At 38.6% G+C, this 288,358-nt stretch overlaps 3 protein-coding genes and 1 non-coding gene across 5 annotated transcripts in view; all 4 read left to right on the forward strand.

Moving 5' to 3' along the window:
- The first annotated feature begins 58,237 nt into the window (after positions 1 to 58,237).
- PRRG1 (proline rich and Gla domain 1) lies at positions 58,238 to 197,938 on the forward strand. 2 transcript variants are annotated; one of them, XM_043571446.1, is made up of 4 exons: positions 58,238 to 58,344; positions 115,232 to 115,282; positions 133,432 to 133,592; positions 193,828 to 197,938. In XM_043571446.1, the coding sequence occupies exons 2-4, from the start codon at positions 115,273 to 115,275 to the stop codon at positions 194,311 to 194,313; spliced, it is 657 nt and encodes a 218-aa protein (XP_043427381.1). In that variant the 5' UTR covers positions 58,238 to 58,344; positions 115,232 to 115,272; the 3' UTR covers positions 194,314 to 197,938. The 2 variants fall into 2 exon arrangements, with proteins under 2 accessions (XP_043427381.1, XP_043427382.1); XM_043571447.1 differs by lacking the exon at positions 58,238 to 58,344 and adding an exon at positions 58,347 to 58,427.
- Positions 158,404 to 160,802, forward strand: LOC122477923 (ferritin heavy chain-like). Its single transcript, XM_043571445.1, has one exon. It carries the CDS (start codon positions 158,548 to 158,550, stop codon positions 159,376 to 159,378), a length of 831 nt encoding a protein of 276 aa, XP_043427380.1. The 5' UTR covers positions 158,404 to 158,547; the 3' UTR covers positions 159,379 to 160,802.
- Positions 197,939 to 241,763: 43,825 nt separating the features above from the next.
- LOC122476799 (ferritin heavy chain-like) lies at positions 241,764 to 242,446 on the forward strand. The gene has a single exon (XM_043569642.1). The coding sequence runs from the start codon at positions 241,853 to 241,855 to the stop codon at positions 242,399 to 242,401; it is 549 nt and encodes a 182-aa protein (XP_043425577.1). The 5' UTR covers positions 241,764 to 241,852; the 3' UTR covers positions 242,402 to 242,446.
- A 45,819-nt stretch (positions 242,447 to 288,265) lies between these two features.
- LOC122478138 overlaps positions 288,266 to 288,358 on the forward strand; it is a 126-nt gene continuing 33 nt past the window's right edge. The window contains exon 1 of the small nucleolar RNA XR_006295888.1: positions 288,266 to 288,358. This exon is cut by the window's right edge and continues 33 nt beyond it. This is a non-coding gene — a small nucleolar RNA (small nucleolar RNA SNORA77).

Below are 288,358 nucleotides of genomic sequence, written 5' to 3' on the forward strand. Positions count from 1 at the left end.
TTCTTAATATTTAGAACATTTGCATCATTTTGTATTCTGTTTTCAAGTCTGTATGCCAGTGCTTCTAAAGATTAGAATCTTTCTGTTTATATGTCTCTATTTATCTATCCATCTATTTTTTAAAAATCCATGATTGCTATTTTATTATTTATTTTCTATGACTGCTGTCTTAATCATCATGTGACATATGAGGTATATGAGCAACCAAAGATTTTTTCTAAAAGTCCTTTTTATCTTTTAATATTTATTTGATATTTTATCAACATATAAATCTATCTAGGCTGTTAGGAGAGTATATGTATAAGAAATAATATCTTTTAAGGCTTCTAAGAATAACTGTAGAGGCCACTTTTAGACAACAGTCTTGAGCATTGGAAACTTGATCAAAGCAAAAGGGCTTCTTGGCTGAATACAAACAGGCCTATCAGGTGAATCCCCCCCCCCCAAAAAAAATATCCATAGGCCCTAACTAACCAATGGGTACCTACAACCAGGCGCAGCTACCAAAAGAGGGAAAATCCCATACGTCGCCATACCTCCTCACCTTCCCCTTTTAAATACAGCTCCCACCCACTGCTTCATGGCAGACCGTCTCTCCTTTGCTGTCTTGCCCACTGCTCCCTTGCAGTGTATTTGATAAACTTCTACCTCCTTTGTTCTGCTTCCAGTGGATTCTTTCACCGCCCATACCACAGGCTTCCTTCTGATCATTGCCCCACATTTGGGGGCCCCTTCCGATCAGGAGAGACACCACAATAATCTTATAGATTTTTATTTTGAAATGCATCATTCAAATTAATTTTAACATGTGAAGATTTTGGTTAAAAAAATCTTCCTGGGCACCTGGGTGGCTCAGTTTGTTAAGAATCAGACTCTTGTACCCCAATGTTTATAGAAGCACTCTCAACAATAGCCAAATTATGGAAAGAGCCTAAATGCCCATCAACTGATGAATGGATAAAGAAATTGTGGTTTATATACACAATGGAGTACTACGTGGCAATGAGAAAGAATGAAATATGGCCCTTTGTAGCAACGTGGATGGAACTGGAGAGTGTGATGCTAAGTGAAATAAGCCATACAGAGAAAGACAGATACCATATATTTTCACTCTTATGTGGATCTTGAGAAACTTAACAGAAACCCATGGGGGAGGGGAAGGAAAAAAAAAGAGGTTAGAGTGGAAGAGAGCCAAAAGGGTAAGAGACTCTTAAAAACTGAGAACAAACTGAGGGTTGATGGGTGGTGGGAGGGAGGGGAGGGTGGGTGATGGGTATTGAGGAGGGCACCTTTTGGGATGAGCACTGGGTGTTGTATGGAAACCATTTTGACAATAAACTTCATATATTGAAAAAAAATTTTTTTTTAATAAAAAAATTTAAAAAAAAGAATCCGACTCTTGTTTTCAGCTCAGGTCATGATCTCACGGTCCTGAGATGGAGCCCAGTGTTGGGCTTTGCTCTTGGCTCAGAGTCTGCTTAGGATTCTCTCTCTCTCTCTCTCTCTCTCTTCCTGTGCCCCTCCCCTGCTCATGTACTCTCTCTTTCTCGCTCTTTCTCTCTCTCCCTCTGCCCCTCCCCCTCTCAAAAAAAAGAAATTAAAAAATTTTTAATTTAAAACATCTTCCAAAATATTATCACAAACATGCGTCTCAAAGCCACTATTTTTATTCATGTTGTAGTGTTGGAGTCCACCACCTTTATCCCAATAAAGATAAGGTAAGAGAAACCACAGTGAAAACCATGAAGGTATACAAAATTTATAGAACAGCTAAAGGTATAGTGTGCTATCTATTCTTTAATGTATATATTTATAAGGGAGGAATGAATAAAATATCTTCCCTCATGTTGCTAATAGTAAGACTAAACTGAGCCCTCCTAGAGGTTTTCTTCAGTTTGACTGTTTCTGTATCAATACTCAAACTTATTTTATTTCTGTTGGGATAAAAAGGATCTTCCCCTTTAACAAGAAAAAATTTTTTTTCATTTGGGTCCTAGGACTTAGTGAACTCCAGCTGACTGTTTAGAATATATTAAGGCACAGCAAATATACTGGAAGATTTGGCAGAAAAAGCTTTAAATTCACCTACATTCTGTATTTCAGAGCTGTGATTTTTATAGTCACTCACTGACTTCCTTGATGGCTTCAGTAAAGGTTAGATTTGATAGTATTTTTTGTTATTTATTTGTATTATCCCACTAGACTATAAAGAAAATCATTGTTTGAAAAAAAAATCCCTTTTTTAATAACTCAATTTTAATAAATTCTTAAATATATATGGGACTTTAAATAAAAAATTCATCTAATTTAGGCTGAAACCGTGTATCATTATTTGTGGATTTGAAAAGTAGGATATTCCCTTGTGAAAAGGGAAATGGCCCACATGAAACATTCTAAAATTAATGTTTAAGCTAAGCCGAAGTTCTCTGTCAACCGTTCTGTAGGGTTACATTGAGCATTTATAAACAAGAAAGCTGATTTCTAGATACTTCCTAGAATGTTACCACCTCTCAGCTTTTTTTTTTCTTTAGAAAATCAGTAAAACTTGGTCTATTTTTTTTCGGTTTTTTATTAAGTTTTAATTTTATTTTTTATTTATTTTTAAATTTTTATTTACATTCCAGTCAGTTAACATACAGTGTTATATTAGTGCCTCTCAACTTTCAACTAAACCTTGTTACCTTTATTTTTTTTTAATTCCATAAGGAATTAACTTCCATTCAACTAGGTTTCATTTTCATCTTCATTTCTAGTATTTCTAGTATTCTTAGACAAAAGGGTACTCACTTTTCTCCATGCATTTTCAGCAATAGGAATCTTCCTTTTCCTCATGACTAGGCTGTAAACCAAACATCATCATATCCCAAAGACAGATTACTAATCAGATACAAATCACAAGTTTGTTGGTAACCTGAGACACATAATGGCCTTTACTATTTTTAATAAGTACTTTATCACCAGGTACACCTAAACATTAATGTTCACATTACTTGTTTACATTCAAGGCCAAGGAGTCAAGGGAGGGAAGAAAACTGGAAGGGGAGAGAATGGGAGATGATGGCATCTTCTTAACTTGGCTAAAGAGCCAACCTTGAATTTGAGCCAAACGAGTTTGAGCCAACCTTGAATCAGAGGAAATCAGTCTGCCCTGGGGTCTGCTGTAAAGCAGGGCTCCCTGTTCTACAACCCACCTTCCCTTTCCTCCTCAAAATCAGAATTCCTTGCTTTTCATTGTCTGTGATCATTATGCTTTGTTTGTACCTGATCACAACCAAGGGATGGAGGTCTCTTGCTCCATTGTGCAGTTAATCATATGGTGCTTTAATGGTCAGGCCTTTAAAAAAAAAACAAAAAACTTTTAGACAATGATGAGGGAGTGTGGGGCAGGCTGAGGGCAAAGTACAGGCTAACAGCACCACCACCACCCCCCGCCAGGTGGAATATGTGTGATATTCCTCAGACACTCCTGGCTGCCCGAACAAGGGAAAGGAAAGTAAGCAAATGGTTGACTGCTAGAGATCACAGTCATGCAGGACAGGAGTCTCCTTCAGTTTATGGATAACTTAGTAAAATGCAAGAAAACGGCAAGCTTACCCATAGCCTAATCTCCAGAAACCTATAGACTCCATTTCCTGGAGCCCTAATATCACCTTCATCAAGGTGCAAGGGGGTTTAAGTGCTTGCCATGGTGATGTGGAAAACTAAGGCAAATGAAAAAGTAAATTCCCTTACTGCCTACAGCCCATTTGACTAGTCCTTGAAACAGGCAGTGTGACCTTCCTCTAGGAGCTCAGCTGCCTCGATGATGACACTTTGCTAGGGGCAAAAGAGAATCTTGGCTTAACATGATCCTGACCCCTCAGGATCCTGTAAGTCTACTTTAACATACAAAAATTCCTTTGGAAACTTCCTTTATCTCAACTCCCCCAAGATAAATGCTAGCAGTCATACTCCAAGCTTATGGCCGGCGGATACACATCTGAAGGGTCTCATGACTGAGGTTTTACTAAACAGTAATAAATGGCATTTTCCTAATACCACCTAGCCCCTCAATGTCCTGGAAACCTTGCTTCCAAAATTCCTTAGAGACTTATGCTGTCCCTAACCCCCTCCCAACCTGAAGATATATAATCAGTTACCGGTCACAATCTGAGTGCAGCTCTTCCTGTCCACAGGTCCTGTCCCTGTGCTTTAATAAAATCACCTTTTTGCACCAAAGACGTCTTCAACAATTCTTTCTTGGCTATCAGCTCTGAACCCCACCATCACCCCAAAACCCCATCAATGACGCTGTCATAGATTTTTGTTTAAATATTCAAAATTCTCTGTGTTACAGTGTTTGTATTGGCAGCCAGATGTATCTTCTTCTTCAGATTGTGAATAAATCTGGTGATTTTACCTGGCTGCTAGTTAACGAAGTGTTTCCTCTTAGACTTGCAGACTCCTAGCTCAGGTAGTTGCTTGTTACTCTACAAATCCTAGTCTGCACTCACCATGACTTTGGTGACAACAAAAGGAAAGTTTTTCTAGTATTGCAAAGGCCACAGGAACAATTCTAGTGGTGAGTTTTAAGTTTTCCAAACCTTGTTCACTTTTTCTTATGATTCTCTTGGCCTTCTGAGTGGTGAGGTTAAAGCAGAAGTGGAGCTTCTTTTTTAATTTTTAATTTTTTAATGTTGATTTATTTTTGAGAGAGACAGACAGAATATGAGTGGGGGAGGGACAGAGAGAAAGGGAGACAGAATCTGAAGCAGGCTCCAGGCTCTGAGCAAGCTGTCAACACAGAGCCTGATGTGGAGCTTGAACTCACAAACTGCGAGATCATGACCTGAGCTGAAGTCGGATGCTTAATCAACTGAGCCACCCAGGTGCCCCTAAACACAACATCACTATCTCATGAGCAGAGAAAAACCAACAGTCAGTCTAGCACAAACAGCCAACAAGGCTTTAAGCCAATCAAATCATTTCCTTTCTTTGCTTCTGCCCCCTCTCTATGAAGTCTTTGTCCTGGCGCCTATTGCAGAGTGTACCTAACCACTTTTCCTTTGGCACTGCTTGATTCAAATTGATTTTTCTCAAATAAACTCTTAAAAGTTTTAATGTGCCTCATCTTCTCTCTTAACAACACCAAACCCTGAACACCTTCAGACAGGGACATTATTTCCTCCTGAACATTCAGTTCATTGAGTGGATGTGATTTTTGCTACCGTAGAATCCTGGCAAAAGGGAAAATAATTATCTTACATCTTCAGTGTTACTATGTTTTGCATTATATTTTGATATACCAGACTCTGAAAGGCTTTCAAAAGGATAGCAATAATTTTATTGAAACACCTGCATTGAAATTCACTTAGATTTTTTTCTCATTATCAGATTCTATTCCAGGTAAGTATTCTGTAAACGGATTATCAGTGTGTTGTACACTTGTTGTAGAACATTACATATCTTGTCTACATCAAAAATAGTAAGCCTTGCTTGCCATCTAAAATATTTTAAAGTATTCTTTACGTTAAAAATTTATGTTTTATTTGTAAACCTTTAGAGGCTTTGTCTATGTTTCTGAGTGAGTTAAGTGCAGTTTTAAAAAGGCGTTTGGTATCTACTTTTGTAACTTCATCAGAATAAAATACATTGTAAGAAAAATATTTGCAGTATGTGATTGTTGAGAACAGTGACTATTGCTGTTTTGCTAAAGTGTGTGCTCAGCTCATAACAATAAATATTTGTTGAAAAAAGGAATGAGTCTCACAGAATTTAGTAACTTGCCCATGGTCACTGAAGGGGAGCAAAATTTGCTACCTCAAAATATGCCTCTTTGGCATAAGAATTATTTGGGGCTTATTATTTAAAAAAATTTTTTTAACGTTTATTTATTTTTGAGACAGAGAGAGAGCATGAACGGGGGAGGGTCAGAGACAGAGGGAGACACAGAATCTGAACCAGGCTCCAGGCTCTGAGCTGTCAGCACAGAGCCCGATGCGGGGCTCAAACTCACGGACTGAGAGATCATGACCTGAGCCGAAGTCGGTCGCCCAACCGACTGAGCCACCCAGGTGCCCTTGGGGCTTATTATTTTTGAGAAACTGCCGACATAAGAGAAGCTGTGAAAACAAAGTAGAAATTACCCTTTTCTGAGGGAAATTTACTTTTATATGGAAAATCACCATTTGTTGAGGGTGTTTTCCTCTCTGCACCAAGAAGAGGAAGATGACTCTAAATCTCTAGAAATTTATTAATGGAAAAAGCAAAGACCTAAATCTTGTTATAACAACCTTACCCTTGTTGACTGTGCTTTTCTGGTAGCGTCCTTTAACTGGCTCCCCCCAACCCAACATTTTGTTTTGTCTTTAGCTGGAGATGTTATTTAAGGTGGTGGCTCTGACTGTTTCGGGGGAGTTACTCCATTTTCCTGGGTCTCTTCCCTCAGTACAGGAGGTATACATGTTATTAAACTTCTGTTTGTCTTTCTCTTGTTAATCTGTCTTTTATTACAGGGCAGGGGGCGGGTGGTCCTCAGCCAAGAACGTAGAAGGGGAGAGGGAAAATTATTGTCTTTGCCTATATCACTCAGCTTTGGGAACCATTATCTTTTGGACTCTCTTTATACAACATTGGGTCTGCTAACTATATAGAGCTGGTCAGCCATTTTACAAAGATTCAAACAGGAGAAAAAAGTCAAGTGAGCACATGCTGGTTCTGAAATTGTTAAGCTTCTGGATCAAGGTCAGCAGGTGTGGTGTCTACACGGGGTGTCTCTCCCAATCAGATGAGGGCCCCCAAAAGTGGGGCGACTGATACGGTGGAAGTCAGTGGAGTGGGAGGTAAAGAATGCTCCTGAGGCAGAACAAAGGAGATAGAAGTTTGCTGAATATAGCACAAGGGAGCTGCAGGCAGGACAGCAGAGGAGAGACTGTCTGCCATGAGGCAGTGGGTGGGGGCTGTTTTAAAGGGGAAAGATGAAGGGACGCCTGGGTGGCTCAGTTGGTTAAGCGTCTGACTCTTGATCTCAGCTCAGGTCTTGATCACAAGGTTGTGAGTTCAAGCGCAGCATTGGGCTCTGCGATGAGTGGGAAGCCTACTTAAAAATCTGCATTCTAAAAGGAAAAGATGAGGAGGTATGGGAATGTATGAAATTCTCCTCTTTTTAGTAGAAGAGGGAGATCAGCCAGGTGATCGCTGTGGCCCTTTCTATATTCCATTGTTCAAGTCTGTTTGCCTGAAAGCACCCTCTACAGCAGGCACGTACATTCAGACTTTCTGTTATGGGAGAAAAATAAACATATGTAAGACAGGTGTTATGTTACTTGCAGCATAGAGTACTCTCCTGATGGACTCTTCTTTCCCCAATAAGAGCCACAGCCTTTGCTTAGCTGCTTAAAAGGAGAAAAGTATTCTGGAAAACTAGTTTTGAACAACCATGCTGTAGAATTCCTATGTGCTCAGGAAAAAATTCTGTTTCACATGGCAGTTGGGGAACTAGAGGGCTCTTCGCTGTTTGTGCTTCTAACATCAGGGGGCAGAGAGGGAGAAAGGAAGGGACAGGCATATTTTAGAGCAAAGTTGAGGACTCAGCTCTAAAGACTGTGAGACTTGGGACTTCCAGATCTATTCTAAAATCTCTTAATTTGACACTAGTTTGACAGTGTTTAGTCAACACAGAAGGAGTATGGAGAAAAAGCAAACTGAGGGAAGTAAACATAAGGGGACACAGAATGTACCTGGAGATGAAGCATTTACTTTCAAGTTGAGCGGCCTGAGTGACTGGGTGCCAGCTGGGGTTGAGCCAGTGAAGCCTGGGGTCCTGACACAGGTCAGCAGTAGGAAGGGGAGAGAGCAGTTAGCCAGGCAAGCAGGTTTCCCGCGGCAACTGAGACCCACGAAGCCTTCTGGATCATTTGCCCTCGAGGCGTGGCCCCGTGCATGTGCACGTTACACGGAGGACTGCCCGCACCTGGGACTCGTACAGCTTCTCAGCCATCTGGGACCCAGAAAGTGGTGGACGCTCCCTCCCGATCTGGTTACCCCGATGAACTGCAGAGAGCAGGGGGACAGTCATTTCAGCCGCAAGGTGATGCTGCACAGACATTTTCTAACGTGAAAAAGGATGTAGGGTTCAGTTATGCAACCAACAGCAGCCACAGATGATTGTAACTCTTTGATGAAGTATTTGAGTCCTACCTTGCCATTACTTGTGTCACTTGGGATTTGTGTCGGCAGAAGGTAAACTCGTGATTGCTTCTGCCTCCTGAATTTATCAGAATTAGGGGTGTTCAGGGCACCTTCTCTGTTTCTAAGGTTAATAGAGTGCTGATTCCATTGTACCAGAAGAGCCTCCATGAACTCAGAATGCCGCAGGTTGAAGGAAGACTTTAAAGGTAATCTCCTGTTTTCCAGATGAATCAACTGAGGCCCAGAATTGTAATGAAGCTAATTTGAGTGGAGACCAACAATATGCCTCTACAATGCCATGTTTGTATCCTAGTGCACCCCTCCTGGTGGGAAAAGATCCCTACTCAGTGTTTTCTAAAAGGCCCCTTATAGGGTTGCTCCAAGTGTTGGTTGTAGGAAGCTTTCGTGCCATATCAGACTGTCAATACTCCGTGTAAGTGCAAGTGACCCCCTTGGGAAGCAGCAAAGATAGAAATGAGTCAGTTAACTGAAAGAAGATAGATTGACAATGCAGTCATTTGGAAAACCATTTAATTTCACTTGCTGCCACCTTCAGATAAGAAGCATATACACAATCACATAAGCCAGGAGGAGTACCACTTAATATTTTTTCTAAGTGTTTGAGTACCACCATCTATTGGGGATTACCTCTGCATATTTGTGTGAAAACACACAATGAAATATATTACTGGGATACTAAGTGGCATTTTCTTATAAGGGACTTTAAATAAATTTAATATTTTAGTTTATCAATTATGTTATTTCTCTTCAGTTTTCAAGTATGATTGATTAAAAGAATAGTTTGTGATTTGTGATCATTATTTTATTAATAACAAAATTATTAAAGTATTGAGAGAAAATTATTTCCCACAAAATAAGTTTAATTAATTTAAATAATTTCCCATGTTATACTAAGAGAAAAAAGAGAGGGAGAAAATAATTTTGAGGTTTTTAACATGAGCAACTCAGAGGATGAGTTCGTATAATTATAAATACCATAATAATTATGGAAGATTATTTATAAAAAAGGCTGCAGTAATTTCCGCCCACTGTCCATGCCTTTGAGCATTTCCCTCCCACAGTGGCTCTGTGATTGCCCATGTGACTTGCTTTGGTTAATAGGTCAATAGCAAATGTGACATAAACAGAGACTTGAAAATTGCTTGCCCTCTTTTGCTGCTCTGGGAAGCCTGTAATCACCACCATGAGCAAGCCCAAGCTAGACTCCTGGATGATGAGAGGCACACAGCCAGGTCATCCCCTGCCTCATCTGATACAGAGTCAACAACAACCAGGTGAATGAGGCCATCTAGTACCAAGCAAACAAAGTGAAGTTTAAGCTAAATCTGAAGAAGGATAGCAGTTAGCCAGCAGTTTCTTTGTGTCAACCAGTACCAAATACCAAGCCAGGGCCTCTCAAATCTGTATACTAGTGTCAGACATGTAAGAGCGACCCTTCCTTAGGAGCATAATAGTTATAATTCCTATACTAAAAGGTTCTGTGTAAATAACCTTTGATCAAGTGGTCACCTGGCACAAAGTAATGTTTGCAATTCTCCTGTGATAAACTATATTGGGATCCCACATTGGGTATAGAGATTACTTTAAAATAATTATTAATAATAATTAAATAAATAAATATGGAATTCAAAAATGTCTACATACAGTAATTGTTTTTACTTAAAAATATTTACTTTATTCTGTATATGAATGTATGTAGTCTTTCTTTCGACTTAATAATGGCATCCCTGGGGGGCGGCTCAGTGGCTCAGTCGGTTAAGTGTCCGACTTCAGCTCAGGTCATGATCTCTGGTTTGTGAGTTTGAGCCCCGTGTCAGGCTCTGTGCTGGCAGCTCAGAGCCTAGAGTCTGCTTCAAATTCTATGTCCCCGTCTCTCTCTGCCCCTCCCCTGCTTGCACTCTGTCTCAAAAGTAAACATTGAAAAACATTTAAAAAAAGAAAAGAATGGCATCCCTGGGGCACCTGGGTGGCTCAGTTGGTTAAGCGTCCAACTCTTGATTCTGCTCAGGTCATGATCTCATGGTTTGTGGGATCGAGCCCCACAACAGGCTCTGCACTGACAGCGTGGAGTCTGCTTGGGACTCTCTCTCTCCTCTCTCTCTGCTCCTTCCTGGCTCGTGCATGTGTGTGCTCTCTCAAATAAATAAACATTTAACAAATAAGAGATGGCATCACTAACTCAATATATATCTTTCCTCTAGCACAGGGGTCAGCAAAGTTCTTCTGTAAAAGTTCAGCTAGTAAATATTTTTTGCTTGTAGCCCACATGATCTGTGTCACAGTTACTAAATTCTCTTGGCATAATGCAAAAGTAGCCAGATAGTACATAACCAAATGGGTGTGACTGTGTCCCCAAAAAACTTTATTTCTGAGCACAAATTTGGACTTGGTAATATTTTCAAAGAAAAATTTTCAGTACTAAATTTAAAAAAATAGATAAAACCAAAAACAGTTACCAAAATCTTTGGTGCTTAGTCAAAATTAACAGATCAATCTGGATCTGAACTTTAAAGTGAGTTCAGTTTAGTATCAGAATCCCAGCTTAGTATCAGAATATTTTGGAATTGTTTTGGAAAAAAAGGCAATATAACACCTCAAGGCCAGCCCAGTGGTATACAAAGCCAGGCAGTGGGAGCAGCTGTTCCTATGGGAAGGCTTATTACTTCCACTGTTTTGCTGTGCTTAGCGATAATGAAATGCAGACAGATTTTAGTCAGTTTTATTATTATTTTAAGTTGTCTACAGTCAATGAGTTCTATTATTGCCTGTACTCTGCCTTCACCAAGGGGAAATAGCTTCCACTGCGTCATCCTTGGAATGCCACTCGGGGCCAGCCTACAAGACTTTTGCCTCCCTGATGTAATCTGAGGACTATGGGAAACCTTCTAACAAGTACATCATAAAGCACCTGAAATTCTACCATTAATAACAGAAATAATGAGTCGGTTAACTGTCCTACTTCAGCTCAGGTCATGATCTCACCATTCGTGTGTTGCAGCCCCGCGTCCTGACAGCTCAGAGCCTGGAGCTCGCTCTCTCTCTCTGCCCCTCCCCTGCTCTTACTCTGTGTCTCTCTCTCAAAAATAAATAATCATTTAAAAAAATTTTTTTAAATAACAGAAAGAATGGTAATGACAGAAATGGATAAGAATTACCATTTGTTGACTACCTACTGCATGCTAAACATTGTGTGTTAAATGCTTTACTTATATTTTAGAAGTGAGGGAATGGAATTTCAGAGAAGTTAAATACCTTGTCCAAGACCACAGGACAAGTATGTGGGAGATCCAGCATTGGGTGCAGGGAGAAAGTAGGGTAGAGAAGGTGTGGAACCCTTCAGGAAAAACAATGCTTACAAGTGGTGTGAAGTAAGAGGGTTGCCTGACAAAAATATGAAAGGCTAGGCTTGAAATGAGAGAGTATCTCACAAGTTTCCCATGGCTGCTTTTGTGCCCCAATGTGTCCTTTCTCCTTATCTTTGGCAGTTGATTTCTTGCTAAAAATATTCAGAGTGCTTCCATGCTGCTACTCTCACAGTAGCCAGGGTTTTGTGCCAACGGAGCCAAAGAACACTCGCTTGTTCACTTCGTAAGCTAAACTACAAAGAATGTCAACCATGAGATCAAAGGAATAAACGATTGTCATATAAAATTGCTCCGAAAGAAAGCTTACTCCACATACCTTTATGAAGAACCTGAAATAATTATTCAAGCCTTTTTCATAATACTTTGACACAGTATTTGAAAACACACCAAAACATACTCCTGAAGCCAATATTACACTATATGTTAACTTACTAGAACTTAAATAAAAACTAAAAAATAACACAAAAAACACACCAAAACAGCATTCACAAACATCACCATATTGGGCAATAATCAATTACTATAATTGATTGTTAAATAAGATCACCCTGGGGCGCCTGGGTGGCGCAGTCGGTTAAGCGGCCGACTTCAGCCAGGTCACGATCTCACGGTCCGTGAGTTCGAGCCCCGCATCAGGTTCTGGGCTGATGGCTCAGAGCCTGGAGCCTGTTTCCGATTCTGTGTCTCCCTCTCTCTCTGCCCCTCCCCCATTCATGCTCTGTCTCTCTCTGTCCCAAAAATAAATAAACGTTGAAAAAAAAAATTAAAAAAAAAAATAAGATCACCCTTTCTAACCTCTAAATCATATGTGACACTGTTTGAAAAGTTAGATGATTGCCTAAGATACAGAAGTAGTTTTGGTCTCATAGAAAGATTTCAGCATTTAACAGAGTCAGGACCCTATAGATTTCCTGGTTCAAAAGACGTGTGCCTTACATTGGCAACCCAGATGTTTTCTCCTCTTCCTGAGACTGTAAATGTTTTAGGTATGGTCAAAGACCTCAACTAAGATGAATATTGAAAACTCCTCTAGTGAGAATAAAAGGAAAATAATAGAAAAATAAAATAAAACAAAAAGCATGCCCACCTTGGTAAAAAGGGAAGGGAGAGACAGGGAAGGTATAAACATATTCACTATAATTGGGAGTAAATGTGACATTGATAGAAAGTTTTAAAGTTAAGAGACTAAAAGGGACTCTCCGACTTCGGTATGCATCTTTGTCACCTGGAGGGATTGTTAAAGCATAAATTGCTAGACCTAATCGCCAAAGTCTCTGATTCAGAAAGTCTGAGGTGAGTCCTGATAATCTGCAATTTGAACAAGTTTCCAGGTGATGCTGATGGTACAGGTCTGGGGGCCACACTGGGGACCACAGTAAGTTAAGTGGGTCTTAAATTCCCCACCAGCAAGAGAGAATAGGTGACCACTGCCTGCATGTGAATCCTGTCTCTACCACTTACCAGCACTAAGACTTTAGTCAAGCTACTTGACTGTTCCCTGAGTTTTACATTCTACTCTATGATATATCCCTGTTTGTTTTCATATAAAAAATTATACCCCCTTAATATTTCAAGTAAAACTGTAAGTCCTAAGGAAGGGGGCTGATCTTCAAATTGCATAGCACACTAGAATCACCTGGGAGACTTGAAAATAGACTGATGATGGGTGAGACCCATCCCCAGAGACTCGAATTCATCAATCATAGGGTTAGCTTGGGAATAGGCATTTTTAAAAATGGTCGAGGGGTGCCTGAGCGGCTCAGTCGTTAAGCATCTGACTCTTGATTTCAGCTCAGGTCATGATCTCATGGTTCATGGGCTGGAGCCCCGCGTTGGGTTTCTTGCTGTCTGTGTGAAGAATCCTGCTTGGAATTTTCCCTCTCTGTCTCCCTCTCTTTCTCTCTCTCAAAAATAAATAAACGTAAAAAAAAGAGAAAAAATGGTTGGTATAGTTATAACCTTACATGGTATACACCAGTGAAAATATATAAACCAAGACTATACAAATCTACCTGGGGAAATATTATACCCTCAAAAATCAACTTGTACGAAAAATCACATTATTATACCTGCCAAAAGCAACTTGCAGGAAAAAATCACCTTTTAACACAATAATAACACTTCTGTTAAGATTAAACACATCTAAAATAGTTCCACTTACACAGATGGTAAAAGTGTGACAACATACACAAGAAACAAACTACACTCCCAAAGTAATAGTTACCTCTTGGGAGGAAAGGGCTCGGAGTATCCCAGTGAGGAGGCACACAAAAAAAGCTTCTGTCACAAAAATATTTAACTTCCTTTAAAAAAGGAATTGGAGCAAGTATGGCAAAATGTTAACATCTAATACATCTAGGTGGGGATTAGATGGGTCATTTTTATATTAGTTACTTTTTAAAAAGATTTTTAAAGTGGTTTTTATTTATTTTGAGAGACCAAGTGTGTCAGTGGGGGAGAGGCAGAGAGAGATGGAAAGAGAGAATCTCAAGCAGGCTCTGTGCTGCCAGCACAGAGCCCAATGTTGGGCTCTATCCCACAAACTGTGAGATCATGACCTGAGCAGAAATCAAGGGTTGGATGCTTAACTGACTGAGCCACCCAGGGGCCCCTCTACCTTTTTTTTCTAAAGTAAGCTTTATACCCAACATGGGGCTTGAACTCACAGCCTCTAGATCAAGAGTCACATGTTGTACCGACTGAGCCAGCCAGGTGCCCCTATATTTCTTTTGAGTATTTGAAAGAGTCATAGAAAAGAAACTACATTTTCTTTCATTAGGGAGTGTGTCAGTTATGCACCCTGCTACAGGATGCTGAGAATGGCTAGGGGGTCTCTATTGTATTCAGAATTGACATTGGGGCTCAAGAAGAGTCTTAAGGGGTGAGAGCTCCCACAACACATTTGGGAAGCATTGCTTCACCATACATTCAGTGTCATTATTTGTTACTCCAAACAAGTGAAGGCACAGTCTTAAACTTATAAAGGTTAGACTATACTAGTCAACCTTGAGCTCCCACCCATGCTTGTTAGTTAGAATCAGGCAATTTAGATCTGCAGGTAGTGCAAAGTCAGGACTGTCAGGGATCCTCAATATCACCACTAATTTCAGAGGTTCACCTCAAGGACTCACATAAAAGAATTCATAGAACTCAGTATATAGTTGTACTCAGGACTAGGACTTATCACAGCAGTGCAGTAAGGATACAGGGCCAGAACTTAAAGGAAAAGACACAGGTGGAGACTGGAGGAATCCATGTGCTGGTGTTCTTATGCTCTCTGCCTCCCCTGAGCTCTCACACAGAGCATCCTCTTCCCCCAGCAAGGGAAATGCAGCAACATGTGTGCGATGTTTCTGCCCAGGGAAGCCCTTCCAGACTCTTTTTAGGGTTTTTACTGGAGGCTGCTCACAAAGGCACCCTCTGCGTATCAAGTAGCAAAAGTCCAGACTTTGAGAAAGAGGACAGGTGGCCTGAATAAAACACACTGTACAAACAATCTAAGCATAATAGACATGCTTATCAATTAGGGAGTATTAAGAACCCTCCAAGTTCCCAGACACCACCAGCCACAGACCAAGTTTACAAACAGGCCTTTCTAAGGATACCACTCTTAGGCCTGTGAACTATTTTCTGCAGAGGACAATTGGCAGAGACCTCAGATCGTGCAATCGGAAGTATTACAGAGCCCTATGGGATAGAATGATGAGGTGAAACCAACAAGGCGAAGCCTATTAAGGGAAAACAAGAGCCTTGCATTAAAGTCCAAAAGATCGATTACTGGTACTGGATAGGGGAGACCCAACTTGACAGCAATTAATGTGAAAAACACCCAGAGGGTTTGTTGCTCAATATCAATTAACAGTGTTAACTGAGCCATTGGAAAAACTTAATGGAACCTTATTCTAAATTAATGGGAGTGTCATGTCCAGATTAATGGACAGAAAACTCCCATGGTATTCTGAAATGATCAGACATCACTTGGAAAATGTGTGCATTTCTAAGGTTCTTATTCTAACACAGATATGAATAAATAAGAGAAGTACATAGTGTGGGTCACTAGGGTGACACTCATATGCGAGCACTGTTAACATTTTTGAAAGGAGGTTTTGAAATTTTTGAAATGAGTCATCATTATTCTCTTTTGTTCCATTTGGCAGAATTGAGACCAATGGTGCAGCTTTAGGGAGGCAGATGCAGAGACAACATAAAAAGGAATTAGAATGGCCCAACTCTGGAATTAGCTGACTTGAACAGGAATGTGTTTCCCAGTAATGGAAGCACTCGCACAGCTGGATGAAAATTGATCTCTAGACTGGATAAGACATTAAACCCATAGACCTATAGAGTCTCCTTCTACTCTAAAATTCTATGGTTTTATTAATTTAGACATTTTCCATTGTGCCAATGGCCTAGATGCTGCTGGATTGAAAGCCAAAGTAAAAGCCAGGAGTGATCTTTGTCCAGTGTCTCTGAATTTGACTCTGACTGTTGCAACAGGAAGCATGGGTATGCTCACAAGCACTGAGGGCTCATTTCATAACATTTCCTCCTAGAAGCAGGCCTTAATTTTGGAGACAAAGCAGTTTTCATTGACAACGTTCATGCTTGAAATTTCCACCTCTAGAATTAATCTTTAAGGATTATGTGACAAACCTCAAGACACTACCTCAGTGGGAACACTGTTCAATTTTAGATGTGATTTCGGTGAATACTAGCAAGTTCCTTAGTCCCCACTGACCAGAACTCCTCAGATAGTACCATTAAAAAGTCATTCCCTTGCACCTTGGGAATATGTTGACTTTCACAAAACCCCTATTAAATACAAACATCCCTGGGGGAAGTAGTGCTGTAGCTAATGTCATCATAATATCATCATGTAAACCAGAGGTCTCTAAACTTTTTATATCACATACCCAATCGGTAAAAAAAAAAAAAAAATTAAGTTGTATCCCTACCCTGTATATATTCATTTATTTATTTATCTCCTTGACTATTTTAACTCATTCAAGCTTATATCCTTAAAACAACTATAACTCTAGTCACATCCAGCTCTCTGCCTGTTCTGCAGCTGTGCCATGCTAGTGCATTTGGCTGGAGTAAAACCCATAACCGTGCAGATGGTCCTGTCTTTAAATTTATGCTGCACACCTCATGTGGGCCCTTAGTGCAGCTGGACCATCGGACTGTTCTTCCTTAATCTAGTCACTCTCCCTAAAGTGTACCTCAAACTTTAGTGTGCTGTAAATCACCTGGGGATCTTGATGAACAATTTTTGACATTGCCATGGAATATGAGAACCTGTATTTCTAACCAGCTTCCAGGTGATGCTGACACTTCTGGCCCTTGAGTAGCAAGGTCCTAGATGACTATTTTATACCTTACTATCTCTCTTCACACCTCTGACTCCTCCTTTCCCACCCCTACTCCCAGCTAGTGACCTGCTTCCTGCTGCACTGAGGAAGTCCTAGCAATCAGAAGAGGACTTCACAGACTCCACCAGCTCATCTATCCAGCATTTGGACCCATAGTTTCTTCTTCCTATCTGTTAGTAGACATCTCAAACATAACTGGCCTGTAAATGAACTCCAATGTTGTCCACATAATCTTTTCTACCAAGTTCCATGCACCCTCTTCTGATGGCTTTGTTATTTCTCCAGTTGCTCAAATCAGAAGCCTTGATTTACTCCTCATGTTTCTTTCCTTCACAACCTGTATCCAATCCTATTTGCTTTACCTTTAAAATATATCCATTGTCTGACCACTTCTCACCACTTGTACTGTTACCACCATCTCCAGGTCACCTGGATCACCATAATCATCTGGTGAATGGCCTCTCTGCTTCAATCCTTGCCCTCTTAGGGTCTTTGTAAAACCAAGTCGTTAGAGTGATCTTGTTAAACTTACCATGTTATTGCATCTAAAATGCCATCAATTGTAATAAGCAGTCTTGATTTATAAGTGACATTGCCATGAACTAAGAACTATGAGACTTTGCCTTAATAGTAATCTTATGCAAAACATCACACTTTTTCATCAGAATCTGCCTGTTTTGAAGATACTTTCACAATTCCAGGACATGTGACACTTTCTACTGCATCCAGATTCATTGCTTGATGTAATGATAGGCAATCCTTTTGGAAGCATGTCATGAACAAGAGAAAATCAAGGTCCATCTACTCGTTGGTGTATTTTCATTGGTCTTTTAAATTTTTTTTTTTTTGTTTTTTCAACGTTTATTTATTTTTGGGACAGAGAGAGACAAAGCATGAACGGGGGAGGGGCAGAGAGAGAGGGAGACACAGAATCGGAAACAGGCTCCAGGCTCTGAGCCATCAGCCCAGAGCCTGACGCGGGGCTCGAACTCATGGTCCGTGAGATCGTGACCTGGCTGAAGTCGGCCGCTTAACCGACTGCGCCACCCAGGCGCCCCTAATTGGTCTTTTAAAGCACTTACGTGGTCACTGCTTTGTAAGCAATTCCAGACTTTCAATAATTCCTCCAATAATGAATGTTCATTTCACTAGTCTCAAGGTTTTCCCCTGCTGCTGTGTTTCCCTGACTTTCTCTTGCACCTCAACTTCTCGTTTCAGGACTACATCGTATAATCATTTGCAGAGCACATAATATTCATAATGCACAGAATTTGATGGATGAGAAGAAAATAAGGACTTCCCTGAACAAGCTCCTCTTTGTGCAGTCAATGACAACTATGTCTGAAATGCTACCTGCAAGATGACTGTTATAAGACAGTTTGTACCAAGGCTATCTCAATAGTCCCAATCTAAGACCTGATAACGTGTAGAAAAAATTGTGTCTTGGAATAAATAAAATTCAGTAAGTCAGATCATATAGTTGCTATACTCAAATCTGTCAACTCCTCTCCACTGTGCTTTTCAGAATACTTACCATATCCTATAAGGTGCCATGCGAGCTTAGCTGGGATGGGCCCAGCAACTGAGTCTTTGTCGCAGCGGGATTTTGTCATTTGAGTGACTAGGTGGGTATTTGGAATGTAGCCATGGGAATACTGAGCTGGGGATATGTTTAGTTTGGATTTCTGAGGCATATTTATGTGGTTTGCATTCCTTCCTAGAGGTAAAGCTGCTTCTAGCCTTGCCATGTAGGGAATGGCTTCCAGAAGTGTCCTGCCCATTTTGTTGACTCACCCAGAGTTAGAACATGAGGATGCAAGGCCCAGCAGTGCTTAGTGATATAAACATGTGTTAGGGCCCGTGGGGCCTGGAAGCATGTAGGTAAGTGGGAGAGAGAAACAGTTATTGAGATGGATAGCACCAGATGCTAGACTATGGGGAACTCTTCTAATCACTAGATATAAAATTGTAAGCAGAATGGTTTGCTCCCATCAATGCTTGTCTAAACAGAAGTTCTCTCCTATCAGGAACATACATGAAAATGCAGCACATGCAGTTAAATACTTATGAGAAGTGAGATGATTATGATTCATTTTCAGAAATACCAAATGAAAGCTGTGCTGTCTAGTCAACAATAGGTTTACAACCTATTAGAAATATGTATGAACCACCCCCCACACGTACAATGGAGTCCCAAACCCTTGGACACTTCACTTCCTGGTTCTTCTTACCCTCTCCATTTCGCAGACTTATTTTTCATGAGCTTTCAATGAGCATGCGCCAAAGAACTGAAGTCTCTGCCTCACATCAAGGAATGTATACTTGTTCCAGCAGACTATTTTTTGCCTTATGTGGGCATAGGCATAGTCTGGTAAGGCTGTAACCTCTGTAGTGTTTAGCCAATGAGGAATCAGGGGAGGGACTTGCATGATAGGAGATAAATTGTCTGCTGTAACCTCACGAGTGTGCCTGCCCATCAGATACCCACTCTAGTGAGAACATTGATTAAAGCCTAGCTTCACTGTGCTCTGATTCTCCATGTCCCTACTTTCATTGGGCCAGTAGACTTATTTCTCACAATACTGTATCATAATGCAGGATTTTTGATGTTTGTTCTGTTAGCCTTTTAAGGTTTGAAATTTATTGCAATTTACTTGGTCATTCTGCATAAATCTTCACTTTTGTACCTAATTTTCCATTTGTACATTGGAATTATTTCTCTTTTTTTTTAAACATTTATTTTTGAGACAGAGAGAGATGGAGCATGAACGGGGAAGGGTTAGAGAGAGAGGGAGACACAGAATCTGAAACAGGCTCCAGGTTCTGAGCTGTCAGCACAGAGCCTGACACGGGGATCGAACTCACAGACCGCGAGATCATGACCTGAGCTGAAGTCCGCCGCTCAACCGACTGAGCCACCCAGGTGCCCCTGGAATTATTTCTCTTAAAGAGGAGTTCGATTGGAGCGCCTGGGTGGCTCCGTCAGTTAAGTGTCTGACTGTTGATTTCGGCTCAGGTCATGACCTCATAATTCCTGGGTTCGAGTTTGGAGCATGCTTGGGATTCTCTTCCTCTCCTCTCTCGGCCCCTACCCCTCTCTCGCTCTCACTCTCTCTCAAAGTGGATAAACTTATAAAAAAAGAAGAGCCCCAAATTGTGTAAGATTCAGGCCCCACAAAAACCTAGATCCACCTGTGCTCTGACATCTGTACCCCCACCCTTCTCCTTCTCCTCCCCACCCCCACCCCGACCCTGCTTCTGTACATACTTACACAGAGCTCTTGCCATGCTAGCCTCCTTACTGGTCCCCAGACAGTGCAGACATTCCCCAGTCTTTGCACTGGTGATTCCTCTGTCTGGAGCCCTCTTCCTTCAGACATCCACACTGGTTGCTTCCTCCTCTTTTGAAAGTCTTTTCTCAAAATTTACCTTCTCCATAAGGCCCTCCCTGTCTTGTCCTTTTCTTTTAAATATGCAGCCCATATCTATACACACCCCTCAATTTTTTTACTCCACTTTAATTTACTCCTTTCTATAGCATTTGTCACACTCTGAGGTAGATGGATGGGGAATGATTGACAGGTCAATAGATAGATGACAGGCTATCAATACATAATCAAGCTATTATGCTTCGAGGTTATTGCCTGGCCCTCCATGAGAATGTACTCAATAAATATTTGTTGAATGAATGAAACTCTACTTATATCAAAACCTGTGAATCATTTACTTAGATGACATAGTAAAATGCTCTTCCAAATTGAACAAATTCTTCTAGGATCTTAAGTGAGCCTTTCACGATGCCTTGTAGAAATTTAATACTAACATTGTAGGGGCCCAAGGCAGGCAGCCCCAAGATAGGCCACGTTGGCATAAAGATTATTTTGAGTTAAAAGTAATCAAAACCCAGCAGATGCAGGAAAAGCTGTCTGCCTAAATTTACACTGGAAAGGAGAGCCTGTACCAGGAAGAGAGCTATTAACAGAGACTCCTCTTCACCTAAGAACCTTATCTGCATCATAGGGCAACGTTGTTTTTCAAAACATATCCTTTCCCCTTCTTGCTAATGGTCTTTCTCCCCTTTGTGTCCCCACACCCCTACCCTCTCCTTAGTGACTATGAACTTCCTGTTGCTTCACTGTCTTTGGAATTTCATGTCTCTGGATTCCCCATACATACACCTATTAAATCTGATTTTCTCCTGTTAATCTGTCTCATGTCAATTTGATTCTAAGTCCAGCTAGAGGGACCATAAGCCAGTGGAAGGTCTTCCTTCCCGACAGCATGATACTCTAGGCTCAGCACGTGAAACATGTAGAAAATGTGAATCTTGAATTGAAAAATCCCAGAGAAATATCTTAGATTTTTGTTGTGGTCATTGGTCGCAGATTCCTTTGTTTTGTTTTTGATTATGTGAAGATGTTTTTAAGCATTTTTTTTAGAGCAGTTTTAGGTTCACAGAAAACTGAGGGGAAAGTATAGAAGTTTCCCATGTCTAGTTTCCCTGTCTAGTGGTTGCAGATTCTTACTACAGAAAAATGACAGGACAGTTTTTATAGTTGAGTGACTACATGACAAAAGACAGAAGCTGCCTTTGAAATAAAGCTTCTCGTAGGCATAGTTTTCAGTTCAGGAAACCAGAGTATTCTATCACGGTCATTCTTTAGAACAATGAGGAAAATGAGTACAGCAGAAAATGTTGAATGCTGTGAGCATTTGACACAAGCCAGACATTTGAAGTGATTGTTTAATAACTTCTTTCCTGCCTGGATTAGTTTAGGTAGGGTTTTTTTGTTTGTTTGTTTTGGCTTTTTTGTTTGTTTGTTTGTCCTTTGACTGAGAATGAGGATCACTTTTGTACATCTGAATGATACAGTGACATCAAGGGCTTCCATCACAGTGCAGGAGGCCATAGTGGCTGGATCCTCGCAGATGTTAATTTGGCTTATGTCTCAGAACTTCACACTTCAGGAAAAATCTTCCTCCTTTTCTTGACCAAAGTGAGTTGCACTTAATACCTGTCTCTCGTGTTTTTACTTGTCTGTGGGCTGCTTCAAGCAACTTCTGTCACAGTGCAAAAGGCTGGATAGAAGTCATGTGTCTCCTTTTCGCTGAAACAAAGGAGAGATTCAGGTGTAGTGTTTTCTGTCTGGCCTAGCAATTGCACCAGAAACACATACTGTGCATAGATGTTCTGTGGAAGTCTTAATTTCAAGACGAGTATCCCCTATCAGGATCAGTTGTGGTACAAAATATTGTTGGGATGCTAAATTATTTTTGCTCTTTCTTTACATTATAAACTGATATTTGTAGATTTATTTTATTTATTTTGAGAGAGAGGGAGAGAGAGCACACATTCGTGCATGAGCTGGGGAGGGGCAGAGAGAGAGAGAGAGAGAGAGAGAATCCCAAGCAAGCTCCTTGCTGTCAGTGTAGAGCCCAATGCAGGGCTTGATGCCACGAACCACGAGATCATGACCTGAGCCAAAATCAAGAGTCAGACGCTTGATGGACTGAGCCACTAGTGGCCCCTTTATGGCTTTGACTCATGTCTCATCTTGACCCTTGGCAATGGTCAGTGAGCTCTAGCTGTCTATTCACAGCATGGTGGACTGGCAGGAGGGAGCCTCCAATAGGCACGTGTTTGTGAGGCTTCATGGTTTGTGGGGCACAGAGAGGGGCCGCATGTGCCAGAGCCTGTGAGGCTGGTGGTCCTCTGAGATTTGTTCCTTTGTTGATCCGAGTGAACATGACTCTACTCTCACTGCCTCTGTTACAGCAAATATTCGGCTCCCAGGAAGAGACAAGCCACACACACTCGGGGAATCAGGAAAAGACTGTTTATTGCACACCAGTGCCAGCCCAGCAGTCACCTCCAAAGGCCGAGCCCTGAACCTTGGCATCAGCCTCCTTTTATGGCTGGGATGGTAGGGGGTCAGGAGAAAAAGAAAAAGGGGAGAGGGCACTTATCAGTGGTGCTTTCCGGGCAGTTGGTGGAGGCAGGAGGCAAGCAAGATTACAGAAGCCAAAAGTATCCAAGGAGAGTATCCAACCTTGCACATATGGCTAGCCCCTTTTATCTTGTTTTTGCTAGCTTTTCTTCTTACTTCCACTTGGGCCCCATAGTCTACTCTCAACACAAGGTTGAAATTGGAATCGGATCATGTCACTCCACTGCTTCGGACCTTTCCTTGGGTTCTCATTTCATTCACAATAAAGGCAAAGTCTTCACAGTGACCTGAAAAGCCCTCCTTGATCAGACCCATACCTTCGTTTTACCTTTCCTACCTCTTCCCCTGCCTTTTTTTTTTTTTTTATTAACCTCTTTTCTTGCCGTCCACTTCCCTCACTCTACTTGAACCACACTGGTCTTCTTGCTGTTTCTAGAATGTATCAAGCACATGCCCCCTCCAGTCCTTTCCATCTGCTGTTCCCTTTGCCTGGAATTCTCTTCCCTCCTGTTTCCTTATGGTGCACTCCTTCATCCTCCATAAGTGTCTCCTCAGAAGTCTTACCCTGACCACCACATTTTATGATTTAGTTTGAGAGTCTGCATTTCTTTTTTTTTTTCTAATCTTTTTTCCTTTTTTTTTTTAAGTAATCTCTACACCCAATGTAGGGCTTGAACTCATGACCCTGAAATCAAGAGTTGCATGCTCTACTGACTGAGCAAGCTAGGTGCCCCCTGACCACCACATTTTAATTAGCATTCCCTCGCTCATTCACATACACACACATAGTCTCTCTCTCTCTCTTTCTTCCTTGCTGTATTTTTCCCATAGCCCTTTATCATTAGTATTCTAGATTATTCTAGTTAATTATTATTTGTCTATCTTTCCAACTAGAATGTATGCTCTAAGAGGGCAGTGATTTTTGCCTTGTCTGTGCTATTCACTGCTCTAATTCAAGCCCCTGGAATAGCACTTAGAATACAGTCAGGTTGATGGGGAACCTGGGTGGTTCAGTTAAACATCTGACTTGGTTTCGGCTCAGGTTATGACCTCACGACTTCATAGGTTCAAACCCTGCATCAGGCTCTGTGCTGGCAGTATGGAGCCTGCTTGGGATTCTCTCTCTCCATCTCTCTCTGCCCCTCCCCCACTCGTGCTGTCTCTGTCACTCTCAAAATAACTAAACTTTAAAAAAAAACAGGCACCTGGGTGGCTTGGTTGATTGAGTGTCTGACTTGGCTCAGGCCACAGTCTCACGGTATGTGAGTTCAGGCCCCGTATCCAGCTGGCTGCTGTCAGCACAGAGCCTACTTTGGATCTTCTGTTCCCCTCTCTCTCTGTGCCTCCACTGCTCCCACTCTCTCTCTCAAAAATAAATAAAATATTTTTTAAAAAATTTAATAAAAAATAAAAAGAACATAGGTTGAGCATCCATACTGGTTTGCCAGGGCAGTCCCAGTTATGCCTCTTGTCCTGGCCTGAGTATTAACTGCACTCCCTTCACTGTGCAGTGTTAGATGATTAGATTTCTGGTCACTGTACACAGGAGAGATGCTCAGTAAATATATTTTAACTGAGAAGTTGCTCCTTCAAGGGCAGAGTTTCTCCAGTTGCAGTTCAGGCAAATAGTCAGTACAGGTAAAAAAAAAAAAAAAAAAAAGAGCACACACCTGTATGGTGGTACAGAAGAGACGCTGGCCTCTGGAAGGTTAGTCTTTGGATTATGGTCCGCTAATCTCTGATATTCACCAGCAGAGTCCTAGTCTCCAACAAAGAGCACAGTGGAGTTGATGTTCCTGCAATGAAACTTAAGGACTAGAAGGCCTACTGGAGCTAAAATGCAGAACAGCATTGTCAGGGCAGAGGAATTTCCTCTGCCCTTCAAGGTCCTTCTAGTCAGACTAAGAATCAAACTAACATGAGACATTAACAGGGGAAAATGAAATTTAACTTATGCATATAGGGAATTCACGTGGACATGGAAATACCAAAGACGGCAAAATGAAGTATATATGTCGTCCTGAATTAAGAAGTGGGTAGGGGGCCACCTGGGTGTCTCAGTCGCTTAAGTGTCCAACTTCGGCTCAGGTCATGATCTCGCTGTTCGTGAGTTCAAGCCCCACATCCAGCTCTGTGCTGACAGCTCAGAGCCTGAAGCCTGCATCCGATTGTGTCTCCCTCTCTCTCTGCCCCTCCCCCAGCTCACATTCTGTCTCTCTCAAAAATAAGTAAACATAAAAAAAATTAAAAGAAAAGAGAATTGGGTAGGGGTCTGGGACTTCAAAGGGAAAGAATGCATGCAATTCACAAGAAGATGAAAAAGAGTAAGTGTTAGGTAAACAAATGTTTGCTGGACCACTCAGAAACAATGAGACACATAGAACTGATCAAACAGGCCTTGCTAGGTTCTTCCCTGTCCACCATACCTAGTTCATATCATAATGTACTTATCTGTGGTGATAGCTCGCTTCCTGGAGCAGGTCCTCTGTCTGATTTCTCTTGAGGCAGTTGGTAGAGTTGCAAAGAGTTGTTCCTGAATATAACTAAGGGCCTAAATAGGCACACTGAGCCCTGTCTCTCTAAACAGTGAGCTCCTCCTTTGGTTGAACTTGGATGTGATGTTGCCAAGGTGCCCTGCCCATCAGAGAGGGAACAAATTTATTGTGAGTGAATGAGGGAGGCAAAGGGAGTAGAAAAGGTGGAGGGCATGGTTCAACCCATCCATCTGCCTGGCCTCTAAAAGAGAGGAGTGGACTGTTCTTTAAAGAAATTGAAAAAAAAAAAGAAATTGAAATTTTGTCCTCTTTATCTTGCTAAACAAGAGACTATATATGCTTTTCACTGAGACTATCTAAGCTTTAATTTTTTGTTTTCCTTTGTTTTGTTTTTTGGGAGATCTGGAAGCTCTAAGACCAAAAGAAATGGTCTTTCTTGATGTTTTTACATGCAAATTTTGACATACCCAATTTACAACTCCTGAAACATATTCCTTGAGAGCTGATTGTACCCAAGCTCTGCCATTTCCAAACTCTATTAGCTTGGACAAGTCACTTAGCATCTCAGTGCCTCCTCAGTAAAATGTAAATATAATGGTTCTTAACTCATTGGGTAACTTTCAGGATTAAATGAGTTCATAAATATCAAGCACTTACAACTGTGCCCTACATAGGATGGGCACACCACAAATGGAAATTATTATTATTGTGGTGGTGATTGTTTTCCTTGCCCTGGATCTTTGACCTCTCACACTTTCCATCTCTCACCTGACATGTACCACATTCCTGGTAAGCATAATTGGGGGAGAAGACAGAGGCTATTGATTGGAGGTGAAATAAACATTGAGATTCCCCCAAATGCCACACCCCATCTGCACCTATAGTACCTCCAGTCTTCTTTCACTGACCATGGGTTCATTAATGAAATGGCAGGAAAGTGAAAGAATAACAAAGAGTCCCTTTAATGACCTGGAAATATAGCCTTTTAGCATATGGAAATGCAAAAAGCAGAAACTAGCAAAAACAAATTTTAAATCATGCCAACATAATGCACAGACTGTATCAATCAGGATAGGCAAAGTCTTGTACAGTGACAAAGAAGCCCAGCGTTGTAACAGCGTATAACAGCAAGAGCTTATTTCTTGCTCACATAACCTGTCTGTCACAGAGAGGCTGAGTCACCACCCCAAAGCTCTCTTCTCTAGCTGACTTGGGCTGAGCAGCCTAAGATGCATCTCCAGATGCAACCAACATCTGGGGAGTTGCTATACTATCACCATGGCACATAAAAGGGGGATGAGGCAAATATCATATACTGGCTATTAAAGCTATAGCCCAGAAATGAGTCACTTCTGCTCACATTCTTTTGGTTAAAACAAGTCAGATGTCTATGCTTAACTTCAACAGGGTATGTGAAATCTTTGAAGCCGTATTATAAAAACCACAAACATAAAATGTTGCTTCAAAGGCAGTAATTAAAAATATGTAATATTTGAGGCGCCTGGGTGACTCAGTCAGTTGAGCGGCCAACTGTTCGCTTTGGCTCCGGTCATAATCTCAGGGTCATGGGATCAAGCTCCATGTTGGGCTCCATGCTGAGCTTGGAGCCTGCTTAGAATTCTCTTCGCTCTCCTTCTCCCCCTCTCCCTCACTCACATACACTCTCTCTCTCTAAAATAAAAAAAGAAAGATATATTTAATATTTAACAGTATAAAAATACAAATCAACCTGAAATTAGTAATCTCAAACCTTACTCAAATTATATAAATTCAATTTTTTTCAGTCTTTAAAATTTCATAATTAGTATACTTTTCTGAAACCATAATCACAAGCATGATCACCACTCTGTATAATTTTCAGACATTTCAGTTGTCTGAGAAAGAACTGCATGAAAAGATCATTCTTGTTCCCACTTTAGGACAATGGAGAGAGAAGTGGAATTTTCCCCTGAGTGGTTTGTATTGTCCTAAACTCATAGATATGTAATTTCTAAAGTACATTTATCTGTAATGTCTTTTGTTCCTGGTGTTTAGTGTGTGCATATCAGTATTCAAATTGCTTTAATCCAAAGGAATATCTTAAAAATTCACTTTGACTAGGAAGTATATTCTATATATACTCTAGCTATATATAACCTGTGTCTTTATATATATATATATAATCTATAAGGTTTACTAAATTGTAAGCATGGACTGTGTATATATATTTAGTTAACATTGGTAAAACCAGCTGTACAATTCAGTGTTTGCATTTAAAGCCAACTCTGAAAGATCCATAGTCATGGAATCATTATCATCAGCAGCAGCAGCAGCAGCATGAAAACAAGATCTTGATTTACTAAGTTTTATGTACTTAGTTCTTTCAATGCTCAGAAGGAGGAGCTATTATTTCCCCTCTATTTCACACATTTGAAGATTGAGGAGAGGTTAAGAGACCTAACCAAGGGTCACACAGCAGGTAGCAGGGAAAGCGCTTAGATTCCAATCTCCCTGGCCCCAGAGTGGGTGCTCCTAAATAGTACTTATGCTCAGTCTGACCAAACCCCACGAAGTGAAATAGGACAGTTTTGATTATTCAACTGCACTTATCTACATGGATTCCCTGAATAAATAATTTTTTTAAAAAAGGTTACATAGGGCCAGACAAAATGTCCCAATGAGATAGGAGTAGAAATAACTTTCCCAGGGGCGCCTGGGTGGCTCGGTCGGTTAAGCGTCCAACTTCGGCTCAGGTCATGATCTCAGGGTCCGTGAGTTCGAGCCCCGCGTCGGGCTCTGTGCTGACCGCTCAGAGCCTGGAGCCTGTTTCAGATTCTGTGTCTCCCTCTCTCTCCGCCCCTCCCCTGTTCATGCTCTGTCTCTCTCTGTCTCAAAAATAAATAAACGTTAAAAAAAAATTAAAAAATTAAAAAAAAAGAAATAACTTGCCCAAAGGGTCATTTGTCACCTACCCACTAGTAGAATGAGTCCAGTACAATGATGTCTCCATTTAAAGTATGTAAGTAGTGAGTAGCAGGCTTTTAGACTAAAAGAATGAAAAAAAGAGTTGTGCTTAAAGATAAACAACTGAATTCTTAATGTTAAAGGAAAAATAACTATAAAAATATTTGAGTTAAACTTGATAGGTATGTCAAAGTCTTCTTTATTAAACATAGAGGTGAGTGACAAAGAAAGTGCTGCAGCTTCAACTCACCTATTAAAAAGCGAACCTCCAGGCATGCCACGAGACTTAAGTAGCCAAAGTATCATATTAGGCTTTTAGTTTGCAATAGGATCAGAGATGAATTACATCTTAACTCATGTTAATTCCAACATCCTGTCAACCAAATACCTTGACAAGCCGGTTAATGAGACCATTGACAGGAGAGTGTAAGATTAGTTGTTTTTTAATGTGGCTTTTCAGTTTACATTCCCTTCATAAAGAAAAGCTTCATAAAGAAATTGCATTGGAAAATCAATTTGTAACCAGAAAATAAATTGTTATTTCAATAAGTTTGCTGAGGTGAGTAGCCTACAATATAAAGGGCATTTATTTTTAGGTATATTGCTCATGTTCAAGAATTTTCTATTTGCAAGGCTAGCTTGGTTAGCCTCTGTACAGAACAAAGTTAAGATACCATGCCTGAGATGGCTAGCCTAAGAACAGCCTGCTTGTGAGGCTGGATCTTGGCTAGCATCTGGGAACTTGGATTTGAGGAGGGCTCACACCATTCCCAGAACTGATAAGGGTGGCTTACTGTATGTAAATTATTTGTGCAAATGACGTGGTTTATGCTGAATTCCTGCTGCCGTTCTGGAAATCTAGAAACTTGATAGATGATTGGCAGAGGGTACCTATGTGACCAGCCCCTAGTAAAAATCCCAGATGCTGAGTCTTTAATGGGCTTCCCTGGGCAGAAACATCAGGCATGTATTCCTCCATTTTTGTTGCTGGGGGAAGGTTTGCTCTGAGTGATTCTTCATGGGAGAAAGAGAGCCTACACGTGGGTTCTTCCAGATTCTGCTTGTGTCTTTTCCTTCATGATCTGGCTGTATATCCTTATTACATCACTGAAATAAGCCTTAGCCTTGTGTTAAACTATATGCCCAGTCCCGTGAGTCCTCTTAGTGAATCTCCGGATGTAGGGGTAGTCTTGGAGACGCTTGGCATAGCCACTTTCTGCAGGCGTTTACCTCCACAGGCTTTAATTTAAAAAGCGGTACTGCATTAAGGTGTTTCATCAGAAAGTTGTGGAAAAGACTTGACATTTCACTCCTGTTCTGACAAGATAAACAGAACTCCAAATATATTTGCAATCTGTGATTTCACTGCATCAGCTTGTAACAAACATTTTACACAGTAAGAAATTCTGGAAGGGAATCAGGAAGGCAAGGGAATGTACACAGCAGAAACAATAGTGCACTTCTAAAGAAAAATAAGCAGAAGTGTCATTGTTCCTTTAGCCTTGAGGCACAATTATTCTTTGTTCTGAGAATTGTGAAAAAAAAAATCTAAGAAGCCATAGGAAGGTCTCCCGTGGACTTCCAAAAACAGCAGCCGTGGGAGAAAGTGGGCAGAGAGCAAAGGATCATGTTATTAATGAATGTCATCTTTTAAAATTATAGTATTACCTTTACTACAACATCAGTCTGTGTTTTGTCTAGTTTTCTTTTTAGGTGCCGGAGGGCTGTTAAATATTTGTGAACAAAGGAAGGAAAAATATTCACACAGTATGTTCTGAAATTGAATTGAAAACAAAGGAACAAAGCAGTGTTCATTGAGATCATCACATTAAAAGAAAAGATGCCTGACATCAGATAGAATGAAAATGCCAATGCCTGACATCAGACAGAATTAAAATGCCAATTCCATAATAAATATGTCATGAAGAGCTACTGTAACACAATATAAAATGTTGGAAAACAGTAATGCAATGTATATCTTCTAAGCATCACTGTTAAGTTTTTTTCATCCTTTAAAGCAATGTGATTTTTCAGAGTGTATAAAATGCAATGTTATGAGAGTGTGTAACACATTTTATATAACTTCACAGGGTGTACTCAGAAAATGAGTAATAATTTAAGGAAGAGATTTGATGTATTGAGAGGATGGCTCGAGACTCTTTTCCTTTTCCCCCTTGCCATCCACTTACCACTTGGTAATTTTTTTTTCCTATAAACTAAATGATTCATTAATGGGAGAAAAGTTTAAATACTAGCCTTAAGGGGAAGTGGGGCTTGAGAGAAAGTTGTGTTGGGAACCAAGGATTTCCTGTCCCCTTCAAGGTCCTTCTAGACAGACTAAAAATCAAATTAACGTGAAACAGATGAACAGGAGAAAATCAAATTTAATATTGCATGTACAGGGAATCCCCACAGACATGGAAATTCCAAAGACAGGCAAAATGAGGTATATATGTCCTCTTGAACTAAGGAGAAGTGGGTACGGGTCTGGGACTTCAAAAGGAAAGAATACAATTTACAAGAAGACGAAAAAAAGAGTAAATGTTTGGTAAACAAATGTTTGCTGGGACACTCAGAAACAATGAGACACAGAGGACTTTGATCAAACAGGCCTTGCTAGGTTTTTCCCTGTCCATCATACCTAGTTCATATCATAATATAGGTATCTCTAGCTCTCTTCCTGGAGGAGGTCCTCTGTCTAAATTCTTTTGAGGCAGTTGGAGGTGGGAACAAAGAGCTTTTCCTGAATCTGCTTGGTTTTGATTGCTTTTTAATTCCAAATACTCTTGATGCCAAACTGGCCCATTCTGGGGCGGCCTGCCTTGGTCTCTATAGTTGCAAGAGGACAGGATTAAAAGGAGAAAGGTAGTGAGAGTGATGAGTAGTTTGAGGACTGTGTATAGATTTGTATCACTAGTAGAGAGTTACTCTAGTTGTAATGCATAAGCCTATTGAATGACTTGTCATTAAAATAGAAGTGCTCTGACAAATAATTATGTCTATCAAAGAATTTCAATATTGTCACAGAAAGGATTATTTTCCCATACTCTCAGTCCAGTTAAAATATAGAAATCATTTGTAACAAAGACATGTTTATCTCTGTTCCATTTCTCAGGATAAAGGTGAGTGGATTTAGCTTCACAATTTTCTTTTCTAAGACTTTAAATTCCATTAAGGAAAGGAAGTGAATCCATAACTCTGTACTTATATTTTTCTCCCACACCCTCAGGCTCTTCTCATAATAGGAATCTGGAGAAAAGGGTAGGGAATGATGGGGAGTATCTTGCTCCTTTATTGCCATTTTATGAAAAATTAATTTTACTTTGTAATTCATAATTGAGAGACTACAACTCTATATGAATTCAGTTCTAGAATTTCCACTGTTTTTTTATAGTTCCTATTTTTTTGCTGAGATTCCCTGTCTTTATATTCATCGTGAGGGTATTTTTTTAATGTTTTTAATTTATTTTTGAGAGAGAGCGAACGCAAGTGCAGGAGGGGCAGACAGAGGGAGACAGGATCCGAAGCGGGCTCCACAGTGACAGCAGAGAGCCCGATGCCAGGCTCAAACTCACAAACTTCGAGATTTTGACCTGAGCCGAAGTCGGATGCTTAACCGACTGAGCCACCCAGGCGCCCCCACATTTCTCTTCTTAATAAGAGAGGGACTACTTTCCACATGGCTACTTCTTGCATGTTACAAGAATATCAATAGGACAAGGATTACCTCAGAAAAGTATTTATGCAGTCGATCCAAAGCGAGCAAAGGGGCTGACTGACAATAAAGAATATCTTTGTTTACAGACAGAATGATGTTTGGGGGTTTCTGGTATTTTAGAAGATGTTACTTCTGCTTCCGTTTCTCAGCATTCTTAGCAACTTGCTTGCTCTATATTACAAGGGCAACATAGAGTGTGTGGTTGGTGTACAATAAGAGATATAGTGTATATATATATATGTGTGTGTGTGTGTATGTATATATATGTGTGTGTGTATATATATATACATATATATATATGTACATATATATATATATATATATATAGTTGTTATACACAAGAGGATAATCCACAGCCCAGACTGAGGAGGGTAGGAGCACCGGGAACCTGCCACTGAGGGTTGGTGCAGCAGGGACTGCCTTTCTGCTGATTGCCCTTTATCCCCAGGGAGGCTAGCGGGCTGGGCTTTGATCTTTCTCTCTTGGGGCTATCTGCCCTAACAAGTGGGAGAGGCCTGCGCATAACCCATTCAGGACTCCCAAAGACTGAAAGGTTCTGCAGTCATTACCGATTCTCCCTTGAAAAGTATTTCCTATCTTGGATTTTGGACTTACTGTGAACAGACTGTTTCATTGTTATAATTGGGTTTTAATTTTTTTTTTGAACCTAGAATATCTTAGCTAATCTTTCATAGTTTATCTGGTGTGTTTCTTTATATTTTTGTAACTAACTTTAAACTCTTTCTTCAATTTTACTAAATGTTTAGCATACTTAGTTTTATATATTTTAACTCCTTTCATACCTATCTACAGAAAGGGAGAAGAGAGAGACTAAAAGACACAGGAACAGATTGGATTTCTATACACAATGCAGTATTTTTGTGCAGAAATCATCGAAAACTCTTTTCTGAAAGAGCCAATGTCTCTGTCCCCATAGATAATTTTAGCAAAAAGAATTTTATTATTTTAATATAATATATAGTATTTTCTAGAATTATATACATTATGTATAAAAATATAATAGAAATTGATTTATTAAATAATTTATATTTATATGTATTATTAATATTAATATGTATTATTATATTAATATAAATTATATTACATGTATGTATTATGTACATTATGTACATATGTAATATGTATTATTATATTAATATAAATTATATTACATACAGTATGTTCTAGAATATATACAATATAAAGTACATCAAAAATACCCCAAAGAGTCACAAGAAGAAAAAAATCACTCATAGTCCCATCCTTCAATCATTGTTTACAATTTTAAAAACTTTTACACTGAAAATGATGCTAAGTAGATAGCAATCCACTACAAAATCATGAACATCTGGTTAGCTGAGGAGGTAGTCTGTAGAAATGGAGATTTGAGACTTTGACATTAGAAGAGCATAAAGCAAGCAAATGAATGAGAAGGAATAAAAATATTCTAAAGGTATAGTTTTAACATTTTTTTTTAAATTTTTTTTTCAACGTTTATTTATTTTTGGGACAGAGAGAGACAGAGCATGAACGGGGGAGGGGCAGAGAGAGAGGGAGACACAGAATCGGAAACAGGCTCCAGACTCTGAGCCATCAGCCCAGAGCCTGACACGGGGCTCGAACTCCCCGGACCGCGAGATCGTGACCTGGCTGAAGTCGGACGCTTAACCGACTGCGCCACCCAGGCGCCCCTAGTTTTAACATTTTTAAGGGATAAGAAAGGAAGTGATAAACCACAAGCAAAATCTCTTGGATCAAGAAAAATCCTAATGCTAATTTCTTGATAGGAAAAAGCTGGACATGGCTCCTAAGCCCCCAATATAGAAAAACTGATGTCACCCCAAAGACCAATAACATTAGCCCTAAAAGCCAAAGTGCTTCAGAGTGTTCTTCCTGACGGAAATAAACAGCATGAGGTAAAAGTAATTAATCTAATTTTATGGCCCCACTTGGGAAAGAGCAATCGGGCAATTTCCTCACTAGGTGCATAAATAAATAAATAAATAAATCTGTTTATATTAATTTTGGTTATATATTTTATATGTAAGTCTAGCATCTTTTTTCAAATAAGCACTGCCCTTCCATTTAGGATTGATAACAGAAAAATGCACATTCAAGCTGGAGGTTTATTTATTATTGAGTTCAAAATTGACTAAGAAATGACTGTAAAAGCTCAAGAACTTATATAGAACCATTAAATAATTTATGGAGGAGCCTAACTGAGAAAAGGAAAGAAGACTGGGAAGAGAATAAGAGCAAAGGACAGAAAGAGGGAAGGGAGATGAGAGGGAGGATTTTTCTTTAAGTTTGAAATAGATTTTGTTTTTGGGTTTTTGGGGTTTTTTTCTTTTTCTTTTTTTATTTTAGAGAGAGAGAGCACACGTGCGCACAGGGGAGAGGGCCAGAGGAGAGAGAGAGAATCCCAAGGGGGCTCTACACTCAGCAGGGAGCCCAATGCGTGGTGTGATCCCAGGACCCTGGGATGATGACCTGAGCCGAAATCAAGAGTTGAGCACTTAACCGATGGGGCCACTCAGATGCCCTGAAGTAGAATTTGTTTTTGAGAGAAATGAGCCATGTATGCAACAAATTCCCAAACTCAATCTAAAAATCTCCATTAGCGAAGTTCTTAAATTGCTTTTAAAAGTTAAATTACTGTTTCATTTTTCACGGTGCAGGCATTCTAGGCATTCCTGTTTAAAACATTGACCTGATTAGTTTTTCGGTTTACTTTTGGAAATTAGTTTTTAGTCTCTAATTAAGCCAAGTGTGATAGGTTGAACCATGACCCCCAAAGATATCCATATCCGAATCTCAGGAACCTGTGAATATATTGTCTAACAGGGTAAGAGGGTCTTTGCAGATGTGGTTAAGTTAAGGATCTGGGATGGAGAGCTGAGCCTGCATTATGTAAGCGGGCCTTAAATGTAACCACAGCGTCTCATGTAAGAGAGAGGAACAGGGAGACTTGGCAACATAAGAGGAAATCTGACAATGGAAGCAGGAAGCAGAGGCTGGAGAGAAGCAAGAGATCTGAGCAATGTAAGGAAGATGAAAGGAGCCACTAGCCAAACAATCCAAGTGACCTTCAAAAAATGGAAAGGCAAGAAAACAAGTTCTCCCCTCAAGTCTCTAAAAACACAGTCCTGACACCACCTTGATTTTAGACTTTTTAAAGATCTTAGACAGTTCTGACATCCAGAACTGTAGGAAAATAAATATATATTGTTTCAAGTCAAGTCAGTAAATCTGTGGTAATCTGTTAAAACGATAACAGGAGGGGCGCCTGGGTGGCTCAGTTGGTTAAGCTTCTGATTCTTGATTTCGGCTCGGGTCACTGTCTCATGGTTCGTGGGTTCGAGCCCCGTATCAGGCTCTGCACTGTCAGCGTGCAGATTCTCTATCTCACTTGGGATCCTCTGTCTCACTCTCTCTCTGCCCCTCCCCAGTTCACTCTCTCTCTTTCTCTCAAAATGAAAATAATGAAATAAATAATAATGAAATAATGAAATAAGTAAAAAAATAATGAAATAATATTTTAAACATTAAAAGTAATAAAACAACAACAGGAAACTGATACAGCAAGCCAGTTTAAAAAGATCTGAAAGCTCAAGAAAAGGCTCTCTCTACATATATTCATAGATATACATACATAAAGGCTATGTATATAAAAAAGCTATCGTATTTATATAAAAAGGCTATTCATATATATACATATTTATGAAGTCAAATATCTGACGTGTTAGACTTTTAATAAAAACAGAAAATACAACACATTGCTCTGGAATCATATGAAGGTACTGTTAAGATACATAACATTATATACTACTTGTACTACTCTCAGTCTCAGCCAGAAAGCTAAGAATCCATTACTCTATCACTTGTGATTGTACTAAAGCACAGATGAAATTTAAATATGATGGAAACTCTCTTAACCAACCTCCTCCTGAAGGAGATGTGGATTAATTGATGATCTCCATTTCAACTGTAAAACATACTAACTGATGTCCACAGCATATTGAATATTCCTGGGCAATAATACTCATGCCTACTTTTGATCCCACCAGTTAAGCTGTCTGCTCTAAAAATAGTTGTGCTCTTTCCCAAACCAATTTATTTCAGTAAATAATATACATCCATAATTTGATCACAAAGATTAGAATTCTTATTTTTAATATTTTCAAGTTTTATTTTATTTTTTTAAATGTTTATTTTGAGAGAGCAAGAGAGTGCACGTGCTCACACACACACACACACACACAAACACACACACACATACACACATATGCACGGGCGTGCATGTGTGAACAGGGGTGGGGCAGAGAGAGAGGAAGAGAGAGAATCCCAAACTGATAGCGCAGAGCCCAAGGTGGGGGGGGGGGGGTCAATCTGATAAACCACAGTGAGATCATGACCTGAGTGGAAACCAAGAGTTAGAGGCTTACCCAACTGAGCCACCCAGGTGCCCCTTTAATAGTTTTTTTTTATTTTTAAGCAATCTCTACACCCAATATGGAGCTCAAACTCACAACCCTAAGATCAAGAGTCACATGGTCTACGACTGACCTAGCCAGGCACCCCGCAAATATTGTGATTCTATATGTACAGTTTAATTCTACACTTAGGCTAAGTGTTTCACAAATTAATAAAATATATATTGAAAAAAACCCTGTTATTTTCATGAAGATGCTTTGGAAAGATTTAATGTAAATGAATAGTTCATAAGAATTGCTGTTAGAGTATGTATGGGGAGACAACTTAAAGGTTTTGAAAAACATCATAAAAATATGGAAGGATTCTTAGATTGCTTCATAAATGTCTTCAGTTTCTTAAAGCCCTTCTCGGACACTCAGAAGTGGAAATTAGAGATGATGTGCTGGTTAAGAATGTAAACTTGGAAGCCAGACAGCCTGTGTTTTAACCTTATCTCTACCGTTTACTGTCTGTGTATCCTTAGGCAAGTTTCTTAACCTCATATGTAAAGTGAGAATAATATTTGCTACCTCAAAGAGATACAGGAAGGATTAAAAGTGCCTGACACATAGTAAGTGCTCAACTATTATTATTATTGTTTTAATTTGAGAGACAGAGAAAGTGAGCACCAGCGGGGGAGGGACAGAGGGAAAGAGAATCCCAAGCAGGATCCATGCTCAGTGTGGAGCCTGACATGGGGCTCGATCCACAACCCTGGGATCATGACCTGCGCCAAAATCAAGAGTTGGAAGCTCAGCCCACTGAGCCACCCGGGCGCTCCTCAACTATTATTATTAATACTATTACCGCTATTATATATGTGGTTTATTCGAGAATATCTGGACCATCTATTAGTGAAATCATACTCAAAGAAGAGTCCTGGGCTTTATGTCAAAAGACTGATAACTAACTACTCATATAGTTTTATATTAAAAAAGATTCTTCAATTCTCCACTTTAGCCAACTTTGCCAATTAACAAACCATTTCCAATCCTAATCGCTTCTGATGAGGGATTCTCCTATAAATTGGTTTGTTTTTCTGTAAATTATTACCTTAAAAACACATGCGTAAGACCCAAAATCACATGAAAATTAAAAGCTCCTGTGACCTGTAAGTATCACTTGACCCAATCCTTTCTTCATATACTTTTTTTAAGATTAAGTCTAAAACAATAAGACAATCTGCCTGTGGCCCATGGCATCCTGTACCACTCTGGCCTAGCTCTTATGTCTCCATGCACCATTCATCTTATGATAATAAGGGCCAGGGTCCTTTCAAGCTGAAATTGCCTTCTGTAGCTGGTACAGAAAGATCCATTAGCATCTGCTTTCAAACATTTCAATGTTGTTGCATCTTTGTTGTTACCTTACAGAATCATATTGAAGTCGACAGTATTAGAACTCTCCTAAGACCTAGCGTTTAGTAGTGCCCTGGGTCACCCAGAGGTACCTATCCACTAGAAATGAGAGAAGTGAATCACTGCCTTCTTTTAAAAAAAAAAAAAAAATTTAACGTTTATTCATTTTTTGATAGAGACAGAGCGTGAGTGGGGGAGAGGCAGAGAGAGGGAAACACAGAATCTGAAACAGGCTCCAGGCTCCAAGCTGTCAGCACAGAGCCCGATGCGGGACTCAAACCCACGGACCATAAGATCATGACCAGAGCCGAAGTTGGACACCCAACCGACTGAGCCACCCAGGGGCCCCATGAACCACTGCCTTCTGACAAAATAAACAGAATATCCTTTTTCTTATTTGGGATCATAATAACTTAATAACTACTTCTGGTTAGACAATAAAGGGCTGAAGTGAAGAAGGTAGTGGAATCCCAGGTTGCTTCTGATAGAAACATGTCAATGTTTTAGTAATTGGGAATTGGGCTTTTCTCAAATGTCTTATATTGGAAATTTCTAATTATTTGGGGACAAAATGTTCCCACTTTTTGGATCAGATTGGGGAAAAACACTCCAAAGTCTACAGCTGTTGCTCAAAAAGGAAGACTAAATACGAAGGAAGCAAGTGTTGTCTGGTAACATTTATTAAGGGTGGGCTCTGTTGTGCTTCTTCCCAGAAATTCAAGGGCACTTGGTCCCTCTTCTCCCAGAGATAATGGATTTAGGAAAATCAACTCAGATGGTGATGAAACTAAAGGTATATTTGAGCTAAAAACAAAATGGCCAACAAACATTGAGACTAAATAGAGAGCAAATAGAAAATTATTAAATGTTGCCTCTCTGTGTCTGCCTGAAAGCTGAATGTTTGGTTGACTAAAGGAATTCAGGATCAATCATACATTTTAGATTAAGAGTCATAAGAGCACCTGGGTGGCTCAGTCGGTTAAGTGGCTGACTTCGACTCAGGGCATGATCTCACAGTTTGTGAGTTCAAGCCCTACGTCGGGCTCTGTGCTGACAGCTCAGAGCCTGGAGCCTGCTTTGGATTCTGTATCTCCCTCTCTCTCTGCCCCTCCCCCACTCACGCTCTGTGTCTCTCGAAAATAAATGTTTTAAAAAAAAGAGTCATAACTTCTGGCATTAATAAGGGATACTTAGAGGAAAGAGCACAAAGTGAAGTGTCTAAAGACCCGGATTCTAACCCCAGCTCCACTAAGTATTAAGTTAAAGATACATAACATTTCAGAGATGAGTGAACTGGAATTAGACACTACTGACCCTGACCTTTACCAGCTATGACTTTGGGCACAATGCTTCCCTAGTCTTGGAGTTGCTCTTTGTAAAACAGAAGTAAACTCCCATGGGTAGAAGTAATAATTACATGGAATAACATGTAAAGAGCATAGCACTGTGTCTGACATCCAAGTGCTCAACAAATATTAACTGTGATTTACTTATTCATGTGTTAGGGAGGAGGTTAGAGAGACTGGTAGGAAAGAATGAGTGTCAGAATTGGTGCCATTAGCTCATTGAAAAGGAGCTATTTTTAAGAATTATTATTTATAATTTTTCAGCCTCTAAAGAAATATTGGTACTCTAAGGTAAAACTCAGGATGACCATACCCTAGCCAATCAAATCTTTCATCACAGATCTTGCTCTTTCATGTGAATGTCCAGGGTCTGTGAATATTTTTTTGTGTAGTAACCATTCTGTCAAATCATAAGTTAAACAATTAGCCATGGAAATAAATGAATATGCAGAAATGCAACTTATATTTACAGGAGTTATTTTAGCTTTTATTCTTTTTTTACATTTATGTATTTAGAGAGAGAGAGAACGAGCATGCACCCACACGAGCAAGAGCAGGGGGGTGGGCAGAAAGAAAGGGAGAGAGAGAAACCCAAGCAGGCTCCCCACTGTCAGTGCAGAGCCCCACTTGGAGCCTGATCCCACAAACCATGAGACCATGACCTGAGTCGAAATCAGGAGTTGGATGCCCAGCCAACTGAGCCACTCAGGTGCTCCAGTTTTAGCTGTTATTCTAATATTAGCAATAGTGGTTAATATTGATTATACCTGCCCAACAATTGAGACCTGTTTAGCCACCAAAAAAATTTCCAAATTAAATGAGGTTAGGGCTTAGTGAGAGTACCTGTTTGGGTACTGACTCTGAGATAATCAGGGAGCTGACTCTGAGATAATCAGGATTACAAGAGGTTTGGGGGAAGGATGGAAAAGTAACATCTGTGAAAGGTAGGTGGGTAAATGCAAAGGTGAAAGGACTGGGCAGAGAAAACCTTGAGCCTGAAATGCTGATTTGACACTTTGGAAAGACAACCTTGGACCAAAATGCAGATCAATAAAGTCTCAGCCAACCCAAGAGGGAGCTCCAGAACAAGGATTGCTTCTTAAAGGAGTCGTGCATTGGGTAGGAATGACCAGGTGCCAGTGGCCCACCATGCCCAATCACTTGGTAGGGGTTACCCATGAAGCATGTATCACCCTCACCCTCCCTGAAAAGTTGAGGTCCATCTTGTAGGTGATATAGCCTGAGGCTGCCAGCTAACTCTACTTCTAGTATTAGAACAATTTTCTGTTTTGCAGGAAAATTTGAATGGTACACCTGAATGGCTGCTAAAGCCCATAATATACAAATTCTCAATATAGTTTATTAGAATAAGAATTTCTCCTATTTTTCATGCCCTATATAATTTAAAATTTTGTAATTTAAAGCTTTTACGTCTTTTCTTGAATGTATTTTACCAAATTCTTGACTTGTTAATTTTAAGTCAATTATAAATTATAAAGGTTTTAAAAAATATATTTAAAAGTTGATTTATTTTATTTTTAGAGGAAAGTAAATATTCATTCCTGTGTTCCCAAATATAACAATGAAGTTGGCATTTAAAAATGCTGACGTACTGGGGCATCTGGTTGGCTCAGTCAGAAGAGCATGTGGCTCTTGATCTCTGGGTTGTGAGTTTGAGCCCCATATTGGGTGTAGAGATTACTTAAATATAAAGTCTTTAAAAAATAAAAAATAGAAATGCTGATGTACCTTGCCATAAAATTTTACTCAGAATTTGCATTGAATTAAAATTCATAATTTTAAAGTCATATTTGTATTATTGTAAATATATGTTAGATACAAAAACAGCATTCTCTATTAGTTTTCAGGTTCTCTGAGGATAAGCATTGTATCTGTACTGCCAACTATATTCCAAGATGGTCTATACTGCCCAATTATCATGTGGTGAGGGATTATTTACACTATACCCTTGGGTGCACCTGGGTGGCTTAGTCTGTTAAGCATCGACTTCGGCTCAGGTCATGATCTTGCAGTTCATGAGTTTGAGCCCCATGTAGGGCTCTGTGCTGACAGCTCAGAGCCTGGAGCCTGCTTCAAATTCTGTGTCTTCCTCTCTCTCTGCCCCTCCCTTGCTCACACTCTGTCTCTCTCTGTCTCTCAAAAATAAATAAACGTAAAATTTTTTTTTAAATATACCTTTCAACTACCCTACCATCCAGTAATCACACTACTATTTACCCAAAAAATACAAAAACACTAATTCAGAGGGATACATGCACCTCTATGTTTATTACAGCATTATTTACAATAGCCATATTATGGGAGCAGCCCAAGTGTCCATCAATAGATGAAGAAAGAAGATATATATATATATATGTATATATACACACACATATGATGTATATATATATGTATATGATATATATATTTGAATATATGTATGATGTATATATATATTTGAATATATATATAAAATAATGTAATGGAATATTATTCAACTATAAAAAAGAATGAAATCTCACCATTTGCAGTGACAAGGATGAAGCTAGAGAGTATAATGCTAGGTGAAATAAATCAGCCAAAGACAAATACTGTACAATTTCATTCATATGTGGAATTTAAATAACACAACAAACAAACATGGGGGGAAAATAGGAAAACCAAGAAACAGACTGTTAACTATAGAGAACAGACTGATGGTTACCAGCGGGAATATGGGTGGAGGATGGGTGAAATAGGTGTTGGGGACTAAGGAGTGCACTTGTTGTGATGAGCACTGGTTGTTGTATGGAAGTGTTGAATCACTATATTGTACACCTGAAACTAATATAACACTGTGTTAACTATACTGGAATAAAATAAATTAATATAAAATAAAATAAAATAAAAACCTTTCATGTCAGTGGGGTATATGAAACATTCATTGAAGATGAAATATGTTTTTTACATATCCTTTTTACTGAATTCAGGAGGATGATAGGCTAGGCTTTTGAATTACTCTGTAAGCAAAATAAACCACAGACATTAGAAATGTAAAGCCATACTCAATTCATCATGACAGCAAACTGGAGGATATTCTTCCACAAATATTTTTACGGGGATATGTGGACAGGCAGATTGAATCTTGTAGATATATACTGAAATTTCAAATTCACTTTAAGACATTTTTTTCTTTTCTTTTTTTAATTTGAGAGAGAGAGAGAGAGAGAGAGAGAGTCCTAAGCAGGCTCCATGCTCAGCAAAGAGCCCAATGTGGGGCTCAATCTCACCACCCTGGAGGATCATGACCTGAGCCAAAATCAAGAGTCAGATGCTGAATCAACTGAGCCCCCTTGGCTCCCTAAGACATTTTAAGAAATATGAATATTGGTTCTGTAGATAATCTAAAGTTTTAAGTAAGCTAATTTTCAGACAAATGTCAGTCATAGGCATTATGTAACTAACTTTGGTAGTCTATAGCCAAAAGACATTCCCTGTATTCTGATGAGACCCAGTAAATGTGCATAGAAAAAAAAAGAGTTCATTATTTAACATATCCTAAGTATGCCACACTTTATTCAGTATTTTTCCAACATTTTACTATACGTTTTTCAAACATACAGGAAAGTGGGAAGAATTGTACAGTGAACACTCACCACCTAGATTCTACAAATAACATTTAACTTTAGTTGCTTTATCACATTTATCAGTCTCTCCATTTCGCTATCCTTGAATCAGTCCAAATTACTTATTTATTTGTTTAATATTTATTTATTTATTTATTTTGACAGAGAGAGCGCGCAAGCACACATGAGCCAAGGAGGGGCAGAGAGAGAGGGAGACAGAAAATCCTAAGCAGGCTCCATGATGTCAGTGTAGAGCTCAACTCAGGGTTTGATCTCATGAACCATGAGACCATGACCTGAGCTGAAACCAAGAGTAAGATGTTTAACGTACTGAGCCACCCAGGTGCCCCCCAAATTATTTTTAATGTATTTGAAGGTAAATTCTATACATCAGTATATTTCTGCAAAATACACTAGATTTAATTAGAGTTTAATTTTTTTGAGGTAAAATTTCCTTTTTTAAAAAGCTTATTTATTATTTTGAGAGAGAGAGCATGCACGAACAAGCAAGGGAGCAGCAGAGAGAGAAAGAAAGAGAGAGAATGCCAAGCAGGCTCCATGCTGCCAGCACACCAGCACAGAGCCCCAGGCAGGGCTCAAACCCACAAATAGTGAGATCATGACCTGAGCCAAAACCAAGAGTTAGACACTTAACCTACTGAGCCACCCAGGTGTCCCTTGAGGTAAAATTTCTATATGATGTCATGCAAATGTCTTGAGTGTACCATTCAAGGAGTTTCCATAAATGAACAAATCTGTGCAATCAGAATGTAGAATGCTAATACCATCTCGTAAAGTTATCTTGTGCCCCCTTACCACTTCTCAGTCTTCTAATACTCCACAGGAAAATATCATTCTCTTTTTTCCTACCACAGATGAATTTTAACTGCTCTAGAAATTAATATAAATACATACTCTTTCACGTAAGGCTTTCTTCACTCAGCATATTTTTTTTCTGATTCATCCACATTGTTACTTTTTTCAGTAGTTCTTTCCTTTTTATGGCTGAGTAATATCTCATTGTGTGAAGATGCCTCATTTAATTTAGCCATTGTCTTACTGATGGAGGCCTGTGTTTCCAATTTCAGGCTGCTGTGAACCTTCTTCTAAGAGTCTTTGTGTAGATATTTTTTTCATTTCTCTTGATGAGAGGACTCATCAAGATTATAGGGTAGGCTTATGTATAGTTTTAGAAGAAATTGCCAAATCTTTCTCTAAAGTAGTTGTATGGTATTACATTCCCACCAACCATGTATGAGTGTTCCAATGGCTCCATATTTTTACTAACATTCAGTGGTGGTAGTCTTTACAATTTTGACCAAACTGATGGGTGTGTTTTGTTAGCCACTTGTGGTTTTATTGTGCATTTTTGCTGATGACTAATGGTCTTGGACACAGTGTCATGTGCTCTTTGGACATTTGTGTCTCTTCCTTTGTGAGGGTTCTACTCAACTTTTTTGTTCATTTTCAAATTATTTACTTTTATTGTTTCCAGAATTCTGTATGCATATTGATACCAGTACTTTGTGAGTTATATGTTTTGCAAGTTTTTCTCCCAGCCTGAAGATTTTTCATTAATTTTCTAAATGATGCCTTTCAATGAACCAAAGTTTTAAATTTTTATGTGGACTAATTTATCATTATTTTCATTTATGGTTATTGCTTTCTTCTATGTTAGAACCTTTGTCTACCCCAAGTCACAAAAATAATCTATGTTTTCAAATAAGAGATTTATAGTTTTACTGTTTATATTTAGGTCTATGTTCCATCTCAAATTAGTTCTGTTTATGGTGCGAGGTAGGAATTGCATTTTATTTCTTTATATATTAATACCCAGTTCCAGCATTATTCATAGAAATGTACTTCTTGTTCTCAATGAGTTACCTTGGCTATGTTGTCAAAAAGCAAATGACCATACAAGTGGGAGGACATTTCTGGGCTCTCTGTTCAATTCTGTTGATATTTTTATTGATCATCATGCCACACTATTTTGATTAGTATGACATTATAGTAGGTCTTAAAAGTCAGTTATTATGAGTCCCCTAAGTTTGTTCTTCATTTTCAAAATTGCTTTGGATAATTTAGATTATTCCTTTACAGTTTCATATCCTTTAATTTCCTATATACATAATTTCCTATATACATAATCAGTTTGGCTATTTTTTGTTAAGTCTGCTGGGATTATTACTGGGAGTGTGTTGACTCTAAAATCAAAATTGGGAGAAATATATCTTAACATTGAGTTTTCCAATCCATGAACATGGTATATCTTTCAATTTAGTTAGGTCTTGCTGAATTTCTCTCAGCAGTATTTGGTACTTTATAATAAAGAGGTCTTACCTATCTTTTGTTAATTTTTTCCCTATTTAATAGTTTCTGATGTTATTGTAAATCAAATGGGTTTTAAATTGTATTTTCTAATTGTGTGCTAACATATAAAACAACTGATTTTTATATTATTTAATTTCCAAATATAGTTGATCCTTGAACAACATGGGTTTGAAGTGCATGGGTCCACTTAGATGTAATTTTTTTAAGGCACATACTTTTTTTTCTTAGATTTTTAAAAATGTTTTATTTATTTTTGGAGGGGGGAGGGGCAGAGAGAAAGGGGGGCAGAGGATCCGAAGAGGGCTCTGCAGCAGTGAGCCTGATACAGGGCTTGAACTCATGAACCATGAGATCATGATCTGAGCTGAAGTTGGTTGCTCAACCAACTGAGCCATCCTGGTGCCCCAGATTTTATTTTTTTGAGTAATCTCTACACCCAATGTGGGGCTTGAATTCACAGCCCCAAGATCAAGAGTCATATGCTCTAACGACTGAACTAGCCAGGTGCTCTGCAAATTTGTTTTGATAAAGGACAGTACTTTAAGTGTACTTTCCCTTTCTTATAATCATCTTAATGGCATTTTATTTCCTTCAGCTTGCTTTATTGTAAGAATACCATATACAATACATATAACATGCAAAATATGTGTTCATCGACCATTTATGTTATTGGTGAGGTCACCAGTCAACAGTAGGCTATTAGTGGTTTAAATTTGGGGGAGTTAAAAGTTATGTGTGGATTTTCAACTGTATAGCAAGGGGTGGAGGTTGGTGCCCCAATCCTCTGTGTTGTTCAAGGGTCAACTGTATGTGAATTTTGTCTAGCTATCATATTGTATTCATTGCTAATTTAATTTCATTGTAGTCAGAGGACATACTCTGCATGATTTCAATTCTTTTAAGTTTATTGACACCGGTTGTATGGCCTATCATATGAGCAATCATGCTACCTGTATGTTTATCAAAAATTTTCAAGAAGATACAAAAGAAATACAAAAAATAAACCCTTTCTTGTAATTTATCAAACCACTTAGGAGTTAAAAATATAAACACATGGAACAATATGTCAAATACAGGTAAAACTAAAATTATATCACTTGTGTGAATTAAGCACATAAGTGATGAAAAATTCTTTTTAAAAAAATGTTTAGTGGGGTGCCTGGGTGGCACAGTCAAGCCTCTGACTTCGACTCAGGTCATGATCTCACGGTTCGTGAGTTCGAGCCCAGCATCAGGCTCTCTGATGACAGCTCAGAGCCTGGAGCCTGCTTCAGAGTCTGTATCTCTCTCTCTCTCTCCCTTTGCCCTCACCTGCTCACACTTTATTTCTCTCTCTCTCAAAAATTAAATAAACATTACAAATTTTTTTTAAATGTTTATTTAATTTTTGAGAGAGAGAGAGCACAAGCTGGGGGCGGACAGAGAGAAAGCGGAACAGAGAACCTGAAGCAAGCTCTGTGCTGACAGCAGAGAGCCCAATGCAGGGCTCAAACTCATGAACTGCAAGATCATGACCCAAGCTGAAGTCAGATGCTTAACCGACTGAGATACCTCAGCACACCAGCAATGAAAAGTTCTAAAGAAAAGGATTGGTTAAGCAAGATGGTGGAGCAGCTTAGAAGTTCTCAGCTTGTCTCTTCCCTGAAATGCAGCTAGATCAGCACCAAACCATTCTGCACACCTAGAAGACTGATCTGAGGATTAACACAACAATCCATATAACTTGAGCCACAGAACTTGGCAGGTGCGTGGTATGGAGAGGTGAATTGTGGGAGAGAAAAGACACAGAGGGTAGGGAGCTGTTTTTGCAGAGAGAGGATAAATAAAGAGGGACAGAGTGCTGTGCACCTGGAGAATGCAGGAAAAACATTCTCCTGAAAGTAGCTGGAGAGAAAGAGAGTGAAAATACAAGGAACTGAACAAGAAATCAGTTCCCCAAAACCATTGACACAGAGAAAGGAGAGGGTCTCAATACCACAGGACTCTATAAATGGTGGAGCACAGAGTCTGAAGTTACAGAGCTCAGTGCCTGGTAGTGCTCTGGTGAAGAAACAGGGTGAATCCCCAAGAGCAGGCAGCGAGGTCTGAGGGGTCTGTGTGCCAAACGGGGAGCAGTTCCTCTGATTGGAGAGCATTTGGTAGAAGCCATACAGCAACCCCCCATAGGCAAAGGTCCTATCGGACCCCAGAGAGCAACCATGTTTACTGGTATTGGGACAAAGACATCAGAGTATGCTGAAACCTAGTGCTGGCTGTGTGTTGTGATTTGCCATAATCTCTGCCACTGTGTGATTGCACAAACATTTTCTGGTGCAGGTCAGCACCCAGCCATTGGTCAGCAAGACCCTCCCCAAGAGAGTCGGGGTGGGTCCAAGCTGCAGGGGTCTCTGAAGTAAGGGATTTTGAAACACAGCCCCATCTGAGATAAAACCCTGGAGGGAGGTGCCACCTGGCAGGTTGACTGCTTGGACATGGACAGTGGTGAAGTGGAGTGAACAGAGGCCTGAGACAAAGAAGGGGTGCTTGACTGCAGGTCGGTGAGAGCGCAAAGTTCCTGTGCCAGGGACTAGAAAGCTGGGTGAACCATTTCCACCTCTCCCACACACAAGCATACATGTGCCCACGCATGTGCACCACACTGATCCACCCTGGTAAGCTAACCAGGGCCACCTAGTGGAAAATGGAGCTAGTAAACCAAGCCCCGCCCAACTGTGCCCTCCAAGCATATCCCCTAGCCAACTAGCACAAGCCTCTCTGCCAGCTTAGTGTACAGACTATAGAGGGCTTCATAGTTTGAGTTCTAGGAGAAACTGTGTGTAACTTCATTCTGGTTTCACTCTTTTCACTGGTTCATCTATTAGATTTTTTTGGTTATGCTTTCTTTTTGCTTCTGTCTTTGTTTAAATGTTTTTTTTTTCTTTTTTCCCCCCTACTTTCTTTTTCTTGGGTACAGAAAGAGAAACATTTATTTTTCTTTTGTTTTTTTTTTAATTGAAAAAAAATTTTACTATGTTACTTATTTTTTGTAAAATTTTTATTCTATTTCACATTCTTTATTTCATTTTATTCTATTTTATTATATGCACTTTTTAATTTTTAATTTTTTTTGTACTTTGTTTCTTTTCTTTCTTTTATTTCCCATTTTTCACTATTTTATCAAATTACAGTGCAAAACTTTCCTAATCTGGGGAAGAACACAGACATCAAAATCCAAGAAACACAGAGAACTCCCATTAGATTTAACAAAACCCGACCATAAACCAGGCATATCATAGTCAACTTCACAAGATACAGACAAGGAAAGAATTATGAAAGCAGCAAGGGGAACAAAAAGTCCCTAACCTATAAGGAAAGACAGATCAGGTTCGCAGCAGACCTATCCACAGAATCTTGGCAGGCCAGAAAGGAGTAGCAAGATATATTCAATGTGCTACATTGGAAAAATATGCAGCCAAGAATTCTTTATCCAGCAAGGCTGTCATTCAAAATAGGGGAGATAAAGAGTTTCCCAGACAAACAAAAACTAAAGGAGTTCATGACCACTAAATCAGCCCTAGAAGAAATTTCACGGAGACTCTTTGGAAAAAAGATGAAACAAAACAAAATAGACCAAAAGCAACCAAGACTAGAAAGGACCAGATAACACCCCCAGAAACTCCAACTCTACAGGCAACACAATGGCACTAAATTCGTATCTTTCATTAGTCTAAATGTCAATGGACTAAATGCTCCAATCAAAAGACATAGGGTATCAGAATGGCTAAGAAAACAAGACCCACCTATATGCTGCTTACAAAAGACCCATTTTAGACCTAAAGACAACTTACAGATTGAAAGTAAGGGGATGGAGAACCATCTATCACGCTAATGGTCACCAAAAGAAAGCTGGTATAGCCATAGTTATATTAGAAAAACTAGATTTTAAAATAAAGACTGTAACAAGAGATGAATAAGGGTATTATATCATAATTAAGGGGTCTATCCATCAAGAAGATCTAGCAATTGTAAATATTTATTCCCCTATGTGGAAGAACCCAAATAGATAAATCAATTAATCACAAACATACAGAAATCCATTAACAACAATACCATAATAGTAGGGGACCTCAACACTCTACTTGCAGCAGTGGATAGATCATCTAAGCAAAAAATCAACAAGGAAACAATGGCTTTAAAAAAAAAATTAATGAGGGGCGCCTGGGTGGCGCAGTCGGTTAAGCGTCCGACTTCAGCCAGGTCACGATCTCGCGGTCCGTGAGTTCGAGCCCCGCGTCGGGCTCTGGGCTGATGGCTCAGAGCCTGGAGCCTGTTTCCGATTCTGTGACTCCCTCTCTCTCTGCCCCTCCCTCGTTCATGTTCTGTCTCTCTGTCCCAAAAATGAATAAACTTTGAAAAAAAAATTAAAAAAAAATTAATGTTTATTTTTGTGAGACAGAGCATGAGTGGGGGAGGGGCAGAGAGAGAGGGAGACACAGAATCCGAAGCAGGCTCCAGGCTCTGAGCTGTCAGCACAGAGCCCAACGTGAGGCTCAAACTCACAAACTTTGAGATCATGACCTGAGCCGAAGTTGGATGCCCAGTCAACTGAAACAATGGCTTTGAATGACACACTGGACTGGATGGACTTAACAGATATATTCAGAAAATTTCACCCTAAAGCAGCAGAATACACATTCTTCTTGAGTGCACATGAAACATTCTCCAGAATAGATCACATAATGGGACACAAATCAGCCCTAAACAAGTACAGAAAGATCAAGATCATACCTTGCATATTTTCAGACCACAGCTCTCTGAAACTCGAAATCACCCACAAGAAAAAATCTGGAAAGACCATGAATACTTGGAGATTAAAGAATATCCTACGAAATAATGAATGGGTTAAACAAGAAACTGAAGAGGAAATTTAAAAGTACATGGAAGCCAATGAAAATGAAAATACTGCAGCCCAAAACCTCTGGAATTCAGCAAAGGTGGTCCTAAGAGGGAAGTGTATAGCAACCCAGGCATTACTAAAGAAGGAAGAAAGGTCTCAAATACAAAACGTAACCTTGTACCTTAAAGAGCTGGAAAAAGAACAGCAAAGAAAGCCCAAAACCAGAAGAAGACAGGAAATAATAAAGATTAGAGCAGAAATCAATGCTTACAAAAAAAAAAAAACAGTAGAACAGATCAATAAAACCAGAAGCTAGTTCTTTAAAAGAATTAACAAAATTGATACCCCTAGCCAGACTGATCAAAAAGAAAAAAGAAAGGACCCAAATAAAATCACTAATGAAAGAGTAGATAGAGATCACAACCAAAACTGCAGAAATAGAAACAATAATAAGAGAATTTTATGAGCAATTATATGCCAATAAATTGGGCAATCCGGAAGAAATAGACAAGTTCCTAGAAACATAGAAACTACCAACTGTAACAAGAAGAAATAGAAAATTTTAACAGACCCATAACCACTAAAGAAATTGATTCAGTAATCAAAAATCTCCCAACAAACAAGAGTCCAGGGCCAGATGGCTTTCCAGGGGAATTCTACCAAACGTTTAAGGAAAAGTTAACATCTATTTTTCTGAAGCTCTTCCAAAAAATAGAAATGGAAGGAAAACTTCCAAACTCATTCCATGAAGCTAGCATTGCCTTGATTCCAAAACCAGACAAAGACCCCACTAAAAAGGAGAACTACAGACCAATTTCCCTGATGAATATGGATGCAAAAATTCTCAAGAAGATACTAGCCAACCAGACCCAACAATACATTACAAGAATCATTCACCATGGTCAAGTGGGATTTATTACTGGGATGCAGGGCTGGTTCAATATCTGCAAATCAATCAATGGATATGTCACGCTAATAAAAGAAAGGATAAGAACCACATGATCCTCTGAATAGATGTAGAGAAAGCATTTGACAAAATACAACATCATTTCTTGATAAAAAAAAAAACCTTCAAGAAAGTAAGAAGGATCATACCTCAAGATCTTAAAAGCCATATATTAAAGACCCAATGCTAATATTATCCTCAGTGGGGAAATACTGAGAGCTTTCTCCCTAAGGTCAGGAACACAACAAGGATGTCCACTCTCACCACTGTTACTCAACATAGTGTTGGAAGTGCTAGCCTTAGCAATTAGACAACACAAAGAAATAAAAGGCATTCAAATCACCAAGGAGAATGTCAAACTTTCACTCTTTGCAGATGACGTGATACCCTATGTGGAAGACCCAAACGATTACACCAAAAAAACTGCTAGAACTGATCCATGAATTCAGCAAAGTCGCAAGACATAAAATAAATGTATAGAAATCGGTTGCATTTCTATATACCAGTAATGAAGCAGCAGAAAGAGAAATCAAGGAATCAATCCCATTTGCAATTGCACCAAAAACCATAAAATACCTAGTAATAAACCTAACCAAAGAGGTGAAAAATCCATACACTGAAAACTATCGAAAGCTTATGAAAGAAATCAAAGAAGACACACAAAAAAACGGAAAAACATTCCCTGCTCATGGATTGGAAGAACAAATATTGTTAAAATGTTGATACTACCGAAAGCAATCTATGTATTCAATGCAATCCCTATCAAAATAACACCAGCATTCTTCACAGAGCTAGTACAAACAATCCTAAAATTTGTATTGAATCAGAAAAGACCCTGAATAGCCAAACCTATTCTGAAAAAGAAACCAAAGCTGGAGGCATCACAATTCCAGACTTCAAGCTGTATTACAAAACTGTAATCATCCAGACAGTGTGGTACTGGCATAAAAACAGACACATATGCAATGGAATAGAATAGAGAACCCAGAAATGGACCCACAAACATATGGCCAACTAATGTTTGACAAAGCAGGAAAGGATATCCAATGGAAAAAAGATAGTGTCTTCAGCAAATGGTGCTGGGAAAATTGGACAGAGACATGCACAAGAATGAACCTGGACCACTATCTTACACCATACCCCAAAATAAACTCAAAATGGATGAATGACCTAAACGTAAGACAAGAAGCCATCAAAATCCTAGAGGAGAAAACAGGCAAAACCTCTTTGACCTCGGTCACAGCAACTTCTTACTTGACATGTGTCCAGAGACAAGGGAAACAAAAACAAAAATGAACTATTGGGACCTCATCAAAATAAAAAGCTTCTGCACAGCGAAGGAAACAATCAGCAAAACTAAAAGGCAACCCATGGAATGGGAGAAGATATTTGCAAATGACATATCAGATAAAGCATTAGTATCCAAAATCTATAAAGAACTTATCAAACTCAACACCCAAAAAACAACAACCCAGTGAAGAAATGGACAAAAGACATGAGTAGACACTTTTCAAAAGAAGACATACAGATGGCTAAAAGACACATGAAAAAAAAATGTTCAGCATCACTCATGAGGGAAATACAAATCAAAACCACTATGAGATACCACCTCACACCTGTCAGAATGGCTAAAATTAACAACTGAGTCAACAACAAATGTGGGCGAGGATGCGGAGAAAGAGGAACCCTTTTGCACTGCTGGGGGGAATGCAAACTGGTGTAGCCACTCTGGAAAACAGTATGGAGGTTTCTCAAAAAATTAAAAATAGAACTACCCTATGACCCAGCAATTGCCCTACTAGGTATTTATCCAAAGGATACAGGGGTGCTATTTCGAAGGGGCACATATTCCCCAATATTTATAGCAGTGCTATTGACAATAGCCAACGTTTGATAAGAGCCCAAATGTCCATCAACAGATGAATGGATAAAGAAGTTTGGTACATATATACAATGGAATATTACTTGGTGATCAAAAAGAATGAAATCTTGCCATTTGCATTATGTGGATGGAACTAGAGTGTATTATACTAAGAGAAATAAGTCAGAGAAAGACAAATATCATATGATTTCACTCATATGTGGTATTTAAGATACAAAACAGATGAATATAAAGGAAGGGAAGCAAAAATAATATAAAGACAGGGAGGGAGACAAACCATAAAAGCCTCTTGAAATACAGAGAACAAACTGGGGGTTGCTGGAGTGGTTTTGGGTGGGGGGAGATGGGCTAAATGGGTTATGGGCATAAAGGAGGGCACTTGTTGGGATAAGCACTGGCTATTATATGTAAGTGATGAATCACTAAATTCTATTCCTGAAATCATTATTACACTATATGTTAACTAACTTGGATATAAATTAATAATAATAATAACAAAAGAAAAGGATTTGTCAGAGTAGGGATTCATTCAGAGTGAGCATCCCTCCACTCTGTAGACATCAGTGTTTGAGCCAATTCTTTTTTCTTAATGTTTATTTTTGAGAGAGAGAGAGAGAGTGAGTGAGCCAGCAGGGGAGGGACAGAGAGGGAGGGAGACACAGAATCTGAAGCAGCCTCCAGGCTCCAAGCCCAGAGCCCAATATGGGGCTTGAACTCACAAACCACAAGATCATGACCTGAGCCAAATTTGGACACTCAACCTACTGAGCCACCCAGTTGCTTCTTGAGCCAATTCTTGAAACAGGTGTTGGAGATAAACTATTGAATTGGAAATTGGAGCACTAATAAATGAAATGACTTAACATATGGGATTTTAAAAAAGTTGGGCAAGTCATAAACAGAAAACAGCATGGAATCTCCTTCCTTCCCTATATTTCTTCTCCTTTTTTCTACAAGAATGTTTTTCTAATCTTGTATGTGTCAGGCTTTGTGATTAATGTCAGAGGAGTACTGCCCCTCCTCTCAAAGAGTTCTCAGTAAAGAAGGAGATTCAGGCATAAATGAGTTAAGACATAAGCGTTAAGAATAAGGGGGATGCAAGTACTGTGCTAGCAAGGTGAGTGGAAATAACTAATTTACTTTGCATGCTGTGGCACTAGGAAGACTTTACATATTGGCTGTATTTTGAGCTGGATCTTTAAAAATGTGTCTGCCATACAGAGAGAATAGAAAAGTCCTACCAGCATGAGAGTATAAGGTAAATATAGAGAGTAGCTTATCATGTATATGATGGGTTGGGGTGTGAGTTTGCAAAAATGCGCTAGAGCCAAACAATTAGAAAATTTGTGCTTGGGGAGCTTACCTTTTATGTTAAAGTGGGTAGGAGTCATGAAATGTTTTTAGGAAATACAGTGGCTTAATCATATTTGTTTTTGTAAAGCTATCTTGTGGAATTCAGAAGGGTGGATTGGATTTGGAAGAAACTAAAGACAGGGAAACTAGTTGGGAGACCATGTTGTAGGTCAGGCGATTAATGATGAATCAGGCAGGACAGAGGGATTAAGATGTGAGACATATACAAGGTAGAGTGAATCAACAACTGAGGATAGAAAAGAAGGGATCATGGGTGGGGTGCTTGGATGGCTCAGTCAGCTGGGCGACTGGCTCTGTATTTCGGCTCAGGTCATGGTCTCACAGTTTGTGAGATGGAGCCCTGCATTGGGATTCTCTCTCTTTCTCTCTCTCTCTCTCACAAAATCAATAAATATTTAAAAAATAAGGGATCAGGGGTGACTTTAATATTTCTAATGTATGTGATGGGATGCATGGTGGTTTCATTAAGAAGGAAAGAAAATGCAGAAGGAAAGGCAGAAGAAAAATTGAGTTTTGTGTCTTATAAATTGAGGAGGAATTATCCATTCATCAGCTGTAACTACAGATCTGAAGATGAGGAGAAGGCTGAGGGCTAGAGATTTGATTGGCAAGTCATTAAGATTTATTTGATATCAGTTAAGCCGGGAACTAGCTCTATACCCAACTGGTGTGTCTTAGGGAGACTGAAGTATTGAATGAGGATTAGGCTGTGGTAACTTGTGAGGCCCCTCTGGGCCTTTGAGTAAATATTAAGAGGAAGGAGTGGTTGAAGAATATGGGATAACCAGGAGATGCAGTGCTAGTGAAGTAGAGCTGGAATACCAACTCTGACCATTTGGTTCCTAAACTTGCCTTATTTCTTACACAAGAGGTGTATCATAAAACGATAACTGGATGAAAATTAAGCTCACATCATGTATTACTTAGAACATTCTGGGGTTTATGCAAGAGAAAATAATTTGAACTAGCTTCAGTTAAATAAGACATTCTTATGAGAATGCAGTAGTACCTCACAGAAGCCACGGGTAAGAATGTGATTATAACTAGGAGGCAGACCACCATTGAGGATCTAGGCGGTCTTATGTTACATGGCAAAGGGGAATTAAAGGTACAGATGGAATTAAGGTTGCTAATCAACCTAAAGTAAGATTATTTGAGATTATCTGACAGGCCCAATATAATCATAAGGGACCTTAAATGTGGAAGAGGTCGGCAGAATTGTCAGTGTATCAGAGTAATGTCAGTGCTGTCTTTGAAGATGGAAGGGGGCCATAAACCAAGGAAGTTGCCTCTAAAATGTGGAGAAGTCAAGAAGGATTCTCCCTAGAACCACAAATTCCATAAAGGAATTCAACTCTGCTGACACCTTGATTTTAGCTCAGTGTGACCCTTTTCAGACTTCTGACCTCTGGAGCTATAATAAATTTGTGTTGTGCTAAGCCACTAAAGTTTGTGGTTATTTATTTTTTTACAGCAGCCACAGAAAACTATTATTAAGAATGGTTAATACTTGAATAAGAGAGAGAGATAAAAGATAACTCCAAGGCTGTATTTCTTATGCAGTTGTTCCATGGTGACCTTTAAAAAAAAAAATCTGTCCAGCAACTTTTCTCTTGTTCCAGAAATAGCATCTTCCCCCCACACTTTGTTTTTATTTTGTCCTCCAACTGTGGTTCTACTGGGGGTGCCATTCTTTTTTCTTTTTTTAAGATTGATTTGTTTGTTTATTTATTTATTTATTTAGAGCAAGAGCAAGTGAGGAGGGGCAGAGAGAGACACAGAGAGAGAATCTCAAGCAGGCCACATGATCAGTGCAGAACCTGATGCTCATGAACTGTGAGATCATGTCCTGAACTGAAATCAAGAGTGGGATGCTCATCCGACTGAGCCACCCAGGCACCCCTGGGGGTGTCATTATTATGTCATAGATATACTTTTTCTCTGAGAATGGTTATTTTACTTCATCTTACCCAATCATGCTCCTTATCTGGTGTTCTAAAAATTGGAACTGAGGGAAGAGAGGCCCATTCTGTCTGGTAACAACGTGACAGGTGTGAGCCCACAGTTTATCAGAGACCACGGTTCTAAGCCTGCAGAACATGACTTTCAGAGGTTCCAAAGGAATGACCCTGTCCAGAGAGGCTGGGTTGAGAGCCTAACCTGGAATTTGAAGCATTGCCGCTACTTGTTCTATTTATTCTTTTTTTTTTAACGTTTATTTATTTTTGAGACAGAGAGAGACAGAGCATGAACGGGGAAGGGGCAGAGAGAGAGGGAGACACAGAATCAGAAGCAGGCTCCAGGCTCTGAGCCATCAGCCCAGAGCCTGACGCGGGGCTCGAACCCACGGACCGCGAGATCGTGACCTGAGCTGAAGTCGGACGCTTAACCGACTGAGCCACCCAGGTGCCCCTGTTCTATTTATTCTTAAAGCCAATCATAGACTTACCCCTTCACAGCTTGGGTTACACAATAAGTTTCTCTTTTTTGCCTAAGATACTTCATTTTACTTTTGGTCACTTTAATCAAAATATCCTGACAAACTCAGACACAAAATAAGAAAATAAACCCATAATTGAATGAAAGTTTGTGAACATATATACACATCTATTAAGAATGCAAAAATTACCTTTTTTAACCCAGTGGTTTTTGGGGGGCACCTTCTGTATGTGAAACATTTTATTAGTGAAATGAATAGGACAAAGTCCATTTCCAGGCATTCACAGATTTATTCATCCTACAGTCTGTGTTTATGTTTACCAATGTACATACCCTCCTGTAATATGTCCTCACTACAATCCCCCTGTACTTATTTGACAAATGCAAAATAGAAATGAGTTCAAGAAGGTCTGGTTTGTAAAATACACAAATGGAAGGACCACAAAGGTTAATGGGGAGAATTTCAGGATATTCAGATCTCTAAGGGCAATTACCAGACTCTCCCCAAAAATGCTGCCATCACAGTCAAAACAGTTGCTAGGCAGGACTAGGGGTGTGGCCTTGTGACAATTCTTTTATTCTTAATAAGCCAAATGTTTCTCAATTCTATAACTAAAGTAAAAAGAAGAAAGGAAAAGTAATTTGGAATATATCACTTTAGGCCCACAGGACAAGGCATGTTGGATTCACTCAGGTGTGTTTGTTTTAATAGCTGATCTGAAGGCACGTGAGATACCCCAGCTGACCAGACTCTAAACAGAAAAGCAAAGAACTTAAAACTAAGCACGCATGCAGCATGGAATAATAATCAAGTTAGGCTTCTTAAAATGCTAAATGCCATAAAACCTGAAACCATTAGGGCAAAGTTCACACAACAACACAGGCCGAAAATTCTGTTTCTCAGACAGGCTTTTAGAAGGTTCAAATTCTAAGGTGCTACCTAAAAAGTAGGGTCAAAGATGCGTCTTATTTGAGAACCCGTGTTCTTCTTCCCAAGATATTTGGGTAGGCTTATTCAACTCTCTTTTTAAGAAAAAGCGGATTATTGTCACCGCAAGTGCAGAAACAGCAGCAACAGTTCTCAGGGAAAGGGCTCAGCTTTAACAGCTGTCTCTAGTTGGATAATCACCCACTACATTCTGGGCTGGCACACAGCAGAGTCACGTTAACGAGGATACACTGCACAGGAGGTCTGTACATGAGATATCCCTAAATTCCTCACCTCTGGAGGGCGGATAATATGTGGGGAGATAGGCGTGCAAAAGGGTAAAAGGCTAGCTAGGAAGGATCCAAGGTGGCTCCAGGGAGAGGCGTGGTGGCCCCCGGGGACTGACTAGCTTGGCCTCGCGCCAAACGGGCTTTCTTGAGGATGAGTGTGGGGGTGCACCGAGAGGACTCGACAACTTCTCTGCCTGTGTTATAAACAGACCTCAAGAATGGAAAACTCCAGCCCAGTTCCCGGAGCACTCGGTTTTCCGGACCCAGGCAGCCGCGGCTCCGCCCCTCGGTTTCCCACCCCGCCTGGCCACGCCTCTCCTCTCCTAACCCGGCCCGGGCCCCGCCCCCGCCACCTCCCACCACCATTCCCTTCGGCTCCTCGTTCCTGCTAGGTTCGGCAGCAGTGGGAGCGCGCAGGCGCGGCTGGAGGCTCGCAGAGCGCAGAGTAGCGGCGCGGAGCGCGCGGTAAGTGAGGTGTTGGCGCCGGGATTGTGGCTGGGGAACCAGGTTCGCGCCGAACATCCCGGCAAGGTTCGGGGAGTGTGCGGGTGAGTGCCCGGGGAATCTTCGGTCCCGGGAAGAGAAATTGGCCGGACGTGAGGCAGGGGGAGTTGGCCGCGCTGCCTAAGAGTGTCCAGCTCCGGCCGCGTGGGGAGCGGAGTACGTGGTGGCGGGAGTGGGTGAGGGTTTGTGTGAGGAGAAAAATAGGAGGGAAGGGCTCTAGAGACTGAAGTCCTTACTCAGGCTTGGCAGGACCGGGAGGCTCGCCAAGGGCGCTGGAGGGTGTCCCAGCTTCAAGTTCAGTATCCCCTTCTGGGTGCCCCTGAGCGGCGTCCCGGGCCCATCCCTTCCCCCGCCCCGCCTCTCAGAGTGCGGAGTTGCCAGGAACGTTCCTGGTTTGGGGGGAGAGGATTTGGGGAAGGTAGGCTCTCGCCCCTGGCTAGTGCCAAGGAGGGCGTGGCGTTCGTGTGACTTTCCTTCACCCCGCCTCCGGGAATGTGTCCGTCTTCTGGTACATTGTGCTCATGGACTTTTTAACAAAGGCTATGACTGTTTTCTAGGCAGTGGCGGGTGACAGCGGGGCGGGTCAGTGGGAGGGGGGCGCGTACGAGGTCGCGGTGTGGTCCTGGGGGACGGGGGCGGGGGCCGGCGTGGAAGGAGTGGAAGGAAGGGAACAACCTTCCTGCCTCAGCTTTTTCCTTCTTCCTGGTCCGCTGATTTTGATCAGTGGTAAGAACAGCCTCAAGAGGGATATGATTGGAAATCAGTGTGTGTTCGGACTCTGGCTGCAGCCGTTGGTTTTGTAACTGTGCTGTTAATGTATTTTCTAAGTGTCCCTTCAGAAGGAGAAAAACGAAACTAATGAAATCGAAGAGGAAATAATTGAACGAAAGGGTGAAGAGGTGGAGTGTCAAAACTTAGAGCTAAATTAATGCCTTCTGGTAGTCATAGTATAAATAAAGCCAGACTTTGAAGGATGTGAAGGTGTGCAAGTCAGGGGAAGTGAGGAGATTAGGGTGCTGTTGATTGTTTCAATCAAGAGGGAATTATTGGATGTGTGTGTGTGAAGGTGTTGCCAAGTTCTTGGACAGACTCACTTTAGAACCGTTACAAATGATACTGAGAATATAAAACACTAGGGCAAATACTGTAATATTGGATAAGGTTCCAGGGCTTTCATTTGCAAAATTAGAGTCTTTATGAAAAGTAGTATGTGTGTTTTCAAGCATAAATGTTGATTTTTTTACTCATCTGTTTAACTTAATACAACAAAACAAACAACTTCTTCCTCCTCCACCCCTTTCCCTTGATTGTGAATCCTGTTTTATAAACATTTAACTTTCAGATCTAAAGTGTTTAAAGGCACCCCCACCCCCAAAGTGAATAGGATTTCTTCATGTGTTGTCATTTTACTCTTTCTTTATCTGTTATTTTAAGTTAAATTCCATGAACATTACCAATTTTGGGGAGGGAGGTGTTTCGGATACCTTTTCCTTTTCCAGTGCTTAATGAACCCTTGTTCCTCCTTTCAGACTCAGCCCAAATTTTTCTTGGAAAAATTTGCAAACTCTCCCAGAATGAATTAATTGCCCTCTTTTCTGTTAAACTAATACCATTGGTCTTATTTCTCTCTTGGAACTAGAACCTCAGTCTTCTGTGCTACCCCAAAACCTAGGGCTTCTGGGTATGTATTAAGTGCCTAATAAATGCACTTACATGTAGATGTTAATAAATGCTGTTAGAAGATAATTCATATTGTATAAAGTTAATGGGATAATAAAAGAAATGCAGAATACTGAAATTATATGTAATTGAATGACATTATTTGGAATGTGGATAAGAAAAAGTGTGGCAATAAGTCCCCATTTATTAGTCTGGTTTATCCTTCTAAAAGAGGTGGAAAAGCTTTGCAAATATAGGCAAAATAGGCATCAGAAAAGGGCAAAATTTAAAACAGGTCAGCTTCTGATACTGAAACTAGTGAAAAGTCCAACATAAAACTGAAGATTAATCTTTTGTAGAAAGACACTAACTGGGTACTGCTGTAATTTAGGAATGCAAGTGAATCAAGCTGGCCAGATGGTATCCTCTGAAGGCTAATAATGTAACTAAAGAAACTAACCTATTAGACCAATTAGAGAGTCTAATCAGTTGTGTTTAGAAGGAATACTTATAAATCTTAAGGTGGTTTGAACATTTGGCTAATGGGCCTCTTCATGTTGTAGTACCCTCAATAGGCTTGGCCCCACTATTTCTGCAGCCTGTTTTTGACATCTGTCTTAAGTCTACCATCATCATTGTCTTTACAGTCACCTTTGGCTCTTGAATTATCTTCCCTTTGCTCCCTACCACTCAAGCTCATCACCCCCTACCTAGCTTTCATCTCCTCAGTGGATTTACTGACTGGAGACAATATCATGAACAAAATGATCACTCAGTTTAGAAGTGAGTAGAATTCACACGAGTCTGAAAATGAGTCAAGATGGGCTACTTGGTTAGTCTGTCTCATCCCAGCAAAGCGGATAACTGACTTCTATTTTACTCCTTTCATTTTGTTCCCTCTTGATCTAAATGTGAAGTTTTTCTTTCTGTCACTTAAAAAAAAAATAATGTTAACCATTGTTCACCCCAAACACTTCAAGTTAGTGCCTGGTTTTTATGAGAAAACCTTGGGTCTCAGAGAGGATGAGTAGAGTCCATGAAACTTTTTAAAAGAAGTTCTACAGGGGCATGAAACTTTTTAAAAGAAGTTCTACAGGGGCACCTGGGTGGCTCAGTCGGTTAAGCTACCGACTCTTGATTTTGGATCAGGTCATGATCTCATGTTTCTTGAGTTGGAGCCCCACATCGGGCTGTGCGCTATCAGTGCTTGGGATTCTCTCTTTCCTTCTCTCTTTGCCCCTCCTTCTCTCTCTCAAAAATAAATAAACATTAAAAAAAAGCTCTGCCAAAAAAGATTGGGGGGTGCTCCTGGGTAGCTCAGCTGGTTAGGCAGGTGTGGAGCCTGCTGGGGATTCTCTCTCTCCCTCCCCTCTGCCCATCTCCTGCTCATACTCATGTATGTGCGCATGAGCTCTCTTTCTCAAAAATAAACAAATAAAGTTCTACATACATCCTTTGTGGCCTTTAGACTCGCTTACTGAAAAAGATACTCCAAACCAATGTGGTTAAGGCTTCCTTTTTTTTTTTTAAGTTTATTTATTTATTTTGAGAGAGAGAGAGTTTGTGAGCAGGGGGAGGGGCAGAGAGAGAGGGAGAGAGAGAATTTCAAGTGGGCTCCATGCCCTACTTGGGGCTCCATCCCACAAACTGTGAGGTCATGACCTAAGCCCAAATTAAGTCAGTCACTTAACTGACTGAGCTACCCAGGAGCCCCAAGTCTTCCTTCTTAAACTTTCTTCACCTAGAGTTTCCTCTTCATATTTCTATTTTTTTCCTCTCATTCTTTGTCGAGACAACCCCAGCCACTTCCACTGAGCCATCTTCTTAGGGTCTGTCCAAGACTCTCTTTCCCACTCTGTGCAGGATACAATATGATCATCAAGGGCATGGAATATGGAGGCATTTGTTAAACTTCTTTGTCAGTTTCTTCATTTATAAAAATAATGGTTATAATATTTACATGGTAAGTGAGGTCAGGAATATTACAGTTTATAATGTTTAACACCTACTAATTGCCCTAAAAATGGTACTATTGTTATTTGTTTTTTTTTTTAATTTTTTTCAATGTTTATTTATTTTTGAGAGATTGAAATGGAGTGTGAGTGGGGGAGGGTCACAGAGACAGAGGGAGACACAGAATCTGAAGCAGGCTCCAGGCTCTGAACTGTCAGGACAGAGCCCTATGCAGGGCTCGAACACACTAACAGTGAGATCATGACCTGAGCCTGAGCTGAAGTAGATGCTTAACTGACTGAGCCACCCAGGTGCCCCACGTACTATTGTTATTTGTAATTGCCATTTCTTATGAGGAATATAATTTCAGTAGCAGTTAATTCCAAAATGTGATTGTATTGGGGCACTTGGGTGACTCAGTTGGTTAGGAGTCCGACCTCAGCTCAGGTCATGATTTTGCAGTTTATGGAATTCAAGCCCTGTGTCGGGCTCTGTGCTGACAGCTCAGAGCCTGGATCCTGCTTTGGATTTTGTGTCTCCGTCTCTCTCTGTCCCTCCCCCACTCACACTTTGTCTCTTTCTCTCTCTTACAAATAAAACATTAAAAAAAATTTTTAAATGTGGTTGTATTGACATCTCCTACACTGTTCAAACTCTAGTTCTGTATTTGTAGATCCCTCCTAAAACAGGGAGGGATTATCTAAAACAGGTGGCTTAACACAGTGGTTCTCAAACATCAGTGTCACAATAATCACAATAATGCTCACTTAATTGTAAGTAAAATTGGAAGGGGAATGTGACAAAAGAGGAGTCCAAGATTTTGATCTGAGCAATTGGAAGGATGGAGTAGCCATTTAGTGAGATGTGGAAGATTGTAGGAGGAGAAACTTTGAGAGAAGGAGGATCAGGAATTCAGTATGGAGGCACCTGGGTGACTCACTGGGTTGAGTGCCTCTTGATTTTGGCTCAGGTCATAATCCCAGGGTTGTGGGATTGAGTCCCTTGTTGGCTCTGTGCTGAATATGGAGCCTGCTTGAGATTCGCCCTCACCCTTGCCCTCCCCATCCCCTCCCCTGCCTCCCTCCCTCCCTCCCTCCCTCCCTCCCTCCCTCCCCCCCTCTCCATCCCTTTGCCCCTTTCCCTTGCTCCTGAGTGTGCTTTATCTAAAATAAATAAATGAATAAAAAGTTCAGTACTGTGCATGCTGAGTTCAAGATGACTTTGATATGTGGATGGAATTCAGGAGAGAGGTATGTGTAGACAGGAAGCTCTGGGAATGGATCAAATCATTACAAGGAAAGAGAAGAGGACACTCCTTTGCTTTAAAAAAATATTAATGAACTACTTTTAGAGGACTTTAGGTTCACAGCAAAATTAAGCATAACATACAGAGAGTTCCCATATACCCCCCCCCCCCCCCCCCCCCCCCCCCCCCCCCCGTCCCTAGACACAAACAACCTCCTCCACATCAACATCCTGCAACACAGAGGTACATTTGTTACAATTGATGAACTTACATTGACACATTTTGTTTTTTATTTTAGGGAGAGAGCGACGCGCGCCCGCGAGAGCGTGCACTCAGGAGCACAAGCAGGGTGGAGGGGGGTGGGGAGGAGGGACAGAGGTGGGGGGAGAGAGAGAGAGAGCGCGCGCACTCAGGAGCACAAGCAGGGTGGAGGGGGGTAGGGAGGAGGGACAGAGGTGGGGGGGGAGAGAGAGAGAGAGAGAGAGAGAGAAAGAAAGAAAGAAAGAAAGAAAGAAAGAAAGAAAGAAAGAATGAATGAATGAATTTTAAGCTCATCATGGAGCCCCCCCCCCATGCAGGGCTGGATCCCATGACCCTGGGATCCTGACCTGAGCAAAAATCAAGATTTGGGTGCTTAACTGACTGAACCACCCAGGCACCCCATTCTTGCTTTGACACATTTTTATCATCTGAAGTCCATAGTTTAAATTAAGGTTTACTCGCAGTGTTTTACACTCTGTGGGTTTGAACAAATGTTTAATGACTGTATCTACTGTGGTATCATACAGAATAGTTTCACTGCCCTAAAAAAATTCTGTATTCTATTTATCTACCTCACTACCTCACCTCCTCCCCCCCCCCCCACCCGCCCCAACCTCTCCTGTCCCCAGGCAACCGCTGATCTTTTTACTGTCTCCATAGTTTTGCCTTTTCCATAATGTCATAGTTGGAATCATAGTATGTAGCCTTTTCCTATTGGCTTCTTTCACTTAGTAGTATGTAATTAAGGTTTCTCCATGTCTTTGCATGGCTCGATAGCGCATTTCTTTTTAGTGCTGATTCACATTCCAGTGTCAGGATGCACCACAATTTATTTATCCATCAATCTACTGAAAGACATCTTGGTTCCTCCCAGGCTTTGGCAATTGTGAATAAAGATGCTCTAAACATCTGTGTGCAGGTTTTTATGTGGACATGAGTTTTTAACTCCTTTGGGTAAATACTATGGAGGACAATTGCTGGATCCTATTTTAACAGTATGTTTGCTTTTGTAAGAAACAGCCGGACTGTATTTCAAAATGGCTGTACCATTTTGCATTCTCCCTCACAATGAGAATTCCTGTTGCTCCACATTTCTACCAGCATTTAGTTTTGTCAGTGTTTTGGATTTTAGCCATTCAGATAAGTGTGTAGGGGTATCTCATTGTTTTCATTTGAAATTCACTAATGACATATGGTATTGAATATCTTTTCTTTTTTTAAAATTTTTTTTAATGTTTATTTATTTTTGTGAGAGAGACAGAGACAGAGCTTGAGTAGGGGAGAAACAGAATCCAAAGCAGGCTCCAGACTCCAAGCCATCAGCCCAGAGCTGGACGTGGGGCTCAAACTCATAAACTGTGAGATCATGACCTGAGCCAAAGTCAGATGCTTAACCGACAGAGCCACCCAGGCGCCCTATTGGACATCTTTTCATATGTTTACTTGCTGTTTATCTTCTTTGATGAGGTTTCTTTTTTTTTTTTTAATTTTTTTTAACGTTTATTTATTTTTGAGACAGAGACAGAGCATGAGCAGGGGAGGGTCAGAGAGAGGGAGACACAGAATCTGAGACAGGCTCCAGGCTCTGAGCTGTCAGCACAGAGCCCGACGCGGGGCTTGAACTCACTGACCGTGAGATCATGACCTGAGCCGAAGTTGGCCACTTAACCTACCGAGCCACCCAGGCGCCCCTGATGAGGTTTCTTTTTAGGTCCCTTGCCCATTTTTTAATCAGGTTGTTCATTTTCTTATTGTTTTAGGAGTTCTTTGGGTAATGCTCCATCACATGTCTATTTTGGAAATCTTTTCTCTCAGTCTGTGCCTTGTCCTCTTGACATTGCCTCTCACAGAGCAGAAATTTCTAATTTTAATGAAATCCAACTTATCAATGACTTCTTCCCACAGATCATGCCTTTAGTGTTGTATTTAAAAGTCATCACCATACCCAAGGTCAATTAGGTTTTCTTCTGTGTTATCTTCTAGGAGTTTTATAGTTTTGCATTTTACATTTAGTCTGTGATCCATTTTGAGTTAAATTTTGGGAAGGGTGGAAAGTCTGTGTTTAGATTCTTTTTTGTGTGTGCGTAAGTGGATGTCCAGTTGTTCCAGGTCATTTGGTGAAAGGACTGTTCCATTGTATTGCCTTTACTCATTTGTCAACAGTTGACTGTATTTGTCTGGGTCTATTTCTGGGCTCTCTTTTCTATTCCATTCATGTCTTAGTATTCTTTACCAATACCACAGTCTTGATTACTGTACCTTTTAATAAATCTGTAAATATAAGGTAGTGTCAGTCTTGTGACTTTATTCTCCTTTAATATTGAGTTGGCTGTTCTAGGTCTTTTGCCTATCCATATAAATATTGGAGTAGGATTGTAATTATCCACAAAATAACTTGTTAGATTTTGATTAGGATTGTGTTGAAACTATTGGTCAATTTGGAAAGAGCTGACATCTCAACAATACTGAGTCCTTCTATCCATGAACATGAAATATTTCTCCATTTATGTAGTTCTTCGTTGATATCTTTCATCACAGTTTTGAAGTTTTCCTTAAAGATTCTGTACATACTTTGTTAGGTTTATACATAACTCATTTTAAGGGTGCTGATGTAAATGGTAGTGTATTTTTAATTTCAAATTCCACTGACTTATTGATGTATATAGGAAACTGATTAATTTTTATATATTAATCTTATACAACATTGCTATAATTTCTTATTAGTTCCAGGAATTTTTTGTTGATTCTTCCGGATTTTCTATATTGATGAGAATGTCATCTGGGAACAAAGACCGTTTGATTTATTTCCCTATCTGTGTAACTTTTATTTACTTTTCTTATTGCATTAGTTAGGACTTCCAGTATGGTGTTGAAAAGGAGTGGTGAGAGGGACATTATTGTCTTGTTCCTGATAGTGGGAAAATTTTGAGTTTTTCACTATTAGGTATGATGTTAGGTGTATGTTTTTTGTTAAGGTGTTCTTAACAAGTTGAGAACCTCTATTTACTGAGAGGTTATTTTTGTTTCTTTGTTTTAACCATGAATGGGATCTAAATTTTGTCAAATACTTTTTTGGCATCTATTGGTATAATCATATGATTTTTCTGTTTTAGCATGTTGATGTAATGGATTACATTAATTAGTCTTTGTTGAAACAACCATGCATACCTGAGATAAATCTCACTTGGTCATGGTGTATAATTTTTTTTTTAAAGTAAGTCAAACCATTTTTTGTTTTATTTTAATTAAAAATTTTTTTAAGTTTATTTATTTATTTTGAGACAGTGAGAGTGAGGGAGGACCAGAGAGAGGGGGAGAGAGAATCCCAAGTAGGTTCTGGGCTGTCAGTGCAGAGCCCAACACAAGGCTTGATCTCATGATAGTGAGATCATGACCTGAGCTGAAATCAAGTTGGACACTTAACCAACTGAGCCACCTAGATGCCTCTGTAATTCTTTTTATACACTGTTGGATTTTATTTGCTAATATTTTGTTATTTTTGCATGATATATTCATGAGTGATATTGGTCTATAGTTTTCTTGTAATGTCTTTGCCTGGTTTTGGTATTAGGGTAATTCTGGCCTCATGAGAAAGGAATATTCTCTTGGTTTCTGTCTTCTGGAAGAGGTTGTAGAGAATTGGTATAATGTTTCCTTGAGTGTTTGATAGAATTCACAGATGAGTCCATCTGGTCTTACTGCTTTCTGTTTTGGAAGGTTATTAATTATGGATTCATTTTTTTAAATAGATATAGGCCTGTTCATATTGTCTATTTTTTCCTTGTGTGAGTTTTGGCAGATTGTATCTTGTAAGGAATCCATTCAATTCGTATAGGTTAGCACATTCGTAGACATAGATTTGTTCATAATAATCCTTTATTAACCTTTTAATGTCTGTGTGATCTGTAGTGATGTCTCTTCTTTCATTTCTGATACTGTAATTTGTGTCTTCTCTTAGCCTGGCTAGTGGTTTATTGATTTTATCTTTTCAGAGAATCAGGTTTTGGTTTTGTTTTTTTTCTCTATTGATTTCTTGTTTTCCATTTAATTGCTATCTAATTTTTATTATTATCTTTTTGCTTTTAATTTGCCCTTTTTCTAGTTTTCTCAGGTGGAAGCTTAGATGGTTGATTTTAGAACTTTTTTTCTAATATATATATTCAATGCTGTAAATTTCCCTCTAAGCACTCCTTTCACTGCATCTCACAGTATTTGATAAGTGGTATTTTCATTTTCATTTAGTTAAAAATATTGTTAATTTCTCTTGAGAGTTCTTTGATCCGTGTGTTATTTAGAAGTTGCTTAACTGCTTTGTATTTTGAGATTTTTTCAGTTATCTTACCGTTATTGATTTCTAGTTTAATTCCATTGTAGTCTGAGAATAGACATTGAATGATTTCTATTATTTTAAATTTGTTAAGGTATTTTTAATCTCATAAGATGTGGTCTGTCTTGGTGCATATTCCATTGAACTGGAGAAAAACATGAATTCTGCTGCTGTTGGATGAAGTAGTCTGTAGATATTAATTATATCCAATTGATTGATAGTGCTGTTGAGTTCAACTATGTACTTACTGAATTTTTGCCTGCCTAGTCTGTCCATTTCTGTTAGAAGGGTATTGAAGTCTGCAACTATAATAGGAGATTATTCTATTTCTCCTTACAGTTGTGTCAGTTTTTGCCTCATATAGTTTGACATCCCATTGTTATGTGCATACACATTAAGGATTGTTTTGTCTTCTTGGAGAATTGACCCCTTTATCATTATGTAATGATCCTCTTGATCTCTGATAACTTTCTTTGCCCTGAGTCTACTGTATCTGAAATTCACATAAGCTACTCCTGCTTTCTTTTGATTGGTTGATAGCATGGTATATCTTTCTCTGTCCCTTTGCTTTTATTTATTTATTTATTTTCAAATTTTTATTTAAATTCTAGTTAATATAACCATCCCTTTACTTCTAATCAATATGTCTCTTTGTAGTTAAAATGGTTTTCTTATAGACAGCATTTAATTGGGTTTTGTTTTTTTTCCACTCTGACATTCTCTTTTAATTGGTATATTTAGATCATTGTTGGATTCGTATCTACTGTATTGTTACTGGTTTGTATTTGTTGCCCTTGTTCTTTGTTTTTATCTTCCACATTTTTTTTTGCCTTTTGTGTTTTTTTTTTAAAGTTTGTTTTTGAGAGGGCGGGAGGGGGAGAGAGAGAAAAATCCCAAGCAGGTTCCACATTGTCAGCGTGGAGCCCAATGTGGGGTTCCAACCCCTGAACAGTGAGATCATGACCTGAACCAAAATCAGTAGTTGGATGCTTAACCAACTGAGCCACCCAGGCACCCCATTATCTTTTGTTGTGGTTTTAATTGAGCATTTTATGATTCCATTTTCTCTCATTTCCTTGCATATTAATTATGCTCTTTAAAAGATTTTTTTAGTGGTTGCCCTAGCATTTGCAAAATGCATATTTCCAACTACTCCAATTCTACTTTTGAATAATGCTGTGCCACTTCATGAGTAATTCAAGTACCTTATAATAACAGAATATTCCAAATTTATCTTTCCCATGCCTGTATCATTGTTGTCATTCATATCAGTTCTCCATAAGCATATTATATATATAACCACTCATAATTGAATGCATCGTTGCTGTTTTGAACAAATCATCTTTTAGATCAATTCAGAATAAGAAAAATTAAAGTTTTTTAGTTTTACTTTATTTTTTTATGTTCTTTTTTCTTTATGTATATCAGACCTATATTATTTTCCTTCTCTCTAAACTTCTTTTAACATATCTTGCCAGGCAGATGTACTTGGCAAAAAAATTTCCTCAATTTTTGTTTGAGAAAGTCTTTATTTCTCCTTCCTTTTCGAAAAATAATTTTTCAGGGTACAAAATTGTGTTGGCGTGTGTTTTTTCTCTCAATACTAATGAATGTTTCACTTTACTCTCTTGCTTGTGTGGTGCTTGAGAGAAAGTTGGTTGCAATTTTTACCTGTGCTCCTCTAGAGGCAAGGTGTTTCCCCTCCCCCCCACCCCCCCACCCCCGCTTCTTTCAATATTTTTTATCTTTGATATTTGCAGTTTGACAATGATTGCCTACATGTTATTTGTTTGTTGTTTTAACATTTATCCTGCTTGGTGTTCTCTGAGCTTCCTGAATCTGTGATTTGGTATCTGACATTTACTGGAGAAAGTCTCAGTCATTATTGCTTCAGATATTGCTTCTATTCCTGTCTTTACTTCCACTTTCTGATATTCTCATTATGCATATGTTACCCTGTGTACTTGTCCCACAGTTCTTGGATTTTTTTTCAGTCTTTTTCCTCTTTCCTTTTCTGTTTTGGAAATTTCTTTTCTCCTATTTTCAAGTTTAGAGATTGTTTCCAAGCCATGTCCCATCTACTAATGATCCATCAAAGGCATTCTTTATTTCTTTTACAGCATTTTTGATTGGTAGTATTTTTAAAAATTCTTTCTTAGCAGTTCCATCTCTCTGGTTATATTACATCTATTCTTACATGTTGCTTAAAATTTTTTTTTAATGTTTATTATCAAGAGACAGAGAGCATGAGCATGAGAGGGGCAGGGAGAGGAGGGGAGGACACAGAATCCAAAGAAGGCTCCGGGCTCTGCACTGTCAGCACAGAGCCTGACGCGGGGCTGGAACTCATAAACTGTGAGACCATGGCCTGAGCGGAAGTTGGACGCTTAACTGACTGAGCCCCCCAGGCGCCCCACATGTTGCTTATTTTTTCTATTAAAACAAATAGCATATTAATCCTAATATTTTAAAATTCCTGGTCTGAAATTTCCAACATTTCTGCCATATCTGACTCTAGTTCTGATGTTTGTTCAGTCTCTTCAAACTGTGTTTTGCCTTTTCATATGCCTTGCAATTTTTTGTTGAAGGGTAGACATGATGTACTGGGTAAAAGCAACTATAGTAAATAGGCCTTTAGTAATGTTGTAGTAAGGTGTGGGGGTAGGGGAAATGTATAGTTCTGTGATTTGGTCTCAGTGTTTGGTGAGCTTGTAATGCTTGTACCGTGAACTTCACCAGTGCTTCTCAGTATTTTTTCCCCCTTAGGTGGTGGTATGTCTGGGGGCGGGGCAGGGGGGTGCTGGAGTTGTGTATTTCTCCTCTCTCTAGTAGGTTTGAGTCTTGTTAGGTTCTGGTAAAATAGGGTCTTCTGAGGGAAGTCCTTGTTGCGAAGAACAGAGTGCTCTGGCATATTTCAAAAAGACTCCCTTTTCCCTCCCTGCCCTGGAAGCACAAGGGAATTTTTCTTCACTATTTAATGTGGGAACCAGGTCTAGCTTCTGAAGGTAAATCTCACAAAAGTGTGGCCTCCCCCCCCATGACTGGGTCCACCTGAAGAGTTTACCTCTCCTACTTGTCTATACTGCCACCTCCAACAATTCATCACTTACAGTTCAGGTTGTCCTACCTTGGCACGGTTACCTCTGAGATTTCTGCTTTTGGATTTCTGCTTGTTTAGGTTCTCTTACTCTGTATTTGCTTGTCTTTCCAGTTTGGGGGCAGCAGTTTGCCCTGTGATCTCACTTCTCTGATGGACTTAAGAAGTGTTGGATTTTCAGTTTGATCAACTTTTTACCTGTTAACTAAGAGAGAGTTGTGACTTCTGAGCTCCTTATGTGCCAGCCTGGAAACTAGAAGTTCCCTGTTGCTTTTCTTGAGACTTTTATCATTTAATTGTCTGTAATATTAGTGGGTTTGTTTGTTTTTTGCCTGTTTCAACCTTTATATAAATGGGATCATGTGTATATACATCTTTTTTTGAGTTTATTTATTTTGAGAGAGAGAGAGAGAGAGCACGAGAGAGAAGGAGTGGGAGGGGCAGAGAGATGGGGGAGAGAGAGAAGAATCCCAAGCAGGCTCTGCGCTGTCAAGGCAGAGCCTGATGTAGGGGCTCAATCTCACAAAGAGTGAGATCATGACCTGAGCCGAAACTGAGGATCGGACACTTAACTGACTGAGCCACCCAGGTGCCCGTGTATATATATCCTTTTGCTCATCATTATGTTTGTGGGATAAATTCATTAGTTTGATACTTCTCAAACATTGATGCGAATGTGTATCCCTTACGGATCTTGTTAAAATGTAGATTCTGATTTGGCAAGTCTGGGATGTATCCTAGATTCTGCTTTTTTAAGCAGGTTTCATGTGATGCTGATGTTTTTTTTCCCCATAGACTGTACTTGGAGTAATAATAAGGTTCTAGTTCAGCCCATTTTCAACTGCTCAGTATGCTTTGTATACCTCAGGTAATCTGTATAGATTTTCTGCTGGAATAGGAAGGATATGGGAAACTATCCTTTGCCAAGTATCATTTTCCAGAACTGGGGCTTGGAGGAAACAAGTTACTTTATATTTAAAATGGATATTGTCGTCAATATAGTAAATTGAAGATGGTATTTGAATAAAATATTAGCAAGATAGTCTTGTAAAATTTCTCACATTGCATTTTTAGTTGTAGGTTATTATATATAGGTAATTTTTTGGTAAGGTAAAATTGAAAGGACAAATTGGTGCACATGTCTACATGTATGTGTGCTCACTTAGGTATGTAGGGGAGTAATAAGGTAACTTTTTTTCAGAGCTTTTGACAGGAAGTAATAACTCAGATGTTTTGTTTTGAATTTATTCCCCCTGTTCACAGGGCTTAGAAGACAGCTTCTTGCTGTTGTAACACCTTTTCCACAATGACATAGTAATTTGGTTATCCTGAAAACCCTGGGAACCATAGAAATAGTATTGTCAGTAGAAGTGGACTTTTATTAGAGTCCTAAAGAAATGGCTTTATGCAATATATGTCAAACTGTAATTCAGCCTTTACTGAACACCTTTGCTGTGTAAGGAGCATGTATACTAGTTTTACCTTTTATAAAAGAGAAGTTTAAATACTCAAGAATGTTATTGAGGAAAAAAAGAATGTTATTAAGCATAATGAAGTGAGAATCAAATAAGGTACCAGAAGACAGGGATAATCAAAGCTTTTAAAAATGCTCAATGGTTGCTTTGCTTTCTCCATTATTGGGTGGTAATAATTGGTATACTTATTTTCAAGCTCATTCAGATACTAATGATGAATTTTTGATAGCCCTCATTATTTTCTTGAAAGGCTTGGCATTTAAATGGGTCATAATTTAAATGACAAAGTGAACTTCTTAGGTTTAGTGCCTCAGAATTTAGAACCTAGGGTTTCTTTAGGAAAATGTGTTATCTTTTATGTCCCTGACTTGGAGTAAGATTTCTTATATTTTATTTTCTCTCTTCTTTCAAAATTGTGTCTTAGAAGGTGTTTGTTATTTTCTGGAATCCTAGGTAATTAAACCCTTCCTTTTTGAGTGGCAAAGCCTGGTTATTCAGAGCACTATGTGTTCTGCATATCTGCCACAATCTGTCTCTAGTATGCTTGTTCTTTGTGGTTTGGTTTCTAATGTTATGCATTCCAATTTTGTAGAGAAAAAAATCCATATGACTAACTCACCACAGTAATCCTCTCTGACATGTTTGCTTCAGGGAGAAAGCTGGCAAAGTTAGAAACATATGCCTAGCTTTAAAATTTGCTGTCACTGCAAAAAAAAAAAAAAGTTAATGGAATATATTCTAGTTTCTCTCTCTGTGTTAGTCTTACTCATGGGACCAGAGTAATGATTTTGGCAAGGATACATTTACTTTCCCATGTAGTTTTATCATGCTTCAGTATCTCACTCATTTTTCTTAGGATTTATCAAGAAAATAGTATTACATATGGAAGTAAAAAATATTTTCTTGGGGCACTGGGTGGCTTAGTTGGTTGAGTGTCCAGCTCTTGATTTTGGCTCAGGATCTTGTGGTTCGTGAGATTGCGCCCTTCTGTCAGGCTCTGTGCTGACAGCGCAGGTCCTGCTTGGGATTCTCTCTCTCCCTTTGTCTCTGCCCCTCCCCCGCTCACAGTCTCTCTCAAATTAAATAAATAAACATTAAAGAAAACGTTTCTTTAGACCCGTAAACAGTCTTCAGATGTCAGTGTCCAAATGTTTTTGTTGCATTGATATGAATTATATTGCAAAATCAATGTGTTCTTTGAATTTTAAAGTTTCTTTAAAGTGCTAATGGTAGATGTTAATATTTATTACCATTTTCTGTATATTTTATTCTCTAAACTATGAATGTTTACCCAGTTTATAGAACTGACCTTTGCAAAGTTGACCAGTCCATTCCCACTGCTCTTGTCCTAGTTCAGATTTTATTACTTCTTTCCTAACACTATAGTCATATCCCTTTTACTGGTCTACCAGTCTTTAACTTGAATCTGCCCATCCACAGGTACTCAAAGCCTCCAGTTTATAGACACCGCCCTTCACAGTGCTTTCAGAACGCCCCATCCACCCTTGTAGATCCAACTATTCAGTTTCTCAAAGGCTGTGTATGCCTAACCTTTCTGAGTTGGCTTCAGCTTTTTCTATTTGAGTTCCTCTTTTGCATTTCAATTCTTAACTATTTAGGTGGGGCCACTTCTCTGCTACAGTCTCAGCCTTAGAGCTAGAGGTCAGAGCATCTATTTTGTCTTTATCTACTTGGTCTCTGTCTGGTTCCTAATACCAGGAGTCAGGATGCTGAATATTCCTGGACTCCTGGCGTCTGTAGTGGGTCTTCTCCAGTCTCCTTTAACATCTAGTATCAGGATCCTCAGAAGACCAGGAATGGACTGGGGCAAATCCTGTGTAGAGTGAGATTTTATTTTTTCTCTGAAACCCAAACCTGTTTATGGCAGTTATGTTTTTCACAGGAGTATACTGAGTTTATTATTCAGAAGATTTCCTGAACTATTTTTTCTTCTCATCTCTCAACTCTTGGCTATGTGGGTTATGTTCTTTAATAATAATAACAATAATAATATAATAATAATGATAAGCCACTCCTGGCCACATGGATTATCTTTCTTAATAACAACAAGAATAGTAACAGCAATGACAGGAACCCTTCTGTGCTGTACCAGATATGTTACTTTCATTATTTTTATTACTCTGTATGGTATATGATATCTCCATTTTACAGTGAGGACACTGCAGTTCAGAGAGGTTAAGTGCCCCCGGTCACTTTGGGATATGTGGTAGAGCTGGAATTCGAATCCAAGTCTCCCTTGCACTAAGTGTTGGAGCTTTTTCCAGGAGGCCCCATTGCATGAAGCATGCTTTTGGGCTGCCTCTTCCCATTCTCAGTTTTACATAGTGAGTACACAGTGAAATTGTATTTAGGAAGAGAAAATATATATTGAATGCTTACTATGTGTGCCTTTTAAGCATCAGCCATGGTCTAGCAAGCATTAAGTAGTTAATGAATGTTGAATAGATGAATGAAAGGGTACTATGTAAATTAGTTAGAAAGGCTAATCTCTCTGTGTTTAACACAGTGGCAGGCATGCTGTAGGCACCCCAAAAAAATATTGGTTGTATTGATGAGATTATCCATTCAAATGGTCTTTGATTTAATTAGATTATCCACTGTAGTCTTCTGTTAAAACAGATGATGATAAGTATAAGTATTTAAGTCAGAGTAGCCTTCTGGTGATGTAAAGATGTGTTTTTTTCCTTTGGATCCCTCAAAAAGTAATTGATATCATATGATGAACTCTACTTCCAGAAGGCTTCATTTACTGACTTCATCTTACTGCATCTCTTATCCAGTCCCTAAAACTCCTTCCTTAACCTCTGCCCTTTTCCCTGGATAATGCCATCCATTCCCATGACTTCACCTTCATTCTGCATACTGACAGTTCCCACAGCTGTATCTAGTCAGAATTTTTCCTTGATCATCCAGGCTCATATAAATGACAGTGTACCTTAAACTGAAATTCTTTTTTTTTTTTTCCAAAAAAATTTTTTCAGCGCTTATTCATCTTGAGAGAGAATGAATGGATGAGCAAGCATGGCAGGGCAGAGAGAGAGAATCTGAAGCAGGATCAAGGCTCTGAGCTGTCAGCACTGAGCCCGACATGGGGCTTGAAGCCACAAACTGTGTGACCTGAGTGAAGTCGGATGCTTAACCGACAGAGTCATCCAGGCACCCCTGAAATTCTTAAATAAAACTTCTTCCCCAGCCCGCTGATGTGACGGTGGGGTTCTGGGAGTGAATGGTCAGGAAATTATTCTTGAGACATTTTTGGTGCAAAAAGGTGGTTTTATTAAAGCATGGAGACAGGGACAGGACCCGTGGGCAGAAAGAGCTGCACTGGGATGTGAGGAGCAATTGATTATATACTTTTAAGTTGGGAGAGGCAGAGATAAAGGAAGTTTCCAAAAGGATTTTCATATTTTAAAGAAGACAGGATCCTGGAGGTCTGGCTCCTGTCAAACCTAGGTTGCTTTTTTGCCTCTAGCAAAGCATTAACATTAAGGCAGTTGTGAGTTCCGTGAGGAATGTCCTATTCTGCCTGTCTGAAGTATTTGTCAATGGGATGCAAGTTGTAAGGAAATTTAATTTTATCTACATTTCTTTTGCCTTTGTTCTCCGTTTCATCCACTACCCCACAAATATATCTGCTTCTTCTTTGTGTCTCATATTGTTAAAGGGGAAGGAAGCTCTGTATTCAGAATAAACACCTCTGGGTAAGAAGCAGCCTGAATATAAAAGCATGAATGTGACAGAAGGCGTTCCCTTAGCCTTTCTTTAGGAGAAATAGCAGTCCTGGTTCTAGCCTTAGGGCCTCCAAATCAAGGGGCTAACCGGAGTCTGCATCATGCCCTTCAAAGAAGTTTTTGTCTTTTGGTGCTTTTCTGTGCTCTTTTGACCTTCTCCTCCTTGCTAATGCAAGCAGGGATGGCAGGAGAAGGGCTCCTTTTTCATTACCTCCTTTTATCAAGCATAAGGTATGAGAGAATGTAGTCTGATTACCATTTATAACAAAACTCTTTCCAAATTTTACGTAAAATACAAGTCTTAGGATTAAACTGTTCATAATTTTTCATCAAATATTTAATTGACTACAGGAGTCACATGACTTGGTAAATTACTTTGAGTTAGCTTCTCCCATTCTTTATCTATAGCCCTTAATGAGGACAGTTATGTTATCTTGAATCTTCATTGTGCTTTCACTTGCACAGAACTCTCCCAGGGTTTGTGTGGATTTTTCTCCCATTGTCCGTTTCTTTCTTAGCTGGATAATAGACCATTGGTTGTTTTGTGAGTTATTTTTCTTTCCAGTCCTTACAAAGGGCCTGCCTGGTGACATTGTGCTGTTAACTCTTACCTGCTTCTCTAGGCCTATCCATGGTTTCTCCTTCTTGTGCTACAGTTACTGGACTTCAACTGATAGTGTTATTTTTTTCCTGTTACATTATTACAATGGCATGTGGTTTTGCTTCTTTTTTCTCCTTCATCACACACTGGGTGGGACCTATTTGCCTAAAACAGTATATGAATTATCTTCAAACAGCTTGAATTAAGTTAAATGCTTTGTGTAATGTTGGCAAAGAAAACTTCAGCATTCTCTTCCTATAGTCATATTAGAAATTTATAAGGAATATTTCATCCTTTTTACTCCAAAGAGGTTTAACTCCTTATGTAATATTGATGGCAGCTATGGATTCTTTTTCTTTTTAAGTTTACTTTTTTATTATTTATTTTGAGAGAAAGAGAGCGTGTAGGGGAGGGGCAGAGAGAGAGAGAGAGAGAGAGAGAGAGAGAGAGAGGGAGAAGGAATCCCAAACAGGCTCCACAGTGCCAGCAAAGAGCCCAATGTGGGGCTCGAACTCATGAACCGTGAGATCATGACCTGAGCTGAAGTTGGAAGCTTAACTGATTGAGCCACCCAGATGCCCCTGGATTCTTTTAAGACGATCAAAAGTTAATGCACTTCTAGCCTCCATTTGGCATAGGTAAATCTTACTTGCTGTATGATCATTCATAATCTGTTCATATCTGTATTTAAAGAAATGTAATTCAAATTCATTTTTTTAAAGTTTATTTATTTTGAGAGAGAGTGCACATGCGCATACACACACACACACACACACACACACACACACACACACACACACAAAAGCATGAGAGACGGAGGGGGAGGGGCAGAGAGAGAGGGAGAGAGAGAATCCGAAGCAGTCTCTGCCAAGCAGGCTCTGCGCTGAGCCTTACACGGGGCTCCGTACCTGAGCCGAAATCAAGAGGTGGACCGAGGAGCCCCCAAATTCATTTTGGTGTAGGTTCTCCAGTTAGCCAGGACTAAGGCACACTATCTCAGAGAGCTCTGATACAAGTTTGTTTACAACCTAAGGTTCTAGCCCTCTCTGGAGTAGATGTTTCTGGTGGTTTCAGAACCCTAACCTTTGAATGACCTTGCTTAACCAGAAGCAGCAGTATTAATTCCAGGGAGTATTACCAGACCCTAAGAGTATCTGTAGGACTAAGAGTGAGTAGATAGGGAAGTCATGTATAGCTGGTATAGTGCTTCCTTCATTGTGGGCTGCACATACCTCCCACAAATAGGCCCCCTGCTTCAAGGGTGCTTGTGTAGGGAGTGGTTAACTCCATTAGTCTGTACAGGTAGATGACAGAGGATATTCTGTTAAAAATTCACACTCATCCTACTTCACCATGACTTTGTTTTAACTAAGCCCCAGGTGAGATACTCTGTTTTCTGTTAGTAAGAGCTTCAGAAATCTTGGCATTGAACATCGTTCTAGTATTGGTTTACAGAGAAGCAGGTTAAGTTCAGCATATTGTAGAAAAGCTTCTCTGTGGTGCACCTTGGCAGCCTTGCATGTCTTCATCAGGCCACGGGGGCAGTGCTTGACCATAATCTGACTTAAGTCTTGTCAAAATGCCGTGATGCTTCTTAGAGTGAGGGGTGATAGGCAGCTTCTCATAACATATCTTGTGGGAAACTGCCATCAGGACATTTCTCACCCATCTTCTGGGTTCAGCTGAGTTGCAGGACTTTCCACCTTGTATGCTGTGCGGTATAACTTCAAGTATCTTTGTAAGTTTATAAAACTGCTTGGATTCAGTTTCGAGGTCCCTCCTTGACAGCAGCATGACACATTTGCTTGGACTGTGTCATCTGGCCCTTCCTGTTTGATGTCATCCTGTGGGAACTAGAGAAATTGACAGCATACTGGTTTTGCTTTTGCTGTCTATGTAAGTAATAAATTGTCTGAATCCATTTGAGCTTATTTTCTGTTTCCCTGCTGAATCTATTGAAGTGTGCCAAGCCAGCCTACTAGCTGTAGTAGTAATACTTGTGGCCCTGTCAGCCATCGTATTGCTCCTTTGGGAATGTTTGACTAAGCGACATACTGGGACTCTCACTGGCAAATAAATACTCAGCTGCTTTATGCACCATGGTGTGCTCTTTGGGCCTCATACTTGTGTCTGGGCAGAATGGGGTCCCCAGTTTGCAGGTGGATAGAAGCCAGGGCTTTCTAACGGAATTACCCTTTCCTCACATTGCCAGGCCAAGGAAAATAGCAAGATCTGCTCATCAGAAAGTCTTATGTATACAACTGGAAGGACCACACAAATTCTGAAGCTGCCTGCCTCCCCCCTGCCACCACACACCCCTCAGTGTGCTAGGAAACAAAGCATAATCACAGTGTTTGGGCGTATTCATAGTGGTGTACTTTAAATGGTGTGTTCCTGCTCAGGAATTGCCTCCTGCTCGTAGATCCTGTGGCCTCTTCAGTCTATAGTATTTTGCTTTCCAAAGAAACTAAATGTTTTACCCTGCAAGCATCTATAAAACATTCCTATTCTGGCATTAGCTCTGAAAAAAAATAGAAGATACTATGGAGGATAATTTCTACCTATATATTTTTAGAAATTTTTCTCTAATACTTTTCTGTATTTGCAGTGTTTTTTTTAATGGAGACATTTAAAGGTATGAATTTCCCTCTAAGCACTTTTAACTGCATTTCACAGATTTTGATGCTGTATTTTCATTACCACTTAGTTCAAAATATTGCCCAATTTCTCTTGTAATTTATTTCTTTATCCAAAGATTATTTTGAGTTTTATTGTTTCGTTTTCAAATATGTTGGGTTTCCTTGGTTTTCATATTGACATACGTGACGAAAATGTTAACACAGTGGGTCTGGTTGCTGACTCCATATCTCTGAGGGAACCTGGAAGCATGGTTGATTCTTGGTCAACCCCTGGGAATGTGGTTCTTTGAATGTTTTTATTTTAATGGTTGATTTTGTTTAGTACATCAGGAGCAATAGACTGTGCTGTACCTGTTTGTCTGAATTGTTTTGTACAAACATGCAGATTGATCATGTGTACCTGGTTTCATTACTGGGGCCCCAGGTTTCAGTTACCATGACTGTTGCATAGCAGGATATGCCTACATGACTAGCCCTCTGTAGAAGCCATGAATGCTGACTCAAATGCTCTTTCGGCCCTTCCTTGGACAGAGATATTTTGCGCATGTCTATGTATTTTGCTACTAGAGAAAAAGCATGTGTAAGCAGCTTATGTCTGGCCTCTCTGGGTTCTTCCTATTGCATGTCTTTTTCCTGATGCTTTTATTTTGTACCATTTGGTGTGATAAATCTTAGCTATGCGTATAACCTGTTGAGTTCTGGTGAGTCACAAATCTAAGGGTGGTCCTGTGCCCTAAACTGTAATCTAATTTATAATTTTATTGCGGTCAGAGAACATACTATGTATGATTTCATTGTTTTAATTTGAGACTTGTTTTATAACCTACAATATTGTCTTTCCTGGTAAGTATACCATGTGAACCCGAAAAGAATGTGTACTCTGCCACCATTGGGTATATTGGTCTATAAACATCCACTAGGTCAAAGTGGCCAGTAGTGTTCTTTAGTTCTATGCCTTTGTTGATTTCCCCCCCTCCCAAGTTCAATCTGTTCCTCAGATAGGGGTTAAAGTCCCCAACTATGACTGGGGAATTGTCTCTTTCTCTCCTTAATTCTCTTGATTCTTAATACATGTATTTGAAATTTTGTTATGGGATGCATACCCATTTGAGATGATGCCTTCCTCTTGAACTGACCCTTTTATCATTATGAAGAGTCCTTCTTTATCTCTGGTAATACATTTGGTTTTGAAATTTGTCTTGTGATATTAATGGTCATTCCAGCCTTTTGCTTACTCTTTGTGAGGTATGTTTTTAATCTGTGTATTTATATTTAGAATCATTGTCTTGTAAGCAGTGTATATTTGTGTGGTTTGTTTTACTTTTGCCTTTTGACAATCACTGGAGCATTTAGTTTGGTAATCTTTAATTACTGACATGATCGGGCTTAGGCCTACTCCTTTATTTTGTATTTTCTACACACCTCTGTTTTTCCTCCCCTCTTCCTCTTCTTTGTCTTTAGAGTATTTGAATGTGTTTTCAGAATTCTATTTTATTTTTTCTATTGATATTTGAGCTATTCTTTTTTTGTACTGTTTGTACTTTTTTTTTTTTTTTGTAGTGGCTGCTCTAGGAATTACAATGTACAGACATAACTTTTCACAGTCCACTTAATTAATGTAATACTTAATACATTAGTTAATGTACCAGAAATAAAACATAGAAATCTTAAAAGTTACAGGCCCACATCCCTGTCCTTTTTGTTATAGTTGTTACATACACCCACACAAGACACTGTTTTAGTTTTAAATAGTTATTTGGTTTATAAAGAAATGTAGAGGAAAATAATAGTCTTTTGCATTTACTCATTTACTCAGCCATTTACCATTTTGGATGCTCTTTATTCATTTTTGAGTATCTCAGTTCCATCTGGTATTATTTCCTTTCCATATAAATAATTTCTAGTATTTCTTACAGTGCAGTTCTGCCAACAAATGCACTTCTTATAGAGCCAATCTGTCAGTGACAAATGCTTTTTAGTTTTATCTGAAATATCTTTATTTCATTTTTATTCCTTAACGATATTTTTGCTAAATACAGAATTCTGGGGTAACATTTTCCCACCCAGTGCTTTAAATATGATGTTCCAGTCTTCATGGTTTCTCATAAATCAACCATTAGTTGGATCATTGTTCTCTTGACTTTGATATGTCATTTTTCTCTTGCTGCTTTCAAGGCTTGCTCTTTATCTTTGGCTAATAGTGGTTTATTACATACTTTGGGCTTCTCTGTGTTTTTCTGTTTTGTGTTCAATTAGTATCTTGTATCTGTGAATTTCTGTCTTTCATCATTTTGGGGAAATTTTTGTCCATTATTTCTTCAAATGTGTTTTTTTTCCTCTTCATCTGGTATTTTAATTATACTTATTTATGACTGTTTAATATCATCTAACAGGTTTCTGAGCTTCTGTTCATTTTGTTTCATTTTTCCTCCCTATTCAGTTTTTGTGATTTTTTTTTTTTGATCTGTCTTTAAGTTCACTTACCTCCTCTGTCATGTCCATTTGGCTGTAAATTCAATCTACAGATTTTTTTTTTCAGAAATTATATATTTTTTTGTTCTAAAATTTCTCAATTGTTTCTCTGTGCCGGGGTTTTCATGAATTGATCATTTCAACATCTCTGTCATAATTAAGTATGGTTCTGATGCTTTCTCTGTCTCATCAGACTGGTTTTGTTTCATTTTGTTTTTGTTTGATTTTATTATGATTTGTAATTTTTTGTTGAAAGATGGACATGATGTACTAGGTAAAAGGAACTGAGGTAAATAGGCTTTTAGTGTGAGGTTTGATTTTTATCTGGCTAGAGGTTAGGTTAGGCTGTGTTTAGTGTTTGTTGTAGTGGTAGGTATCAGAGGATAAAATTCCCTTGTCTTTGTTTTTGACTCTTCTGTTGTCTTTGGGTTCCCCTAGGGACTTGTTCTTAAATAAAGTCTGAGATGTGAATTTATTTCCATTTCTTTTCAGTATTCCCCTGTTATTATATAGGAGTCATATTGATGTGGTAAGATGTGGGAAGAGAGGAAGTGTCTGTAATCCCACAGTTGGGTCTCTGGCCTGCAGTGAGCCTCTGCCCCTGGGCTGTGACCTTCACAAGTGCTTCTCATTGAGTGAGACAGGAAGGCTAAATGGGAGCTAGAAATGGGTATTTCCCTTTATCCATGTGGAAGGCTAGAGGGGGTTAGAGCCAGCTGGGTATTTGGTTATTTTGAGCCAATTTGAGTATTTTACTTTCCCAGGATTGGTTAGTGTCTGGTAAATTGAATTGGTTAGGGTCTCTTGAGGGCAGGTCTTGTTAAGAAGAAATGTTCTGGGCATGTTAAAAAATGGCTACTTTCCTCCTACCCACCCCTGCTTGGAAACCTGAAGAAATTTTTCTCTGATCTTCATTGTGGGAACCTGGTAGGGCCCCTGGAGGTAAAATTCACAACACTGTGAAGGTCCCCCAAGATGGGGCGTCCCTAGAGTTTTTAACTCTCACACTGGGACACTGAGCTTCCAGCAATCAATGATGCTGGTACTGGTTCTGGACTTTTCTGTTTCTGGGCTTCTGCTTTGGTGAGTTGGATTTTCTGTGTCTGCCTGTCTTTCTATAATTTGGGGGGCAGTGGTTTGCCCTGTGACGTCAATCTCCTGATGGATCTAGGAGGAATTGTTGATTTTCATTTTTTTACCTTTTTTCTAGCTGTAACAATGGGAATTATGACTTCTAAGGTTTTTACTAGAGCAGAAACTGGAAGTAAAGTTTTTATGAATTAAAAATATGCCTCGTATTTCATTGATGATAGCCACTTTAACATTCTCCTCTTTTAATTCCAGCATCTAGTTCATCTTTGAGTTGGCCAAGAATGATTTTCTTTCCTCCTGATAGCATATTTTCTTGATGATTCTTTGTATACTGAGAACTTTGGGATTATATCTTCATTATTGAATGTTAAAGTGATGAGATTCTGGACCGTGTTTTTTTTCCCCGAAATAAGTATTATTTCCTTTGTTTTAGCAGCTAGTCTTTTTTTTTTTTTTTCTGGCTAGGTTTGAACAGCTAACTTTTTCTTGTGCAGTAGCTCTTGTCTTTGTTCAGATCTGTTGTTTTGGGATGGGCTGCTAGGAGTCTAGTCTGTGCAAGCATTGTTCAGGGTTTAGTCAGAGATGCGGGTAATCAGGACTTAGGGATCTACTCTTTGGCTGTTTCTCTTCAACGCTCATGATTTTTTGGATTCCTTTTATTTGGTTATCAATGCCTGAATGACTTTTTGTTTGTTTGTTTTGTTTTGTTTTGTTTTAGTACGTGTTCACTCACTTCTGCTGTGGGCTGCACCTGGTCCCAGACTAACAGGCATACCATCTCCCCTCTAAGTGAGTGCACAGTCAGCCAGTGTCTGTCTGCTTCTTTTCATTCACTTGCACCTTCTGGGTGGCAACTGTAGTCTTAGTTCAGAATTTGTTCTTTTGCTTTGCATTTGTTTTACATCAGTATGGTCCAAGGTTCGGTTTAAAGATGTGGATAGACAAAATTGGGGGGTTCCCTCTCTGCTCTCTTCATTCTGGGATTCCTCCACTTCTTGAGCATTTTCCCAGCTCAACTTTTCTGGTTCCCTAGGCCTGAATAATGACTTTTACCCCCCATGTGTGCCCCCTCTAACTGCTGCTCACCCCAAGTGCTGCACTAAGCCCTAGGCTAAAAGTCATGGTGATGAAAATTTATTTGTTTAGCTCCCTGTCTCTATTCCTCCTACCAAGTATGAGTTCCCTGTGAGAGCCTGTATGCTTTTGTTCACTTCCCAGTACCTTAAGATTGTTTTTCTTTCTACTATGACCAGGTTTTGTAGTTGTTTTCTGTGTGTATATGTGCAGGGGATGGAGAGAATCCTATAGATTCTGTGTTTATCATACCTATCATATTTTCTTCAGGGCAAAAAAATTTTTTACCAGATCATCTCTTAGAAACCAAGACCATGTGTTCCTTTAATGAGTGTTGGTAAGACTGAATCTTGTGATGTCCTAGCCTCTTGTTTTCCACACAAAAGGGAGTAGGATATATATAGAAAACCCAAAAGATTCTACCAAAGAACTGCTAGAACTAATAAATGAGTTCAGTAAAGTCCCAGGATACAAAATCAACATACAGAAATCTGTTGCATTTCTATACACCAATAATGAAGCAGCAGAAAGGGAAATTAAAGAATCACTCCCATTTACAATTGCACCAAAAACAAGATATCTAGGAATAAACCTAATCAAAGAGGTAAAAGACCTGTACTCTGAAAACTATAAAACACTGATGAGAGAAATTGATGATGGCACAAACAAATGGGAAGGTATTCCATGCTCATGGATTGGAAGAACAAATATTGTTAAAATGTCTATACTTCCCAAAGCAATCTACACATTTAATGCAATCTCTATCCAAATACCAACAGCATTGTTCACAGAACTAGAACAAACAATCCTAAAATTTGTATGGAACCACAGAAGACCCTTGAATAGCCAAAGCAACCTTGAAAAAGAAAAGCAAACCTGGAGGCATCACAATTCTGGGCTTCAAGTTACATTTCAAAGCTGTAGTAATCTAAACAGTATGGTCCTGGCACAAAAATAGGCACATAGATCAATGGAACAGAATAGAAAACTCAGAACTGAACCCACAACTATATGGCCAATTAATCTTCCAACATAGCAGGAAAGAAAAAATATCCAATGCAAGAAAGACTGTCTCTTGAACAAATGGTGTTGGGAAAACTGGACAGCAACATGCAGAAGAATGAAACTGGGCCACTTTTTTGTACCATACGGAAAAATAAATTCAAAATGGATGAAAGACCTAAATGTGAGACCTGAAACCATAAAAATCCTAGAAGAGAACACAGGCAATAACTTCTTTGACATTGGCTGTAGCAACTTCTTTCTAGATTGGTCTCCTGAGGAAGGGGAAACAAAAGCAAAAATAGACTATTAGGACTATGTCAAAATAGAAAGATTCTGCAGAGCAAAGGAAACAATCAACAAAACTAAAAGGCCACCTGTGGAATGGGAGAAGCTATTTGCAAATGACCTATCCAGTGAAGGCTTAGTATCCAAAATATATAAAGAACTTATGAAACTCAGCACCCCCCAAAATGAATAATGCAATTGAAAAATGGGCAGAAGACATGAATAGACATTTTTCCAGAGAAGACATCCAGATGACCAACAGATAAATGAAAAGATGCTCAACATTACTGATCATCAGGGAAATGCAAATCATAACTATAATGAGATATCATCTCACACCTGTCAGAATGGCCGAAGTGAACACAAGAAACAATAGGTGTTGGTGAGGATGTGGAGAAAGGGGAACCCCTTTGCACTGTTGGTGGGAATGAAAACTTGTGCACCCACTGTGGAAAACAGTATGGAAGTTCCTCAGAAAGTTAAAAATAGAACTACTTTCCAATCTAGCAATTGCACTACTAGGTATTTTCTAAAGAATACTAAAATACTAGTTCACAGGGATATGTGCATCCTGATGTTTATAGCAGCATTATCTACAGTAGCCAAATTGTGGAAACAGCCCAAGTGTCCATTGACTAATGAATAGATAAAAATGAATTTATACACATACACACACAGACATACAATGGAATATTACTCAACTATAAAAAGGAATGAAATCTTGTAATTTGCAATGACATGGATGGAGCTAGAGACTATTATGCTAAGTGAATTAAGTCAATAAGAGAAAGACAAATACCATATGATTTCATTCATATATGTGGAATTTAAGAAAGAAAACAAACGAGCAAAGGGAAGAAAAAGAGATAGGCAAACCAAGAACTTAACTGTAGAGAACAAATTGATGGTTACCAGAAGGGAGGTAGGTGGGGAGTGAGTGGGTGAATGGTGGATGGGTGAAATAGGTGATGGGGATTAAGGAGTACACTTGTTGTGATGATCCCTGGTGTTGTGTGGAAGTGCTGAATCACCTGAAACTAATATTACACTATATGTTAACTAGCTGGAATTTAAATAAAAACTTAAAAAAATAATATGAAAAGAAAATTGAACACTGTATCTAATGACAAAAAAAGGGAATAGGAGAGGAAGACATTTTAGAGTTAAGCAGAATTCTTTGGGGACTGTGAGCAACCTATGTGATTCCACCTCACTAAGTTGTTTTGAAAATAGAATAAATTTTCATAAAATTTGGTAAGTTTTAAAAACCTATTGCTGTTTTGAGCTAAATGCTAGATTCTCCTTTGCTTAGTACAGTGCCTGCTGTAGGTATTCCGTAAATGTTATTTGAATCCATTAATTATGTATGGATTCACCATAATAAATCACTCACCATTAATAAATTAGCTAAGAGTATTTTGATTATCTCAGAAATACGATGAAAGAAAATATTTGTGTATGTTTCTTCTAATGTAGATACATGGCTAGTATATATAAAGTCATTTAAAATAAAAGATTAGGGACGCCTGGGTGGCACAGTTGGTTAAGTGTCCAACTTCAGCCAGGTCACGATCTCACAGTCCGGGAGTTCGAGCCCCGCGTCAGGCTCTGGGCTGATGGCTCAGAGCCTGGAGCCTGTTTCTGATTCTGTGTCTCCCTCTCTCTCTGCCCCTCCCCCGTTCATGCTCTGTCTCTCTTTGTCCCAAAAATAAATAAACGTTGAAAAAAAAATTAAAACAAAAAAATAAAATAAAATAAAAGATTAATTTGTCTATGATATAGTTTGTTATCTAGAGCTATGTATATGAATTGTTTGGAGGAAAATCCTGTAATGGTTATTTCTTCTAACTCATTTGTAGAAGGACTGTAGGGAATAGTGAGCTAAGTAATTAAAGTTCGTTTTCTAGTTTCCACCTAATATGACACCACAGGAAATGAGATTATTGAACACCTTAAGAATGCATACAGCAAGTAGGCTTATAGAAATAATCAAAGAATTTAGGTTATAGAATAGCTAAGGATTAAAGTTTCTCTAATCTTGGGGCTAAAGTGTTCTGGAGCATATGTCTACACACATACAAAGTATAGAATTCATCAAAATACAACTTGCAACACTTACAGCTCAATACCTTCTTGTTAATTTATATGTAAGAGATTATGTAGGGTCTTGATATCATTATAGTAAATCACAGGCTGTTTCATACGTGCTACTCTCTATATAATGGGAATGAAACCAAAGCAGCCACGTTGGTCTGTTATTAAAGTTAGAGGCTGGTGTTAGCATTGACCTGTTAGTGTGATTATTGTAAAAGAGATATAGTATGGAGCTATTTCAGGGAAATTAATCCAAGTATTCAGCATCATAACTCAGAAACTCCCTTCAGTTCTCTGTCCTTGGTTTCTGTTTACTCAGTGCTGTAGGCAGACTAGTGAATCCTGAGAAGGCTTAGGACTTCTAAGGGGCTGTGGTAGCTGTTTTGCTTTTGGTTTTAGTGACCCATAACTACAGATCCCCCTGTATGCAGCCTCTTTCTTTCTCAGATAACCTGGGTTGAAATCCACTGCCCCCAAGCTTCTTTGAGGCCCTAATTGCATGAGTGAGCACTAAAAATGTGAAAATAATCATAGACCAGAATAACAAGGTAAGTGAGATCAAAGAATATTTTCATGGATACTCATGCATGTTGCCAGCAGAATTTAATTTTTCTTCAAACGATTCTCAGAGATCATTTATAATTTAACAAATTTACGTTTGATTCTTCTGAGCATCCTGTTCCATTTCTGTTAGTTCTGTACCAGACCACCTTCATTACTACCCTTCATCTTACTCTCACGTATCTGAGGTAGATGAATGCTTCAGTTGAATGAGATGTAAGGAGGTGTATTTTCTTTTTCTTTTCTTTTTTTTTCTAAGTTTATTTATTTTGAGAGAGAGACAGAGAGTGCATGTGTGCAAGCAGGGGAGGGGCAGGGAGAGAGAGGGAGAGAAAATCCCAAGCCAGGCTCCGCACTGCCAGTGTATAGCCTGACATGGGACCCAAACCCATGAACCATGAGATCATGACCTGAGCCAAAATCAAGAGTTGGACGAACGCTCAACCAACTGAACCACTCAGGCTCACCGAGGAGGTATATTTTCAAGAAATTATTTCTCATGTTTCTTGGTGTCTGTGTGATAAGGAGGACAGGGAGAAAGTCTGTTTTAGAATAAGCTACATGAGGTAATAGCATCCTATAATGCTTATATGAAATTTGGTGAAATGCTTTTCCAAAGAGAATTTTCTCTTCAAATTGGTTTATGGAAGGGACCTTCCCTAACATTGACTTTCCTTGGTAACTAAAACTGCAGCTAGACATTTCAGAAACAGGTTCCAAGGTGGTGAATAGATGGTAAGGTAATTTTCTTAAACTCTTGGATCCTGGTTGTCTCCAGAGGCTTTGAAGCTGTGAGTTACAAAATAGGCTGATTTTATCTCTTAGGATTTTTGCCAGGTTAGTAGTTACACTGAGATTGTTAATACTCGCAGATGGCAACACAGTATTCTTCCTTTTACTCCAGGATACAGATGATTCCTAGATGATAAGGGAACAAGAGTAAGTTTTAGTTTGGAACACTTGGAATATCAGACTTCTTATTGGCCAAACACAGTGGTATATCTAAGCTGTAGTCATGCAGCCACAGAGTTGTTACTTCTTGTTTTATTGAGATAACCTTGAAAATGTCCATTAGACTGTAAGCAATGTGAGGGTAGGTTTTATGTCATTTTGGTCATCATTGAGTCCTGGCACAATGCTTGACTGTGGTAGGGAAGAATGAGAAGTATACAGTGTCCTAGATTTCTTTACTTGTTTTAGCATAGGAATAGAGGTAACCATGTTGGACAGAAGACAAGGTATTCTGTCTCTTCTGTTCGTAGTCTCATATTTCAAGACTCAAATGTTGCCTTGTCTGTGAAGCCTTCATATCATTCCTGGGTCTAACTGACCTGACCACTTTTCCCTTAATGTATCCTTTACCTTTTTTACAGCATTGATGACATTTTTATTGCATTAAAAAAAAAGTTTATTTATTTATTTATTTATTTTGAGAGAGACAGAGACCATGTGAGTAGGGGAGGGCCAGAGAGAGAGAGAGAGAGAGAGAGAGAGAGAGACTGAGAGAGAGAGAGAGAGAGAGAGAGAATAAATCACAAGCAGGCTCTGTGCTGCCAGTGCAGAGCCTGATGTGGGGTTCGAACCCATGAAGCTGTGAGATCATGACCTGAGCCAAAACTGAGTCAGATGCTTAACTGACTGAACCACCAAGGTGCCCCCTTTTATTGTATTTTTGATGTGTATCTGTCTCTGTCATAGTGGAGAACTCAATTACTATTTGTCTATTCCTAGTATATTAGTGGGAATGAGTTTGGCTGCAATTAGCAGGAAATGCAATTAATAGAAGTTTAGAGAAGGGTATATTTATCTTACAGAATAAGTTTTGGAGGTAGGAAATTCAAGGGTAGGTGTCTTCAAGGGCACAAATATTTCTGGTTTTTTTTGGTTTTTTTGTTTTTTTTTTTTTTTTAGCCCACCAAGTTTAACATATGGTTCTCATTCTCATGATCGTATAACAGGTATGCTCCACATCTCATATCACTATCCCATGCAGAAGAAATAGGGCAAATGGCAGAAGGGTTTGCCAGCAGTATGTCCTCTTGAAATGAAGACTTTCCCCTTGTATCATATTGGCTAGAACTGAGTTACATGGCCACCCTTACTTCAAGGGAGTCTGAGAGCTTTTCTGGTACTTATACTAGAGAAAGGCAGGGGGCAAAGGCATTGTTGATGGCATTTGTGTAGGTAGTCTACAGTGCTGTGTTCATGATTGGGATCTCCCTCAAAAATGTTCTGGTACATGTCCAGGCAGTTATGTCACACATTGAACAGTAAGCTTACCATATTAAATATCAAGAAGAAAATCTGTTCCTTTGCTATTGCTTCAGACTCTTTGTTATCTGTTTTAGAAGTATGGCCTGGCTTGTGGTTTCAAGTTAAACTTACTTTGGTCATTTCCAAAATGGAGGATATGGTCAGGGATGGAAATAAGCAGCAGTACAAGAGAATGTGGTTCCAGGAACTTGGCTCCAGCAGCATGGAAACCATTTAATCCTGTAAGTGATGGACTCTAGAAATAATCTGTCTGCTTCCTAGGATTCTGTCATTTTTAGATGTCCTTTAGCTCTCAATTTCTTCCTCCTCCTGTGAATTGCATTTGATAGAGGGAGAGGCTGCAGCACTTGTTGTGCCCCCTTACTTGTAGTGTGAGCTTATGTAATTTCTGTATCAACAAAGAGTCTCTGGGTGTCCTCTTCTTTAAGCTTTAAGAATGAAGTTGAGGGCAGCTGGGAACTCTTAGGACCCTCTAATACCTGCTGCTTCCCCTTGCTCTTATTCTCTGTTGCCACCTTAGGGCCCTCCCTCCCTGTGATTCATGAGTTTACATGTGTTCCTTACTGTGTTCTCTAGGTAGTTGTGAATTTTAATGTCTCTTGATCTAAATACAAAACACTTGTTTGCAGCCATAAATTCTCTTCCTACTTACCACAACATAGGAAAACCCTACAGTCATATATATTAGATCTTTTTCCTCAGAGACCAAGCTTTCCTCCACAGTCCTTCCATTTAATTGTTCTGGGAAAGGCAGGAACTTTTCTGCAGGTTTCTCTATTTTTGAATTATGTCTAGGAAATGTATGTCCAATTTGGTAGTGGAGAAGTTTTTTTTTTTTCCTTTGAGAGGCACGTATATAAAAGAGGAAGAGCTCAAACGAGGGCCTCACATGTAAAGAAAGATCTTAACTTAGAGGATAGTTCTTTTAAGTAGAGAAAATGTTCCTCATGCATTCTTCTGAAATTAAAAACAGAGAGTGCATACACCCATAAAGAAGAGACAACACAGAATTTTAACTAAAAGTTATAGGTTTATAGAAGAACAGATAGATACATACATACATATACACATACATACTTATTCAACCTGACAGGTTATCAATCAAGGAATTGTAAACTAAAGCAATGACATACCATTTTTCATTCATTGAATTCACAGATTTGAAAAAAACAAAATGCTTATACTCCCCATTGTTGACAAGTATGGGGAATAGGCAGTTTTTAAGTTTTTTTGTAATTATGAAAGATTAAACATACAAAAATAGGCCAATATAATAATAACTTTTGTGTCCACCATTTTTTTGGATCTTTTTAAAAAAGACCTGACCCTCCTAATCTGATTCTTCCTCATTCCTTCACTGTCCCCCTGATAGCAACATCAGGCAACCACTCTCTGCAAACAAGCATGCTCAAACATCAGTGGTAAAAATGAAATTGCTTCCAGTTTTCTGGAGAGCAAGTTAGCAATACATATCGCCCTAGGAATTTAATTTCAGAAAATGATAAGAGATACCCATACAAGTATAGGTAGGTACATTTATCAGTGTTATTTATAATTAAAAAAAATGAACCCATCCTAAATGAACATCAGTCGAGGATTAGTTAAGTCAATGAAAAAACATGGTGGATTACAAAACAGCAATGAAAATTTATGCATGTTCCAAGTTGTTTGCTTTAAGTATACTTCAGTTTGGTGAATAGAAAATATTCCCCATACATGTCATGCAAGAATCTGTAGTCAATCCTATGTTAAAACCTGTAATTTGGTTTTGTGTTTCAGACAGTTAAAATTAGAAAAAGGTAAAAGTGAAAATGGGAAATTAAAAGACTGGTTGAGTTGATAATGAAAGATAGTTAAGTAGGCAGCTGGTTGTTTGGGCTCTTCAGGAGACTTGATGTCTTAGCCATCAGTTACTGAGTTTCTCTGTGTCAGCTGAGTGCTAGATACTATCATCACTGCAGAAAGGCCAAGTGATGGCCTCATCCCTCAAGCAGCTTACAGTCTGGGGAGGAAATAATACACATGCAAAAAACTGGTGAGTAAACAAGCAAGAGTAATGGTTGGTAAATGAGTACTACAGATTTGAATGCTATAAAAATTCAGAGGACAGACAGATTCTATCCTCCTAAACTGATAGAGATATTTTTCTAAGCAGGTGGGGGAATTATACTGTCATTAATAATGGCTTTAGAATAAAAATAAGCCAAAAGGAAGGGACATCTTTCTTTCCTTTCCTTCCTTCCTTCCTTCCTTCCTTCCTTCCTTCCTTCCTTCCTTCCATCTCCCTACCCAACGTGGGGCTGGAACTCACAAGATCAAGAATTGCATCCTCCTTTGAGCCAGCCAGGCACCCCATGGGGCCATCACATTTCAATTAAAGGGAATGATGTGAACAAAGGCTTGGAAGTGAGAAAGTGTATAGTGTTTGTAGAGAGCTAGCTTGACTTGATTTGTAGGATTCCTGTTGGAGTGGAAAAGCAAATAAAAGTGACTGCAACTCAACCTAAGATATCAACCTTGTTTGTCTTAGGACCTCTGATTCAGGTTTTCATGCATTTGTATTTGTTGCTTTTAATTTTGAGTCACAAAAACAGCCATTTTAGTTTCAGAAAATCCATTGTAGGACATATGAAATAAAGCTGATAACTGTAAAATTTACATTCTTAGTTCATTACTACAGTGGGGACAGTATTAGAGTGAGAATCAGACCTGGGATGTGCTACAGGATCTACCAAGTAGTGATTCTGTAACCAAACCAAGGCTTGATTTAAAATTGAGTACTGAAGTGGCGATAGTCCAGAACAGTATTCCCCTCACCCAGTACCAGAAGCTCTAGTGCATTGTCCCCAGACAATTGGACTCCAGTATAAGTTTTTGGGGTTACTTTTCAGCCATTACTGTATCATAACATCTTTTGTTTGGGCTGACTGATTATTTGGTAAACCAACTTGGCAAGCTTTCCACAATGTACCTGCAGGGAGTAGTAATTCTTAGGGATCTAAGGCTACCCACAGAAGAACTACAGTCCCTCTATTCTAATTATTTAGAATAGAATGATATTCTGAATTCTCTTGGCCACTGGGGTTCCTTATCAGCATTTCTTTCAGGACTGCTGCTGTGTTTTGGAGAAGGGCCAGCACAGTGAGTCAGATCATTTAGGTTTTGTTTGTAGAGTGGCCGTCAGGATATTTGTCTGGATCAGCAAGGTGCAATGAGTTTCCTTTGGCATAGACATTCCACTGGGCCTGGTGTGTTTTCACTTGTATCTACGCAGTTTTAGGAAGCCATTTGAATGGGTCAATTTCTTTCTTTTTTTTTTTTTTTTTAATTTTTTAATGTTTGTTTATTTTTGAGAGAGAGACACAGCACGAGCAGAGGCAGAGAGAGAGAGAGTGTGCACGCGTGAATGCACATGAGCAGGGGAGGCATAGAGCGAGAGGGAGACACAGAATCTGAAGCAAGCTCCAGGCTCTGAGCTGTCAGCACAGAGCCTGATGCGGGGCTCAAGTTCACGAACCATGAGATCACACCTGAGCCGAAGTCGGACACTTAACTGACTAAGCTACCCAGGTGCCTGTGGACGGGTCAGTTTCTAAATATATTACACATACATAGGGTACCTTGCCTCTCTGCTATCTTGTCATTGGTCTACTTATGACAAAGAAGCTATAAGAAATTGTGCTATAAAATACCATATTGTATTTATAATATGGATGTTGAAGTTACTCATTACATTTCTTCTTTTAAAGACACTAGGAATAAGTTTTCTCTCTAATCTTAAAATCATAAGTAATGAGGCTTCTGGGTAACTACTTTCTTTTTATCTTAGGGATACTGTGGCTCATGTAACTAATTGTGTTTTTCTTTTGGCATTGGCTCCTAAGAGGTTTATCTCTTTAGCAAAAATTCCACCTTTCAGCAAGACTTTTATATACAAACTTGAGTCCTGTCTATTCAGGTTTTATTATTCTGAATCTTCTTGATTTTTCTCTTTGTCACATTTTTCTCAAATGCTTTTTTAATTTTTATCTTTTATGACATAATAGGATATAAGTAAATAAAATGAATTTGATACTGAAATGTTAAGTTTAATGTGTTGAATTGGTATCTGTTTTTGCTTTTTTTGTTTATCGTGCTTTGGTGATGACCTAGGGTGCCTAATTAGGTGATGTCCAAAAGTATATAACAATTGAACATTTAGACAAGTTAGTGTGAGGGGTAAAGCAAGAAGTGATCATATGCCTCCAGTAACTACTGAGAACACCTCAAGGTTTGCACAAGTTGTATCTTGGCCCTTTCCTCTCAAGCTTCTCCAAGTCTTATTTCATTTCACCAGGAAGCCTTTTACAGGAAACTAAACAAAGTCCCAGAAATGTCTCACAACTGATTAAGTAACAGAACAAAAGATAAGCCCCGTGCGTATTCCCTGGTCAGGATAAATTCTTCCATATGTACCCTATATAATCCAACTCTTTCACTGCCAGACTGTTGCTACAATAGGAAAACTCCAGTTTTTGTAGTCTATTTCAGCTAGGTATTAAGAAGGAAGCTGATTAAATTAATTTACATATGTGTGAAGAGCTAATAACCACTCCCTAATTTTCCCAGTAACATATACTTGGTTGCCCCCAAAGGATAAGATAGCTCTATCTCTAGATGTCTATGTCCAGGTTCTCCCACTATCTGTCCCAAGGAAATATAAAAAATGAAAATAACAGTTTATATTTAAAAAATACATGGCTACTTTATGGCAGCAAAAATAGAATAAATTCTTAATGTATGCATAATTTTATTGGATGTAACAGTTTATTTCTGAATGATAGAATATTTAGGAAATAGTTAAATTATGGTGCATGAATATAATTCAGTTATTAAGAATCCTGTTCATGAAGTATTTACTTTTATAGAAAGATTATTACAATGTATGAATAAAACAAGTTGACATGAAACGGAGTATCATAGGAGCTCACCTTGTTAAAATACAATATTTTATTCAATAAATTTTGCATGTCTAGTATGTCAGGTGTAGTGAGGAGTATGGGAATATAGCATCAAACAAGATATACATGATCCCTGCCCAGCATTAAACAAAATAGGACATCATTATAAAATTAAATCTCCCTTTGGGGCTTGATAATTTCTAGTCAAATGTGATTAAGCTCATTTTCTGGTTTGTGGACTCTCCAGGACCTTGTTTTCATTTCTCTTCTGCTTTTTGTCTGAGAATTCAGAGCTCTCCAGTTCAATTAGATTGAGCAGTGGAGTTTAAAAACAGTAGCAACAGACAATTCAAGCCTAGCATTCCCCATCATCTCTAGTTTTGTTTTTTTTTTTTTTTTAAACCTATGTGGTCACTGTTGCCCAACAACATCAGTGTAATAGTTTTTCCTTGGAATCCATTCTTGAGATTTTATCTGGGCTGCTCCTGCAGGAGAAAGTACTAATTAATACAGGGGGAAAAAAAAGCATTTCTGCATGGGCCTTCTTATTTTACCTTACAACAAACCCATACTTATGCTTTTATAGAATGTAATTCTTTTTTTTTAAATTTTTTTTCAACGTTTATTTATTTTTGGGACAGAGAGAGACAGAGCACGAACGGGGAAGGGGCAGAGAGAGAGGGAGACACAGAATCGGAACAGGCTCCAGGTTCTGAGCCATCAGCCCAGAGCCTGACGCGGGGCTCGAACTCACGGACCGCGAGATCATGACCTGGTTGAAGTTGGACGCTTAACCGACTGCGCCACCCAGGCGCCCCATATAGAATGTAATTCTTATTGTGAGGCATTATCAACTTAATTTTGTTCTTGAGACAATTTTCCTTTAAAAACTTTGAATGATACTTACTGGGAATGGACCTTTATTCAGGAATAGTTTTTGTAGAAGAAAGCTATAAATCTTGTTTAAGAACTTCATCCTACAAAATAATACCTTCTTCAGAATTGAGGTTAATATTCTAGTTGTGTTAAACCATTAATTTTGTTTCTCCCGGCAGCTTTAATATAATATCCTTGAACATATTCACCACAGTGATGTATTTTGTTAGTGATGCAACAGTATTACATGTTATAGAAAGACCTCTTCTTCTAAAGCCTAGAGCGATATAAAATTTATTCCATATAGTATTTATGATTAGTTTTCAGTGCCATTTTTTGTGATCTGCATATAAAGTAGAACAATGGGATTATTGAAGGTGTGAGAACCTTTTTTTTTTTTTTTCTGGTTGAATTGTGAATGTTGAGCTCTTGAAGTGATTTAGTATATCTGATCCCATTTATTTAAAAAAACTGTAATAGTGAAACTTCTTCTGTGATCCCATTTAAAGCACCAGTTTGTTACATTTAGGGCTGAGATTTGGTGCTGTGGTATGCCTAAGATTATACAACCAAAGCCACATTGTTTATTTTACTTTTTCACTCACACATGGTGTCCATTATGCATTGATCTTGTCCAGTAATATTAACTTTCTTTAACTGATTGTTCTGCTATCTGAAGACTCTTATTAAAATTTAATCAGTAAACTAAAAATAAGCAGCTAATGCCATAGTGCATTCTGGTAACTCACAAGACAAGAAAAAAAAAAGTAAAGCCTAATGTAGATTGTGTGAGGTTAAAGGAAGGTGAGTATATATTTTATTGGCTATTGAAGGGTATATATAAGTTACCAATTTTCCTCTCTTGAGAAGTATGTAATGGGAACACACTTACAGGTAATGCACTTTTTCATTTGCTGAATACCTACTGTTTTCCCTATACTAACACTGAACTGTCCTGAATTATATGGCATTACACAATAGGCTTAAAGCCTATCTCGCCCCCTTGTTTTTCACAGAAAAGCTTTTGTAGGTAATGACTATGGCTCACATGATTCTTGAGCTCTGTTCTGCACTTCCTTCCCATTCACCAAAGTGAAGCAAACCCTACCCACATGCATCATCTTCATAATGGCCTCTCCCTTTTTGTTTCATTCTTAAAGGGTTCCTTCTGCCTTACTGCTTTTCTTATTGCTCTTCTCAAAACATTTCTAGATTTAGAAGAGATACCTAACCATATTCCTGTTATATTAGGTTTGTTTTTCTTTTTCTTTTTGATGACTTTGTTCTGCTGGCTCAAAGGCACTTATTTTCACAACAATACAAAGAACTCATTATTTTAGAATATTATGGCATTTTGTTGATCTTAAAGGTAGTATTTCTCTAAACGAGCAAAAGACTTGAAAGAGGCATTTCACAAAAGATATCCAGTGGTTGGTTAACGTACAAAAAGGTGTTCAACTTCATCACTCATTAGGAAAATGCACAGTGTAATACCATTACCACCCACCAGAATAGCGAAGATGAAAAAGAATATACTAAGAGTCTGTAAGAATGTGGAGCAACTGGAAGTAGAATGAATATTGGTACAACCACCTTGGAAAAGTGTTTATCAGGTAATGAGTAGAGCTGAATACAGGCATCCCTATGGCCCAGTAATTCCTCTTCTAGGAATATACCTGACAGAAATGGGGATATAGGTTCATAAAAAGACATGTACAAGAATGTTCACAGCATTGTTTCTAATAAACCTAAACCTGAGACTAATATAAATGTCCATCAAATGATAAAATGAGTACATTAATGGGGATAGGTACTTAATATGGAATCAGTAGTGAGAATGAATGAACTAAAACTATAGGCAGCAACATGGTTGAATCTTACAAACATCATGTTGAACAAAGGGAGTTAGATCCAAGAGTATATATTATGATTGCATTCACATGAAGTTCACGGACATGCAAACCTCATTTGTGATACAAGAAATTAGGCTAGTTGGGAGATAGTAACCAGGCAGGGGGCACAAGGGGGGCTACTTTGGGGTGCTGGTAATGTTCTGCTTGGTGTCCTGATCTGGGTACTAGTTACATAGGTGTGCTTACTTTATGAAAATTCAACAAGGAGTGTACCTATGATTTGTGCACTTTTTTGTATGCATACTATATTTTAATAGTATTTTATATAAAAGATTAATAAATACTGTATTATCTACTGCTACATAACAAATTACACTCAAACCTGGCAGCTTAAAATTATGAACCTATACTGTCTCACATAGTTTTTGGGAGTCAGCAATCCAGGAGCAGATAAGTTGGGTCGTTTTGAGTCAGGGTCTCTCATGAAGTTGCTATTAGACGGCCTACAGGCCTGCAGTCTTGTGAAGGCTTGAATGGGGCCGGAGGATCTATTTCAAGGTGGCTCTGTCACCTATCTGTTGACAGAGGCCTCAGTGAAAGCTCTTTTTACCACAGACTAAAAAAAGAAAACAAAACCCACAGGTAACATTGTGGGTATGTGAGTGTATAAAATATGTTTTTACATGTGTTTGTTTGTATTTAGCAAATTGCGCACATTCTCATAATTTTTTCTCTGCTCAATACATTGAGGGCATCTTTTTTAAATGATTGGGTCATCTATAGTTCTGTTTCATCTTTTTTGCATGTAGCTTTATTGAAGTATAATTGACATAAAAAATTGACATACATGCACATATTTAAAGTGTACAATTGGATGAATTTTTGAGTATGTATACACCCATGAAATTGTTATCACAGTTGAAGTAATGAGTAATCTATCACTCTAAAAAGTTTCCTCATGTCTCTTTATTATAATCCCCCCCATCCTTTTTAATGGCTGAAAAGCTTTATTTGCATATGTAAAGTGTCTTTAAAATCCATACTTAAATATTTCTCACAAGTAGGTCTAATTTTTTGTTTGAATTGTAGAACTTCCACTCCATTTTGAGGAAGAAATCTCCCCCTCCCCAGTTAAGAACATGCAAGCCATATTGCCTGAGTTAGAATCTTAGCTCTGCCACTTTACAAACCACATATGACTTTGAGCAAATTGCTTAAATACTCTGCATGATACATTTTTTTATCTATACACCAGTACTAATGATGGTACTATACCTAACTTACAAGATTGCAAAGATTAAAGTAATTAATGTATCTGCTGATCTGATAACCAAGCACTACATTATTGTCTGCTGTTATTATTCTCATGGGTTGTTATGCTAAGAGCCTAGGTTGTCAAGCTTCTCCTGATAATATCAAAGCTATGAGTTGATAGGGCCCTACATTCTAATATCCTACCAGCACTTACCTCTTCCTTTCGCTACCACTTCTGTATCACATCCCTGCGAGGTCTTTACTAAAAGTGAGGAGAGGTATGTACTTAATGTTAGGATCTTTTAGTATTTAGGTAATATCTTTGGGACATTTCGTATGCTGAGAGATACCTAAAATAGGATACTTTAAAAAAAATCCCAAGACTTTATGTCAAAATGCCACTTACATTTCATCATTGAAAGTCATTAGTGGTCTCTTAGATACTAGTGATTATGCATGTATAATAGCTATTCCTTTTACATATACTAAGTATATATTGTATGAAAGATTCAAAGAATTAAGATATTTCTTGTCCTTGGGAAGTTTACTGTCAACTTGAAGAAATATGATTAGATTTTGTAGTAGTGAGTGTGGAAAGACGGGCATCAGGTATTAGAGATACGGCAATGGAAGACTGAGTAGGTCTTACGGATTGATTATGTTAGCACCACTGTTGTAAACCCATGTTATAGGGGTGCATTTTACTACTTTTTCTAAACTGGACTACAACCCAAATGTCTACCAGTGGTAGAATGAATGAATACAAAGCAAATATACGTAACAAGGAGTCAGTAGTCAGAATAAATACCATAACCACATGTAACAATATAAATGAAATTTACAAACATGAAGTTTAGTGAAAGAAGCCAGCTCCAAAGGAGTATACACTATGATTTCATTTATACAAAGATCAAAAAAACCGTGCAAAACCCATCTATAGTGTAAGAAATCAGGCCAGTGGTTGCTAGTGCCTACACACACACACACACCCACACACCCACCTCAAGCCTACCTACCCTTTTCTTCACCTTGTGTATTCCAAGTATGAGACTTGCCTTTATCACTATAACTGCCATTACCACCATCACCACCATGGAGTATCCAGGGCTCTGTTCTTCAGGGCATATGGTCCAGGGAAGTTACAGAGAGGGCTACTGCATGGGGCAAATTGGTTGAGTACTGAATAAAGCTTCAAGCGTGAATAGGCATCCTTCTAGCAGGGAGACATCAGCAAGGCGATGACTACTGTCTGAGAGAAGCCTTCACCATATATCATCAGGAAAGATTCTGTCCATGTGTTTGCTCTTATGGTCTTTTGATGCTAAATCTACTCCCAAGGGACTCCTTGGCATTCAAGCAGTGCCCTTCACTAAAAATGGCCCGTTGTTTTAAATCTGTTTGGTACCTTCAGGTATGGCCTATACTGGGCCCCACTGACTTCTCTCCTCCCTTTAGTCCAAGGGAGCCTTTCTGGACTGGGAGAAGGAAATGAGTAAATGGGGTTGAAGGGAGAACCCTTGCTCTCATTATTTTCTTCAATCTTATTGATTTTGCTAGAAGACCTCTCATTTACCCCAGGTACCTTGGATTACAAAGTTAGGAAAATTTGCTTTTTGCCTTTTTTCTGACCAAAGCTTATCTTTCATTTGAAACAATGAGAACAGAATGGGTTAGCTATTTGTGGGGGAGGTGGCAGGTAAGGGGTTAAAAAAAAGTGAACTCTTGAGATAAATAAAACTTTAAATATCTTAAAATTTGATTCTACAACACATGGGTTGAATGAGGTAATGAAGATATAATTACTATAATTATAGAATTCAGAGGGGAAGCTACTTTATATATGTGGTGGAGAAAGTAATATTTGGCTTTAGATCTATGATGTGTCAGGTGGTGGCATGATACCCAGGTGTAGATTTCTCTGGCATTTGGAACTGTGGAAGTTAGGAGAAAGGTCAAGGCTGGATATACAGCTTTGTATTTTATTGAGGTGGAAGTGATAATTGAAACATCACTGTGGATGAAATAATTTTTGTTAGGAAATCTAAATGACTTCATCAAATGATTTATGGGGCATCTAGATTATTTGATGTAGTCTGTGATGACTTTTTATTCTCTGAGGTATTTCTATAGTTTTAGCATGATCTATTTAGATAGTTACACCATTATTATTAATATTTTATTGTGTACTTGAAATGTAAGCCCCACTGTCATATAAAATTAATATCTCTAACTTAAAAGTTATATAGGGAATTTTCTAACTGCTGTTACTGATAGCACTGGATCTTTATGTTTCAATAATATTTATCCTGGTCTTTCTTGAATTTCTTTTGACTTATTGATTTATGAAAATCTCATAAGCTGTTTCATTGTACACTCCAGGAGTTGGCAAATAATGGCTTGCTGCATGTTTTTGTGCGGCCTGTGAACTGAGAATGGATTTCACATTTTTAAATGGTTGAAAAATTTTAAAAGAAAATTTCATGACACATGAAAATTATATAAAAATCCAATTTCAGTATCCATAATAAAGTTTTATTAGAAATAGCCACACACAAATTCATTTCTGTGGCTGCTTTTGTGCTACAATAGCAGAGTTGAGTAGTTGCGACAGAGACTGTATGGCCCAGAAAGCTTGAAATATTTACTCACTGGCCCTTTATAGAACAAGTTTGCTGACCTCTGGTATACATCAGCAGCTGTGTTGACTAGTTACTGAAAGCTACTAGTTACTACAGCTACTGAAAGAATAGTATTTTAAAAAGTGATTATTTTACACAATCATCTTTATTTTTTTCAAATTTTTACTTAAATTCTAGTTAACATATAGTGTGATACTGGTTTTAGGAGTAGAATTTAGTGATTCATCACTTACCTTTAAAGCCCAGTGCTCATTACAAGTGCCCTCCTTAATCCCCATCACACATTTAGCACCCCCCCCCCCACCACGTCCCCTCCAGCAACCCTCAGTTCTCTATAGATAAGAGTCTGTTGTGTTTTACCTCCCTTTTTTTTTCCTTCCCCTGTATTCATCTCTTTTGTTTCTTAAATCATCTTTAAATAATTTCTGCCCTCCTCTGCTTTTTCCCTTTGGTATGTACCATTACTTGTCATGATTTAACATGTAGACATTTTGCTTGTTGAAATAAACAAGCACAGTCTTTCTTCCCATGTAGATTGTAACTTTCATGAGAGCAGGGATTTTTTTTCCTCTTTTGTTTTCTGCTGTCTCCCCAGCACCTAGGCAAGTAGTAGAAACACAATGTATTAGAGTAGTCACACAGTATATGTTGAATTGAAAAGATGACTTTGCTGAATCTGCTACATACTACTGTACCCAAATCTGAGGATAACTGACAAGCAGATGGAAACAAAGTGTTATTTTCTTCATTTGCATAATTTGCCTAATTTTGCTTTCTAGATTTTAACAGGTTAAGTATCCAAGGAATTCGGTAATACCTGACTGCACTTTTGATGTTGCTGCCTTGTGTATATCACTGGAAGGAACAGCATCTATAAATATTAATACATTGCAGGGGCGCCTCGGTGGCTCATTTGGTTAGCCTTGGACTCATGATTTTGGCTCAGGTCATGATCTTACTGTGAGTTAAAGCCCCACATTGGGTTCTGCGCTGACAGTGTGGTGCCTGCTTGGGATCCTCTCTCCCGCTCTCTCTGCCCCTCCCCCACTCATGCTCTATTTCTTAAAAATAAACTTAAAAATATTAATGCATTGCATATGTTAATTTAAAATTTTATTTTATATATTATGATTTTATAATTTATTTTATAATATATTCAATACATACTACTTATTTGTTGTGTTTCTCAAGCCTTTATGTCAGTTATTATACATTGAGGATAATGGGCTAGCAAAGTGAATGGCACATAATAAGTACCTAAAAGTTAGGGTAATTGAAGAATTAATTAAACAGCCTTTTTGGGAATAGGTTTCTTTATAAATGTAGAGGTATTATTTAGTGGTTTCCCACTACTTTTAGAATAAAATCCAAACTTTTCCCCCAGTAAAGCTTTGCACAATTTGACCATTTGTCTCTGACTCCAACCTCTTCTCTCTTGCTGGTGATGGTGAAGCCAGACTAAACTTATTTCATTCCTCTAATACCTTATGTTCCTTTATGTATAGTTAAAAAAAAAATTATGACTTCCCCAGAGCCTCTAAGCTTTATTAGGACAGGAATCACATCTGTTTTACTCACCATCAAATCCCCAGTGCTTCGCAAAATTACTGAAATGTAGTAAGTGGTAAGTAAATATGTGTGGAATGACTACATACATGGTTGACAGAGCACTGGACTTGGTGTCAGAAACTCTGGATTAAAATCCTGGCATGTGTTCTCAGTCTTGATCTAGATGCCACTTAATGCAGGTGTATTTGTGAAGTCATTGAGATATTCAGTTATAATGTGAGCACTTTTTAAAAAATTTGTTTTGAGAGAGAGCGAGCACAGGTGCACAAGTGGGGGAGGGGCAGAGAGAGAGGGAGAGAGAATCCCAAACAGGCTCCTCCTCACTGTCAGCGCAGAACATGATGGTGGGGCTCCATCTCATGAACTGTGAGATTATGACCTGAGCCCAAATCAAGAATTGAACACTAACTGACTCAGCCACCTAGGTGCCCCAGCCTGAGCACTTCAGATGTGAATATGTTGATAAGTCAGAGACAACGATCCTGGGGTGCCCCTACTTACTAATTATGTGAACATGAGTGAATCAATTTCATTGAAGTTTAGTTTTATCATTTATTAATACATCTTATTGTACCTGCCTCATAAGGTTGTTGTAAGCCCTGATAAGATGACATGTGAAACTGCCTTATTGTTGTAGATATAAAACATGTACTCGTTGAGTCATTATTATTTGAAGCGGAGAAGATGCAGAGGGGAAGCACTGAGAAACCTAGTTAGAATAAACCCATCTCTTACAGAAGAGCCCTTTATGCAGCTGACCAGACCTGGGGCTTTAAGAGACACTATGAGGAAAGAATGGACTCCATCTCATCTCTAGCATATGCAGGAGGACCCTTAGGCCCTCTTAGCCTTGAAAGTAAGACGGAGCTTTGGAGCTTAGGGGAGAGCAGGAGACTAGGACTGGCAGAGCCCTTACTAAGATGGCCAGAACTTAATGTAATGGTGTGTCTGAGTACAGTGGAGGACAGTGAAGTGATTGACCTACCTAACCAGTTATGAGAGAGACATGTAGCTGAAAAATAAAGCTAGCTTTGACGTGCTGCTTCTCTACAAATTAAAATGTAGCTTGTAGTGTTTCAAAACCAATAAAGAGCTGGATATAATTGAATCTCAGGATTACTGGAAGAGGAATCATTACCAGGATTAGGAGTTTCCAGACTATGATGGTCACTGGAAGGCTGGGAAAAGAGGGGCAAGTACATGTAAGGGGCATGAAAAGTGAGAGGGGAAGCTCTTAAAGAACTGATGGTACACGTTCCAAATTTAAATAGTACATGCAGCCGAAGCTAGAACCTTAAAATAAGATTTTATTCTTAAAAATTTAGCTCATAAAATATATATTATTTTATCCTCTGTCTTAAGTAGCAATAGTAATGCTTAATGTATTGAACCAGATTGATAAACTAGAAAATGAACCACCAGAACTAGATTGAACCAAGACATTTTGGGAAAAGAAAATTGTTATCATTGTCATAAGTCCTGCTTAATGTGCATTTATTATTAAGAACTGTTGTGTTATCATTTAATGCTCCTACCAAGCCTATGGAATTAGAGTTACCATTAATAACCCCATTCTAGATGAAGAAACTGAGGCTTAAAGAGGTTAAATAAGTTTCCCAAGGTCAGATAGTTAGCAATTGGCAGGGCACACCTCAAACCCCCGGTGTGTGTGGTGGCAAAGCCTATACTCTGACCTGTTGGTGGAACTTGTGTCAGGATGCGTATAACCTACCACTATTTGAAAGGCGGTGGTACTAGAAATCAGCTTTGTTCCAGCATGCCTTCCATATATATAAGAAATCCACACAGAGAAGAAATCCTCTAAACTGTAGACTGTGGAATCTGATTATACTGGAAGAGTATATATAACATTCTCTTACTAGATTGTAGGTTCCAAAAAAGAGAATTTGTCTCTTTTGTTTGCTGTGGTTTCTCTAAAGCAAAGTTTCTCATCCTTGATGTTTTTAACATTTTGGACTGAATAAGTCTTTGTTCTGGGAGGGCTGTTCTGTGCATTGTAGGATATTTAGCAGTATCCTTGGCCTCAGCCCACTAGATGCTAGTAGCACTCCTCCCCGGTTGTGACAAACAAAAATATCTCTAGATATTGCCAAATGTCCTTTGGTGAGAAGATTGCCCCTAGTTGAGAATAGCTGTCCTAAAGAATAGAGCAGTGCCTGGCAAGTAAAAGACACTCCGTAAATATTTTGTAATTGACGACAGGAATAAACATTGTTCTACAAAGTGTACTGCTTGTGATGTTCGAAATAACTGGAGGAAACCCTGAAAAAGTTTGAGAGTTTTAATAGTTACAGATTTTATATGCATCAGAAAAAAAAAAAACATATCAAACCCATGCTTTCATGTACTATTTTACAGGACAGGGCTAAAGTGGATACTGAAGTAAAAACACGAAGTTAAATAAGCACAGATGATAAATAGATTTAGCAAAAATCATGAGATTGCTTAAGGTGGTATGTAAATGACTGTAATTTGAAGCAGTGATCTGTACTAAGGGAAATTTACACAAACATAGTGTGTCCTAAATATACCTAGTATGACAACTTCTCCTAAGTCTGGTTTGTAGAGGCCATTAGAACCCTCATTGGGAATGATCTAGTGCCCTGCACATACTAAACACGATGTAGAAGACAAATTGGTTACCCTCTGAGAATTGGACAGTCTGAGAGATACTGTAAGGTATGCACATCTGTATGAGATAGCACCTAAATTTCATATTGTATGAGAGTTCAGAGGAAAAAGAGATTACTTCCTGTTCAAGTAATGAGGAAGGGCTTCACTGAATTTGAAGGATAAATGGAATTTTAGCAGGTGTAGATAATGCAGAGGAAAAGAGCAGATGCATAGAGTTTAAAGCATATTTAAGGGATGAGCGGAGGCCATTTTGGCTGGAGTGTGGTATAACTGTTAAGAAAGGTGGAACCTGGTTATAAAGAGTGTTTAATGCCAGGCTGGTCAAATCCATGGAACAGTGATTTTTATTTCCTAAAGTCTGGCCAACAGTTGCTCTGTTGTTCGTGTGTATGTGTGTGTGTGTGTGTGTGTGTGTGTGTGTGTGTTTAATTTTTTTAATGTTTATTTATTTTTGAGAGAGAGAGAGACAGGGCATGAGCGGGAGAGGGGCAGACAGGGAGAGGGAGACACAATATGAAGCAGGCTCCAGGCTCTGAGCTGTCAACACAGAGCCACATGTGGGGCTTGAACTCACTGTGAGATCATGACCTGAGCTGAAGTCAGATGCTTAACTGACTGAGCCACCCAGGTGCCCCTGTGTGTGTGTTTTTTAAGTGTGTTACCATTCCTATAGAAGTAATATTTAGCTTGGATGGAGACCTGAGAATCAAGATTAACAAGTGCTCCTACTCAGAAAGAGAGGTATAAAAACTAGAACACACACACACACACACACACACACACACACATACACACCACACACACCACACACACCTGACAAAAGAGAACAGTGCAACAGGGGATCAGAGCAGTAAGAGCAGGCTAAATCCTGGCCATCAGAAGAAGCATGTTGGTAACCTGCAACTGGGGGAGTTCAGGGTTTGGGAGCAGTGTGGACTATAGGCCTTGAACCTCCTATCTCTGTGAGGAAGTTTTCTTTAAAACAAATTCTAATCTTTGGAAGTTTACCACTAGAATACTTGGTGAGGCAGCTGACAGGTAATACTGATTTTTGCTTCCTTAGTTTCATCTTCCCCTGGAAGAGAGCTGCTTCTAATACCTGTTCCCTCCATTATGTTGACCTCTGGAGAGGCAAGTCCTCTTTGAAAGTCCTGGCCCATGCCTGGCAACCCTTTCTTTTGTAGGTCCTCTGACACAAATGCAAATAGGCTTGATTCTTTTCAAAAAGGCTTTATTAAATATTAAGGAAGAAAGAAGAAATAAAATACAAAAAGTCTTATCAGATTTACCTAGCATCTCTGATAGCACTGTACTCTCATCAGTCAAATCTCCTTTCCCTGTTGCCATCAGAGATACCTTCTCAAATTCCAAATTTTGCCATATGACTTGTCTGCTTAACTCTTTCATGATTTCTCATTTATACAGGGATTCTTTACACAGTACTTATTTATCTGACTTGGAGGAATTACAGTTAAAATTAAGATGATACTTGGGAAGGGTAAAGGACCTTCCTGTGAATATGTATGAGAGTTCCAGCTCTTTGCTAGATCCTTCCCCGAATAGCTTCATCTGAAGGGTCAGGGGTCACTATATTTCAGACCCTGCTTCCTGTGGTGCTGGCTTTCTGATGAGGTATATCTAGTTTGTCTCGGGGGGAAATCCCAGTGGGTGAGACTACAGCTGTCTACCTCAAGTCAACCTGAAGAGTTTGACTCTAACCCATTTTATAAGTTGGTGTTCTGCATAAGATTTTTTGAGACTGGTCTGCAGCTTTAAAGGTGGGAGAGTAATGAGAGAAACCATTAGATGTTTTCTAAAGTTCCTTTTGGTTCCAAAATTCTCTGAGAACAGCCCCCCTGACTTTTTTCTTGATTCACTTTATGTTAGTTTGCTCTATACAATTAATACCTTATTAGAAAATAATGAAATTTCAGAGCTGCAAGAGGCTTTCATAGTTACCTTGTCCAGTTTCCCAAATTCAGCTCCAAAGAAAAGGACTCCTGAGAAATATTGACTATTTAAATTTGAAGTTAGTTAACATACAGTGTAGTCTTGGCTTCAGGGGTAGAACCCAGTGATTCATGTCTTACATATGACACCCAGTGCTCACCCCAAAAAGTGCCCTCCTTAATGCCCATCACCCATATACCCCCCCCCCCCGTTTTCCAGCAACCTTATTTGTTCTCTGTGTTTTAGAGTCTTTTATGGTTTGCCTCCTTCTCTGTTTTTATCTTTCCTTCCCTTATGTTCATCTGGCGAGTTTCTCAAATTCCTCATATGAGTGAAATCATATGGTATCTGTCTTTTTCTGGCTGACTTATTTCACTTAGCATAATACCCTCTAGTTCCATCCCATGTTGTTGCAAATGGCAAGATTTTGTTCTTTTTCATCACTGAGTAGTATTCCATTGTATATATATACACCACATCTACTTTATCCATTCAATATCAATGGACACTTGGGCTCTTTCCATAATTTGGCTATTGTTGATAAGGCTGCTATAAACATTGGGATGCATGTGCCCCTTTGAATCAGCATTTTTGTATCCTTTGAATAACTTCCTAGTAGTGCAATTGCTGGGAGTATTTTTTTTTTGATGCTATTATAAGTGGAGTTATTCTTTATATTTCAGACAGTTCATTGTTAGGCTATGGAAACAACTTATTTTTGTATGTTGATGTTGTGTCCTGTAATTTTACTGAATTATTTTATTCTAACAGGGTTTTTTTTTGAAGAATCATTAGGATTTTCTGTATACAGGATCATATCCTCTGCAAACAGAGATAATTTTACTTACTCCTTTCTAAGTTAAATGCCTTTTATTTCTTTTTCTTGCCTGATTGCTCTGGCTGGGTCTTTAGTATTATGTTGGGTAGGAGTGGTGAATGTGCATTCTTGTCTTGTTCCTGATCTTAGAAGAATAGCATTCAGTCTTTGATCATTGAGTATAATGTTAGCTTTGGGCTTCTCTTATATGGCCTTTATTATGTTGAGGCATGTTTCTTTCATACCCAATTCAATGAGAGTTTTCTTTTTTAAATTACTATGGATGGATGTTGAATTTTTATCAAATGCTTTTCCTGCATCTGTTGAGATGATTATATGATTTTTATCCTTCTGTTTTATTTTTGAAGAGTTCGAGCAGGATTAGCATTAATTTTTCTTTAAATGTTTGGTAGAATTCATCAGGGAAACCACCTAGTCCAGGACTTCTTTGTTGGGAAGTTTTTGATTACTGATTCTATCTACTCATTATTAGTATGTTCAGATTTTCTATTTCCTTATGATTTAGCCTTGGTGGGTTATATGTTTCTAGGAACGTATCAGTTTTTTCTGGGTTGTCTAATTTGTTGGTGTATAATTGTTCATAGTAGTCTTACCCTTCATATTTCTGGTGTTACTTGTAATGTGTCCTATTTCTGATTTTATTTTTTATTGGTCTAGCTAAAGATTTGTCCGTTTTGTTCATCTTTTTAATGAACCAACTTTTATTTTGTTAATTTTCTCTATTGTTTTCCTATCTTATATTTTATTTATTTCTGCTCTAATATTTAGTATTTATTTCTTCTAACTGTGGGCTTCGTTTATTCTTGTTTTACTATTCCTTGAGGTGTAAAGTTAGGTTGCCTTTTTGAGATTTTTTTTTTTCTTGAAACTTCATCGCTATAAACTTCCCTCCTAGAACTGCTTTTGCTACATCCCATTGGTTTTCTTATGTTGTGTTTCTATATTTTTATGTCTTAAGGTTTTGTTTTAATTTCCCCCTTGCTTTCTTTTTTTGTCCATTGATTGGACAAGAGTGTGTTGTTTAATTTCCATGTATTTGAGAAGTTTCTAACTTTATTGATTTGTAGTTTCATACCACTGTGGTTATATAAGATAGTTGATATAGTTTCTGTCATCTTGAATTTGTTGAGACTTGTGGCCTACCATATGATCTATCATAGAAAGCATTCCATGTGTACTTGAGAAGAATGTGTGTTCTGCTGTTGGATGGAATGTTCTGTTTATGTCTGTCTGGTCCATTTGGTCTATAGTGTATAAATCTGTTCTTTCCTGATTGATTCTCTGTCTGTATGGTCTATCCATCACTGAGAGTGGGTATTAAAGTCTTCAACTATTATTGTATTGCTGTTTATTTCTCCTTCTAGTTGTGGTAGCATTTTTTAAATGTGTTTACATGCTCCCATGTTGGGTGAATAAATATTTATAATTGTTACATCTTTTTAATGAATTGACTCTTTTTTCATTATATAATGACCTTCATTCTTGTGACTATTTACAGCTTAAAGCTTATCTTGTCTGATAAAAGTATAGCTGTCCCTACTTTCTTTTGGTTATCATTTACTTGGAATGTCTGTTTCTATCCCTTTACTTCATTTTATATGTGTCCTTAAAGTTCAAGTGAGTCTTTTGTAGACAGTGTGTCATTTGGATCCTGTTTTTAATCCATTCAGTCATTCTGTGTGGATTTTTTTTATTGGGAAATTTAATCCATTTAAAGTAATTATTGATGGGTAAGCACTTACTAATGCCATTTTGTTCTATTGAATTCTGCAGTCATATTTTTTTTTGCTCTAAGATTTGATGGTTTCTCTTTCTTACATTTCTTATTTTGTTCATGCCACTGTTTTCCTAATTTAATTTAGCTATCTGTTTTCTTGTAGTTTACTGACATTCTTTAAGAAGATCATTCTGAATTCTTTTTCAGACAATCCATAGATCACCATTTTATTAGGGTCAGTTATTGAAGCTTTATTAGTTTCTTTTTGTGGTGTCATGTTTACCTGTTTCTTCATGATTCTTGGTTCTTTGCATTGGTATCTCTGCATTTGTTTAAGCAGTCTCCTTTTTCAGACTTTACAGGTTCACTTTAGCAGGGAAAGACCTGTCACTACAGCTTGGGGGTACTGGACAGGTCTTCTGGTAGCCTCTGTGGGAAGGCAGGGTTTGCTGTTGGGGTCTCTTGTTTGGTGCGGCCATTGCCCGTGCTCTGAGGTTGGGGCTCCATGTTCAAGCAGGATGACTGGGCAACTATCTTCTTGTTTGGATGGGGCTTTTACTTATTTATTTATTTGTTTATTTATTTAATATTAAATTTATTGTTAAATTGGTTTCCATACAGCACCCAGTGCTCATCCCAACAGGTGCCCTCCTCAATGCCCATCACCTACCCTCCTCTCCCTCCCACCTCCCATCAATCCTCAGTTTATTCTCAGTTTATAAGAGTCTCTTATGGTTTGGCTCTCTCCCTCTCTAACTTTTTTTTTCCTTCCCCTCCCCCATGGTCTTCTGTTAAGTTCCTCAGGATCCACATAAGAGTGAAAACATATGGTATCTGTCTTTCTCTGTGTGACTTATTTCACTTAGCATAACACTCTCCAGTTCTATCCACGTTGCTACAAAAGGCCAGATTTGATTCTTTCTCATTGCCAAGTAGTATTCCATTGTGTATATAAACCACAATTTCTTTATCCATTCATCACTTGATGGACATTTAGGCTCTTTCCATAATTTGGCTATTGTTGAGAGTGCTGCTATAAATATTGGGGTGCAAGTGCCCCTATGCATCAGCACTCCTGTATCCCTTGGGTAAATTCCTAGCAGTGCTATTGCTGGGTCACAGGGTAGATTTATTTTTAATTTTTTGAGGAATTTCCACACTGTTTTCCAGAGCGGCTGCACCAGTTTGCCTTCCCACTAACAGTGCAAGAGGGTTCCCATTTCTCCACATCCTCGCCAGCATCTATAGTCTCCTGATTTGTTCATTTTGGCCACTCTGACTGGCGTGAGGTGGTATCTGAGTGTGGTTTTGATTTGTATTTCCCTGATGAGAAGCGACGTGGAGCATCTTTTCATGTGCCTGTTGGCCATCTGGATGTTTTCTTTAGAGAAGTGTCTATTCATGTTTTCTGCCCATTTCTTCACTGGATTATTTGTTTTTTGGGTGTGGAGTTTGGTGAGCTCTTTATAGATTTTGGATACTAGCCCTTTGTCTGATACGTCATTTGCAAATATCTTTTCCCATTCCTTTGGTTGCCTTTTAGTTTTGTTGATTGTTTCCTTTGCTGTGCAGAAGCTTTTTATCTTCATGAGGTCCCAATAGTTCATTTTTGCTTTGAATTCCCTTGCCTTTGGGGATGTGTCGAGTAAGAAATTGCTGCGGCTGAGGTCAGAGAGGTTTTTTTCCTGCTTTCTCCTCTAGGGTTTTGATGGTTTCCTGTCTCACATCCAGGTACTTCATCCATTTTGAGTTTATTTTTGTGAATGGTGTACAAAAGTGGTCCAGTTTAATTCTTCTGCATGTTGCTGTCCAGTTCTCCTTCTCCCAGCACCATTTGTTAAGGAGACTGTCTTTTTTCCATTGGATATTCTTTCCTGCTTTGTCAAAGATTAGTTGGCCATACGTTTGTGGGTCTAATTCTGGAGTCTCTATTCTATTCCATTGGTCTATGTGTCTGTTTTTGTGCCAGTACCATGCTGTCTTGATGATTACAGACAGCTTTGTAGTAGAGGCTAAAGTCTGGGATTGTGATGCCTCCTGCTTCGTTTTCTTCTTCAATATTACTTTGGCTATCCGGGGTCTTTTGTGGTTCCATACAAATTTTACAATTGCTTATTTTAGCTTTGAGAAGAATGCTGGTGCAATTTTGATTGGGATTGCATTGAATGTGTAGATAGCTTTGGGTAGTATTGACGTTTTAACAATATTTATTCTTCCAATCCATGAGCATGGAATGTTTTTCCATTTCTTTGTATATTCTTCAATTTCCTTCATAAGCTATCTATAGTTTTCAGCACACAGATATTTTACATCTTTGGTTAGATTTATTCTTAGGTATTTTATGATTCCTGGTGCAGTTGTGAACGGGATCAGTTTCTTTGTCTTTCTGTTGCTTCATTATTAGTGTATAAGAATGCAACTGATTTCTGTACATTAATTTTGTATCCTGTGACTTTGCTGAATTCATGTATCAGTTCTAGCAGACTTTTGGTGGAGTCTGTCGGGTTTTCCATGTATAATATCATGCATCTGCATGGGGCTATTAATTGTGCTCTGCAGTCAGGTGGGGCCACTAGCTGGGTTCTGTGAAGTCCCAGGCTGTGTTCCCTGGCAGTATGGTGCCACTGGTTGAACTCCTTGATTGGGCAGGACTGTAGGCTGGGCTCTGCAATCATCCCTGGTTGTATGGGGTCTCAGACTGGGCTCTAGAACCATATGGTGCCACTGGCTAAACTCTTGTGTTTATATGGGACTTGCAAGTTCGTGCCCTAAAGTTGAGTGAGGCTGCATGTTTGTCTTCATTATCATGTAAGCCATTGGCTATGCTCAGGTGGTGGGCAAGGTCATTGGCTAGGCTTCCTTGTCCCTTGGGACCACAGTCTATGCTCCTTGATTGGGTAGGGTTAACAGCTTGGTTTCCTGTCTGGGTAACACCACAGGTTGTGTTCAACAATTAGACAAGGTGAGTAGTCTAAGCTCCTCTGCTTATCGGGGTTGTAGGCCAAGCTTCTCAACTGGATGGGATTGTAGGCTAGGCTGTGTCTCACAGTACAATAGGCTGTGCCCCCATGTTTCCCAGGCCACTCTTCAGGCTCCTTGGTTATGTGGGGTCAGAGGCTTTGGTGAACAGTTGGGCATGGCTGCTGGTTTGACTCCCTGGGGGAGCAGAGCTATAGGATGAGCTCTGTGGCCGCTCTAGTTCCCTGGCTGGGCTTCCTGGATGGGTGGAGCTGGAGGTTACACTCAGTGCTAGGGCAGGACTGGGAATTTGCCTCCCTTCTTGGGCAAGGTGGTAGAACAGGCCCCCCTGTCAGTATGGCCCACTGACTGGGGATCCAAATCAGGCAAAACTCCCAACCAAGTTCTGTAAGTCAGAGGGGGCCCCTGGCTCAGCTCTGTGGATGGCCAGAGCTGCTGATTGGGATCTCTTTTTAGGAGTGCTGCTGCAAGCAGGAAAGCCATCAGCCAAGACCTGAACACAATTTGCTGTAAGCCCCACCCCCTTCTCCATCTCTGTCCCCAGTAGTCAAGCCCTGCACATTCTTCCAGTGACCCCTGTGAGGCAAGACATGAATGGGCTTCCTGGGAAGTGTCCCATGTGCTGGGGGAGCTAAATGTCTGCCCCGGGCTCTCTTTTCCCAGTATAGAAACTGTAGGCCCTGGTGGGGGGCTCTCATTGTGTCACTGTGCCACTGTAGGGGAAGGGCAGTGGTGTCAGAGTGTGTCCAGTCCTCTTACCCTTCTAATGTGGGATTTTTACAATGATGTTTTTTCTATGGATAGTTGACTGTTGGTCTTCTTGTGAGGGAGACTATAGTTGGGAATGACCTGTATGGCCATCTTGATGATACCATTCTCCTATATGCTTAACTTCAAGTAGGCTATACATTCCTTAATGGGACAGATAGATTACGTCTTATAATTTTGCCTCTCTGGTGCTTAGCTCCATGTTGGGAATGTGGCAGGTGTACAATAAATGTGTGGTAATTCTATTATTGAGCCCTGTAAGAAAATGAAGCATTAAGGTATGAATTGGCTTCTGTGTGTACATTTTCAACTTTTAAATACAGAATTGCTGTTCCTCCATGCATACCTGCATTTGGATTGTGTGTTTTTTCCTTCAAAATCTCTGTTGTCAGTAATTCATGGTTATTGTTTCATAGTCTTTATAGGTAATAACTCTGTGGGCTGCTTTGCCTCAGGGATTATTTAATTAGGGTATTGCTGTTTGACACTATTCAAGATAGTGTTATACCCTAAAGGGTATTGGATTTGTCACAGAATGACACTGAAGAGAAGCCAGGGATAGGCAAACTAATAACATCCTAGCTTGGCTATTATAATTGGTTTTTTTGGCTTTTTTATCCAATATTTTTTGTTTATATCACTGCCTTCCTAAGAAATAAGCATGTGACCAATTTGATGACTTTCATATGGCAAGGGCAGAAACTAATGGTAGACAAATAAGGACATAGTAAGTTGATAACAGAGTCCATGCCTCCAGAATGCTGTGTTTCTCTAAAGTTAGATACCTATTTGTGATGAAGAAAACATTTGTGTAAGGGGGCAAGATTGGAATGCACTAAAATGAAATGCTCATGTTGACCACATTAGCTTTAATGGAACTTATTTGATATAGTGACTCAATCTCTGTGAATCTGACTATGTGTATGCGCTGTGTTTTATACAGGGAATCATCATCCAGGGACCTGCCAGAGACCACAAGAAAACATGGGGAGGAGTAAGTTTCTCTTGCTTTTAAATAAGTTAGACTTTCTCCATATTAATCTATATATACAGGAAATCAAATTTGCAACTCAATGTGTTTTTTTTGTGAACATCTAAATTGTATTTCTGGTTAGTGTTAGAAAGTTTTTGTCTGAAGCAGGGCTATGCAGAGAAACACCAACAGACCACATGCTGCTCATTGGCAAAGTTTTTTTTTTTGTTTTTCCTCTTTTCTGAACATCTCTCAGTACAGGGAGAGATGGCTCAAGCTTGATATCTATAGACCTGCCTTAATCCGAGCTTCTTTGCAACTCTTGGGAAAGTTACTCATTTGCTTCCATTGGTTCCTAAACCTTGTTGATAATTAAATAAACAAAAAAATGATTCTGCTATGCAACCAATGACAGTATTAAAAAATTCATTGTTAGGTTGATTTATAAATGGTTTTGATTTCCCCTAAAATGTTAAAGCCTGGCATTAAGAACCATTAGGTGACTTCCTCTGATTTTTCTTTTCTCATGAGACTATTTATGGGCAGTAGACAATAGACAAATTCAAAGTCATTTTATTGTTAATAGTAACCAACCACCAGTGACTTCATAAATAATCCTAATCAACATAGACCATAAAAGCAGATGCATAAAAGACCTCAGAGGGAGACTTGGTGTTGTGTAGTATAGTGAGAAGAATACTGGGCATAGAGTCAGAAGCCTGAAAAAAATTCTACTTCTAGTACTTTGATCTATTCCTAGAGTTTCCCTATATTTGCTTGTCCACCTCAAGTGGGGTTTGTATATTCTGTACTTCCAGCTTCAGGAAGTTGTGGTTGGCATAATGTAATGATACATATAAAAGTGTGTTGGGAACTCTGAAGTATAATAGAAGAGAGCAGTGGTATCTGCTCATTCTTGTCTTTATTGAATAAGTGTTATTTTCATTGGTTTTGTCTCTTAACAGTTAAAATGAAGTTTTTTGATCAGATGTTTTTGTAGGCAGCAGGAATGGGACTAGGGTTATGCAAGTGATAGAGAGTACCTCCTTAATATTTTGTGCTCTAAGCACTTTGCCTGCCTCACCTTAGTATGGGCCCTGGAAGGTAGCCCCAGGGACTGTGGATCAGTGATGGAAAGTTTCTTCCTGAACCTTGTTGAGTCAGATTTTGCCTCTTTTCTCCAGTGATTTCTTTAGGGATTGATTAGCCCCAGGGATTTTGTTTTTTTCCCAACCTCCACAAAATATGTCAATCTCCTGATAGTTTAGAAGTGTAAAAAAATTGAATAAATTTAGTTTAGAAATATAAGAAAATGAATACATTTAAAAAGAACTGTTGAAAATTCTGGGACTAATCCATGCCATGTTCTAACCCTAAGTCAGCTGTCAGCACAAGTTTCTGGAGTAACTCATTGTGGCTTGGTCCTTACCTAATCTTAGGCTTCAGGTGGATTTTGATAATGTTTGGATTGTTGGATTTCATCATGACCACATGAAGAAGAAAGCTGCACTGAGAGCAACACATTCCTTGTCCCATCTCTTCCTTTTCAGAATGATCCTCGGGTCATTAGCAAGGAGATCTTTAGAAGCTTACGTTAAAGGTGCTTCAGCAGGTGTTTATTTAAATGGTCAGGCAACTAATAAGAGTTCTTGATAAAGGATAGGGCATGGTACTGTTATTTGCAAAGATGGGCATATTTCCAACCTGGAGATGAAGTAAGAGAAGTGCTCCCAAAAATGCTACTTTACAAACACCTGGAAACTTATAATAGCAGCATTTTGACTGTTTGTGTTGTCCACTGTAAAAGCATTCTTAACATCCTGAGTCTTGAAGCCTCTCCATCCTTTACTCTCTAAGCTTTACTTAGCTTGCCTGATTTCACTTGCTAATTGCTGTCACTGTTAGTGGGAGAAAAAAGATGGTACTGTGTGGTAATTTTTTTTTTTTTCTTTTCTGGCATCATACAATGAATTTTTTACTGGATTTGGCAAAGATTCTGACAAACATAGCTTAATGTGTCATACAAAGGGGCAGCAGAGGAAAATATCACAAAGACATGGCACTAGCCTTATTAATGAGGAGGCTTGGAAACAAAGAACACAGCTGGGAAACCAAACAGTGTAGGTGAAAAATTAAAATTAATATTGAGGTGAATTTCTTTTCGTATCCTTTGATACTGGATGAAGAAATTATTTATAAATATGTTAATGAATCATTCTTTTATGTGACATGAAAAAAATTGTAAGCCATGTCTTACAAATGGTGATGGGAGGCTAAGAACACACTTTTGTATTTAATTTCTTATGAGACCACCATCACTGTCCATTTTATATCCTTGAAATCCCATTTACATATATCCCATATATGTTATATATATGTATTTATGGGATCTGTATACACACACACACACATATATAGTAAAATGGGATTTACTATATATATGTGTAGTAAATATGTATATGGGATATATATACTATATATAATAATATACTATATATTTATATTCTATATAATAGTACATGGTATTTAAATATGCTATATTTAAATATATATTGATAGTAATTTCATATAGTATAGCACAGTAAATTATCTATTATATACTATATTTAATGTATGTATATTACATTATCCTATATATAGTATATAGTATAATATTTATAGTATATATATAGTAAATATATTTATATATAAATATATAAATTTATATATAAATATATATTTATATATATTTATATATATTTAAATATATATTTATATTTATTATATTTATTTATTTATTATTTTTATTTATTTATTTATATATTATTTATTTATTTATTTATTATATTTATATATATATTTAAATATATATATATATGAGTTCTGAGCTAGGGCTTTGTACTTAGGACTTTTTTTTAATGTTTATTTATTTTGAGAGAGAGAGGGAGAGTGCAAGAGGGGTGGGGCAGAGAGAGAAGGAGAGAGAGAATCTCAAGCAGGCTCTGCACTGTCAGCGCAGAGCTCAACATGGGGCTCAATCCCACTAACTGTGAGATCATGACTTGAGCCGAAATCAAGAGTCAGGTGCTTAACCGACTGAGCAATCCAGGCACCCCTGTATTTAGGACTTTTAAGAATATATAATTATTTTGATATTAACAAGCATCTGTGGAACACTTCATAACTCTTAGATATTTCTCATATGTTATCTTACTTGAGTTGTAAGAGAACTCTGTGATGTAAATAGGGATATTATCTTTAGTTTATATATTATAAAACTGAGGGTCATGAGAGAAAGTCGCATCTGAAGCCCACATTCTATAAAATGAAGAGCCATAATGCAAACCTAGGTGTCCCTATGTCCTATGCAGTTTTTCTTTTCTTTCAATAAACCATGTTCTGAATGCCCTAGTCATTAGTAGTGTATAAAGTCAATTAAAAACTTAGGAGCTATCTGTTGAAAGAAAATATTTTCAAAGATCTATAGTGACGTTCATATATTTCTTGAAGCATGGGGGACTGGACAGATGGGCAAAGAGAATTTGGCTCACCATTTATGATAACAGTTAAAACATGTGTATCAGATGGTGGAGTGCCTCAAATATCACAGTCTTCTGAGCAGCGGGGCACACAGCCTACAGTGTGAGGTGCCTAAAGTTAGAGGCTTAAGACACCACTTACCTGGTAAAAGCCACCCTTCTTGATTGATAGGTTTTTGTCGTTGTGGTTTTTCTTAACAGGAAGAATATAATACGTTATGGAACACCAGAATAGTATGAGACAACAAGGGGAGATGCTGTTACAAAAAGGAACAGCATGTATGAATAAAATCATAAGATTTTAGTGGAGAATTACTATTTGCACAAAGAAGAGAATGTGAATATTTTACAAATGTGTATAATAGGCTCACAAAATACTATGTACATAATGATCGAGTACTTATTATTTACAGTTGGAAATTAAAACTTTATTCTACCTTTTCTACCTCCCACCCCCTGAGCAACTGGTATATTCATGACAAAATGACAAGTCTCAGTACTCCACAAAGCAATTTCTTGGGATTTTTCTTGCTAAAAATTTTGGAGGTTATTGTTTTGTACAATGTTTGAGTAGAATTTGATTTTTTTAAATGTTTATTTTTGAGAGAGAGAGAGAGACAGAGCATGAGTGGGAGAGGGGCAGAGAGAGAGAGAGAGAGGGAGAGAGAGACACAATCTGAAACAGGCTCCAGATTCTGAGCTGTCAGCACAGAGCCCAACGCAGGGTTCAAACTCTTGGGAAGGGCGAGTTCATGACCTAGGCCGAAGTTGGACGTTCAACCAGCTGAGCCACCCAGGTGCCCCAAATGTGGTTTTTTAAGTCATACCTGTTTTGCATCTGAACTGTTTTTGTTAGAACGTAGTTCTCTTACTGTATGTTCTAAGTGCTCTAGCAGCAGTTCATGGTATTTATTAGTCTAATATATAGTTATTGATTGTTAAATTTACTGTCTTTACGTTAGGAACAGTGCTTATGGTAGAAATTCATTATGCTGTCTCAATAATAGCAAACCTGTTTTACAAAATAGGAATAATATTTAGCCATAAATTTTCAAAAGGGTTAATTTTGCTTTGTTGTATAGAGAACAATGTCTGGAAGAGCTGAATGATGGCAAACAGACAGGTCTTATTTGTGGAGAATAATTAAAATAAGAATATGAAGATAGCTTAGCACTTTTTGTTTCTCCTCTTTCATTATTTAGTCTGTGAAAATAGCTCTTACCCTGCCCAGAGTCTGTAAAATCTTAATCTGAAAAAGTCAGTTTGTGTCATCATATTCTATACCTAATGGTAGCTTAATGTCCTTGATGTTCTAGTATACATGAACATATCATTGTGCTATAAAAAAAAGTGGCAAATGTGCCAGTTACAGTCTCTGTTTTTTTATTAAAATGTAGCAGCATAATTTCATTGGGTCCCTGGATGTGCTTGGCTCCTTTTACCCCAAGAAACCCAGAGATGTTCCCCCACTTATCAAGACTTAGTGGACGGAAAGATGGTTTACAGCTACCACAGTATATCTGTCTCTAAGCTCTTGGATTCAGTGCTGAACTACTGTTCATTTGAGGCCAATCCTAAACTTTAACTCTGAGCATACAGCTCTATATTGTCAAACAGAGAATGAACATTCAAACTGACAAGCCTTGTAAAGTGACTGTCTCTTAATGTAGTGTCTAATTTTATTCACAGCTCCCTGGTTTATAGTTCAAGTAAAGGCACACATTTAAAGACAATTAATTATTTCATTTTCTGGCCTATATTAAATTTCAGAGTCTCTTTATTACGGTAGCATATTCATGCCTCTGCAGTTTAGATGATGTCACCAATTTATCGTAAACCCTTATCTTCATAATTTTATAACAGTAATACAGATCTGCTTGGGGTTGACAACAGCCATTATTTTTTCCTGGCAAGTCTTTCCCACTAGGAAAATGAGTTAACTATCGAAGGGTCAAGCTACTTAAAAAACAAAACAAAACAGAACATCTCATTGTAATGCTTGATGCTTTTTGTCTTTGATGCCTTTTACCTATTTAACAAGAAAATAACCTTTGGTACATAAGTTAGGCTTCACTATTGACATTTTTTTCATTTGAGGCAAAATTCACGTAACACAGAAGTGACCTTTTTAAAGTGTACAACTCAGTGACATTTAGCAGCAGTTTAGTGATGTTTAGCAGCATCACTGGCATCTCCATACTAGATGCCAGTGGTTCCTTCCTCTCCAAGTTGTGACAACCAAAAATGTATCCAAACGTTGCTAAATGTTCCCTGGGGGTGCAAAATTGCCCTGGGCTGAGAACCACTGGTTTAGAATAAAGGAAAGTAAATCTTTAGAGATAAGCCATAACTCACATATTATGATGTTTTTCATAGAAGTAACTTGAGTCTAAAGGAGAGCATTGTATGGTTCTAGAAACCAAGGTATAGCCCTGGTTCTATAATGAAGCAGCTGTATCCTTGGGTAAGTTACTTAACCTCTGGACTTCAGTTTTCTTGTCAGTAAAATGAAGGGTTTGAAATGGGTCCGTGGTTTCCAGTATGCTCAGTGAAGCACCGACTTTTCTAAAGGGTCCCTGAGGAGCCACCTTACAGGAAAGGAAGAAAACAAAGTGCTCCTGGTATGTAGCACCTCCCCTTCAGATAGAGAAAGCAAAAGTTTGCATTCTGCTTTCATTTCTAGAGAAAATTCACATACAAACAGTATTAATTTCACCAGTAAAAACTCATTTCTGAAATCTATGTGCTAATTAACAAAGGCACTAATTTGTCATTGAGAGTCTGTTTCTTAAATCCATCATGCTCTGCTGTTGTTGGCAGAAGAAAAAGGTAGCTGAATGCAATCTTTGCTGTCTGAAATGGGACTTTTTGGTTAACTGTAGAATGTATTCTATTAGGACACTTATCCACTCCTACAGTCTAGATTACAGCCGACTATCACATGGGTGGTATTACACTGTCTGTTGACAAGTTGTAAAGCATTCACTATAACACAGGTATTTAATACCATATTTCATATTTGGTGAGTTCTGTCTACATCTCTTTTTCCCATTAAATGGTGATTATAAGTTATAGTTATTTCCATATTCTTCCATATGGGACAGAACTGTAATCAATGTAGATAGAATCCATAAACTAAAAAGAAATTTTTATGGTTGTAAGAAGTGTAAACACTAAAACCAATGATCTTCTTGCTGATACAATCAAGACGTTAGTGATAGGAGAAATACCTATCTTTGGAATTCTTCTGTTTTGATGATTTCACCTGATTGTGTGCTTAATTTTGACTTGAGTGCTGCCATCTACCATTTCATGAAGAATTTTTTAATAAGAAGGAGCTATAAATTATAAAATTCCTTCAAAGAAAACTTGGCCTTCTACATTTCTTTGTGAGAGAATCTGTTTTACCATTTCTCTGTATCTCATTATTCCTTATTAAGCATAAAATCATTGGGGTGCTTGGGTGGCTCAGTCGGTTAAGTGTCCGACTTCAGCTCAGGTCATGATCTCATGGTTCGTGGGTTTGAGCCCTGCGTTGGGCTCTGTGCTGACAGCCTGGAGTCTGGAGCCCACTTTAGATTCTGTGTCTCCCTCTCTCTGCCCCTTCCCTACTCCCACTCTATTTCTCTCTCTTAAAAAATAAATAAAACACTAAGGAAAATACATAAAATCATTGGACAAGAGACATCTGAATATATGATGTAAAATTTGGCTTTTAAGAAAACCATATTGAGTTAGTAAGACTCACTCTGGGGAGAACCATGTTTATTTTGTTTTTAAAGAATATTGACTTTATAGACATACATTACCTCTGTTGTTTTCTCTTTTATAGAAATCCATTTCTGGCATTTGCTCCACACTTATTCCCGGAAACCTGCCTGTTATCATCTGGCATTTTGTTGCATACCTCCGGAAGCACAAAGATACATATTTTTTCAAGTCTTAGGTACAGATTATAACCACCACATTGTCCTTAAGAAGCAGCTTCGGGATATTAAAGATACTAGCAACAATTATTTCTTCTCTCAAACCCTGAGACTTCCCACTTTGACTAGCTCAGTCCTGTCACTTAAAATTATTTTTTAAATATCTGATTTCTTATATGGGTTTCAGCTCCCTAATTTCCATGAAAACATGTATATTCTACATACCATTCTAACTAAGCTGTACATTTGTGATATCTTTATTGGGTACATGAACACCACCATACAACAAATTTTGAATTATAAACCTACCTGCTATGAAAAAAATTAACCTTTAAATTCTACAGATAGGTTACAGAGGTGAAGTACAATTGGGAAAACACTTTATTTTTTTCACCTTATCAAGAAATAGGAAGATGGTCTGGCATCTTTTTAGTTTGCATAATTTTGTTTTTTAGTAAGTGAAATGTCACTTTGGAATGTGGGAATTTGTTTTCCTAGGGAAAGTTATTTCCATCAGTCTTTGATAAGAAATACCATTTAATACCTTTTTCAGCCAGAAAAAACCTTGAAGGCATTGTATGTATGCCCAACTGAGTAAATAATAGTACAAAATGGCTTACAAACAAGAAAACAAGGAATTATGAGTATGACACTTGATTATTTTTTTATATAAACCTGAGCACGGGGTTAGCTGGGGAGCATGCCTTGTTGATTTTCTCTTATTATTTATTTATTTACTTACCTACATACTTATGGTTTGGGGGGGATGGTGTTTGCTTGGCTGTAAATAGCGTATTAATATCTCAAAAGGATTTGGATAGGATACACTATTCCTACTCAACAAAAACCTTTCCAGTTATAAAATTCTTCAGAGTTACAACTGAAAGAGCCTAAGAAATCTGGGGCGCCTGGGTGGCGCAGTCGGTTAAGCGTCCGACTTCAGCTCAGGTCACGATCTTGCGGTCCGCGAGTTCGAGCCCCGTGTCAGGCTCTGGGCTGATGGCTCGGAGCCTGGAGCCTGCTTCCGATTCTGTGTCTCCTTCTCTCTCTGCCCCTCCCCCCTTCATGCTCTGTGTCTCTCTGTCTCAAAAATAAATAAACGTTAAAAAAAATTAAAAAAAAAAAAAGAAATCATATACAACACCTTAGCTTCACTAATTAGGAGAAAGGCCCAGATAAATTAAGCAAGAAAATTCAGAATCATGTAGCCAGTTTAGTGCTGGACCTGAAACAGGAATCTGCATATTCTGAGTACAAATTAAGGACCTTTTCACCATATCACACTCCTATCATTTGCTGCAGTTTCATTGGTCTCAGTACACGGTTGCTGAAAGTGGTAAATGGATATTGGCTTCAAAAAGTTTGTCTCAAAAGACAATTTTTATGTGACAAACAGAAAAGCTCAAATAAGTGGATGGTTTAGCATATTCTGTATTTTATGAGAAATTCACAACTAAACAGGATATTAGAGATTCATTCAGAAAAGAAAAACAGCTTCCTGGTTAGTGTGTGGATCTATTATAGACTCAGTCGTTGGTGTGCCAACATTTACAGACATGGTCTAGGAACAAACTTTCCATTAGAATAAATAGACTTTGCAGATCTCTGTTGCTTACCTTTTTAATAAGTGTTAAAAAAAACTTTCTAAAAAGCATTTTTTATGGAACTAGTTCTAAAACAGACCCTATAATCTACTTCCTTCCTAAACAATATGAACATCATATGGCCCTTTCTTAGTAACTCAGATTCATTATAAACATAATCACTGATGCTCACAGCTTTGGGAGTTGTTAATATGGGAGGTGGTTAGAACCTACTCTAACCCTCAAAGGGTCTTCTCTCTTTTCCTCTGCCTTCAGATTAATCAGCTTTCACTTCTTGTTGCTGTCTGTGTGTTGATCTAGTTCAGCTCACCTCTGCCCCTTCTACCTTTTAGCTGTAATGTGCAGTGAGGCTTTCAAGTCTCATAGTCAGGCTTATGGATGAAGGTTGAATAATTTGATCCTTGATGAGTCTAAGGGAGCTGGGGCTTCCTGTAGGTAAAGCATAAGATAAATTATAATGTAAGACCTTAAGGGGTCATCTCTTGTTTCTGAGTTCATGAGACTAAGTTTATTTGAGTGTTTTCTGCATAAATGATATATTACTATCACAAGGATTATGTAAAATATTGAATAGCTACCTGAACTGTCAGATAACCTCAAAATGAATAGAAAATAATTATTCAGTATATTTTGTTATAGCTATTCCTGATACTCTTTATATATATACTCTTTATGTACTCTTTATACTCTTTATATATATATATATATATATATGACATATATATGTCATATATATATGTCATGTGTGTAATTTTCTTTTTTTTTTTTAAGTTTATTTATTTATTTTTGAGAGAGACAGAGATAGCATGAGCCAGGGGAGGGACAGAGAGAGAGGGAGAGAGAAACTCTCAAGCAGGCTCTACGCTGTCGGCACAGAGCCTGACACAGGGCTCGAACTCACCAAACTGAGATCATGACCTGAGTCGAAACCTAGAATCAGACGCTTAACTGACTGAGCCACCCAGGCGCCCCTTGTGTTTAATTTTCATTTCTTATTCTAGCCTTAAGAGCTTCATTGTGGTCTACTGTTAAAATTCTCAAAAAAAAATTTTTTTTAATTTTATCCAATTTTGAGAGAGACAGACAGACAAAGCACGAGCAGGAGAGGGGTGGCAAAGAGAGAGAGAGAGGGAGACACAGAATCCGAAGCAGGCTCCAGGCTCTGAGCTATCACCACAAAGTGTGACGTGGGGCTTGAACCCATGAACCATGAGATCATGACCTGAGCCAATGTCAGAAGTTTAACTGACTGAGCCCCCCACACACCTCTGTTGTTAAAATTCTAATAATGATAGGCTATCTGCGTACACTTGATCAAACTTGAAGTTAATAAAAGCAAGCATATAACTTATTGTAAAGGGTGCTTCCTTATGATTTTGTTACAAGTGTTAGATCCTTATAAATAAGGACTAGAAATAGACCTTAATTTATGTTCTGAAGAATTTCTGAAAAAATTGTTTAAAGTTTATTTATTTTGAGAGAGAGTACGTGCATGTGTGTGTGTGCTCACAGGGGAAAGGCAAAGAGAGAGGGAGAGAGAATCCCAAGCAGGCCCCACGCTGTCAGCACAGAGCCCAACACCGGACTCGAACACTTAAACCATGAGATCATGACCTGAACTGAAACCAAGAGTTGGATGTTTAACCGACTTAGCTACCTAGGTGCCCTGAATTTCTGAAATTTTAAAATCTCATGATATTTCCCAAATATTTATTAATCATCAAAGTATATTGTAGCCACTAGGCAACATTAGGTAATTGGAAGAACCTATGAAATTCTCATAAGGCTTTAATAGTGGCTAAAGGTATGGTGCAGAAGGAGAAAAATGGCTCCTAAGGCTATCTTTAGTCACAGAGGACATGCTTTGTCTTCAATTGTGAACCACCAAGATATGTCTAAGATAACCTTGGTTTCTGGGGAGCCAAGGCACACGTTTACTGAAAATCTTTGCTACTCTACTGATCATAGAGCTGAGAGTAGGCTGCATAATTAGTTAAGTCAGATGCAAACCATCAATCTGTACATTTTTAATAAACAGTCCAGACTAGTGCTGAGTGCCTCCAAGAGAGTTTCAGACTTAAAACAGCACTTTATAAAGCTAGTACATTTCATTTCAAACTTGACCTAGGAGACCAAACTCCCAGGCATCCCTAGTGTTAAGCATTCGGATTCCCTGCAAGTTAACCCTATCCTTATTCATTTATTGTGTATTTTCTGACTGTATTTTTATTATCAGTTTGGCAGATCTCTTGTTTTTCCTTTTATGGATTAACTGCCACTGTGACAGTGACAAGTCATACTACTGTTTATTGAGCATTCATTCTTTGCCAAGCCGTGAGCAAAGTATCTTATGTACATGACTTCATTTATAACTATGAGATTGGTGCTATTATTTCAATCTCACAGATGAAGAAAGCAAGCTTAGGGTTTTTGCTTTTCTCACATAGCTGTCTACTCTGACAACTTTTTCTTAACTTTATAAATGTGGAACTGATGTCCACCACTGAACAAGCTTGGGATACCAGTGAGATCACATTTGTTACTCAAACAACCACAGCCCCTGGTAATACAAGAATGTTTCTTCTTTCCCTGTCAAACCCCATTCCCACGGGAAATTTAAGAACTCTAGGATTACACATTAGGTCTAGAAGAGTAGGTCTTGACTCTTGCATTGAAGAAAAGATAATGGAATGCTAGGTTAGTTTGTGCAAAGTCCCCATTTTCTGTTACTCTTGATCTTCTTGCTACTGTTGCTAGTATGTAATCTTACATCAAAACCCTGGCACCTAAACCAGGCTTTCTGGTACCCAGAACAGTTCCAGGGACACTAAAGGAATCACCACAGTAATTGAGACATAAGTTGCCCTAGCTGGGCTGGCAGTAATTTCTAGCAGTGCTAGAAAATGAAAAGCGAACCTTTTTATGTAGCATTTCACTTACCTGTGCCCACTCCATAATACAGTAGGCCTGATTTCCCAGTGTTTCAGCCATTTAGTGACCTTGTTGTTTCAGTTTTTATATCTCTGGTCTCTTCTATAGGCAGACTCCTAGAACCAGGGTGGCTAACTGAGGAAAAGCTAACTTAGTATAATCTACGACTGAGTGATGTGGCTAGTGATGTTAATCTTATGAGTAATTTATATGAGAGGTTCTGTAACATTGAATCTTCCAAAGGATCTTTGTTTCCTTCTTCAGAGAAGGAACTTCCCCACCCATTTAAGCTTGGAGTGCCTAATAGATTGGGGAGACCAATGGCAAGATTCCATGTGTCTCCAGGCTGGAATTTCCCAAACTTTCTGAATTTATGGTGCCTTTAATTGTCAGAGTGATTTTTTTCATAGCAGCCGTAGGTTGAAATAAATGCCTGATAATTCCATTTATTAAGTAATTAGGTCCAAACAACTTAATAAGTATTTATATCCTGACAGCTTAGTAGCCATTTGGAAAAGTAATATACCTAAATTGAAAGAAAGGAATATTTTTATTTCAACTTTAAATAGGCATGCAGTTACTTATAGGATGTGTGTGCCTCTTGGGCACTGTCCAATTTCCCTAACCATTGGAATTGTATTGGATACGGTCACCTCCATTTCCTATTCCATATTGATTTTTCATACAGTATGTTTTTTTAACCACAGCTGAAAATCCATCTTCACAAAGGAAATGAATATTGGAACTATCTAATGATGAAAATGTTAACTACCTTAAGCTGGTAGTTTGTGTGATGTGCAACAGATCTCGAATATCAATGCATTTCCTTCAGAAATACAAAATATCTGCTCATTCTCCATGAATTTGCTGCAGCACCCTCGGGGCCCTTGGTGCATAGTTTGGGTACCAGTATGCTAGTTCCTTGCCAAACCAAGAAGCATCTGGATTTGCCCTCTTCCCCAAACAGTATGTGTCTAGCTACTCCACTTCTACATAACTATTAGGGGAAATCATATGATTATTTCAGAACAAAAAATGTTGCTCCAAGGGGAGCATAAATAGAAGTATCCTATACATTTCAAACGATAGTTTCTCTTGCTAAAAAAGGATGTTCAAGTGCTGTCTCATTAGAAACTTTGCCCTAAATGTATTTATTTCACAATCATATATTACGTTTGCAGTGCTGCTTCATAGAGACACAGCCCATGGTTTCTCAGCTTCTAGTGACTTAGTCTTAAAGCTCCTCCCATTGTGCGTTTTCATTTATTCGACGCTTATCAAATTCTATTCTTACCAAGTTCTTTACCAGGTATTATGAAAGACTGGTTGGATCAAAATACTAATAATACACAGACTCTGCCCTCAGGAAGCTTACAGTCTTGAGTTTTGATAGGCATATCAAAAATAATAATATAGTTTAATTACTTGCTGTAATTGAGTTATATGCAAATACCTAGAGTCTGTAGCACCTCTGTCTAATGACGCGGATAGTAGAACCTGGAGAAAGTTTTTAGAGGCTGTTACATCTGAATAGAATAGGAGTTCATTAAGCAGATGAAATATTAGTACACAATTAGGCATGAAACAAATGGAGAATGGTAAGATTTGGTTTGAATGGAGGGATAAGGTGCATGGTAGGTGTAGTGGCTGAAGAAATTGCCCAATAGCCATATCTTTCCTATCTTTCCCCTTCTTTCCATTCCTGTTGCCACCGTTCTAACACATGGCCTCATTATTTCTCAGTCTGGTCTCTTGTCAGCAGCCTCTTACCTAGCCTCTCTCCCTTGAATTTTCTCTTCAACCTACCCATAAATCTGTTGTATTTATACATTTTTCTAAGTAATGAAGTATTGGTCTAAAATCTTGAATGCCATCAAATAGTTTGAATATTTTAGCTTAATATTAAGTGCCTCCATGATATGGCTATTGGCCCCCATTTCCAATTTTATTTTTCACTTCCCATTTTGATTCTTACACTCTGCACCTATTGACCACTCACTGTTCCTTATTTATGTCCCTTGTTTTATTCAGTTCCAAGCCCTCGCACTGTTTTGTTTTCCTAGGATGTCTTTCCTCACCATCTTTGCACATCCCAATCTTACCAGTCCTTAAAAGGCCAGACCAAAAAAGCTTTGCAGGGGTCCTTTAGGTCATCTAAACATACCTACCCAATAGAACTATGCCTGCTTTCTCACCTTGAGGAGCATCCACCATGGTTAGTCTTGTATTAGAGTTCTTGGTATATCTCTTTTATCTTCATTATCGTTTACACTGAAGAACCTTGTGGGCAGAGGCCTCTTCTAGTCATTTTTGTAGCTTGCTCTGATCTCCTTGTACATAGTCTGTATTCAGTAAATATTTCCTAAGAAAAAAAATTTTGTTCACCTAAGAGAAAAATGTCAACATTTGTAATGTTAAATAGTGGTTCCTTTAGCAAAATCAGACCCAAGGTGAAAGAACTGATTAGATAATTGGAGTAGAGATTTTTCAAAGGTGGTTCTTAACTTTCAGGCCTTATCATCTGCTGTTCTTCAGGAAATCTTTGTACATGACTGCACTTGGCTAAAGATTTTTGGCATTAAAATAATCAGTTTTAGTATCCTACAATGCATTAAGAAATATATTCTACAACTACCTCTTTTATTTAAGGCAGTAATATAGGTAGTTACATGAGCCATTCTCATTTATTTTTATTCTTTTCTTTTGAAGAGAAAGCACAGGTGAGAGCTATTAGTTTTGAAATCATGAAAAAGTAGTTACATTTTTAAGATAAATATACTTATTTGGTGGGTGTGAATGTGTCAGTCTTACATTTAAATGTTTTCTTTAGTAAGGCTTTTTCCCAGCTGAACCTAAAGAATACATTTTAGGTTTTTCTTTATTTCCTTTAATGAGAAAATTACATGTTTGAATAACACCTCAGTGTTGTGTTCTCATTCTGTATACTTGTCACATTATTTAATCTCTGATACAGGCATACATGATTCTGGACAGCTGTGGGCTGACTCACACCCTTTGATGAGAAGGAGGCAGAGGGAAGTGATCAACTTTAGTTTTAAACATCACTGCCTTAGTTTTTGAAGTCCAAATACAATCCCTTGCATCACAGGAAATGCCCAGTATTTTCGGAAAAGATAGTCTGATCTTCTCCTATAGGTCCAAGCTGCCACCTTCTCCTTTATTTTGTTTCCACATTGAAAAAATCTTAATTCTGGTATCGTTCATTAGATTTCCAAATTGCTTTGATGAGGCCCTACCACAATTTTCTGTTCCCTAGCATATGGCAGACATAACTAATCTATAAGTGTCTTTCCTATGGGTCAGATTCTTATTCCAGGTAGTATCTTCTAATTGACCAGATTTGGCAAGTAACATAAAATTTACTCGCCAGCTTATTGTAGAGTTCTCAGTATTATATTACTTTGCCTCTTAGTACAAGAAATACACAGAATGTGTTTGTGGCATGTTCTTGGTAATTTGATTAGACTGGGGTTAGAAGAGCTGTGTCCTACTATAGGTTTACTTACAGTTAGTTGTTTAACCTTCTGAATTAGCCTGCTTTCTGGCTACAAGAGTTACCTGCTTTCCTTGACCCCGTTTTCCATGTAGATAGCATAAAAGAAAGTTTTCTCTGAGCAGAATTTAGTTTTTTCTCTTAAAAATCTTAAAATACATTGTTGTTGATTGATTGGCTTATTTTAAATAAAACTGTCCCAAAAGCCAGGGATATCTTAGACTGTATTAATACATTGTGTTTAAAAACAAGGAATGTTATGGAGTATTGCACTGAGTGTAGGACACTGTATTTTATGAGATAAAGATAGTTCAGAGACTCCTGTCCATTTTATGTGCCCAACACATGAAGAAACTAGATCTGTTTATCCTGGAAAAGAGAAACTTCAGGGGAAATCATTTACCATCTTCATGTATTAGGTGACCTGTTACATGGAAGAGAATTGTATGTCATTTCAGAGGGCATAACCAATGGCTGGGAAGTTGTTAATTCAGTGAAATGTCCTTTGATAAAGGGCTCAGAGGAGCCCGTATTCAAATAAATATGACAAATGTATTCCTTTTTTGGAGATTTGCAGATACAGATTAAATATATATTAAGGACCCTCAAAAGTCACACAGTAACAGATTTGTTAAATTTGTTAATCCCAACATTCCATAAACACCTTCTTCAGAACTAGTTTTCTAAGAAGCTCACATTTCAGTAGTGGTTCTCAGACTATGGTAGTGAGACAGCAGCATCAGCATTACCTGGCAACTTACGACAAATACAGCTTCTTAGCCCCACCCCAGACCTGCAGAATCAGAAACTTTGGGAGGTGGGCCCAGCAATCTGTATGACTTAATTCGTGCAGGGAATTGTCATGCCGCCACTGTGAGAAGTAGTGCTAAAAAATTTCACTGCTATTTTCCAACTCAGAGCACCCTTTTAGTTTCATTTCTAGCACTTGCCACAACTTTTATTTTTTACAGTTTCTTCTTAATGATATTCTAGGACTTATAATTCATTGTTATAGATAGTTATCTTTCTGAGGTGTAGAAGGAAGGAAAGTCTTATGAAAGCCCGCTCATAGTTTTCGATCTGGTATCAATTTGGATACTTTGAAGAATCCTAAGTAATGAATCCATATCTTCTGTAAAGTGAAATACACATTTCTATAATGAGGTAAACCTTAAATTCATTGCTATTGTTGCCATTTAAAAACAATTTTTTTTAAGTTTATGTATTTATTTTGAGAGTGACAGAGTGAGCGGGGTAGGGGTAGAGTGAGAGGAGGAGAGAGAGAATCCACACAGGCTCCTCACTGTCAGTACAGAGCCTGATGCAGAGCTCGAACTCACACTGCAAGATCATGACCTGAACTGAAATCAAGAGTTGGATGCTCAACCGACTGAGCCACCCTGGGAACCCCTATTGTTGCCATCTTTAAAGGAGCACTTAACTGTTTTTCATTTTTCATTTACTTCAAAATGTTCTTTGTAAAATATAGACTTTTCTTTAATATCTTAAAATTATCTGTAATATGCCTTCTCTTATGTTAGAAGTCAGTAAGATTAGAGAGTTTTCTGATTTCTTTGCATTAGAGATTAAATTCTTGTAGCATTTTATTTATATGAACAAGTATGACACTTTTAGAAAAGTGAAATTGAAGTATAGTTTAAAATGAATCTGTATGGGGCACCTGGGTGGCTCAGTTGGTTAGGCATCTGACTTTGGCTCAAGTCTTGATCTCGCGGTTTATGAGTTCTGGCCCCGCGTCGGGCTCTGTGCTGACAGCTCAGAGACTGGAGCTTGCTTCCGATTCTCTGTCTCCCTCTCTCTCTGTCCCTCCCCGCTCACACTCTGTCTCTCTCTGTCTGTCAAAAATGAATAAATGTAAAAATTAAAAAAATAAAATGAATATGTTAAAATAGAAATAATTCCCCATAAGTATACATATAACTAGTGCCTTATTTATTTTACTGGGTATCATAAACGTGCATTTTGAGTGTATATATGAAATGTCTCTAGTGTTTATGCAGAAGAATTTTCTTTTTTTTTTTTCTGTAGAACAGTGAAATTGGGTTAAATATGTTAAAATATCACAATATATTTACTTTAAGTGTACTTAGAACAAAATAATTAGTGTTCCTTGGAATGAATTATGGCCAAATTTATCTTAATTTCTTGATGCTATTTTGTCATCCCTTCCCTTCATACAAGCAGGGGTTCTCTGGGGTTTATGTTGCTAGGTCAGTTGCAGCTTTATTTAGGTTTATTTAGAGGGACAAAGACTGGTAGTCTGGAGACTGGATTTTGATTTGGTTGCTGCTGTGCAACAGCAGAATGCCTGGGAGGTAATCTACTTACAACAGTGAGTATAAGCAGTGGAATCGCTATTACTATATTTAAACGCCGATGGTTGGCAGGAATGTGCTAAAGTCTGAATCTAACAGCTAATTATGTCACTGTCCCTGCCCAGGGCAACTGCTACTGAAAGGACATGCTCATGTGATGAGGAAGACAGCAGAGGTGGTGGTTTGGAGCTAAATGTTACTTTGTTGCTGACTCACGGGAAGAGGTTTAGGATGTTGGCTGTGGTTTCTAAAGAGCACCCAGCCGTTTTCACCTTGTGTATGAAGTTACCACGTGTTTTTTTAAATTATAATTTTATGCTTATTATTTTCTCTCTCCTTAGTTTTCCTCACAGGAGAGAAAGCCAATTCAGTATTGAAACGCTACCCAAGAGCTAATGGACTTTTTGAAGAAATAAGACAGGGCAACATTGAGCGTGAATGCAAAGAAGAAATCTGCACATTTGAAGAAGCAAGAGAAGCTTTTGAAAATAATGAGAAAACTGTAAGTACACTGGCAATTTTTAAGAGCCGTTCACAAGCTTTGCCTACCTTTTGGATGGATGTCTGCAGTCTGCACTCCCAAATGGCGTGCATTGCTACCAATTACAAATCGATCCCACACTGCCTTTGTGAAGAACTCTGCAAGTGGCATCTAACTAAGAATACTCTGTGGATAGCAGAGCCAGGTTCACTTCCCCGTGTGTTGGTCTGTCTTCCAGGGCCCTGTTTCCACAGGACTCTGCTGAGCTCAGATGGATCATCCTGGCAGGGGGGAAGCACTTGTTTCACACAAGGCTCTGTTGGGGAAGAATATAGATATCATCACCTGACTCTGCTTAATCAGTGAGAAAGAGTGGAGGAACCTAATAGAGGCTGACACGGTTTTAAAAATCTTTTACTCCTGGGGCACCTGGGTGGCTCAGTTGGTTGAGCGTCCGACTTCGGCTCAGGTCATGATCTCATGGTTCGTGGGTTTGTGCCCCACGTCGGGCTCTGTGCTGACAGCTCAGAACCTGGAGCCTGCTTCAGATTCTGTGTCTCCCTCTCTCTCTGCCCCTCCCCTGCTCTCGCTCTGTCTCTCTCTCTCTCTCTGTCCCTCTCAAAAGTAAATAAACATTAAAAAACATTTTTTACAAATAATAAAAAATCTTTTACTTGTAGTACAAAAGAAAAGACATATCTATTTTTGAACTCAACTCCCTTCCCCACTTTAAGAAAAACCCCTCTTTACCACTCTTTACTCTAGAGGGCATGCTCTTCCAGGAGAGCAGGGCTGGAAATGCAAACGGCAGTGGTGTAAATTCTGTGGAACTGCTCTGCACTTGGAAATTACATTACCAGAGGTAGCCAGCATATAAAGATCCATTCCCGTGCACCGACCTTGAAAATAACACTGGGCGCTAAGTAAGTGATGTCAGATGTGCTTAGAGGGACAGCATTTATGTCTTAGAAGCAGCAGATACAGAAGTTTTAATGAAAGGGGTTTTGATCTTTTGTTATGTAGAAAAGGACCCAGGAGGTAAGTGGAAGGAGCTCCAGGAGAGAGGATCAGGGAAGCATCATTGTTGTATTCCAGTGTGCATAGCAAAAACAGAGTGTATAAATTGATAAACTGTGAGTATCAGTTTTTATGTTTTTATTTTTTTACTGAAGTATAATTGACATACAGTACTAATTAGTTTCAGGTATGCAACATATTGTTTGGGCAATCGTATGCATTATTTAATGCTTACCACCATGAGTGTGGTCATCTTTTGCCACCATACAAAGTTATTGTTATTACAATATTATTGGCTATGTTCCCTATGGTGTACTTTTCATGACTGTGACTTAACTTATTTTATCATTAGAAGTTTTTATCTGTTAATACAGTTATCTATTTTGCCCATCCCTTCACCCACCTCCTATCTGGCAATCACCAGCCTGTTCTCTGTATTTAAGGGTATATTCATTTGTTTTGTTTTTTAGATTCCACATGTAAGTGAAATCATAGAGTATTTGTCTTTCTCAGTCTGGCTTATTTCACTTGGCTTAATACCCTCTCCGTCCATGTTATTGTAAATGACAAGACCTCATTCTTTTTTTATGGCTGAGTAGTGTTCCATTGTGTGTGTGTGTATGTACCACATCTTCTTTATCTGTTTGCCTATCATTGGACACTTAGGTTGCTTTTATATCTTGGCTATTGTAAATAATGCTGTAGCAAACATCGGTATGCATATATCTTTTCAAATTAGTGTTTTTATGTTCTTTGGGTAAATACCCAGTAGTGGAAGTTACTGGGTTATATTTCTATTTTTTTTTTTTTTTTGAGAAACCTCCATACTGTTTTCCACAGTTGGTGTACTAATTTACATTTCCACCAACAGTGCACAAGGCTTCCTTCTCTCCACATCCTTGTCAACACATTATTTCTTGTCTTTTTGACAGTAGCCAATCTGAAAGGTGTGAAGTGTTATCTCGTTGTGGTTTAATTTGCATTTTTCTGATGATGAGTTATGTTGAGCATCTTTTTATGTGTCTGTTGGCCATCCATATGTCATCTTTGGCAAAATGCCTTTTCACATTCTCTGCCCATTTTTAAATTTGATTGTCTATTTGTTTAAAGTAGTTTTTAAATCTTACTTAAATCCCACAATCAAAAACAAACAAAAAAATCATCATCCATAATCCCATCATGCACTCACAAAAGCACTGTTATTGGGATTTTAATTTCTTTTTGCCTTTTTTCCCCTGCATCTGCTTAGTCCTTATTTGTTTTATTTTACATATTTATTTTTTTCTTCTTATAAAATTAATATATGTTCATTGTAGGGAAATTGAAAATATAGTAAAACATGAAATGAATAAATCATTTCAATATTTAGCATCATCAGTTTTGTAATTTTGGTATATATTCTGGCCTATTTTTAATAAATAATTAAACATTTTTTTAATGTTTATTCATTTTTGAGAGACAGAGACAGAGTGCAGACAGGGGTGGGGCAGAGAGAGAGGGAGACAGAGAATCGAAAACTGAGCTGTCAGCACAGAGCCCAGCGTGGGGCTTGAACCCACGAACCGCGAGGTCATGACCTGAGCTGAAGTCAGACGCTTAACCAACTGAACCACCCAGGTTCCCCATACACAGGTAATTTTTAAAGAACAGTAGTATTGTAGTATAAATAGTGCTTTGTAGCATGCAGTTTTTAATAAAAACTGGCTCATGTTTTTAAAACAAGCAAAACTTAGTTTTTGATATTATCTTTTATCAAAAAATACAAATTTTAGGTATTCTATCATTTTCATAAAGCCAGAGTTTTCATCCTGCTTTGTCATTCTCCTTTAAAGGAAAGGTAAGAACTTTAGTGGGAAGATACTTTGAAACTATGTAAGTCTTCCGTTCTTCATCAGACTTCTGCCCACTAGTTTTAATATCTGCTATTGATGATTTTTGACTGAATCAATTATAGTTTCCAGTGGTGATTTCTAACTCCATCCTGTGTACATTTGTTAGTTGACATTCCACTATGGGCAGGAACAATCTAGCTAGCTAGCTATACAGACCTAAAGATTACTTTATTCAAGAGCTATAATCCATTATTGTCAATGTTTTGGTCACATTGTCCCATATTTGGCTAATGGAAGTTTCTTCAGACTGGTTCTCTGCTTCTTTGACATTATCATTTTTTTAAAGCACTTTTTTACTTTTTGGGTGAGCAAAATGTTCCAGGATGATCATGTACTTCCCTGCCCCTGCCTTGGAATTGGCTTTTTCTGTGAGGAGCCTTGGTTACTTTTATTAGAAATAGTATTTAGAAATCAAGATGTAGTAGCTAGTGTATTCTCATTGCTATGAATGTACCATTGCTTCTGGGCCTTCCAGCACCAGAACTTGGGGGAAAAAAATCACAAACACATGTATATGTACAAAAATGTGAACTTACAGATTCATCCTGCTGCTCTCCAATTCCAGTACCCCTCAGGGTTCTTATTTGTTTCCTCTTTCTGTATTTGTAGATGAGATGGAGATATTCTCTGTTTTTTTGACAGTGAGAACCGTGGCTCCCAATAACATCAATATATTATCTCATTTACTCAGTCCTACAGCACACACAGAGTGGTTTCAGAATTATAATACTAATACCATAGTGGGGAGAGGGACAACTTTTATATTCATTCATTCATCCATATCATTCCATATGTATTCAGAGATTATTCTGTTTTTTAGAAGCTGTATACTACTTTCTTATAAGGATGTGCCAGTGTATTCAACCAGTCAACTGTATTTGGGTATTAACTAGTTTTGAGTATTTTTGTACTTTACAGATAATGCTGTAATATATAATTTTGTGCTTCTGTATTTTTGCATTATTGGAAGTGGATCTTCAGGGTGAATTACAAGTGGAGTGGTGGTCAAAGGGTTAATGCATATGTAGTTTTGTTAGATATTGCCAGAATGCCCTCAATAAGGGTTGTACTATTTTGTACTCCCACCAGATATTTGAGAATGAAATATATATATTTTATGACAGTCTTAACAGCAGAGAGTATCTAGAAAATTTTGACATGTTTGTCAAGTCATTGGGTGAGATGTGATATTTTGATGTTGTTTCTGCTTATGAGTGAAGTGGCATATTTTGCCATGTGTTTTACGGGCCATTTTTATATCTATCTTGTGAATTGTCTTTGTCTTTTGCCCACTTTTCTATCCGGCTTCTGATCTTTTTTTCCCCTCAGTTTCTAAAAAGTATTTTAGAGATATTTGTTTTTATTGGTGATGTGTATTTCATATATTTGCTTGCAATTGTCATTTATATTTTGACTTTGCTTATGGGTTTTTAATGCATTTTTTTCATTTTCATTATAGCCATAAGTTAAACACATATTTTATTGAATATAGATTTTTGATCATAGTCAACAATCTTAATTATACCCTAGGGATAGAGGAATTCACAGTTTCTTCTTACAAATATACTTGAGTTTTGACATTGAGATCTCTGTTTCACTCACTGTTTATTCTTGAGTATGGCATGAATTATGGATATAATCTTTTTCACATGCTATTCAGTTGTCCAAAGACCATTTTTTATACAATCCTTCTTTGCTTCAGTGATTTTAGTTACCCTTTATCATATTCCTAATTTCAATATATACTTAATTGATTTCTAGATTTTATATTCTAGTTCATTGGTCCATCATTCTGCTAAAATGCCATTACCACACTGCTTTAATTAGAGAGGATTTTCAGTGTATTTTAGTATAAATTAGAACCAGTTCCCCTTATATGCTCCTCTTTTCCAGTGTTTTGTGAGCTATTCTTGCATGCCTGCTTTTTCATATAAATTTTAGCATTAATTTGTCTAGCTCCAGAAAAAATAATTTGTCAGTATTTTTATTGGGATTTCTTTTAATCTGTAAATTAACTTAAGGGGAACTAACATCTTGAAGATATTAAATCACCTTCTCCAAGAGGAAATTTCTTTCTTTTGGTTGAAATCAACATTTCTGTCTTGCAGGAATGTTTTGTAGTTTGCATCATACAAATTGTGCACATTTTTTGGGTGGGCCCTTAAGTATTATTACTCTGTTGCTATTATACATGGGGTGTTCTTTTCCATGGTATATTCTAACTGGTTATTATTTGTGTATGTGTAAGCTACCAATTGTTTTAAACCTTGCTAAGTTAAATTGGCTTATGATTAGCCAAAAATATTTAAAGTGTACAATTTGGTAAGTTTTAACATATGCACACACCTGTGAAACCACACTGTGAATCACTACAACCAACATAGTAAACAAATGCATCATTCTCAAAAGTTCCTTCTTGCCTCATTATAATTCCTCCTTCCTCTCCCCAGGATCACCACCACCCCAGGCAGTGATTGATCTGATTTCTGTTACTGTAGTTTAAATTTTCTAGAGTTTTCTATGAGTGAAATCATGCATTGACTTCTTTTAGTTGGCATTGATTATGTTCAGATGCATCCATATTGCACATATCAATAGTTCATTCATTTTTATTGCTGAGTAGTACATTATTGTATGTATATGGACATTTGGGTTGTTTCCATTTGGGGCTGTTACAAATAAAACTGCTGTGAAGACTCATGTGCTAGGCTATTGACTTTTTTCAAAAATATATTTATTTAAATTCAAGTTTGTTAACATACAGTGTAGTATTGGTTTCCGGAGTAGAGCCCAGTGATTCAACGCTTACATATAACACCAAGTGCCCATCCCAGCCAGTGCCTTTCTTAATTCCCATCACCCATCTAGCCCATCCTCCCCCCACGTCCCCTCCAGCAACCCTCATTTTGTTGTCTGTCTTTAAGAGTCTCTTATGATTTGCCTCCCTTTTTGTTTTTATCTTATTTTTCCTTCCCTTCCCCTATGTTCATCTGTTGTGTTTCTTAAATTCCACATATGAGTGAAATCATATGATATTTGGCTTTCTCTGACAGACTTATTTCACTTAGCATAATAACACTCTAGTTCTATCCACATTGTTGCAAATGGCAAGATTTCATTCTTTTTGATCGCCATGTAGTGTGTGTGTGTGTGTGTGTGTGTACACACACATACCACATCTTCTTTATCCATTCATCAGTCAGTGGACATTTGGGTTCTTGCCATAATTTGGCTGTTGTTGATGGCGCTGCTATAAACTTTGGGGTGCATGTGCCCCTTCAAATCAGCATTTTTATATTCTTTGGGTAAATACCTGGTAGTATGCAATTGCTGGGTCGTAGGGTAGCTTTATTTTTAATTTTTTCGAGGAACTTCCATATTTACAATCGCACCAAAACCTGTAAGATAGCTAGGAATAAACCTAACCAAAGAGGTAAAAGATTTGTACTCTGAAAACTATAGAAGGCTTATGAAAGAAATAGAAGAAGACACAAAGAAATGGAAAAACATTAAATGCTCATGGATTGGCAGGACAAATATTGTTAGAATGTCTCTACTGCCCAAAGCAATCTACACATTCAGTGCAATCTGTATCAAAATAACACCAGCATTCTTCACAGAGCTAGAACAAACCATCCTAAAATTTGTATGGAACCACAAAAGATCCCGAATAGGTATTGACTTTTTTAAATTAACAAACCATATATTTATTTTGATACGAGACCCAAGAAATCTCATGGTCAAAGTTATACTTCCACAGATGCATTCTGTTTTTTAAACTTTTTATTTTGAGATAATTATAGAGTCACAGAAAATTACAAAGATAATACAGAGTGGTCCCATTGTAGACTTTAACCCAGTTTTCTCCAGTGGTTATATCTATAAGTGTAGTACAGTATCAAAACTAGGAAACTGACATTGGTACATTCTGTGTATATAGTTCTGTGCCATCTTGTCACTTGGGTAGATTCTTGTCATCACCACTACAGTTAAGATTCAGAATTCTGTCATCATCACAAAATCTTCCCTTGATAGTCACATACCTCCTTTCCCACCACCATCCCTAACCTTTGGTAATCACTGATCTGTTCCCCACCTCTATAATTCTGTCATTGCAAGAATGTTATATAAATGGAATTATATAATATGATATGGAATCTTTTGATATTGGCTTTTTACACTCAGTATAATGCTTCTGAGATTCATCCAAGTTGTATGTATCAGTAGTGCATTCCTTTTTATTTCTGAGTAGTAGTCCATTGGTATGGATGTACCATAGTTTGTTGAAGCATTCATTCATTGAAGGACATCTGGGTTGTTTGCAATATTGGCTATTACTTAGAAAGCTGCTATAAATATTTGTTTGTAGGTTTTTTTGTATACCTAAGTTTTTATTTCTCTTTGGTAAATCCCCAGGAATATAGTTGTTGGGTTGTGTGGTAAGTATATATATAACTCTTAAGGGCACGGACAAACTAATTTGTCATTATACAGATTACCATTTTACATTTCCCCCAGCAATATTTGAGTGATCCAGTTTCTCTGCATACTCACCAGCACTTGGTGGTGTTTATTTTAGTCATTCTGATAGGTGTATAGTGATGTCACATTGTGGTTTTAATTTCCATTTCCTTAATGGCTAATGATGTCAAACATTTTTTCATATATTTATTTTCTATTGATATATTCTCTTTTGTGAAATCTCCCTTCATGTCTTTTGCTTATTTTCTAGTTGGATTGTTTTCCTTTATTATTGAATTTTGAGAATTCTATATATATTCTAGATACAAATCCATTGTCAGATACATGTTTAGTAGGCTATTGATTTTTATGTGTTAATTGTATATCTTACTTACCCCTCTGACCCCTTGTATTGCTTTCAAGGTGAACAATATTTTTAATGCATAGCTTTCTGGCCATTATGCATCTCAGTGCTTCTATGTGTCCTTTCCTCTGCATAGAGATAGGATGCTGCATTTCAGCACTCTTTGAAGCACATAGACGAAACTCTTTCAGCAATTGCTCAAGCAATTCTCTGCACTTTCCAGCATCATCTTTTCCCCTCTGATAGATTCATTCTCATTAGTCTACACGCCTTTTAAAAAAAAAACCTCTCTTCACCCCACATCCCCCTCCAGCAACTACCTTCTGTCTTGAAACTCTGTTCTGTTTGTATTCACTCCCCTGATGGGGTTTCCTAGTCTCATGGCTTGAAAGGGTAATGATTCCAAAATTTATATCCTGGAGGGCCACCCTGCTCTTCAAAACTATGTGACTGCTTACTAAGCATCTCCTCTTGGAATCCTTAAACTCTACATAAACAAATTCATGTCCCTTCCAAAACAATCTGCTTCTACCACAGCCTTTCTGATCTCAGTAAGTGGTAACTGTCTTTCCAGCCATCTCTTTACTAAGCCCCCAAACCTTGTTGTTATTCCTGACTCTTCTATTTCATATTCACATCTCATCTGCTGATAGTGTTGGTTCTAACATGAAAATATATTCAGAACCTAACCACATTTTAGCTCTTTTTACTTTTACCACTTTACATCCCAGTCATCACTCTCTCATCTGTATGATTTATTGCCCCCCCTTTTGTTGTTGATTCTCAAAACAGCAAGGCAGAGTGATCTTTTAAAGTACCTTGTCTGTAATGGTGTTCCATGTTAGTAAAAGTCGAAGTACTCAGAATCACCCAGAAGGTACTATGCTAGCAGTCCCCATCTTGCTCCATTCCACTCATTCACTGTGGCTGCAGTTTCTTCTTTACCACATCTCCTGTGACACTCCACTCTTCACTCACTTTGCTCTGGCTTTCTTGTGGCTCCTTACATATACACAGAACATGTCCTGCCTCATGACTTTGGCACTTGTATTTTCCTCTTCCTGATAGATATGTCTGAGCTCGCTCACCACTCTCAGGTCAAGTTCACATTCTCAATGAGGACATATCTTACCTTAAATTGCAACCTCTTGCCCCTTCTGTGAATTTTCCTTTCTAGCACCTATCACCATCTGACATTTGTTGTTTTTATTTATTGTTACCCTCCCTTGAGAACTGTTAGCTTTATAACAGCAGCATTTCTTGTCTGTTTTGGTCATAGATATGGTCCTTACAATATAAAACAGTGCTGGCACGTAATAGGAATTAATTAAATATTTGATGAATGAAAGAAGGAACAACTGGATTGGCATATTATGAGATAAATTTATTTCATAGGAAGTAGTGATCTAAAACTTATTCACAAATTAGCTGATACATGTGGACTTAATTTTAAAAGTTTTTTTTTATTGGTGTTAGGTTCCTTTCCTTCTTTATATAATAGTGTAATAGAAATGGTTTCTAATCCTTAATCTGTTTCAGTGTTTGTTATATGTTAAGAAGGATCTGCTCTGTATTAAGAAACACTGAACAACACAGTTTCATCTTTGAAGTTCATGATTGATTAATTACGACAGTGAAGAAAATGATTGACTTTTGTGATTTGCTTACTGTTAGACTACTTATTAAATAACTATCTTTTTGTTTACTAAAATTTATTACTCAGAACAGGTTTATTCATACCTATTTTCATCATCCCCAAATCTGAAGTGTGTTAATTTAGAAGTATTCTTTCAGTAGGATGGGGTGGGGTTTTTTTCGTCATATTTTATCTAATTTGGAACACAAGTCTAATTATAACATACAATGGAAGCAAATGTACTTTGTGGTTCTCATTTTCACCATGTAGAGATTTGGCCAGATTTAATCAGATTTATCTGCTGAGTACCTGCTGTATAACAGACACAGGACATAAAACAATGATTAAGCTGACCTTCCATCATGGCATTTGAGATGTGATAGAGACAGCCTGTGTACACACAGAATCTCACATAAGCAGTAGTTATCAGAATTCTGTGCCAAAATCCTTGGCCTTCAGAATGACACAGACCTGATTTGGTGTCTCAACTCTGCCACCTACTGACTGGTATTGCTTTGTGCAAACATTATACCTTTCTAGGCATCATTTTCCGTATCTTTTAAAAAGGAGAAATTATACCTACAGCTTTAGGTTTGTGGCTGTGCACTTAGCTTAGTGCTTGGCACAGAGAATGCTCCCAGTAAATAAATTCTATTCTAGTTTTTAGGTGCTCAATTGCAGTCACTTTATTTAGGAATCCTTATTTGATCTCTTCCATTATTTTGTTTTTTCCTTTCTCTTAGCCCATCAGGATGCTTTGCATGTTAGAACTTTAAATTTTGAGCTAACATGAATAAAGTATTAGTGATTCTTTAAAACATCTATTTCAGAACTTTCCTTCACAAATTATTTCTAGTTTATTTGTGCTTGACTTTTCAAAATAGTTGTCCTTAGAGTTGACTAGAGTGCACAAGAATCAGGTTGGCTGCTTGTCAAAACTGCATAGTTCTACCTAGCATCTTGATCCGGGTTTCTAATACTATTCCACCAGTAAAAGAAAAAACCACGACTCTTTGAGGGGAATGGCTGATTCTAGGGCTGAGGCAATGAGAATACACGATGAATTGGAGTATATTGTATTACTAGAAAGTAAGAAAGTGCTAAAAAAGAAAAAAAAAAGAGTGGGAGGATGTCAGGGGGACACAGGAGCCAACTTGAAGGAGCTCCCAGTGGCCAAAGCTGGAACAATTTGAGTAACAAGTAATGTAGTATTGGGTTATAAACCAAAGCATATAGTAAATGCATCAGAGTCCCCAATGATATAAATGAGTGAAAAAAATAAATAGGTGAGAAAAATACATAGTACACAATAATTCCAAATTATGTATACAAATATTCCCATCTTTAGGAGGCAGAACTTAATTCTCTGCCTTTCTTGTGTGTAGCTTGGGTTTAAGGATCCATTCCCAAGAAATAGAGTATGGAAAGTGCTGGGAAAGAACTTACAGTGGACAAACCTGGCAGATACTCCCTTGACCAGGTGATCAAGGTTAGTATCATCAGTGATGTCATGATGTATATCATGTGATGAGAAGGGAATTCACTTCTGTGGTATTTTCCCCACAAACCCATAACCTCGATGGGATCATGAGAAAATTACCAAAGACATCCAAATTGAGAGACATTCTCTAAAATACTTGACTCCTCAAAACTGGCAAGATCATGAAAAAGAGGAAAAGGCTGTCTCAGACCAGAGGAGACTAAGTAGACATGATGATTAAATGCAGTGTGGATTTGGGGTACCTGGGTGTCTCAGTCCATGATCTCACAGTCTGTGGGTTTGAGCCCTGCATAGGGCTCTGTGCTGACTCAGAGCCTTGAGCCTGCTTTGGATTCTGTGTCTCCCTCTCTCTCTGCCCTTCCCCAACTCATGCTGTCTCTTTCAAAAATAAATAAACATTAAACAAAATTAAAAAAAAATAAACACAGTATGCATTGGATTGTGGATCACAGTCATTAGTGGGAAAACTACTGAAATCCAAATCAGCTGTTAATAATAATGGACCAGTTTTGGATCACTATTTCTTTTTAAAAATTTTTAAAAAATATTTATTTTATTTTATTATTTTATTTTTTTAATGTTTATTTATTTTTGAGAGAGACAGAGACAGAATGCGAGTGGGTTAGGGGCAGAGAGAGAGGGAGACACAGAATCCGAAGCAGGCTCCAGGCTCTGAGCTGTCAACACAGAGCCCGACGCGGGGCTTGAACTTGCAAGCTGTGAAATCATGACCTGAGCTGAAGTTGGATGCTCGACTGACTGAGCCACCCAGGCAGGCACCCCAGTATTTATTTATTTTTGAGAGAGAAACAGAGTGCAAGTGGGGGAGGTGCAGAGAGAGAGGGAGACACAAAATCCAAAGCAGGCTCCATGTTCTGAGCTGTTAGCACAGAGCCCGATGCAGGGCTCAAACTCAAAAACTGTGATATCATGACCTGAACGAAGTTGGATGCCTAACCAGCTAAGCCACCCAGGCGCCCCTAGTTCACTATTTCTAACAAATATACCATTCCAATGTAAGATGCTAATGTTAGTGGATACTGGCTGAGGAGTATAGGAAAGTACTTTGTACTGTCATTGCAACTTTGCTATAAATCTACAATTACTACAAAATAAAATTTATTTTAAAAAAGCACATTTTAGGGTCCGTAGGTCTCCAGGGGGCCAGGGAACTTCCTTTCATGAGCAGTCTTAGGGATTCTAAGGTGGGTGATCAGCAGATAACATTTTATAACATTGTGAAGCAAGTGGTTCAACTAAAACCTCTTAGTTGGAATACTCAAAAAGCTTTGCAGTGTGTGATATACCCAGGGGTGTGGATGATTGTCCTGTCTGAGTGCATCATTGCAAGTCTTTATTCCTACTCCCTGGGTGCTCCATGCTCTACTCCACCCCAAGCTGTGGTTGCATTTTAGAAACTGAGTCAGTAATATCCAGGCGTTTTTTTTTTTTTTAATTTTTTTTTTAACATTTTTATTTATTTTTGAGACAGGGAGAGACAGAGCATGAACAGGGGAGGGTCAGAGAGAGAGAGACACAGAATCTGAAACAGGCTCCAGGCTCTGAGCTGTCAGCACAGAGCCCGACGCGGGGCTCGAACTCACGGACTGTGAGATCATGACCTGAGCCGAAGTCGGCCGCTTAACCGACTGAGCCACCCAGGCGCCCCATATCCAGGCGTTTTAGACCTTAAGTCCAACTATTGCTTTTTTGATAATACCTGTCATTCCAAAGTGTTGCTATTTAAATTTGTTTTGTGTGAAAATTGTTGAAAGAGAAGTTGAAGAAAAAACTATGCAGCGCCCCTTAATACTAGGTTTTGTTACAAAAGTTACACCGGAGATTTCAATTTAGAGCCTATGGCAGGAGATAGGATGTAAACACTTTTGGGTGGGAATAGCAATTACAAGAAGTGTTCAGTGTCTGAGGTATTTTAGAGTTAGTCGCTAGTTGCCCAGAGATTTCTCATCACACTTTCAGGCCCAAACTCAGATACTTTGGCATCATCAGGGAAATTCCTATTTCACTTAGCCTCTGATGGCACTCGAGCCACTGATTCAGAACTTTGCCCTTTGAGGGATGATGGACTGCAGTAAAGAAAGGAGGTAGGAATCAAGTTTGGGCATAGACACATAGGCAAATGTGGGGCATTGCTGCCACCATCTCCTAGCCATATTCTGCATTTTCATCCACATCTTCCTTAGGCCCATCCTGGGGCTTCCTAGTGGGGCTTCCTCACTACTTCTTTTGGGATTTCCTGAGAGAGTAAATTAGGCAGGGCCAAAGTATGTTATTTTCTGTGTATTTTGAAATTCCCTGTCTTGTTCCTGATCATAGAGGAAAAGTGTCAGTTTTTCACCATTGAGTATGATTTTAGCTGTGGGTTTATCGTTTGTGGCCTTTAATATGTTGAGGTATATTCCCTCTATACCCACTTTGTTGAGAGTTTTTATCATGAATGGATATCAGATATTGCCAGATGGCTTTTCTGTATCTATTGAGATGATCATATAATTTTTATCCTTTATTTTGTGAATGTGGTGTATCACATTGGTTGATTTGCGAATATTCAATCATCCTTGCATCCCTGCAGTAAGAATACCCCTTGATCATGGTGAATGATTCTTTTAATGGATTATTGAATTCAGTTTACTAATATTTTATTGAAGATTTTTGTATCTATGTTTCACCAGGGATATTAGCCTGTAGTTTTCTTTTTGTTTAGTGGTTTGTGTATCTTCGTTTAGTGTCTTTGATGGCCTCATGGAATGAATTTGGAAGTGTTAGGTACTCTTCAATTTTTGGAATAGTTTGAGGAGAATAAGGATGAACTCTTTAAATGTTTGGTAAAATTCACCTATGAAGCCATCTGGTCCTGGACTTTTGTTTGTTGGTAGTTTTTTTTTTTTATTATAAAATTCAGTTTCGTCACTAGTAATCAGTCTGTTCAGATTTTCTCTTTCTTCCTGATTAAGTTTTGGAAGATTGTGTACTTCTAGATATTTATCCATTTCTTTCATGGTGTTCAATTTGTTGGCATATAATTTTTTTAATTTTTTTTTTCAACGTTTATTTATTTTTGGGACAGAGAGAGACAGAGCATGAACGGGGGAGGGGCAGAGAGAGAGGGAGACACAGAATCAGAAACAGGCTCCAGGCTCTGAGCCATCAGCCCAGAGCCCGACGCGGGGCTCAAACTCCCGGACCACGAGATCGTGACCTGGCTGAAGTTGGACGCTTAACCGACTGCGCCACCCAGGCGCCCCTGTTGGCATATAATTTTTCACAGCAGTCTCTTATAATACTTTGCACTTCTGTGGTGTCAACTTCTCTTTCATTTCTGATTTTGTTTATTTGTGTCCTCTTTTTTTTCTTGATGAGTCTGGCTGAAAGTTTGTCAATTTTATTTTTTCAAAGAGCCAGCTCTTGGTTTCATTGATCTTTTCTTATGTTGTTGTTGTTTTGTGTTTTTTGTTTGTGGTTTTTTTTTTTTTTTTTTTTTAGTCTCTGTGTCATTTACTTCCACTCTGATCTTTATTATTTCCTTTATTCTACTAACTTTGGGCTTCATTGCTATTCTAGTTCCTTTAGGCATAAAGTTAGATTATTTACTTAAGATTTTTATTGTTTCTTCAGGTAGGCCTATATCACTATTAACTTTCCTCTTAGAACTACTTTCACTGTGTCCCAAATATTTTGGACTGTTATGTTTTTATTTTCATTAGTCTCCATGCGTTTTTGATTTGCTTTTTGATTTCTTCATTGGCCCATTGGTTGTTTAGTAGCATTTGGCTTAGCCTCCACATATTTGTGTTTTTCCACTTTTCTTCTTGTACTTGATTTCTGGTTTCATACTGTTATGATCAAAACAGATGCTTGATATTATTGATATTATTTCAGTTTTGTTAAATTTATTGAAACTTGTTTTATGGTCTAAGCTATGACCTGTCCTGGAGAATTCTCCATTTGAACTTGAAAAGAGTGTGTATTCTGCTGGGTTTGGATGGAATGTTCTGTATATATCCGTTAGGACCATCTGGTCTAATGTGTCATTCAGAGTCACTATTTCCTTGTTAATTTTCTGACTGGATGATCTATCCATTGATGTAAGTGGGGTGTTAAAGTCCCCTAATATTACTGTTTTACTGTCAATTTCTCCCTTTCTGTCTTAATATTTAGGTGCTTTCATGTATTCAGGTGCTTTAATGTTGGGTGCATACATATTTACAATTGTTATATCCTCTTGTTGGATTGATCCCTTTGTCATTAGTAATGCCTTTTTTGTAATTAGTAATGCCATATGTTTTGTCTGATATAAGTATGGCTTTTTTTTTTTTTGCTTCCACTTCTGTGGAAAAATTTTTTCCATCCCTTCACTTTCAGTCTGTATGTGTCTTTAGGTCTGAAGTGAGTCACTTATAGGCAGTATATAGATGGGTCTTTTTACTTTTTTTATCCACTCATTTACCCTATGGCTTTTTTTTAATGTTTATTTTTGAGAGAGAGAGTGTGTCTGGGGGAGGGGCAGAGGGAGAGAGAGAAAATCCCAGTAGGCTCCATGCTGTTAGTGCGGGGCTTGATCCCATGGACCATGAGATCATGACTTGAGTCGAAATCAAGAGTTGGACACTTAACCTACTGAGCCACCCAGGCTCCCCTACCCTGTGTCTTTTGATTGGAGCATTTAGACTTTTATATTTAAAGTAATTATTGGTAGATATAAACTTACTGCCATTTGTTAATTTTTTTAGTTGTTTTTGTACTACTTCTCTATTCCTTCTTTTCTTGCTCTCTTTCTTTGTAATTGATGACTTAATTTAGTGTTATGCTTGGATTCCTTTCTCTTTATTTTTAGTGTATCTATTATAGGTTTTGGGTTTGATGTTACCATGAGGTTCATATATCCTAAGTATATAGGAGTCTGTATTAATTTGATAATTGTTTAAATTTGAACACATTCTAAAAAATAACTTTATTTTTACTCCCATTTTATGCATATGTTGTCACATTTTATATATTTTTATTTTGTGAATCACCTTAACTATTTTTTAGATATAACTGATTTTACTATTTTTGTCTTTAACCTTCATACTAGCATTATAAGTGATCTACTGCCTTTACTGTATGTTTGCTTTTACTTGTGAAATTCTTTTCCTTTCATAATTATCTTCTAATTATGTCCTTTTCTGCTGAAAAAAGTCCCTTTAACGTTTCTTGTAAGGCCATTTTAGTGGTGTTGAACTCCTTTAACTTGTTTGTCTGGGAAACTCTTCCTCTCCACGGTTCTACATGGTAACCTTGCTGGGTAGAGTATTCTTGGTTGTGGGTTTTTTCCTTTTAGCACTTTGAACATATCATGCCACTCCTAGCCTGTAAAGTATCTGCTGAAAAATCAGCTGAAAAGCCATATGGGGTTTCCCTTGTATATAACTGGTTCCTTTTTTCTTGGTGCTTTTAAGATTCCCTGCTCATTTTTAATCTTTGACATTCTAATTATTATATGTCTTGGTGTAGACCTCCTTGAGTTCATCTTATTTGGGGGTCTCTTTTATTCCTGGACTTGGATGTCCATTTTCTTCCCTAGGTTGGGAAAATTTTCAGCTCTTATTTCTTCACGTTATTTTCTGCTGCTTTCTCTCTTTCTTCTTCTGGGCTCTCTCTCATGTAAATGTTAATATGCTGGGTATTGTCCTAAAGAGCCCTTTAGTCTATTCTTACTTTTTAGAATTCTGTTTTAATTTGGTGTTCAGCAGTGTGCTTAACATTACACTATCTTCCAGATTGCTGTTCTGTTTTCTGCATCCTCTAATCTGTTGATTCCTTTTAGTGTATTTTACATTTTATTTACTGTATTCTTCAACTCTGATTCTTTTTTTTTTAAATATTTTCTATCTCTTTGTTGAAGTTGTCATTGAGTTCACCTACTCTTCTCTAGTCTGGTGAGCATCTTTATGACTATTACTTTGAACTTTTTATGAGGTAGATTGCTTACTTCTGTTTCATTTCATTCTTTTTCTGGGGTTTTGTCTCATTCTTTCATTTGGAGCATATTTCTCTGTCTCCTCACTTTGTTTGACTTTCTGTGTTTGTGTCTATGAATTAGGCAGAATATCTACGTATCCTAAACTTGAAGAATGGCCTTGTGTAGGGACATCCCCTTTTTAGACTGTGTGTCCCTGGCAGCTTTGGCTGGTTGGCTGGAGTTTTAATGGGCATGGCCTGGCAGTCCCAAGGCACTCCAAGCTGTGACCACCCAGGTTGGACAGCTGGAACTGAAGTGGGCACAAGCTGGGGTGTCCTGGGGCTTTCTGGGCAGAGGGTACCCTGGAAACACAGTAGACATGAAACCAGTATGGTCTAGGATATCATGGGGCACTCTGCATAGGGGGTGCCACATTGAGTCCCCTGGAGATCAATTGGGTGTAATGCTGGGGTGTCCTGGGATGTTTTGTACCCGTGTTGCCTTGGTGAGATGACTAGAGCTATAGTGGACACTGTCCAGGGCTGTCCTGGTGTGTGCATTGCTGGGGTCACCTTATTGGGAATGCTGGGGCTGGTGTGGGCTGGGGCGCCCAGACTCTACTCCCATCTGTACAGTCAAGGTGGAGAGGGAATGTAAATAGTGGGGCTCACTAGTCCCTTCAACCCAAAGGGTTCTAGGACTGGTTCCTTTATATTCTAGTTGCTCTTTTAAAATTAGTGGTGTTTTATTCTCTGGCATTCAGGCCCTTTTATAGATTATGAATCTTATCTAGTCTCAGTTATTCCTTTCAGGTTATGGTCTGAACTTAATTTGGAGGGTTTCAGACTGTATATTACCAAAGCAGTGGACATGCGAGCAGTTTGTTAACCTTGACCTGAAGTTACCTCATTTTCTCTCCTACTGCCAGTTAATCTTTTTCAAACCTGTCCTCATAGACTGAGTACTGGCAGGAATACTGGGCCCATTTTTGTCACTTGTACAGTCATCTCCACCATATAGTTAATGTAACTCTGCGTATTACAAGCAACAATGTCTAGTTAATGATGCCCTGTTTAACTTCCATATATGCTGTTTACCCATGGTTACACTAAAGACACATAGAATTTCAGAACTCATCAGTATACCTCATCAGAATTAATTTGGCAGAAGATATTCTTCTAATGGATCTGGTGGACATCCAAGAGTTCCATGGCAATATTGCACCAGAATTTGAGGTCACATAAATGATGATTCAGGTGTCTAAAGAGACCCTGCTTTGTGTAGCCACCCTAGTTTGACAGTCTAAACTCCTGTTCCTTAGAGATAGGGAGATATGATCTACCTTTCTGGGCACTTTTGGGCATAAAAACTCATACCTTTTCTCCCATTTATGTTTTTTTAAAATTTTTTAATGTTTACTTTTGAGAGAGAGAGACAGAGAAGAGAAGAGAAGAGAAGAGTGCAAGCAGGGGAGGGGCAGAGAGAGAGGGAGACACAGAATCTGAAGTAGGCTCCAGGCTCTGAGCTGTCAGCACAGAGCCTGATGCGGGGCTTGAACCCATGGACTGTGAGATCATGACCTGAGCCAAAATTGGACACTTAACCAACTAGGCCACCCATGTGCCCCATTCTCTCCCATTTAAAACTTCCTGTTAGGTTTGCTTTATGCCCACCTTTTTCTCCTTTGCTCCTTCAGCTCCTGCTAGACCTTGACCTTAAGATCATGAAGCAAAGAGAGGAGCATGATTTGCCCTTTAACGTTACCCTTCCCATTTTCTTTCCTTTACTATTTTGGGGGGAATGAGGTGGAAGGGGACAGAGGTCTCTAAGTTAGCTGGTATTGCTGTATCCTATTTTTGTCTGTCACTAAATCTTTGGTGGGCCTAATTATAAGTTGGGTGGGAGGTGCATGGTGTTCTTCAGGGGGGTCCTAAAAGAAACCTCTGTACAACACAGTTCCAGAAATAGGAGCTATGGTCCTGTGTTGGCCTCTACCAACCCCTTCCCCAGCTGGCTTCTATCCTAGTATGCATGCTTCATATCCTTGTTGGGGCCTTTTGCCTGGCAAACAGCCCTCTGGTGCAGAGTAGCTGCAACATGGCTCAGGTTTTCCACAGTATCCACTGAACCGGTGGAAAATTCCTACACCCTTGTTTTTTTCTGGTTTTTTTTTTTTAATGTTTACTTATTTTTTGAGAGAGAGATACAGAGTGTGAGTGGGGGAAGGGCATGAAGAAAGAGGGAGACACAGAATCTGAAGCAGGCTCCAGGCTCTGAGTTGTCAGCACAGAGCTCTAAGTCACGGATTGTGAGATCCTGACCTGAGCCAAAGTCGGATGCTTAACTGATTGAGCCACCAGGTGCCCCTTGAACACCCTTGTTTTCCACCTCGGGAAAGATCTATACCATCGCTGACTCTGTTGCTTTTCCTCAAATATACCCTGCCCTTCATATGGGCATAGAGTGCAGTATTGGGGGTACATCAGCTATTCCACAGCTTAAGCAGATGTCCACTCAGGGAATGAAATATTAGTGTTCTCTCTTCATACATGTATCCTGTAACTGACTTTCTTGGAATAACTGAGCTCCCCTCAGTTGTTCAAAGTCTTAGGGTCTAAACAAGAACTGTGAATCCATGAAATGTGACACACTAGCCTAGCATGTGTAGTAGTGATTCTAGTGGCCCTGTCAGCCACTGTGCTGCTGCTTTGGGATGCTTAACTACTTGGTAGACAGTACTGTCCTTGTTAGAAATGACTCACATTATCTTACAGTGAGCTGCAATCTTCATTTGAAATGCATCTTCATTTGAAAGATGGTGTCACATGCCTCCCATAGCATGCTAGGAGGAGGTTAGCTATGAATTCAGAAGTGGGGTTTACCTGTTTCTCAAGCAATTATATTCCTTAGTCTAATACACTAAACCTCCCACTCCAAAAAGGGAAAGAAAAAAAGTTGGAAACCACCCATTTTAGGATGAGACCGAAATGTAAAATGACACAATATCCAACAGAAAATGACAATTTTTTTCTTTATTAATGTTTTGTGTCTACATAATACTGTAGACTATTAACGCCACAAATAAATTACCAAAAAGTTTAAACAGTTACGAGTATTTTAAAAGTGTCTGCTTTGATAGATGTATTCAGACAAGTGAGTAAAAAAATATTACCATATTTCATTGATTCTCTGATCATTTATTCACATTTTCTCTGAAATTGAAGTTCAGCTTATCAGTGACATCATGGATTAGTTTAAAGCATGTTTTTTCCCCTTTTTTAAAGGTTTTTTGTTTGTTTGTTTGTTTGTTTATTTATTTTGAGAGAGAGAGAGCACAAGCAGGGGATGGGAAGAGAGAAGGAGAAACAGAATCTCAAGCAGGCTCCACACTGCTCGAACTCACCAACAGCCAGATCATGACCTGAGCTGAGATCAAGAATGGGATGCTTAACTGACTGAGCCACCCAGGTGCCCCTTTTTTCCTTTTTTTTTTTTTTAATGGTCATTCATTTTTGAGAGACAAAGCATGAGCAGGGGAGGGGCATAGAGAGAGGGAGACACAGAACAGGCTCCAGGCTCTGAGCTGTCAGCACGGAGCCTGATGTGGGACTCGAACCCATGAACCATGAGATCATGACCTGAGCCAAAGTCAGACGCTTAACCGACTGAGGCACCCAGGCGCTCCTTCCTTTTTTCCTTTTTTAATGCATAAAAAAACAATGTGCTTTTCGATTCATGGTATATTTAATAAAATACAGCAGCTAATCACCTCTCGTGCCCACTCCTCAGAAATTCCCATCTGGGTGTGGTCACTACTGTAAATCAGTTTCTGTTATAGTAGGTAGCTGCTGATTCCTTTAATATTTGGGGTTGTCCTTGGTTTCTTCCCACACGGGTGTTAGGGTATAGTCTCCCCAGGACAAGGCTGACAGTGGCCCTCATAGTTTGAATATCAGTAACTGTAGAAATAAAATTCCATTTAGCCACTTCCAAGATACAATCAAATCAGTGGCAAAGGAAATTGGTGTCATAGACTCTAAGTCTAAAGTTCCCTTTTGGCCAACAAAAGAGCAGGACACAGGATTAAGGTGAGAGATGGCGTATGTCTGGGAAAAGACAGGAGCCCCGAATAAGGGTGTTTGCCCTGTATTTATTAAGATCAGAAGGCTTACAAACGTGATTGGCGGCACAAAGAGACAAACTGTGAACATTAACTTGGGGATGTGAGGGAAGAGGGGTATTTGGAAGATATACAGTGTTTGGGGTTTGGGTCAGTATAAAACAAAATCCTGGCGCCGGACAGATGGGCAGATGGTTGTTAATGGCAGACAGGAGGTGCCGTGTCTAACTTAGCTAGCCTAGGGGATGAGACAGTCAGGCGGAATAACCTCAGGGTTAACAAGGCTCCTTTTCTTTTGCTACCCATCTCCGCTCTGGGCTGCTTCACCTGCAACGCAGCGGTCTATAGCTCAATTTATCTGTTTACCTAACTTGGCCCTTTCTTCCTGTGAAAGTAGCTTTTCTGGTACAGTACTAAATTGGGGGGCATTTTTGCCCTGCATGCCTAATTTTGTTTACCTCATATACCTTTGCATTGGGAGCCTGGGTACCATCAAGCTGAAACAGAGGATCTGCTCCTCCACTGTACATACAACAACCAACTGAGAAAAGAGGGCTCTGTCTTTTCTTGAATTGTATATTTTAGAGAGTGGCACTAATGTCATAACTTAAAACAGCATGATTATTTGAACATTAAGGTATCATCCCATTCCCAAAGCTAATATTTGCTACCAGTCACTGCTTATCATGAATAGACTAAAAGCTGATTTTTCTTTCCATTCCATTGTTGAAGAAAGATTCATGGAATAGACCAATTATATTTATAATCGATAGGGTCCATGAAAACCAAATAGGTTAAGCTCTTCATTTTTAAAATAGCCCCACAGAAGTCATTTTACTCCTTTTTCCATAGCGAGATACTGATTGGTGCAGCCGAAAATAGGACCCAGGTCTCCTAATTCAATATCTTCCCTCCCTTCCCATCCCCTCCTTCTGCATTGAACATAATTCTCTCCTAATTTAATTGATGGTTATGCCAGGGGTTTTCCAATGAAACAACTTAGTTTTTTCAAGTTCAGATATGATTGAAATGGAAAAATTGGTGGCTGGCACCTACTTTTAGCTAGATTTTTAATTTTATTGTTTTAAAATGCTTGGAAACAATACCATTTGGGACAGGCAAAGGTAATATTCTTTTCATCTTTGGACCAATATTGTGAATGCCAAAAAGACGAATGATGCATGCAACTTCTGATTGGAATTGGAACTTGTAGCTTTTGATTACTAATCTAGTACTTATAAGCACCATACCATGTAGCCGATATACCCGGAGCATAAGGCAGGATGTCTTGAAGAGAAGAAAACCTAATAAAACTTGCAATATAATAGGGCCAGTTAAGAATGAATATAGACGTAGTCTGAGGTTTCCTGTTATTATCTGAGAAGTGGCATCTTGAACTTCTAGACAATTCTGAACTTGTTTGGTTTGACGGTAAGATCATTTTCAAGGGAGCTGTCTTGAAGCTAAATAAACTGATGAGGTTTAATTATGATTCTAGAGTGATGTCTGAAGAGGTAGAGGAGATGATAAAGAATTAGTTCTATTTAAAGTTAATGAAAATTTTCAGTTCTACAGGTATTCATTTTTATTACTTTGAAAGACGTTACATTGTAAAGATTCAGGTGCATACTACTAACTAAAATGAGATAAACTAGCAAAAATAATAATTACCCATTAACCTAGAATTTATATTAGTTTTTCATTAAAACCATTCTGTCCCACTTTATTTTCTATTTTAAAATGTTAAAACTCAGGGCAAACTCTAGACGAAAGCAGAGATAAATAATTATCTACTAAGGATTTTAGTATCTCTTCAACTTAGCATAAAAAGATAATTTATTCCAATAAACACCATTCTTTTTGCCTTCTCTGCCAGCTCTTGTATTACTCACTTCCATTATCTTAGAAATCCTGTGCTCAATGGCAGTTTGATTATGACTTGCCCTACCACCAACATAATTGGAGAGAAAAGAAAGTAATTGCTTGAATTAATGTATTCTAAGTTACTAATGAATAGAAATGAGGCAGAAACTGTTGATTACTGATATAAAAACTATTTCACCTCCTTCTTTCTTGCTAAGAGAACCCCCGTTTAGGGGAGTAATAACATATCTAGTTGCTAGAGATAAATCATAATTAGCCTAAGTCAGTCATAGCAATATTGTTCCCTTTTCGTAACTGGTAGTAATGTCTTCTCTCTCATTCTTGATATTGGTAATTTCTGTCTTCTCTCTTTTTTTACTGATCAGTCTGTCTAGAGATTTATCTTTTTTTTTTTTTAATCTCAAAGAATCTCTGTTTGGCTTTATTTAGTTTTACATATTTTTGTTTTGTGTTTCACTGAATTTTTTGTTCCTTTATCATTTCCTGCCTTCTGATTGGTTTGTGTGTATATTGCTTTTCTTTCTCTAGTTCCTTAAGGTAGAACTTTAGATTTTCAATTTCAGATATTTGTTTTCCTTTTTTAATGTTACAGGGTTTGAATCATTTGAAATTTATTGAGACTTGGTTATGGCCCAGAATATGATTTTTCTTGGTAAATGATCCATGTGCACTTGAGAAGAAGGCGCTTCTAAAGAATATATTTTAAAGTTTCTTCTCTTCTGTTTCCAGCATTCTTTCTTTCTTTTCTTCCTCTTCCTCCTCCTAATTGTGACAAGTAATACCACACTGGTTGCCAGCAGAGAGGACAGCTGTGTGGTTTTGACCTATGGGAATGTATTACCTTTTCAGACAATTATTTAATTTTTAGTAAAGAATGATAATTGAATCATAGTGGTGGCTAAAAACATGCACAAAATCTACACACACAAAAGGATTATGAGTAGCAGACCAGAAATTATGAGGAATTCTTGGAAGACAGGAAAAGCAGGTGCTATCAGATTAGTTAATTTAGGTAACTCAAAACACCTGCAGTAGAAAACCAAGCATGTGCATAGAAACTTGAACAGTTACACTGCAGAAGGTCCCCAGGTCAACCATGTGATTAAAGAGCTACTATGAACAGCAGATGTTTTATCTGCCCTGCTCTGAAATGTCCCCAAACCCTACTTAAATTAGAAGTAAGCACTTGTAGTATTGGACCTTTAGGCTCCCCAAACTACACTCCAAAGACAGTGAATGAGGTTGAGACAAATGCAGACCTGCACAAAAGAAGGGATAAAACAGAAGTACACATCTACCTAGAAGGGACAAATAACTACTTTTCCATCATCAGAAATGCCATTTTTGTTTTGGCAAGAGGAAGGGTCCCTACCCTACCTACAAGCACCCTGCCGTGTACCCCCAAAGAGGAGACTACTTCTTTATATTGACATACTGTGCAATCCTGTTCCAAGGAAAAGCCTATTAGTGAAATGGACATCACAACTGTACATCAGATACATGCTGATTATGTAGGCTAATCAAATGTGCCCTTTATTCCTAAATATGAAAGGACAAAGTTTGGGAAATATTTGAGGAAGGTGAAAGAGAAGATCATAAACAGAGCAATTTCTGAGGTTAAAAAAATACAGGAAACAGAGTTACCAAAAAAGCCAAATTCATACTCAGAATTTTGAGAATTTGAATAAGAATGTGAATTGAATAAAACTATGAGTTTGAATAGGAATATGAATTTGAATAAGAAGGCTGAGAATATTTGAATAGGATCAGGCTGTAATAAAAGGGATCCATTCAAGATCCCTTTTTTATACCAATAAAATTAAGTAATTGTAAAATGGACACATTATTGCAAAATTAAAATCTTAAACCCCAGGGGGCGCCTGGGTGTCTCAGTCGGTTAAGCATCATGATCTCAGAGTTCTTGGGTTCAAGCCCTGCACTACGCTGTGTGCTGACTGCCCAGAGCCTGGGGTCTGCTTCGGAATCTGTGTCTCCCTCTCTGCCCCTCCATCTTTCCCTTGCTTGCTCACTCACTCCGTTTCTCAAAAATAAATAAACATTAAAAAAAAAATTCTTAAAGGGTGCTCAGCGCAGGGTCTCCCTGCCTCACTTAGGCTCCACCCGAACCTGGAACAGAGCATGCGCGGCCCCGCCCCACCCCTTATCCCCCCTCCCCCAAACCGGAAACTCGCCCCCGTTTCCTGTAACGGACCCCAGTTCCGGTTCTATCCCAGAGCTGTTGCCGCGTCCAAGCCCAACGGACGCTGCCTAGAGGTCTCCATTGCCACTGAGTGCCTCTGGCTCCTCTCGCCATTCAAGCTGGGCAATCTTCGGGGTCGCCGCCGCCTTCGGCCTCGCCACTGCCTGTTCCGGGGCCCTCGCTTCAGAGTTGCCTTGACCTTGGTGCCAGCGCCGCCAGCCATGGCCACCGCGCCGTTCTCTCAAGTGCGCCAGAACTACCACCCTGAATGCGAGGCCGCCATCAACAGCCAGATCAGCCTGGAGCTCTACGCCTCCTACGTGTACCTGTCGATGGCTTTCTATTTCGACCATGACGACGTGGCCCTGGAGAATGTCTCCAAGTTCTTCCTGCGCCGGTCCCACGAGGAGAGCCAGCATGCCGAGAAGCTGATGCAGCTGCAGAACCAGCGTGGGGGCCGCCTCCGCCTCCGCGACATCATGAAGCCTGACCGCGACAACTGGGAGAGCGGCCTGAAGGCCATGGAGTGCGCCTTTCACCTGGAGAAGAGCCTGAACCAGAGCCTGCTCGACCTGCACCAGCTGGCCACCGACAAGAACGACGCCCATCTGTGCAGCTTCCTGGAGACCAACTACCTGCCCGAGCAAGTGAAGGTCATCAAAGAGCTGGGGGGCTACATCACCAGCCTGCGCAAGATGGGGGCCCTGGAAGATGGCTTGGCAGAATACCTCTTTGACAAGCTCACCCTGGGCAACAGCGACAAGAACTGAGTTGGGACTGCCTTCCCATAGCCACAGGGTGCATGGTAACTTCCCCTGGTCACCATGCCGAGCATGCATTTTGCAGTATTGCACTTGCAAAACGTTCCAGTTTTTTTCCTTCCAGTTTTGCCATAAAGTTACTTGGTTGCAATAAAGTTATTTTGTTCGAAAATAAATAAAGGTCTCTGGTTGATGTGTATGCACATCTTTCACCTTTTAAGTTTTATAGTAGGTATCCGGGAGTCTCTCCACCCACCCAACCCTATCCATATGCAGCTGAGGATCTCCAGAAATGGAGGGAGAAGGTATTCCATGGGACCCTGGAAAACACAAAATTAATCTTCCCCTCATAAGCAGTGTGGGTGGTGGTGGTTTAGAGCCCTGAAGAATGTGGGAACCTATGCATAGTAAAAGTATAAAAACATTGCCTGAAAGTTATGACTGAGGTTGATCTGGGGAAAGAGTGAAGGAAATGGGATTGGGCAGGGATTAAAATAAAGGAGGTCTTCTACTTTACTCTGAAAACTTTTACTTTATCAAAATAAGTAAATACTAATATTTTTTGATTCTAGATAGCAAGAAAGGGACCCCAGAAGCCATTATGGCAGAGTACCTCTTTAACAAGCTCACTGTGGGCAATAGTGGTAAGAGAAACTTAATCTTAGGCTGGCTTCCTACTGGATATGAGAGTGATTTGCCTTTGGTCCCCTGTGCAGGACATGCATATTATCATTAGAAAACTTTCACTTCCCCTTATGAATAGTGTGGTTATGTGGTTTGGGGTAAGATGGGTGGTTTGGGGCACTGGTTGCTGTAGATGGATGTATATAGTAAAGTATAGAAAAAACATGGTCTAGAATTTATAATAGTGGTTGCTTCTGGGAAAGAATTGAAAAATGGGATTGGACAGGGATTAAAATAAATGGAGCCTTCGACTTCATCTGAAGTTTTTAGCTGATTAAGTCATACAAATGTTAATGTTTATTGTTTGTCAGTAACAACCTGGGGACCCTGGAAACTGGCAGAGTGGAGTAACTGATTGGCAGGTTGACCCTTGTTGTCAGTGACTATGGGAACTGTGTTTTAGGTTTGCTTCTCTGGAGACACAGGTGCAACTTCAAATGGCCACCAGTACCAGGCATGCATGCTGCCATCAGAAAACCTCTAGTTTTGGGGGTTTATGTACACTTTGTAATAAACCCTGTTCAGTATAAGGGTTGAAAATTTAACAAAGATGCTGAACATCAAAATATTTGAAAATGACTGAGGTAAATTGAATCTTCTAGAAGGAAATAATTCATAATAATAATTGATAGTCATAGAAGAACCTTCTATAATAACAAGCACTCAGTAGAAATTCCAGAAGGAGAAAACAAGAGTTTGTGTAGAGTGGTAGACAATAATCAGGAAATAATTTTTCAAGATACTATAATCTCGGGGTGCCTGGATGGCTTGGTCAGTTAAGTGTCCAACTCTTGATTTTGACTCAGGTCATGATTTCATGGCTTGTGAGATCTAGCCCCACATCAGGCTCTGTACTGACAGCATGGGGCCTGCTTAGGATTCTCTCTCTCCCTCTCTTTCTCTGCCCTTCTGCTCACGTACATGCGTGTACTCTCTCTCTCAGAATAAATGTTTAAAAAAAATACTATAATCCAAATACTATTACCATGTATATTTCCTCCTTTAATCTACTAGTGTTCTGAATTACATTAACAGATTTTCCTGTGTGGAATTATTTTTTATTCCTGGAATGAAACTTATTTGATCACTGTTGATTTGTTTTACTATAATTTTTTGAGATATGATTGAGATGTATGTAGCATTGTGTAATTTTAAGGTGTACCGTGATACACTGATATATTGGGAAAGGATTGCCACCAAAGCCTTAGCAAAAACCTCTATCAATTCATGTAATTACCATTTCTTTTCGGTGGTGAGATTTCTTAAGATTTATTCCCTTAGCAATACTTAAGGATATTATATTGTTAACTATAATGACCCTTCTGTACGTTAGATCTCCAAAGTTTGTACTATTTGATCAACATCTCTCCATTTTCTCCAATCCTTCAGCTTGTGGTAGTTAACATTCTAATCTGTGTTTCTGAGTTTGGCTTTTTTGGTTCCATATATAATTGATAGAATACAGTATTTGTGTTTTTCTTATTTCACATAACATAGTGTCCTCAAGTTTCATCTAACTTGTTGTAAATGGCAGCTTTTCCTTCTTTCTCATAGAGAAAGGCATGAATACCCAGAAAAGAAATGGCTGGATCATATGGTAGTTCTATTTTTAATCTATTGAGGAATGTCGATACTGTTTTCTTTACTGGCTATATCAATTTGCACTCCCACCAACAGCGCACAAGGGCTTCCTTTTCTCCACATCCTTGCCAACACTTGGTATTTCTTGTCTTTTTAATGATAGCCATTCTAACACATGTGAGGTATATTGCATTGTGGCTTTGATTTTTATTTCCCTGATGACATGTGATGTTGAGCACCTTTTCTCTGCCCATTTTTTAATTGGGTTGTTTGGTTTTTTACTGTTGGGTTGTATAAGTTCTTTATATATTATGGAAATTAGCCCCTTATCAGATATATGATTTGCAGATATTGTCTTCTATTCCATAGTTTCTTTTTGTTTGTTTTACTGTTTGTGTCTTTTGCTGTGCAGAAGGTTTTTTTTTTATTTTTTAATGTTTTATGTTTGAGAGAGACAGAGACAGAGTCAAGCAGGGAGGTGCAGAGAGAGGAGACACAGAATCTGAAGCAGGCTCCAGGCTCCGTGCTGTCAGCACAGAGCCCAATGCAGGGCTCAGACTCACAAACCATGAGATCATGACCTGAGCCAAAGTCACCACTTAACTGACTGAGCCACCCAGGTGCCCCAGTAGTTTTTAAAATTAGTATAGTCCCACTTATTTTTGCTGACATCACTCTTGCTAATATTTTTATTTAGGATTTTGTATCTCTCTACCTTAATAAGTAATTTTCTTTCAGGTGTGTAAGTACCATCTTTGTCCTGTTTAGGTATTAAGATTACTCTGGCCTTGTAAAATAAATTGAGAAAAAATTTTTTCATTTTTATATGCTTGTGCTTTTGGTATAATATCCAGAAAATCATCTCCAGGACCAATATGAAAGAACTTTTTTCCTATGTTCTCTCCTTGGAGTTTTTTGGCTTCCGTCTTAGTTTAAGTCTTTAATCCTTTCCAAGTTATTTTTTGTGCATGGTGTAAGACAGGGGTCCAATTTTATTCTTGCGCATGTGGTTGTCCAGTTTTCCCACCACAGTTTATCAAAGACACTGTCATTTCCCCATTGAGTATTCTTGGCACCCTTGTCAAATATTAGTTGACCCTTTATGCATGGGCTTATTTCTGACCTTTTGATTATGTTCCATTGGACTGCATGTCTGTTTTTTAATGCTGGCATGATGCTGTTTTTAATTATATACTTTTATATTATTGTTTGAATTCAGGAAGTATGATGCCTCCAGCTAAGTTCTTTCTTGAGATTGCTTTGACTAGTCGGGGTATTTTGTGACTCCATAGGAATTTTAGGATTGTTTTTCTATTTCTGTAAAACATGTCATTGGAATTTTGATAGGTGTTGCAGTGAATCTATAGATGGCTTTGAGTAGTATGGACATTTTAACCATATTAGTTCTTCTGATCAGTGAACACAGGATATCTTTCCATTTATCTGTGTCTTCAGTTTTTTTCCATGCAATTCTTAAAGTTTTCAGTGTACAGATCTTTCACCTGCTTGGTAAATTTATTCCTATGTATTTTATTGTTTTTGATGCTAATGTAAATGGGATAGTTTCCTTTATTTCTTTTTCTTGTTGTTAGTATATAGAAATGCAACTGTTTGTGTTTATTTTATTTTATTTTATTTTATTTTATTTTATTTTATTTTATTTTATTTTATTTTATTTTATTTTTTAATGTTTATTTATTTTTGAGAAAGAGAGCATGAGCAAGGAAGGGACAGAGAGAAGAGGGAGACATAATCCAGAGCAGGCTCCAGGCTCTGAGCTGTCAGCACAGAGCACGACATAGGGCTCAAACTCATGAACCATGAAATCATGACCTGAGCCAAAGCCGGACGCTTAACCAACTGGGCCACCCAGGCACCCCTGTTTTGTTTTTATATCCTGCAACTTTTCTGGATTCATTGATTATCTCTAATAGGTTTTGGTGGAGTATTTAAGACTTTCTAGATATAAAAGCATATCACCTGCAAAGATAATTTGACTTTTTTCCTTTCCAATGTGGATGCCTTTTATTTCTTTTTCTTGTCTAAATGCTCTGGCTAGGACTTCCAGTATTATGATGAATATGAGTGGTGAGAGTCAGCACCTTTGTCTCATTCCTGATCTTAGTAGAAAAGCTTTCAACCTTTCACCATTGTGAATGTTGTCATAGCTTGCCCTTTGTGACCTTTATTATGTTGATGTATCTTTTCTATACTCAATCTGTTGAGAATTTTTAATCATAAATGTTAAATTTTGCCAGATGCTCGGGCACTTGAGTGGCTCAATCAGTTAAGCATCGTACTTTGGCTCGGGTCATGATCTTGTCTAAATCATTGTTTTCCAAGGACTCCTGAACTGTGGCCAAGATGGACGGGAGCCAGTTGACAGGCCACTATAGGGTTCATACCTGGGAACAAAGTCTATATGCCCTTTACCCAATGCACGAGTGGTTTAGACTCTTCCTGAGTCACTTGGCATATGGAGCTGGATCATCCTACAGCTCCCACAAAGCCACTTTTGTCTGTGGGATGGATGCTAAATGATTCTTGGGGTAGGGGGTGCAAAACCAACAGATGTCTTATTACACCATGCTGCTGACATCACTCTTGGCTAATACTTCTATTTAGGATTTTGTATCTCTCTACCTTAACATGTAGTTTTCTTTCAGGTGTGTAAGTACCATCTTTGTCCTGTTTTGGTATTAGGATTGATTACTCTGGCCTTGTAAAATAAATTGAGAAATAATTTTCATTTTTATATGTTCTGGAATAGTTTTCATATTATAGGTGTGGGGTTTTTTTTGTTCTAAGAAGATTTAGTAGAATTCACATTAAAATTATTTGAGTCTTGGGGCACCTGGGTGGCTCAGTCTGTTAAGTGTCTGACTTCAGCTCAGCTCATGATCTCTTGGTTCATGAGTTTTCTGCTGTCAGTGCAGAACCCACTTCAAATCCTCTGTCTCCCTCTCTCTGACCCTCCCCCCATCTCTTTCTCTCACAAAAATAAACATTGAAAAAATTATCTGAGTCTCTTCTCTTTTTAAAGATAGATGATTTTATTTCTGTAAAAAATGGCATTTGGATTTTTTAGGGATAACATTGAATCTGTAGGTTGTTTTGGGTACCACAGGTGTTTTGACAGTATTAAGTCTTCTATTCCACAAACAAGATATATCTTTACATTTACTTGTTTCTTTAATTTCTTTCAGCAAAGTTTTGTGTCACATTCATTGATTATCATATGTTCAACTATCCTCATGCCCCAAGGATAAATCCCACTCGGTCATGATTTATGATCATTTTAATGTGCTGTTGAATTCAGTTTGTTGAGATTTGTTGCATTTATATTCATTAGAAATATTGGCATATAGTTTTATTGTAGTGTCTTTTTCTGGCTTTGGAATCAGAGTAATACTGGCCTCATAAAATGGGTCTGGAAGTGTCCCTGCTTCTTCATTTTCTTGGAAGAGTTTGAGAAAGATTGGTATTAATTCCTCTTAAATTCATTTAGAACCACAAAAGACCCAAATAACCAAACAGTCTTGAGAAAAAACAAAGCTGGAGGCCTCACACTTCCTGAATTCAAAACATATTACAGACTTACAGTAATAAAAACTATATGGTACTGGCATAAAGACAGACATATAGACCAATAGAACTAAACAGAAAGCCCAGAAATAAACCCACATATATATGGTCAAATAGTCTTCAACAAGGATGCCAAAAATCCATAATGGGGAAGGTATAGTATACTCAATAAGTACTGTTGGGAAAATTGGATATGCACATGCATAAGAATGAAAATTGAAACCTATATTACACCAGACACAAAAATCAACTCAAAATGGATTAAAGACTTTGACATAAGAGGAAGGGTAGGCAGCAGGCAAAGGGAATCACATTAGAGCTACTGATAAAATTATAGCTAAAATTGATAAATCATCATGCACTTTGCCATTGAGACTCTCAAGCTTTCTTACACATTAGAATTAGCACCAGACTACATCCTAGGCCAATTATATTAGTCTCAGGGGGCAGGAGCTAGGCATTCCAGGCACTCAAACCAATGTGAGCACCTTGCTCCTCAAAGTGTACTCTATGGCAAGCAGCAGCAACCTCACCTGAGAGCCTGCTAAAATTCAAAATCCCAAGCCCCATCCCAGACCTACAGTATCAGAATCTACATTTTAATAAGATCCCAGGTGATGAATATGTGTACCCTGACATTTGTGAAGCACTGATTTATCATCCTAGATTTTAACCATGGCTATATACATTGGGATAAACTGGAATGCTGGAAAATAATACTCATACTCAGACTTAAACAACTTACCCCATTATATCTTTATGAATATACTGGAACAAACACACTAAAAACTTAGTGTAACTTCAACAATTATTCAATTGGCAAATATTTAAAAAGATTTGAAAACCCTATCTAATTTCCACTGATGTTGGATATGTGCATATACGCTCAAAATTTTTTTTAATTCCACTATACTTAACATACAATGTTATGTTATTTTCACGTGTTCAATATAGTGATTCAACATGTTTGTACATTACTAAGTGCTCATGATAAGATTATAATTTATTTTTATGATAGGTGTACTTTTAATCCCCTTCATCTATTTTACCCATACTCCCACCTTCCTCCCTACCACTGGTAACCATGCGTTCTCTATAGTTAAGAGTCTGGTTTTTTGTTTGTCTCCTTTTTCTTTGTTAATTTGTTTCTTAAATTCCACATATGAGTGAAGTCATGTGGTATTTGTCTTTCTCTAACTTCTTTCACTTAGCATTACACCCTTTAGTTCCACTGACGTTGCAAATGGCAATATTTCATTCTTTTTTATGGCTGAGTAATATTCTTTTATAGATGTACTATATCTTCTTTTTCCATGGACACTTCGGTTTTTACCATATCTTGATTATTGTAAATAATGCTGCAATAAACATAGGGGTGCATTTATCTCTTTGAATTAGTGGTTTTTTTTGGGGGGGGGGTAAATACTCAGTTATGGAATTACTGGATCACATGGTAATTGTCTTTTTAATTTTTGAAGAGCCTCCATACTGTTTTCTGCAGTAACTGCAGTAGTTTGCATTCCCAACAGTGCACAAGGGTTCCTGTTTCTCCACATCTTGCCAACACTTAGTGTTTCTTGTGTTTTTAATTTTAGCCATTCCAACAGGTGTGAGGTGATACCTCATTGTAGTTTTGTCTAGTTTGTCTGATATAAGTGTGGCTTCTCTATCCTTTTTTAGGAGTCCATTAGCATGATAGATGGTTCTCCATCCCCTCACTTTCAATCTAGAGGTGTCTTGAGGTCTCCTATGTATCTCTTGTAGGTAAGCATGTAGATGGGTCTTGTTTTCTCACCCATTCTGATACCCTTGTATATTTTGACTGGAGCATTAAGTTCATTTACATTAAGAGTAATTATTGACAGATAACAAATTAGTGCCATTGTGTTACTTGCAAAGTTGCTGTTTCTGGAGGTTTTTTCTTTTCCTTTCTAGTCTTTGTTGCTTTTTGTCTTTGCCACTTAAAGGGTCCCCTTTAATATGTTTGCATGGCTGGTTTAGTGGTCACAAACTCCTTTAGGTTTTGTTTGTGATGTTATTTATCTCTCCTGTTCTAAATGATAGCCTTGCTGGATAAAGTATTCTTGGCTGCATATTTTTCCCGTTTAGCACATTGAATATATCATGCCAGTCCCTTCTGGCCTGCCATGTTTCTGTGGAGAGATCTACTGCTAACCTGAGTTGTCTTACCTTGTAGGTTAGGGATTTCTTCTCCCTTTCTGCTTTCAGGATTCTTTCCTTACCTCTATATTTTGCAGAGTATACTACAGTATGTATTGGTTTTGGCCGGCTTTTGTTGAATTTGATGGGAGTTCTCGGTTTCCTGGATTTGGGTGACTGTTACCTTCTCCAGATTAGGGAAGTTTTCAGGTTTAATTTGTTCAAATAAACCTTCTCCCCCCTTTTCTCTCTCTCTTCTTCAGGGACTCCTATGATATGAATGTTATTATGCTTTATGGAGTTGCTGAGTTCCCTACGTCTACATTCATGATCCAGTACTTTTCTTTCCCTCTTCTTTTCAGCTTCATTATTTTCCATAGTTTTATGATCTGTACCTCTGATTTGTTCCTCTGCTTCACCATCCTCATTGTCATTGCATTTAGTTGGTTTTGCATCTTGGTTATACCATTTTTTATTTTTGCCAGGCTGGTTTTTATTTCTTTTATCTCTGCAGAAAGGGATTTTGTAGTGTCTTCTATGCTTTTCTCAAGCCCAGCTAGTATCCTTATGATTTTTGTTTTAAATCCTGGTTCAGATATATTACTTACATGTTACTTATATCTGGCCATGACCTCTTCCAGTTCTTTTGGAATGAATTCCTCCATATTGGCATTTTGCCCAGATCTCTGTCTTCTCTGTGTTAGGAAAACCTGTTAGGTTTCCTGCTCTTGAGAGTACTGGCTTTATGAAGAAGAGGTCATATACTGTCCAGGACTTGGCACTTTAAGAAGTTTGTGCTGTGTGCACTCTGTTGTGTTTAGGTTGCTCTTTCCCTATCAGTCCTCTGCAGTCCTCTCCTTGCTTGCAGTGTGGAGTATTTGGACCTAGTCTGGTTTGTGGCAAGTTTTAACTAGGTGTGTTTTGGTCTGCTAATTAGAAAAGTCTAGATCCTATTTCCCCTAGAGTTGAAGCTTTGCAGCACTCTATGATCAGTAGACTTAGTGCATGTGGGGAGTTTTTGCTGGTGTTCTGCGGGAGGGGCCTGTGTGTTGCTTCTTAGGGAGACTTGCCCTGCATGATGCAGTCAGTGGAACAGGGCTTGATGTAAACTGCTCCAGCCTTCACTGGGGGTGCTGTGTTCCTCACTGAAGTCTGTGCTGATGGGCAATAGGAAAATGGCATCACCCTCTTCTCTCAACGCTGGAGAGAGGTGATTGCCCCTGCTGCTGTTCAGGAAGCCCTCACAGAAGTACAGACAATCTCCCCTCTTTTGTCCCAGCCTTCCATCAGAACCCTGTCTTCATTCTATGTCTGAGTTGTCCATGTGCGTGTACACACACTCCTGTGTGTACTGTGTTGCTGGGTTTCAAAGTTCCAAATCTTAGGGACCTGGCATGGCACAAATACTCATTGATCCTCTGGGGGAGGATCTTGCCACACTGGGTCATGCTGGTTTCTTCCAGAAAAGCAGTCGCACAGCCATGTGAGGCTAGGAGTTTACAGTAGAGCGCATCCAATAGCTGGCTTCCAGGTCAGCAGGTGCCTCTGATGCTATGCTAATTAATGGGTCAGCTCAATGGCATCCGCTTTCTCTACTGTCCCTTGAGAGACAGTGCTGCCTCTCCCAAATGCACTTCAAGAAGAGGAACTATTACTCTTCGTGCAACCCACAGGATCCTCAGACCACGCTGTCCACTTAATGGGCCTCTGTCCTCCCTCCCCACAGGATCACCACTAAGCCTGTCAGGCATGACCCTGGTGATGGCACACATTTGTAAAACTGCAGACTTTGAACTCTGCTGCTTATAAGGACAGCCCCTCTCTCTTTCTCAGTCAATGGTTTTGGGGAAGAGTTTTTGTTGTGCAACCCCCTATGTGCTTTCACTCTTTGTTTGTCACTCTTCTCTCCGTGATCAGGGCTCCCTTCCCTCTGCAGCACCCACAGTTCTTTTCTCCCCTAAATCAACTCTCCACAGCTCCTACCTTCCCTGTTGTATCCATTTTTTTCTCCCTCTAGATGTGCAGTTTGTTCTTTGAGCCCTCAGATCAATTTCTTGGGTGTTCAGAATTATTTGGTATTTACTTTGTTGTGTTTGAGGCAGAGGGCAAGCATAGGATCCCCCTACTATTCCGCCATTTTAACTTCTCCCCTAGTTCCTATATCATTTATTTCTGCTCTCATCGTTATTATTTCCTTCTTTGTACTGGTCTTGGGTTTTGTTTTTTCTTGTTTTTCTGTTCCTATAGGCGTAAATTTAGGGTTTGGGGGTTGGTTTTTTTTTTAGCTTTTTCTAGGTTTTTGAAGTAGGCCTGTATTATTATAAGCTTCCCTCTTATTACTGTTTTTGCTGCATCTGAAAGAGTTTGGACCATTGTGTTTTCATTTTCATTTGTTTCCATGTACTCTTTGATTTCACATCTGACCCATTGATTGTCAAGTAGCATGTTATTTAACCTCCATGTATTTGTGCTCTTACCAGATTTTTTCTTGTGGTTGATTTCTAGTTTCATATCATTGTGGTCATAAAAGTTACATGGTATGACTTGGATCTTTTTGAGTTTGTTGAGACTTGTTTTATGGGCTCTTACATGATCTGTTCTGGAGAATGTTCTGTGTATACTTAAAAAGAATATGTATTCTGTTTAAGGATGAAAAATGTTCTGAATATATCCGTTAAATCCATCTAGTCCAATGTGTCATTCACAGACACTGTTTCCTTGTTGATTTTCTGTTTGGATCATCTGTCCATTGATGTAAGTTAGGTGCTGTAGTCCCCTACTATTGTATTATTATCAATTAGTTCCTTTATGTTTAACTGTTTTATGTATTTGCGTGCCGCTGTGTTGGGTGCATAAATATCTTAAAATGTTGTATCTTCTTGCTGGATCATCCCCTTAATGAGTATGTAGTGTTCTTTCTCTCTCTCTCTCTTTTTAATTTTAGAGAGACTGAGTAGGGGGAGAGGGGCAGAGAGGGAGACATGGAGAGAATCTAGGCTTGATCCCACAATCCTGGGATCATGACCTGAGCCAAAATCAGGAGTCAGATGCTCAACTGACTGAACCACCCAGGCACCCCTCTTTATCTCATTACAGCTCTTATTTTAAAGTCAGTTTTGTCCAGTATAAGTATTGCTGTTGCTACCCAAGCTTTCTTTTCATATCCATTTGCATGATAATGTTTCTTCATCCTTTCGCTTCTAATTTGCATGTGTCTTTAGGTCTGAAATGAGTCTTTTGTAGGCTGCATATAGATGCATCTTTTTTTTAATCCATTTCATCTCGCTATGTCTTTTACTTTGAGCATTCAGTACATTTATATTCAAAGTAATTACCGATAGGTATGTATTTTTTGCCATTTTGTTACTCGTTTTATGGTTGTCTTGTAGTTCTCTCTCTGATTCTTCCCTTGCTCACTTCTTTCATGATTAGTTGGCTTTCTTTAGTGATATATTTGGATTCCTTTGTCTTTATTTTTTGCATTTCTGTTACTGATTTTTTGATTTGTGGCTACCATTCGTATATAACATCTGCTACATATAGCAGTCTATATTAAGTTTGTGGTTTTTTAAGTTTGAGCCCATTTTTTACTGCTTTACCCCCATCCCCGCCACATTTTAGGTATATGGTATCCTAGTTTATATCCTTTTTTTTGTGAGTCACTTGGCTAATTTTTATAGATGTACTTATTTTTACTGCTTTTGTGTGTCCTACTTATTCTCATAGTCTTTCCTTTTCAGTCAGAGCATCCCCTTTATCATTTCTTATATGGCTGGTTTACTGGTCATGAATTCCTTTAACTTTAGTTTGTTTGGGAAACTCTTGTCTCTTCTTATATTCTGAATGATAGCCTTGCTGGATATTCTTAGCTGCAGATTTTTCCCTTTCAGTATTATGAATATATCATGCCACTTGATTCTGGCCTGCAAGGTTTTTGCTGAAAAATCAGCTAATAGCCTTATAGGCTTTCCCCTCTATTTAATTAACTATTTTATTTTCTCTTGCTGCTTTTAGAATTCTCTCTTTATCACAACTTGTTGCCATTTCAATTTCTGTGTCTTGGTGTGGACTTCCTTGGGTTGATTTTTTTGGAGTTTCTCTGTTCCTCCTGCATCTGAATTTCTGTTTCCTTCCCAATTTGTGAAGTTTTCAGATATTATTTCTTCAAATAAATTTTTTGCCTCTTTTTCTCTCATCCCTATAATGTGAATGTTACTGTCCTTGATGGAATCACTCAGTTCCCTAAGTCTGTTCTCATTTTGCCTAGTTTTTTTCCCCCTCACCTGCTCAGCTTGATTACTTTCCATTACCCTGTTCTCCAGGTTGCTGATTTGTTCTTCTGCTTGTTCTACTGTTTATTCCATTGAATGTATTTTACATTGTATTTATTGTGTTATTTCCGATAGATTCTTATGCATCTCTTTGTTAAGGGTCTCACAAATGTTCTCCACTCTTTTCTCAAATCAAGTATTATCTTTATGATCATTATTTTTTTAATTATTATTTTGAGAGTGAGAGAGTTGGGGAGGGGCAGAGAGAGAGGCAGGGAGAAGGAATGCCAGGTGGGCTCCGCACTGTCAGTGCAGAGCCCGATGTGGGGCTCAAACTCATGAACCATCAGATCATGACCCAAGCTAAGTCAAGAGCTGAACACTTAACTGACTAAGCCACGCAGGTGCCCTTGAGCATTACTTTAAATGTAATCTATCAGACATATTACTTATCTCCATTTCACTTAGGTTTCTTGCTGTGGTTTTGTCCTGTTCTTTCATTTGAGACATATTCCTCTGTTTCCTCATTTTGTCTATCTGTGTCTGTTCCTGTGTTAGGAATGTGAGCTATGCCTCCTCCTCTTGAAAGTAGTGGTCTTAAAAAGAAAAGGTCCTATAGCACCCTGTAGTGTACTGTCCCCTGCTTACTAAAGTCTGATGCTTCAGGGGTACCTCTTATGTGTGTAGCATGCACCTTGCTGTTGTCAGCTGCTTTTTCCTTCAGTCCAGTGATAACAGGAGCTTTCTTTGACTGTTGTGGCAACGTTTTGGCCCTGTGGTGTTAGTGGACCAGTCTGGCGCTGCCTTGGGCTTGAGTTGAGTCAGACCAAGCATTTGCCAGAGATGCAGTAGCACCAAACTGCAGGGTGCTTTCCCTGCCATGTCCTCTGAGAAGCTTTCATTGTAAGCTTTTATCAGACCAGCTCTCTGCTCCTAGCCTACTGCTGGGTCTGTAGTCTGACTGGAATGTGTGGTTACCTTTCCCTCTCCCTAGGGCAGGCATCAATTTGGAGTGGTATTGGCCCCTGTTGGGGCTTCTTACACACTGCCAGACTTCTGGCCTGGTTTGATTGGTCTCTGGCCATGAGCAATTGGAAGAGGTAGATCTGCAATGCGAGCTGTGGGGTGGTTGGCCAGTCCTTTAACCAAGATTTGCATGCCCGAGGCCCTCTGCAGGAGGGGCCTTGCAGACTCCCAGCTGACAACTGAATTGGGCCTGTCTAGAAAGGGGCAGATCTGCAAGAGTTGGGGCTGTGATGTAAGCAAGGTAGTAAATATCAGCTGCCTGCTGGTTCCTTCACTGGGTGGGGAGAAGGAAATGGTATCTTCCAGCTCCTTTGTTCTTGGGGAAGACCCTCAGGGATCCCTGCCCCTCCAATTGAGAAGAGTAAACAATTCTCCCTCCTGTATGATCCAAGTATTTTTCAAACTACTGCTTCTATGCTGTATTTCAGAGGGCTGTTTGTTGTTTTAGCTCTTTGTGGGTTAGGGACTCCACTTTCTCTCACCCTCCAGGCTCTCATGGAGCCAAGCCCCCTGATTTTTAAAATTCTAGGCCTTAAGTCCAGCTCATTGTTAAGAACTCACAAAATTCAGCCCCTCTGTTTTTCAAAGTCAAATATTACAGAGAATCATCTTTGCTGTGTGGTCTTCCTGGTGTGGTAGTCTTATTTCTCTCTCTTTGCTGCACCTAGGGGGCCTTCCCTCCCATGATCAACTTGCAGTCTTGCAAGCTTGTACACATTTCTACCCTTCCTACCCTTTTTGATGTGTTCCCTTCTCTATATATGTTGTGGAATTTGTTCTGCCAGTTTTTGGGTCATTTTCTGGGTTATTTACACTGATGTGAGTCTTGTCTATTTGTATCCATTGGATGAGGTGAGCTTAGGGTCCTCCTACTTCACCATTTTCCCCCCATAATCCCATACTTTATACCTTTTCTTACCTAATACACATCCTACTTTCTTTGTATGTGATAGGGTTTTGGAATGGTGGGGGTCCAGAACCAACGGCCCAGAAAGAATTCTTGAGACGTCTTTGGCGCAAAAAGGTGATTTTATTAAAGCACGGGGACGGGACCTACGGGCAGAAAGAGTTGAACTGGGGTTGTGAAGACTGACATTATATACTATAGACTTGGGGGAGGTAAAGGCAGATGGGAGGCCTCCAGAAGGACTTTGATATACTAAAGAGGACTCATAAGATGTCCAGGGGCTTTGCTATTGTCAAGCTAAGGTTGTTTTCCCTGTAGTAAGGCATTAACATTAGGACAGTAGGGGGTTCCTGGAGAAATGTTATACTCTGTATTTGCCTCAAGTATTTGTCAATGGGTTACAGGTTATAAATTTAATTTTACCTGCCATTTCTTTCTTGCCTTTGTTTCCCCACATCACTATGGAGGTTAAGGTGATTTAGAGCTCCAGGAAACTGAGTCCATAGGTTTCTGGAGATTAGGCTATTGATAAGATTGCCTTTTTCTTGTAATTGACTAAGACATTTGTAAACAGACAGGTGTCCTGTGTGACTGTGATCTCTGTTAACCATTTGTTTTCTTTCTTTTCCTTTGTTCTTGGGAATCCAGGAGTGCCTGAGGAATATCACATATATCCTTCCTTGGTGGCGGGGTGGGGGAGGAGTTGTACTAGCTAGTGTTTGGCCTTCAGCTTGCCTTATGTTCCCTTATCATATAGAGATGTTTCTTTTATTATTTTTAGTAGATTTACTTATATATACTGGAATCCTTAGTCATTAGAAATCTTAACTTCTAATAAAAACTGAGAAGAAATTGTGAATTGTTATACTCCATTTAGTAGGTTGGCAAATTTATGCATAGATTTCATAATTTCTGGTAGCATATGCTTCCTCATAGTACAAAATGTGGCACAAGATATGTTTGCTGAAACATCCAAGTATCTTTAGGTAACAAGAGCCAAAAGTAGATACATCTGTGTTCGTAATGTTTCAGTATTTTATCTTACTTGGAAATGATCTAGATATTCAGTGAATTTCCATCATTTAACCTAGAAAAACTCCAAAGTTTTAGATTATCAAAAATATTTGGGTAACTACTTTTAAGTAGACCTACCATAAATATTATTATTGAAAAGTCTGAAAAGGTGGAGGCAGGGGGCACCTGGGTGGCTCAGTCACTTGAGCTTCCAACTTTGGCTCAGGTCATGATCTCACCGTTGGTAGGTTCAAGCCCTGCATCTGGCTCTGTGCTGACAGTTCGGATCCTGAAGTCTGCTTTGGATTCTGTGTCTCCCTTTCTTTTTTTTTTTTTTTTATTTTCTTTTTTTCTTTTTTTTCTTTTTTTATATGAAATGTATTGACAAATTGGTTTCCATTCAACACCCAGTGCTCATCCCAAAAGGTGCCCTCCTCAATACGTATCATCCACCCTCTCCTCCCTCCCACCCCCCATCAACCCTCAGTTTGTTCTCAGTTTTTAACAGTCTCTTATGCTTTGGCTCTCTCCCATTCTAACCTCTTTTTTTTTTCCTTCCCCTCCCCCATGGGTTCCTGTTAAGTTTCTCAGGATCCACATAAGAGTGAAACCATATGGTATCTGTCTTTCTCTGTATGGCTTATTTCACTTAGCATCACACTCTCCAGTTCCATCCACGTTGCTACAAAAGGCCATATTTCATTTTTTCTCATTGCCACGTAATATTCCATTGTGTATATAAACCACAATTTCTTTATCCATTCATCAGTTGATGGACATTTAGGCTCTTTCCATCATTTGGCTATTGTTGAGAGTGCTGCTATGAACATTGGGGTACAAGTGGCCCTATGCATCAGTCCTCCTGTATCCCTTGGATAAATTCCTAGCAGTGCTATTGCTGGGTCATAGGGTAGGTCTATTTTTAATTTTCTGAGGAACCTCCACACTGCTTTCCAGAGTGGCTGCACCAATTTGCATTCCCACCAACAGTGCAAGAGGGTTCCCGTTTCTCCACATCCTCTCCAGCATCTATAGTCTCCTGATTTGTTCATTTTGGCCACTCTGACTGGCGTGAGGTGATACCTGAGTGTGGTTTTGATTTGTATTTCCCTGATAAGGAGCGACGCTGAACATCTTTTCATGTGCCTGTTGGCCATCCGGATGTCTTCTTTAGAGAAGTGTCTATTCATGTTTTCTGCCCATTTCTTCACTGGGTTATTTGTTTTTCGGGTGTGGAGTTTGGTGAGCTCTTTATACATTTTGGATACTAGCCCTTTGTCCGATATGTCATTTGCGAGTATCTTTTCCCATTCCGTTGGTTGCCTTTTAGTTTTGTTGGTTGTTTCCTTTGCTGTGCAGAAGCTTTTTATCTTCATAAGGTCCCAGTAATTCACTTTTGCTTTTAATTCCCTTGCCTTTGGGGATGTGTCAAGTAAGAGATTGCTACGGCTGAGGTCAGAGAGGTCTTTTCCTGCTTTCTCCTCTAAGGTTTGGATGGTTTCCTGTCTCACATTTAGGTCCTTTATCCATTTTGAGTTTATTTTTGTGAATGGTATGAGAAAGTGGTCTAGTTTCAACCTTCTGCATGTTGCTGTCCAGTTCTCCCAGCACCATTTGTTAAAGAGGCTGTCTTTTTTCCATTGGATGTTCTTTCCTGCTTTGTCAAAGATGAGTTGGCCATACGTTTGTGGGTCCAATTCTGGAGTCTCTACTCTGTTCCATTGGTCTATGTGTCTGTTTTTGTGCCAATACCATGCTGTCTTGATGATGACAGCTTTGTAGTAGAGGCTAAAGTCTGGGATTGTGATGCCTCCTGCTTTGGTCTTCTTCTTCAAAATTCCTTTGGCTATTCGGGGCCTTTTGTGGTTCCATATGAATTTTAGGATTGCTTGTTCTAGTTTCGAGAAGAATGCTGGTGCAATTTTGATTGGGATTGCATTGAATGTGTAGATAGCTTTGGGTAGTATTGACATTTTGACAATATTTATTCTTCCAATCCATAAGCACGGAATGTTTTTTCATTTCTTTATATCTTCTTCAATTTCCTTCATAAGCTTTCTATAGTCTTCAGCATACAGATCTTGTACGTCTTTGGTTAGATTTATTCCTAGGTATTTTATGCTTCTTGGTGCAATTGTGAATGGGATCAGTTTCTTTATTTGTCTTTCTGTTGCTTCATTGTTAGTGTATAAGAATGCAACTGATTTCTGTACATTGATTTTGTATCCTGCAACTTTGCTGAGTTCCTGTATCAGTTCTGGCAGACTTTTGGTGGAGTCTATCGGATTTTCCATGTATAATATCATGTCATCTGCAAAAAGCGAAAGCTTGACTTCATCTTTGCCAATTTTGATGCCTTTGATTTCCTTTTGTTGTCTGATTGCTGATGCTAGCACTTCCAGCACTATGTTAAACAACAGCGGTGAGAGTGGGCATCCCTGTCGTGTTCCTGATCTCAGGGAAAAAGCTCTCAGTTTTTCCCCGTTGAGGATGATGTTAGCTGTGGGCTTTTCATAAATGGCTTTTATGATCTTTAAGTATGTTCCTTCTATCCCAACTTTCTCAAGGGTTTTTATTAAGAAAGGGTGCTGGATTTTGTCAAAGGCCTTTTCTGCATCGATTGACAGGATCATATGGTTCTTATCTTTTTTTTTTTTGGTTAATGTGATGTATCACGTTGATTGATTTGCGAATGTTGAACCAGCCCTGCATCCCAGGAATGAATCCCACTTGATCATGGTGAATAATTCTTTTTATATGCCGTTGAATTCGATTTGCTAGTATCTTATTGAGAATTTTTGCATCCATATTCATCAGGGATATTGGCCTGTAGTTCTCTTTTTTACTGGGTCTCTGTCTGGTTTAGGAATCAAAGTAATACTGGCTTCATAGAATGAGTCTGGAAGTTTTCCTTCCCTTTCTATTTCTTGGAATAGCTTGAGAAGGATAGGTATTATCTCTGCTTTAAACGTCTGGTAGAACTCTCCTGGGAAGCCATCTGGTCCTGGACTCTTATTTGTTGGGAGATTTTTGATAACCGATTCAATTTCTTCGCTGGTTATGGGTCTGTTCAAGCTTTCTATTTTCTCCTGATTGAGTTTTGGAAGTGTGTGGGTGTTCAGGAATTTGTCCATTTCTTCCAGGTTGTCCAATTTGTTGGCATATAATTTTTCACAGTATTCCCTGATAATTGTTTGTATCTCTGAGGGATTGGTTGTAATAATTCCATTTTCATTCATGATTTTATCTATTTGGGTCATCTCCCTTTTCTTTTTGAGAAGCCTGGCTAGAGGTTTGTCAATTTTGTTTATTTTTTCAAAAAACCAACTCTTGGTTTCGTTGATCTGCTCTACAGTTTTGTTAGATTCTATATTGTTTATTTCTGCTCTGATCTTTATTATTTCTCTTCTTCTGCTGGGTTTAGGCTGCCTTTGCTGTTCTGCTTCTAGTTCCTTTAGGTGTGCTGTTAGAGTTTGTATTTGGGATTTTTCTTGTTTCTTGAGATAGGCCTGGATTGCAATGTATTTTCCTCTCAGGACTGCCTTTGCTGCGTCCCAAAGCGTTTGGATTGTTGTATTTTCATTTTCGTTTGTTTCCATATATTTTTAAATTTCTTCTCTAATTGCCTGGTTGACCCACTCATTCGTTAGTAGGGTGTTCTTTAACCTCCATGCTTTTGGAGGCTTTCCAGACTTTTTTCTGTGGTTGATTTCAAGCTTCATAGCATTGTGGTCTGAAAGTATGCATGGTATAATTTCAATTCTTGTAAACTTATGAAGGGCTGTTTTGTGGCCCAGTATATGATCTATCTTGGAGAATGTTCCATGTGCACTCGAGAAGAAAGTATATTCTGTTGCTTTGGGATGCAGAGTTCTAAATATATCTGTCAAGTCCATCTGATCCAATGTCTCATTCAGGGCCCTTGTTTCTTTATTGACCATGTGTCTAGATGATCTATCCATGTCTGTAAGTGGGGTGTTAAAGTCCCCTGCAATTACCACATTCTTATCAATAAGGTTGCTTATGTTTGTGAGTAATTGTTTTATATATTTGGGGGCTCCGGTATTCGGCGCATAGACATTTATAATTGTTAGCTCTTCCTGATGGATAGACCCTGTAACTATTATATAATGTCCTTCTTCATCTCTTGTTACAGCCTTTAATTTAAAGTCTAGTTTGTCTGATATAAGTATGGCTACTCCAGCTTTCTTTTGGCTTCCAGTCGCATGATAAATAGTTCTCCATCCCCTCACTCTCAATCTGAAGGTGTCCTCAGGTCTAAAATGAGTCTCTTGTAGACAGCAAATAGATGGGTCTTTTTTTTTTTTTTTATCCATTCTGATACCCTATGTCTTTTTGTTGGCACATTTAATCCATTTACATTCAGTGTTATTATAGAAAGATACGGGTTTAGAGTCCTTGTGATGTCTGTATGTTTTATGCTTGTAGTGATGCCTCTGGTACTTTGTCTCACAGGGTCCCCCTTAGGATCTCTTGTAGGGCTGGTTTAGTGGTGACGAATTCCTTCAGTTTTTGTTTGTTTGGGAAGACCTTTATCTCTCCTTCTATTCTAAATGACAGACTTGCTGGATAAAGGATTCTTGGCTGCATATTTTTTCTGTCTAGCACCCTGAAAATCTCGTGCCAATTCTTTCTGGCCTGCTGTATCTCCCTTTCTCTCTGCCCCTCTCCCACTTGTGCTCTGTCTCTCTCTTTCTCTCAAAAATAAACATTTAAAAAAATTTTTTTAAAGTTTGCTTATAAACATTTATCCCAATTATATCTGTTTCATTTATTTTTTAACAGTCATATTCAGATTAACACTTAGGAAAATTTCACGAGAGATTAAAACAGCTAGCCATCACAACAAAGTTTGCAAAACCTACAGCGTGAGTTTGACTAATTAACTCAGGTAGAATAAAAGATATAGGACTACATTATATTCAGTGCTGACAGCTCTGAATACATCTCTATTTTAATTAAACCAATATAGCTAAACTAGCTTTCATTTACCAGATATTATCTCAGATCACATGAATTTGTAAAGCATTTCGGTTAGTTTCTGTATTCTAGAGAGTTTAGAAATATTAAATTTGATAAGTGCTTATTTTTCTGAGTCACTTAAATCAGATTTTACAAATTAATTTTGGCAATACCATCCAGGGCCAGAAAAATGTGCCATATACATCCACAGACATAGACACATAGAAACTCTATAGCTTCCATTCCAGAATTTTAGCTGCGAATCAGGTACAATATAAACCCCACTAGTTAATATTAACACTTGAATCCAAATTGTGTTCCAGGCAGACAGAATAAGTTCAAGTTACCTGCTCCAGTGGCTAAGCCTTTTTACTATTATATGTGGAGGAAATTAAGATTTGTATTTGTCCTTGAAAAGCAACTTTATGGAGGCTATAGACTAGATTTGGGCAAGGGAGCTCTTATAGCAGTTTGTATTTAAATTTGTTTTATGTTTATTTACTTTTGAGAGAGAGAGAGAGAGAGACAAAGAGTGCAAGTGAGGGAGGAGCAGAGAGAGAGGGAGACACAGAATCTGAAGCAGGCTCTGAGCTGTCACCACAGAGCTGGATGCGGGGCTCGAACTCACAAACAGTGAGATCATGACTACCAGTTTGTATTTTTTTTGATGTTTATTTATTTTTTGAGAGAGAGAGAGAGAGAGAGAGCATGTGAGTGTCAGAGACAAAGACACAGAATCGGAAGCGGGCTCCAGGCTGCACAGAGCCTGATGCAGGGCTTGAACTCACAAATGGCGAGATCAGACCTGAGCTGAAGACTGATCCACTCAGACGCCCCTAGCAGTTTGTATTTTTAAAAGCTGCTCTCCCCTACTGTTTTTCCTTCAGTCTTAGGTAATTGAGGGCAGTATCTTACTTACCTCCTTGGGTATTTACACTTCAAAGACGTGTAAAACTTACTTCTTCAAGGGGCAGAGAAAGAATGTAAGTTTTCTACTAGAAGTTGTAGTGTAGTGTCTTTTGGATGACTTCAGCAGTCCTAATGTAATAGTGAAGACTCATACTTGGGGGCGGGGTGTCTTGTAAAAGGAAGTCTCTGGACTCAGGGTCAAATGGGACATCTTTAGGGTTGGAAATGAGGGAGGGGGCCATTTGGGTTAATAAAGTCATGGAAATATAAGCCCAATTGGATGCCAATTTTGTATAACAGGAAACAGGCCTCATCTTAATGTTTTCCCTTCACTGTGATCCTTAGCAGTGATCACTGTTGGAAGGATGGGCACAGTACCAGGCAGTGAATTATCTGTGTGCAGAGGGGAAGGCCCCTGTACAAATATCTGGCTCCAAGGGCCTTTGCCTTCCCTTTTCTCTTTTCCTCCTCACTAGAGGCTTTGATAACCCTGTCACCTTTTCCTTGGTGGCAGGGATGCCTTATGAAGCACATTTCTTGTTTTATCCCAGTTCATGGGAAAGGTGAGGGGCTCAGGATCTGTGGTACCTCAGACTAATCAAGCATATAGCTCAGATGGATCTTAATTAAGAAGATTATGGGTTTTAAGGTCTTTAGAGATGCTGACCATTTAGTCCATTTCAGCCACCATGAGTAACATTTCATCGCCCCTTCTAAAAACAGAACAAAACCCTGAAATTGCCAGTTAGCCTCCCTCTCTCTTTCCTGCTGCATAAAATCTTTCAAAAAGGTTTGAATTTCAGTTAAAATAGTTTCTGATCTGTTTCCACTTCATTTTCTCCCATTACCTTAAAGTTTTGGATGATGTCAGTGTGCACCCTCTTCATAGGCATTTGCTTTCCAGGATGTCCCAATTGACCTTTCCAGGATTTGGGTCTGCCTCCACTAGCCCAATATGTACAAGGTGTTTGGGAAAAGCCCCTGGGCCTCTGGAGTGTAATACCAGAGCCTTGGTATGTTGGTATGCTGCAGCAGTGAGCGATGCCCGGGAACCTTCCATGGGGTTCTACATTTATCAAGGAGCTAGTGCACCTCCTCAGAGTCCTTAGGGGGTGCTGGCAATAGATGTTCAGGAAGTGTATATTTGCCTATTATTATTATTATTATTATTATTTTTTAGCAATTCTGAACTAGAGATTGACCCATGATAGTTCATCAAGTCAGAGGACAAAGAGCAACAGTACTGTGTGAACTGGTGGCACAGAGACCATAGGCCTCTGTTGTGTTTGCCTTTTCACAGGGCCATTGGTTTCCTATTGCGAGGCTATTTCACTCTCTGGGTTAGGACTTACACTCAAGGCACAACCCACTGACTCAACTGTTTCAGGCAGAGGTTTCCCATCCTCCTCAACTACAGGCAGCAATCCTTTTCTTCTGCCCAGAGCCTCTCCTTGGGCAGCGGCAGTAGCTTTGCAGTTCACTCCACTCTACTTACCTCTCCATGGACTTGAGGCATAGAAGACCCTTGTACACATTAATAGGTCCTTATAATTAATGGTCTAATCATCTCATTAGACCCTGTGGCCTCCATCAGGCTGCTCTGGGAAGAACATTGAATTATTATAGCAGCTGTGATATTTGGGGTTCATACCACAGGCAACACATGAGAGAGGCAATATATGAAAGCACAGAGCAGTGCAGCAGACCTCCAGTAAGCAGTGCTCCTTTCTCAGATGAGGGTTACCCACCTGAGTTAGGTGGTTTTAAGCAAGTTGCACCTAGATGGCATTCAGTTAACTGCAAGGGCACACATGCAGTCCTGCTGACTACCTCAGTTGTGTGCAGGTCTCAGCCTATCAGTAACCAATGATGAGGCTGGTTTTTATTACGATTGCAAGATGCCCTCAGCAATATCATCAAGAAACTTTGAAACGAACCAGATTTAGTGCTTATAGGTTGTGGAAAGCACACAGCAATGGTGAGAGAGAGTGAGAGTACAGGATTAGGATTTTGTGTGTTCACTCTTTGTGAATTTAAAACATAAGAGCATGAACTTAAAGCACAGGAAGAAAAAAACAAGTAGTCCCAATGTTCAGTTCTCTCTCTAAATCAAAGGAGCAGGAGTAGGGTTATGGGAGTGGGCTGGCTCTTTATCTAGTTGGATAGCAGGCAATATATTCAAGATAGCCATCTTTAAGGTGGATGCCTCTGTGATCAGACCTTAAGTCAGGTGCTTGAATCACAAAAAGGAAAAGCTGTCAGAGCTTGCACTACAGTATCTTATAGGCTTCAGAGTACAGGTTGTTTATCTCCTTGGTTAAACTTACTCCTAGGAATTTTATTATTTTTGAGGAAATTGTAAATGGGATTGTTTCCTGAATTTCTGATAGTTATTAGTATATAGAAATGCAACATTTTTATACATTGATTTTGTATCCTGCAACTATAGTGAATTTGTTCATTAGTTCTGTTTTTTTTTTGATAGTCTTTAGAGTTTTCTATACATAATATGGCATCTACAAATACAGTTTTGCTTTTTCCTTTCCATTTTGAATACTTTTTATTTCTTTTTCTGGTCTAATTGTGTAGGACTTCCAAAATTATCTTGAGTAAAAATGGTGATAATGGGCATCCTTATCCTGATCTCACAGGAAAAGTTTTCAGCTTTTCACTATTGAGTATAATGTTTGCTGTGTGCTTGTTATATATAGTCTTTATTAAGTTGAGGTAGGTTTCCGCTATAGTCACTTATTAAGAGTTTTTATCCTAAATGGATGTTGAATTTTGTTGAATGCTCTTGAGATGACATAAGATTTTTATCCTTCGTTTTGTTAAAGTGGTATATCATATTGATTGATTTGCAGATGTTGAACTATCCTTGCATCTCTGGAATAATTCCCACTCATTAATAGTGTATGGTCCATTTAATTTACTGTTTAATATGATTTGCTAATATTGTGTGTGGGGGGGTCTTACATCTATGCTTATCAGGGATATTGGCCTGTAATTTTCTTTTCATGTGATGTCCTCATCTGGTTTTAATAGCAGGATAATGCTGGTCTTATATGAGTTTGGAAATGTTTTGAGAAGGATTTTTATTAATTTTTCTATAAGTGTTTGGTATAATTCACCAGTGAAACCATCTAGTCCTGGACTTTTGTTTGTTGAGAGGTTTTTGATTACTGATCCAGTCTCCTAACTAGTAACTGGTCTGTTCAGACTTTCTCTTTCTTTCATGATTCAGTATTAGTAGGTTGTATATTTCTAGGAAATTATCCATTTCTTCTAGGTTGTCCAATCTGTTGATGTATAATTGTTCCTAGTATTCTCTTATGATCTTTAGCATTTTTGTGGTATCAGTTGTAACTTTTCTTTATCCTTTCAGAAAACCACTTCCAGGTTTCATTGATCTTTTCAGTTGTCTTTAGTGCCTCTTTTATTTATTTTTTGGTTCATTTGATCTTTGTTACTTCCTTCTGTCTACTAACTTTGGGCTTTTTCTTCTTCATTCCTTGAGGTATAAGGTAGGTTCTGTAGATTTCTTGTTTCTTATTATACACATTTATCAGGAACTTCCCTCTTAGAACCGTTTTTGCTACATCCCATAACTTTTGGTATGTTGTGCTTCCATTTTCATTTGTCTAGACGTATTTTTAAATTTCTTTTGATTTCTTCTTTGACCCATTGGTTGTTCAGGAGCATGTTCTTTAATCTCTACATATTTGTGATTTACTCATTTTATTTCTAGTTTTCTTACCATTGTGGTTGGAAAAGATGCTTGATGTGATTTGTCTTAACACTTGTTTTGTGGGGGCACCTGGGTGGCTCAGTCGGTTGAGTGTCCGACTTTGGCTCAGGTCATGATCTTGCTGTTTGTGAGTTCAAGCCCTGCGTTGGGTTCTGTGCTGACAACTCGGAGCCTGGAGCCTGCTTCAGATTCTGTGTCTCCCCTCTCTCTCTCCCTCCCCTGCTTGTGCTTTCTCTCTCTCTCAAGAATTAATAAACAACAACAAAAAAAATAGAAGACTTGTTTTGTGGTCTAATATGTGATCTTGGAGAATGTTCCATGTGTGCTTGAGAAGAATGTGCATTTTGTTGTTTGGGATGGAATGTTCTGTATATATCTGTTAAGTCCATCTGGTCTAATGTGTCAAGGAATATCTTTACCCATCCCTTCACTTTGATCTGTGTTTGTGCTTACATCTGAAGTCTCTGGTAGACAGTATATACATAGGTCTTTTTTATAATCCAGTCATTCACCCTATGTCTTTTGATTGGAGCTTTTAGTCCATTTACATTTAAAGTAATTATTGGTAGGTATGTCCTTATTGCCGTCTTGTTGTTTTCTGGTGGTTCTTCTCTATTCCTTTCTTTTTCTCTTGCTCACTTCCCTTGTGACTTGATGACTTTCTTTAGTGTTACACAAAAAATATAAAGAAAGGAATCCAAGCATATCTGTTACAGGTTTTTGGTTTGTGGTAACCATGAGGTTCATAATAGGACATTCTATTTCAGCTCACTCATCAATTCTGCTTCATCCATTCTGTTATTGAACCCCTCTAGTGTATTTTTAGTTCAATTATTGTATTCTTTAATTCTGTAACTTCTAGTTACTTAAGGTCACCAGCTGCATTAGCCTCTAACAAGAGAGTCAGCTTATATATATTTTTAAATATTTATTTTGAGAGAGAGAGTGCAAGCTGGGGAGGGGCAGAGAGAGAGAGGGAAAGAGAGAATCCCAAGCAGGCTCCATGCCCAGCATGGAGCCCAACATGGGGCTCAATCTCACAATGGCTAGATCATGACCTGAGCTGAAATCAAGAGTCGGATGCTGACCGAGCCACCCAAGTGTCCCAGTGTATATTTTGAAGCTATGAAGTCAGGCATTGACTTGTGTACTCTAGCTAGGTAAGCCCTAGATGGCACCTTTCAATGCAAGGCTGTTTCTTCACCATTGAAAGTCTATTATTTAGTGTAGCCTTCTTCATTGTCTTAGCTAGAGCTTCTGGGTAATTTGCTGCAGCTCCCATATCAGCACTTGCTGCTTCACCTTGCACTTTCATGGAATTGGAAGTTGGCTCCTTGATCAACCTCTGCTGGCCTCCAACTTTTTTTTTTTTTTTTTTTACAGCTGCCTCATCTCTCTCAGCCTGCATAGAATTGGAGAGAGTTGGGGCCTTGTTCTGGATTAGGCTTTGTCATAAGGGAATGTTATGTTATTTGTGTGTTCAATGGACAAGCACTTTCTATTTCCTTCAAGAAAACCTAGCTTTTGGCCTGTCTTGGCTTTTGACAGGATTTGTGTTTGATTTAAAGTGAGAGATGTGTCAGTCTTATTTTCACTTGAACACTTTAGGAGAACATATTTAACGTTTAAGTTTACCCCCCCCCTTTCTATAGGTGCATTTTGTGGCACCCCAAAACAATTACAATAATGATATCAAAGATCACTGATTACTGTAACAAATACAATAACGAAGTTTGAAATATTCTGAGAGTTATCAAAATGTGACAGGGACACAATTGCTGTTGAAAAGATAGCACTGATAGGCTTACTCAACACAGTGTTGCCACAAATCTTCAATTTATAAGAAACACAATAGCTGTGAAATGTGATAATACAGGAGTATTGCCTGTACTTGTTCAGGAAAGGGAGAAGCCTTGTGAGCACTGGGTATAAATGCTTCTGGGCCCTTTCATCAATACAAACCCAGTTCCAAACTTTATTATGTTCTAAGCTGGTTAATCAGATTGTAGGACATGTTTATCCTCCTCCTTCCAATTATGAAATCTGAGCAACTGGAATAGAATTTGACTATTCATAAATGGCAGTGAGAAAATTCACAACAGAAAAGCACACATTTTATAAAAGGACAATACTGTACATACAAAATTTTGTTCTGAAACTTACCTACTGTAATGAAACATTTACCTTTTGGGGCTCCTCCTTCTGAAATGGTTCAGACCTCTCTTCAGATTCCTTTCATTATTTATATAATTTTAACCTTCTCTAAAACTACTGTGACCTTTAATGATTACTCATTAAACAAAATTCCTCTTGTCTCTAAAAGCACTGCTTTACAATGTCTTGTAATCATATGCTCATCTTTTGGCTGTTTTCATTAAAAAAGACCACTTATATAGCTTACAGAGATACAAACTGGGGCTTTTTGTTTGAATAACAATTAGAATCACATGAAAATTCACAGGAAGTAAGGACTAATATTATAAGCCTAGTTCCCCAAAAATAAATGTCATTACCTTTTTATTCAGATAATGTTACTTTGATCTGTAAAATGAGCCAGTTAATATGAGAAGACTGAATTTTCTTTTTTTTTTTAATTTTATTTAATTTTTTCTTTCAACGTTTATTTATTTTTGGGACAGAGAGAGACAGAGCATGAACGGGGGAGGGGCAGAGAGAGAGGGAGACACAGAATCGGAAACAGGCTCCAGGCTCTGAGCCATCAGCCCAGAGCCCGACGCTCGAACTCATGGACCGCAAGATCGTGACCTGGCTGAAGTCGGGCGCTCAACCGACTGCGCCACCCAGGCACCCCGAGAAGACTGAATTTTCTAGAAAAATGGCCAAACGGGTTCAGAATATCTTATGGATCAAGGCAGATTGCTTTTTGGCTTGCTGTGCATGCCTGGTCTCTTATGTGTTAAATGATCTTGGGTTTATTATTAGGTGTCCTCTCTCTGCCTTCATTTCCTCATCTTCAAGTGGGAATGATAGTTACACCTTTATTGCTAGGTGTGGATTGAGTTAGTATAGATAAAAAAAAAATCTGGTTTTATACTTTTTGTCTAAGCTTTGTAACACTTAAAAATATAAGTTGATTATTTTAGGCTGTAGGTTATTTTCCAGGATGCCACATAAACCAGAGAAATCTAATTATACAAGCCAAGCATGAAAAAAAAATCATTTTCATGTGCATTATTGATGCTTAATTATCCCAAAGTGTAGGACAGTATAAAAAGAGCCACTTTTTATCTAAGGTTGGCATTATATAATTGTTTGAAATCACTGTCTCCCCCATTTAATATTATCCACAAAAACCAAATACATATGATTTGAGAGATTAGGAGGAAACAGAGAAAATTGTCATTGTCAGATAAAATTGACCACAAATAAGATATTTGATAGGTCTCCAAAATAAATTATTAGTAAATTACAATTTTAGTTGATACAAAATAGATGTAAAACATTTTCTTAATTATATAAAATATTCATAGTGATTATACCTTTGTGATATGATTTATATTTTTTTAGATGTTTATATATTATCCTATAATCAAAAATAAAGTTGGCCATCCTAAAAGTGGTAATTTTATACAAAAAGTTAATAGTGTACACATACAGAAGCACATTTACTTTTTTTTCCTAAATGTCCTAAATTTTGACCTGTGATTTAATTTGTATTCATGAAATAAAAGAATCACTTGACAATTTAAGGTTTTGGTACTGTCCTAAAATAAATGCTGTATTCTTGGGGTGTGCTATTTCTACTTCTGGCTTAATATTGAACCTTATATATTTTCATCTGTACATAGCCTTTAGTAGACCATACAATATTATGCCCAAATTTATCTTAGAATCACAGAACGTTGGAGTAATGTACCTTTTAAATGACCTAGTTCAGGGGCACCTGGGTGGCTCAGTTGGTTAAACGTCCAACTTTGGCTCAGGTCACCCTGTCACAGTTAGTGGGTTCAGGTCCCTGCGTGGGGCTCTATGTTGACAGCTCACAGCCTGCTTCGGATTCTGTGTCTCCCATGCTCTGCCTCTCAAAAATGAATAAACATTAAAAAAAATTAAAAACGATCTAGTTCAGGGGTGGAACACAGATGGCTTTGAGTCATTTTTATGCCCACCAACTTTCAAAGCCTGTGTGTGAGGGGATTCATGATGGCAGCATAGGAAGACCTAGAACTCACTTCTTCCCATGAATACCACAAATTTACAGATATAGAGTTTTGGGGTTTTGTTTTGTAAAGGACCTGAGAACTAGATGAACTGCACCTCCATGACAAAAGAGATGTATCAAGAAGGGGAAGTGAAGTAGAGACATGGCCTCACCTGGGAACCCACCCCTGATGTAGTAACCCCACAACCAGTAGAGTTGAAGGGATTATATCCCACATCAGAAATCCCAACCCTGAGGGCCAGCACTGGAGAGGTGAACCCCTGAAATGTCCAGTTTTGAAAATCAATGGAGATTAAGACCAGGAGAATCATAGAACTGTGGGAAATGGAGATTCTGCTCTTAAACCCACTTGCCCTGATAGCCAGCATCCAAGCAACAGACTGAAACGTACCTAGACCACACTGAGGCAGACCCACTTACTAATTTTAAAGTGGCTACAGGAGAAGCAGGAACCCATAGGGACCTTGCCAGCCAGCACTTCATCCTCACAAAGACACTATTTTTGCAATCTCATCCTAACTTGCTTATGATGGAGCTGACAGTCATCATATTTGGTGCTCATGCTCTAAATAGAATAACTACCCTTCTTAAAGTATTCCAAGCTAAAGAGGAAGGAACACTTACTAATTTTACGAGGCCAGCATTGCCGTAATATCAAAATCAGACAAAAACCACAAAATTGCATGCCAGTATCTCTGATGAACATAGATGTAAAAATCCTCAACATATGAGCAAAGTTCAACAATACACTAAAAAGACCAAACATCATAACCAAGTGGGATTCATTCCAGGCATGCAGGGATGATTTAATGCTCACAAATAAATGTGATACACCATATTAATAAATTGAAGGATAAAAATCATATGATTAAGATAGACAAAAAGCATTTGACATAATTCAACATTCATTTATGATTAAAAACTCAGCAAAACGGGTATGGAGGGACTGTACCTCAACATAATAAAGGCCATATATGATAAAATCCACAGCAAACATAATACTCAATGGTGAAAGCTGAAAACTTTTCCTGTTGATCAAGAAGACAAGGATGCCCACTGTTACCACTTTTATTCAATGTGGTATCGGAAGTCCTAACCACACCAAGTAGACAAGAAATTAAAGGTATCTAAATTATAATGGAGTAAAGCTTTCACTACTTGCAGATGATGTGATACTATATATAAAGACTCCACCAAAAAAACTATTAGAATAAATGAATTCAGTAAAGTTGCAGGATGCAAAATTAATATACAGAAATCTATTACATTTCTATACACTAAATAAGAAAGAGGGATTAAGAAAACATTCCCGTTTACAATTGAATCAAAAAAGAATACTGTACCTGTGAACTTAACCAAGGAAGTAAAAGACCTGTACTCTGAAAACTTTAAGACATTGAAAGAAATTGAAGACCACAAAAGTATACAGAAAGATATACTATGCTTATGGAGTGGAAGAATACTGTTAAAATGTCCATACTACCCACAGCGAAAATACCAATAGCATTTTTCAAGAAACGTTCGCAAATAATCCTAAAATTTGTATGAACCACAAAAGATCCCAGATAGCCAAATCAACCTTAAGAAAGAAGAACAAAGCTGGAGTGTTGTGATCTCTGATTTCAAACTATACTACAAAGCTATAGTAATCAAAACAGTATGGTATTGGCACAAAGACACATAGATCAATAGAACAGAATAGATAGCCTAGAAATAAACCCACATTACATGGTCAATTATGACAAAGAAGACAAGATCATACAGTGGCAAAAAGATAGCCTCTTCAATAAATAGTGTTGTGGATACTGGACAGCTACGTGCAAAAGAAGCTGGAGCACATTCTTATACCATATACAAAAATCAACTCAGAATGGATTAAAGAATGTAAGACCTAAAACCATAAAACTACAAGAAAACTTAGGTAGTGTAAGCTCTGTGATGTCAGTCTTAGCAATTTTTTTTTTTTTTTGATCGGTCTCCTCTGGCAAGGGCAACGAAAACAAAATTAACAGGGGCACCTGGGTGCCTCAGTTGGTTAAGCATCTGACTCTTGATCTCAGCTCATGTCTTGATCTCAGAGTCATGAATTCAAGCCCCGTATCAGGCCCTTCATTGGACTCCACACTGGGTGTGAAGCTTACTTTAAAAAAAGCAAAATAAACAAATGGGACTACATCAAGCTAAAAAACTTTCGCACAGCAAAATAAACCCAACAAAACGAAAAGACAACCTACTGAATGGGAGAAGATATTTGGAAATGATGTATTTTTTTTTAATTAAAACATTTTATTTTTGAGGGAGAGAGAGAGTGTAAGTGGCTAAGGGCAGAAGGAGAGGGAGACACAGAATCTGAAGCAGGCTATAGGCTCTGAGCTGTCAGCACAGAGCCCTACACAGGGCTCCAACTCACAAACCATGCAATCATGACCTGAGCGGAAGTTGGATGCTCAAGGAACTGAACCATCCAGGCACCCCTGGAAATGATATATCTGATAAAGGGTTGATATCTAAAATATATAAACAACTCATACAACTCAATAACAACACAGAAAAACCCATTTAAAAAATAGGCAGATGACCTGTGTAGACATTTTTCCAAAGAAGACCTATACATGGCCAACAGATACATGAAAAAATGTTCAGCATCACTCATCATCAGGGAAATGCAAATCAAAACCACAAATGCAATACCACTTCACACCTGCCTGGATGGCTAGTATCAGAAAGACAAGAATAACAAGTATTGGTGAGGGTGTACACTGTTGGTGGGAATGTAAATTGTTGCAGCTACTATAGAAAACAATATGGAGGTTCCTCAAAAAAATTACAAATACAACTACCATATCATCCAACAAGTCCACTTCTGGGTATTTATCTGAAGAAAATGAGAATACTAATTCAAAAAGATATATGGACCCCTATGTTCACTGCAGCTTTACAACAGCAACCTAAGTGTCTATCCATAAGTGAATGCATAAAGATGTAGTATATATATACACAGTGGACTTTTAATCATAGAAAAGAATGAAATTTCACCATTTGTGACAACATGGATGGACCTAGAAGATACTATGCTAAGTGAAATAAGTCAGACAGCAAATGGCAAATGCCATATGATTTCACTTACATGTGGAATCAAGACAACACAACAGAAACAGACTCCTAAAAACACAGAACTGGTAGTTGCCAGAGGGCAGGAGGACAGATGAAACAGGTGAAGGGGATCAATAGATACAACTTCCAGTTATAAAATAAGCCATGGGGATGTAGTGTATAGCATAAGGGAATATTGTCAATAATATTAGAATGACTTTCATGAAAGACGGTAACTAGACCTATCACGATCATTTTGTAATGTACAAAAGTTTCAAATCGCTATTGTACACCTGAAACTAATGTCAATTATAATCTACTAAAAAAAATAAGAGTGATAGAAAACAAAACCAAAAGCGTCAGAAATATCCTGGTAAAATGAAGTGAAGGATTAAAGTAAAATCTCACAAATAAGAACTAATAAAGTCCACTGAACAAGTGTGGGATTTCTTAGCTGCACATTGGAAGCTGTAGGACCATGGAATACTACCTAGATTTATGAAGTGGAAAAAAAATAGCTACAACCTGAGACTGAAATATCATTATGGTAACATTTACCAGTCAGGGTGAAGGAAAGCTATTCACAGAGCTGTACAATTTTATAGACTATTTCCCATGTGTCTCATGTATGGAAAATTTTCAGAAAGGACTACTCAATTACAAAATAGAAGAGCAACTTCAAATCAGGGAAGATGGAGAAAAAATAGTAATGAGCAATGAATCTTGCAGTGTATGTATAATTAAGTCTGAGTGGATGATGATCTAGTGACTAGGAATTGGTAATGTAAATGCTAAACTTTTTTTTAAAAAACCTTTGTAAGTAAGTATATAACTATAAAACAAGCAGCTTTAGTGCCCTGAGTCTTATTTTTAACCAGATTCATAGATTTATGTTAATGCCATGCTATCATGGGACATCTGGCAATACAATCCCCAGTCTAGTCCAACTCCCTCTATTTGCCCATTTGGATAATGGCCTGGTTCCCTTCCTTGATGCCATATATTTACTATCAGTGACTTGTAGTGCCTGCAAATAAATAGGATTGTGAGAAAAGCACTTACTGGTTAAGTTTAAACGTTGAAAAAATAGTCAATAGCATTAGGATTAGGGGTAGTCTCCTTACGGGATAGATTAACCAGTGAATTTGAGGCGGAGATTTGATATACAAAAATTGTAATAACTACTATTTGTTTATATGTCTGGGACTTAGACATGTTATATATGTTATCTCATATGATGCTTAGATAGCCTGTAAAGTACACGTTAGTATTATCCTGCTTTTCAGGTGAGGAACCTAACGCTTACAAAGAGTAACTTGTCCAGGTCTCACAGCTAGTAATTGGGTCAGGTTGCCTTTTTGTGTTTTCAGTATTTCCCCCCAAACAAATAGTAAAGATTTGAACTACTAGTCCTGGTGTCTTTCAGGAGTATAGTCTATGTTAGGAAATAACCTAACACAATTTCTTCACTAGCCTGAGCTTTCTACTAGGCGCAATGTGTAATTACAACATTCGGTGAATATCTGTGTACTAAACTTTGGGGGTGGAGAGGGAGTTGAAGGTCTGGTGGAAAGAGACCTCAAACACAACCATGAGAAAACAAAGCATTCATCTGTAAAGTGTTTAACTACTGAAAGCCTATAATAGCCTAACATAGCACATACCATTAATGATGATGGGGTTTCACATCTCACTGAGAAACTTCATAATTGGACATGGAAAATGTTATGTGACATTTTTAAGGGAAGATTATTTGGTTTAAGTGGGAAATAGGAAATCTCTCATGCTTTGTTTTTCCTTCTAAAATGTCATAGCTGGGGGTGCCTGGGTGGCTCAGTCAGTTAAGTGTTCGACTTCAGCCCAGGTCATGATCTCACCGTTTGTGAGTTTGAGCCCCACATTGGGATCTGTGCTGACAGCTCAGAGCCTGGAGCCTGCTTCGGATTCAGTGTCTTCCTCTCTATCTGCCCCTCTCCTGCTCCTGCTCTGTCTCTCAAAAATAAATAAATGCTAAAAAAAAAAAAAAAAAAGAAAAAAAAAAAAGAAAAGGTCATAGCTGAAAACATAACTAACTCCCCAGGCTTGAAAAGATTCTTGGGTTCTGACTGACCATTTTACAGAGGATCCAGAATGAACACTGTAACTTGACTTATTTTTCATTTCTTGTCATGAAATATATAGGCTGTAGGTCCTTTGAACCAACAAATCTGGTTTTGGTTTTTGGGTCATTATGTTAAGAGCATCCAGACATTGGTTCTTTTGATATTGCCCATCTTTTGACCATACTGATTTTTAATATGTCTTTTATTTTCAGAAGGAGTTTTGGAACACCTACACAAAAGCCCAACAAGGAGAGAGTAACCGAGGAAGTGACTGGTTTCAGTTTTACCTTACCTTTCCATTAATCTTTGGCCTCTTCATTATCCTTCTTGTCATTTTCCTAATTTGGAGATGCTTCCTCAGAAACAAAACTCGCAGACAGACAGTAACTGAAGGCCACATTCCTTTCCCTCAGCACCTTAATATTATCACTCCGCCTCCCCCACCAGATGAAGTGTTTGATAGCAGTGGATTGTCACCAGGCTTCCTGGAATATGTAGTTGGGCGCTCAGATTCTGTCTCCACTCGCCTATCCAACTGCGATCCTCCACCCACCTATGAGGAAGCCACTGGCCAGGTGACCCTCCGGAGGAGTGAAACAGAACCTCATTTAGACCCACCCCCAGAGTATGAGGACATCATCAATTCCAACTCAGCCAGTGCCATTGCCATGGTGCCTGTGGTCACCACCATCAAATGAAACTGTAACCTTTTTACTATAATCATTTTTAAAATACTAATGAAAGAACTTTCTAGCACTTTACCACTACATAAATGTGCATTGACTTATTGTATTGGACTCTGACAGCATACCACTTCACATTTTCTGATTTGATTTTCATTAGATTTGTTTCCGACTATAAAATCATTATCCATGCTCATTTTTGCTAATCAAAATATGTGAAGAGGGAAAAACATATTAGTGGAGGTCTTTATGTGATGTGATGAGGTACACATATGTGTGTATGTATTTCTATGCATACATATGTGTATGCACATCAGCCCAGTATATGTGCAAGTGTCTTAAAAAGCCATTAACTTCGGTCTAAATCACCTATAAAGAGAACATTACTCACCAAAATAAGGGGGGGGGGGAGACAGCAACAACTTGTACCATAGCCAGCCACATGCTGTTGAATTTTGAAAATAAGATGAACTTAGTATGTTTTCTAATTCTTACTGGCTTTTGTTAACCTCCTTTTTCGTCAGCTACCTTAAAAAATGCATGTAATCCACCTTGATTTTAGAAACATCTCAAAAGGAGAGAGGGAAGGCACAATAAATGATAATTTAGTTATAGTATATAGCAAGAATACCATTGGTCATTAGTGGCATTTGGGTAGTTTGGAGGAATGATTTTGTTATTGTTGACTGCCTTCCCCTTAACTCCTAAAATTAAACACTGTTTGCTTAGTGTCTGAATAGCTCATGCTATTTGTATTAACATCTTGGTTAAATACAGAGAGGATCTCCTGGCAGCAGGATAGTTTCTAAACTAGTTATATGTATTAATGACAGGGAAGAGATACAGATTTCTCATTTGCTCATTTGTGACCATAATTATTTTCTTTTTGCTGTTTCAGTGCCTTTTACTCTACTGTCTACTCCTTCTCTTACCACCACAGAATTTGTAAGAACCCAAGAATTTAGTAAAAATCTTGAAATTATCTTCTTAGTTTTTATATAGACTGAAGTCTTTGCTTCAAGATGATTAGGAGGCGTTTTCCATTAAATTAAGAACTATGATTTTTATATTGCTCTCCAATTGGTGGAGGCAGATTGCAAAGTCTGTTGTGCCAGGTGCACATAGTTTCACATATTTTCATTGTTGCTATTTCATTTTGTATTTTCATCAAATTTTTTAAAGTGCAGGATATTTACTTTGCTCTTGGAGTAAAGGGAACAGGCTATGAATGAACTGCCAACAGAAACTGGCGCAGAAAGGAAAAGAGGGCTGTTCCATTAATATAGGCACTGATGGAAAATTCATTCTGTTGGTCAGGGAAATATCTCTGCCACTCCCAAGCCTCCTTAGTGTTGGATAAAATGGTTAATGAAGCAGAACGAGTACAGGTTTTGTAAGTGTCAGTCATATCCTGCCGCCTCCATCTCCATCCCTACAGACCGCCCCCCTCCAGTCCTTCCCTGGAACCCAAGGAAGGAGGAATGCTGGGGGGAAACCCTGAACCAGGAGTCAGATGACCCGAATTCTAATCCTGTTCTCTAAAAAAGGTACTTGCCCTGGTACCGTGGGAAAGACCCATATCTACACCTCAGATTCTTGAACTCTGAAACGGATAATGTCATTTATCCTGCCCTTCTCCAGGGGCTTTAAAAGGATCTAATGAGATGGTGTGTATGAAAATAATTCTTTAGATGTGAAGAGCTGTCTGCGTGTAAGGTCATAGCATTGCTCTTATTGTGCTTAAGGGAGGGTTTTCTCCCTGTTTCCCTAAAATTTATCAGAGGTTTCACATAGTGATAAGTAGAGTAGACTGCTCCATAAATGGCTAACGTGTTCCTGATCCGAGTGTCTTGCTATTAAACTTCTGTCACTCTGGTCTATCCCAGTGCTGTGCCAATTTAAGAGACGACAGCCAGCTTATCACAAACAGGATTAAGAAGATATTGGAAAGGAAACTAAGATGTATGTGTTTAAGATGTATGTAGTTAATAGGTTTCATATCTTTCCTGAACTAAGAATTAATAAATCTTGACCCTCATCTCAGTAGAAATGACAATATTAATTTGAATTTGGCCATGAGCACATGGTAACTTTTGGCTTCTAGTTGTAGCTGAAAGTGGGAGTGTTTGATCCAGTGACGTGTGTGTGTATGTGTGTGGCTATTTTGGCTCTTTTTTAAAGGAAAATTAAGGTTCCTTTTTTATGGGCTTTTTTTTTTTTGATTATTAACATTAGGCCTTACATTAAACCAGCAGTTTTTAAAGTGTGGCTGGCCCATGAACCCCTGGGAGCCCTTGAGAGAATTTTAGGACATCTGTGAGATCAAAACTATTTTCATAATAATACACAGGCATTAGTTGTCTTTTCACTCTCTCAAAAAGAAGTTGAAAATGCAAAACAATGCCATTTCCCACAAATCTTTTTTTCTGTTTTAGGAAATATAGGTATTTTCTTAAAAATGTTATTTATGTTAGCATGTAATAGACTTTCATTTTTAAATAAATGCTTACAGTTTTTTTTAGTTTTATTTTCTAATATGGCAAATATTGATGGATATAAACTCTATAAACAAAAGCTCTTTGGCATCCCGATCTCTAATAAATTTTAGAGTATAAAGGGGTCTGGAGACCCAAAGTTTTAGAATTACAGGGTCAGACAAAGGAACAGGATGTTCTATTACTATGTATATACTTGCAACTTTATCTTACATTTTAAAGTCTTGATATTGGATTTAATGCTGCCTCTTAATGATACCTGAATTGCAGTATAAGAATGGATATTGATTCTTGAAGCAAAAGCCAAACGCTTCATCAGTTGATACAGCTTTTTGGCCTGTTGGTCCAAGACAGCACACTACTCTGTAGTGATACTGATACCAGCCACAGATCTCTGGCAGCATTTGTGTGATAAAGACAGGATAACAAAATACCACTTTCTTCAAGAAACATTTCTCAGTTCGTTTTGTTTGATTTTGATTTGGGTTTTACATTTTTCAAAACCCTTTTGCTACCCCTTCTGGTTTTATAAACTGAGTTTCTTAACATTTGTTATAATTAAAGGGGCTTGTCTGGAATAATATTTTTTATGCTTTTGCCTTTCTTACATGATTGATATTACATTCACCTTTGGTCGTTTTTAATAAAGGTTTATTTTTGCAGATATATTTAGTACCTTTCTTAAGCAGTAATTAAGTTGAATCAACCAGTTTGCATTTAAACGAGAGAATGGGCTTCATAGTCTTCCAATGGAATGATTTCCAGGCCTCCATGATGCAGTGGTTGTGTATGGGATCCCAGAACTGGCACTTTCTGCCTTTCTGCTTGGAATGTCACAATGAATTATATGTGTTTAAAGTAAATTCAAGGATTTCTTTTTTTCTTATTGACCAGTACAAATACAAATGTCGTGTTTGATTCATTGTTAATGTTGACTTCAAGATTGATGATGTGATACAATAACTGTGGAGGTAGCTTTAACTTGGTTCTGTGTAAATAGCATGTGTTTTATTATAATTCACATTTTTAAACACTTGGTTTACATTAAATTATGATATTTAACTATTTTTATGTTTATACTAGGTAAGGTTTTTCTTATGTTTCTGTGTTTTTGGTATGCTAAATAAAGCTATTTTTAAACCCAAGAGATTTGTTTTCTGCTGTGTATTCTGTTATGGTAAGGTGATAACATGCTGCATAAGCTTTTATTAATTGTGGTCTTTTTAACAAGGGAAGATTATTGTTTCTTTTTTCTTACATATTTAAGAAATATTGTTCAGTAATCCTAAATTGGAGAATACCTCAGGGTATTCTCAGCAGAAGAAAAAACTTTCTATACTAACTTTTGAATGATGTTGGCATGATGCAAAATGGGAACACTTGGTCCAGAGGGCCCTCCCTACTGTAGTGTAGTGTGTCAAGTCTTGGGTATTGTGTTGTCTGCAGATACCAAGGAGCTGGGTTTTTTTTTCCTCTTTAACAGCTTATATTTGACATTTGAGAATATGAGAAAGGAAAGCACAAGATGGAAACATTTGTGACCACAGGGCATCTTCCTAAGTGTAGTTACCTCAAAGACTAAAAAGGTGATGTGATAGGTCATTGACCCAGCAAATGTAAATATGACTCAATCTTTATGGTATAAAAATTAAAATGATTTACTTACCATCTATACCTACAATTTCTCCTTGAATGTAAGTCTGAGTATCCATTTTGTAAGTCTAAATCCCCAAAGAGTTGTGTAAAACATAACAGGGTACTTTTTAAAAACTATATAGCAATTTCTAAAAATTATATAACATACAGATTAATAATACATCATGAAACCCAACACCGAGATCAAGATATTTCTAGCACCCTAGAAGGCTCCGTCATACACCTCTCCTTAAACATAACACTATTCTCACATCTATCATAAGAGATCAGGTTTTTAAATTTCATACTTGGCTGTGGCCATATGGACTTGGCTCTCTTCCTTTTTTAAATTCTTATTTCAGAAAACTTCAAGGTAGAAGTTCCAGAGCTGCTCTTCCATCCTTCTCCTTGAACCTACTCCTCTTCTAAACCTTTTCTACACACCTGAAGCTCTTTGAGGGCAAGAATTATGTTTAATCCCTTTAATTCTCTTCCTCCAAAACATCAAATACCTTAAAGTGAGGGCTTTTTTAATCCTATGTATTGATCAAAATATCAGTTTTCTGTCTTTATGCTTGTGTTTCTGTTGTAGTTCTTATCACCTACCATTTCCTTAAACTTTGTATGATGACATTTTGTTTTCATTTTATCTATATATCTATATCCAATCTATATCTATATCTCTATATTTTTTTACTTCAAAATCTGTGATCTGGTCCCACAGGCCTATCTGATTTTATTTCCTTCCATAGCTCAGGTAATAGATATTTACAAAGTGCCTACTTTGTGTGAAACTAGGGTCATAAGAAAATAATGGTGCTTATAGATGTCATCCCTGGGATTTTGCAGCAGGCTAAGTCTGGGATAAATTTATAATTTAATTTAGTGTAATCCTAATTCCACTCCAGCTCACAGAGATTCTTTTTCCACAAAGTCCCACTGTTTATAATCAATCATTTTTATCATGGTCCTGCATATTAGTCTATGTTGTTATTTTTATGTTTTTAGCAGTGGTAGCTAACTTTGAAAAAAATTCATAGAACCCTAATATGTTAAATTGATAACTCTCTCAAAAATAAATATTTAAAAAAAGGGGGGGGCACCTGGGTGGCTCAGTCGGTTGAGCATCCCACTTTGGCTCAGGTCATGATCTCATGGTTTGTGGGGTCGAGCCCCACAATGGGCTCTGTGCTGACAGCTCAGAGCCTTGAGCCTGCTTCAGATTCTGTATCTCCCTCTCTCTCTGCCCCTCCCCTGTGTGCTTTCTCGCTCACTGTCTCAAAAATAAATAAGCATATAAATTGATAAGGCTGGTGGTTCACTACAGAAATAGGAAGCTTGGAACCTCACCTTACTTCCAGTCCAAGTCACAGCAAACACTAGAACTTCATGAACATAATTAGACAACCACTGTAATATAACATCTATCAATGTCCGATTTCATACCTCCTCACACACAATTTACAGAATCTCCTCCACTAACAGACTGATTAGGGTTTAAAATGCTCTTTTTAGTCCAGTTCCTAACTCCTAAGCAAACTGCACTGACCACTAACATACACTGTCCACAAAAACTGAAGAGAGAGCCAAAGAATGTTAATACCTCTGATTCTGTGTTTATGTCACTTCCAACATCACCGTATTTCTTGCTACATTTTCAATAATAAGTCCCTTTGCATTTGTGGTTAATGATTTGAATATATTCATAAATCCTATTTAAAAACAAACATTGCACTATATGCTAATTTGGATGTAAATTTTAAAAAATAAAAAATAAAACAAGTTGTAAAAAAAATAAGTCAAAACAAGCATACAGTGATGTCAATGAAATAGCATGGAGTAGGGAATTCCAAAAGCATGTTCTTCCACAAAAGCAGCAAATAGGGGCACCTAGGTGGCTTAGTTGGTTGAGAGTGCAACTCTTGATTTCGGCTCAGGTCATGAGCTCACATTTTGTGAGTTTGAGCCCTGTATCAGGCTCTGTGCTAACAGTGCAAAACTTGCTTGGGATTTGCCCTCTCTGCCTCTCTCTCTCAAAATAAATAAACAATTTTTTTTAATGCATCAAATAAACTGACAAAAATTCTGGGCATCAACTTCATCAGAACTCTAGAAACTAAATATAATTTATAGCAACCAGGAAAGGAAAAAACCTTTAATCGTTTGGCCTTCCCCTGCTTCCTTTCTCAGTGGCATCTTGGAAGACAATAGCCCACATTCTAAGTATAGGTTCCTAGTACCAGAGGAAGTAAAATGGACCTTATTCTCAAAAGAACTGAGGTTGATTGTTCAGCCCTGTATCTTGGCTTCCTGAAGTACCAGCTCAAAGGCTTGCCTTTATTTTGCCTAACCTAGAACTCTCCCAAATTGGAAGCAACCACCTGGGGGATATTTTTCAAAAACACTTAAAGGTAAATGCATTAGGTGCTACCACCTGGACAAGGGATAACACTTGGGGAAAATAACAGAAAACTGAAAACCTTGGGAAGAAAGGCTGGGGAATAAAGAGAATAAGCACTTTTAAAAACTTCCACATAGGAATCTAGATGGCTAAATGCATATAAAGAGCTCAGTGGATTCTCTAAAAAAAAAATCTGAGAGGCTCTAAACTCTCAACTTTGACCTCAGATTCTCCATAAGCAGAAAGTGAAAGTTAGGGTAGAGTTATATGTCATCTGGCCAAAAGTTGAAGGTTTCCCCCAACACACAAAGAGAGCCCATGTGCTAAAAACAGGATACTTTTGGGGAGAGAGTTTAACTCTCAGATCACTAGCTGACCACTATAATAACAGAAACAAGACTACAGTAACACATGTGACAAGGGATACAGACTTTACAAAATGAGTTAAAAAACATCACTAAAGCAACGAACAACGAGAACAAACGGCAAAACAAACCCTGAAGACAGAGGAAAATCAGATTTCCAGAGTTGCCCTTCTATAATACTAATTCATTAGTCCCATTACTGCTGAGAATACTACCCAGCCCTGAACATCTAGGAAGCCTGACCAGAGAACCTAGGAAACCACAGGGCCCATCCTACAGCCTTGCTTAGGAAGGAAACCAAGACAGTCCAACTATTCTAAGCCCATGGCATCCATTCCTACATGCCAACCTCAGAGCTTGGGCAGTGGCATCACCCAAAAACAGAACCCAATAGCAAGCCTCACCTACCCAAGGATGTTACCAGCAGACATGGGTTTCTGGACATGTCCAGAAACCCAAACTAAGCTGACTAGTAAAGAATGATCTCTGTCAAACTGAACCTGTCAAGTCTGGAAAAGGAGAACATTTACTCAAATGCACAGACACCAACTTAAGGAATCAAGGATAAAAGTAAGGTAAATGGGACACCTCCAAAAGAAATTAATAAATCCCCAACAAATGACTAAAGAAACGAAGATCTATGAACTGTCAAAGAATTCAGAATAATCTTTTTAAAGTTTAGTGAACTAAAAGTACACATAGACAATTCAGTGAAATAAAACAATGCATGATAACAGATGTTCAAAGAAATAGGAACTATCAAAAACAAACCCTACATCTAAAAAATATAATAAGTGAAACTGATTATTCAATAAAGAGCTTCAAAAGCAGGCTCAACCAAGAAGAGCAAATGACCTAGAAGACTTGAAATTATCAACTTATTAGAAGAAAATTAAAGAATGAAGAAAGTCTAGGGGACTTATGGAACACAATCAAAAGAAACAGTATCTGTATTATGGGGATTCAAGAAAAACAAAAGAAAGGAATAGACAAGATATTTAAAGCAATAGTGGTTACAATCTTCCCAAACCTGGAGACAGAAATGGACATCCAGATCCATGAAGCCCAAAATATCCTTGAATAGGTTCAACATGAATGGGGCCACACCAAGACAGATTATAATTAAATTGTCAAAAGTCAAAGAATTTCTAAAGCAGCCAAAGAGAGAAGTCACATACAAGGGAATCCTGTATAAGACAATGGGTGAATTTCTCAAAAGAAACATTTTGGGCCATGGAAAATGAGATGAGATATTCAAAATATGTGAAGAAAAAAACCTTTCAACCAAGTTATCCCAGCAAGGTTATCCTTCAGAAATGGAGAGAGAGAGACTTTCTCAAACAAAAGCTGAGAGAGTTAATCAACATTAGATCTGCCTTACAAGAAATGCTAAAGAAAATTGTTTGAGTAGAAATAAAAGGATGGTAATAAACATCATAAAAACATAAGAAGGTAGTGTAAAGCTTACTGCTTACGATAAATATACAACCAATGGCACTTAAAACTCTAGTATAGGTCCAAGATGGCAACATAGGGAGACCCTGAACTCACCTCCTCCACAGAAAACACCAAATTCTACCCATTAACAGAATAATTCCTCCTGAAGAAAAACTGAGGACTGAACAGCTTCTAAACAACCAAAGAAAGAGAGAACAGCAAGAGAGATGGAGACACAGTAACAAAGGGAACCCCACCCCCAACACTGCAAATAGCAATGGGGATAGTACTGAAGGACTAGGAACAATTTCCTATGTCCTTGGGCATAGAAAAAAAGCTAAAGTATAGAAGAGCAACTAGCATATAAAAGGGACAACACCAGAAATCCGCAAAGAGGCAGAAGAACTGTAGGAACACTAGGTCAAAGGGACTGGAGAACAATAGGTTTACATTCCTACTCCACCTTAAAAGCATGGACTGAAGCAGGGTCTTGACGCCATAACAAGTGGATCCAGTCATCACAGTAAGCTTGCAACCTCCGCACACTCAGTGTCTGCAAGCCCACACCCACCACTTGTGGTGCTGGAGCACAGAAAATAAGCCATATTTTAAACGTGTCTTGTTTTATTTTTGTTCTATTTGGGTTCCTTTTCCCTCTTTTTTTTCCTTATATTTTTGTCTTTATTATTTTGTCTTTTTTTTAACATGTTTTTTTCTCTGATGTTGTTGTACTTATTATTTTCTTCTTTCTATAAAAAGGCATGATCTAAAAGAGTAATAACTAGCATATACAGCCACAGCTCCAGCCAGCCAGCAAAAGCCACTAAGCATATACAGTCTACATAGGGAAAACCATACACAAGACCACCCCTCCAAATTTAGAAGTAGCTGTGCCATCTCATCCATAGAAACAAAGTCAAGGAAAATGGGGAGACAGAGGAATATATTCAAAAAGGAAAAAAAAAAAGGAAAAATCTTAGGAAAAAACTAAATGAAACAGAGATAAGCAGTATGCCTGATAAAGAGTTTAAAGTAATAAAGATACTCACCAAGCTGGAGAGGAGTTCAAGAACTCAGTGAGGCCTTTAATAAAGAGGAAGTAAATATTAGAATGAACCAGAGTTGAAGAATACAATAACTGAAATAAAAAACATACTAGAAGGAATTAACAGTTGATTAGAGGATGCAGAAGAATGTATCCATGATCTGGAAGACAGGGTAATAGAAAGCACAGAAGCTGAACAGCTAAAAGAGGAAAGAACTTTTTTTTTTTTAATGAGGATAGATTAAGAGGTCTCTTGGACAACATCAAGTGAACACTCACATTATAGGAGTTGCAGAAGAAAAAAAGAAAAAGGTGTAGAAAACTTATTTAAAGAAATAATAACTAAAAATCTCCCTACCCTGAGTAAGGAAATAGAATCACAGAGTTCCAAACAAGATGAACCCAAGTAGGCCCACACCATGGCACATAATAAAATGTCAAAGATTAAAAAGAGAGGATCTTAAAAACTGTAGGAGAGAAACAAAAAGCTACCTACAAGGGAAAACCTGTAAGGCCAACAGATGATATTTTAGGAGAAACTTTGCAGGCCAGAAGGGAATGGCAGAATATATTCAAAGTGCTGAAAGGAAAAAAAAAATCCATGACCAACAATACTCTACCCGGCAATGTTATCATTCATATTTGAAGGAGACATAGAGAGTTGTGAGGCAAACAAAAGATAAATAAGTTTCTCATCACTAAAAAAGCCTTACAAGAAATGCCAAAGACACTCTTTATGTGGAAAAGAAATGGCCACATTAGATATAAGAAAATTCTGAATACAAATACATAAAATATGACAGAATTTAATAAAACATGGAGCAGAAAGAAAGGAAGAGAAGGCAAAGAAGAAAAAGAAGTATGTTTTCTTCTTTCTCTGTTTTTTTGTTGTTTTGTTTTTTGGGATTTTTTTTTAGAGTGTGTTTGAACTTAAATGACCACCAAATAAATACAAACAGCTACTTACTTAGAATATATATGAATCTCATGATAACCACAAACCCAAAACCTACGAAAGATAAACAAAAAACAGAGAGAAAGAAAACAAATCATAACACTATAGAAATTCACTGATTACAAAGAAAGAGCATGAAAAGAAGAAAGGGAGAACTAAAAAAACAAAAAACGAAAACAAGAAAACAAAATTTGAAAAGGCAATAAGTACCTACTTATCGATAATTACTTTAAATGTAAATGGCTTAAATGCTCCAATCAAAAGACACAAAGTGGCAGAATGGGTAAAAAAAGAAACAACAAGACCTATCTGTATTCTGCCTAAAAGAGCATACCTAAAGACACATACAGACTGAAAGTAAAGGGACAGAAAAACATTTATCATACAAATGGAAGTGAGAAAAAAAAAAGCTGGGTAGCAATACTTATGTAAGACAGAATAAACTTTAAAACAGATGGTAATAAGAGACAAAGGGGGGGATTACATAATGATAAAGGAATCAATCCAATAACAGGATATAACAATTGTAAATATCTATGCACTCAACACCGGAACACCTAAATACATAAAGCAAATATTAGTTGATATAAAGAGAGAAATTGATGGTAATAATAGTAGGGGCCTTTAACACTCCACTTATATCAATGGATGTAAGAACACATTGGACCAGATGGACATGAAGAGATAAAGAACTTTCCTTCCAAAAACAACAGAATGCACATGGAACATTCTCCACAACAGATCATATATTAGGCCATAAAGCAAGCCTCAATAAATGTAGGAATACCGAAATCACACCATATATCTTTGCTGATCACAATGGTGTGAAACTAGAAATAAATTGGAAGAAAAAAACTTTAAAAATCTCAAATATGTGGAGGCAAACATGATACTAAACAACTAGTGAGTCAACAAAGCAATCAAAGGAAAAATAAAAAATACATGGAGACAAATGAAAATTAATAGTCCAAAATCTTTGGAACACAGTGAAAGCAGTTATAAGAATGCAGTATATAGCGAAAAAAAAAAAAAAAAACAAACAAAGCCCAAGGTGGGTAGAAGGAAAGAAATAATAAAGATCAGAGCAGTAATAAATAACAGCCTAAAACAACAATATAAAAAAAAAAATCAATGAAACCAAGAGCTGGTTCTTGGAAAAGGAAAACAGAATTGACACTCCTGACCAGACTCATCAAGAGAAAAAGATAAAGAACCCAAATAAATAAAAAATAAATAAAATAAGAAATGAGAGGAAAAATAACAACTGACACCACAGAAATTTATAAGAGAATACTGCAAAATATTATAGGCCAACAAACTGGACAATCTAAAAGAAATGGATAAGTTCCTAGAAACATACAATATTCCAAACCTGAACCAGGAAGAAATAGAAAATCTCACAAACTGATTACAAGTAACAACATTGAATTGGTAATCAAAAACTACCAAAAATAAAAGCCCAGGACAAGATGGATTCACAGGTGAATTTTAAAAGACACTTAAATAAGAGTTAAAATCAATTCTCTTCAAACTATTCCAAAAAGTAGAAGTATCAGGAAATCTTCCAAATTCTTTTTATGATGCCAGCATTATCCTGATACCAAAACCAAAGACACCACACACACACACACACACACACACACACACACACACACAGCAAGCAAAGAAAAAGGAAAAGAAAAAAGAAAACTACAGGCCAATATCTCTGATGAACATAAACTGAAGAATCTTCAACAACATAGTGGCAAACCACATTCAACAATACATTTAAAAAGACTCCTCACCATGATCAGCTGGGGTTTATTCTAGGGATGCAAGGATGGTTCAACATTCAGAAATCAATGTCATATACCACATCAACAAAACAAAGGATAAAACCACATGATCATCTCAACAGATGCAGGAAAAGCAGTTGACAAAGTAATAGCATCCATTCATGATAAAAATTCTCAAAAAAGTGGGTTTAGAGGAAACATACCTCAACATAATAAAGGCCATATATGAAAAACCCACACCTAATATAATACTCGATAGTGAAAAACAGGTAATTTTCCCTTTAAGGTCATGAATAGTATCCAGTCTTGCCATTGTTACTCTATATATTAGTGGAAGTCCTAGCCACAGCAATCAGATGAGAAAAGTAAGAGCATCTATATAGGTAAAGAAAAAGTTAACTGTCACTCTTCACAGACATAATAATATACATAGAAATCCTAAAGACTCCACCAGAAACTAGTAGAAGTAATGAATTTGGTAAAGTGGTAGGATACAAAACTAATACACACAAATCAGTACCATTTCTATATACTAGTAATAAATAACATAAAGAGAAATTTTAAAAACAACACAATCTACAGATGCACCAAAAAGAATACCTAGGAACAAACAACCAAAAAGGTGAAAGACTTGTATTCCAAAAACTATAAAATGCTGATGAGAGAAATTGAAAATGACTCAAACAAAGGGAAAGAAATCCCATGCTCATGGATCCGACAAATTAATACTGTTAAAATGTCCATATTATCCAAAGCAATCTACAAATTCAATGCAATCCCTGTCAAAATACAACAGCATTTTTAACTAAACTAGAATAATACTAAAATTTGTATGAAGCTACAAAAGACCCCAAATAGCCAAAGCAATCTGAAAAAGAAGAACAAAGCTCTTGGTATTACAATCCCAGATTCCATACTTCAAGTTATATTACAAAGCTGTACTAATCACAACAGTATGGTACTGGCACAAAAACAGACACATAGATCAATGGAACAGTAATAGAGACCTCAGAAATAAACCCACAATTATATGGCCAATTGATCTATGACAAAGAAGGCAAAAATATGCAAAGGGAAAAGACAGTCTTTTCAACAAATACTGCTGGGAAACTGGACAGGTACATGTAAAAGAATGACACTGGACCACTTTTTAACACCATACACAAAAATAAACTCAAAATGGATTAAAGACATAAATGTGAGACATGAAACCATAAAAATCCTAGAACAGAACACAGGCAGTAATTTGACATCAGCCTTAGCAACATTCTTCTACATATGTCTCCTAAGGCAAGGGAAACAAATGCAAAAATAAAGCATTAGGATTACGGCAAAATAAAAAGCTTCTGCAAAGCAAAGGAAACCAAATCAACATAACAAAAAGGCAACCTAACCTACTAAGTGGGAGAAGATATTTGCCAGCAATATATCTGATAATGGGTCAATATCCAAATATATAAAGAATTTATAGGGGCACCTGGGTGGCTCAGCCGGTTAAGCGTCTGACTTTGCCTCAGGTCATGATCTCATGGTTCGTGGGTTCAAGCCCCGAGTTGGACTCTGTGCTGACAGCTCAGAGCATGGAGCCTGCTTCAGATTCTGTGTCTCCCCCTCTCTCTGCCCCTACCCGCTCATGCTCTGTCTCTCTCTCTCAAAAATAAATTTAAAAAATTAATAAAAAAGAATTTAGACAACTCAACACCAAGAAAACAAGCAATCCAATTAAAAAAATGAATAGATCTGAACAGACATTTTTCTAAAGAAGATATACACATAACTAAGAGACACATGAAAAGATGCTCAACATCACTAATTAGGGAAATGCAAATCAAAATCACAATGAAGTATCATGTTACATGAGTTAGAATGGCTAAAATCAAAATGACAAGAAATAAGTGTTGACTAGGATGTGGAGTAAGGGAATCTTTGTGCACTGTTGGTGGAAATGCAAACTGGTATAGCAACTGTGGAAAACAGCATGGAGGTTCCTCAAAAAATTTAAAAGATACAACATGATCCAGTAATTCCACTGTTGGTTATTTACCCCCCAAAAACTAAAACAGTAATTCGAAGAGATATGTGCAACCCTATGTTTATTGCAGCATTATTTACAATAGCCAAATTATGGAAGCAACGTAAGTGTCCCCCAATAGATGAATCATCAAATAAAACATGGTGTGTGTGTATGTGTATATATATATATACACATACACACACACATATATATATATATATACACATACACACACACACACCATGTTTTATATATATATATATATACATACATACACACACACACACACAGTGGAATATTATGTAGCCATAAAAAGGATGAGATTATATCATCTGAGACAACATGGGTGGACCTAGAAGGTATTACACTAAGTGAAATTAGACTGAAAAAGACAAATGCTATATAATTCTACTCATGAGTAGAATTAAAAAAATGAATAAATAATCAAAAAGCAGAATCAGACCTATAAATACAGAAAACAAACTGATGGTTGCCAGGGAAGGGGGTGAGGTTTGCACAAAATGGGTGAAGGGGAGAGGGAGATATGTGCTTCCAATTATGAAATGAACAATTCATGAGAATAAAGGGCACAGCATAAAGAATACAATAAATATTTTAGTAGTGCTGTAATGGGACAGATCATTGTGGTGAACATAGTATTATGTATGTATTTGTTAAATCAATAAATTATACACCTGAAATTAATATAACATTGTGTGTCAACTATACAATAGAGAAATGAATAAATGAATGTTGTAGTGCCTATCCTTAAAGAGCTTATAGTCCTGCCCCCTTCACAATTTGAATAGGTTTATGAAGGTAGTAAGACCATCTATAACAACAAACTCTAGCTTGAAAGTTAAAAAGCAAATATAATAAAAATAACTACCATAATCTGCTACTAGTTACTCCATATAAAAATTATGCATACTAGGGGCGCCTGGGTGGTGCAGTCGGTTAAGCGTCCGACTTCAGCCAGGTCACGATCTCGCGGTCCGGGAGTTCGAGCCCCACGTCAGGCTCTGGGCTGATGGCTCGGAGCCTGGAGCCAGTTTCCGATTCTGTGTCTCCCTCTCTCTCTGCCCCTCCCCCGTTCATGCTCTGTCTCTCTCTGTCCCAAAAATAAATAAACGTTGGAAAAAAAAATTAAAAAAAAAATTATGCATACTATAATATCAGTAACCTAAAATGTGAGGGTAAGGAGAAATAAAAATGTAAGTAAGTATTCAATTGAAGTTATCAGTATAAAATAGAGTGTTATAATTTTAAGATACTTTGTTTAAGCCTCATGGTAACCACTAAGAAAAATCTATAGAGGTACACAGAAAAACATTATAAAAAAAAGTCAAAGCATACTGATACCTAAAGAAATCAAACACACACAAAAAAAGGCAGCAGAGTAAGAAACAAGGAATAATTGATCTACCAAAGAGAAGCAATTAATAATAAGGCAAAAGTAAGTCCCTACAATAAAAAAATTAAACAAAAATGGTTTAAATTTCCATATTACTCAGCCATAAAAAGAATGAAATCTTGTCATTTGTAATGACATGGATGGAGGTAAAGAGTATGCTAAACAAAGTAAGTCAGAGAAAGACAGATACCATATGATTTCATTCATATGTGGAATTTAAGAAAAAAAAAACAGATGGACATAGTGGGGGAAAAGAGAGAGACAAACCAGAAAACAGCCTCCTATCTATACAGAATAAACTGAGGGTTGCTAGAGGGGAGGGGGGGGGTATGGGTGAAATAGGTGATGGGCATTAAGGAGGGCACTTGTGATGAGCACTGGGTGTTGTATGTAAGTGATGAATCACTAAGTTCTACACCTGAAACTAATATTACACTGTATGTTAACTAACTGGAATTTAAATAAAAACTTAGAAAAAAAGAATATTTCCTAGGGATGTCCTGAGAAAAAGGAACACTTTTGCATTGCTGGTGGGAATGCAAACTGGTGTACCCACTCTGGAAAACAACATGGAGGTTGCTCAAAAAATTAAAAATAAAACTACCCTATGACCCAGCAATTGCACAACTAGGTATTTATCCAAAGGATACAGGAGTGCTGATTTGTAGGGGCATATGTACCCCAATGTTTATAGTAGTGCTTTCAACAATAGCCAAATTATGGAAAGAGCCCAAATGTCCATCAACTGATAAATGGATAAAGAAGATGTGGTATGTACACAGCCAACACATATACACACACACATACACACACCATGGACTACTACTCAGCAATGAAAAAGAATGAAATCTTGCCATTTGTAACAATGTGGATGGAACTGGAGGATATTATGCTAATCAAAATAAGTAAGAGAAAGACAGATATCACATGATTTCACTCATATGTGGAATGTGAGAAACTTAACAGATGATTATAGGGGAAGGGAAGGAAAAATAAGATAAAAACAGAGAGGGAGCAAACCATTAGAAACTCTTAAATACAGAGAACAAACTGAGGGTTGATGGGAGTGGGAGGTTTTGCAAGTGGGTGATGGGCATTGCAGAGGGAACCTGTTGGGATGAGCACTGGGTGTTAAATGTAAGAGGATGAATAACTGGATTCTACTCCTAAAGCCAAGGTTACACTGTATGTTAACTAACTTGAGAATAAATTTTTAAAAAAGAAAAAAAAGAGACATCATGTAAATGGATGTCAAAAGAAAACCAGACTAGCAATACTTACATATTACAAAATAGACTTTAAACAAAGAGTGTAACAAGAGACAAAAAAAGACATTATATAATAATAAAGGGGACAATCCAACAAGAAGATATAAACAAATTGTTAATATTCATGCACCCAACATGGAAGCACCCAAATACATAAAAGAGTTAATAATAAACACGAAGTAACTAATTGACAATAATACAGTAATAGTAGGGGACTTTAACATCCCACTTACATCAACTGACAGACCATCCAAACAGAAAATAAACAAGGAAACAGTGGCTTGGAATGATACACTGGACCAGATGGATTAACAAATATGTTTAGAACATTCCATCCTAAAAGAACAGAATACACATTCTTTTCAAGTGCATGCAGAAAATTCTCCAGAACAGACCACAATTAGATCACAAAACAAGTCTAAACAAATTCAAAAAGACCAAAGTCCTACCATGCACCCTTTCTGATCACGGTGCTATGAAACTAGAAATCAACCACAAGACAAAATCTGGAAAGATCACAAATACATGGAGATTAAATAACATGCTACTAAAGAATGAATGGGTCACCCAAGAAATCAAAGAAGAAATAAAAAAAATACATAAAAACAAATGAAAATAAAAATACAATGGTCTAAAATCTTTGGGATGCAGCAAAGGTGGGTCTAAAAGGGAAGTTCATAGGCATACAGGCCTACCTCAAGAAGTAAGAAAAATCTCAAAGAAACAACCTAACCTTATACTTAAAGGAGGTAGGAAAAAAAAACCCACAAAGCTCAAAACGAGCAGAAAGAAGGAAATAATAAGTATCAGAGCAAAAATAAATTTTACAGAAAAAAAAAAGAACTGATCAATGAAACCAGGAGCTGGTTCTATCAACAAAATTGATAAACCTCTAACCAGATTCACTGAGAGAGAGAAAGAGAAGGAGAGAATGAGAAAGAACTCAAACAAAATTGGAAATGAAAGAGAAGGGGCGCCTAGGCAGCTCACTTGGTTGAATGTCGGACTCTTGATTTTGGCTCAGGTCATGATTTCACAGTTTGTGGGATTGAGCCCCACGTTGGGCTCTGCACTGACAGGATACAGACTGCTTGGGATTCTCTTCCCCCCCGCCCTTCCCCTGCTACACACACACACACTCTCTCTCAAAATAAATAAATTAATTAAAAAGATGAGCATCACATTTTAGGTGGAAAGAAAAAGATATGAAAGAGGAGAAATAACAACCAACACCACAGAAATAGAAAAGATTTAAAGAGAATATTATGAAAAATTATATGCCAACAAATTACACAACCTAGAAGAAATGGATAAACTCCTAGAAACATGTAACCTTCCAAAACAGAATCCAAAATAAATAGAAAACCTTAACAGACTAATTACCAGCAATGAAATTCAATCAGTAATCAAAAAACTTCCAACAAACAAAAGTCCAGAATCAGAGGGCTTCACAGGCGAATTCTATCAAACATGTAAAGAAAAGTCATTATGTATTCTTCCCAAAATATTCCAAATAATAGAAGAGGAAAGACAACTTCTAAATTCATTCTATAAGACCAGTATCATCCTGATACCAAAGGCAGATAAAATACCACAAAAAGGAGAACTACAGGCCAATATCTCTGATGAACATAGATGCAAAAATCTTCAACAAAATATTAGCAAACTGAGTCCAACAATACATTAGAAAAACTCATTCACCACGATCAAAAGTGGGATCTATTCCTGGGAGGCAAGGGTGGTTTAATACTCACAAATCAATCAACGTGATATATCACATCAATAAGAGAAAAGATAAATAACATATGATTATGTCAGTAGATGCAGTAAGACCATTTGACAAAGTACAACATTCATTCATGATAAAACCCCCCAACAAGGTAGGTCTGAAGGGAATATACCTCAACATAATAAAGGACTTATATGAGAAACCCACAGCCAACATCATACTCAATGGAGAAAAACTAAGAGCCTTGCCCCTAAGGTCAAGAACAAGACAAGGATGTCCACTCTCACACTTTTATTCAACATAGTACTAGAAGTCCTAGCCACAGCAGTCAGACAACAAAAAGACTTAAAAGACATCCAAATTGGCATGGAAGAATTAAAACTCTATTTCCAGATGACACCATACTATATATAGAAAACTTTCGGTGGTGAAAGACTCCACCAAAATAACTACTATAATTGATAAATGAATTCAGTAATGTGGCAGGATATAAAATCAATATACAGAAATCTGTTGCATATCTGTATATTACTAATGAAGCAGCAGAAAGAGAAATTAAGAAAACAATCCCACTTGCAATGCACCAAAAATAATAAAGTACCTAGGAACAAATGTAACAAAAGAGGTTAAAGACCTGCACTCTGAACCATAAAATAATGATGAAAAAAACTGAGGAGGAAACAAATGAAAAGACATTTCATGCTCATGGAATGGAAGAATAAATATTGTTAAAATGTCTACGCTACCCAAAGCAATCTACAGATTTACTACAATCCCTATCAAAATACCACCTGAATTTTCCACAGAACTAGAACAAACAATTCTAAAACTGGATGTATCACAATTCCAGACTTTATTACAATTCTATACTAATCAAAACAGCATGGTACTGACAGAAAAATAAACACAGAGTAGAAAACCCAGAAATAAACCCACAATCATATGGTCAATTAATCTTTGACAAAGGAGGAAAGAATATACAATGGGAAAAATGCAGTCTCTTCAATAAATAGTGTTGGGAAAACTAGACAGCAACATGTAGAAGAATGAAACTGGACCACTTTCTTACACCATACACAAAAATAAATACAAGATGGATTAAATACCTAAATGTGAGACAGGAAACCATCAAAATCCTAGAAGAGAACACAAGCAGTAATTTCTCTGACATTGGCCAAAGAAACATTTTTCTAGATATTTCTCCTGGGGCAGGGAAACAAAAGCAAAATAAACATTCAACTATATCAAAATAAAAAGCTTCTGCATAGTGAAAGAAAGTATCAGCAAAACTAAAAGGCAACATTCAGAATGGGAGAAGATATCTGCAAAGGACATATCTGATAAAGGGTTAGTATCCAAAATATATAAAAAACTAATACAACTCAGCATGGAAAAAACAAGCCAATTAAAAAATGGGCAGAAGATATGAATAGACATCTCTCCAAAGAAGACATACAGATGGCGAAAAAACACATAAAAACATGTTCCGCATCACTGATCATCAGGAAAATGCAAATCAAAACTACCATGAGCTATCACCTCCCATGTGTCAAAATGGCTAAAATAAAAAACACAAGAAACAAGTGTTGGCAAAGATGTGGAGAAAAAGGAACCTTCTTGCATTGCTGGTGGGTATGCAAACAAGTGCAGCCACTGTGGAAAACAATATGGAGGTTCCTCAAAAAGTTAAAAATAGGATTACCCTACAATCCATTAATCACACAACTGGGTATTTACTAAAAAAATAGAAAGCACTAATTCAAAGGGTTATATGTGCCCCTATCTTTATTGCAACATTATTTGCAATAGCCTAATTATGGAAGCAGCCCAAGTGTCTATCAGTAGATGAATGGATAAAGAAGTGGTATGTATATACAATAGAATATTATTCATCCATAAAAAAGAATGAAATCTTGCCATTCACAACAACATGGATGGAACTAGAGTGCACTACGCTAAGCAAAATTCATCAGAGAAAGAGAAATACCATATGATTTCACTCATATGTGGAATTTAAGAAACAGAATAAGCAAAGGAAAAAAAGAAAAATAAAGAGACAAACCAAGAAACTGATGGTTACCAGAGGGTAGGACAGTGGGGGGATGGGTGAAATAGGTGACAGGGAATAAAGATTACACTTCTCATGATAAGCACTGAGTAATGTACAGAACTATACATTACACTATAGTTGAATCACTATACTGTTCACCTAAAAGTAATAACACTGTATGTTAACTATACTAGAATTAAAATATAAAACTTAATTAAAAAACAAAAAAGGACATCATTAAATAAAATCAGAAACAAAAAAGGAGATGTAACAACTGACACCACAGAAATACAAAGGATTATATGAAAATCTTATGAAGTATATGCCAACAAAGTGAACAGCCTAGAAGAAATAGATAAAATTTTAGGATCATAAATTTTAAAAAACTGAATCAGGATGACATAGAAAATCTGAAGAGACCAATTACTAGTAATGCAATTGAATTGGTAATCAAAATCTACCAAAAAATAAAAGTCCAGAACCAGATGACTTCAGAGGTAATTCTACCAAACATTTAAAGAAGAGTTGTTATCTATATTCCTCAAAATATTCCAAAAATAGAAGAGGAAGGAAAGCTTCCAACTACATTCTACAAGAGCAGCATTATCCTGTTAACAAAAGCAGACAAAGACACCACACAAAAGAAAACCATAGGCCAATATTCATGATGAACACAAGTGCAAAAATCCTCAGCAAAGTATTAGTAAACTGCATGCAACAATACATGAGATAACGATCATTCACCACAGTCAAGTGGGATTTATTCCAGGGATGTAAAAATGGTTCAATATTCCTAAATCAACCAACATGATATACCACATTAACAAAACAAAGAGGGGTGCCTGGATGGCTCAGTTGGTTGGGGTCCCTTTGGCTCAGGTCATGATCTCACAGTCTGTGAGTTCAAGCCCCATGTCAGGCTCTGCGCTGACAGCTCAGAGCCTGGAGCCTACTTCAGATCCTGTCTCCCTCTCTCACTACCCCTCCCTCACTCACATTCTGTCTCTCTCAAAAATAAAAACATAAAAATTAAGAAAAATAAAAGAAGTAACAATTATAAAAGTCATCTAAATTGATGCAGAAAAAAAAAACACTTGACAGAATTCGACATCTGTTTATAATAAAAACTCAACAAAGTGAGCTTAGAGGGAACATAATGCAACATAATGAAGGCCGTATATGAAAAACCCACAGCTAACGGCATACTCAGTGCTGAAAAACTGAGACTTTTCCTCTAAGATCAAGAACATGACAAGCATGTCAATTATTTATTCCACACAGTCCTGGAAGTCCTAGCCACAGCAATCAAACAAGAAAAAGAAATAAAAGCCATCCATACTGGAAAGGAAGAAGTTAAAGTGTCACTATTTGCAGATGATATGATACCATACACAGAAAACCCTGAAGACCCAGCCCAAAACTGTAAGAATATATTAGTTCAGTAAAGTAAAGAATACAAAATTAACACTGAGAAATCAAGTGCATTTCTATATACTAATTACAAAGTTGCAGGAAGAGAACCTGAGAAAACAATTCCCTTTACAATTGCACCCAAATAGTAAAATACCTAGGAAAAAAACTTAACCAAAGAGGTGAAAGACCTGTACTCTAATGACTATAAAACATTGACAAGGGGTGCCTGGGTGGCTCAGTTGGTGAAGTGTCCAACTCTTGGTTTTGGCTCAGTTCATAATCTCACAGTTCGTGGGTTTGAGCCCCGCATTGGGCTCCATGCTAACAGTGCAGAGCCTGCCTGGGATTCTCTCTTTCCCTCCCTCTATGCCTCTCCCCTGCTCTCTCTCTCTCAAAAATAAACTTTTTAAAAAAACATTGATGAAAGAAATTGAAGATGACACAGGGTGCCTGGGTGGCTCAGTCAGGTAAGTGCTGACTTTGGCTCATGGTTCGTGAGTTCGAGCCCCGTGTTGGGCTCTGTGCTGAAAGCTCAGAGCCTGGATCCTACTTCCAATGCTGTGTTTCCCTCTCCCTCTACCCCTCCCCTGCTCATGCTCGCTCACTCTCTCTCTCTCAAAAATAAAATAAACATTAAAAAAAAAAAGAAACTAAAGATGACACAAATGGAAAGATTCCATGGTCATGGACTGGAAGAATTAACCTTGTTAAAATGTCCATACTACCCAGAGAAATCTATAGATTCAATGCAATCCTTATCAAAATACCAACAGCATTTTTCACAGAACTAGAACAAATAATACCAAAATTTATATGAAACCACAAAAGACCCCAAATAGCCAAAGCAATCTTGAGCAAGAATAAACCGGGAGGTAACACAATCCCAGATTGCAAGATACAGTACAAGCTGTAGTAATCAAAACAGTATGGTTCTGGCACAAAAACAGACACATAGATCAATAGGACAGGATAGAGGTTCCAGAAATAATCCCACACCTTTATGGCCAAATAGTCTGTGACAAAGGAGGCAAGAATATACAATGGGGAAAAGACAGTCTCTTTAATAAATGATGCCGGGAAAACCAGACAGCTACATGCAAAAGAATGAAACCAGACCACTTTCCAAAACTATACACACAAATTCAAAATGGATTAGCCATCTAAATGTAAGACCTGAAACCATAAAACTGTTAGAATACAGGCAGTAACTTCTTTGACACTGGCCTTTGAAACATTTTTCCAGATATGTTTCTTAAGGCAAGGGAAGCCAAAGCAGAATGAACTACTGGGGCTACATAAAAATAAAAAGCATCTGGACAGCAGTGGAAACCATCAACAAAACTAAAAGGCAACTGACTGAATGGGAGAAGACACTTTCATATATATATATCCAATAAGGGGTTAATACCTAGAATATATAAAGAACTTCTACAACTCAACACCAAACCATTTTTGTGACCAATCCTTGCCTTAGAGGATTAAAATAAGACGCAGTACTTTTATATAGATGTAATGAAAAAAACGTAAGAGCCAGTTTTGCTTATTGTAATGCACGTGCTTCACATCACGCTTTTGATTGCTGAGGCATCTGCTTCAAAGACAACTATCATGAATAAACACATTATCAGCCACACTGATGAAGAGCCAAGCCACCCACCCCTGAAGTTTCCTTTGTTTTAGAGGTCTTTGGTTGGCTTACCTAACAGTCCATTTGACACTTGCTTTTTTCCTTCCCACGTTTTAATTGCTGCTCTTATATTTTAAATTCACCAATAAACAGAGAACCTGAGAAACTCTAGGCGCCCTACCCTAGGCCCTAATAGAAGCAGAGCCCCAAATCTTCATATGTGTGTGCTCTCTCACTCATACACACACTCTCTCTCTCTACTGCAATGCCATTGTGTGGTCCCTGCTATACCATGTATTCTCCAGGATTTGTGAGTAATAAACCGTGTTGTTTCTCAAACTTCCCTGATGGTCGTTGCCTACGTATGTCTTATAATCGTAAGAAGAACCACAAGGGCTGGTCCAGCTACAACACTGGCTCAGAAAGGGGAAATGTCTGAGGGTTCATCTCCAGCCCAGGTAAGTGTGCCTAGACATTTCTAGCCAATAACGTCACTGCTGATAGGCTGAGACTGGCACAAAACAATTGGGGTCGTTGGTAGAATTGCATGCTTGCTATTGCAATTAACTGAAGGGAAAGCACTTTAGCTACAAGCGGCTTACTGACTAATCCAGGTGTGTAACACCATGTGCAAAAGGAGCACTGCTTCCTAGATGTCTATCACACTGCTGTGCGCTTTCACATATTGCCTCTGCCATGTGCTGCCTGTGGTATCCATCCTAAAATGTTACTGCTGCTGTAATAATTCAACACCTTCCCCAGAGCAGCGTGATCAAGGCCATATGGTCTAATGAGACAATCAGACCATTAATTATAAAGGCCTTAATTGACTATTAATGTGCATGAGGGTCCTTCATGCCTTGAGGCCAAGGGGAGCTAAGGAGGATGTGCTGAATCTCAAGGGTAGTGTCACTGTCCAAGGAAAGGCTCTTGGCTAAAGGCACAATGTAAGGATATTCCCATAGATAAGGAGGATGGCAGATCCCCACCGGAGACTACAGTGTCAGGGGGTTGTGCCTGGACTATGAGTCTTAACCCAGAAGAGTGAAATAACCTTGCAACAGGAAACCAATGGCACCATGAAAGGGGAAATACAACAGAGGTCTCATGTCTCATCGCTTCACTAGCTGCTGTCACTCTTCTCCTGACAGGGTATCATGGGTCCAATCCCTGGTGAAATGTTGCTAAAAGCAAATTAATGGACAAATATAAGTGTCCTGAACATCTGATGCCAGTGCTCCCTGATACATGTAGAACCCCATGGAAGATTCCTGGGTGATGCTCAGTGACACAGCATATCAACATGCCAAGGCTCATGTATTACACTCCAGAGGCCCAGGGGCCTTTCCCACAGACCCTGTAAATACTGCACTAGCATAGGAAGACCCCAATCCTGAGGATTTCAATTAGGATAACCTGGGAGAGAATGTGACCACCTGTGAAGAGGGCCCACAGGGTATCATCTGCAATTTTTTCTGGTAACAACATGTAAGATTAAGGTGGCAAGAGAAAATCAGAAAGTAGAAACTGAGATCAGAAACTATAGCTGAACTGAAATTCAAACCTTAAAGATTTTGTGTAGCAGGAAGGAGATTAGAGAGCTTATTTTGTGTTTTTTGTTACTCATGGCTGCCAAAATGCATTAAACTTGCCAGTAGCTGTAAAGACGTAAAATCCCTCATCTTCTAAAATATCCATCTGGGCTATATGTTTATTTACTCTGAGATACCACGGATTCTGAGCCCCCCCTGGCTTTCCTCTGAATGGGGCAGAACCAAGAAATGTGCTCCACGATGCATCCCTACCACCAACAGAAAAGCCGATAGGGTTATGGAGTCCTCTAGTAAGGAGAAAGAGGGATAAGGGAAGGCAAAGGCCTCTAGAGACACCAATACCAGGTCACTCCCTTTCCTCACTTGGATTATTTATTGCCTGGCACCATGCCCATCTTTCTATCACAGCAATCACTGCTAAGGCTCACAGTGAATGGAAAACATTAGGTGAAGCCCATCTCCTGCTGTACAAAATTGGCACAGTCCAATGGGTTTATCATTTCCATGATCACACAAACCCAAATGAAGCCCTCCTTCATTTCCTACCTTGAATAGTCCCTATTTGACCCTGAGTCCAGAAAATTCTTTTTACAGGGCACTCCCCCTAATTCAGGATGGTGCTACTATATTTTATTGTGACTGCTGAAACGATCACTAGGGCATTGGAGGGCAATGACATGGTTGATAGATGTAAAGGAGATTCCCACCCAGGTATTTCAGACTTATGACCCTCTGCTCCCACTGCCCCATAAAGTTCTCATTTAAAGAAATTTCCCTCAACAGAAAGGGTTCCCCACTCCTTCCCTAATAAACCCTGATTTAATTTTGCCTCTTATAGGAATATACAGGCAAACTTCAACTGGAGTTATGAAATCTCCAGGTTGCTGACACTTACTCTCTAGACAGTTTCTAAACTCCAAGCCCTGAAACTAGCATTTTCTCAACTACAACCCCTTCTGTCATCCATCCTCTTGCCACACAGCTTCCCTCTAACCCCTGTGGCCCTAACCCAGTCCCCGCTATTTACTCTGCCCCCTTTCCTAACCTCCAAGACTGAGAGCCATCTAAATGCTACCCCTGAAAATTAGTGGCTCCCCAGGGCTTGTCCCACCTCTTGAGGACAATTGCCCCGATACCAGTCCAAGGGGCCATTGGAACAATAAAAATGCACAGCCCTTTGTGGCCCTATTAGACACTGGGGCCCAAGCCACTGCCAGTCTAGGCAATTTCTCTAAATTTCCAGAAGGGGAGACCTTCTACTTATAGGGAGTTTCTTTTCTTTTTTTTTAGTTTTTAAATTTACATCCAAATTAGTTAGTATATAGTGCAACAATGATTTCAGGAGTAGATTCCTTAGTGTCCCTTACCCGTTTAGCCCATCCCCCCTCCCACAACCCCTCCAGTAACCCTCTGTTTGTACTCCATATTTATGAGTCTCTTTTGTTTTGTCCCCCTCCCTGTTTTTATATTATTTTTGTTTCCCTTCCCTTAAGTTCATCTGTTTTGTCTCTTAAAGTCCTCATATGAGTGAAGTCATGATATTTGTCTTTCTCTAATTTCACTCAGCATAATACCCTCCAGTTCCATCCACATAGTCGCAAATGGCAAGATTTCATTCTTTTTGATTGCCAAGTAATACTCCATTGTATATATATATACCACATCTTCTTTATCCATTCATCCATCGATGGACATTTGGGATCTTTCCATACTTTGGCTATTGTTGATAGTGTTGCTATAAACATGGGGGTGCATGTGTCCCTTCGAAACAGCACACCTGTATCCCTTGGATAAATACCTAGTAGTACAATTGCTGGGCCGTAGGGTAGTTCTATTTTTAGTTTTCTGAGGAACCTCCATACTGTTTTCCAGAGTGGATGCACCAGCTTGCATTCCCAAGGGAGTTTCTAGTAAAATAATCAAAGGTGTACAAATCCATTCAGATGTGACTACTTGGACCATTCACATCAAAAGCCTTCCTCTAGTTGTGGCCTGCCTGATTCTCTTTCCCTATTATAGACACAGTTGTAGTGACACACAGAACAAGTCCAAGTTCTTGGCCTTCCTGGTGGGATGTGAGGGGTAAGCTTAGGAATCCCCTGGGCTTACACCAATGGGTTAACAAACCATAAAGAAATACAAAGCCATAAAATGGTCACACCTGAGTTTGGGTAAACCAGATTGGCACCTGAAGAATAGGGGGGTGTAAAGGCACCCTGAGAATAGGGAGGTACAAAAGGACCCCAAAATAGAGAGGAGGTGCAGAGCCCCCAGAATAGAGAAGGAGAGGCAAAGGCCTAAAATAGGAATGGGAGTAAAGGTGCCCAATACATAGGTATAAGAAATAAATAAGATTAGATATTCAGGGTAGAAGCACCCCAATTTAGTACTATAGCAGAAAAGCTGCTTTCACAGGAGGATAGGGCCAGGGCAGGTAAATTGGTGAATTGGACTATGGACCACTGCACTGCAGGCAAAGCAGCCCAGAGCAGAGATGGTTAACAAAGAAAAGGTGCCTTGTCAACCCTGAGGTTATTCCCCCTATCTGTCTCATCCCCTAGGCTATCTAAGGTAAACAGAGATGCTGCCTCATGTCCTCTGTAAACAACCTTCCTCCTGACTGCCCAGTGCCTGCATTTTGTTTTATATTGACCAAAACACCAAATACTGTATATCTTGAAAACCCCCCTCTTTCTTCATGTCTCCAAGTTAATGTTCACAGTTTCTTTGTCTCTTTGTGCACACCCATCATGTTTGTAAGCCTTCTGATCTAAATAAATATGGGGCAAGCACCCTCATTTGGGTCTCTTGTCTTTTCCCAGACATTAGCCATCTCTCGCTTTAATCCTGAGTCTGCTCTTTTGCTGGCCAAAAGAGAACTTTAGACTTAGAGTTTACAACAGTGGGATTTCCCAAATGGACACCAATGACTTTTCCTACCTCAGTCAAGATGGTAAATATTCCTTAATACCAACTTAAACAGGGCACTGAAGGTCTATGCCCTGTCATTAAAGATATTCTTGAGACAGGAATCATTAAGCCCATAATCTCCCCTTTTAATAAATCTATCTGGCCGGTACCGAAGCCAACCACTAATGAAAGGGACTTCACCACTGACAACCAGAACCTCAGTGCTCAGGTGCCCCAAATAAGGCTCTAATTCCTAATATTATAAAACTGGTTGAGGACATATAATTGGTCCAAGGAGCATCCTTCATGGTCACTGACCTAGATATTATGTTCTATTCTGTTCTTACCATGGAGGAATCCCAGGCCCAATTTGCTTTCACTTTGGAAGGGACTCAATATACATTTATGAGATTCCCAATGGGATATTTAAACAGTCCTGCAGTTGCACATAACCTCTGCCACTGGGATTTAAATATCTTATAATTGGAAAGGTGCCATTTTGGCATTATATCGTTGACATGATGCTGAGGGGTCCCCTCTGAGGAAAAAATATGGGCAGATTTGCACACCCTCACACACTACTTAAATGAATGCAGCTGGGCAACTACCTCTCACAAGATCCAAGGCCCAGCCTCATCTGTCAAGTTTCTGGGCATCATCTGGTCCTCTAAAGGCCAAGAAATTCCCCACACAGTCAGACATCAATTAGTCACCATTAAGCCACTCACTACAGTCAGGCACAACACTAGGTCTTCTCATGCTCTGGGGGCAACACATCCCTCAGCTCTCACTAATTCTTCACCCTATACACACAACCACACCAAGCCCACCACCTACCACTGGCGTGAAGCCCAACAGTATGCTTTGGAAGTTGCCCAGCAGGCAGTCCAACAAGACTTACCTTTAGTTCCCTCTGGCTCCAAATTTGAAATCAAGTCCTTGGCCATACCTGACTGCCTCCTGAAGCCTCGGAATCAGACATGAGTCCATCTGGCTTCCTATGGGGTTTGGGACTAAGTGCTTACCCCTAGTGACAGCCCAATGTACTCCCCTTGAATGCCAGCTTTTGGCATCCTATCGGGCTCTTTTAGAAGCTGAGACCCTAACCAGCCCCCCCCCCCCCGCTACTGTTCTGCATACAAGTTCCTATAATGCCCCAGGATAGAGATGTCTCCCAGCAGAAGATCAGCACAGCCACTGATGTCTCCTTTGTGAAACAGAAATTGTACCTTCAGGAAAGGGTTAAACCAAACCTCAAAGGCCATCCCAAATTACAGGAGGATGTGGATTCCCCCATGCTGAGCCACTGACTTGAGAGCCTTGAGGAAATAACAGTGGCATCCCTGCTTCTTCCTCCTCTGGCTACTTGGGGAGCTCCTTGGGACTAACTATCTGAGATGGACAAGGAGTTGGTGTTCTTCATTGATGGCAGCACCACCACTGCACACAGAGCAGCTCATTGGAGAGCCACAGAATTCCACCTTGCCTCAGATACCTCTCTAGTCAGGAAGGGCACTCCCAGCTCAGCCCAAATGGCAGAACTTGTAGCTGTTCACCTAGCCCTTAAGGACACCATAAGGACACCAAATGGAGCCTTTTACAGATCCACATTATCAAATATTTCTGCACTGTGGCTAATGGTCTTGTGGTTTGGTCTGGCCAATAGCTAAGGGACAATTTTCTCATACATTCCATCTAGGGTGCCCAGATATGGAATGAATTAGCAGTGTCTCTGATTCCTATCACTGTTATTTGCATTTCTGAACAACTAACCACTCTACACTAGAAGCCATTTTCAACAATATCATAGACTCCCTCACTAAATCCTCCACAATCTGCCCAGTACGTACACCTTAGGGTACTGACCCTTCCCACAGCTCACAAAATGGGCCCACATAACCTTGGGTAACAGGGAATTCATGCTTTAATAACGGTCTCACATGTGGGGATTCCTCCTCTCCTGAGTAGCAGCTAAGGCTTTGACAGATGAGTACATTCCCTGCTCCCTAACCAAATAATGGAGGCTATCTATATGGGGACATAACCCCTGGATAGACAAACTATACTCCCTCTGGCAGATTGATTTCATCTGCCCACTGCTCCCTTCTCCTGAGGCTTCCAGATAGGTCATCACAATCATCAATACTTACATGGGACTCCTCTTGGTGACTCCTATGTGGAATCCCTCCTTCCTTACTAAATTTATTCTTGTTCCCTTCTGATTGCCAGATATATTGACTCTGATCAGAGTCCTCATTTTATCTCCCCAGAGGCTTCACAGTGAGCTCTCCAAATAATATTCTTTGGAACTTCCATCTACGTTACCAGCCCCAGGTCCTTAGCTTCATTGAGTATCCTAACAGCCTTCTTAAAGAGATTCTACTTAAATTACTTTCAAGTAAGTAGTCCTCTAAATGGATCAAACTCTTGCCCTGTCTTGCTTAATTAAGGTCCTCATCTTGCTTAATTCTGACCTCTGGGCCTTCATACCCCACATACCAATTATTATACACCCTAAAAAATTCCACATATGGTCACCTCTGGCAATCCTCAGACTTTTGCATTCCAAGACAATGTTCTTTTTATTTTGTCCTCTGACTCTACTACCCCTTCCACTATGATTTTTCTTTTTAAATTTTTTTTAAATGTTTATTTATTTTTGAAGGAGACACAGAGTGTGAGCAGTGGAGGGGCAGAGAGAGAGAGGGAGACACAGAATGTGAAGCAGGCTCCAGGCTCTGAGCTGTCAGCACACAGCCTGATGTGGGGCTTGAACTCATGGACTGTGAGATCATGACCTGAGCTGAAGTTGGACGCTTAACTGATTAAGCCACCCAGGTGCCCCCCCCCCCCACCGTTTTGATTTTTCAATCATCTCACCATCTCCTTCATGCTGGTGAAGTCCAATAATATTCCCTTATCATTGAATGTCCTCCAGGACAAAAGCCCACCAAGTTAGTGCATGATTATTTCTCGGGAAACCCTGGCAATAGTGAGGACGTTCCAAAAGGGGCCACCTCCATGCTGGCCACTTTCAATGAATATAGTGGTTGTAAGGGCTGGCTAATGAAACTCAATCTCCCTACTAATTTATATATAGTATAAATGATCACCCTGGAACCACCCAGTGACAGAGTTTGGGTGTATGAAAGAGGGAAACTCTCCATTTGGTAGACATAAACCGTATTTGGAGAGAAAGCCGTAAGTCATTGCCTTATCCCATACTAGATAAGGTAACCCAGTACTTTCTCACCAAGAATAACCATACTCAACCATTAATATATAAATAGCTCATGCAGAAGGAATAGGACCCAACCTCATGTTCTATATGGCTATACCCATTCTTACTGCTTTGTATGGCTGGGTAATAGGGTTACTTGGTAGACCTCACAGACCTAATAAGCACAGACAGATACAATGCTGGAATAATACCACTCCAGCACACAACTGCACCACCAGAAAAGTAGGAAACCTGTCAGAAGGGCTCAGGCTGGCATGCAACAGAGACTGGGTAGCAAAGGGATTGAATCCCTTTACGGGCAATGAGTACTCTGAAAGCAATGTCTACATGACACTCACACCCCAATTTCTGTACATCAAATATTGCTACAAGCTACAGGCCCTGACTGCCTATACATAAAACCCATCTGGTTACAGGGACTGTGCTTCCATGATTTGTCCATTGTCCTCAGGAGTGGAGCCCAGGAAGGCCTAAAGAGCATCCATAAGATCTCTCTTAATCTGGGATATATATGTGCCCAGAATCCTTATTTTCTTGGGATGAGCTTTTTGAATGAAAGGGCAGTCACCTATTCCATTGCTAAATGTGCCCCTTATGACCCAGGAACGCTATCAACAATGTGTTCCATTAGCTGCACGTATCAGATATGCAGCTTAGTCCTCAGGGAAGCCTCTAATCTATATCAGTTAGCCTACTCCCAGCCCATGACCAATCCTCCACCTGGATAGTCACACGGGAGAGTCACCCCCCTCTGCATGGTCACCACTCCAGAGGACCTCACCTGTGAATGAGACAGACTTGTTGCTGAAGAGAACATCATCTCAGACGATATCACTCCAGCCCAAGAGTTTGCCACGGGAAATGCCTATGCCTCCTATACAAGAGACAACAATCCAGGGACATATCACCATTTTGAAGACTTAGCTACTCACCCCAAAGGCCTCAGCCTCCAGTTTATAATGAACTTATTGGCAGAACATGCAATGTGGACTAATATTTTCTGGGAACAATGGACTAAACGTCCCTGATGGAACAGGAGGATGACTCACTGCAATAGTATTTTGCAGAATTTTCCAGGTGATTGTTGATTGATTCTACCCTATACCAAGAGGCCTGCCAGACCATGAGGATGTTCCTTGCTGACTGCAGGGCAGCACTGTACCAGATTTCTCCACTATGGCAGGCAAAAATATACCCTCAGAACCATACAGCTCTCCTGTCTACAAATACTGCAATTTGTTAATATCCTCACCACTAATTCTGAGGCCTCAGCCTCACAGAGTAGATTGTAGTGTCAGTGTTTGGCAGGATTTTTAATTGTAATGCAAGTGCCTGACACTGAGCTTTTGACTGCAGAAGCAGCCACATCAAACTTATCTTGAATAACCACAATGCCAGTATAAGACTAGATAAAGAGCCAGGCTGCCCCACCCTAAAGTTTGTTTAGGTTTAGGCAACTGATCATTTGAATATGTGTTTTTCTTTTCTCACATTTTAATTCTCATTATTATGTTGTAAATTCACCAACAGGGGCACCTGGGTGGCTCCGTAGGTTGAGCATCATCTTCATTTCAGCTCAGGTCATGATCCTAGGGTCAAGGGATCGAGCTCTGTGTTGGGCTCCATATTGAGTGTGTAGCCTGCTTAAGATCATCTCTCTCTCCCCCTCTCCCTTTCTCCTTCTGCCCCTCTCCCCAGCTTGTGTACTGTCTCTAAAAAATAATAAATAAAAGAAATTTACCAATAAATAATGAATCCATGAAACCCTAGACCACAATACAGTAGGACCCGAGGCCTGCATGCCTTCTTTCTTTTTGTACCCACAACCTCACTGCATGGCCCCAAGCATGCCATGTACCCTCACATACCCTCTAGGACTTGTGAATAATAAACATTTTTCCCCCAAATTTCCCTGATAGTTGTTGCTGAGGTGCATTTGCAATCCTAAGAACCACAAGGGGCCAGCCCATCCACAATACTGGCTCTGAATGGGGAAATGTCTGTGGGGACTCATCACACATACATGGGTCCAGGTGAGTGCCCTAGGCACTTCTAGCCAATAGCATCACTACTGATAGGCTGAGACTGACCCAAAACAATAGGGCAGCCCCCATTACCAAGACTTCTGCTATTCACTTTCCTGGTGTGGCAGCTCTTCCACATTCCTCTTGGGTGAAACTGGTCATTTGATAAGCAGTAAGTGGTCACTGGGCCACTGCCAATCTAGAACTTTCCCCAAGAAAGTCAGTCTCTGGCCACATGTGACAGAGGAATCATTTGAGCTCCTTCCAGAATAAAAAATACAACTGGCATCTTGGATATTTAAACCACACATGCTCAATCATAAAATAACTGTCAGGAGAGTGAGGACCAATGATAATCCCAATTGCTCTGTGTTAGTTTCTACATGAAATGGATGTGAGTCTGTTGTTAGCCACTAAATGTAGAACACAGACCCTAAAAATTATCTGACATACTACCCCACCCCTTAGCCCCAGATTAAAAAATTGGGTGTGAAGAATTATGGTCAATTTGAGAAGTGTTGGTTTAGTTAAGTCACATAGGTACATATAACCAGTAAATGATTATTTAGGGCTTATGTGTACCAAACTATTGAGAGATGGAATAGAGAGATGATCTTAAGACCTCACAAAACACAGTCTAGTTGAAAATAAGCATACACAAATATCACAGTTATCTGGAGTACTGACCAAGGGCAATAGCTTGGGAGAGAGGTGATAACTCCCTAGAAAACATTTTAATGCCATGAGGAAAGGCAATCCAAGTATCTGTTCTACTCCTAGGATAAAACATTCATTAGGCTCAATGAAAAAGTATGAGAGCCCACAACCTTATAAGGAAATGTCACCTACAAATCATACCAGTGATTGTATGTGGTTGTATGTGATTGTAAAACAAGAATAACCCAGATAAAGGGCTGGGAAAATGGCAGAGTAGGAGGGCCCTAAGCTCACCTCATCCCACAGATACTACTAGATATCACTCACATCAGCATATAGCCCAGGAAATGACCTGAAGACTGGCAGAACTCCACAACTAAAGGTAGAGAAGAAGCCACATCAAAGAAGGAAGGAGGGGGCTAGGACATGGTTTGGAAGTGAGGTGGACCATGGCCATCCATAGTGGGGAAGGAGCTAGTAGCACAGAGCAGGGCAAAAAACAGACTGTCACACCAAGGAGCCCTCACAGGGAAAACAAATCCCCATAAAATTTGGCTTTTTAAAATGAAAGGTGCTGAATTTTGTGAGTTCTTACAACCAGCAGGACTTAAAGTCTGGAATTTTAAAAATGTGCAGCCTCAGCTCTGGGAGAGCCCAGAGAGTCTTAGGAGGCAAAGTTCCTACCCTTTAAGGGACAGCAGGAAAAGCAGCCTGTGCAGATATTATTTAGAACTAGCAGTTTGAAAAACAGGGGCAGATGGGAGGAAGAATGATTTACTAATCTCAAAGCATGTCCCAGAGAGGCAGGGATCACGAGGAGATCCCTCCAGGAACAAAGGAGATGGCAGATCCCCTGCCCCCCAGGATAAATATATGGCCATTTGCCAGAAGCAGAGCTGCACCAACACTCACTACTTAACTTGCTTACACCAAGCCCTGCCTCCCACACTTCAGCACATCCACCCTTCCCAGTTATGCTTGCCTCAGGCCCAGCACAGCAGGTTCACTTCCTTAGAAGATGGACACAAATCCTATCAATACTTTATCTCCCAAATGCACCTTTTGCTGGACCTCAGTTCCAACAGCAGCAATGGTGGCAGCGGCAGGTCTCATTTCACAAGCAGACCAGCACACACCTTGTTAAAACATGCCCCACCTGGTCAGCGACCAAACACTACCCAGAACAGGCAAAGACAGCCTCGCAGACAACTGGACTGAAGGAAAAAGAGGCCAGGACACAAGAACAGAGACCACACAGCACAGAATGAAGACACTTCGTGAAGCACCAAGTCCTGGGGAACAGGGGACACTGCATGGCAGGGCACTACAGGACCTCCTCGTCACAGGGCCATTACTGTCAAGAGCAGGAGAAGTAGCTGACTTTCCTAACAGAGAAACAGGCACAGAGAGACAAAATGAGGAGACAGAAATATATCCAAAATGAAAGAAAAGGCCCAAATCACAGCAAGAGCTGTAAGTAAAACAGATATAAGTAATATGCCTGATAGAGAAATCAACATAAAGATCATAAGGATACACACTGGACTTAAGAAAAGAGTGGAGGACATTGGTGAGACTCTTAAAGAGACAAAAAAAAAAAAAGAACTAATCAGAGATGAAGAACACAATAAATGAAATTAAAAATACACCGAATGGAATAAATAGCAAGTCAGAGGAAGCAGAGGAATGAATTAGTGACCTGGAAGACAGAGTAATGGAAAGTAATCAAGCAGAACAAATTAGAGGAAAAAATTATGCAACTTGAGAATAGTCTTAGGGAACCCAGTGACTCCATCAGGCATAATAACATTAGTATTTCAGGGATGCCAGATATGAGAGAGAAAAGGGGACAGAAAATTCATCTGAAGGAAAAATAGCTCAAACTTCTCTATCCTGGGGAAGAAAAGAGAAATCCAGATCCAGGAGGAACAGAGACCCCCAACAAAATCAACCCAAGGAGGTCCACATCAACACACACTACAATTAAAATGTCAAAAAGTAATTATAAAGAAATAAATTTTAAACCAGCAAGAGAAAAGAAGACAGTTACATACAAGGGTATTGGTGAATTTTTCAGCAGAAACTGTAGCCCAGAAGGGAGTGGCATGATATATTCAACATGCTGAAAGGGAAACATCTGATGCCAAGAATACTCTATCCAGCAAGACTATCATTCGCAATAGGAGAGAGAAAGAGTTTCTCAAACAAATACTAAAGGAGTTCATGACTAGTAAACCAGCTCTATAAGAAATATTAAAGGCGATTCTTTGAGTGGAAACACCATAAATGAGAGTATGAAATATATCTGTGAGAATCAGTCAAGGGATGCACAAAATAAAAGGATGTAAAATATGGTGACACAGGGGTGCCTTGGTGGCTCAGTCAGTTAAGCTTCGAACTCTTGATTTTGGCTCAGGTCATGATCTCATGATTCATGAGATTGAGCTCTGCTTTGGGCTCTGCGCTGACAGCATGAAGCCTGCTTGGGACTCTCTCTATCCCTCTCTCTCTGCCCCTCCCTGTCTCTCTCTCTCTCTTCACTCTCTCAAAATAAATAACTAAACACTAAAAAAATATATAACACCATATACTTAAATACTTAAAACGTGGGAAAGATAAAAGTAAAGAATGGGGTCAAATTTAAGCAACCATCAACTTAATATAGACTACTATACACAGAAGATGTTATATACAAACCTAATGGTAACCATGAATAAAAAACCAGTAATAGAAAAGCAAAGGATAGGGAGAAAGGAATCTAAGGATATCACTAAAGAAAACCAGCAAACCATGAAAGAGAGCAAGAGAAAGATCCGAGAAAATCTACTGAAATAATGACAAAACAAGTAACAAAATGGCAATAAATACATATCAATAATTACTTTGAATGTAAGTTGGCTAAACACTCCAATCAAAAGACATAGAGTGACAGAATGGACAAAAACCAGACCCATCCATATGCTGCTGACAAGAGACTCATTTCAGACCTAAAGACACCTGCAGATTGAAAGTGAAGGGATGGAAAAAACATTTATTATGCAGAGGCCTATCAAAAACAAGCTGGCTGGCACAAAAACAGATCAATGCAACAGAACAGAGAACACAGAAATGGACCCATAAACATATGGCCAACTAATCTTTGATGAAACAGGAAAGAATATCCAATGGAATAAAGATGGTCTCTTCAGCAAATGGTGCTGGGAAAACTGGACAGCGACATGCAGAAGAATGAACCTGGACCACTTTCTTACACCATACACAAAAATAAATTCAAAATGGATGAAAGACCTAAATGTAAGACAGAAAGCCATCAAAATCCTCGAGGAGAAAGCAGGCAAAAACCTCTTTGACCTTGGCCACAGCAACTTCTTACTCAACACGTCTCCGGAGGCAAGGGAAACAAAAGCCAAAATGAACTACTGGGACCGCATCAAAATAAAAACCTTCTGCACAGTGAAGGAAACAATCAGCAAAACCAAAAGGCAACCGATGGAATGGGAGAAGATATTTGCAAATGACATATCAGATAAAGGGTTAGCATCCAAAATCTATAAAGAACTTATCAAACTCAACACCCAAAAAACAAATAATCCAGTAAAGAAATGGGCAAAAGACATGAATAGGCACTTCTCCAAAGAGGACATCCAGATGTTCAAGTGACACATGAAAAGATGCTCAACATCACTCATCATTAGGGGAATACAAATCAAAACCACAATGAGCTACCACCTCACACCTGTCAGAGTGGCTAACATGAACAACTCAGGCCACAAAAGATGTTGGTGAGGATGTGGAGAAAAAGGATCTTTTTTGCACTGCTGGGAGGAATGCAAACTAGTGCAGCCACTCTGGAAAACAGAATGGAGGTTCCTCAAAAAATTAAAAATAGAACTACCCTACAACCCAGCAACTGCACTACTAGGTATTTATCCAAGGGATACAGGTATGCTGTTTTGAAGGGGCACATGCACCCCAATGTTTAATAGCAGCACTATCAACAGTAGCCAAAGTATGGAAAGGGCCCAAATGTCCATTGATGGATGAATGGATAAAGAAGATGTGGTATATATATATACAATGGAGTATTACTCGGCAATCGAAAAGAATGAAATCTTGCCATTTGCAACTACGTGGATGGAACTAGAGGGTATTATGCTAAGCGAAATTAGTCAGTCAGAGAAAGACAAATATCATGACTTCACTTATATGAGGACTTTAAGATACAAAACAGATGAACCTAAGGGAAGGGAAGCAAAAATAATATAAAAACAGGGAGGGGGACAAAACATAAGGGACTCTTAAATATGGAGAACAAACAGAGGGTTACTGGAGGGGTTGTGGGAGGGGGGCTGGGCTAAATGGGTAAGGGGCATTAAGAAATCTACTCCTGAAATCATTGTTGCACTATATGCTAACTAATTTGGATGTAAATTTAAAAAAATAAATTAAATTAAATGATAAAAAAATGAAAAAAGCAAGCTGGGGTATCAATACTTATATTGGACAAAATATATTTTAAAACAAAGACAGTAACAAGAGACAAATAAGGATACTATATAATAATAAAAGGGACAATCCAACAAGAAGATACAATATAAATGGTATGCAGACAGCATGGGAACACCCAAATACATAAAAAAGTTAATAACAAACATAAAGGAATTAATTGATAGTAATACAATAATAGTAGGGGACTTTAACACCCAACTTACATCAATGGACAGATCACCCAAACAGAAAAATCAGCAAAGAAACAGTGGCTTTGGATGACACTCTGGACCACATAGATTCACAATATTCCATCCTAAAACAGCAACACACACACACACACACACACACACACACACACACACACGCACACTCTCTTCAAGTGCACATGGAACATTCTCTAGAATAGATCACACAGTAGGCCACAAAAATCTCAACAAATTCCAAAATATCAAAGTCATACCAGGCATCCTGTCTGACCACAATGCTATGAAACTAGAAATCAACAAGAAAAAATCTGGAAAGATCACAAATACAGGGAAATTAAATAATATGATACTAAACAATGAATGGATCAACCAAGAAATCAAAGAAGAAATCCAAAAGTACATGGAAACAAATAGAAATGAAAATACAATGGTCCAAAATTTCTGAGATACAGCAAAAGTGGTCCTAAGAGGGAAGTTTATAGCGACATAAATCAAGAAGCAAGAAAAATCTCAAATAACCTAAGTTTACATCTAAATGGAGCTAGAAAAGGAACAAACAAAACCCAAACAAAACAAAACTAGTAGAAGGAAGGAAATAATAAAGATTAGAGCAGAAAAAAATATCTAGAAACCAACAACAACAACAACACAAGGAATAAAATAGATCAATGAAACCAGGAGCTAATCCTTTGGGGAAAAAAAAAATCAACAAAATTGATAAACCTCTAGTCAGACTAATCAGAGAAAGAGAGAGAGAGAGAGAGAGGACTCACATAAATAAAATCACAAATTAGAGGAGAGATAATAAACATCACAGTTATACAAACAATTAGGAGAGAATATTATAAACAATTATATGCCAACAAACTGGACAAACTAGAAGAAATGGATAAATACCGAGAAATATATAACCTAGCAAGGAAATTAAAGAAGTAATAAAAAAAAACTCAAAAAACGAAAGTCCAGGACTAGATGGCTTCACAGGTGAATTATACCAAACATTTAAAGAAGAGTTAATATGTATTCTTCTCAAACTATTCCAAAAAATGGAGGAGGAAGAAAAACTTCCAAATTCATTCTATGGGGCCAGCATTACCCTGATATTAAAACTGGATAAAGACACCACAAAAAAAGAGATTACAGACCAATAACTCTCATATAGATGCATAAATTCTCAACAAAATATTAGCAAACTGAATCCAACAATACATTAAAAAAATCGTTCACCACAATCAAGTAGGCTTTATTCCTGGGATTCAAGCTTCGTTCAACACTCCCAAATCAATCAATGTGATAAATCACATAAAAATGCATAAAAAATCATATGATCATTTCAATAGATGCAGAAAAAGGATTTGACAAGGTACAATATCAACTCATGATTAAAAACCCTCAACAAAGTAGGTTTAGAGAGAACATATCTCCACATATTAAAGGCCTTATATGAAAAACGTACAATTAACATCATACTCAATGGGGAAAAACTGAGAGCATTTCCCCTAAGGTCAAAAACAAGATAAGGATGTCCACTCCCATCACTTTTATTCAACAAAGTACTGGAAGTCCTAGCCATAGCAATCAGTCAACAACAAGACTTAAAAGGCATCCAAACTGGTAAGGAAGAACTGAAATTTTTAGTATTTCCAGATGACATGATACTATATATATAGAAAACCCTAGAGACTCCACCAAAAAGTACTAGAACTGATAAAGGAATTCAGTAAAATTTCAGAATACAAAAATCAATACGGAAATCTGTTGCATTTCTATATACTAATAATGAAGCAGCAGAAAGAGAAATCATAAAACACAATCCCATTTGCAATGTACCAAAATAATAAAGTACCTAGGAATAAATTAATCAAAGAGGTGAAAGACCTGTACTCTAAAAACTATAAAACATTGATAAAAGAAATTGAAGACAACACAGAAATGGAAAGACAGTCCATGCTCATGGGTTGGAAGAACAAATATTGTTAAAATGTCTATACTACTCAAAGCAATCAATAGATTTAATGCAATCCCTATCAAGATACCAACAGCATTTTTCACAGAGCTCAAACAATCCTACAGTTTGTATGGAACCACAAAAGACCTGAAATAGCCAAAGCAATCTTGAAAAAGAAAAACAAAACTACAGGTATTACAGTTCCAGATTTCAAGTTATCCTACAAACCTGGAGAATAAAAACAGTATGGTACTGGCACAAAAACAGACGTAGATCATTGGAACAGGATAGAAAACCCAGAAATTATATGATCAATTGATCTTCAACAAATGAGCAGAATATGCGACAGGAAAATAGTTTCTTCAACAAATGGTGCTGGGTAAAGTGGACAGCTAAATGCAAAAGAATGAAACTGGACCACTTTCTTACACCATACACAAAAATAAATTCACAATAGATTAAAGACCTAAATGTGAGACCTGAAACCATCAATATCCAAGAAAACAGTACAGTCATTTCTCTGACATTGGCTACAGCAACATTTTTCAAGATACGCTTTCTGAGGCAAGGGAAACAAAGCCAAAAATAAACTATTGGGACTTCATAAAAATAAAAAAACTCCTGCACAGTGAAGAAAACAATCAACAAAGCTAAAAGGCAACCTACTCAATGAGAGAAGATATTTTGCAAATGACTTATCCAATAAGAGGTTACTAGCCAAAATATATAAAGAACTGATACAACTCAACATCCAAAAAACAAATAAGCCAATTAAAAAATGGGCAGAAGACATGAATAGATATTTCTCCAAAGAAGACATCCAGATGGCCAACACACACATCAAAAGATGCTGAACATCACTTATCATCAAGGAAATGCAAATCAAAACCACATTGAGTTATCACCTCACACGTGTCAGAATGGCTAAAATCAAAAACACAAGAAACAACAAATATTGGTGAGGAATTGGAGATAAAGGAACCTTCTTCAGCTGTTGGTGGGAATGCAAACTGGTGCAACTACTGTGGAAAACAGTATAGATGTTCCTCAAGAAGTTAAAAATTGAACTACCCTACAATCCATTAATCACACAACTGGGTATTTACACAAAAAATACAGAAACACTAAAAGAGATACATGCACTCCTATATTTTTTGCAGCATTATTTACAATAGTCAAATTATGGAAGCAGCCCAAGTGTCCACTGATTGATGAATAGATTAAAAAGATGTGGTGGGTATGTGTGTGTGTACACACAATGGAATATTATTCAGCATTAAAAAAGAATGGAATCCTGCCATTTGCAACACTATAGATGGACCTAGAGAGTATAATGCTAAGCAAAATAAGTCAGAGAAAGACAAATATATGATCTTACTCATATGTGGAATTTAAAAAACAAGCAAATGAAAAGAAAGAAAAAGAATGAAAGAGGAAAATCAAGAAAGAGACTCTCAATTATAGAAAATGAACTGGTGGTCACCACAGGGGAGGTGAGTGGGGGGGATGGGTGAAACAGGTGAAGGGGATTAAGGAGTGCACTTGTCATGATGAGCGCTGGGTGGTGTATGGAATTGTTGAATCACTGTAGTGCATACCTGAAACTTGTAAGCACTGTATGTTAAATATACTAGAATTAAAATACAAACTTAATTAAAAAATAAAATGAAAACAATTTTAAAAAAGAACCCCAACAAAAGGGTTTAGCCCACATAACCTAAACTTCCCTCATCCCACCCATGGCCAAAGGCTTGGCAGCCCCCTCTGAGGAAAAGTATCCTTCATTCTCAAACTAGAGCCCTTCATGAGTTTTAAAAACTTACACTCATTTTCTAGTAGAAACTGAGCAAAGAGAGACTATTCTATGTGGCTGAACAGGAGAGACCTGCCTTGCTGAAGGTTAGGACAGTCCCAAGAAAGCTGGGGCAGGGGGTGTGTGGTGTTCCTGCGCTACTCTATGGAATCACAGCAGCTTTTCCCTGCCTGTGTCTGTACCTGTCTGTTCTCACATTACTTACGCTGGGAGAGGCCTCACGGAAGTCTATGGCCCAGTGCCCTGTTTATACCCCATTTATGAAAGGGGTGGCTCAGGTCACTAAGGGTACAGTTGAAACTCAGATCTGGTTCTAATCCAGCTTCCATGTCATCTTGGGCAAGTAATTTATAATCTAGGTTTCAGTTTCCTCATGCTGGAAAATCATAAAGAAACAATTCCCACCTCACAGAATTGTGAGGATTAGTGATAATGCAGGAAATAAACTAGTCTGGTAAGGACTTATCACATCTTCCATTTATTATCTGGTCATAGCAGCAGGACTGACACTCTGGTCATCTTTATTAACCAGTGCTCACTGGGGCCAGGCTCCTGAGCCCTGGGCTTCATGGAGGCCACTGCCAGGCAACTCTGCCCAAAGTTATTTCATGCCTGTATTTGGGAGTTGAAGCCCTTTTCTATTTCCCACAGATATCTCCAACAGGTTGTTCCAGGGTTTTCTAAGACCAGTTTTGTTGTTCCTTTCCCTCTATACTCTTTTCCAAAGATGGCAAATTGCTCAGGGAATTATGTGCTAAGTGCCTGGCATGCTGTATGATGTAGGGGACACAGATACATGACTCACTCTAGTTCTATGGACCTCACAGTCCAGCAGGAAAGACTAAATGGGACTATCCTTTGAATGATCTTCTCAGTCCTACCTCCAGTTCTAGAATAGCATCCTCCTCTTTTGGAGAACTGCTCCACACAAACACACATTCCAGCTATGTGGTTCCAGTGGTGCCCCCTGTTCTTACATGACACACATCTCCCTCACCACACGTGACAGACTCAAGGGTCAGCCAGTCACGGTACTTGCCTTTTGTGCCTTCTGTTGTTGGCTTATGGTCAGGCACCTAAGGACCAATCTGATTCTATTTCCCAGCATTGAAGGAGAAGAAAAAGCTTATTCCTTGCTCCTCATGTGTCCTTGGAGGATTTTTTCCTTCCATTCTCCATGAGGAAAAAAGGGAGCAGGGCTGATATATATATCTGGTGAATTCAGCAAAAGAAATAGATCATGATGCTTTGGCTATCTACACTTTTCTTCTTTTGGATCTGCATTTCCACTGAGAGGAAATGCTGTAAGTCTACAGGGTCCAAATAGGTATAATCTATAGTTTATCCAGAACTTCCTATAAATGGGTAATTAGTTAGGGTAGGTTAACTGGTATAACAAGCATTCTGAGTCTCACTGGTTTAATATAGGAAATTTTTATTTTTTGTTCAAGATCAGTGCACCTTGGTGGTATAGGTGATATGGGGATATTCTCCTTCTGTCATTCAAAGACTAAGGAAGGGAATGCATATTAGAGCAGTTTTGAGACAAGGCAGACCACACAACAGAAGGGAAACCAAACAGAAGGACTCATTTACCTGGAGGAGAAATCCACTGTAGTCTCCCAGTGTCAGAAAAATGGCAAGCTTATATTAAAAAACCCTACATTAAAAAACACCATCAATGGGGAAAAACAAAGAGCTTTTCCTCTATGGTCAGGGATGTCCACTCTCATGATTGTTATTTAACACAATACTGGAAGTCCTAGCCTCAGCAATCAGACAATAAATAAAAAGAAATAAAAGGCATCTAATCAGCAAGGAAGAAGTCAAACTTTCACTATTTGCAGATTATATGATACTCTATATAGAAAGATGAAAAAACTTCACCAAAAATTAGAACAGATACGCAAACTCTGTAAAGTCACAGGATACAAAATCAATGTACAGAAAACTGTTGCATTTCTATACACTAACAATGAAGCTGCAGAAAGAGAATTCAAGGAATCAATACCATTTACAACTGTACCAAAAATCCTAAGACACCTAGGAATAAACCTAACCAAAGAGGTAAAAGATCTGGGGCACCTGGGTGGCTCAGTCAGTTAAGCATCTAACTCTTGGTTTCAGCTCAGTTAAGCGTCTAACTCTTGGTTTCTGCTCAGGTCATGATCTCATGGTCCATGAGTTTGAGTCCCGCATTGGGCTCCACGCTGAGGGTGTGGAGCTTGCCTGGGATTCTCTTTCTCCCTCTCTCTCTCTAAATAACTGAACTTTAAAAAAAAACAGGTAAAAGATCTGTACTCTTAAAACTATAAAACATTTATGAAAGAGATCGAAGATGACACAAAGAAATGGAAAGACATTCCATGCTCATGGATTGGAAGAAAAAATACCGTTAAAATGTCTATACCACCCAAAGCAACCTACACATTTAATGCAATTCCTATCCAAATACCAATAGCATTTTTTGCAGAGCTTGAACAAACAACCCTAAAATTTGTATGGAACCACAAAAGACCTGGAATACCCAAAGCAATCTTGAAAAAGCAAAGCAAAGCTGTAGGCATCATAATTCCAGACTTCAAGTTATATTACAAAGCTGTAGTGATCAAGACAGTATGGTACTGACACAAAAACAGACATATAGATTAATGAAAGAGAAAACCCAGAAATGGACCCACAACTATATGGTCAACTAATCTTTGAGAAAGCAGTAGAGAATATCCAATGGAAAAAAGACATTCTCGTCAACAAATGGTGTTGGGAAAACTAGACAGCAACATGTAGAAGAATGAAACTGGACCACTTTCTTACACCATACACAAAAATAAATTCAAAATGGATTAAACACCTAAATGTGAGACAGGAAACCATTAAAATCCTAGAGGAGAACACAGGCAGTAACCTCTTTGACATTACCCTTAGCAATTTCTTACTAGATGCATGTCCTGAGGCAAAGGAAACAAAAGCAAAAATAAACTATTGGGACTTCATGAAGATAAAAAGCTTTTGCATAGCAAAGGAAACAATCAACAAAATGAAAAGACAACCTACTCAATGGGAGAAGATATTTGCAAATGACAGATACAATAAAGTGTTAGTATCCAAAATATATAAAGAACTGATACAACTCAACATCCAAAAAATAAGCCAATTAAAAAATGGGCAGAAGACATGAATAGACATTTCTCCAAAGACATCCAGATGGCCAACAGACACATGGAAAGATGCTCAACATCACTAATCATTACTGAAATGCAAATCAAAACCACAATGAGATATCACTTCACATGTGTCAGAATGGCTAAAATCGAAAACACAAGAATTGGCAAGGATGTGAGGAAAAGGAACCTTCTTCAGCTGTTGGTGAGAATGCAAACTGGTGCAGCCACTCTGGAAAACAGTATGGAGTTTCCTCAAAAAGTTAAAAACAGAACTATCCTACAATCAATCAAGTGCACTACTGGGTATTTATCTAAAGGGTACAAAAACACTGATTCAAAGGGTACATGCATCCTGATGTTATAGCATCATTATCAACAAGGGCCAAATTATGGAACCAACCCAAATGTCCATCGACTGATGAATGGATAAAGAAGATGTGGCATGTATGTATGTATATTTACACACACACACACACACACACACACGATGGAATATTATTCTGCCATAAAAAGGAATGAAATCTTGCCATTTGCAACTACTTGGATGGAGCTAGAGTACATTATGCTAAGCAAAATCAGTCAGATAAAGACAAATACCATATGATCTCACTCATATGTGGAATTTAAGAAACAGATGAACATGGGGAAAAAAGGAAAAAGAGGGACAAAGTATAGAGAACAAACCCAGGGTTACTAGAAGGGATGTGGGGGGATGGGCACTAGTGATGAGCACTGAGTGTTGTCGGTAAGCAATGAATCACTAAATTCTACACCTGAAAGTAATGTTACTCTGCATGTTAACTGGAATTTAAATAACTCGAAAAAGAAAAAGAAAAAAGAAAAATGGTAAGCTTTTGGCATTTGGGATAGCCCCTAGCCTACCTACAAGCAAGCGCCAAAGCATATATCCCAAAGACAGAATACCACTCCTTAATTGACACACTCTCCCCTCCCATTCGATAAGAAGCCTATTAATGAAAAGGACTTCACAACTGTAGGTTAGATCTATGTACTTACCTAGGCTAATCAAACAAACCCCTTATTACTAAATACAAATGCGCAAAGTTTTAAGTATTCCAGGAAAGTGAAAATCATTATGAACTATACCATATATATATATATATATATACATATATATATACACATATATATATATATATATATATACACACACACATTTTAAACAGGAAAGAGAGAACTCTATCCAAAAATCCAAATTTTTGTTTTCAGAATTTTGAGGACAATGGGGTTTTAAAATGACAACAGGGTGTTGGGGCGCCTGGGTGGTGCAGTCGGTTAAGCGTCCGACTTCAGCCAGGTCACGATCTCGCGGTCCGTGAGTTCGAGCCCCGCGTCGGGCTCTGGGCTGATGGCTCAGAGCCTGGAGCCTGTTTCCGATTCTGTGTCTCCCTCTCTCTCTGCCCCTCCCTGGTTCATGCTCTGTCTCTCTCTCTCCCAAAAATAAATAAACGTTGAAAAAAAAATTTAAAATGACAACAGGGTGCTATAAAAGGGAGTAATTAGAGAATAAGAGGCAGTCCTTGGAAAATAGAAATACCGTTGCAAAATTAAAACTTAATAGATGTTAGATGCTCAACGCAAAGTCACCCTCCCCACCCAAACTCTGATGGAACTTGGAACACAGCGCTCATGCCCTGCCCGCCTTTCCCTCTTTGTACTACCACCCCCATGCCAGAAACATAACAGATCTCCCCCTCTACTAGTCCCCATCCTGCGTAACTGACCCCATTTCCAATATCAATCCAGAGCTGCTGTCTGAACCCAGCACCCACTCGAGAGCACCCTCCTTTCCACTCTGACAGCGCCCTGAATTGCCGACCTTTCCAATCTGACAGTGCCAACCCTGAAGACTCGCGGAAGACCTGCCACCACTATCTTCGCCTTGGTGCCAGCGCCGCCAGCCATGGCCACTGCGCCGTCCTCTCAAGTGCGCCAGAACTACCACCCGCAGTGCGAGGCCGCCATCAACTGCCAGATCAACCTGGAGCTCTACACCTCCTACGCGTACCTGTCGATGGCCTTCTATTTCGACCGCGCCGACGTGGCCCTGGAGAATTTCTCCAAGTTCTTCCTGCGCCGGTCCCACGAGGAGAGCCAGCATGCCGAGAAGCTGATGCAGCTGCAGAACCAGCGTGGGGGCCGCCTCCGCCTCCGCGACATCATGAAGCCTGACCGCCACAACTGGGAAAACGGCCTCAACGCCATGGAGTGCGCCTTTCACCTGGAGAAGAGCCTGAACCAGAGCCTGCTCGACCTGCACCAGCTGGCCACCGACAAGAATGACGCCCACCTGTGCAGCTTCTTGGAGACCAACTACCTGCACGAGCAAGTCAAGGTCATCAAAGAGCTGGGGGGCTACATCACCAGCCTGCGCAAGATAGAGACCCTGGAAGATGGCTTGGCAGAATACCTCTTTGACAAGCTCACCCTGGGCAACAGCGACAAGAACTGAGTTGGGACTGCCTTCCCATTGCCACAGGGGGCATGGTGACTTCCCCTGGTCACCATGCCGAGCATGCATTTTGCAGTATTGCGCTTGCAAAACGTTCCAGTTTCTTCTTCCAGTTTTGCCATAAATAAATGAAGTTATTTGGTTTCAATACAGTTATTTGGTTCCTAAATAAAGGTTTATGGTTGATTCATGTGTGAAAACCCCTAACCTTTTAAGTTTTAAACCAGGTATCCAGGCCACATGCGGCACTGGCCGTACAAAATATCCACATAAGAGTTTTACTGCAATTTATCATCTTGCAGTAAAGCAACACGGTATCCCAAAATCCCCTCAACAGAAGGGTTGAAACATATAAAATACAAAATCATGAATGAAGCTCAAATTTGTGATATTGAATATGAGGTAGAATAAATACCCCTAAATGTTAAGCCAGTGAGTCTGGCTGCTTTGAAGAATGTGTAGGGGGTGGGGGAGAGTCAGTCTGGAGATATTTGTAGCTGGTCGGATGAGAGATACACTGGTGATTGAACAGGAGAGGAAGCTTAAGGTAAGGTGACTGAGACAAATTCTAGCTGCATCTGGATGACGCAAAAAGATTTGCTCATGGATCAGAAGTGACGAATGAGAAATGGGGGAAATTATCTAGGTTCTGCTATTTGTACTTGAACACCTGACTTGATGGTAATGCTGTTTATTAATCTGAGGATGTTTGCTGGGGAACATGAGGGGTGGGGAAGGCATGTCACGTAAAACCTGAGATGCCTATTAGATATGCAAGTGGAACTGCCATGCAGGGGGTCAGAAGAATGAATCTGGAGCTCAGGTGGGATGTCAGGTTTGGAAATACACACATAGGTGACATCAGCTACAGATGGTGTTGAGGTCATGGGACCGGATAAGTTCACCAGAAACAAGAGTATAGAGAATGTGGCACAGCCAGCCCCATGCTACTTCTCTATGGATTTTTTTTCTGCTTACCTTTAAAAATTCAGCCTGCCTCTCTATCCATGGAATTTGACCAAATGACATCTGTATCCATGTAAACCTAAGGTTGTCCCTGCCTAGGAAAAATACTCACAACATGTTTCTTCTGTACCAGGTTGGTTACAAAGGTAAACGTTAAAATTTAGATTGTCATGCCTTATCAAGGACACATGGCTAGCTTGAGTCTCGTTACAGTTTGCAGATCGCTTTGAACATTTACTAAAATAAGAACAAGCTTAGTTATATCATAATATCCTTTCACATTTCACCAGGACTGTACTTTAATACTTTCTTAAAAGTGAGGATTGTATCCCTCTGAGTAAGTTCCCAGAAAATGCTCTTGCCCCTTTCCTTTTCTTGGTCAAACTCGATCCTTTCACTCTTTCTCTGCCTGATTTGATGAACTCTCTTCTGACTTTATCTCAGATCATAGATACAGATGTCAAGGGACTGTTCCTAGATATGAGGAAGCATAGAGTGAGTATCAATATATGAGTTTTCAAAACTGGAAATTGACTGGGGGTCTTTTCTACCTTCCGGTTTTGGAGAAGCAGTTGGTATAGTGGTTTCTTAACCTCCCACTGCCTGGGTTCACATCCCGGCCTAGCCACTTACTAAATTGGGTGAATGTGGACATGTAATTTAACTTTTCTGTGCCTCCGTTTCCTCCCATGTAAAAGAGGGATAATAAAAGCATCAACCCCATCGGTTGCTGAGAAGATTAAATGAGTGAATATGTTTAAATGTTTCCAACAGTGGCTGGCACACAGAGTACACATAAGCCATCATTTATCACCACCACCTTCATCCACTTCTAAGTTCTTGGTGGTGTTCCTTTGGGGAGAAGATTCCACATGTGTACTTTGCCACTGGGGGGTCGCTCTTGCATTTCAACCAACTGTGTCATTCTGAATACCGAGAAGGAAAAATCCTTGGTAGCTGCTTGGCTGTCAGGTGCCGCCAGGAGTCAGGAGGGTAGATTGCTGTTTTCAGGCCCCAAAGTCAGGCCCAAGCCTGGAGGGGGGTTGCTGTTTCAATCAGCCTTCCCTTTAAATCGCCCCCTAGAACATTTTTTGCGTATTCTTCCCAAACCCAGATTGCCTGAGCCTCCTCTTTCCAACTTAACTAACATTCCACTCTTCAGAGATGGAAAAGATAGGACGAAGTGCTACTCCTGATCTGGATGTTTGGACCTGAAATGGAGTGGAATGTGTCAGGGAGAGACGGGATGGGAAGAGGAGACCACCTTGGGGCTACTGATAAAATAATTAAAATTGATAAAATCTCCATGCACGTTGCCATGGACATTCTCAAGTTTTGCTGTACATAAGTATCACCTGCAGAGCTTTAAAAAATCTGAGTGCCCCAGACCCATCCCAGACCAAATACATCAATTTCTTGCACAGGATCTAGACATCCCAGGCAATTAAAACCAGCATGAGCACCTTGCTACTCAAAATGTGTTGTAAACCAGCAGCATCAGCCTCACCTGAGAGCTGATTAGAACCGCAATAGTATTAAGCCCTACCCCAGAGCAAATGACTCGGAATCTACCCTTTAACAAGAGCCCAGGTGATCAATATGAACACTGAATTTTGAGTGGTACTTTTAACATCCTGGTTGTCAAACCTGACTGCGCCTTGAAATCACCTGGGGAGCAAGAAAATAATCTTGATGCCTCGCTTTAAACTCAATCATACTCTTACCTAAGTACTGAACCAAAAATAATAAAAACTTACTGCATCTTCAACAGCTATTATTGAATTGGAAACCTCTCATTTTGTTGTTGCGTGTATGCGTGCATGCACATGCGTGCGTGCACACGCGCGCGTGCGCACACACACACACACACACACACACACCCCATTTTACCCATTTAGTTTTTTTTTTTTTTTCAACGTTTATTTATTTTTGGGACAGAGAGAGACAGAGCATGAACGGGGGAGGGGCAGAGAGAGAGGGAAACACAGAATCGGAAACAGGCTCCAGGCTCTGAGCCATCAGCCCAGAGCCCGACGCGGGGCTCGAACTTACGGACCGCGAGATCGTGACCTGGCTGAAGTCGGACGCTCAACCGACTGCGCCACCCAGGCGCCCCACCCATTTAGTTTTATCACAAACCGGTTTGTCTTAGACTATGAGTTGTCAAACTATGGCTTACAAGACAAATCCAAGCCACCATCTGGATTTTTTTTAATATTCTTAAACACTTTATATTTTGGAGCAGTTTTAGGTTCATAGCAAAATTGAAAGGCACAGAGATTTGCCCTGCCCCTACATAGACACAGCCTACACCACTAATAGCATCCCATACCAGAGTGGTGAATTTATTACAATTGATGAACCTACACTAACACATTATATTGACCCAAGGTCATAATTTCTATTCAGGTTCACCCTTGGTGTTGTATATTCTGTGGGTCTGGACAAAAGTATAATGACATGTATTCAGTATTATAGTATCACAGAGTACTTTCACTGCCATAAAGATCTTCTGTGTTCCATCTATTCTTTCCTTCTCCCTTCTAAACCTCTGGCAGCCACTAATATTTTTACTGTGTCCATATTTTTTCATTCAGATATAATTGACATAGCATTATATTAGTTTCAGGTGTACAACACAATGATTCAATATTTGTATATATTGTGAAATAATCACCACGATAAGTATGGTTAACATCCCAAACCACACAGTTACAGATTTTTGGGCGGGGGATGAGAACATTAAAATTTTACACTTTTAGCAACATTCAAATATACAGTACTGCATTATTAACTACAGTCACCATGCTGTTCACTGTGTCTCTGACTGATTTAATTTATAACTGGAAGTTTGGACCTTTTGAACGCCTTCCCCCATGTTGCCCATCCCCTAATCTCCACCTCTGCTTTGGCAATCACCACTCTGTTCTCTGTATCTATGAGTTTGATGTGGTTTTGCTTGTTTTGTTTTTAGATTCTGCATATAAGTGAAATCATATGGTATTTGTCTTTGCCTGACTTATTTCACTTAGCCAAATGCCCTCAAGGTCCATCTATCTTGTCACAAATACCAAGATTTCCTTCTTTTTATGGCTGAATGATATTCTGTTGTGTGTGCATATAAAATCACATTTTCTTTATTCATCCATCAACGGACACTTAGGTTTCTTCCATATCCTTGCAATTATAAATAATTCTTCAATGAGCATGAGAGCATAAATATCTTTTCCAGTTATTGCTTTCCTTTTCTTTGGATAAATACCCAGAAATGGGATTGCTGGATCATATGGTAGTTCTATTTTTATTTTTTTGAAGAAATTTGCATTAGTTTACATTCTCACCAAAAATGCACAGAGGTTCCCTTTTCTCCACATCTTCACTAACACTTGTTATTTCTTTTTTTTTTTAATTTTTATTTATTTATTTTTGAGAGATAAAGAGAGAAATTGCTTGCGCTGAGAGGGGCAGAGAGAGACAGAGAGAGGATCCCAGGCAGATTCTCACTGTCAGCACAGGCCCCACTGCAGGGCTAGATACCACAAACCATGAGATCACGTCAGCCGAAATCAAGAGTCAGACACTTAACCAGCTGAGCCACCCAGGTGCCCCACTTGTTACTTCTTTTTGACAATAGCCATTATGACAGGTGTGAGGTGACATCTCATTGTGGTTTTGATTTGTATTTCCCTGATGATTAGTGACGCTGAGCATCTTTTTTCACATGTCTGTTGGCCATTTGGGTATTTTCTTTGGAAAAATGTCTATTCAGATCCTCTTCCCATTAAAAAAAATTTTTTTAAGTTTATTTAGTTTTGAGAGAGACAGAGAGAGAGAGCGGGGAAGGGGCAGAGAGAGAGGTAGAAAGAGAATCCCAAGCAGGCTCTGCACTCTCAGCACAGAGCCCAATGTGGGGCTTGACCTCACAAGCAGTGAGATCATGACCTGAGCTGAAACCAAGAATTGGACGCTTAATCGACAGAGCCACCCAGGTGCCCCATCTGCCTTTTTTTTTTTTTTAAAGACAGCTGATTTATTTTGTATTTACTTGAGATTTTATTTTATTTTATTTTATTTTATTTTATTTTATTTTATTTTATTTTATTTTATTTTATTTTATTTTAATTTTAAGTAGGCTCCATGCCCAACATGGGGTTGAACTCACACCCCTGAGATCAAGAGTCACATGCTCCACCAACTGAGGTGGCCAGAAGCCCAGATCCTCTGACCATTTTTTAATAGGACAGTTTGTACTTTTGCTTCTTAGTTATGTGAATTCTTTATATATTTTGGATATTGTCCCCTTATGAAATATGATTTGTAAATATTTTCACCCATTTAGTAGGCTGTCTTTTCATTTTGTTCATGGTTTCCTTTGCTGTGCAGAAGCTTTATAGTTTGATGTAGTCCCACTTGTTTATTTTTTTCTTTTGTGGCTTTTGCTTTTGGTATCAAATCCAAAAAATCACCACCGAGACTGATGTCAAGGCTCTTACTCCCTATCTTTTCTAGGATTTGTAAGGTTTCAGGTCTTATGTTCAAGTCTTTATTTGGAGTTGATTTTTGTGTATGGTTTAAGAAAGTGATCTAGTTTCATTCTTTTGCATATGCTGTCCAGTTTTCCCAGCACCATTTACTGAAGAAACTTCTTTCCCCATTTTATATTTTGGTTCCTTTATCATAAATTAATCGACCATATATGTGTGGGTTTATTGCAGGGTTATTTTGTTCCACTGTTCTATGTGCCTATTTTTGTGCCAAAACCATACTGTTTTTGATTACTGTCCCCATATTTTTGCCTTTTCCAGAATGTCATATAATTGGAATTATACTATATAATCATAGTCTTTTCAAATTAGCTTTTTTCACTTAGTAGTATGCATTTGAGTTTCCTCCATATATTTTCATGGTTTGATAGCTTTTCTAGCACTGATTAATATTCTATTTTCTGGATGTACCACAATTTATTTATCCATTCATCTACTGAAGGACATTCCTTGGTTGCTTCCAAGGTTTGTCCATTATGAATAAGGCTGCTATAAACACCTGCATGCAGGTTTTTGTGTGGACATAAGTTTTCAATACCTTTGGTTAAGTACCAATGAACATAAATGCTGGATCATATTGTAAATGTTTAGTTTTACAAGAAACCATCAGACTGTCTTCAAAAGTGGCTATGCAATTTTGCATTCCTACCAGCAATGAATGAGAGTTGCTTTTGTTCCACAACCTAGCCAGCATTTACTGTTGGCAGTGCTCTAGATTTTGACTATTCTCATAGGTATGTAGTTGTATCTCATTTCGGTTTTAGTTTGCATTTAGTTGATGACATATGATGTGAACCATTTTTCATATGCTTATTTGCCATCTTTATATCTTGTTGGTGAGGATTCTGTTAAGGACTTTGGACCATTTTTTTAAACTTTTTTTTATTTTTTATTTTTTTAAATTTACATCCAAATTAGTTAGCATATAGTGCAACAATGCTTTCAGGAGTAGATTCCTTAGTTCCCCTTACCCATTTAGTCCATCCCCCCTGCCACAACCTCTCCAGTAACCCTCTGTTTGTACTCCATATTTATGAGTCTCTTCTGTTTTGTCCCCCTCCCTGTTTTTATATTATTTTTGCTTCCCTTCCCTTAAGTTCATCTGTTTTGTCTCTTAAAGTCTTCATATGAGTTAAGTCATATGATATTTGTCTTTCTCTGACTAATTTCATTTAGCATAATACCCTCCAGTTCCATCCACGTAGTTGCAAATGGCAAGATTTCATTCTTTTTGATTGCCAAGTAATACTCCATTGTATATATATACCACATCTTCTTTATCCATTGATCCAGCGATGGACATTTGGGCTCTTTCCATACTTTGGCTATTGTTGATTGTGTTGCTATAAACATGGGGGTGCATGTGTCCCTTTAAAACAGCACACCTGTATCCCTTGGATAAATGCCTAGTAGTGCTATTGCTGGGTCGTAAGGTAGTTCTATTTTTAATTTTTTGAGGAACCTCCATACTGTTTTCCAGAGTGGTTGCACCAGCTTGCATTCCCAGACTTTGGACCATTTTTAAATCAGGTTCGTTGTTTTGTTATTGTTGAGATTTAAGTATTCTTTGTATATTTTGGTAATAGTCCTTTATCAGATGTGTCTTTTTCAAATATTTTCTCACAGTCTGTGCCTTGTCTTCTCACTTTCTTAACATGGTCTTTTCCAGGGAAGAAAAATTTAATTTTCATGAAATCCAGTTTATCAATAATTTCTTTCATGGACTGTGTCTTTACACTTGTCTCTAAAAATTCATTGCCATACTCCAGGTCATCTAGGTTTTCTCTTATGTTATTTTCTGGGAGTTTTATAATTTTGTGTTTTACATTTAGATCACAGAGTTAAATTTTGTGAAGGTATAAGGTCTGTGTCTAGATTCATTTTTTTGCATGTGGATGTCCGGTTTTTCCAATACCATTTCTTGACAAGACTATCTTTCCTCCATTGTATTGCCTTCGCTCCTTTGTCAAAGTTCAGTTGATTATATTTATATGGATCTATTTCTGGGCTATTTTATTTCATTAAATGATTTGGCTGTTCTTTTACCAGTACCACACTGTCCTGATTACTGTAGCTTTACAGTAAGTCTTGATGTTGGGTAGTGTCAGTTCTCCAACTTTATTCTTCTATTTTACTATAGAATTGGCTAGTCTGGGTCTTTTGCCTCTCTATACCAACTTTAGAATAATTTTGTTGATATACATAAAATAATTTGCTATGGTTTTCACTATATTTCTTTAAAAATTTTTTTAAATGTTTATTTATTTTTGAGAGAGAGATAAAGAGCACCAATGGGGAAGGGGCAAGGAGAGAGAGACAGACAGAATTCGAAGCAGGCTCCAGGCTCTGAGCTGTCAGCACACAGGCTGATGCAGGGCTCGAACTCACGAGCTGTGAGATCATGACCTGAGCTGGAGTTGGACATTTAACCAACTGAGCCACCCAGGCGCCCCACACTATATGTCTTTGTAATAAAATGTTATTGGAACTAAGCCATGACCATTTATATGCTATGGCTGGGTTTGTACCACAAAGGTAGTAGGTGAGACAGAATCCATATGTCCCACAAAGCCTAAAATATTTACTATCTTGTCTTCTTTTTATTATCTTGTCTTTTACGGAAATGTTTGCTGACCCTTGTGCATCATAACAGGCTCTAAATATATCTAAAACTGCCAAATATTTTTTTTTTAATTTTTTAATGTTTATTTTTTGAGAGAGAAGGAGAGACAGAGTATAAGCTGGGGAGGGGAGACACAGACACAAAGAGAGAGGGAGACACAGAATCTGAAGCAGGCTCCAGACTCTGAGCGGTCAGCCCAGAGTCCAGCACGGGGCTCAAACTCACAAACCGTGAGATCATGACCTGAGCGGAAGTCGGACACTTAACTGACTGAGCCACCCAGGCGCCCCTAAAACTGCCAAATATTTTTAACATTTTAATTGCCTTTCTATCTTCAATATGCTCTTTGCAGTTTTGCCATCAATTTCTCTACAACCACCACCCTTTGGTATAAAAGAAAGCAATTACTTGAATTAATTACATCTAAAATGCTAGTGATTTAATCCATTATCTCAGCAGAGAGAGTACGGGCAGATGCTGTTGATTAATCCAACAGCCATTTCACCCCTCCTTTGTTATTAAGAGTGTTCCCTGGTTTTTGTGAAGTAAAAATGTGCCCAGTTCCTTGGCATAAATCATATTAGTCTAAATTGATCATGAAAGTTTTCTTCCTATTTCAAGATACTTTACAGAGCCTCTTGTGCTTCTAGGGTTGACTACATGACTAAGTTTTGACCTAAGATGTAAATAGAAATAGTCTAGATTTCTGAAAAAACTTTACTTGCCTGAGAAAGGTGATGAATTTTTCAAAAAGAAATCATTTTACCCTATTCTTGTCATTCTGATTGTGATGCTGGTGTGAGGATATAATGTCAAGTGCAAGGGCAGCCACCCTGTAACCATGAAGATAAAGCCAAGAGAATTATAGAGCTTAATTTATAGAGGATATAATTTATATCCTCTTAAATTATAGAGGATAAAGCCAAGAGAGTATAGAGCTCTATTATAATTTATCCAGAGGCATAAACTATGACATTTCCTCCACACACCCCACCCCCATCTCCAGCTTCTTGATAAACACAATTAACTTTATTGCTTAAGTTCCTTTGTGGACATTCTGTTAGTTATGATTCATCTAACAAGTATGAAACGACTACAAGGAGATGGTATTTTTCAACTTCATTCAAAATTAAATCTACTTTTTGCCCTTATTTGTAAATACTCAGCATTTGCCAAGTGCCTGCTATATGGGAGGTACTGTTTCTGATTCCTTGCAGACATTATCTGTGTCATTCTCACAACAACCCTACGATATATGGATCATCCTTATTTTACAAGTGAGAAAATGGTTTCAAGATAGTGAGTGTCATAGTCTGGAACCACACAGCTAGTAAGTCAGGGAGTCAAAATCCCATCCTCTAACCAACCTCCCCTCTGGTAACCAGGAGTTTGTTCTCTATATTTAAGAGTCTGGTTTGTGTATTTTTTCTTTGTCTTGTTTTTTAAATTGCACATGAGTGAAATTACATGGTTTTTGTCTTTCTTTGATTTATTCCATTTAGCAGTATACCTTCTAGGTCCATCCATGTTGTTGCAAATGGCAAGATTTGATTTGTTTTTATGGCTAGGTTGTGTGTGTGTGTGTTGTGTGTGTGTGTGTGTGTGTGTGCGCGCGCGTGTGTGTGCATGTACGTGCACGCAAACTGGTGCAGCCACTCTGAAAAACAGTATGGAGTTTCCTCAAAAAGTTAAAAATAGAATTACCCTACAACCAGCAATTGCACTAGGTATTTATCCCAAGGATAAAAAATGCTGATTCGAAGGGCCACATGCACCCCAATGTTTATAGCAGCTCTATCAACAATAGCCAAGTTATGGAAAGAACCCAAATGCTCATCGACTGATGAAGGGATAAAGAAGATGTGGTATATATACACAATGGAATATTATTTGGCAGTCAAAAAGAATGAAGTCTTGCCATTTGCAACAGTGTGGATGGAACTAGAACGTATTATCCTAAGTGAAATAAGTCAGAGAAAGACAAATGTCATATGATTTCACTCATATGTGGAATTTAAGAAACACAACAGATGAACATAGGGGAAGGGAAGGAAAAATAAGATAAAAACAGAGAGGGAGGCAAACCATAGGAGACTCTTAAATACAGAGTATAAACTGAGGGTTGCTGGAGGGGAGGTGGGTGTGGGGATGGGCTACATGGGTGATGGGCATTAAGGAGGGCATTTGTTTGGATGAGCACTGGGTATTGTATGGAAGTTATAAATCACTGGGTTCTACTCCTGAAACCAATACTACACTGTATATTAATTAACTTGAACTTAAATAAATTATGTATTCTTAAAAAAAGGAGAGAGGACCAAATGGACATTTTTCCAGAGAAGACATCCAGATGGCCAACAGACACATGAAAAGATGCTCAACATCACTAATAATCAGGGAAATGCAAATTGAAACCATAATGAGATATTACCTTAAATCTGCCAGAATGAAAAAGAAAACAAGGATGTGGAGAATAGGGAAAAACAGCATGGAGGTTCCTCAAAAAATTAAAAAATAGAAATGCCATATGACCCATAGTCCCACTACTGGGTAATTACCCAAAGAAAATGAAAACGCTAATTAGAAAAGGTATCTTCACCCAATGTTTATTTCAGAACTATTACAATAGCCAAGCTATGGAAGCAGCCCAAGTGTCCATTCACAGATGAATGGATGAAGAAGATGTGGCAAATATATACAATGGAATATTACTTGGGAGTATGCGGTGTGTATCTCATTTCCTGCAAAGGGCTTCTCTGATGCTAAATCATGGGACAACTCAAGCAAGTACAAACTGCAAGCATAAGACAAATAAAACATGTGGAATTATCTTGACTAATGAAAGATGGGAGTTGCTATTGGACAATTCTTTCTCTTATATGTCCCTTAAGCAGACAGTTCTAAGATGCATTTCAGGAGGCAACTTAGAAGGTTCCCAAGATCACATACCTGTTACCTTTAGCAATGGCCAACTTAATTATACATCCTTGTTTTGGCCTTCTCTTCCCCCATTAACACTCTTCTATACATCATTCCTGCTCCCTGGGATCAGCTTGCAAATAAACTACCTCACAGAGCTTTTTGTCTGTTTGGGGCAGAACATAAGCTAAGACATGAACAGAGAGAAATACATACACTGTAATTGGATATTTGTTGATATTAAGACATTACTGTTTATATTTTTGAGTCTGATAATGATACTGTGGTTGTGGTAGATAGTGTCCAAAGATGGCTCCAATGATCTTCACCTGCTGGTATTCAGACCTTTGTGTAGTTGCTCCCACAATGAATCCAGAATGAACTGTGATTTACTTGAACCATTCAAATGTGGCAGAAGTGATGCTATGCCCGCTCAGTGTCTAAGCTTCAAGAAGCCCTGGAAGCTTCCACTTCCATACTTTGGGCGACCCTTAGTTTTCATGTAAGAAGTCTAGCTGCCTCACCAGAGTGATAACATGCACCAGCCACACAGAGAGACCACATAGAGAGGAGGAGGCTCTGAGATTACACTGAAAGAGAGAGGTCCACCCACCCCAGCATCCCATCTGAGCTCCTCCTTCCAGACAAATCTGCCACTGTGCCAGACATATGAGTGAGACATTGTGGATATTCTAGCCCACTCAAATCCTCACATGAATTCTGCTGCAGCTGACATCAAAGATAAGTCATCATGCTGTGTTGTGTCTGAACTTTTGACCAGTAGAATTATTAAAAATAATAAAGTGGCAGTTGTTTTCAGGATCTAAATTTTGTAGAAGAGGAAGGAAAACTTCCAAGTTTATTCTATGAGTCCAGTATCACCTTGATATCAAAACCAGATAAAGACACCACACACACAAGAAAAGAGAGAATTATAGGCCAACAACTCTCGTGAATATAGATGCAAAAAATCCTCAATAAAATATCAGCAAACCAAATTCAACAATACATTTAAAAAAATCATGCACCATGAGCAAGTGGGATTTATTCCAGGGATGCAAGGGTGGTTCAACATTCACAAAACAATCAAAGTGATGCATCACATCAAGAAGAGAAAGGTAAAACCCATCCAATCATTTCAATAGATGCAGAAAAAGCATTTGATAAAGTACAACATCCATTCATGATAAAAACCCTCTGCAAACTAGGTATAGAGGAAAATACCAGAACATAATAAAGGCTTTATATGAAAAACCCACAGCCAACATCCTACTCAATGGGGAAAAACTGAGAGCTTTTCCCCTAAGGAAAAGGTCACAAGACAAGGATGTCTACTTTCACCACTTTTATTCAACATAGTACTGGAAGTCTAGCCATCGCAATCAGACAACATAAAGAAACAAAAGGCATCCAAATTGGTAAGGATGAAGTAAAACTCAGTATTTGCAGATGACATGACACTATATATAAAAAACTCTAAAGACTCCACCAAAAAAGCTACTAACTGATAAATGAATTCAGTAAAGTCATAAGATACAAATTCAATGTACAGAAATCTGTTGCATTCCTATATGCTACTAATGAAGCAGCAGAAAGTGTAATTAAGAAAATAATCCTATTTAAAATTGCACCAAAGACAATAAAATATCTAGGAGTAAACTTAACCAAAGATGTGAAAGACCTATAAAACAGCGATCAAAGAAATTCACGACAATGCAAAGAAATGGAAAGATATTCCATGCTCATGCTCATGGGTTGGATGAACGAATATTGTTAAAATGTCTATACCACTCAAAGCAATCAGCAGATTTAATGTAGTTCCTATCAAAATACCAACAGCATTTTTCTCAGAACTGGAACGAATAATCCTAAAGTTTGTATGGAACCATAAAAGACCTTGAATAACCAAAGCAATCTTGAAAAAAAAAAAGAGCAAAATTGGAGGTATCACAATTCTAGACTTCAAGGTGTATTACCAAGTGGTGGTAATTAAAACAGCACAAAAATAGTAAAGGCACAAAAATAGACACATAGATCAATAGAACAGAATAGAGAGACCAGAAATAAACCTACAATTATGTGGTTAACAGCTATGACAAAAGAGGCAAGAATACGCAATGAGGAAAATACAGTCTCTTCAAATGGTACTGGGAAAACTGGACAGCTACATGTGAAAGAATGAAACTGGACTGCTTTCTTATACTATATACAAAAATAAACTCAAAATGCATTAAGGACCTAAATTTGAGATTCCAAACCACAAAAATCCTAGTAGAAAGCAAAGGCAGTGATTTTTCTGACATTGGCTGCAGCAGTATTTTTATAGCTATGTATCTTGAGGCAAGGGAAACAAAAGCAAAAATAAACTATTGGGACTACATCAAAATAAAAAGCTTCTGTACAGCAAAGGGAGCAATCAACAAAACTAAAAGGTAGATTATGGAATGGGAGAAGGTACTTGCAAATGACATATCCAATAAAAGGTTAGTATCGAAAATATATAAAGAACTGATACAACTCAACACCCAAAAAAACAAATAAGCCAATTAAAAATGGACAGAGGGGGGCGCCTGGGTGGCGCAGTCGGTTAAGCGTCCGACTTCAGCCAGGTCACGATCTCGCGGTCCGTGAGTTCGAGCCCCGCGTCGGGCTCTGGGCTAATGGCTCGGAGCCTGGAGCCTGTTTCCAATTCTGTGTCTCCCTCTCTCTCTGCCCCTCCCCCGTTCATGCTCTGTCTCTCTCTGTCCCAAAAATAAATAAACGTTGAAAAAAAAAATTAAAAAAAAAATGGACAGAGGACGTGAACGGACATCTCTTCAAAGAAGACATCCAGATGGCCAACCGACACATGAAAACATGCTCAACATCACTCATCATCAGGGAAATGCAAAACAAAACCACAATGAGCTATCACCACACCTGTCAGAATGGCAGAAATAAAAAACAAGAAACAACATGTGTTGGTGACAATGTGGAGAAAAAGGAACCCTCTTGCAATGCTGGTATACAAGCTGGTATAGCCACTGTGGAAAATGGTATGGAGGTTCCACAAAAAATTAAAAATAGTATTACCATATGATCCAGTAATCCACTACTGGGTATTTACCCCCAAAATACAAAACCCCTACTTCAGAGGGATACATGCACCATTATGTTTATAGCAGCATTATTTACAATTGCCAAACATGGAAACAGCCTAAGTGGCCACTGATAGATAAATGGATAAAGAAGATGCAGTATATATATATATATATATATACAAGGGAATATTACTCAGCTGTAAAAAAGAATAAAATCTTTCCATTTTATGAAAGTCTTTCCATTTTATGAAATCTTTCCATTCCATGAAACCATATGATTGGATCTAGAGGGTATAATGCTAAGTGAAATAAGCCAGTCAGAGAAAGACATATACCACATGATCTCACTCATATGAGGAATTTAAGAAATGAAACAAACAAGCAAAGGGGAAAAAAAGAGAAGCAAACTAAGAAACAGACACTTAACTATAGAGAACAAGCTGATGGTTACCAAAAGGGAGATGGAGGGGGTGGGTCAAAGACAGGATGGGGATTAAAAAGTACACTTATCATGATGAAAAAAATAAATAAAATAAAAATAAAGGTTCTTATTTTTAAAAAAGCATCTAATTTGGGGGATAATTTATTATACACAAGTAGATAACCAAAACAGTGGTTAGGGATTTTTTTAAAGTTCTCATCTTTTATAAATATATACTGAAATATTTATAGATAGGAAAATCATAAATCCCATGGTTCAGAAACATCTGATCATCTGAGTCAACCTGGACTTCAAACAATACTAAGATGGCCGAGGCTAGGGAGTAAATTTCAGGAAGAAACTTTCCTTTTACTTGTCTCAAACTGCCATCTTTGGTCAACTCACAGTGAAGCACAGATACGGAATTCACACCCAGGGCTGCTGACTCTAAAGCTTCTGCTTTTAATAACCCTTAGGCTATTTTGCTACTATTTTGTAAACTCTATGTCTGGATAAAAACTGCTAGAGAAAAATCCAGTGATAAGAAGGTGAATGCCTTATCTTTTGACCTCAGTTCAGTAATATACAAGATACTTTTGGCAGTGTAGACAGGCAGGGAGTGACTTTTCTTCCAGCCAAACAAGTTGCTTTATATTAAGAGAAGATGTTTATATCCTTCAGTGACTCAAGCAAGGAAGTCCTCTCTCTTTATCCTGGATTGCATTTAACCTCTGGACACTCTGTCAACTAACAACCTTGGCATTTTAAAAGGATTATAATCTTTCTAACCTCTGCTCTCACAGGTTTTTTTTTTTTTTTAGTAATTCCCTTGAAGATAAATTAGCACTCTTTTAAGCATTTAATCTTATTCCTTTCAGCGATTTCTCTTGGGGGCACATATGAAGATTTTTGTTTTATTTTCCCATAAATGTCACATAACCTGTCAGATGTTCATTCCTGACACATGGAATTGCTACATTTTAGACTATCTGGACTTCTCCATCTACCCTCAAAAAGGGTTATGTGATGTTGACTACTTAAGGCCATGGAGTTGATGCTCAACAAGGTTCAAAGGTGACAATCTTCTACAACCTGATGGGCTAGATATCTTCAGGGAAACAAAGAGAGAGGTAAAGAGAAGAATATAAATGATCCCTGACTTCGGCCAATTATCTGAACAGGATGACTCTGGGGGTAGGTGGTAAGCGGGTCATGGCCTTAGTGGTATGCTTTTTAGCTTCTGAGAAGGTTTCTTACCCCTACCTCACAAATGAAAGGATCACATAATACATTCCCATCAACTAAAAATAACATGTTTGACACATAGAAGGTAAAGTGCTTGGGCATCTTTTCCTTATTAAAAGCAATATTTGTTTTAAAAAAGGTGTGAGTACTTTTTCTGTAACAGTGGGGCCAATGAAAGTTCATAATGAAGAGACAGGATTTCTAACATAAACTTTTTTGGCATAAGGCAGCATTTCTCATATTGCGTATTTGGGAAACATTTGGTCTGAGATACATTTATCTTTTAAAAAATTTTATGATCAATTAAGCCTGGAAAACACTTATATCATGACTCATTTCTTAGATATTTGCAATGCATAATATCATATTATGGCTCTAAAAACTATTGCAATTCAAAAGGCAAGCTAAGTAATGTTAGGTAGGAGACTACTTTTGCTCCAGAAGACAGAAAGGACCTTTTGCCTTTGGTAATTTCTGGATATTATGTTGAAGTGATAAACGGTGCATACTCTTTACAACCTAAGCACAGGAAATCATAACAAATGAAATTCATGTAAGAAAAATGCAAAATTTTATTTAAAAAAATTCCCAGAGTAGTGGTGGAAATTCCAGGGAAATCAAACTGGGATTTAAAGCAAGTTGAAAAAAGATATCCAGAAGAAAGTTTTATAAGCAAATTGACAAGTAAATATGATCCAAATAGGGAAAGTGGCAAAGTATAGGTTAGAAAAGGTCATGTACAGGGGCGCCTGGGTGGCTCAGTCGGTTAAGCGTCTGACTTCAGCTCAGGTCATGATCTTGCGGTTCGTGGGTTCATGCCCTGCATCGGGCTCTGTGCTGACAGCTCAGAGCCTGGAGCCTGCTTCAGATTCTGTGTCTCCCACTCTCTCTCTCTGCCTCTCCCCCACTCATACTCTTGCTCTCTCTCTCTCTCTCTCTCTCAAAAATAAAAAAATAAACATTAAAAATTTTTTAAAAAGAAAGAAAAGGTCATGTATAATCCAAAAATGAGATTTTTTCATTGCCCCGTATTTTTTTGGAAATAAACAATTTTCTGAGCTTCTATCATGACTACTTAAATGCTTATCTGAAGGTCCCCAAGACAGTAAGTTTGTACCAGAATATAAAGCAATTCACTGTTTCTCTCACTGATAAAGTCTTGCTTCCAAAAATATGTAAGTTAAATTAAACAATGTGCTTGGTGAAATATTTGATTCACATAGTGGGCCAAGGTGTTATCTTGTTGCAAATAATTATTAGAGTTTGCAGACCAGCATTTTAAGTAGCATTGTCCTGGATGATATAAAATATATGAACACAAAGATACAGGCTTGAAATTTAGACAAGTCCACTGTTTTTGGTTTGTTTTTTTTTTAGTTTGTATTTTTGAGAGAGAGAGAGCACACATGCATGAGTGGGGGAGGGACAGAGAGTGAGAGAATCCCAAGCAGGATCTGGGCTGTCAGCACAGAGCTCCATGTGTGCCTCAATCCCACACACTTGTGAGATCATGACCTGAGCTGAAATTAAGAATCAGATGCTTAAATCCTGAAAAAGAAAACCAAAGATGGAGGCATCACAATTCCGGACTTCAAGCTGTATTACAAGGCTGTAATCATCAAGACAGTATGGTACTGGCACAAAAACAGACACTTAGATCAATGGAAGAGAGAACCCAAAAATGGACCCACAAATGTATGTCCAACTAATCTTTGACAAAGCAGGAAAGAATAGCCAATGGAAAAAAGACAGTCTCTTCAGCAAATGGTGCTGGGAAAACTGGACAGCAACATGAAGAATGAATCTGGACCATTTTCTTACACCATACACAAAAATTAACTCAAAATGGATAAAAGACCTAAATGTAAGACAGGAAGTCATCAAAATCCTAGAGAAGAAAACAGGCAACAAGCTCTTTGACCTCAGCTGCAGCAGAGTCTTACTTGACATGTCCCCAGAGGCAAGGGAAACAAAAGCAAAAATGAACTATTGGGGCTCATCAAAATAAATTGCTTCTGCACAGTGAAGGAAACATTCAGCAAAACTAAAAGTCAACCGATGGAATGGGAGAAGATATTTGCAAATGACATACCAAATAAAGGGTTAGTATCCAAAATCTATAAAGAACTTATCAAACGCAACACCCAAAAACCAAATAATCCAGTGAAGAAATGGGCAAAAGACATGAATAGACACTAATCCAAAGAAGACATCTACATGGCCAATCGACACATGAAAAGATGCTCAACATCACTCATCATCAGGGAAATGCAAATCAAAACCACAATGAGATACCACCTCACACCTGTCAGAGTGGCTAAAATAAACAACTCAGGCAACAACAGATATTGGCAAAGATGAAAAGAAAGGGGAACCCTTTTGCACTGATAGTGGGAATGCAAACTGGTGGAGCTACTCTGGAAAACAGTATGGAAGTTCCTCAAAAAATTAAAAATAGAACTACCCTACAACCCAGCAATTGTACTACTAGGTATTTATCCAAAGGATATGAAAATACTGATTTGAAGGGGCACATGCATCCCAATGTTTATAGCAGCACTATTGACAATAGCCAAAGTACAGAAAGAGCCCAAATAAATGCCCATCGAATGATGAATAAAGAAGATGTGGCATATATATATACAATGGAATATTATTTGACAATCAAAAATAATGAAATCTTGCCATTTGCAACAATGTGAATGGAACTAGAGTGTATTATGCTAAGCGAAGTAAGTCAGTCAGAGAAAGACAAATATCATATGATTTCATTCATATGTGGAATTTAAGATACAAAACAGAATAAACATAAGGGAAGGGAAGCAAAAAATAATATAAAAGCAGAGAGGGAGACAAACCATAAGAGACTCCTAAAAACAGAGAACAAACTGAGGGTTGCTGGCAGGGTGTTGGGTGGGAGGGAAGGGCTAAAGGGGTGAGGGGCATTAAGGAGAACACTGGTTGGGATGAGCACTGGGTGTTATATGTAGGTGATGAGTCACTAAATTCTATCCCTGAAAAAAATATATTGTGATTAAAAAATAAACATTAAAAAACAAAAATAAATAAATATAAACATAAATACATTAAAAAAAAAAAGAGTCTGATGCTTAACTGAATGAGCCACCCAGGTGCCCCTAGGCAAATACACTGTAAGTAAAATAATTCAGGTTACAGAAAAGCATGGTGCCATTTTTGAAAAATTTCTGCACGTGGTGTGTTTGTGTGTACATGTGTGCATGCATGGAATGCTGACTACAAGAATGAGCTTCAGGGGCGCCTGGGTGGCTCAGTCAGTTAAGTGTCCAACTTCAGCACAGGTCATGATCTCGCGGTCCATGAGTTCGAGCCCCGCGTCGGGCTCTGTGCTGACCGCTCAGAGCCTGGAGCCTGTTTCAGATTCTGTGTCTCCCTGTCTCTCTGACCCTCCCCTGTTCATGCTCTGTCTCTCTCTGTCTCAAAAATAAATAAACGTTAAAAAAATTTTGAAAAAAAAAAAAAGAATGAGCTTCAAAATAATAACTATGGTTAGTTTGGGGTGGTAGGATTTCAGGAGATTTTAGCATTTTATCATTTATTACACTGTTTGTATGTTTTCTACAACCATGCATCATTGCCCTCAGTATACCAGAAACTGCAAGGAATCCTTGAAATGTGGAAATTAGATGGAACAAAACAAAAGATGGAAATCACAACCCAAAATGCCCAGGATAGGAGTGCTAGAATAGCTGCTCTGCTTTCAGAGGTAGCAAATATCATGAATAACAGGAAGCCTGGAGTAAATGAAGACAGTGATTAGTTGGGTACTACAGGAGGAACACATACTGTTGCCCATAGCCTCTTCCTACTCTCAATGCTTTGCAGTAGCAATTGAAGCAAAAGCTTTTAGATGAATGCAGTACGTGTGGAAGCTCAAGCCAGGTGGTTGGGGACAGTGCCCACAGCCCACACCCAGGAAGAACAAGAAGCATTCAAACCCAGAAAACCAGCACTACACCAAAAATATGAGCGGACTCTCTCCAAATTCACTACCAGCTGGAGTACTAGCTGCCCCAACCCTGGCCCTATCAAGCTTTCTAAATTTGCACAGTAGAATGTCTAACAAGGAATCTCAAAATCAAACATAAGCACACAACAAAGAAACAACATCAAATACTTAAAGAAGACTTAGTAAAAAGTGAATTATAAAAAGAGTTATATTGGAGGCAGTCCAAGATGGCAGTGTAGGAAGACCCTGAATTCAGCTCCTCCCATTGACACATTGAATCTACACCTAAACATAAAGCAAGTGCTCCACAAGTAGAACCAGGGCTGACTGAATACCTTCTGCACAACAAACGATAGAGGAACCACGCAGAGAAGAGTGGGAGAAAAGGCAACATAGTAACAATGGGAACCTCATCCCCAAAGTGATGATATTACTGAGGCACCTGTGTGCAGACTTGCCTGCCCTGGGACACAGCAAAATAATAGCAGTTTAAAGGGTAACTAGACCATAAATGAATGATACCCATTTACTAACCCTAGAGCATTTGCCAAATGGTGGAGGAGCTGTTGAAATTTTGGAGGCGCTGGCAAGTTCCAATGTTTATGTTTCATCTTCGCCTTGACAAGTGTTATGGAAGCAGGCTCCAGGCACTCTAGCCAGCCTGCTAGGGCCACCCTAGTAAGCCCCAAGTCCCTAGCTCACACCAGCTCCAGCTGTCCCCCAAAGGCAACCCTCTGCCCATGCCAGCTCCCCCGCTCCAGCCATCCCACCAAGGCGACTCCAGTACTGCATGCTCCAGGACTCCCCTGTACAGTGTCGACCAAGCCATTTCACCAAGACTATCCCAGCGCAAAATGCACTGGGACACCCCCAGCCCACACCCACTCCAGCTCCAGCCATTCCGCCAAGGCAGTCAGGCATGGCATACTCTGGGACAACTGTAACAAAAGACAAAGATGGCATTACATGAGGATAAAAGGGTAAATTCCAGAAGAGGATATAAAATTCATAAATAATTATGCACCTAACACAGAAGGACCTAAATACATAAAGCAAATATTAACAGACATAAAGGAAGATACTGACAGCAATACAATAACAGAAGGGGCCTTTAACACCCCACTTACATCAATGGATAGATCATCCACACAGAAAATCAATAAGGAAATACTGGCTTTAAGTGACACATTAGAGCAGGTAGATTTAATAGATACATACAGAACATGTCATTCAAAAACTATGGAACACATATTCTTTTCAAGTGCACATGTAACATTCCCCAGAATAGATCACATGTTAGGCCACAAAACAAGTCTCAATAAATTTAAGTAGATTGAAAGTATTTTAACATTTCTCCTGACCACAATGATATGAAACTAGAAATCAGGTACAAAAAGATAACCGAAAAAACACAAAAGCATGGGGACTAAACAATATGTTACTAAACAATCAGTGGGTCGATGAAGAAGTCAAAAAATACTTTGAGACAAATGAAATGAGAAGCACAACTTTCCAAAACCTATGGGATGCAGCAAAAGCAGTTTTGAGAGGGAAGTTCACAGTGATACAGGTCTATCTCATGAAAGAATAATCCCAAATAAATATATAGCTTTGTACCTAAAGGAACTAGAAAAATAATAAGTTAGTAGGCTAACTTCCTTAGTTAGTATTAAAGAAATAATGAAGATCACAGTGGAAATAAGGGAAATGGACATTAATAAAACAATAGGAAAGATCAATGAAACTAAAAGCTGGTTCTTTGAAAAGATAAACAAAATCAATAAACCACTATCCAGACTCACCAAGAAAAAAGAGAGAGGGGAGAAACAAATGAAATCAGAAATAAGACAGAGTTATAACTGATACTACAGAAACACAAAGATCATAAGAGATTACTATGGGGGCACCTGGATGGCTCAGTTGGTTAACCATCTGACTTGGGCTCAGGTCATGATCTCACGGTTTGTGGGTTCAAGCCCGCATCGGGCTCTGTGCTGACAGCTCAGAGCCTGGAGCCTGCTTCAGATTCTGTGTCTCCCTCTCTCTCTGCCCCTCTCCCATTTGTGCTCGCTCTCTCTCTCTTCCTCTTAAGAATAAACATAAAAAAATTAAAAAAAATAAGAGGTTACTATGAACAATTATATGTGAACAAATGGGAAAATCTAGAAGAAATGGGTAAATTCCTAGAAACACACAACCTTCCAAGACTGAATCATGAAGTAGTAAAAAATCTGCATAGATTACACATAATGAAACTGAATAAGCAATCTAAAAACTTTCTTAAAAAACAAATGCTCAGGACCATATGTCTTCACAGGTGAATTATACCAAACATTTAAAGAAGAGTTAGTATCTATCAAATTATTCCAAATAATTGAAGAGGAAAAAATGCTTCCATACCCATTTTACAAGGCCAACATTACCCCAACACCAAACTCAGATAAAGACATCACAAAAAAGAAAATTACAGGCCAATATCCCTGATGAACATAGCTGCAAAAATCCTCAACAAAATATTAGCAACCTGAGTTCAAAAATACTTTAAAAAGATAATATGCTGTAATCAAGTGGGAACTATTCCAGGATGCAAGGATGATCTAACATCCATAAATCAGTAAATATGATATACTATGTTACAAAATGAATTATCAAAATTATATAATCAATTCAAGAGATTCAGAAAAAGCATTTGACAAAATTCAGATTTAATTTACAATAAAAATTCTCTACAATGTGGGTATAGAGGGACTAGGCCTCAACATAATAAAGGCCATATAAGCTAGGCCAGCTAACATCATGCTTAATGGTAAAAAGCTGAAAGCTCTCTCCTAAGATTAGCAACAAGACAAGGAAGCCCACTCTCACCACTTTTCTTCAGCATAGTATTAGAAAGCCTAGCCAGAGCATTTAGGCAAGAAAAGTAAAATTAAAGGCATTCAAACCAAAAAGGAAGAAGTAAAACTCACTATTTGCAGACTATGTGATATTATATAGAGAAAACCACCAAAAGAAAGATCCACCAAATAATTGTTGGAATTAATAAAGGAATTCAGTAAAGTTATAGCACTCCCAGTCAATATACAAACATCTGTTGCATTTCTATACAGTAACAACAAACAGTCATAAAGAAAAATTAAAAGACCATCTCATGGGGCACCTGGGTGGCTCAGTCAGTTGAGCGTCAGACTTTGGCTCAGGTCATGAACTCGCAGTTTGTGAGTTTGAGCCCCACATCGGGCTTGCTGCTATAGCACAGAGCCTGCTTTAGATCTTCGGCCCCCCTCTCTCTCTGCCCCTTCTCTGTTTGTGCTCATTCTGTCAAAAATAAATAAATCTTTAAAAAAACCACACACACACAATCTCAGTTACAATTGCATCAAAAGGAACAAAACCTAGGAATTAATTTAACCATGGAGATAAACTACCTGTACACTGAAAACTGTAAGACACGGATGTAAGAAATTGAAGAAGATAAAAATGGAAAAATATTCCATGCTCATGTACTGCAAGAATTAATATTGTTAACATTTCCATAGTACTTGAAATAATCTACAAATTCAATACAACCCCTATCAATATTCCAATGGCATTTTTCACAGAAACAGATAAACAATCACAAAATTTGTATTGAACCACAAAAGACCTAAAATAGCCAAAGCAATCTTCAGAGAGAAGACCAAAGCTGGAGGCATCACCCTCTTCAATTTGAGACTATACTGCAAAGCTATAGTAATTAAAACTGTATGATACTGGCATAAAAACAGACACACAGCTTAATGAGCACAGAAGTAAGTCCACACAGATATGGTCAATTAACTTATAACAAGGAAGCCAAGAATATACAATGGGGAAAGGACAGTCTCTTCAATAAATGGTGCTGGGAAAACTGGACAGCTACATACAAAAGAATGAAGCTACAACACCATCTTACACCATATACAAAAATCAACTAAAAATGGATTAAAACTTGAATGTAAGATTTAAAACCATAATACTCATAGAAGAAAACATAGGTGGTAAGCTCCTTGACATCATCTTGGTGATGATTTTTTTTGGATTTGACACCAAAAGCAAAGGAAAAATGTAGAAACAAACAAGTAGGACTACATCAAACTACAAAACACAACAAAGGAAGCAATCAACCAAATGATAAGGCAACCTACCCAATGGGAGAAAATATTTGTAAATCACGTATCTGATAAGGGGTTAATATCCAAAATATACACAGAACTAATGCAACTAAAAAGCAAAAAACCAAACAATCTGATTTTAAAATGGGCAGAGGATCAGAATAGACATTTTCCCAAAGACAACATACAGATGGCCAGCAGGCATGTGAAAATATGCTCTATAAAACTAATCATCAGGGAAATGCAAATTAAAACCATAATGAGATATTCCCTCATGTTTGTTAGAATGGCTATTATCATAAAGACAAAAAATAAGTTTGGTGAAGACAGAGAAAAGGGAATTCTCGTGCCACCAATCCTGTTGGTAGGAAGGTAAACTGGTGCAGCCACTAAGGAAAACAGTATGGAGGTTCTCAAAAAATTAAAAATAGAACTACCAATGATCCAGCAATTCCACTTCTGGGTATTTCTTCAAAGAAAATGAAAATAGAAGCCTGAAAAAAATATCTGCACTCCATGTTTACTGTAGCATTTATAATAAGCAAGATATGGAAAGAACCTAAGTGTCCATCAATGGATAAATGGGTAAAGAAAATATGATACACACACACACAGACACACACACACACAGTGGAATGTTATTTAGCCAAAAAAAGAAAAAAGTTCTGTCATTTGTGACAACATGGATGGACTGTGAGGACCTTATGCTAAGTGAAATAAGTCAGACAGAGAAAGACAAATCCCATATGATATCACTTGTATGTGGAATCTTAAAACACACACACACACACACACACACACACATAAGCTCATAGATACGGAGAACAGATTGGTGATTTCCAGAGGTGGGGGATAGGGGATGGGCAAAATGGGTGAAGAGGGCCAAAAGTTACAAACTTCTAATTATAAAATAAATAAGTCATGGGGATATAATGTACAACATGAGGACAATAGTTAATAATACTGTATTGAGTATTTGAAAGCTGCAAAGGAGATCTTAAAAGATCCCATCACAAGAAAACAAATTTTTAATTATGTATGGTGATGGCGGTTAACCAGACATCTTACTCACCGTTAACTTACTGGGGTGATCATTTTGTAATATATACAAACATTGAATCCTTATGTTTGTATACCTCAAAATAACATAATGTTATGTCTATTAATTATATTTCAATAAAAAATTACAAAATGCAAGTAATAGCACATCTTTGGCTTGTTACAGAAATGCCATAAGGAAAACACCTAGATTATTGCCTGGTATATAAGAGATACCCAAATAAATATTTATTCTTGTTATTGATGTATTCTACTTTCTAAGAATTTATAGTCTAGTTATGGAGATGAGACTTTAAATAGCAAATCAAAGGTTGAAAAGGAGTTTAAGATAACAAGAGAAGAGATAGTATAGTGTATACTATTATAAATAAGTATGGATTATAAATTTTCTGAGAGTCAGAGAAAGCATAAACCTCAGGCCACAGTGTCCACATAAGGCTTTCCAAATGTGTGATGCTCCATAGCTATTATTTTTTTATGGACTCTAGACTTCTCTTTCTCCAGTTTCTGCCATCAGGTCCTTTGCATGGGTCTCAGGTTAAGGCCCAGCACATAGTATGTGCTCAGTAAGTGTTAATGCCTCTCAGGGCAGACGTAAATCTATCAAAGTAATTTCATTCGGTTTGATTTACTAAATATCTGTGCAAGCTGAAGTTAAAAAGGGCAGCCGTTTACCAACCTGGGGGAAATCCAGCAACACAGATTACACACATTAATTACCACTCTGCAAAGCTCTCTCTGGCTTTGATCCACTACCAAATGTGTCGGTTTCCGAAATGTTCATTAAGAGAACACACATATGATCATGGCTTCGTTATGGCTCCACTTACATTGGTGCAAGCTGACACGGACATGGTAGGGGAGTAACAGTGAACTTGCACAAGTAAGTTTATAACCCACCCGAAATCAGAAAACTGCAGTGGGGCACCTTTTCATAGTTCACCAATGTAGTCAGTGGTTTTATTAGCTCATAAACTGGGAATGAATGTACAGAGGCTGTCAAATTGGTGCCAATTTTACACAACTCCAATTAATTTTCAAACCATAATGACTAGAAAAAATGAGAGTATGATGGAGTAATCGAGGGAAGAGAGAACAGGACTTCTCTTCCTCCCTTTTAAATGGGATTAATATGGGTTGTATAAGGTTTATGTGTCTCATATAACAGAAGTTTTACAGATGGGGGAGGAAGGGAGACTGCTCTGATAGACTGATGTCCACAACAAGTAGCACAAGAGAAGCGTCCTCAGAGTAGAGTCGTGGCCTATTTCCCCCAGGTTGGTAAACAGCTGCCCTTTTTAACTTCAACTTGCACAGATGTTTAGTAAATCAAACCAAGTGAAATTACTTTGATAGATTTATGTCTGCCCTGAGAGGCATTAACACTTACTGAGCACCTACTATGTGCTGGGCCTTAACCTGAGACCCAAGTGATCAAAGCTGAGCAAGGTACAATCCCTGTCCCTGAAGCACTCGCCATATAATAAGGGCCACCACCAAGAGAATAACCAAGGACAATGTGGTAACACCTATGAGAAGAGCACATTCAACTATATGAGGATGCCAATTAGGACATTCTAAGAATTGGCAAGTAAGGATGCCACGCTAGAAACCAACGGGCAACAGGCACCTCATATTCTAAAGAGAGCCACAAAACAAACGGAGAGACCTTCTGTCACCTCAGTGTTCTTCAAGGATTGCTTCCTGCACTGCGAACATAATGGACAAAGGTTTGATGGTAAAAGACAACAATGTCTGATATTTATATCAGAGCCAGGGAGTGAGAGAATATTAGGGTTCTTGGCTACAAACAACAGGACCCTCTCCAGATTGTTTTAGGAAAAGAGATTTATTAAAGGAGATAAGGCAGATTATAGATTCCTTGAGGTGGCTAGAGAATCAGGCTTGGAGGTTACACAGCTAGCAACTCATCTGCTGACAGGCAACACTTGCACGGAGACCTCTGCCAACTCGAGGTTCCGTTGTCAGGCAAGGCCATTCTGTACTCCTCTTCCTTCCTTACAAAGCTCTCTTCCTAATTGGCCTTGCTTGACTGCATCTCATTGATAGGAGCTAATCTTGGGACACTGTAGTCACAATGGAAGCCAGAAAGGTGAGCTCTGGTTTCTGGCCTGAATCAGTGGGAAATCACCAACATATAGAAATAGTGTTCAAAAAATATCAAGTGTCCACAAAGACAGCCACTCCAGAGGGTTTTTTTTTTTATGTTTGTTTTTAACTTTCAATGGTGAGATGTGACTAGCACTACTAAAGAATGAAAATTTCTGCTGAAAATATCTCTAACAAACATACATCTCTTGGTGCATCTGGGTGGCTCAGTCGGTTAAGCAATCCAACTTTGGCTCAGGTCATGATCTCACAGTTCATGGGTTCGAGCCCCATTTCGGGCTCTGGGCTGACAGCTCATCACCTGGAGGCTGCTTCAGATTTTGTGTCTCCCTCTCTCTCTGCTCCTCCCCCTACTCATGTTCTGTCTCTCTCAAAAATAACTAAACACTAAAAAAATTTAAATATACACCTCTTTGGTTTATATCACCTGCTTTTAATTACTGAGCAATTGCCACTGACAATCATTATAAGCCAGTCAGGAAGGAAATTATTGTGAGACAAAATTCATATTTTCCCTAAAATTAAAAAGAGAGGGGAATATAAAACTGGCAGTATACATATAATTATATTATTATTATTATTATTATTATTATTATTATTATTATGAGAGAGTACAAGTGAGGGAGAGGGGCAGAGAATCCTTTTAAGTTTATTTATTTGAGAGAGAGTGTACACATGCAAGGGAGGGGAGGGAGAGAAGAGTAAGGGGGGGAGAAGCAGAGAGACAGAAGGAGAGAGAAAGAATCCCAAGCAGGCTCTGCACTGTCAGCACAAAACCAGATGTGGGTCTCGAACTCACAAATGTGAGATCATGACCTGAGTTGAAGTCAAGAGTCAGATGCGTAACCAACTGAGCCACCCAAGTGCCCCATGGGAGACAGAATCTTAAGCAGGTTCCACACTCAGTGAAGAACCCAATGCAGGGCTCGATCCCATAACCCTGGGTGGAATCATGACCGGAGACAAAATCGAGAGTTGGGTGTCCGACAAAACTGAGCCACCCAGGTACCCCCACATGTAAATATATTAATGCCAACTTACTACCTTAGATGAAACCGAGCAAAACAAGGAAACGCTAAAAGAAATTCTTCAGAGGAAGTGTTGAGGCTGTTTTGTTCTAAGGTCTTTTGGATCTTGCCAGAGTGTAGTCCCTGGGAGTGTGCAGCCATTGAGGAAGGGCTGAGGGTTGTTCCAGTTCTAATTCCCACTTTCCTCACATTCTTGGGTATTTAAAATGTTTCCATAGAAAACTGTGGTCATCTGTTAGGTGGAAGGGTTTCATCTGATTTGAGAGAAAGGTAAATTTTACTGCTAGCAAAGCCATCTAAATGTTAAAGAAGAAGGGTGGACAGCAGACCAGGGCCTGTGTTCAGTAATCCATGAAGAGTGTGTTTGTGAGTGGGATTTGGGGGCCTCCATCCAAAACCTTGTTTGGTCATTTTGTGTATTTTGACTTTTCATTGAAGCAGAGCATACATACAGAAAAAGGCACATACACAGCTCACTGAATTTTATGAAATAAATATCCATGAAACCAGTACCCAGATCAAGATTAAAAACATTACCTTCAGGCAGGCTTCATGAATGCTGACTTGTGCAGTTGCATGGGACCCATACCTACAAGGTCTCTGCACTTGATTTAACGCTCTACTGCAGCTGTCTTGAAATTCTTAGTAATTTTTAGCAAGGGTCCTATGTTTTTCTTTTGTACTGGGTCCTGCAAATTATATAGCTGGTCCTGCTCACCAGCATCCCAGAGCCCCCCATCCTCATGCCTTTTACTAGTCACTAACTCTCCCTGTCACTGTTTTCAGATCCTGTTTTTCCACTTTATGTAAAAGAAACAATACAATGTGTGCTCTTTTGTGACTGACTCCATTTATGAAGCATTATGTTTTTCAAATGTTCTCACGTATTGTGTGCAGTTGTAGGTCATTTATTCTCATTGCCATATCATGTTGCATTGTGTGGATATACAATTTATTTATACATTCTACTGGTGATGGGCATTTGGGTAGTTGCCAGTCTGGGGTATTTCCTATAGTAGCACTGCTGTTCTTGTATATGTATTTGCTTATTTGTTCATGGTTTTAAACTAGGAAAATTTAATGTTAGGTATAGCACTTAAAAATATCTTTATGTATGGTTTTAGGCTGCCAGTTTTGGTAAAAGTCTCCACGTTTAAATTAGAGAAGTAAATATTTGCTCAAAACAGTAAGATATCTGGTATACTCTGGACACAGTTTAAGATACGATACACACTGTAAGAGAATATTTGTGCACTACAACCACAGCAGACACAAAATTTTCCAGTTTTATCCTCTCAATTTATTTTTGCTATGTACACATCTTTTAACGAAAATATGTGTGATATTATGCAGCCATAAGAAAGGATGAAACTATGTCATTTGTGACAACATGGATGGACCTAGAGGGTATTATGCTAAGTGAAATAAGTCAGACTGAGAGTGACAAGTACCATACGATTCCACTCATATGTGGAACCTAAAAAAATGAATAAACAAACAACAAAATGAAGAACCAGATTTAAATACAAAGAAGAAAATGATGGTTGCTCAACAAATGGTGTTGGGAAAACTGGACAGCCACATGCGAAAGAATGGAACTGGACTACTTTCTTTCACGATACACAAAAATAAACTCAAAATGGATTAAAGACATAAATGTGAAACCTGAAACCATAAAAATCCTTGAAGACAGCACAGGCGGTAATCTCTCTGATATCACCTGTAGCAACATTTTTCTAGATGTGTCTCCTGAGGCAAGGGAAACAAAAGCAAAAATAAACTATTGGGACTACATCAAGATAAAAAGTTTCCGCACAGCGAAGGAAACAATCAACAAAACTAAAAGGTAGATTATGGAATGGGAGAAGGTATTTGCAAATGACATATCCAATAAAAGGTTAGTATCCAAAATATATAAAGAACTGATACAACTCAACGCCCAAAAAACAAATAAGCCAATTAAAAATGGGCAGAAGACACAAATAGATACTTCTCCAAAAAAAACATCCAGATGGCCAAAAGACACATGGAAAGATGCTCAACATCACTCACCATCGGGGAATCACATTTCAAAACTACAATGCAATATTACCTCACATGTGTCAGAATGGCTAAAATAAAACACACAAGGGACAACAAGTGTTGGTGAGGATGTGGAGAAAAAGGAACCCTTTTAGACTGCTGGTGGGAATGCAACTGGTGCAATGTGACTGGTGCAGTCACAATGGAAAACAGTATGGAGGTTCCTCAAAAAGTTAAAAACAGAACTACCCTATGACCCAGAAACTGTGCTACTAGGTATTTACCCAAAGAATACAAAAATACTACTTCAAAGGTATACATGTACCCCTATGTTTATAGCAGCATTATCTACAATAGTCAAATTATGGGAAGAGCCCTAGTGTTCATTGACTGATGAGTGGATACACACACACACACACACACACACACACACACACACACACAGGAATATCACTCAGCCATAAAAAGAATGAAATATTACCATTTGCAGTGATGTGGATGGAGCTAGAGAGTATTATGTTAAGCAAAACAAGTCAATTAGAGAAAGACAAATACCATATGATTTCACTCATGTGGAATTTAAGAAACAAAACAAATGAGCAAAGGGGGAAAAAAAGAGACAGGCAAACCAAGAAACAGACTCTTAACTATAGAGACTATGGTACCTGATGGTTACCAGAGAGGAGGTGGGTGGCAAGATGGGGGAAATAGGGGATGGGGATTAAAGAGTACAATTATCATGATGAAAGAAAGAAAGAAAGAAAGAAAGAAAGAAAGAAAGAAAGAAAGAAAGAAAGAAAGAAAGAAAGGGAGGGAGGGAAGGAGGGAGGGAGGGAGGGAGGAAGGGAGGGAGGAAGGAAGGAAGGAAGGAAGAAAAAGAAAGAAAGAAAGAAAGAAAGAAAGAAAGAAAGAAAGAAAGAAACAAAGAAAGAAAGAAAGAAAGGAGGGAGGGAGGGAGGGAGGGAGGGAGGAAAAAAAACAAGAAAAAATGATGGTTGTCAGAGGGAAGGAGGTCGGGTATGGCCAAAATGGGTGCAGAGGAGTGGGAGATACAGGCCTCCAGTTATGGAATGAATAAGTCACGGGACTAAAAGACACAGAATAAGGAATATAGTCAATGGTATTCTAATAGCATTGTATGGTGACAGATTGTAGTTACATAGTGCTGAGCATAGCATAATATATACACTTGTCAAATCACCATGTTGTACACCTGAATAACATTGTGTGCCAACTACATTCAAGTGAAAAATATAAAATATTTTTAAGTTAAAATTAAAAAAAATATGACATACACCTCAGCATGGAATTGCTGGGTGATAGGGCACGTGCATATTCAGCTGTAGTAGACATTACCAAGTTGTCTTCCAAACGAATTATACAAAAGTGCACCCCCAGCAGCAGCGTTTGCAGTTCACCTCCTCGCTGGGCCTTGTTTTAAGTCCTATGCTATGATGACATCTGCTGGTGGTTAGTGTGACCCTCTCACACCAAAGCTGTTAGATGTAGGAAATAACAGTTCTTTTTAAGATGTGAAGATTTTACCTTTCCCACCCTAGATCCAGTTGAATGCATTCATTTTTATGTTTCATGTTATGCATCTAGAGGGGAAAACTCAAGGGTATAAAGAATATGTATTAAACATGCACAGAACTTTCTACAACAGAGCCGCTATAGCACCAAGACCCATGGCGAGGGTCAGAAGAGGTTAACATAGGATTATAGTTAGATATTGGGCCCTTCAAATTTTTATCTTACCAAATTTTCCATGTCAAAATGTACTCAAGTGCTATTGGTAATTCATCAGATGTATAACATATTTGGAGAAAGCCCATTTACTAGGAATAGAGTAGTTGTTGAGGACTGCATGTTGAATAATATAAATATGTCCCCTTCCCTCTGGGAGCTTACTATCTAGCTGGCAGAGAACTATACAACTTCTACTTAAAAGTGTGACCACTCTTAAGATAGGTCCACATATTATTGGTTAAAGATGTACACTTACGTTAGACTGCTGGGGTTTGGAGTCTGACCCCATGCTTAATAGCTTAATGGTATAAAGCAAGTTTTTTTAAACTACTTTGTATTTCAGCTTCTTCATATATAAATGGGGGATAATAACAGAACAGACCTCATAATGATTTTGTGAAGATTCAATGAGTGTAAATGTACGTAGCATTAGTGACCAACACATAAGTGCCATTTGAGGTTATTGCCATTATCATCGTGTTTAGGGAAGTGTAGGGTTAGGGAAAGTTAGAAGAGGACAAAAAGGAATAAAGACTGTATCTGAAAAAAAAAAAGAGGGACGCCTGGGTGCCTCAGTCAGTTAAACCTCTGACTTCTGCTCAGGTCATGATCTCACGGCTCATGAGTTCAAGCCCTGTGTCAGGCTCTGTGCTGACAGCTCAGAGCCTGGAGCCTGCTTCAGATTCTGTGTCTCCCTCTCTCTCTGCCCCTCCCCTGCTCGCTAGCTCACTCTCTCTCTCTGTCTCAAAAATAAATAAAAACAGTAAAAAAAAGTTTAACAACAACAACAACAAAAAAGAAATGAAGACTGCATTTGAATGTCTAGGTCAGGTAGGCTTGGGTTAAAAAGAGGGAAGAAGACAATTTCCTTGATCAAGTAATGTATATGAAACTTAACTAATTGCAAGCATTAGTGAAGGAATGGAACTCTGCATACCTTCTTAGTTCTATCTCTGTTCAAGTTATCCATTGCTGTATAACAAATCATCCTAAAACTTACTAGCTGAAGACAACAATTCATGCAGACCCTCATGGTTCTATGTGTTGATTCTGCTTAGCTGGATGTGTCTCACTTAGAGCCTCTTGTTTGGTTGGAATCAGATGCTGGCTAAGGCAAGAGTTTTCAGAAGGCTCTATTGGGAGGGATGTCAGAGATTTTGCACTCACAAAGCTGGCAGTTGCTGTTGGGCTGTTGACAGGGAACATAACTAAGTCTCTTGACTAGAGCATCTACAAGTCCTCTACATGGCTTGAGTTTCTCACAGAATGGCAACGGGGTCCAGAGAGAAGGGTTTCCCCAAAGTGAGCATTCCAAGGGCCCAGATAGAAGTTGCCAGGCTTCTGAGACCTACCTACAGGCCTTAAGTCCCAGAATGCCACTTCTACCATATTCCATTAGTTAAACAGAGCCATCCCAGAGTCAGTGTGGGATGTGACTGCACAAGGCCAGGAATACTAGGAGGTGAATCATTGGGGGCCATCTGGTAAACTGGCTGCCATTACCAGGAATTCCTACTACACTGGAGGTGAAGTCAGAGTCACAGGCTGTAACTCAGACCCTATCAACTAGCTAATCACTCTGGGACTTGCCTTTCTCATTTGCAAGTTAAAGGGACTAGACCAGATGACCATTAGTATCCCTTATAACCCTATGATTCTCCATGTATTTCTCAGTCACTAAGTATCTTTTTATCCTAAGCCCCTTTTGTTTTTAGTCCATTTAATAACACTCACCATTTAATGAGGATGTTGTTTATTAGATGCTATTTGTAGAAGCCTACAAAATTTTGCAGAAGCAATTAGTAACTGGAATCAAATATGTTCTTTTTTTTTAAAGCATTTTTTACATGTTTATTTATGAGAGAGAGAGAGAGAGAGAGAGAGAGAGAGAGAGAAAGAGCGAGCAAGCAGGGGAGGGGCAGAGAGAGAGGGAGACACAGAATCTGTATCAGGCTCCAGGCTTCTGAGCTGTTAGCATAGAGCCTGATGCAGGGCTTGAACTCACGAACCGTGAGTTCATGACCGGAGCCAAATTTGGCTGCTTAACCAACTGAGCCACCCAGGTACCCCATCAAATATGTTTTTTATGGAAACCTCCAAACCACCTATTTTTTGTGTGCAGCCCTACTGTCTTATGCTACTAAAATTAAAAATTGTGTCAGATAAATGGTAGATAAATTGGCAGGGGACTCCTCAATTTTTATCATCATAATTAATTTTAAACTTCCACATGCATGCCTGAATCACTGATTCTCAGAATTCTGAGTGAGTTCCAACATTAGAGTGTGGCTGTTTATATTTTAAGTTTAAACTAACAAAATCAACATTTATCAGAAACATAAACAGGACTAGAACATAGCATTACGTAACTGTCTGCCAAAAAGTGCCATTTTTACAGAGAGTAGTATTTTCAGTATTGAATGAATTGAGTTCATCATGTGCCAGTGGGGTGCCTCTGGAACTTGTTTCTCTTTATTCTGCAATCTCAGGTTCCCAACTTTTTGCCCCAAGGTTTGATTCACTTCTTTGGATGCAAGAGGCAGCCTGTGGATCTTCTGTAACCAAAGAAATCACTTCATGCTCAGCTTCTTGCCATTTTATGGACAGAAGACTACAGGTGTTCCTTTGAGGTCTGGCTATAATGTTCATCAAAAAAAATTTTTTTCCCTTTATTGATGTCACAGCCTCAGAGCTGGAAACAATGAAAAGTTGGGTTAGTTTCCAGAATGCTTCTCTTAGACCAGACAGACACCATTATCATCACCTTCTTGTTTCCTTTCTCCTGTTGGGTAAACCCACTATACAGTCTCTACACAGAGACGTTTTTACTTCTCATAATTTCAGTGTCCTGAATCACATGTGCTGAGACTAGTTTAGATTCTGCCATGAAACTTTTCTAAGGTTGTCCCTATCTCCTTAGAATCTTATTTTGTAAGTTATTTTTTTATTTAAAAAATGTGTATTTATTTATTTTTGAGAGACAGAGCACGAGCAGGAGAGGGGCAGAGAGAGAGAGGGAGACACCGAAACTGAAGCAGGCTCCAGGCCCTGAGCTGTCAGCACAGAGCCCAACGCGGGGCTCGAACTCACCAACCGTGAGATCACAAGCTGAGCTGAAGTCAGTCGCTTAACTGACTGAACCACCCAGGTGCCCCTATAAGGAAGTTATTTACAAATTTTGCTGTTACCACTTTCAAAGAAAACCTGTGTTACAGTAGTTTTTGGTTTGTTTGTTTGTTCAAACCAAATAAACTTTAGTTCAATTTAGTAAATGAGTGAGACTTGCAGGACTGCCAATCAGTAAACTAATTTCTCTAATACGGTATAATTTGGAATGCCTGCAACATTTCAGTCTACTTTCCTATTCCTAAATTGGGGTGTGAAATTAAGGGCTAACGTATAAATCTTCCAGGATTTTAGACATCTTATTAAGAGAGAAGTTGCCTTCCTTTGCCTCCTGAACCATTTGCATAAAGGTACAACATATCCTGTGAGCCTCCTCACCAATGCTCGCTCTCTCTCTCTCTCTCTCTCATACACACACACACACACACACACACACACCCCACTAATGTATAATTTCAAGTTCCTGCCACCACTTTCAAACTCATTTGAAAAATTAAACTATTTTAGACACTCAGAAGTCCTTGATTATGACTATGGTTTATTATTTATAAACTAATACATACATGTTCATTTACCTGAAACAAAACAACAAATGGAACACTTGACTACCAAAATTTACTAACTCCAGAGACAATGTCAACTTCAGGGAGAAAGTTGGATGACTTCTCCAACTCACACCCAAAATTGACAGAAATAACTTCATCCTGATTATCGCCCTCAGGCTATTTAGAGCAAGCTGAGCCATTTGTAACGCTTAAAAATCCTACAAGCGTATTCTACCATCCATTAGTTCTGTTTTTATGATCAAAGAAATTTAAATGCAATGCTATAAACTTCGGAAGGGCAATTGTAAAATGAAATTTACATGTGGCAGTGAGCTAAAGAAGTTAATGTCTAATATTTCATTGTGTTTGAGCAAAATCATCTTCTAATTTAGTTGAAAGTTCCATTCTTAGTGAAAGAACATTATCAACAATAAACAAATGCAGTTTACATTTCAAAGTGACTTTTTTACATGTAATTCTTATGTTTAAGTGGCCTCATTTTCACAGAAACAATAGAGGATGAAAAAACAGGCACTGATCTTGAAGGCCTCAATTAGACTCTAAGCACTGCCACACTTTGGCGGAGTGATTGTGGGCAAGTTCATCTCTCTGAGTCTGTTTTGTCACCTGCACACTGAGAGCACTGGACTGGTATGTTAGGTAGGACGTAAGTTATCTCTTTCTCTCATGTAGATGTCTAGGTACAAGCATCAGCGGGTAGTGTGGTAACAGGACCCCAGAAGCCTCCCATCTTGCTATTCCCTTTGTAAGGCAATGTCCTCGCCTACACGGTCCATTACCATCTCTGCATTCCACCCAGCAGATAAAGGGAATTGGAAAGGGGAGAAAACTTATTACTTCAGTTCACATCCCATTGGTCAGAACTTAGTTACCTGGCCCAATTAGCTGCAAGAGATACATGGCATACAAGTGTTTGTACTGGGTAGCCTCGTGCCCAGCTAAATACTGGAACTTCTATGAAGTCCAAAGAAGAGATAGAAAAAATATTGGGGGACAATTGGCAATGTTTACTTACCACAATAAGATAGCCTTTGAAGTCTCATCTAGGGCTACACTTCTCAGGTTCTAAGCTGTGATTTTTGCTTTCAAATATAGAGTCTTTGGATTTGTAAATTCTGCTCTTAGGAGATAGTTTATGAACTAATTAGGAAATAAAGATATGCTACTAACAGATGAAAAGTGGTATTTTATAAGAATATCAGCAGACTTCCCACTGATATAGATTGAGAAGACATGCCAGGCTTTCCCTCAAATGGTCACTGATGTGTACATTGAGCTACATGGATTTGCCAATACTTAAAGTATTCTGATTTACAAAAGAATTCCATATGATTCAACCTTAATATATTCATATGCTTCATGTAGAAGGAGTATGCCAAACACCTAAGGATAATTCTAAAATAACTGCCAATCATAGTTAAATAAGGTATGACTAGTTCAAGAAAAATTTAAAAACTGGGTTCTTCATAGTATAGTTAACCCCTGAACAACATAGGTTTGAACTTCATGGATCCACTTATGCACGGATTTTTTTTTCTATAAATATATTGGAAAAATTTTTGGAGATTTGCGACAATTTGTAAAATCTCTCAGACACACCATGTGTTAGGGACATATCAAAAATTCATAAAAAGGTAGGTTTACCAGGAATGCATTAAATATAGATATTAGCCTATTTTATCATTTACTATCATAAAATACATAAATCTATTATAAAAAATGAACATTTATTGAATCTTATGCACACTTACAGAACATACATGGCACCATTTGCAGTTGAGGGAAATGGAAACAAATGTAAAGATGCAATATTAAATCATAACTGCATAAAAGTAACTGTAGTACAAATTGTACAACTGTAACAGTGTCACAGCCACCTCCTGTCGCTATTGTCATGAGCTCAAGTGTTGCGAGTATTCACTTAAAACACCATGACCTATTAACCGTCTCCATGTGAGCAGTTTATCTCTCCAGTAAATTGTGTATCACGGCAAAAAGTGGTTTCTTGTGGTTCTCATGTATTTTTCATCATGTTTAATGCAATACCTTAAACCTTGAATAACAGCATGGGATCCATACACGGTGGCACCAGTGATGCTGGAAGTGTTCCCAAGAAGCAGAGAAAAGCTATGACATTCCAACAAGTTGAATTGCTTGATATATACTGTAAATTGAGGTCGGCAGCAGCAGGTGCCCATTCTTTCAAGATAAATGAATCCAGCAGAAGGATCATTGTAAAAATAAAAAAGGAAGTTTGTGAAGCCATGACTGCAGCAATGCCAGCAGGTGTGAAAACCCTGCGCTTTTTGCAAAATATCTCTATCTTGTATTGAAATGTAGCTTTTATGTAGGTACAGGGTTGTTGTAGGAAAGGCATACCTATGGATTCTAATAGGATTTGGGAAAAAACAAAGTCATTATACAACAACTTAAAGCAAAAGGAAGGTGAAGGATCTAAAGCTGGAGAATTTCATGCCAGCAACAGATGGTTTGATAATTTTAGAAAGAGGTTTGGCTTAAAAAACAACGTCAGGATAAGGGGCGTCCGGTGGCTCAGTTGGTTAAAAAATGTCAAGACAAGAGAGGAGAAGCAGCTTTTGCCGACAAAGAGGCAGCAGATGAGTTCCCAGACACCATGAAGAAAATTATTAAGGAGAAAGACTATCTGCCTGAATAGGTTTTTAAACAGACAAAAGTGCCCTATGCTAGAAAAAAAATGCTTTATTAGTAAGGAAATGAGCACCAGGATTTAAGGCAGGAAGAGATAGGCTAACTACTGTTTCGTGCAAATGCAGTTATGATCAGGAGTGTCCTTATTTATAAAGCTTCTAACCCCGGAACCTTGAAGGGAAAGATGAACACTGGCTGCTAGTCTTCTACTTGTACAACAAGAAGGACTGGACAATGAGAACGCTTTTTGTAGACTGGTTCCATCAGTGCTTGCCCGTGAGGTCAGGAAGTACCCAGCCTGTAAGAGATTGCCATTTAAAGTTCTTTTGATATTGGACAATGGCCCCGGCCACCCAAAACCCCATGAGTTTGACACCAATGGTGTCAAAATGGTCTGCTTGCCCCCAAACGCAACATCTCTAATTCAGCCTCTGGATCAGGGGGTCACAAGGACACTTACGGCTCATTGCACACATACACCACGGGAAGGATCGTCAACACTATGGTAGAGAACTCCGAACATCCTGAAGAATTCCACTATTGAAGATGCCATTGTTATGACAGGAAAAGCCATGAAAACCATCCAGCCCAAGACAATAAATTCCTGCTCGAGAGAACTGTGTTCAGTGTTTTGCATGACTTTATAGGATTTATACAGAGCCAGTCAAGGAAATCATGAAAGAGATCGTGTCTATAACAAAAATGGTGGGGAATAAAGGGTTTCAAGGTTTGGAACTTGGAGAAATTCAAGACCTAACAGACATCACCCCAGAGGAATTAACAGAAGACGACTTGCAGGACATGAGTGCTTCCAAACCAGACAATGCCAGACAACGAGGAAGAAATGTAGAGGTAATGGTGCCAGGACACAAATCGATGCTAGACAGTCTGGCAGAAGGGTTTCAATTATTCAAGACTGCTTTTGACTTCTTTTCTGACATGAACCCTTGTGTGTGTCCACACAAAAAGAACAAACCTTTTAGAGTCTCTAAAAGAAAAGAAGTGAGCTTTATTCGAGTCCAAGTTAGGGCAGCCGTCCGAGATACACAATCCTCACAAAGAAAAGAGTGCTTCGGGGAAGGCACACTTGGTGTAGGGTTATGTACTTTTCCTATGTAAAAAGTTACCAATCACCATAACACAAGACATTCCAGAAAGTTATAGACCTTACTTTAAGCTTTTAGTATGAGCAGATCTGTATGACTTTAGTCTCAGCACCAGGGAGGTTTTACTCTTCTCTTTATGTTTGGAATGTTCTCTTGTAGGTCATTTGTCAACAAATCAGACCTACAATGTGTGCTCAAGGCAGAAAGAGCACCCACGCTCTGATGTTTTGCCAAATCATTCTGACCTTGGTAAATGTTAAAATATACCTTCCATGAGACCCCATGAGCAGGACCCACAAACATTAAATGTTGAAAATTTCCTTTATTTTATCATATGATATAGGTACTTGTTTTGGAAAGCAAAATTACGAAAGGGAACACTGAAAGAAGGATTGGTGTCATACAGAAACAGTTTTGGAGACACGAAAAAGAAAAAAAAATGTCAGAAATTATGATGTGTTTCTATAAACTTACACTGGGTGTGCCTGTGTCTCCTGCCTTCTCTTGCACCTCCTCCCTCTTTCTGCCTCTGCCACCCCTGAGACAGCAAGACCAACCCCTCCTTCTCCTCAGCCTGCTCAACACGGAGACCGAGATGAAGATCTTTACAGTGATCCACTTCCACTTAATGGATAGTAAATAATCACCATGCTGGGCACGCCTGGGTGGCTCAGTCGGTTGAGTGTCCGACTTTGGCTCAGGTCATGATCTTGCAGTTAGTGAGTTCAAGCCCCGCGTCGGGCTCTGTGCTGACAGCTTGGAGCCTGCAGTCTGCTTTGGATTCTGTGTCTCCCTCTCTGTACCCCTTCCCTACTCATGCTCTGTCTCTCTGTGTCTCTCAAAGATGAATAAACGTTAAAAAAATTAAAAAAAAATCACCATGCTGTAGTTAATAAACTTAGCTGTTGCATATGTAAGTGTCTTCTTGTGAAAATCTAATAACTGTACCACAAGAAAAGTATGTTTTTGTTATCATCATGATCTAAGCATTCATCATGTAGAACACTGTGTGCGACACTTGGAAGTGGACAACCTATCCTTCCATAGGTATATGGTGAGTGGTATTTAATATAAAAAGAATAGTGTGTTAGTTTTACTACTGTTTTATAACTTTGCTTTCAAAGAGTTATATTACCATACAGTATGCCTCCCCTCATAACTGGAGAAACTGTATCAGCCTATCATCACAGGAGGATTTTTTAAAATGTAACAATGTTTCCAATACTGTATCATGATTATGACTATAATACTGTACTGCATGCCATAACATTTTATAAAGATTCACTCATTAGTGTATAGGCTAGGCTACCATAAGGCAATCCTATCAATTACACTAGGCTTCAAGGGAAACAAAAGCAAAAATGAACTACTGGGACCTCATCAAAATAAAAAGCTTCTGCACAGCGAAGGAAACAATCAGAAAAACAAAAAGGCAACTGACAGAATGGGAGAAGATATTTGCAAATGACATAGCAGATAAAGGGTTAGTATCCAAAATCTATAAAGAACTTCTCAAACTCAACATCCAAAAAACAAATCATCCAGTGAAGAAATAGGCAAAAGACATGAATAGACACTTTTCCAAAGAAGACATCCAGATGGCCAACTGACACATGAAAAAATGCCCAACATCACTCATCATCAGGGAAATACAAATCAAAACCACAATGAGATACCATCTTACACCCGTCAGAATAGTTAACAGTAACAAATCAGGCAACAACAGATGTTGGCAAGGATACAGAGAAAGAGGCTCTCTTTTGCATGTTGGTGGGAATGCCAGCTGGTGCAGCCACTCTGGAAAACGGAATTCAGGTTCTTCAAAAAACTAAAAATAGAACTACCCTACGACCCAGCAATGGCACTACTAGGCATTTATCCACGGGATACAGGTGTGCTGTTTCGAAGGGACACATGCACCCCCATGTTTATAGCAGCACTATCAACAAGAGCCAAAGTATGGAAAGAACCCAAATGTCCATCGCTGGATGAATGGATAAAGAAGATGTGGTATATATATATATATATATATATATATATATATATATATACACACACACACACACACACACACACAATGGAGTATTACTCAGCAATGAAAAATAATGAAATCTTGCCATTTGCAACTATGTGGATGGAACTGGAGGGTATTATGCTAAGTGAAATTAGTCAGAGAAAGACAAATATCATAGGACTTCACTCATATGAGGACTTTAAGAGACAAAATAGATGAACATAAGGGAAGGGAAACAAAAATAATATAAAAACAGGGAGGGGAACAAAACAAAAGAGACTCATAAATATAGAGAACAAACTGAGGGTTGCTGGAGGGGTTGTGGGAGGGAGGATGGGCTAAATGGGTAAAGGGCAGTAAGGAATCTACTGAAATCATTGCTTCACTATATGCTAACTAATTTGGATGTAAATTTTAAAAAATAAAAAATAAAGTTAAATAAAAAAAAAAGAGTCTGTAACATTCTGACAAGTGAAAACATTTCCAGATCACCACAACATGATAACTGCCTCACGATGACTGGTTACAACCATGTGTGAAATTCAATACTTAAAAAAAAAATTTCGAGAAATTTCTTGTATTATTTCAAATAAAATCAAGTGGGGGCGCCTGGGTGGCGCAGTCGGTTAAGCGTCCGACTTCAGCCAGGTCACGATCTCACGGTCCGTGAGTTCGAGCCCCGCGTGGGGCTCTGGGCTGACAGCTCAGAGCCTGGAGCCTGTTTCCGATTCTGTGTCTCCCTCTCTCTCTGCCCCTCCCCCGTTCATGCTCTGTCTCTCTCTGTCCCAAAAACAAATAAACGTTGAAAAAAAAAATTAAAAAAAATAAATAAAAAAAACTACACTAGGCTACTGTAAAGCAATTGTTTTGCTGCTTCATTATCAGTATATGAATGATATACCCATAAACAAATATGAATTTCTTTTTCACATTATCTTTTCATTTTTGATGTCTAGTGCTAGTAATAAGTATAACATCTAGCATAACCTTATGGTATTGAAAAATACATTTTTCTCTTATTTTCTTAATAACATTTTCTTTTCTGTAGCTTACTTTATGGTAAGGATACGATATATGTGTTAAGCAGCCATTTATGTTTTCTGTAAGGCTTCTGGTCAACAGTAGGCTATTAGCAGTTAAGTTTTGGGGGAGTCAAAAGTTATACACAGTTTGGGGTGCATGAATGGCTCAGTCAGTTAAGCGTCTGACTCTTGATTTTGGCTCAGGTCATGATCTCACTGTCATGAGATTGAGCCCCCTATCGGGCTCTGCGCTGATGGTGTGGAGCCTACTTGGGATTCTCTCTCTCTCTCTGCCCCTCCCCTGCTCATTCTCCCTCTGCCTCGATAAATAAATAAACTTAAAAAAACAAGTTTTACACATATTTTTAACTATGCAGAGGGTTGGTGCTCCTAACCCCCCACGTTGTTGAAAGGTCAATTGTATTTTTTTTTCACCAACCCGTAATATTAAGACTCACTTTTATATAGCTCTTGTGTACTTGGGATGGAAATATGAAACTCTTAAGAACCAGTCTTCCTGGAATATATTTATGACTGGACCAGTATTGCAAGATACTGGTCTTCTTAATATTTACAAAGGGGACCTAGAAAGTCTTGGGTTTTTTTTTTTTTTTCGACATAGCAAATACAAAAGAAATTTGAGCAAGCACTTCATCACCTCCATGTTTACTGGTATGAAGTCTGCAGTTTTATTTTTCCAATAAGAAAGGGAAAGCACAGCCCATGACCTTTTGCTGACTGTAGCGCATTGTTCTTTAGAGCCGTTTCTCATGGAACTGCTGATTTACATGAAATGATCTCTTAGCAACAATCACTCATCCAGAGTAAGACACTCTTTTTTTAATTTTTTTTTTTTTAGTTTATTTATTTTGAGAGAGAGAGAGAGAGCAAATAGGGGAGGGGAAGAGAGACAAGGAGAGAGAGAATCCCACACCAGTACTGCGCTGTCTCCACAGAGCCCGATGCAGGGCTTGAACCTACGAACCCTGAGATTATGACCTGAGCCGAAACTAAGAGGTCGATACTTAACAGACTGAGCCACCCAGGCGCTCCATCTAAGTGCAACAAAGTTTTCATCTTTGAAACAGATCAGTTTGCCTTTCCAGTTATAAATACAAAATTTTTAAATGCACATTTAAAGGTCCCATGGTATTATTTGATTTAACAAAGAGTTCTCAGTTTTAGAGATACATAATGAAATATTTGTGGGTAAAATGATATCTCATAGTTTCTTCAAAATAATAAGGGAGAAAGGGGAGAAATAATGCCATGAACTAATAATTGTTGAAGATGGAAGACAGGAACTAGGGAATTTATGGTAATATTCTACTTTTATGCACAATTGAAATTGACCATAATCAAGGAATAATTGTTTCCTCCTACCCACCCCCCCCAACAGCACATATAGATAGAACAAAACATACTATTTCATGCAGGTATAGTGTCATCACAAAGTATTGCCAAAACAACTTTAAATGTTTATATTTATTGTTAAGGTCCTTATAGAGCACTGTTCTAAGGTCATAAATCTTATTTAAAATAAGTAATATAACTTGAGAATAAAATCTGCTTAGTTCTCCCGCACATTTATACACCTCATAAGAAATGAGTTTCTAGTATTTGTACCATTTTTTATAGATTACAGAACTTTCCCTGGTAGCCTTTTAAAATATTTATATGCCACCATTGTTGGATAACTTAACATTGAGAAAATATTTTTCTACTCCTGACAAAAACAACAATACATAAATCTTTCCTTGTATGCAAAAATTACCTTAGACATTTGAAGAAAATAGAAGAGTGTGTACTTTTATTTTTATGTATAAGAAACATATGGTTATGCTTTTGGGGGAATTATTGATTGACAATATGAAAAATTATTTAAATTTAACTTCCAAAATTAACTTTACTCAAAACAATTCCCTTTGGCAATTAAGACTTCAAAAGCTGATGAGAGGCAATGATTTGACGTCCCACTTAAAAATGTAACTTTATGGGGCACCTGGGTGGCTCAGTCGGTTGGGCGGCTGACTTCAGCTCAGGTCATGATCTCACGGTCCGTGGGTTCAGACCCTGTGTCGGGGTCTGTGCTGGCAGCTCAGAGCCTGGAGCCTGCTTCAGATTCTGTGTCTCCCTCTCTCTCTGCCCCTCCCCTGCTTGCTGTCCGACTCTGTCTGTCTCTCAAATAATAAAAAAAAATTTTAAAATTAAAAAAAATTAAAAAATGTAACTTCACAAGTTATTACCTTAAACAACAAATGTATCGTGTAGGTCATGGCTACTTAAACCATTTCCCAGTTTTACAAAGCAACAGTTTTATTCCATACGGCACCATTGACTAAAAAAGTTAGCATTGAATTTGGAAACAATGAAATATGGTTTGAAACTTGTCTCCTAACATGGAAGAGTCTAGAAAGTGTATTTTGTTTCTAATCTGTGAACATAATTAAGGGATCCAACTGGTAAAATGTGAACCATGACTTCAGACTCTATGCAGCTTTTCTCCCATCTATTCTCTCCTCAGACACAATATAGTTCAGGGTCCTCAATCACTACCACCACCCTTTTCTCCCTCCCTTCCTCTCCCCTAACACATGTTATCATGTGACATTTTCCTGCACAACCCCAGACCCAAAGTTTAAATTCTATGACACAGTTTGATGGTGATTACTGAAGAGAGTGTGGGCAGTTAATACCAAGGGTTTGGTATATGATCCGATAATGTGACTCATTTCCAGCATGTGGGCCCAGAGACTGACGGCTACTTTCATACATGTCCTCAATGACCTCATTCTCTACATACTTTTCATAGCCTTTTATCACATTTGCAAAAAGGTATGTATTATTAATCACTTTCATCAGGACATAGCAACATAACATATGAAAAACTACACACTATCCAACCAGTATTCCAGATGATATTAATGGCACCAAATTGATGTTTTACCCTATTTCGTACTTTTCTCTCTTTATTGACTTTAAAAGCCCGATCATGCCCGAAACCTCCTTTACTTGTCTCAGTAATCTTCTACCCATGAGTTCATCTAATGGTTTATTCAAGTCATGAATATTTTGAAGCCGCACACTCTCCTGGGAAAATATGTCCTTCACATTTCCTGTCTACTATGTAAAGTATGCATTGCTCTCTTTAATCTGAAAGAAACTATCTTTTCTAAGCTTCCAAGGGTGACTCTTCAATCCATAATTTGAAAAACAAAGAAGCCTAGTTAATTTTCTCTATACACATTCAGGTTTCATGAGCTTCAATCCTGCACTCACGTTAGGGTCTATCTTTGAAGCGTTCTTACTTAGAAAACCTACTCAGTAAAGTTCTCCAGCCATTCAATTATACAAACTGCTGTCGCTGAAGGTGTTTCCAGCACTGCTAACAGTCTACTTGGTCTGTGATCAAAACTAAACAAGGAAATGTATGCGGAAAAAAAAAAATCAGTGTGCACAGACTCACTCTGCGTGCGGCTGCAGCCCCAGGTGAGTGCTTTCTCTGCCCCAGAAACATCCCCACGTGCTATAACCACCTTCACCTACCTG

Source organism: Prionailurus bengalensis, chromosome X, assembly GCF_016509475.1.
Source record: "Prionailurus bengalensis isolate Pbe53 chromosome X, Fcat_Pben_1.1_paternal_pri, whole genome shotgun sequence".
In the NCBI taxonomy this organism is placed as follows: domain Eukaryota; kingdom Metazoa; phylum Chordata; class Mammalia; order Carnivora; family Felidae; genus Prionailurus; species Prionailurus bengalensis.

Coding starts and splice junctions, on each gene's coding strand:
- PRRG1 (XM_043571446.1), top strand. Junction 133,593..193,827: donor TTGAAAATAATGAGAAAACT/GTAAGTACACTG, acceptor TTTTATTTTCAG/AAGGAGTTTTGGAACACCTA.
- LOC122476799 (XM_043569642.1), top strand. CDS start 241,853: ATGGCCACTGCGCCGTCCTCTCAAGTGCGCCAGAACTACCACCCGCAG.
- LOC122477923 (XM_043571445.1), top strand. CDS start 158,548: ATGCGCGGCCCCGCCCCACCCCTTATCCCCCCTCCCCCAAACCGGAAA.